At 41.4% G+C, this 288358-nt stretch overlaps 6 protein-coding genes and 4 non-coding genes across 19 annotated transcripts; 7 read left to right on the top strand and 3 right to left on the bottom strand.

The window, feature by feature from the left end:
• The first annotated feature begins 51866 nt into the window (after positions 1–51866).
• On the top strand, positions 51867–97353 carry si:ch211-274f20.2 (calnexin). 7 transcript variants are annotated; one of them, XM_052021162.1, is made up of 16 exons: positions 62395–62441; positions 64256–64339; positions 70784–70914; positions 71860–71933; positions 74379–74431; positions 75454–75595; positions 79398–79479; positions 80377–80482; positions 81071–81260; positions 84696–84809; positions 85384–85537; positions 87552–87767; positions 91891–92010; positions 92266–92365; positions 94240–94343; positions 96992–97353. In XM_052021162.1, exons 2-16 carry the CDS (start codon positions 64324–64326, stop codon positions 97070–97072), a joined length of 1683 nt encoding a protein of 560 aa, XP_051877122.1. In that variant the 5' UTR covers positions 62395–62441; positions 64256–64323; the 3' UTR covers positions 97073–97353. The 7 variants fall into 7 exon arrangements, 6 of the variants coding, with proteins under 6 accessions (XP_051877120.1, XP_051877121.1, XP_051877118.1 ...); XM_052021157.1 differs by having other exon boundaries at positions 80377–80569; XM_052021160.1 differs by lacking the exons at positions 62395–62441; positions 64256–64339 and adding an exon at positions 51867–51888 and having other exon boundaries at positions 70788–70914; positions 80377–80569.
• A 5965-nt stretch (positions 97354–103318) lies between these two features.
• Positions 103319–118555, bottom strand: LOC127573514 (short coiled-coil protein B). Its single transcript, XM_052021800.1, has 5 exons — positions 118438–118555; positions 117782–117868; positions 106211–106294; positions 105045–105230; positions 103319–103509 (listed from the first exon to the last, which is right to left on the bottom strand). The coding sequence occupies exons 2-4, from the start codon at positions 117828–117830 to the stop codon at positions 105088–105090; spliced, it is 276 nt and encodes a 91-aa protein (XP_051877760.1). The 5' UTR covers positions 117831–117868; positions 118438–118555; the 3' UTR covers positions 103319–103509; positions 105045–105087.
• Positions 118556–130929: 12374 nt separating this feature from the next.
• Positions 130930–153618, bottom strand: rraga (Ras-related GTP binding A). 3 transcript variants are annotated; one of them, XM_052022184.1, is made up of 10 exons: positions 153461–153593; positions 143686–145102; positions 143060–143159; positions 142655–142721; positions 138789–139011; positions 136470–136565; positions 135290–135412; positions 133986–134077; positions 133389–133504; positions 130930–131916 (listed from the first exon to the last, which is right to left on the bottom strand). In XM_052022184.1, the coding sequence occupies exons 3-10, from the start codon at positions 143148–143150 to the stop codon at positions 131819–131821; spliced, it is 906 nt and encodes a 301-aa protein (XP_051878144.1). In that variant the 5' UTR covers positions 143151–143159; positions 143686–145102; positions 153461–153593; the 3' UTR covers positions 130930–131818. The 3 variants fall into 3 exon arrangements, with proteins under 3 accessions (XP_051878144.1, XP_051878145.1, XP_051878143.1); XM_052022185.1 differs by lacking the exon at positions 143686–145102 and adding an exon at positions 151061–151159 and having other exon boundaries at positions 153461–153537; XM_052022183.1 differs by lacking the exon at positions 143686–145102 and having other exon boundaries at positions 153461–153618.
• Positions 153619–160811: 7193 nt separating this feature from the next.
• tmlhe (trimethyllysine hydroxylase, epsilon) lies at positions 160812–179463 on the top strand. Its single transcript, XM_052021546.1, has 8 exons — positions 160812–160993; positions 166648–166834; positions 168448–168624; positions 168807–169083; positions 174509–174628; positions 175488–175724; positions 176863–177001; positions 178127–179463. Exons 2-8 carry the CDS (start codon positions 166651–166653, stop codon positions 178256–178258), a joined length of 1266 nt encoding a protein of 421 aa, XP_051877506.1. The 5' UTR covers positions 160812–160993; positions 166648–166650; the 3' UTR covers positions 178259–179463.
• Positions 179464–184691: 5228 nt separating this feature from the next.
• On the top strand, positions 184692–200358 carry dkc1 (dyskeratosis congenita 1, dyskerin). Its single transcript, XM_052021545.1, has 16 exons — positions 184692–184794; positions 187633–187685; positions 188402–188488; positions 188974–189065; positions 189828–190012; positions 190372–190436; positions 191173–191299; positions 192757–192887; positions 193194–193337; positions 194150–194270; positions 194521–194639; positions 195556–195659; positions 196210–196258; positions 197250–197393; positions 198458–198574; positions 199352–200358. The coding sequence occupies exons 1-16, from the start codon at positions 184779–184781 to the stop codon at positions 199415–199417; spliced, it is 1620 nt and encodes a 539-aa protein (XP_051877505.1). The 5' UTR covers positions 184692–184778; the 3' UTR covers positions 199418–200358.
• On the top strand, positions 190713–190948 carry LOC127573967 (small nucleolar RNA SNORD17). Its single transcript, XR_007956853.1, has one exon. It is a non-coding gene; the product is annotated as a small nucleolar RNA SNORD17 (small nucleolar RNA).
• LOC127573960 (small nucleolar RNA SNORD83) lies at positions 191870–191945 on the top strand. Its single transcript, XR_007956846.1, has one exon. It is a non-coding gene; the product is annotated as a small nucleolar RNA SNORD83 (small nucleolar RNA).
• On the top strand, positions 193001–193135 carry LOC127573965 (small nucleolar RNA SNORA36 family). The gene has a single exon (XR_007956851.1). It is a non-coding gene; the product is annotated as a small nucleolar RNA SNORA36 family (small nucleolar RNA).
• LOC127573961 (small nucleolar RNA SNORD83) lies at positions 194685–194760 on the top strand. The gene has a single exon (XR_007956847.1). It is a non-coding gene; the product is annotated as a small nucleolar RNA SNORD83 (small nucleolar RNA).
• A 1518-nt stretch (positions 200359–201876) lies between the features above and the next one.
• Positions 201877–242792, bottom strand: mpp1 (MAGUK p55 scaffold protein 1). Of its 2 annotated transcripts, XM_052021124.1 has the most exons (13): positions 242381–242792; positions 223105–223179; positions 219568–219726; positions 216876–216954; positions 215183–215268; positions 214172–214240; positions 211492–211685; positions 208373–208482; positions 207222–207302; positions 206823–206903; positions 205451–205656; positions 204412–204495; positions 201877–202834 (listed from the first exon to the last, which is right to left on the bottom strand). In XM_052021124.1, exons 1-13 carry the CDS (start codon positions 242507–242509, stop codon positions 202658–202660), a joined length of 1530 nt encoding a protein of 509 aa, XP_051877084.1. In that variant the 5' UTR covers positions 242510–242792; the 3' UTR covers positions 201877–202657. The 2 variants fall into 2 exon arrangements, with proteins under 2 accessions (XP_051877084.1, XP_051877085.1); XM_052021125.1 differs by lacking the exon at positions 223105–223179.
• Positions 242793–288358: the final 45566 nt, after the last annotated feature.

Here is a 288358-nt window from a genome sequence, read left to right as displayed (position 1 = left end):
CTGGTCCAGATGTCATACCCATAACTCACAGCTTCCACACACAGCCAGCAATTTAGTCTTGACTCACGCATTCTGCAACAGGAAACACAGTCCCTCTTTCACAGAACAAGGTGATGTCCAATTAGAGGAAGCAGCAACAAACTTACTGCATTGCCTTAAGGTGAGAGAATTGGAGTGGTCATGGCAGCAGTTTCCATCGCAGCTCTGACCACAGAAGATGACAAATCTAATCCTCCATTTTATATACCTTTATCTGCCATCCCACAAGCTCTTCTGCTTTATTAGCTGAAAACTGTGTGAATGTGCACCCCTCATATTACTCAATTTCTTCTTCACAACTTTAGCTTGAGCTATTATTCTTTCAGTGAAAGGATATACTTGCTAGATAAAGCGCATAATGAGACTGGTTCCTGGGATGGTCAGAAGGCGAGATTAAGTCGACTGTAATTTATTCACTGGAGTCTCGAAGAAAGAGAGGGGATCCAAAAGGAACGTTTCTCCTGGATGGGCTGTCCAGAAGAAGGGATCAGAGTCTCAAGTTACAGAACAAGAGATTTAGGACTGAGATGGGAAATTTCTTCACTAGAGGCAAGTCAGTGAATATTTTTAAGAAGGAGATAGCTTTTGAGGATTGCTGAGGCATTAGCTCAGGGGACTGACTGTGGCTCAGTCTAGCACAGATCTGCACTGCTGCCTGTTTGACAGCATTCATAATTTCATCGTTATCACTCCACTAGTGCCTGATGACCAGTCGCCCCAAACTGCTACTTCTCATCGCATGAAGGTGTGGTCTGAAGTTGGGTCAAGCCCAGAGGTGTCATGGTCATCCTCCAAGGGCCTCTGCAGCCTTTTCCATTGAAAGCCTGCTGCCTCCTCCCAGCCTATGCCCACTGCAGAGCAGCACTGGGACAGGCAAAGACAACGGAGAGCAGACACAAAAGCGATTAGTTGACATTCGTATGGCATTTAACAAGATTTGATGTGTAAATTTGGTCTGATTTATTTTGTCAGTATCATTAACTGGTAAGGATCAGCAACAAGGTCAGAACTGTCGAGGAATGGAAAATTCAGATTGTGTTTATTAACAATGCAGTCTGCTGAGTTGCTCTTTAACTTCCTGGCCAGAAAGGACCTCTCTTTCTTTCCTTGTTTCCTCCTCTTTCTCCTCCTATTCTTGGTCACAGCTGATGGCAAATTCTGAGTCTGCTGATGATTACCAAAGCAGAACTGTCTCTTGTTGGTGCCAATGGGCTGCTCATTCAAGTTGCAGGAAGCAGCTTGGCTCTTGTTACGTGCATGTTGCCCCAGGGTTAAGAGATTGTGCACATAACAGCCGTGTGGTAAACTGATTGACCCTTTCACCCTGTCGCCACTCTTTGGATTGACACAGTGGCCCAAAAATGAATGTCATAACACCCTGCTACACAATGAATGTATCATGCCTGCTTCCTTGTTCCCGGACAGTGTCCATCATAATGTGCTGTCTGCCAAACACCGGCTGTCCATTCAGGGAATAGAATTCCTTCTGCTTGTGATACACCTTAAACTTCACATGAGTACAGTCATTGGCACCATGGGGTTGAGAAGCCCACTGTCTTGAGAATCTAGACCAAGAAGGCATAGTCATAGGATAAGGGACCAGCCATTTAGGATCAAAGTGAGAAGAAATGTCTTCATTCAGCGGTTGTAAATCTTTGGAGTTCTCAGCACTAGGGACATACAGATTATCAGTTGTTGAGCACATTCTAGGCTAAGATCGATAGATCTTTGGATGTGAAGGGAATCAAGTGACATGTGGATCGGGCGTGAGGATGCACTTGAGATCCAGGTCTGATCTCACTGAATGGCAGAGGAAGCTCGAAGAGCTTGAGGGGCCAGCTTCTCATTCTTTTGGTCCACCATGTTCTCCTTAATTCATCAGATAGATAAGACAAGATAAGAAGATAAGATAAGATCCTTATTAGTTACCTGTACATCGAAACACAGTGAAATGCATCTTTTGCGCAAAATGTTCTGGGGGCAGCCCACAAGTGTCGCCACACTTCCTGCACCAACATAGCATGCCCACAGCTTCCTAACCCGTACGTCTTTGGAATGTGGGAGGAAACCAGAGCACCCGGAGGAAACCCACGCAGTCATGGGGAGAATGTACAAACTCCTTACAGACAGCAGCCGGAACTGAAACCTGGTCGCTGGCACTGTAATAGCGTTATGCTAACCGCTACACTACTGTGCCTGCAAACTGGGGAAATTTACAAATGTCTTCTGCTACAACCTGGAAAGAAAATGTAAAGGTTGATAACTCAACCATTTGCATATTTCAGGGAGGACCTCCATACAGAATGAGAGTTGTCCCATACATTACTGTTCACTGGGTGAAAAATTGGAGGATATCTCCCAGTACACACCTGGTAAATAGCTCTTACGCTTCTCCTCCTCGTCCCTCTTTTAGCTGGTTACTCTGCCTGCAAACCTTCCGCACCTCCTCCCTGTCATGCTGCATCCATAGAGAAATGGCTACCTCCAGATAGGAGAACCAGAAGATTTGCTGAAGATTTGAAATAAGGGAAATTCTGGTTTCTAACTTTCTGACACCTTTAGACTTCAAAACTTATTATCAAATTGGGAAATGACCAGCTTATCCAACAACTTCATACGGTAGCGCATTGGCACAGCTAGTAGAGTTGCCGCCTCAGAGTTCCAATGACCTGGGTTCATTCCTGAGCTCTGATGCTGTCTCTGTGGAGTTTGCACGTTCTCCCTGAGACCATGTAGGCTTCCTCCAGGTGCTCCGGTTTCCTCCTACATGCTGGTTCATAGGTTAGTTGGCCACTGTGATTTATCCCTGGTGTAGGTGGGTAGTGGAATTGATGGGAATGTGGGGAAAATGGATTATGGAGAAAATCAGTGGGGGAATGGGATTGCTCTGTGAGCTGGCATAGACTCAGTGGGCAGAATGGCCTTCTTCAATGTTATAAGGAAATATGAAAATATAGATCAATTATCAACTAACAGCAGATAAGTGATGGCCTTTTCAAAAGGTAGGGAATTCACCCTGCTGGTAAATGCTTAATCCTCTACACATGGCATAAGCTAAGTCATTCAGACATCTAGTTTGTCAGTACTGGCTTCATACCATTGTTGGACACTGACTGAAGTCATGATCTGCCTATCCTTCTCCCCCTTCTGGCACCTAGGTGTGTCAGGCATGCCCACATCCTTCCCAAAATGACTGACAGCACAACTCCTACTGCGAATGTCTGCACTTCTATTGCATGTCAAATTGGAACCAATTGGTCCCTATCATGTAGAATTTTGTTGCAGGATTTGCAAAAGAGACTTATAACCAATTCTATTTTATCTTTTGCCCTGAAGATGTTGACCTATGAATTTTTAGGTGTCTGGAAATGCGTGTTAAATTGTTGGTTGTTAATGTGTAAATTTCTTCTCTCAGGGCCCACTCCTGTGAAATTCTGGTGCACAAGACCCAAGGTATTAAGTACTTCTGGTTGGAATCTTACATGATTAATGCAATGAAAGGCATTTCCTTTGTGCAGAGCAGAGTGAGGTAAACAGGTAGGTTATGGGTTAGGTCTTTTCTGGGCAGAGGGAGGGGAGATAAGAGATAACAGGGAGGTTGGACAGCCAGAGAGAGAGAGATCCATTGCAAGGATAAGTGCATAGCTTTAAAAAGACCTACCTGAAGTGGATTCCCAGCACTGGACTCCATGGCCTGGGTCTCCCGTAACTCATAATGAAGCAGGCCCCACTTGTTTGGTAAATGCTTGCCCCTGAATGAGGGGCCTGTAGCATCCTCAAGCCATCCAAGGGTTCCATGATATTGGATGCTGCTGTGCATTTCTGGGCACCTCCTTGCACTAATGCATCAGATGTACAGAGATCAAGAAGGAAAACTGTAGACTTTATAGAGCACATGGTGAGTCCTCATTTTTCGTTTTCAAACATATTTTCACAGATATATACAGTAAATGCTATATATCAATCTGTATGTAAATGCTATACTACATGTTAGAATTTCTAAGCACTTGAATCATTTCCTAATATATCCCCGCATTGTTAATGCCTTTTATATCCCCCTCTACAGAAGGAAAATCGACAACATTGGAGAGAACTTTCAGCTTTGGCTGCCATGTGATTTGGTAGCAGTATGTTGGACATTCTTTATATCCTGATCTGATTTGTCCCCATTGTAATAAAGAAAATAAAACACAGTGGGGTTATAGCTGATGGTAGATCCACCTCCACCCTTTATATGGCACTTCCAAAGTTGTAAATTGCACTCATTACATAAAATTAAGCTGCACACACAAGTCCGAGAATCATCCCTTTGTCTGACATTAAAAGCTGACACTGAGACACCAATACACAGTCAGGAGGCATAAATCATCATTGATAACATTCAAGAATGACATTGAGTAGTACAATTCTGTACAATATAGTAATCACCTTTGACCTTCTGTATATAAATGCAGCACACTTCCTGTCAGACCACCTTCCCTGCAATGAAATTTTATTTCCACTTATTGAGAACAGACGTCTGTTATTCTTCTCTACTGAAAGCTGTGGTTTATTAAAAAAAAATCCATTCAGATTCTTTGCAAATGCAGCTGCCTCAAAAGCCAACATAGGTTCTCTGGAATGCAGATTTGCTGTGTCCTGGTTCATCCTCATCTGTCTTTCCCACATCCTGCTCAGCTTCCCAAGTACTCAGATGTAATTCAGCATTTCCAGGCCACTGAATAAAGGCAACCCAATCTGCTGGAAAGCACTCAGCCCCAGCTGGCTTTTATTCTACAAGGGTGTGGGTTACACAACCAAGGGAAGCTTTATTTAAACCTCAGGAAGCAACTTAACAAACAAGAGAACCAAAATAAACTTTTCTTTGTCTTCAATGCTGCTCCAGGGTTTTAAAAGAGCAGGGTGGCTGTATATAGCTTCCCAGTGAATTAGATGTTGACTGTTATAATGCACAAAGTGTCTGCCAACCTTTACACACTGAACTATTTTACCAGCAAAGCCAAACAACTATTGCCTAGGAAGTGGTTTTATGTTTTTTTGGGGGTCCTGTGCCTCACAGTAATGCCCAATGGGTTCTGTCACAAACAGCATGAAATAGAAACAGTGCCATACACTCATGCACTAAATTAGGACCTGTGCAATTCCTCATGGGATCTCACCCAAAATTGCACATGTCCTGAAACATTGCTCTCCAGACAAAAGTGTTGGTCCTTGAAGGCACCATCAGCCAAACACCAGCAACACACATACTGACAGCATGAAGGCTTCAGAGGCTGCAAGGTATGGGACAAGGGCCTCTAGATTTAGTGAAAGAGATCTAGATATTCTCATCGATGAGATAAATGCCAGGAAGAATATCCGATGTGCCAAGGATGGAGGGGGTGGGTGGTGGGGGAAAGGGGTGGGAGAGGCAACCTGCTAGGGACACCATGGTGGAAAATGGCTCCAGTGGTCTCTTTACTCCATTCAGCTCTTCACTGGGGTTAAATTATATGAACTCACCACTGCAAGTAAATTGTGCCTGAGTATTTCTCTGATTCAGCAGGCAGTAGCAAATTTAGCAACTTGACTATGATGTGCTGTGACTGCTTGGAATGGTTGAATGGTCAGGAAATTGAGTTAAAGTGATTTTGGTCTCATTGGAGAGAGGAGACTAGGTATGAGAGTGCTGCTTAAAGGCCTCTCGCAGAATGTCACTCATCTCAGTGACGACAACCTTGAAAAACCTGAGGTTACATTGTTTATTCGGGAGGTCCAGGTAGAATCTGTGAGAGTGACGTCTTTACAGATGGAAATGGCTTTCCCTACCCTGAGGTCCCCGGCTCACTCAATGTGGCCAGTCAATACCGAGTGGATGCCTCCAGTAATGGAGTGTTACCAACAGTGTCATCACTGATGCACCCATTCGGGAGTATCTCACCAGTTAAATGCTAAAGGCAACACTCAGAGTTAGTTTAATCATACTCTGTGAAGATGTCTGAGCAAACTGCGGTTTGTTCTGAGGCTGCCCAATCAGGTCTTTTAACCCTTTAAATAGACAAAAATGTAACAAAACCTCCACTTACACCACCGAAAGAGGAAATGTGGTTTCCATAACTAGTGACATCATTAGGTGTGTGTCTGATGTCAGGAAAGGTCAGATATGCCAACGTGAATTGAACTCAAATGTGCCCGGGCCAATTTCACGATGAGCATGATTTCATCCGAAGGTGATCTCTAGCACTATCTACCATGCTTAACTTGCTTTTATGCGTGATCTGTATCTATAAATAACTGGTTAATGAATCCATAATCTAAGACTGTGTGTTATGTTTTTAGGGAATTCAGGGCAGTTAAGTGAAATCAGAGCCTTGGCCAAATCTGAATAGTTACTGCTTTTTTAATGCAACAATTAAATGATTCTGTTCATGTAAAATTTGGATTAAGCCACTTAGAATTCAAGAGCCCTTTGAAAGACCAATAACAGTTGAAATCCCTACTGAACTGGGATGGATCACTGGAATTGTGAATGTGCATTAAGCTGCAATATTCTGTAAACAACAATTGCAAACTTTTACAATAACAATGAGTGTAGAAGGAACTGTGTCATTGATTGTGCACTGGAACTACATCATAAATGGAACAACACATTGGGACCGTAACAGCATCTGCAACCACCATTGCCTCAAAACTGCAACTGTACAGTGAGGTAGTAACAGTGACTGCATTCTGGAACCAGCAGCACTGTAACTAAAACTATTCCAGAAGTGCAACTACTATAATTACAGATGTACGTTGAATCCCTGAATGTTGGCAGTATTCACACATGGGAGTAACCTGCCACCTGTAAACTTTTGTCAGTTTCTTTCACTATTGGTCTTGAAGTAGCAAACAGTTATATATTTAAAACATGTTCTGATCAAATAATATTATTAATGGAAAAATAAATATTATTTTATATTTCTGGAAATGAATTATGCCTGATTTTCCATTACCTTATTACAAAACCTGCAACCAAGAGGGCAGGTCCATGCAGTTTTCTAGCTACTGATAATGCCCCCAATAATATGCACCAGAGACTTCAAAAGTACACCACTTGTGGACTTCCCACCCCCTATGTAGGAGACACAACGACATTCACTGAATAATTCAGTACCTAGTTTATTTAAATGGCGAATTCTGCAGAGCAGGAGTTAAACCTGAACCAATGGTAAGGAACTTTCTACTCTGATTTAGATTGAATAATCTCCCGACAACACCGACTAAGTAGTTCAATGTCCATCCTCTAGTATAACTGCTACACTAATCACTACACCTTGAATGTATATTTCATCTCAAAGAGATTGATAGTGCCATCTGGTGTTGAATAGGATTATGATATTGTGACATGGTTTAGCTTTGGGTAAACAAATACCTTATGTGAAATTATTCTTAGTAAAGCCTGACAATCTTCAGTTCCTCTCTGTACTCCATGTAAACCCACAGACATCTGTCAAACAGAGAATCCTAAATGTAAACCACAGCCCAATTTTAACTGGAGTGGGAATTGGGTGGGCAGCTTAAATCCAATTTGCAGTATTAAGCTTCCTGTAATTTACCACTAAATTGACAATTTCTCTCAAAGGCCATAAATATCTGGGTAGGGAAACAGAGATTTATGTTTATGTCTTAAATGATAGTCCTTTTGTTAGATACAATGCACATTTGGGTAAGTGTAGCATATTTATACATTTTTACTTGTACTGCATCTTAAGCTGTGCAGGATGAACATTTTTCTACATTTAACCAGCTGTACATTTGACCTTCAAAATAATGAATGGTCAAAAAAAATCAAATATAAGAGTTTATGAAAAGTAAAACATTCAAAGGGTAAATTCTATCTATTTTTCTGATATTATTTTCAAATATCTGGCCATATACTGTAGATGTTTGCAAACACTGAGAGTAAATACTATTGTTCAATATGGTTGTATTAATGCTTGTAGGTGAACTGGTGTATATCTAATGGTTCACAAATGGTTCCCCAATATTAATTCCATTTAAAACTCCATATTCCTCCAACAACACATCCTTTTCACATCCCCCATTGCATTGACTTCTTTTCAATATAGTGACAGAACTCTAACATCTAGGTCTACTTAATACACGAGGCACCAATATGAAAAAACACTTACTATTTGGGCACTACACTCCGGTGAGGTACTCTACTGATCACACTTCCAACAATCAGTCAGAATCTAGTGGGAAGTAATGTTTCACTAGTTTCATTTTATCGAATAAATCATGAAATTAAATGTTGCAGTGTTCAAATATTTTGTCTATTCTCCGTACCCACTTTAAAATTGCTGAGGTCACAATTTTTAGTTTAACCATCTTAACAGACAGAGATTGAAAACTTTCATGTCATGTTCTTCCATCCACTAATTTAATGTGAGTTTTAATCCATTTATTTTACTAGTGTAACACTAACAGCCCTTGGAAATTAATTCATTTGATGAATAGCACTTTGGATAGGATAGGACACCATGTAAATGTATGTTCCTTCTTTTTTAAAGCATCTACTGACATAATGGAGAGAAAGCTTTCGTGTGAACCCATTGAGCATTCCATCACTAATATTCTTAAGATTTTAAAATTCAAGTGAATAAAACATAGCTCCTTTTCATTTTTTCTTGGTAAATGCTGAAACTTTAGCTTGAATTTACAAAACACCACGAAAATCGTTCATAAGAAATGTTAGTCAATAAAGGTGACTCCTGGTCATGCTGATCAACGTTACAGTTGTATGATATCGCAGCGGATTCTGACAAACTGTAAGCAATATAATGTGTTTTCTGTGTTAGACGTAGTCATACAGTCATAATTATACAGCAGGGAATCAGGCCCTTCTGCCCACTGAGCCTGTGCCAACCATCAAGGATCCATTTACACCGATCCCATTATTTTATTCTTGCTCCCGGATTCTACCATGACTGACACACTAGGGCAAATTTACAGAGACTAATTAACCTAGCAACCTGGACATTTTTGGTATGTAGGAGGAAACAGGAACTCTGAGGGGAAACCCATGTGGTTGCAGGGAGAAAGTGCAAGTGTGCAAACATCACACAGATGACACCAGAGGTCAGGACTGAACCTAGATAGCTGGAGCTGTGAGGCAGCAGTTTTACTAGCTGTGACACTGTGTCACCCAAAATGTTGTGTCTAAAGTATAGTGTATAAGGTAATTTTGACCTAGATGCCCATGAATCTGTGGAAGAGCCCAGCTATCACAGGATCCCACTTGTTTGCCCTGCAATTTTTAATTCTGAATAAAATTTTCACCAACCTTCTTCACTTCTGCACTATTCTTGCTGCTAAAAATCACACTATTCATTCAGCTGAAAGTCCTCACTGGAACTCATCTCATCTGAGAACTAATCATTTGCCTGTGCAGAAGTTAGAGTTGCCTGAGTAGGTGATAAAGACATAAGTAAATGCTATTCCCTGAATTGTTATGTCTGGGAATACATGAGTGGCCTCCGAGTCAGAAGATGGTGACTCATTCCAGAGAGTTGAGCACATCATCACCAGATTGCTGTATAAACTTATCCAGTTCACTAAGGACCTTCAAGGAAGGAAATCAACCATTCTTACCCAGTCTATCCTAGATATGACCAATGCCTTTAACTTTTTCTTCTTCATAGGCAGTCCCATAGCATTGAGAATGATTTGCTTCCACTCATCTTCCATTGGTTCTGATGCCAATGTATAACCCGCAAGCTCTGACATAACAGAACAAGTGGATGGGTAGCTTGCAAGGTGGTGACCTTGTACCTTCTGTTAATTATACTGGACTTCCATGTCCTCCAGACCAATGGAATCAAGGTCTTCCACACTTTTTCAAATGTTCCTCTATTTGAATAGCCATGGACCAGGATTCCCATGATTCAGTGAGGATGTTATACCTTATCAAGAAGGCTTTGAGAACATCTGGTAATCTCTTGCAGGGAAAAGTCTTAGAATAGTGTGTCTGGTTTGAGAATCTGGTGTTAGGTATGCAAACAACATGGCCTGCCCGTCAGAGATCACTGAGTGCAATTATAGCCTCAATGCCACCACATTGGGCTGAGAGATAATGCTGATGTCGTTTTGTTTATCCTGCTGATGCTTTTGGAGAATTTTGCAGAGACAGCATTTGTGGTATATCCAGTATTTTGAAAAAAATCCTCTCAGTGGTCCATGTCTAAAAAGATCAGTGATCACTGCTGCCTGGTAGAGCAAGAGCTTTCTGCCATGTTTGAGGTTTCCATCTTCAAACATTCTTTTCTTCAAATGGCCAAAAGCTGTGCTAACATACTGAAGTCAATAGTGCATTTTATCATCAATGTCAGCTTTCATTGTGAGGTGGTTCCTGACATATAGGAAGAGGTCCATGTTTTCCAGGATCTCACCACGGACCTATATTTCCAGAGGTCAGCAATGTAAATTGAGTCTGCTGTGGACCATGGGTTAAGATCATGGCTTTCAAGCCATCATGAAGAAGGCACAATGTGGAAAACAAATTTTGGTAGGCAAATTTGAAAAGGCAACTCCACACAATCTCTCAGTTGACAAAGTCAAAGTCTATTGTGAGGTCAAAAGAGGCATGCAGTGATTGATGCTGCTTTCTGCATTTCTGTACTTGTCACATGGTTTGATGAGAATGATCAACAGATCCAGGGACTAATTAACAATTGAATTGGAAGTTCCACCATGTCTCAAGGTCAGAAAAACCCATGACCTAAAGCAAAGATGTTATGGCAAGAGTGCGTGAGACCCAGCAACTTGTTAACAGCCATGACATGTCCAGATTCTTCACTGTTATTCAGACTATGTATGAATCAAATATGCAAGGGCCCATACCATTGAGAGCCAAGAACAGAGGTGAACTTATCAATCACAGAGAAGAAGTCAGTGCCTGTCAGCAGGAACACTCTTCAACCATGACTCTTTCCTTGACATGAGCACCCTTGACTTTTCACTGCAAACTATCCAGTCTGGCCTCACAACTATCCCCTTATCAACAACGATTCAGGAAAGCAATGTACCAACTAAAAACAACAAGGCCTCAGAACCAGATGCATCCTGCTGAAGTTCTAAAACTTGTTGGTGAGGAAATTCAGTCACAAATTCACAACCTCATCTTCCACATCTGGGAAGAGGAAAACTGACCAGGGAACCTCAGAGATACTGAGATCATGACCATCTGAAGAATGGAGACAAATCTGATAGTAGTAGCTACCCAGGGTCTCCTGCAGTCTGCCCCAGGGAAAGTCAATGCCAGGGCCGTTCTCAAGCACTTCCTTCAAGTAGCAGAAGAGCTACTCCCAGAATCACAATGTTGATTCCTTCTATTTGGAAGCACAGTAGACATAATTTTCACCACCAATGTAGTTGAATCATAACTACCTCCTTAATTCAGGGAGCAAATATGTTGCCTATAAATATCAACCATGCCACAATGCTGACATCTCCTAAACAAATAAAACAAAATGCGTCAGTATAACATAATGGGGACACTGCACCATTAAACGTGCTTTTTCTTGTATTGGCATGAATCTGAGGTGATAGCTGGCCTGTTAGGTGGATGTAAAAATTCCCATGACACTAACTGAGAACATTTATCTTGTTTTATCACAACCTTGATATGTGGAACGTTCCTAACATGGTAATAATGGCAGCACTTCAAAAATACATGAATGGCTGTGAGCTATTCTGAGACATCCTGAAGTTGTGAAAAATGGTTTATAAATTCAAATCTTTTCTTTGATGTTTATTCTTCCTCATAAAAGGCATGGCATCAACATTAATGTTTCAGACCAACATTCTCAGGGAGATTGCAGGCAAAGTTCATTTATCTTCTTGAGACAGAAATGGAAGCCTCAATCTTTGGGCACAGAAGTACCTTGCACAGAGCATTCAAAGTTCAGCACACATGGTGTATTGCCATCAAAAACATCATGCCAATAATTTGTAAGTCTTGATGGAGCAAAAGTATCATGTTTGGTTATCTCATGTTATCTGTATCATTTTCCCAAAAATATTGTTACTCCAGGTTAAAATGCAATACCCGCAGGAAGTGTTCATGTTCTGATGAAGGGTTATTGACCTGAAATGTTAACAGTGTTTCTCTCTCCACAGGTGCTGCTTTACTTATAGAACATAGAACACTACAGCACAGTACAGGCCCCTTGGCCCACAATGTTGTGCCAACATTTTATCCTGCTCTAAGGTCTATCTAACCCTTCCCTCCCACATTGCCCCCTATTTTTCTATCATTCATGTGTCTATCTAAGAGTCTCTTAAATGTCCCTAATGTATCTGCACCCACAACCTTCTGCAGGCAGTGCGTTCCAATGCACCCACCGCTCTCTGTGTAATAAACTTACCCCTGACATCCCCCTTATACCTTCCTCCAATCACCTTAAAATTACATCCCCTCGTGTTAGCCATTGTTGCACTGGGAAAAAGTCTCTGACTGTCCACTCGATCTATGCCTCTTATCATCTTGTACACCTCTATCAAGTCACCTCTCATTCTCCTTCTCTCCAAAGAGAAAAGCCCTAGCTCACTCAAACTATCCTCATAAGACGTGCTCTCCAATCCAAGCATCATCCTGGTAAGTCTCCTCTGCATCCTCTCTAAAGCTTCCACATCTCTCCTATAATGAGGTGACCAGAACAGAACACAATTTTATTTCAGAATTCCAGCATCTGCATTTTGATTTTCAAGTCCCTGTCATGTGTTTAGTATTGGCTGTTAAAGCATGACTGTGGCTTTAAAGGATGGCACAGTTGCACAGCTAATAGAGCTGCTGCCTCACAGCACCAGAGGCCCATATTGAATCCTAACCTTGGGCATCACCTGCGTGGAGTTTACACGTTCTTCCCATGACCATGTTTGTTTCCCCCAGATGCTCCGGCTTCCTCCCACGCTTCAAAGACCTGCAGGTTAGTAAGTTAATTAGCCACTTTAAATTACCCCCAGTGCATAGGCGAGCAGTAGAATGTGGAGAGAATAAAAAATGGGATTAATATAGGATTAGTATAAAATGGGTGTTTGATGTCAGCGTGGATTCAATGGGTGGATAGGTCTGTTTCTGTGCCGTATCTCCATGACTCCATGACTAACATCTCATTAAGTACAGTGTCATGTGATCATCTGCACTCCGGACTGCAGCATTCGTTTGTTGAGCTTTGCTAAAACAACCTGGAGTGGCTCTAGGAATAAATGGCAATGCTGCTCTTGGAGCTCCTGAGATCATCCAGCTCCTCGCTACAATGTTGCATGAAGAACCCAGACAGTGCATTCTCTGTCTCTTGTCCTGCAGGTGTTCTTTTGTTATTTTAGAACATTTTACTGCATTGAAATCCTACAATAATACCTGCTGGTACCAATGTACCGTGCAAAATTGGGATCAGTAGTGTCTATTCTCTAAGTGTATCAACAACTCTTCAATGTCCAAGGCCTCCACAGCAAGCAGGTAAACTTGAGGTACGTGCTGTTACACACTCTATACTGGGTAGAGTGTTAGTGCATTTGAATTAAGTTCCCTGTTATTGCATTTGTATTACAAATCATCTGTTGATTTGACACACCAGCTAATGTTTGTCCTTTCAGTGCTTGGTGTCCATTGACATGGCTAATGATGTGTTAGGCAGCAGGAAGAACATTCCACAAAATCACTTAAAGAGGTCATCAAATACTTACTGATTATTTGATGGCTGATTTTTTTTCTGGCTATTGTTGCAATTCTACAAGTGTTTGTCTTGTTTTATTTAAAGAATTCAGGAATTGCTGACAAGGTATTTATTATCCATGCCTGAGTTATTTACTGGATAGTTATTGTTTTGGGCCTGGGGGGGGTCACATAAAAGCCAGACAAAATAAGTACTGCAGGTTCCCTTCCCTGAAGAATATTAGCAAATCAGGTAATCATTTACAACAATCCATCAGTTCCATGATAGACATCATTGATACTACATTCTTTTCTTCCCAGATTTGCTTCATTACTTGAATTTAAATTCCCCACACTTGTGGTGGGATTTGAATTTATGCCTGTGGATTAATAGTCAAGGGTCTCAATGTGAGTCCAATGCAGGTCTACAGCAATTGGATGATGTGCATTAAGAACGTCTGAAAAAATTAGTTGCTTCCAGATATGGATGCATTAGTATACATTCCACTTGTAATGTAGCATAATTGAAAGAACAAGCAGAGACTGATCAGAGCTGGAAAACTGCTGGCAGAGAGAGAAGGAAGAGAACGAGGAGACACACAGGAGAGTATATCAACCTAGGGTGTTCATGGTGTTAACCTCATACCTGAACCTTCACAACAAACTATAAGACACCTGCATTTCCCCAAGGACCTCCTCATTGAAACCTGCCATCCTCCGCAGTCATAGTACACTTCCCAATTAAGAGTCCCAGATAGCTTTCAGCAATATGGAGAAGGTTTAACCCCATTTACCCCCTCATGACATTGGCCATCTGCTGAAGCATCTAGCCAAGGAGCATCATGGTTAGTGTTCACTGGATGATACAAGTATAAGTAAAAGCAGGCAACACAAAGTTGAATGTTCATTGCTTTATACTGAACAGCAAGGGGTTAAACACACTTTAGAGTCCCCACATCTGGTTTCAGGGGCTATTGAATTTAACCTCCAGGCAAATATAGCGATGAGTGTAAACAGTTTTATTTTTGGTGGTGTTCGTAGAAGAAGCAGTCTTGTTGGTCAAGGCACCAGCAGAAGTACGTAGACTCTTTAGATCTCATTCAAAGGATGAATCCCAGTATGCTGCTTTGGAATGTCAACCCAGATTATGTATCTTGAATTAAAATTTGAATCTAAAATCTTCTACCTGAAGCCAGAGTGCCCCCAGTCAATCTTAAAACTTTAATCAAGCAAAATATTGAAAGGTGCTTCACATGAGCATCTTTGGATCAGGTTACACTGTTATATGCTAGTTATTAAGAAGGGAATACAGTAGTGCAGTTTGTGCTGGTTGTTAAGAATGACATATGGATGCTGTGAAATAGATGCTCAATGTTCATTGCATATAGTTTCAGTATGATGATCCTATTTTTGAGTACTTTACCCCATTCCTGTATACTGTAACCTACATAGTAACCAGGGTATGTTTCATTCTCATCTCTGAACCACATTTGCTATATATTAGGAGTAACATGTCAAAATTCCTTAATCCAATCCACTGTTGATTTTGTCATGTATGTTTTGGGATTAAAAATCTTCTTAATCAGTTCTGGTTGCCTCATTATAGAAAGGATGTGGAAGCTTTAGAGAGGGTGCAGAGGAGATTTACCAGGATGTTGCCTGGATTGGAGAGCATGTCTTATGAGGATAGGTTGAGTGAGCTAGGGCTTTTCTCTTTGGAGAGAAGGAGCATGAGAGGTGACTTGATAGAGGTGTACAAGATGATAAGAGGCATAGATCGAGTGGACAGTCAGAATCTTTTTCCCAGGGTGACAATGGCTAACACGAGGGGACATAATTTTAAGGTGATTGGAGGAAGGTATAAGGGGGATGTCAGGAATAAGTTTTTTACACAGAGAGCGGTGGGTGCGTGGAACACACTGCCGGCAGAGGTTGTGGTTGCAGATATATTAGGGACATTTAAAAGACTCTGAGATAGACATGTGAATGATAGAAAAATAGGGGGCTATGTGGGAGGGAAGGAATAGATAGACCTTAGAGCAGGATAAAATGTCGGCACAACATTGTGGACCGAAGGGCCTGTACTGTGCTGTAGTGTTCTATGTTCTATGTTCTAGTCAGTCGCTTGGATTTGGTGTGACTCTTCCACAGACTGAAGATGCCAATGTGTTACACACCAGCTACCACATGGTCTTGCCTCAAAGGCAAGGAGGTCCAGGACAATTTGAGACCAGTCATTGCTGCATAGGTTGAATAAATATGGACACAGACACACATCTGACTGTTCATTGCCCACACATTTGTCCACTTCCTCATTCCTCACCTCCCCAAACATCCTGCCTCAGTTCTCCACCCAACACATTCATGTTCCTTCCATTTCTCCATCACTCTCTCTCCCTCCACTCTCCCCTTCCTTTCCTTCTTCCTATCACCCTTCCTCTCTCCATCTCCCCAATACCCTCCCTCGCTCTGTCCCTTCACTTCCCCATACCTTCCTTCTTCCCTCCATAGTTCGTTCCTAACACTCTCCCTCCTCCATATCCCTTCCCCCACTTCCCCCGTCCATCTTCTTCACCTCTATCCTCTCTCAGTCTTCCTCTCCCCGCCACAATCCTTCCATTACCACCACATCTTTCCCAACCTCCTCTATCCTTCAGTGCCCTCCCCAATCCCACCCTTTCAGACCTTCCCCACCCCTCATTCCCCCTCCCTTTCCTTCACTCACTCCCCCCTCTCAGTTCTACCATCCTCACTCCCACCCCCCCCCTCACCCCCTCTCCTCTAAGTCCTCCCTACCTCACTCACTCCCCATTCTCCCTACCTCAGTCTGGACCTCCCTCAGCTCCATACTCTTGCACAATCTCTTCCCCGCACTCCTTTTTCCTCCCTCCCTTTCAGAGATGAAGACAAGGAAACACTTGTTCACACAAGGTGCAGAGGAGGTCTGGACTACTGCCGCAGCTGGAAACTTTGGGAGTGTGATGGGTGGATTGCCGCCAGGGAAAGGATTAAATACCATGGCACTGAGGCAGCAGACGGCATTGTGATGCACACCAGCCATAATCTGACTGCATGGCAGAATAGGTTAGGCCTTCTCCTGTTACTGGTTTACCCTAATTATCCACAACCAAAACTGTGGCAGTATTTTCTGCCTCCAAGTTCTGAGCACCTCAGTAATTGTAACAGGCACCAAAGTCAAAATGATATTGGACACACCACCACCTCTTGGTGATAGTAACTGAAATATCTGATTTCAATATTAGCACAGTGAGCTATCCCCCTGTGGATTTAGATAATTTAAAGGGTACAAGCTGTAATTACTGGTTGTTAATGAATTAATCTCCTTAATCACAGTTTGTTCTATTTTAAACAACCAGGAAAGAATAGTTTAAGTGAGCTCTTGGTTAGAAAACTACCTTTAAAAACACATAATGCAGTGGTGAAGTTGAATCCCTGTACAGAATTTTAGAATATACTACTTCCCATCATTTCAGGATGAGCCAATTCATTTGAATAATGGGTGCAAGCTTGGTCTATAAGAGGTGAGGAAATATGAATGGAGGAATTAGTTGTGGGCTCCAGATGGTTGAGAGGGGATCTGCACTCCAGCATCTACCCAGGATATGGTGAGTTTCATCCCCCATCTCCTGAGTTAGCTGAAATTAGCCAAGCAGTGGCTGAGGGCTGTAATTTGCCAGAGTTGCAGAGGAGTTAACAGGTGGGGTTCATACTCCTGTACCCCATCCAGTGACCCATGCTTCAGAATACAATGCTGTTAGTAATTGTTGAGGATGCAGTTAGCTGGGATATACTTGCTGCCATATGTTGGGTTTAAGTTCCATTTTGATACCTGCTGTGGAAATCAGTTTGTCTGAATTTCTGCAGGTTTAGGGTTCCACTGTGTTTCCCAGACTCGGTAGGGTGGTCACATGAAACTCCTGATAGAAACAAAGGGCAGTTTCATCATAACTTCATCAAAGATGCTGCAGCATGTTCCGGGCTCGCTAATTATGCTACAAGGTTCTTTACAATTATATCAATGACAGATTGTCATATGTTAGCTCTGTTTCAAAGTGTTCATCTTTTCCTTTAAATCCCTTCATGATGTCCCCCCTCCTAATCTCTATAATCCCAGCCCTATAACTTTCCAATTTTGGCCATTTCATCTTCTCAAAATGCAATCCCTTGCCTTTAGCTGCCAAGATCCCATTCTCTGGAATTCCCTCTCTAAACTTCTCCCTGAAAATCATTTTACTCCTTTAAGAAACCCCTTAAAGCTTTTTGACCAATCTTTTGGTCATCTGCCTTTATGCCTCAATGTCAAAGTCTGTTTCATACACACCTGCAAAGTGCTCTGGGATATGTAAGAGATGTTATATAAATAAAGTTGTTGTTTATCAGCAAATAGCAAATAATGGCTAAGGCCATATATGTTTCTGTAACATGTAACATCTTGACAGGCCAGTCCTGAACACAATTCTGATGACTTTTCATGCTGTTCTCTTTTGGACTAGTCGGAACCATACAATAAAGTCGCTGCTATAGTAATGCCATATTAAATGAAAATGTTTGTGTGTCATCCCCAACATTTTTATTTATAAAATCATAGACTTTGACATCAGTTTCGAGGTGTTTTGGTGGCTGAGGAGAAGTAAAGGTGATGGTGTGGTTCAATATGACCTAAACTGGAAATAAGTTCAATGCCTCTCCCTGATAGACACCATTGCCTATGCTCTGCCTCTATCAGTTGAACAAATAAGTTTTTCCCTCAATGCTGAGGAGAGGACAGAACATGATGGAAAAGAAGAGAACTAGTCATGGGCCTTCACATAATGTAATCAGCTACCAGACAAGCTTTTTATTTTCAGTGTTGCAACCCAATGCACACCAACGAGTCATAGCAACAATTGAATGAAAGATTGTCATCTTCAATATTATAACCTGCTACATACTCTTAGTGAGCCAGTCCTAATCCATCCTCCATATGCGATAATGCCTTATGAATGCAGCAGAAGTCAGCGAAGGTCACAGGTAATAAGTCCTCAAAGGAGCTGAATACTTCTGGGGAAGTTTAGATACTCACACTTAAATAGAAACAGTAGGGGAGGAGCTGGGCTTCACCTGGTGACTCACACTTTATGAGCAAAAAGATGGTGGTGGCAAGGATAATGTGGATCATCTGTGTTGGAGGGTTCAACCCTCGCCAAGCTCTTCTCAGCTGGATACAGGTCCTGTATCCTCAGGGCCAGTGATGAAAAGGAGAATTATTGATTGGTAGTAGACAGTATACATTCTACAGATAGGCCGACCAAAAACAATGACTGGAGTTCTTAAGAGAATTCAGTAGATTGAATCAATTATGAATGTGTTTGGATGTCACAGGGAATTGCAATGACATGTTCTTCATTTATACATTGGCCAGCTCCCTGGAACATCAAACGCTGAAATCAAATGAGGTCATGAACATGGAGATTCTAGATGGCAACAGGTACGCCACCCTAAATAGAATAACAATACCTTAGGTCTGTTCTTACAGTGCCATACTATTCTGTATCAAAATGTGCTCCAACAGACTAATTGTGGCTAAATGCACCTAGCCCACAAGATAGATGATGGCAAAGAGTGCCAGAAGTTGCGATTCCTATCAAACCCCTTCCACACTTCACCCTTTGCCCACTCCCTCATGTATGCCAGCCACCGCACCTCTGAAAATACCCAACCTGCTACCTCATCTCCCTCAGGCTGAGTTAAACTCGTTAGTTCACAAGTTGTCACATGGCTTTCTTTGTACCACTATTGGCCACCAAATGTCAGAATTCGATGGCAATATCAATCAAGTTTGAAATGAGTATCCTGAGACAGCAGGAAGCTTGGATTGTCTCATGACAGAGACATGACGGCAACTTGCCAGTAACATTGTACAAATTGTATTAATATATTTTGTTGTGGCTGCACCCCAGCTGCACATTCATGGACTGTGCAGCGGACAATTTCTCCTGGTTGAGTAGGGGTCCCTAGATCGCCATGTACATGAAACCGAGGATGCACTGCACAAGTCACCCCAAGTATCCGTTATTCTGATGGCAATTATCACTGGAAAAGTTCACATAATTACTGGAAAGAGCCCTGGAAGGATCCAGAGACTGAAATGGTGATGAATTTTACAAGCACTGGAAAGACATACAGCAGGCCTTTGCCTCAGTGCCCATAGATGTCTGTCACCATCTGACTTGACAAGTAGCCTCCTGATACCTCACTGTTTGGACATGACAGAGAAAGACTCTGCCTGCACATCCTGCACCATGCGTGGTGTCTCCTACAAGATGCACCTCTCCACTCCTGCCGCCTTTTTTGCTCTCTTCTCGTCTCGCAAGAACAAGCTGCTGCCACTGCTGGTGCTGATGTCTGTGCTGGCTGCATTTGTCCTCACCTGAGGTCCTATCAAAGGTAGCTATAGCTCTATCCAATCCTGTTCGAATCCAGAAAACTCCACAATATATAAAATAACTTCGACCAAACTTGTCCCAGCTGTACTTAAGATAGTAACTATGAATCCTGATTAATCTTGTAATGTTTCCATGACTTGGATTTAGCCCTCTCAACTGCCATTGTGGTTTGCTTTCATTGGAAAGTTATGGAAAGCCTGAGAAACCCGTGGGTTCACCATTAATTTAGAAAGTGTGTTGAAATATCACTGTGATTTTCCTTCCACCTCAAAGGCCAGCCTAACTTGTTCCCTTGGGATGTGGGACATGGAGGAGCAGACCCTGTTCCCTGGTCGTTGGTGGTTTTACTGACTTTAACCAACCACCAGTCTTCCCTTCTCACAACTCACATTCAGACTTGGCCTCTCCTCCAGGTTAAAGTTTCTCTCACAGATTCAGGAAGCACTAGAAGAAGGCCTTTCAGCCCATCTTGACCCTGACAGCTCTGTAGGAAAACTATTCAATTAGTCTCGTTTCCTTGCTCATTCCCTACAGTCCTTAAATATTTGTCTTTTCAGGATGAAAGCCGAACACTTTTGAAAGTTATTATTAAATCTGTTTCATATGTTCTTTTTTCAGTTATCCTAATTTTCTTGTTGATTGATGAATGGTGAAGGAATAACACCCTGGCCCCAACATGAAGTGCCAATAAAAGTATCAGTTTTCCACCACACCGGTCAGTTGACAGGGAATAAGCCGCCTTGCGTTTGCTAGGTGCACAATAGACTTCTAATTTTTCATGACATTGGAAAGGATTGGAATCATGGTCACGTTAAGATAATTACTGCAGACTGATGCAGGCACACAGAACGAAGACCTTTCCCAGGCTCCGCTCTGCTCTGCCTCAGCACATTCTGCTAGTTTATCAGCTGTCAGGCTCAGCCTTTGGAACAGTTGCCAGCATTTGTAAACATCCGGCCCCTTCTGCTGCAAGAGCAGTCCAAATAATAGCAACTGCTTCTTTCTTTACTGGAAGTTTTCAGAACACAAAAGCATTCTCCACATGCAAGACGAGTCTCCTTGCTAATACTTGGCTATAAGTGGATCTAGTTAGACTTCACTTGACCTATTTCTTTTCCTCTCTCTCTCTCTCTCTCTCGCTCTCGCTTTCACTCTCTCTCTCTCTCTCTCTCTATCTATCTCTTTTCTCTCTAAGATCTCCCTGTAGGTTTCCTGAGCTCAATGGGATAAATGCTTCAGCCAGATCCTGAAGTTTTTGCAGCTTTTGGCTTTAAGCCTGAGGCCCTTGTTGATAAGCCATTGAACAGGATGTTCTTGCATAAAAAAAGCTGAAGGACTTCCTCCCCAAGGGAGCAGTTCACATGCTGGCTTGAAGTATGGAGGAAACACACAGGCAGGGGCCCAGCTTTCTCTACAATGGGTCTGCCAGATGGGACAGGCTGCATGTGGAGGGCCCCAAGCTGCTTTTAACCCTCTGAACTACAAACACAGCCTAATACAATTACCAATTACAGATGTTATCTACTCTGCTGCATATGCTATCACCAGTTTGAATTCCAAACTGTACTGGCAGCATAAATTATGATCTCCGGCTCGTTTGGAAGAGCTTTTTTTAAACTGCATTTTGTTGCTCGTTCTGGTTTCCATTAGGTTTTAAATTCAGGATGCCCTTGTTTTATAAAGCAGGTAATATGTTGTCAGCCCTCTGAAGTAGGGCTGCTCATGCCTGACAATCTTACGTTCTCTTACTTGCGAAGCATTCAGCCTTTTCCTAAAATGGTGCATTGGGATCTCAGTCCCACATCTGGAAAGAATGAGACCTAGTCTATATCCTTTCTCTCAAATTGCTGAGCTGATAAGAGCTTGACATCAAAAAAAGATTAAGCACACTGTGCCCATCAGTCTCAGTGACTTGGTTAAGGAGACAGAGTGAAAGGATTTTCTTCCGTGTTTAAACAATAAGAATATTAATGCCAATTTAATAAATCTCAAATTTCATAGTTAATTCACCATTGTTTCCTCAATAATTGGGGCCACTGGTCTAGTGATTAACTAAATCAAACCATGTCTTTTTCCAGGGGATAGGCATTCCTTTGCAATATTTTTATTGTGATTACAGCAACCCAGTGAGTGCATTGTTCAATCATTAGTTGTATAAATTGCAGATAAAATTAATTATTTGAATAAATCATAAACTCAGCTAATCTCTTAAATCTCCATCCGAAATTGATGTTGTTCTAAGAATCATCAAGGCTACTGAGATGGCATTTTCTCTGTAATTATTCCATTACTCAGTCAAATGTATTTTTGTGGGATTGGAAGAATAACTATGTCAACTGCATTGACAACTATTATCTAAGTATGAAGCAATTATGCTCTCTTCATCATAGTTAATGTACAGAAAAGTACTTAGAGGGATTTTTTTTGATCTTCCCTTGTGCCTGAAGTGTGGAATATTCAGCTAGCAAGATTCACGCCCAAGTTTGTTGGACACCTAAGTCAAGAGAGATTCCGCCAATCAGGATGATTCAGGTACAGCAGGAAGCAGACATTTATCACTTTTCCAGGGTTCACATCTCATTTATTTTGAATCCATTTGAGTTTTTCAGGGCCTTTAAACAAGATGGAAGACCGAATAAGTAGCTCCACAGGGTTTGAAATGTGGCTGTTGACACCTTAGCAACATTTCAGACTCCAGATGAACATGGGAACAATGAGGTGCACCAGACCAGCATGGAACACAATCAAATAAGTGTCCAGTATCTTTACCATCATGTCCCTGGTCCTAAAAATATCTGAAGAATGCTTACTTTGTATCCTCCTCAGCCTGGGTATCCTGAAGGCAACCATTTGTAATTGTCAAAGGAAGGGAAGTGGATGCTGCTAATGAACTGCTGCAAGCTCCTTTTACTTTCTTTCTGGCAATCCAGGTTGATGTTGGTGTGGAGGGATGCGTGATTGTTGTTCCTGATTGCTGGGAGTGAGGTTGCTGAAACAGACTGATGGGAAAACTAGTGCCAAATTCATTCAGGACCAATCCAATTGAAAAACACACTTACATGTGACCAACTCCAACTCAGAATTACCTTCCAAACTTTTGCACTGGAAGCACTTTGCCTTGTATGTGATGTTAAACTAATTGAGAACACCCTGCAATAATAGTGGTGATGGGAACTACAGAACTGAAAGCAGTCCATTTCCTTGTAGCACCTTAAAATATCTCATTCAATATTTGACCTAATGTATTTGTCTGTGCATAAAATAAATTAAAATTTTAATTAATCTAAAAAGGAATTGTGGTCCTTAATTGGGGTTGCTGCTTTGGCCTTGATCTTTGCTGATAGAGAAAACCACACATAACAATACTGCCAAGTTGGCAATATTCTTCTCTACAGAACTGTACCTGTTGCAGTTACACTAACTTAGACAGCAAACTAGCATGAGGTGTGTGATTTGTTCAGCCCTGATCAACAGCATGGAATGCACTATGTTGTTATTCCTTACATGTATTTTTCCTTGTAGGTAAAGTAAAATATCAAATGAGTTTCCTGTCAAGTAGAAACAGTTTGGAGGATCAGTGACATCAAGTAATAATTATGCGTTAATATTTCGAAGATCGAATACTTAAGTCTTGTCATATTGAAGAAATATAATATCAAGCAGGATGTAATATCTAATGGAGGATTATAGGTATGGGTATCAGATGAAATTTTTACTAAAACTGAATATCACAGACTGGAGAACGTTCACCAATTAAAAGAATGGTTGTGATCTGAAACTGTCAAATTCATTTAGAATGTGCATTCCCATTTTTCCCAAGAGGAAAATATGCTTATTTTAGCAAGATTCTGTTCAATTCAATATTACTTTCCCATCCTGTTGGAAATATTAAACTCATCTGTACTCCACCCTTCCAGTCACTGGAGACAATGGAAGTAACAGGCAGACAAAATAATCTGGCATGTCTTGAAAGAGATTTGCCTTGAAAGGAAAGGTTTGACTAAATGCACTAATCCTATTTATAACTAAGTATTATCAGTGCAGGAAAGAGCACATCTTTCAGTTTATTGTACTCCCTGAACAAGGCTAAACAAGCAAAATAAACAGAACTGTGCAGGCGATGTATTAACCTCAGACCTTTAACTATCACTTCCACTATGCTCTAAATGGTATAGATTAAAAGAAGAGGTTTACAATGTTGCCCGTAAAGCATAGTAAATCTTTAGATTAATTCTTTAATTAAGATTAGGAGGGTTTTAAAAATCAAGAAAGGATTACCAAATAATTGATAGGCGTGGAACAAAGAATGAGGTTCTTTTGAAAGAGTTTGAGGAGTGAGGGTCAAAATTAATTCACCAAATCTTGAAGGATTAATTTCTAAATTACTGTAAACTAGCACAAAAGCAAACTGATCAGAGTTGAATATGTGACTCAGAGAGTGACCGTAACAGGAGGCAGGAGTTTCAATTCAGAGGATTGTATATTAGACTTTAAAGCAAAAACGTGAGATAAGGATTTGGGTAAGGAAAAAGTTATAAATCTGAAGCTAAAAATCAAGACTGTTGGGCAGTGTAGTGATTCAGGAAATGAAGGCAGAGTTTGACGAGAAGGGACAGAACTATTCACATTAGTAGTTACTCACTGAATAAGAACAAAGGGAAAATAGAAAAATGTTAAATTTAAAGAATAAAAACCAATTCATCTGATTGCACAACTGTCAGAACAAGATAATAATGATGGGAGAAATGAAAGCAAATGGGTTTGATCGAATAACCTTTGCAGAGATGTGGTTCCAGTGTGATCAAGGCTGAGAACTAAATATTCCAGGTTACCTGATTTTGTGAAATAACAGATAAAATGTTAGAAGAGTAATCCAATCTGAAAAAAATACAGCAATGGTCGTGGGAAGGTCCTTGGCTCGGAAAATCAGGAAATAGAATAATATTAAAATAAGAGATAAAGAGACAGAAAGCACTGATAGTAGTAGTTTATAATCTCCAAAACAGGAGGAGCTAATTACAAAGGGAATGAGACAATTGTGGGAGAATGTAATATTCAAATAGACATGACAAGTCCAACTTGCAGCAAGTAATTTAGAGAATGACCTCAGTGAATGCATTCGGCACACTTTTCTACAGTGTCACGTCATGTAATGCAGCAGCACAACTCAACCAGAATGTCACTGGGATTCTAAGTGTTAAATCGCAAAGGAAATTACAGAATCCAGGATTACATTCCAGGAAATTTGGAAGATAATGTGATTGAAGGCAAAGTAAAAAGGCAGTCAGAGAAAAAAATATTTGCACTAATTGTGGAATAGCATAATCCAAAAATTAGTGTTGCCCGTAGACCTTTTGGTATTGGTATTGGTTTATTATTGTCCGAGATACAGTGAAAAACTTGTCTTGCATACCAATCATACAGGTCAATTCATTACACAGTGCAGTTACACTGAGTTAGTACAGAGTGCATTGATGCAGTACAGGTAAAAACAATAACAGTACAGAGTAAAGTGTCACAGCTACAGAGAAAGTGCAGTGCAATAAGGTGCAAGGTCACAACAAGGTAGATCGTGAGGTCAGAGTCCATCTCATTGTATAAGGGAACCGTTCAATAGTCTTATCACAGTGGAGTAGAAGCTGTCCTTAAGCTTGGTGGTACGTGTCCTTGGGCTCCTGTATCTTCTACCTGATGGGAGAGGAGAGAAGAGAGAATGACCCATGTGGGTGGGGTCTTTTGATTATGCTGGCTGCTTCACCAAGGCAGCGAGAGGTAAAGACAGAGTCCAAAGAGGGGAGGCTGGTTTCCATGATGTGCTGGGCTGTGTACATAACTCTGCAGTTTCTTGTGGTCCTGGGCAGAGCAGTTGCCATACCAAGCCGTGATACATCCAGATAGGATGCTTTCTATGGTGCATCGATGAAAGTTGGTGAGTGTCAAAGGGGACATACTGAATTTCTTCAGCCTCCTGAGGAAGTAGAGGCGCTGGTGAGCTTTCTTGGCCATGGCATCTACATGATTTGACCAGGACAGGCTATTGGTGATGTTCACTTCCAGGAACTTGAAGCTCTTAACCCTTTCGACCTCAGCACCATTGATTTAGACAGGTGCATGTACACTGCCCCCTTTCCTGAAGTCAATGACCAGCTCTTTTGTTTTGTTGACGTTGAGGGAAAGGTTTTTGTCATGACACCATTCCACTAAGCTCTCTATCTCCTTCCTGTACTCCGACTCATTGCTGTTTGAGATACGGCCTACAATGGTGGCATCACCTGCAAACTTGTAGATGGAGGTGGAGCAGAATCTGGTCACACAGTCATGAGTGCATAGGGAGTAGAGTGGAGGGCTGAGGAGGCAGCCTTGTGGGGCACCAGTGTTGAGAATAATCGTGCCAGAGGTATTGCTGCCTATCCTCACTGATTGTGGTCTGTTGGTTACAATATATTGCAGCATGCACCTCAAAACTCATCATTGTTGTGTCCTCCCTAACCTGATGATAATCCAGGTTTCCAACAGATGATGGAGAGGGGAGGAAGAGGAGGAAAAGGGAAGGATTAAGAGAATGAAAAGACAGAACAACACATGGAGAAGAAGAGGACAAGGCAATGTCAGGAGCCACCTTCCAGCTAGCTAGTCATGGGCCAACACACCACAGTGGGATTTCACCAGGCAGAATCCTTATTCCACTACAGTTCTCACCGTACCTTCTCCTTTGTTGCCAATCATGTCAGCATCCAGTTAACCTTATTACACATATTAGATCACGCAAGGTTACCATTCCAACAATAATCATGAGAAAAAAAACATACAGAGATCAAGTAAACCCCCTGGAGGATTCTTGGTGCCCCTCTTCAGTGTCCTGTTCGGATAAAGTGATCCCCCAGGAGCTACAACATAGCTCATGCAAGGCTGCCCATTTACAGTGGAATAGTCTGCAGAAAGGCTTTGAGGACAACCCTGAGCAGCTCTGGGTTTAAAGGCCCACTCTGTGCCTCACCCTCTCAGCAAACTGGACTGGCTGCCTGACTGGGGACAACAAGGATGCTGGTAGAGTATTATGAGAACTGTCAACCAGAGGGGCACATTCATGGTCCACAGCCACTCCTCTGGGGCAGGGTCCCAGCTATCCCAGTGATCTATTATCCGACAAATTACTGGACCAGTGTGAGCACCTCGTTGTCCCAGAGAGCACTGGCACCCAGTGCTACAATGACCACAACCTGAGCTTCCACTGCATCACGTAAAGGCTGGATGGCTTCTGCCTGTGCCTCAGGACGTGGAGATATTCACCAGCATACTCAGCATTATGCTTGGGCTTCACATGTTCTAGGAGCTGCCCACCATCCCCTTGCTGGAAATTAAAGGCTCCAGTTTCTGATCAAAGCACAAAGAAGGAGCGAGGGTCCCCGTGCTCCTTGACGCTTCATACCTACTTTCAGGAAAGGCTAATGATGCACCAAACATTTCATTATGAATGGTCAGCAGCCTTCACCGGTAAGCTGCTCCATCCAAGTTCTCATCCCTCCTCTGCAGAAGAACCTGTGGGTCTTCCGAGCCCAGCCCTTCTCCTTCCCCTGGCTGCAAGACGGCTCTTTCCAGTGAAACATCATTTGTTGATCCCATCGTTCAACTACCTTCTGCAGTACGTGAAGTGGCAGCACCGGAACTCAGGCTGGTGGCTCAGTGTCAGATTGGGTGCTTTCATCGTCCCTCTTTGCTGCTCCGTTGTTGGCTGCAGGTCAGGTGGGAGTTCTTGTCTGCCCAAAAAGAGAAAAACATAAGAGCAGAGACATGGTGAGGAGAGGGGCATGTAATAGGGACACATTGATGCCATTTGTAGATCAAACAGTCTGTGGGATGAGAGGAAAATGGGACACAAGGATCAAGTGTAAGCCCACCACCTTCTTCAGTGGTCTCTGCATCACCTTGGCCACGGATTCCGTGACGACTCCTCCAGGATTGGTCAGCCCCGTGATCTGGGTGGCCAGTTGGAGCAGCATTCCCTGTCACGGCCACCTCTCCTCACCCTCACTACCAGTGCCACCCATTCGCTGCTGCTGGGTAGAGTATGTGGGGACCTTAGGAGACAGAGATTCATCATCTATTTGGCATCTGGCTGAAGATGGACAAACGCTTGTCTGTTGCACTTGTAGGGCTCCAGCACCAATGACAGTGATTAGGTTACTGGAGACTCCTCCCACAGTTAGATTAATTATCCACCACCATTCACAAATGGCGCAACGGTAATCGGCTGCAGGATGAAGCCGGGAGAGCGGTGTGATTGGAGAAACAAAGGACTGCAGATGCTGGAATCTAGATGAAAATAACTATGACGATGGAGGGTCTCAGCAGGCCAGGCAGCATCCGTGGAGAAAAGCAGGCGGTCAACGTTTCGGGTCAGGACCCTTCTTCAGGACTGAAGATAGGAAAAGGGGGAAGCCCAATATACGGGGAGGGGAGGGAAGGAAGCAGAGCAGTGATAGGTGGACAAAAGAGGGGAGGCGGGGTGGGCACAAGGTGGTGATGGGTAGGTGCAGGTAAGAGATAGTGATAGGCAGGTGTGGGGGAGGAGGGGAGAGCAGATCCACCAGGGGATGGGTCAAAGGTAAGGGGAGAAAAAAAGGGGATAGAAAAGAGATAGGCTAGGAAAGGGAAAAGAACCGTGGTGCAGAGGGGGGTGTGGGGGGAGAGGGGATTACTTAAAGTGGGAGAAAGGTGTGGTTGGAAGTGCATGGGCACTGTGAGGAGGCGTAGGGCGACGATCCAGCACTCCAAGTGGAGAGAAGCATGAACAGGCTGAGAAGGCAGAGCTACAAGGGCGCAGAGGTAGCTGGTGGCAGGGAGAAGCGCAGGGCAACGGGATGATCCGGGGTGGATCTGGCAAGCTGGATGCGGACCCAGTAGGGTGGGGGCTCAAGCGGACCTGAAAGGAACATGGCGGGGTGGATGCGGACCTAAAAGGGTGGTGGCGTAGCGGACCGTGCAGGGTGAACCAGGAGTAGGGATGGACAGAGCGAAGGGGCAACTAAACTGCAACAGTGATGAGCGGCAGGGTGAAGCAGGGAGGGCGGGGAGATTGGAAGTGACTCGGGCAATGCGAAGAGGCCCAGGGCGACGAGCCAGCACAGCAGGTGGAGTGAAGCACGAACAGGCTGAGCGGGCAGCGCGAAGCGGGGGTGAACCACGTGGGGCGCAGAGGCAGCGGGCGGCAGGGAGAAGCGCGGAGACGACAGGATGGTCCGGAGCTGATCTGCCAGAATGACTGCGGACCCGGCAGGGTGGGGCTCATGTGGACCTGGAGAGACGTCAGGATGGAACTTCAGCGGACCTGAAAGGAACACGGCAGGGTGGATGCGGACCTGAAAGGGTGATGGCTTATCGGACCGTGTAGGGTGAACCAGGAGGAAGGATGGACAGAGCGAAGGGGCAACTTAAACTGCAACAGTGATGAGCGGCAGGGTGAAGCAGGGAGAGCGGGGAGACTGGAAGTGGATGGGGCAATGCAAGGAGGCGCAAAGCGACGAGCCAGCGCAGCAGGTGAAGCACGAACAGGCTGAGCGGGCAGCGCGAAGCGGGTGTGAACCAGGTGGGGCGCAGAGGCAGCGGGCGGCAGGGAGAAACGCGGAGACGACAGGATGGTCCGGAGCGGATCTGCCAGACTGGCTGCGGACCCGGCAGGATGGGGCTCAAGCGGACCTGGAAGGAAGACGTCAGGGTGGATGCGGACCTGAAAGGGTGATGGCCTAGCGGACCGTGTAGGGTGAACCAGGCGCAGGGATGGACAGAGCGAAGGGACAAAGTAACCATGAGATGTGCAACAGTGATCGGCCGCTGGTTGAAGCGGGGAGGGCAGTGTGATTGCAAGTGGATCCAGCAATGTGAAGAGGGTGTGGACACAGCGGGGTGAAGCAGAAAACGATGCGGCTAAACGGAATTAGTGTAGAGGGTATAAGGGCGGCATAGACATGGTCGGCCGAAAGGCCTCGTTCTGTGCTGTACGACACTTTGACGATGATAAATTGATATGACACAACTGCAGAAATTTGATCTGGCCCCCTGGTTGCAACATCATTTCGTGCTGTTGATAGCAAGTTGCTTCCATTGTTTGGCATGCAAGTAATGCCGCTGGTATCTGACTTTTAGACACACCTAATGCTGCTGCTTATTGTACAAGGGTCATCACTTGCTAAGTGATTTATCATAGAATGCAGGACATGCTAGATCATCAGGTTACAACTTGTGGTAACGTACAGTTCTACTGCTGCTGAAGGCTCACTGTGTATTGTGGATGCCAGGTCTTGAGTTGTTAGATCTGTACTCAATTCATCCCATTGAGTGGAATGGTCGCGCCACACTACTCTCAGTTTTTCTTCCAAGTAGTCTTCACTTGGCTGAGGAAGGGCAGACAGACATATTTTGCCTGCCCAGGTTTGACCTGATGCCATGAGATTTCATGGCGCTGGAGTCAATGTTGTGGACTCTCAGAGCCCTGATGTCACAACCGCGTACCACTGTTCTACTGGCTAAAGATACTGGAACTAGAGGGCATAATCTCAGAAAATGGTGCTGACTATTTAGGACCAATGGAAGCAGAAATTTCTTCACCTGGAGGTTCTAAACCTTTGCAAATTTTCTACTCTAGTAGCTTGAAGATTTCAGTTGTTAAAATTTCTTGAGAAAGTTAACATAAAGCTGGAGGGTCAACCATGATCATGCTGAGTGGTGGAGCTATCTGGTTGGCTGGGTTTTCCAAACCTGGAGAAATCCAGCATCCAGAGGGTGGAAAGAACTGTTGGATCCAAATAGTGTCTCCCTTTCCAATCCCCTAAGCTTAGCTGCAACCTTCTGTCTTGATCAACAACTAACCACATCTCCCTTCAACAATTATGATCTCTTGAGCCACTATGTCCTCCGAGCCAGTCTCTATTCCCATTCCACTCTCCTAGTCATTCTGGTCCCTCTGCATTCTTCTACACTTCCTGGCTCTGATCTCTGATCTCCGCTTGACTCCCACCATGGGCCTTTCCAATTCACCCCTCCCCATTCTATTGGTTCCTCCCCCCCCCCCCCCACCCCACATTTCACTAACCCTTCCCTGTCATTCTCAATGCTCCTTGGGCTTTCTAATCTCCCACATTTGCAGCCCATGATATCTGCCTCACCTTTCCAATCTCTCCAGATATTTGCCCTTTCCAATCCCCTGCTGGCCTTCCGATCATCCCTCTGTCTTCTCAATGTTCCCCTGGTCTTTTTGATCTCTCTAGCCGCCAAATTTGATCTCACCCTGCCCTCTCAGCCTTTAATATCAGCCCTTTCACTAAATTAACCAGGTCCTGAGAGAATCCCACTCTTTCAGGTTACTCCAAACACAAAACATCAACCCCAACCCCCACTCAATCCCCTTCTTCCGCAAACATCAGGGTCAATGCGTCAAACTTTTGCTTAACAACATAATCTATTTGCATTGTAACAGTACAGTAACCATGGTAACCATGAGAAATAAACAGGAAAAGTAAAATGTGAACATCCTTCCAGATGCAGTGAGTGTTCCAGCTAGACATAAAGAGATATCATCACAACCGGATGCAAGGTCACTGTGCACAAATGGATCAATGTAAAAGGCAGTGGTGGTGTAAGGGGAATATCTTGTTCTTTCAGCAAAAGACCTGCACCATGAAAAAGCTGTGAGGAAAAGTAATTTAAGGCTATTTTTAATTTATTTAGTGTGTCTGTGAGGGTAAGTGACACTGTTCTTTTTAAAATGAGATATGGTGATGGTCATGACTCACTTTTTTGCTACAAGTGCGGTGTCGAACATTTAATTATGACATGGGTTAGAGACAAAGCAAAGTTCCCTTCGCAATGTCCCTGCAAACCCTTTCTGTCACATGCAGTGTGAGGAAGGGATTACGTTCAGATTAAAGCTGCTTCCCCTTTGCCCTCTACAGCACCAGTGTGGCACTTCGAGTTCTCCAGTCAGCCATACTTGTGCATTTCGAAAAGGAGGTAAAGAATTTAAACTTAATTTTGTGCCCTTGTTTGTTCAGTGGTTCTCAATAGATCCAGGGTTAAGAATGACACACCGCCATTTCATGATGTACTATGAAGCAAAAAAATACACAAGACTTATCCACAAATCCCACAGAGAAACAACAGTGCTAACCCCTGTCACACCCTTCACGTTTAGCATTTTCAGATATGTAGAACATTTTGTAAAATAATTGTTGTGGCTATCCTTTATTATCAAGAGGCACATATTTATTTATTATTACTAGGATACCTTGAGTGCAAGAGAGTGTAGGTGCGAATGTGTAGCATGGAGTCAGTGTTGAGAAAGGGATTCATACACCTATGAGTAAAGGCATTGATAATATTGCCATAAATGCAATTGACCTCTGCTCCAGGAAAATTCCCGTTTTGTGCCAATTTTGTTAATTTCATTCAGGATCTAAATAACGAAGATTATGGTTATCCACAGACAACAAAAAGGGAAGGCAATTAGGATTTTATTCCTGAGGATCATCTCTCTGCTGCTGGAGAATGTAATTTTGAGCAAGGCTATAATGAGTGTAACGGCGAGGACCTCACGTGAACATGGACTGCTGACACTCACTTTCAGGATTGACAGACAAAGAATGAGGATAAATGCCAATCCCACAGGTGACAAGGAGTAAATTTGAAAGCTGCTCGTCTCTCATCCTGCATTTGGTAAATGAAACATACCACCAGTTAAACACTGGGGGAAGACTGAAGCTGATGGCTTTGGCCTGGTTATGAATCCGGTTCCCTAGTCACTGATTCCATGCCTATTCCTTGGTGATGTCTGAGGCTGAACCAAGTTGTTTGTAACCCTGGTGGTTCTTGAATTGAGCCTCTAACCCTGTATCCTGTCAGCAAAACCACCTCTATAATACATGCTCTGCCTGTACTTCAAACCTTTTGCTGCTGAATACTTCGGCAGTGATTTGTGACCTCCTCATTTGATTATTCCAAAGCTTTTCTGATCAGATTCCTGTCTTCCACTAAGTAAAGTTGGGCTCTTAACCCTAGATCTATTGAGAACCACTGAAAAAACAAGGGCACAAAATTAAGTTTAAATTCTTTACCTCCTTTTCGAAATGCACAAGTATGGCTGACTGGAGAACTCGAAGTGCCACACTGCTGCCATAGCCCAACTCTTACAAAGTCCTGCTAACAAGTGGCTCCTGTGTCCATCGATTCATATTGGTTCCTAATGTACCATCGACTTAATTTTAAAATTCCCATCTGTCCTTCCCGGGCCTTGCCCAGGACTAATGTCCACCTTACTTCAAACCTACAACCTTCCAAGAATTTTGCGTTCTTCCAAGCCCGCTCCCTTATATGTTCCAATTTTCTTAGACCTGGTTTACTGACTGTGCCTTAGTTTGCCTAGGCCCTAAGCTCCTGAAATCCCTCCCGAAAATTTTCCATCCCACTACATCTCTCTTCTGCCATGTAAAACCAATCTCTTGGCTTGGTGTCAATTTTTTTCTCTGATAAAAGTCCTGTGAAGTGCCTTGGCATATTTTACTACCTTAAATGGCGCTATATAAATGCAAGTTGTTATAAATCAGAGAGGAAAGTAAAAGCTATCCATGAATCCCCATTGTGAGGGCTAAATCAAGGTTTTCTTCTCAACATCCCATGATGTTCAACCACCAGAGCATCAAACCAGTAATATTTTGGAGCAGCATAGAAAACACAACAGGATCTTGAAGTTACTAACATCTGCTCTGCTCAAAATAAATGTCTGGAGGCCCTTCATTGAAATGCCCCAGAGGAACCCAAGCAAAGTTCATAATGACCAAAAGAATGTTCCTTTGAGGCTACATATGGAAAATAATGAAGAAGAAAGAATCATTTGCTTATGTACAATGGTCATTTAATATACCAAAGAAAATATGTAAAAATATTGGTGCCTCACTCTGGTTCCGTTGAGATTCTTGGGGAACATTACTTAGCAGCCAGGCTGGGAGTTGATCCGGTGTTGCGGAAAGCCTGCTGTTGTTGGATACACCGTATCATCAGCCAGTGGCTAACTGAGATGGGAAAGCTTCAATTCCCTACAGTGTTTTCCGCCTCCAGGAAACAAAGCACATTGGATCTTGGCTTTCTTCCAAGTTACTCTGCTGGCAAAGGTTAGCTTACGTATGTCCCACACAACTCCATTGATTTTAGTGCAAGCTGGTTTGTCAGTTCCTACATACATGGTACTTAGTGGATTTGTTCTTAATCCCAATAGGTATAAAGGCCAGGATTTTCCTTCATAATCCTTCCCAAAGTGGATCGTGCGGAACACTATTGCTTGTCCCAGTCTTTGCGTCCTGCCCTTGTCTCAACTGGATTGGAGACCCAAGAGGCTGCTAAAAATTAAGAACGTATGTGACAAGCTCTTTCCGGTGCCTTTAGGCTCTGGAACAAGGGGATATAGCATTATTTCATGCACACAGAATGCTGGAGGAAGTCAGCAGGTCAGGCAGCATCTGAGTTCCTCCAGCATTTTGCGTGCATTGCTCCAGACTTCGGTAGCGTAGCAGTTAGCGCGACGCTATTACAGCGCCAGCGACCTGGGTTCAATTCCCATCACTGTCTGTAAGGAGTTTGTATGTTCTCCCCACGTCTGCGTGGGTTTCCTCCGGGTGCTCCGGTTTCCTCCCACATTCCAAAGACGTACGGGTTAGAAAGTTGTGGGCATGCTATATTAGCGCCAGAAGCGTGGCGACATTTGCGGACTGCCCCCAGGACACTCTATGCAAAAAGATACATTTCACTGTGTGTTTCGATGTACATGTGACTAATAAAGATATCATCTTATCTCTCTTGTGTCTCCAATATAGCATTATTTAAACCCATATTTCCTTACAGCGTAGAAAGAGGCTGTTTTGGCCTACAGGACAATCCCATTGCCCCACTAATTTTCCCTGTAAATTATTCCTCCACATTCCCATCAACTCTCCCCAGATTCTACCATTCACCTAAAGACTAGGGGCAATTTATAGTGGCTAATTAACACACAAGTTTTCCAAGTGTGGGAGGAAACCAGAGTGGCTGCTGGAAACCCACGCTGTCACAGGGAGAATGTGCAAACTCCCCAGAGACAGGATCACACGCCAGGAATGAACACAGGTCACTGGAGGTGTGAGGTAGCAGCTCTGCAACTATGCCACCCACAATGCCAGGAAACTAGTCATGCTTCAACCACTCTTTGAAAATTATTTCTCCTGAAATCTTTATTTTAGATTTCTTGCATTCACTTCAAAGAGCCTTACAGCTCCCGTGACCCAGCTTCAATCATGACCTCTGGAGCTGTCTGTGTGGTGTTTGTATGTTCTCCCTGTGCCCATATGGGTATCCTCTGAGGGATCCAGTTTCCTGCCTCCTCCCAAAGACATAATAGTAAGTAGGTTAATTTGCTACTGTAAATTGCTCCAATATGGAGCAGAGTGGTCGAATCTGGGGGGGGGGGGGGGGGGGGGGAGTCGATGGGAGTGAGAGGAGAATAAAATGGGATTAGAGTGGGATTTGTGTAAAATGGGTGCTTGATGGTTGGCACTGACTCAGTGGACCACAGAGACTGTTTTGATGCTCTATGACTGTGTTAGCAACTGAAGCAGAGATGAGAATAGGTGAGGACTAAGATTTAAGAACAGATCAAAGAGGTGGCTAAAAGAAAGGAAGATAAAGGCAAATGCAATCCAGAGTGCATTAGGACAGGCCAGGAGTAGCAGCTGACTTATGTAAAACTGTCAACCTAATGAAGGTGCACAACAGGACCACACCTGTGCTACCCAGCACAGACAGCTATAGACAGAGCTAATTGAGCGATCCAGTACCAGAAGGCATGCATGTAAAGTGGGGGGAGGGGGTAGGTTCAGAAGAGACGAGGGGTAAGTTTTTCAGCTGGACGCCTGGAATGTGTTGCCTCATAGGGTGGTGGAGGTAAATTCATTGGGGGCTTTTAAGTCGGGCTTGGATGGGCACATGAATGAAAGGAAAATGGAGGGATATGGGCACTCTGTAGGTAGGAGGGATTAGCTATGTCTGCACAACATTGTGGGCCAAAGGGCCTGTTCTGTGCTGTAATGTTCTATGTTCTAACTTATCTCACATCCAAGGCTCAGATCAAAGCTCATTCCTGCCTCATCTAGTCATGGATGTTGGTGGACAATTAAACAGTTAAAAGGAGGAGGCTCCAAGAACATCCCCACAGTGAGGTCCAACTACTGTTCACTCTGAAATGCTGAGTGGATGATCCATCTTGACTCTCTCTTGAGATCCTGGCCATTCCAGAAATTGGTCAATTCAATTCACTCCACCCTTTATCAAGGAGTGGCTGAGAGCTCTGGATATATCAAAGCCATGGGACCAGATTACAGAAGACCTGTGCTCCAGAACAAGCCATACTTCTAGTTAACCTGGTCAAGTATAGTTACAACACGACAATGATGAAAATTGTCCAGGTTTTTCCTTCCTATTCACAAATCGCAAAGCAAGTCCAATCCAGCTAATTACTGCCCAATCAGTCTATTCTCAAATGCCAAATCAATCAAGTGCAGTCATCATGATTGCAGTTGGGAGTGGTAGAGTGAAGGCAGAGGTGCTTCTCCAGTCACCTGTGGAAGGATATAGTACAGTTTTGTACTGTCCTTCACATATTGACAAATATCACGTATAACTTTGTGAACTGTGTTAATTTGTCCTTTCTGTGGTAAATTGGTTTATTATTGTCACATGTACTGAATTTCTTTCTTTTTCCTTTCTTTATCAGCACAATACAGGCCCTTCGGCCTACCAAGTTGTGCCGACATTCTAACCACTCCTAAGACTATCTAACCCCTTTCTCCCACATATCCCTCTATCTTAAATTCCTCCATATGCTTATCTAACAATCTCTTGAACTTGCCCAACGTATCAGCCTCCACCACCACCCCTGGCAGCACATTCCATGCACCAACCGCTCTCTGGGTGAAAAACCTCCCTCTGACGTCTCCTTTGAACTTCCCACCCATTACCCTAAATCCATGCCCTCTTGTATTGAGCATTGGTGCCCTGGGAAAGAGGCGCTGGCTGTCCACTTTATCTATTCCTCTTAATATTTTTTATACCTCTATCGTGTCTCCCCTCATCCTCCTTCTCTCCAATGAGAACAGCCCTAGCTCCTTTAGTCTCTCCTCGTAGTCCATACTCTCTAATCCAGGCAGCATCCTGGTAAATCTCCTCTGCACCCTTTCCAATGCCTCCACATCCTTCCTATAACGAGGCGACCAGAACTGGACACAGTACTCTAAGTGTGGTCTAACCAGAGTTTTGTAAAACTGCATCATTACTTCGCGGCTCTTAAGCTCGATCCCACGATGTATGAAAGATAACGTCCCATAAGATTTCTTAACTACCCTATCCACCTGTGAGGCAACTTTCAGGGATCTGTGGATATGAACCCCCAGATCCCTCTGCTCCTCCATGCTACCCAGAATCCTGCCATTTACCTTGTATTCCGCCTTGGAGTTTGTCCTTCCAAAGTGTACCACCTCACACTTCTCTGGATTGAACTCCATCTGCCAATTGTCAGCCCAGCTCTGCATCCTATCAATATTCCTCTGTAAACTTCGACAGCCCTTCACACTATCCACAACACCACCTATCTTTGTGTCAACTGCAAACTTGCTAACCCAGCCTTCCACCCCTTCATCTAAGTCATTAATAAATATCACAAAAAATAGAAGCCCCAGAACCGATCCCTGTGGGACACCACGAGTCACAGCCCTTCAATCCGAATGCACTCCCTCCACCACAACCCTCTGCTTTCTACAGGCAAGCCAATTCTGAATCCACACAGCCAAGCCTCCCTGGATCCCTTGGCCTCTGACCTTCTGAAGAAGCCTACCATGTGGAACCTTGTCAAACCTACTAAAATCCATGTAGACCACATCTACTACACTACCCTCATCAATCTTCCTGGTCACCTCCTCAAAGAACCCTATCAGGCTAGTGAGGCAAGATCTTCCCTTCATAAATCCATGCTGGCTGCCCCTAATCAGTCCATGATTCTCTAAATGCTCCTAGATCCTATCTCTAAGAATCCTTTCCAACAGCTTGCCCATCACAGATGTAAGGCTCACTGGTCTGTAATTCCCTGGACTATCCCTACTACCTTTTTTGAACAAGGGGACAACATTCGCCACCCTCCAATCCTCCGGTACCATCCCCATGGACAACGAGGACTCAAAGATCCTAGCCAATGGTTCAGCAATCTCCTCCTTTGCCTCACGAAGCAGCCTGGGGAATATTTTATCAGGACCCGGGGACTTATCTGTCCTAATATTTTCTAACGGCTCCAACACATCCTCTCTCTTGATATCTACATACTCTAGAACATTAACCTTACCAACACTGTCCTCAGCGTCATCAAGACCCCTCCTCTTGGTGAATACTGAAGAGAAGTATTCATTGAGAACCTCACCCACTTCCACAGCTTCCAGGCACATCTTCCCACCTTTTTCTTTAATCGGACCTACTTTTACTCTAGCCATCCTTCTGCCCTTCACGTACGAGTAAAAAGCCTTGGGATTCTCCTTAACCCTACTCACCAAAGCCTTTTCATGTCCCCTTCTCGGTCTCTTCAGCCCCTTCTTAAGTTCCCTCCTATATTCCTCATGAGCCCTGTCTGACCCTTGTTGCTTACACCTTACGTATGCTGCCTTCTTCTTCCTAACTAGTTGTTCCACCTCCCTTGTCACCCATGGTTCCTTCACCCTGCCATTCCTTCTCTGCCTCACCGGGACAAATTTATCCCTAACATCCTGCAAAAGATCCCTGAACATCGACCACATCTCTATAGTACATTTCCCCTCAAAAAATATCACCCCAATATACACTCTCAAGTTCTCGCCTTATAGCCCCATAATTCACCTTTCCCCAATTAAATATCTTCCCGTCCTCTTTGCTCCTATCCCTGTCCATGATGTTCTAAAGGTTATAGAGCAGTGGCCGCTGTCCCCCAAATGCTCACCCACCGATAGATCTGTCACCTGACCCGGTTCATTACCTAAAACTAGATCTAATATGGCATTCCCTCTAGTCGGCCTGTCAACATACTGTGAGAGGAATCCGTCCTGTACACACTTAACAAACTCTGCCCTGTCTAAACCTTTGGCACTAAGCAGGTGCCAATCAATATTTGGGAAATTGAAGTCTCCCACTATAATAACTCTGTTATTTTCGCATCTTTCCAAAATCTGCCTCCCAATCTGCTCCTCAGTATCCCTACTGCTACCAGGGGGCCTATAGAATACTCCCAGTAGAGTAACTGCTCCTTTCTTGTTCCTAACTTCCACCCATACTGACTCTAGAGAGGATCCTTCTACATTATCCACCCTTTCTGCCACTGTAATAGTGTCCCTGACCATTATCGCCACCCCTCCTCCTCTTCTCCCCCCCCCCATCCCTTTTAAAACACTGAAAACCAGGAATATTCAATATCCATTCCTGCCCTGTTGTCAGCCATGTCTCTGTGATAGCCACAATATCGTAGTCCCATGTACTTATCCAAGCTCTCAGTTCATCTCCCTTATTCCTGATGCTTCTTGCATTTAAGTAAATACACTTTAGCCCATCCACCTTACTACTTTTATCGCCTGTACTCTGCTTCTCCTTGCTCAAAGCCTCTCTACCTGATAGATCTGACTTTTCCACATCCTCTTCTTCCTCTGACCTACTCCTCTGGTTCCCATCCGTCTCGCAAACTAGTATAAGTCCTCCCGAACCACCCTAGCAAACCTGGCTGCAAGGATATTGGCTCCGCTCAGGTTCGGGTGTAACCCGTCCTCTCTGTACAAGTCCCACCTTCCCCTGAAGAGATCCCAATGATCCAAAGATCTAAAACCCTCCCCCCTGCACCAACTTCTTAGCCACGCATTTATTTGCCACCTCCTCCTATTCCTACCTTCACTATCACGTGGCACTGGCAGCAATCCCAAGATTGCTACCCTTGAGGTCTTGTTCTTCAGCCTTCTGCCTAGCTCCCTAAACTCACTTTTCAGGACCTCATCCCCCTCCCTACCTATGTCGTTGGTACCAACATGAACCACAACTTCTGACTGTTCTCCCTCCCACTCAAGAATCCTGTGGACCCGATCAGAGACATCCCGGACCCTGGCACCTGGGAGGCAACATACCATCCAGGATTCATGCTCACTGCCACAGAACCTCCTATCTGTTTCCCTGACTATCGAGTCCCCTACCACTACTGCCTTCCTCTTTTCCTCCCTTCCCTTCTGAGCAGCAGGACTGGTCCCAGTGCCAGAGACCTGGCCACTGCAGTTATGCCCCTGCAGGTCATCCCCCCCCCCCCACAGCTTCCAAAGCGGAAGACCTGTTATTGAGGGGTACAGCCCCTGGGGTCCTCTCCACTATCTCCCTGTTTGTTTTCTCTTTCCTTTTCCCTCCCCTGACAGTCACCCTACTATCTACTTCCTGGACTCCAGAAGTACCTGCTCTAAGGGGGGTGACTGTCTCCTGATGTACAGTATCTACGTAACTCTCTCCCTCCCTGATGCTCTGCAATGTTTGAAGCTGCAGCTCCAGCAAATCAATTTTGAGCCAGTTCCTTCAGCCTCAAGCACTTAGTGCAGTAAAAAAACTTTATTTTGCATGCCATCCATAGAGATCACTTCATCATATCAGTGTATTGAGGTAGTACAAGGGAAAACTATAACAGAATGTAGAATAAAGTGTTACAGTCACAGAGAAAGTGCAGTGCAGTGCAGGCAGACAATAAAGGTGTTAAAATCATTAGCACCTCTAACAAAACATACTGCAAACTGCTCAGTTGAGGTGCATGTTGGAACATTTCAATTGTTTTCCAGTTATCCTGGTTAAATCATTGCTGGTAATAATGTGGACAACCTAGGATGGTCTTCAAGGCCTTGAATAAGATGCAGAGGAGATTTACTAGAATCAGATTGCCAAAGAGGGACAAAAGAAACTGTAATTGTCCCATTAGGAAAGGAAGGTTAAAGGAAGATTTATATGAAACTTTCCACCAGGAGAAAGGTCAGTAACTGGAGGTCACAAATTTAAGGCACGGTCAGAGGTGAGATGAGGAGAAACCTTTCTAGGGATCAGGTCATAATGATTCAAAGTGCACTACCTGAAAGAAGAATGGAAGTAACTTTCAAAAAGGAACTGAGTTTCAGAGCTATGAGGAAAGAACAGGAGAGGGAATTAATTGAACAGATCTTTCAAAGAATCAGCATGGATGCAAAGGGCTGAATGGTCTCTTCCATGTTATAAAAAATATAAAAATAGAGATATTATGATTTTACAGTGCTATAATACAAAATTTACCATGTTCTTCCTCAAGAGATAAAGATAATGTGACTCTCTAAAGTGCCTTTACACTTGAAAGTTGGAATGTTATTTCCCTTTGTTAATAGAGTCTGAAAACACCTGGTTGTTTATCATTGCCGTTTGACATATAAGTACAAGAATGCCAAGTCCATCATTTCTGGGAAGATGAGGAAGTCGGTGTCTGTCAGAAGCCAGGAAACCTGGAAATACAGGAAAAGCAGAGGTCTTGCTGAATTTAACAGTGGGACATCAGTGGAATGTTTTTCCTTCATTTCCCACCTGGCAGCTGACCACATTGGGAGGCTGGCTATTTGCCAGATAAGAAGGGCGGCTCAACGAGTCCACAGCTGGGAACCAGAGAGGAGGAGGGGAGAGGTTGTTAGCAGTGGGGAGGGATACAGAGAGGCAGAGACAGAGAGGGGGAGGAGAGAGAGGCAGGTGTCACTGGGAGGATGGTGACAGAAGAGCAGGAGGAGAGATTGAGGTTGGGGGGGGTTCACAGGCATGGAATTTGCCAGAGATGATCTTGGAGAAGAGATCAACCAAAGAGAGACCATGTGAAGAGAGATCACAGGGAAGAAAAATTGTTGGGGGGAGGGAGAATACGAGGGGGAGATAGCGGCAGGGAGCTCAGAATAAGGAAAGGTCAGCCAGTTGCAGAGGGTGTAAAACCATGAAAGCTGAAAATACCGAGCACATCAGAAAGAATCAGTAGTGGAAAAACAATGCAGAGGAGTTTGTGAAAGAAGGGCAGTGTCAGAGGATCGTGGCAGGTTTACTTGGTAATAGGAGGGGAAAGGTAGAGGATAAGGATGAATCAGAATCAGGTTTATTATCACTGACTTATTTGACGTGAAATTTGCTGTTTTGCGGCAGTAGTGCAGTGCAAAGACATAAAAATTACTATAAATCACAATATAAAGAAACAGTGCAAACAAAAGAATAAGGAGGTAGTGTTCATGGCACACCAAGGTTAAGTCAGAAGCAAGAGCATTTGCAACAGGTTTTTGGTTATGAGTTTAGTTCATGTCTATCATGTAAATATAGCTTTTACATGCTATTTAAAACATTTCATTCATGAGGCACACTTCAAGATACCATTTTTTATAAAGCTAACAGCAGAACAGTAGAACCGGGGCAGTACCATGAGCTTAACAGTGCATCTAACTCAAGCCTGAAATTACTTAGTACTTGCACATAAATAACAGTGAGCATCATTAACCATAATTTTACTTTAACAAGAAAATTTGGGCCAACATCTCTTGTTGTATACCTTCTTCACAGAGCAAAGAAGCACAAAGATCAGCAGTAGCAATGGCACTAGACCTAACTACACTAATCCATTTATTAAAGTGACATAGACAACTATTTCTTTATCAAGATTATTTAAACTTGGTTTGTAAAATCAGATCATTAGTAATTTAATCCCTGTGACACTTCTGTTTTCTTAAAAAGTACAACTCCTGCCAAGAAACACAATGTGGCAATCAGTTGGCATCAAGTATCTGTGGCTTGTCAATGCATATTAATGGGTGTGATCAGTTTCTGCTGAATCAGCTTCAGAACTTATTTCACAAATTCCTAATCCCAATGGCTGTTCAAATAGCATGAACCCACAGGTAATTGGTCAAAGTAACAAGTGCGTTAGGACTCAGTGTGGGCGTGGATGTGGCTAAGGAAAGGCCTTAGACACAATGACAAAAACAAGGTAATAATTTCAGCAATACTGTAATATTTCCATTGGCTCTTTTTACAGTCTGTTCACTTATAGCAAAGCACAAACTTTAACCAGATGATTATATAGAACAAGAGGGGTTAATAGACCACTTTCAAATTCATTTTGACAGAACAAAGTATTGATGTTGCTGCCAATGAGGTTTCCTATGCTCTGTCACTCTGGAAGACTCGATTATCCCTTGAGAGTTTTATTCCATGTATTGCAACTAGGAATACCCTAAGTGCATTCAGAGGTCTCTCATCCTTGGAAACCAGCAGACAGATTTAGTCCCTGGAGACTGAACAGAAGCATGCACAGGAAAATAGACAGGGGAAGGCAGGATAGAATCCTGCTTATTCAGGAAAGACAAGCTAGGTCATATGGGATACATCCCCTCTCAAACAAACTGGAAGGCTGAGATTCCAGACTTTCTCATAGATTCTTACATTCTTCTCCCATTATGTCACATATGTTTATATATTATATGGTTGTTTAACAAATCAGACTTCACAGAACAGAAAGTTAATTAACTGTTCAAGTAACTTTGTTACATAAGGTCATCAAATATGGAAGAAAAGTCAGACCCTACAGATTGAGGTTAGGAAATAAATCCAGACTTTGTGAGTGTTCTTATTAGATTTCCTTGTTACAATGTGAATGTAAAGTTTGTTCCGACTACAGTCCCGGTTTCGTTTCTCCCAGTTTTTTATGCCTTGCTTAACACAGCAGAATCATACTTAGGGTCCGTTCCCATGGACATTTCTCAGCCCCCTGAGTTATCATACTTTATTTGTGCAATTTAGATGTAATTATCACCAGACTATTCACTCATAGGAGGCTTCAAGACTGAGACTAATCTCCTTAAACCTGGTATTTGCATGCATAGAGTTACCAGCAGAGTCATGTCTTAATTATCAGGGATGGTAAGGATGACAGCTTTTTTTCCCAAGCTAGAGAATTAAAATTGGGACGTACCCAGGGATTGTGATGGAGGAGTGTGGGACTTGGGTTGTATGAGCTTGATTAGTCTGTGGGACAGTTCTCCCAATATGGACACCTGTCTCCAGATGTTTGTCAGAAGCATCTAGTCATATCCAGTGTTGTGGAAAATGCCAAGTGGTCCATACATTTTACTCATGGAATTTTAACAGAGCAATGTTAATCAATTCTTTGGCTTGCTAGGCCATTTTGGAGGGCAATTAAGTGTTGCTATGGCTCTACAGCTACTTATAGGCCAGACCAAGTAAGCATGACAGATTCCCTTCTTTGAAGTACAGAGCCAGACTGGTTTTTACAAGAATCTGGTAGTTTCATGATCACCATTATTGAAACCATCTTTTCTTCAAAAAAAAAATTAGATTATTTCACAAATGAATTTAACTTCCCAGCTGCCATGGTAGGATTAAGTCTCATGTTTTCATACTTCATTACAGCATAGAAGGAGAACTTTCAGCCCTTTGAGTCAATACTTGCTCTCAGAGCAATCCCATCAATCCCAATCCCCCACCTATTTTCCTGTTGTCTCTCACGTGCCCATTAATTCCCTCCTGATTCTCCTACCATCCACCTACACTCAGGGTAATTTAGAGCAGACAATTAACTTACCAACCAACATGTCTTTAGGATGTGAGGGAAGCACCAGGAGAAACCCATCTTGTCCAGGGAGCACCTGCCAACTCCACACAGAAAGCACTGGAGATCAGGGTCAGACCTGGGTTGTTGGAGCATTGAGAATGCAGCACTACTGCTGTGTCACCGTGCCACACTCATCTCTCTGGATTATTAGTTCAGGCCTTTGGGTTACGAGTCAAGTACTTTAACTATTACACTGTCCTCTTGATAAGATAGGTCCTGGTGTACAATGGAGAATGGGTTTGTGTTCATTGATAACACAGTTTAATCAGTTGTCTTCTGACTATCTAAGCAGAAATGGGGCTATTTACACGGTTGCCTCCCTTTCTCTTTCTCCTTCTCTGGAGCAACTGTCTCGCACTGTGCCCACCTGATTGCCAGGTTACATAGCCCAAGGCAAACAACAACATATCTGGTGACCTACTTTATCATATACTGTAAAACTTCTCCGAGAGGCCCAGACTGTGAAAGAGTTGATTGGAGATTCCATTGGTTTTCTGTATGAAATTGCAGGAAGCAGTATCGCTTTCAGTAATGCTCACAGTGCCCTTCTGTGTGGGTTTTACATTGGTTTCAAGAGCCAGATAGCCAGAATGTAGCTGGGCTCTCCCAATGGCCACCCATTGATTTGTCATGGTAGCTCAGAGATGGGGGTGGGGGGAGGTGGTGGTGTGGTGAATTGGTTGCACAGCAGCCTGATGCAAAATAGAAGTATTCTTATTGTTATCTTGATACAGGGCAAGGACCACAATGAAATTAAGGGCATGGTCTCGCTGTTGCAATACATCTCTGCATTCAAATGTAATTCTCTCAACATGGACTGTGTCCTCTATTGAAATTTTTTCCTATAGAAACTGTAAAGTGCAATACATGTAAAGTATCCTGTTGAAAGTATCCTGACTGGTTGCATCATGGTCTGGAATGGCAATTTGAATGTGCAGAAATGTAAGAAGCTACAGGGAGTTGTGGACTCAGCCCAATACATCACGGACACATCCCTCCCCACCGTCAGTAGTATCTACATGAGGCGCTGCCTCAAGAAGGCAATATCTATCATCAAAGGTCCCCAGCATCAGGGCCATGCCATCTTCTCACAGCTACCATTGGGCAGGAGGTCCAGATACCTGAAGTCCCACACCACCAGGTTCAAGAACAGCTGCTTCCCTTCAAACATTCAGTTCTTGAACCAAGCTGCACAGCCCTAGTCACTACCTCAGTATAGCAACACTTTTCACTACAATGGACTTTTTTTTGTTCTAATTGTGTTCTTTATTGTAAAAATTGTGTTTAATTTATGTTTTTCTTGTGAACGTTGTGTTTCTGATGCAATGTGCCTGTGATGCTGCTGCAAGTAAGTTTTTCATTGCACCTGGGCATAGATGTACTTGTGCATATGACAATAAACTTGACTTTGACGTAGCAAGGAAAAGGGTGCCATAGGTACTCTGTCGATGTTGACATAAATAGGGGTAATGTTGAAATAGTTACACATGTTAGTGTGCAGGATCAATCACCATGAAATAAATATTATCAAAGTAAACAGTGTGCCGAAGCAATCATGCTTACACTGCTCAGTGCTCACACCTTGAAGACTATGTCCAGTTCCAGTTGCTACGTCTCAAAGGTTTGGGAGAGCAAGAAGCACAAAAGTGAAGACTGGAGTTATCAGGAGAAACTGAGGAACTTGGGTTTTCAATCTTGAAAGATAACAACTAGAAGATGACTTTATAGCAGTGCAAGTATAGAAGAGATAAATCTACAGTGTTTTAAGTTAACTTAGGACAATAAAGCAAGGGAATACAAGTTCAAATGAGTGAAACAAATTTGGTACTGGAAATAAATTTTCACAGAACAAATAGATAGCTAATTAATATAACAAAGGCAAAACCTGGCGTCACTTAAGAAAGCGCTAGATGCTGTGATAGGGAGATTGTCTGTCTTTATGACATTGGAATAGCCTTCTTTCATCTGCTAATCTTATTAATTCTACAGGAAGACAGAACCATTTTCTTGAGTTTGGAGAAGGATCTCTGAACGATGAGTGAGAGTTCATTATCCCGTTCTTGAATGTAAAGCAGACAGCTTTGAATGAGGTTCCTCAGGAGAAATTAATGCTAAAGTGAAAGCCCAGGGGATCAAAGAGGAAGTTGTCAACTGGACAATGAATTGGCTGAATGATAGGAAACAGAGAATAGTTAACACTGTTAAAAAAGTTCTAATTGAGCAGCTGTAACCAGAGCAATTCCCTGAGGATCAGTTCTTAGACCCTACTGCTCATAATATTTATTAATAATGTTGACGGGAGTTATTGCAAGTAGAAAATCTGAGTCTGTGAATGTCATGTATTGTAGTAAAGCATAATGTTCTAAAAAGAGGCTTATTTTTCATGGAGATCGACAGATACTGGGCAGATGGGACTTAAAAGGTACCATGAGTCAATGAGTAACATGAATGGGAAATATTTAAAGAGTGGCGGTCTGTTTTGAAATAGGACATGTTTGCTGAAATGATTGAAGTCTGCATTCTCTATTCATGTTTTCCTTCTCAAAAAGAACCACAAGACAAGAGCTGTAACAACAAGGGCATTTCTGTACTCCATACATTTTGTTTTTCTTTAGTAAAAGTAAATTCAATTCAAAAATTGGATTCAGTCATGTCAAAAGAGACTGTTGTTTCTATCGGCAAGAACACTGCAGTCAGTTTGTCTGGCTCAAAGCTTCTGAACTCAAGCTAAATCGTATTATTGCCTCATTGAAGGATACTGTGTATTTTATGTTAACTTCAGCTAATGCCAATCAGATGAACAATTGTCATTTCAATTGCTATGAGGTTTCAAAGGCACAAAACTATTAACCACCAGACTGTGGTTCAGATCTTACAGTTTATTTCTCTGCTCTGCCCATCCTCTTCATTCAATCAGGTGCGGCTGATGTGCATTGCTCTTGCATTAAGCCACGATTTCTGGCCCAGATCATGTATATAAATGCCTCTAGTGCAGGTCTTGAACTGACAATTAAGCTTAAGTAGTAGTAAAGAACTCAAACCAGAAGTAGCCAACAAAGTCTTGGCATGGGCTTTTAACGGTTCAAAAAAAGAATGCAAATATAAGAAAACAGAATTTTTTGTGTATTAAGTGTGTAGATTTACTGCAGCTTGAAATCCTGTACAAAAGTAATTCCTTGGATTTATACCAATGTGGGTGCATCTCCGTAACAAGTAAGATCTCTTAGATCACCCACACTCATGCCTTTTGGTTTGGTGCCAATCTTTGCCCAATTGTCCTCTGTTAAAGGTGCAATATAATTGCACATGTTTGTTGCAATACACACAAAATTCTGGAGGAGCTCAGCAGGTCAGGCAGCATCTATGGAGGGAAATAAACAGTCGACTTTTCAGGTCGAGACCCTCGTCGGGACTGGAAAGGAAGAGGGCAGAAGCCAGAATAAGAAGGTTGGGGGAGGTGGAGGGGGAGGAGCACAAGCACAGGCTGGCAGGTGATAGGTGAGTCCAGTTGAGAGGAGGAAGGTAGGTTGGTGGGTGGGGGAGGGGGGATGAAAGGGAGTGATGCAAGAAACTGATAGAAGAGGCAAAGGGCTGAAGGGAATTTGGTAGGAGAGGGCAGTATACCATGGAAAAAAGGGAAGGAGGCAGGGAATAGATGGGCAGGTCATGAGGGTGGGGGAGAGGAAAGAAGGGGTGAGGGGGCCACGGGAATGAGGGATGACAAAGCGGGGGGATAAAGGGGGGGAAAGACGGGAGGGGTTACTGGAAGTTAGAGAAATCAATGTTGAGGCCATCAGGTTGGAGAAACATTTTGGTTACTGTTTTTAACTAACTAGCGTAGCAGTTAGCGCGACACTATTACAGCGCCAGCGATCAGGGTTCAATTCCCGTCGCTGTCTGTAAGGAGTTTATACATTCTCCCGTGTCTGCGTGGGTTTCCTCCGGGTGCTCTGGTTTCCTCCCACATTCCAAAGACGTACGGGTAGGTTAATTTGGGTTTAAAAAATGGGCGGCGTGGACTCGTTGGGCCAGAAGGGCCTGTTACCATGCTGTAAGTAAAATTTAATTAAATTTAATGTAGATGGAAGAAATGAGAACACAGAGGAGACAATGTCGCTCCTTGATCAATTGCTTAAAGTATCCAGTAGCCTGAGCAGCCACATATCATCATCAGAGCCACCCCAAAAAACGGTCTTCTGAACACTCTTACATTGCATTATTATCAGCCTAGAGCTTTTAAAGCAGCAGAAGGGAAACCTACTCAAAATTAGTACTGACAAACTTCTTAAGAGAATTATTCACAACTTGATTGTAAGTTTAATCACACTGTGGAACAATTATAGAATTCCAATATTATTGAAATGGCCCAAAGCAAATTGCTTTGACCTAGGAATGGTGCAGTTGAAAAGTGGCTCAACACAGACAAAGCAATTTAGTCATATTTATGGGTGCCTTTGCACCTAGTTGTGAGTTCCAATGCCTCAGATTTTACCAGCATATAACTCCCCTAAGTAATGTCAACAATAGCACACCTAAAATTAATTTCCAGTGTGATTTTTAACCCTTGGTCCAAAAATGTTTACTCTTAGAAGAACCAGCTTTAACTAACCCTGTTTTCCCTTCAATTTTCCTATTTTAAGGGGGATCACTTAAATTCCGAACTTTGCCCTCACTGAGATCTCTGACCACCTGTGAAACTCAGGTACACCCTCCCGTGTATCCTTGGATTGCTTTGCCTGTGAAGATCAAGGTCACAGTCACACTCAGCTTTCCTAGCCTGAGAATTCCAGGCTGCTGGTACCAATCTCTGCTGCATGTTACAGTTTGCTGCTCACTGCTGCATCAGGAAAATCAGCTAAATTCCATACTCAAGGAGAGGAAACTTCATCTACATTCACTTCAGACCACAAGAGGAAGCAAAGTGGGCACAGGGATTTGCCTGACTTGCTACCTTCCCTGTAGTGCTATTATAGATTGTACTTGTGGAGCCTAAGTGCCAGAGCCAACCCTGAAGGACCTGACCATGTGTGCTGGGGTCAGCTCAGGTGTACAGTCTAATAAAAGATTGTACACCTGACCCAACCTTCAGGTTTGGGATGGGTTGGGCAATGCATGCTGGTTCAGTACTTTATCCAGGTCAGAATGATTTGATTATTAAAGTATCTTCCATAAGTTCAGAGCTTTAGGTGTTTTTGTGTGGTGTTTCATTCTCAGAGACAGAGAGACTTAAGGCTCCAGGTGCATGGTTCCCTAAAAGTGGCAACTCAGGTCGATAGGATGGTGAAGAAGGCATATGGCATGCTTGCCTTCATTGGTCAGAGCATAGAGTATAAATTGAGACATTAACACTTGGAGTATTGTGTTGAGCTCTGGTTGCCACACTATAGGAAGGATGTTGTTGCGCTGGAGAGAGTGCAGTGGAGATTCACTGAGATGTTGCCTGGATTGGAGGATTTTAGGTATTAGGACAGATTGGATAGGCTGGGCTTGTTTAACCTGGAGCGAAGGAAGCTGAGAGGTGACCTGTTAGAAGTATATAAGATCATGAGCGGCAGAGATAGGGTAGATAGTCAAATTCTTTTTCCCAGAGTAGGGGTATCAAAAACAAGAGTTTTATGGTGAGAGCAAGGAGACTTAAAGGGGATCTGAGGGGAAATTTTTTTCACAGAGAGTGGTTGACATCTGGAAAGTGCTGCCAGAGGAGGTGGTGCAATCAGATACAATTACTATGTTTAAGAGGTTTTTAGACAGATGCTTAAATAGACAAGACATAGAAATGATACAGTCCTCATGCAGGCAAATGAGATTAGTGTCATTGGGCAAAAAGGTTGGCATGGACCTGATGAGCTGAAGAACCGTTTCTGTGCCATACAACTCTAGGACTTTACTTCATCAATGGTATGTTTGAGATTTTTATATTTATAGAGATGGTTGGGTTGTGTCAGGTCGATTATGGTAATTGTTATATGTAATCAGGTTTGGGTTAGCCATAGTCACCTCAGGTTTGGATCAGGTTTTAACTTTATACTCCAGCAGATCTCTACCCTGATGGAGTATTACAGAGACCTCCCTGGAAATCTCCTGCCAGGATAACATGGCTGCAGTCCTGGAGGAACCCTATTGCCCCCTTGAACAGAGAACATGCCTCCTGCTGGTACTGTTCTTTACCAGCCAGTCCAGGTCCCTCTAAGCCCCTGGGAACACTCCCTCAGCCACTTTCCATCAATGCTGTAGCACTCCCCAGTAGCCGGAAGGGTGCTGTTCCTATTGTGACATGTCCCTTTAAAAGCTGGCTGCCGTGGTTGCAGCTGCTGGGCTAATTGCCAGCTACTGAGGTTTCATCCAAACCTATTGACTGTGTGGCTGAGAACGCTACATGTAATTCATGCTTTGTATTTATGGCCAGTGCTCCACATACCTAACCTCTGTGTGGCTCACACCCTAGAAGCTTGATCTTCCTGGCCTCAGGTCTAGGTGCACCTGCTGGAAGGAGCTGTTGCATTTGATGGATAATCTGTTTCACATGTCCATCCATCATCATTCCACTGCCAGGCACAATGGTACTGATTCACTCAGTGAATGGCAATAGTAGGTTTGCCAGTCAGAAAGTCAGTGGATAATTTGATTCCATAAAATCAGAGTGCCATGAAACATTACAGCACTGTCGTAGCACTGTAGGTTCTGATGCAAGATTTTGGGAAATTACATAGAATGATACAGAAGGTACAGCACAGAAAGAGGCCATTCAGCCCAGCTGGCCTGTGATGGTGCTTATGCTTCACGTTGGTTTTCTCCCCACTCTGCTTCATCCAGACCCATCATCATTTCCTTCTATTCCTTTTCCTGACATATGTTTCTTTAACTTCTCTTTAAGTGCACTTAACTATACTCCAGATTTATTCCTTGTTATTGCAGGTTTCACATGTTTCCCACTCCTTGGGTAGTGAAAAAGTGGGCAATTTGCTTTGAAAGTTTTGAGCTGCCCCTTAAAGAAACCTTTTCACGTGAGTATTTATAGGAAGCTCATTGTAACTGCTGGGAGGATACCCGTACAGAGTACAGTTCCAGGCGCTGATACTGACCCTGCTTCAGATGTGCTGAGTGGAGACAGTGGCTGGATGTGAGGGGGCGAGGCTGCACTAAAGAATGGGAGAACTGGCTCAGCAACACCCAGCCAGGCAGCTGGGTCAATATGCTAGGGCTTCTTAAAAGAGAAATACTTACAGTTTTGTGGAGAGTTAATCTGAGAGTCTGACAGGATCTGAGGCCACAGACCAAACCTCCAGTGCCTGAGTGCCAGTGAAACTAGCCACACATTCAATGGAAGGTTTCAGTGACCGAAGGTGACCTTGTTGGTATCATTCAATTAGCAATGTATAGTTACAACCACCAGGGCAAATGACTGCTCCATTTCTCTGATAGATGCCAGAGGTTGCAAGCACTTTGGTTTTTATTTCCACCTTGATGGGTTGTTCAGAATACAGAATATAATTAGCAGCAGCAGCTCAACTCTGCTGCCTCCAATAGACAGAAAGTCCCTTTCATGAACCACAGGGAAGATCACCAGCTTTAGAAAAATCATGCAGGTAAATGCCAGATTCCTTGGTTATTTTCACCATGTGTTTGTCCTTCACTGTTTGAGGAAGCCCGCTGGGCGTGTTGGCTACCTGCTACATAACTGTGGCTTACAACTCCACTGTGTTCCCCAGTTACTTCAGCAGACACAAGGTATGATGTTGACTGTGCTTCCTTCAGGACTGTCAAGGAGAATCCAGTAGGATCAGTGAGAAGGAAGTTCAAAAAGAGGATTCCTGCTTCTCTAAAGCACAGAGGACTCCCTGATTGTCATAGGCTGCTGTGCCCTTTACCAAATGCAAAAATTACAAAGGTCGTTGACCTGAAATGTTAACGCTGCTTCTCTCTCCACATATCTGCTGAGTATTCACAACATTTTCTGTTTTTATTTCTGATTTCTGGCATCCGCAGTGTTTTGCTTTCTGATATTTAGTGTCTGTGGTTGAAGTCCCAGACCAGAGACCAGAACACAGAAGTCTGGGCTAACTGTCTGCTGCTGTACAGCAGCTGAGATATTAAATCAAGATCCCATCTGCTTTCTCAAGTAGACATTGAAGATCTCAAGACATCTTTTAGAACAAATAGAACATAGAACATTACAGCACAGTACAGGCCCTTCGGCCCATAATATTGTGCCAACATTTTATCCTGCTCTAAGATCTATCTAACCCTTCCCTCCCACATAGCCCCCCCATTTCTCTATCATTCATGTGGCTATCTAGGAGTCTCTTACATGTCCCTAATGTATCTGCCCACACAACCTCTGCCGGCAGTGCATTCCACACACCCACCACTCTCCGTGTAAAAAACTTACCCCTGACATCCCCCTTATATCTTCCTCCAGTCACCTTAAAATTATGTCCCTTCGTTTTAGCCTTTGTCGCCCTGGGAAAAAGTCTCTGACTGTCGACTCGATCTATGCCTCTTATCACCTTGTACACCTCTATCAAGTCACCTCTCATCCTCCTTCTTTCGAAGAGCCGGTATGCCAATGTTGTGACCAACATTTATCCCCCCACTTAGGATAACAAAAACAGAATATCTGCTCATTATTGCTTACTGCACGCAAACTGGTTGCAATATTTCCTACGTTACAATTGTGATTATTTTCCAAAAGTTTTCATTCACCATGGAGCGCTTTGGGGCCTCTGAGGTTAATGGTGCTATAAAAATGCACATCTAAATTAGAGGAGACTGGAGCATTTGGAAGAAGCTTTTGGTTTTAGTGGTTCTAATGTGACGGAATGGATCTCAGCAGCTGTAAGCCACGCTATGTCAGTCGATGTAGCAGATGCCCCCAGAGTTGCCATTCACTCCTTTCATTATTGTGCATCAGTGCCTCCCACATGCAGGATGTGGACTCCTGTAGGCATGTTGTCATTGTGCAGATGCTGCTAAGCACATGACTCAACTGCAGCAACAATCTAATGTTCCCTGAAAGCGTTCTCTTCTTGAAGGCTAAACCACAGAGGTCTGGAACGCTGGTGCAGCTGCTGGAAAATTCTCTTATCTGGCAACAACAGGCCACTCCTTCCTTCTGCAGCTCTTCCTGTCTCTGCCGTCTGGCACTCAGTGGTTCCATCTCACTGAGATCCACTCCTCATACCCTCTGTAACTCCCACCACTCCTCCCAGGCTCCAGGTTTCAGAACAAATGTTCCTTTGAAAGCAAAGTGAGGAAACAAATTAATAGATAGATATGCAAGGGCTTTGCCTTTACTCTTGTCCATATGGTAATGTCCTGAAGGTTTCAATTGGTTGCTGCATTGACCAGAATTCAGAAGATAGAAAAAGGAGCATTGAACCTTCTACAGACTTTAGATCTCATCTCACTACTTTCTGCCACCTCTCTGAAGCTGCATTAACCTTTTATCCTTCCTTCAAATGACTGGGGCTTCTCACAGTGCTAAGTTCCCTTCCGGCAGTTGTATCTGCCTTCTGCTACCTTCTCTTGTTGAGCCAGGTTTGACACCGGCGAGATGCAATACAGGAAATCCCACGACAATTAGCAGGGCCATTTCCCTTTACATTCAAAGGTGGTGGCAGTTTCAATGAAGGTGGTGCTGATCTTTCAGGCATTCATCCCTTGCAAAAGTACCTATGGCTTGGAACAATCAAGCTAATCCTTATTGCACAGTAGATAACATGCTTGCTGCATAATATCATCATTACAGGCTAATAACACTGAGTGTGAGGGACACTTAGCAGATCCCAGATGGCTGGCAAACATTTTAATCATTATAACAATTCGCACATTGTTTCCCTCCTAGAGAATCACTCAACTTCTTTCAGTCTCACACCCATGTCCTCGGCAGAATGCTGTTGCTGTGATAGTCTCAGCTACCTTTTGCAATGGTCAGCTTTACCTTACGTCCATGGGACGGATACCTCTTGCTGCCTTGGTGAAGCAGCCAGCATAATCAAAGACCCCACCACCCGGGTCATTCTCTCTTCTCTCCTCTCCTATACAGGAGCCTGAGGGCACATACCACCAGGCTCAAGGACAGTTTCTATCCCACTGTGATAAGACTATTGAACGGTTCCCTTATATGATGAGATGGACTCTTGACCTCACAATCTACCTTGTTATGACCTTGCACCTTATTGTCTACCTGCAATGCACTTCCCTGTAGCTGTGACACTTTACTCTGTATTCTGTTATTGTTTTTATCCTGTACTACCTCAATGCATTGTGTAATGAATTGACCTGTACGATTGGTACGCAAAACAAGTTTTTCACTGTACCTCGGTACAAGTGACAATAATAAACCAATACCAATACAAATACAAAGCAACTTCTTGCTATCAACCCCATTTACAGACATGTTGATGGATTGTCTGTTTTTGTTGCTCTGTGCTGTCACTTTAAAAATTACTTTCCGTCAGGGAGAGACGTTGGAAATTACTTCTCAGAAACATTCCTGGGTATTTGTATGCAAGGTTTAGGCTTTGACATGTTCAGTCACATTCAATTCACTCCATAAGCTATCTCAGGGCCCCAAGGTGCCCAAATTCTATGTTACAATACCTCCACAATGGGGCAGAACAGTGGTGCAGCTGAGAGAGTTGTATCACAGCTCCAGCAACCCAGGCTCAATCCTGATCTCTGGTGCTGTATGTATGGAGCTTGCACGTTCTCCCTGTGACCGTGTAGATTTCATCCAGTCACTCTGATTTCCTCCCCTATCCCAGAGACATGTTGCTAGGTTAATTTACCACTATAAATTGCCCCTAGTGTAGAGGTGAATGATGGGGGAAGTTCGTGGGAATGTGACAAAAATTTTAAAATGTGGTATTAGTGTAAATGGAGGCTTGATAGTTGGCATAGACTCGGTGAACCAAATGGCCTGGTTCCTTGCTGTATAACTCTATGAGTCGAAGGCTCAGCACCGGCCATGTTATCTGAAAGGCATGCAGCCTCCCCATATGATACAGAGCAATGATACCAATTGTACCACCTATCAATCTGCCTTCATGTGATCACTTCTGTGCACCCTTACTAAATCAGATCCAATGACCTACATGTGACTCAAGATCCCAAATGGCGACCTCCAGAATTGCAAAGTGTTGCAATGTTGTTCCATGACTGTCTCTCAGCATCTCACTCCAAGTCTAAAATATAAAATCTTAAAGTAGTGGCATCTCCCAAAACGTACAAAACCTCACTGGACAAAATTTAGCAAAATGACCCAGTGGCCACAATTAACCTGGAAATTGCGGTGACTCTCTCAGCAGCTGTGTGGCAGACATGGGTACTTTAATAGGATTTGAACACCCAGAAGGTAATTGCCATTTATAGGTTGATTATTCAAAATGCTGTAAAACCAGAGAAGGAAAACAAGAAAAACTTCTGAAAGTCACCAATACAAGACCTACTGTGAAACAATTAAAGGGGGCTGCTTGACAATATTTTCTTCCTGAAATGTTTGCCAGTTCACAGTATTTATAATGAAGGCAAATCATGGCACAAAGCGCCATATCTTCATGATGAACTTTTCCCAGAGGCAATGGCCCTTTAAACTGAGGAGGAGAATCGGATGTGGGACAATTCCCTTATGGCATTGTTGTGTGTTCTGTGGTTCTCTGATAAGCCTAGCTACAAAACTTCCAGCTGTGTGAGCCAGGCTGCTCTAATCTACCCCTATCAGTCTGGCACGGAAACTTCAGTATGGACAGTGGCTGCTAGATATCAAACAGTGGCTTTGGATCCCAGACCTGAACTCACAACACAGAGGGAAACTTTGTAGGAGACAAACAGCACCCTCCTGTGGCCATTCTGGACAATCACACAAAGCATGATAGGGTTTGAAATGTGCCCCAATCTCAGACCAGGTTGCCTTGGGGTGGGGGTTGAGGGAGCGAGCAGCAAAATTAAAAGGGGGGAGGGTGCCATAATAAAATCAAACTGTGTTTTCATCCAATTGTTAAAACCAGAGTGGAGAATGGAGGGAGGGTAAGAGTGAAAAAACAAATCTGAGCAACATATGTTTGGGAGGCTCTGATCCAAATAAGATACAATAAAACCTGGTTTCTCTGCCGATTAAAACCAGAGCTTAAACTAATCATGGCATTCATCTCGTAGTTATTAAAAATTAATATGCCACATATCTCAGGATGTTAGCTTGCTAACCCTTGACCTCTGGAACATGGTTGGTGTAGTGAATTTCTTTTTCTTAATTTGGCACAAATTTATCCTTTTGCTGAATGAACTAGCTGCAGGGAAGGGATGCTAGTTATAAGGATAACGTAACAGAAAACAAAATCCAACAGTAAGTGGTTATCCAAAGTGAAGGAGAAATATCAGGCTGAAGCATTTGCAAACCTCATCATTCATCTTGGCTTCCTCCTGTGACCCACATCATTGAAAGTGCCTGTCTTACTCTATTCAATTCATGATTTCAAGAAATGGCTGGATACTGTAAAGGTTAAAGGACCTGATAATGTTCCAGGCACATTGCTGAAGACTTGTGCTCCAGAACAAATTGCACCTCTAGCCAATCTATTCTAGTACAATCATCTCACCACCTTCTGCATGGCAATGTGGGAAACTGTTCAGGTTTGTCCTATCCTGAAGGCTGAAGTCCAACAAAAGTCTTGTGACCCAAAGTACTAACTGAGCAACTACCTGATGATCACAATTTGCTTGGAATCTTCAGTGCTGTAAGCAATGCATTAAGTGATATTAACCAACAATGAATTTCCATGTAAGATTCCATTTCCTAAGTAAATTGATTTTGTTTGTGGCATAATAGGTTGATTCTTGGGAATTGTAAACTTAGTCCCCTCCTCTAACACATAGGCTGGTGCATTATTGTCAATATATGATTTTGCAGTAACTCCTCCTCATTAAGTTCAGTTTTACAATGATTTATTGGTTGCCACAATTCATGTTTTGGACAATCTCTTACTCCTGATCTCTGAAGTTCCATATTTATACCAAAGTTGTAATGAGATCTAGTGCAGTGTAGCCTGATATAACCCAAACTGAACATTGGTGACCAGGTACTGATGAGTAAATGCAACTTAATAGCACTGTCTAAAACTTCTTCCCTCACAGTAATGATGATTGAGAGTAAGCTGATGGGGTAGAAGTCAACTGAATGATACTTTGTGATGTGTTTTGGGGGTTAGAACATACTGTACAATTTATCATATTATCAGATAGATATTCTTGTAACTGTGCAAGAACAGCTTGACCAGAGAAAGAAAAACTGGCTATGGAATAGAAATCAGATAGTGGTGGTGAATAGATGAATGTTTGAATGTAGTATTGGTATTGGTTTGGTATTGGTTTATTATTGTCACTTATACTGAGGTACAGTGAAAAACTTGTCCTGCATACAGATTGTACAGGTCAATTCATTACACAGTGCGGTTACATTGAGTTAGTACAAAGTGATGATCCCCAGAGTTCAGTATTGGACCCACTACTCCCTTTGATATATGTTTATAACTTTGTCTTGAGTATATAGACCACAATGTCAGAAAAGATTTAACTTAGAAAAGTGTGAAGAACAAATAGAAAGACAAAATGAATTAAATGGTACAATTTTAACAGTGTGCAGAAACAAAAAGATTTATGGGATCTTTGAAGGTGGCAAGACAAATGGTGCAGGTAGTTAGAAAGACATTTGGGGTATTTGCCTTTATTACAGAGGCATAAAGCATGTAAGGAAGTTGTGCTAAATCTCTGCACCACAATGGTTGAATTCCATCTGGACTGCCATGGGTGATTCCAGGCACTTCACTTTGGGAATATTGTCAAAGCCTTAACGTCTACTAGAATGATACTAAGGCTTCAGTTATGCAAAGAGACAAGAAAACTCGTGTTGTTTTCCTTAGAGGATGAAGATTAAGGGAATTTTGATAGTCATGCTCAAAATCTTGAAGGATTGTGAAATCTTCAAGATAATTAAGAAGAAACTGTTTCCAATGGGAGAAGGACTGACAATCAGAAGGCACAGATTTAAGGTGATTAACAAAAGAGTCCGCATTAACATGTGATAGCACCTTAGGTGTGCTATTAAGCTACAGGAATCCATACTACATTGTTTACTTTCTATTTTATCTGCCTGAACCAACTCATTTCAGCCATGTTCTATCTCTTGTAAATTGTTTTCAAATTTTCTTAAATGCTCATGTCTCATGCTATTAGGATAAATGCAGTCATCAGTGCTTTACCAGTCTCTGTTGCCTGCTTTTCACCATTTTTGATGTGAATTGCTGTCAGACACCAAATCTAGGGGTCTAACCCCTTCAGCAACAGTGATGTTTCAAGCAGGATGAGCAAGCATTTCAGATAGACCGAGCAAGGAAGCAAAAACATTGCAATCACTAACCAATTGGTTAAATATTTTACAGAGCTTAAGTAAGGTTTAGAATATGCATGTGAGGTAAAGTTTGAAACTAAAATATCATGAAAAATAAAGGAATAAAATTAATTATTCTTATTTTAAGTGGATATGATTTTTTGAATATTTATTGAAGAGAATGTCAATCCACATATTTATAAGCCTTTTAGGATCAGAGAGTTTGTTAAGCAGCAGTTATGGCTTATTCCTCCAATAAAGTCCGTCTGAACATCTCAGGCAATGTAGCACAACATTTTCAGTGTTTTTTTTACTGTGGTAATAATGCAAAAATGCCTTTCATTCTAGTCTGTTTACTAATCTTTAAAGATTATCCCACTGAAGATAGTGTATCCTGTGGTGAAGGGAACAAGTTCAGCCAGCAATTTATAGATGACCATATTTAATTGCACATGCCTATACTCCAGGTATTGTACTCAAGAAGTTTCCCATTATAACAGTGAGCACCAATAGCCTCACCATTATTCTACTTGCAGATTCCTGGCCTCCATTTTGGAAGTTATCTGTGAGTAACTTGTTGGAAATAGTAATCATCATTTGAACATAGCTAAACAGTGGATTCCTGTAAATCAAAGTGTTGTATATTTACCTCCCACATGAGGGCAACAGCCTTCCGTGTCACAGAAACCAGCCTCCTCACCATGGACTCTGTCTATACCTCTCACTGCCTTGGTGAAGCAGCCAGCATAATCAAAGACCCTACCCACCTGGGTCATTCTCTCTTCTCTCCTCTCCCATCAGGCAGAAGATACAGGAGCCTGAGGGCACATACCACTAGGCTCAAGGACAGCTTCTATCCCACTGTGATAAGACTATTGAACAGTTCCCTTATATGTTGAGATGGACTCTTGACCTCACAATCTACCTTGTTGTGACCTTGCACCTTATTGTCTACCAGCAATGCACTTCCCTGTAGCTGTGACACTTTACTCTGTACTCTGTTATTTTTTTACCTGTACTACCTCAATGCACTCTGTACTAACTCAATGTTTCTGCACTGTGTAATGAATTGATCTGTATGAACAGTATGCAAAACAAGTTTTTCACTGTACCTTGGTACAAGTGACAATAATAAACCAATACCAATACAGTGAACATTGAACATTGTAATGACTTCCAGCATCTTGCAATGATGGTTGTGCAGATACTGAAGGTACTATCAGGACACTGTGGAGGGGGAAGGGGTTGGGTTTGGACATTGGAAAGCCAGGTCTGGGCCCAATCTGGCCAGGGATTAATACCTTGTGAAGGAGGGCGTGAAGATGAAGGGGGAGTGGCCAGTGGGGGAGTTTAGGATGTTGGGGATCTAGGAGTTTGGGAGCGGAGTGGCAATCAAGTTGAATGGTCAAGGGCTGGTGACTGGGGTCTGAGCCAGGAACAAAGTTGGGGTTAGGGCTTGGACCGATCAGGGGTGATGTGGGGGTATGAAGGAGAATTGGTGCGAGTGTGGGTGGGCTCAAGGGACAAAAGAAAGTGATGGGAGTTACCTCAATTGGATCCCAGCCCAGAGCATTGATAATAAAACCTGGTTAACCCAGGAGTGACCAACATCAACAAAAGGGTCCACTTTCAGCACAATGTTCCAAACGGAGCATTGCACAGGAAATGCAACCGTTTGACAAATAAAAAAAACTCCACATGAATCAACATTATCAGAGCCTTTACCAACTTTAGTGAATCTTCAATTGACATGAATGTCAACTATGGCTTAATGATAAGGCTCTTGGCTCAAATCCCACTCCGCGCCATTGAGCCCAAAGATCCAGACCATCACTCTGGTGCAGTGACCAGTGATCAAGGTTTAATCATTTAGATTAGAAGTTAAAGTGAGAGACAACTGGAGGAACAAGTTGATCACACATAAAGCGATGTATCCAAGAGGTGTCCCCAGAGTTCCGCAGTGGCAGTACAATGTATTGCTCATTGATTCAAGGCAGGGAGTGTTTTCCAAGTCAGGACAGGAGTACAGTTGCAGGTTTACATACATCTTGCTGCTGTCATCAGCCCTTGAACTCACTCCAATACACCTCACCTCTTACTCATTTAACCTTGTAATGCACTGCATTCTTCTCTTTCTGTGCATGTCTTCAAATCTCTATCCGTCCATCCACCACTGCTAGTCACCCTCACCTAATGCACTCCCTCCATTGGATGAGCACGTGTTATGATACACACGTTGATCTGTTTTTTATCCAATTAAGCGGAAGCACAGATTAGCAGAGAGAGGAGGTCTCTCCACAGATATCCCGCTTCTCAATTACAGACAGAAGGCACTGGAGCTCCTGAGGATAGAGCTAAGGTAGCCAAAAGCTCTATCACCACGCATGAATCAAAGCGAGCCAGATGAATAAAAGGCAGAATCTGGAGACTCAGGGGTGTACCAAGAAATGGATGTCTGGAGGAGATAAGAGCAATTGAAAGAGACAAGACCATGGGAAAACTTGAAACAAGGACAATATTTTAAATTTAGCAGGTTGTGGAAAGTCAAGACCCAGCCTGAGAAAAGCAAATTAATACTTGCAAGTGAGTCAGTGTTTTTATACCAGACAGGAGCATGGTAGTCATATGACTCTGATGTTGTAATATAAAAACATTCTGAATGAAGGTCGGCTCCTACATGATTTCTCCAGTACAAGAAAAACCAGTAACCAGTTTCACCAGATATGTGTGGAGGATTCAGTCTGTCAAGGTGATGAGTGAAATTTATATGGTTTAAAAAAAGGAGTGATATGGAAGGCAATCACATTAAATTAATGGAGCTGAATTAGTATCTCAGTAAGATACTGTACTTGAAAATAAGTAACATTTTTTAAAGTGAGTGAGCCTCACTGCAAATGAACGAGGAGAACAAGCTTGCTGCACATTCCATTCTTGCCTGGTTGCCATGACTCCACCTGGTGAAAGTTCCCTCTGGTTGCCAGGGGCAAAGGTTGAGAAGTTAGAAGTAGCTCCGGCCTGTTCTGTGCAGCAGTGTCTGTGAGGGGTGTCGCAGGATTACATAGGGGAGCTGGCAACAGCCAGGGCCCAGGGCACATTTTGTCAAGAAGTAACACTAAATGTAGGCGTAGATTATTGTTCCTTTCCCTTACTAAGTTCTTTATTTTGAAACAGTGGGTGAGTAATGTTCCTGTTATGTGTAATATAATAGTTGTATTGATGTGCAATCACTCCTCGTTATTACAAGACGTTCGCAGCAGAAGGAGAAGGGAGGCCTCTCTCACCAGGGGAGACATGCGTCCCTTGTGGACTGGAATAGGAGTTCTGCAGTAGTGTGTTCCATTGTCTCAGCAACCCCTTAATGTACATTTTTTAAAGATTTTGGTGTCTTTGCTAAAATAACCAAACATGATACACTTTTTTTAAGAGGGCCTCCAAATAATAAAAAAAATTACTATCTAAAATGAAGTAAACATAAATAACAGTATTGTTGCCAGTATATACTACACAGACCAGTTACTCTGGTGCCCTCCAGTCATGGTAGGTCTGAAGCATACTGGCAGACAATGTGTGCTCCTTCTCCAGAGCCACCCAAGGTTGTGAGCGAAGGACAGGCAGTGACCTCTGCCAAAGGCTGCATCCACCTTTCATGTATTCAGGTGAATTTAATCAGGGAATATTATTTATTAGGAAGATGAGAAAAAGCACCAAGGCCATGAAGACATTGGGAGAAAAGTTAATTCTGCATGGTAACAAGCCATAACTAAAGCAAAGTCTTAATGGACGTAATCTAATAATGTCCTGGAATCTGAACATGACGTTAAACACAGATAAACAGAAGTTGTTGACTGGGTTGTACATTCCCTTTGCCTTTAGCCTTGCCACTCATTGTCTGGCCCACCACTGAAATGAATTGAACTGTGTGAATTTAAGTGTACTTATACTATAGACATGAAATGAACTCCCCAAAGAAAGTCACCCTTTTTTTAACAATGATATGGGTTAATTTCTGCCTATCAGCTCCCTTGCACTGAAATTTAGCAATTCCAGTTGTGAAGTCCCATTCCAATGCTGTTAATTAAGGCTGATTTTAAAGATGTCCGCCTGATGGTAATTTTACTCAATGCATTTTCACCTAATTGCCACTGGGAGTTTCTGCTTAATCTGTGGGTCTTTGAGAAGGCACCGAAGGTCTTTTGGGTACAAGTACATTAATAAATATATTTTGAAATAAATCAGCAAATTATGGACAGAAAATGCCAAAAATACTCAGGAGATCAGACGGCATGCATGGAAAGAGAAATGGAGTTAATGTTTCAGGTTGAAGACCCTTCATTGTTCCGGAAATACTCAGCAAGTCAGGTAACATCTGAGTTCTCATGAAATATCATCTACCTGAAGTTTTATTGTTTGTCTCTCCACAGATGTTGCCTCACTTGTAAAATATTTTGAGCATTTTCCATTTTGTTTTCAGATTTCTGGTATCTGTAGCATTTTATAATTGTACATTTTGAAGGTGAAATATTTATTTTTAAGCTATAAGGAATCCATTGGTGTACCACAGTCTAACTTTTTTTTTATATATTGTAAATGTCATGTTAGTGACTTAAATGAAATTCAGTAGTTTTGATGAGAGATTATCTACCTCAGGGTGGCACAGTAGTGTAGCGGTTAGCATAATGCTATTACAGTGCCAGCGACCTGGGTTCAATTCTGCCATTGTCTGTAAGGAGTTTGTACGTTTTCCCCGTGTCCACGTGGCTCTCCTCCGGGTGCTCCAGTTTCCTCCCACATTCCAAAGACGTACAGATTAGGAGCTGTGGGCATGCTTTGTTGGTGCCAGAAGAGTGGCGACATTTGGGATGCCCCCAGCACATTCTCAGTAATGCAAAAAGATGCATTTCACTGTGTGCTTTAATGTACTTGTGACTGATAAATAAATAGCTTGTATTACCTTACCTGAAACATTAACAGTCTTTCTTTCTCTTCAGATAATATATGATCTGCTGAATATTTCCATCCGCTTCTTTTGTCCTTTGTGGATTAACACTGATTTAAAATGCTTACTTTTTCTGGTGAATCTATTTTCATATACAACAAGGAATATGTTTTAAAGCATTTTCTAATATAACGAAGCTTAAATTCAGCCTGATTGTACCTGGTTCATATCAGATCTAAATTCAGTGAATGAGCTTGAATGGAAACTTGAAGAAAATACTCTTTACAGATATACGTACAAGAGCAATTTTGGATTAAATTTAGCTCTTTTAATTTTAATCTCTTTTTTTATATGTATGAAATAACACTGAATTTACCGCTCTAATTTACACTTGCTTCCCAAGCCTTGTGTTAATTTATCAATCCTTCATTCATGATTGGTTAAGGATATATGCGGTTGTTTTTCTTGTTTACTCAGGTCCCTCATATTAACATTACCAGCTTTCACTTTCAGCAATTTGTCATGGGGTATATTTAAAGCGGAGGTTGATAGGTTCTTGATTAGTAAGGGTGTCAAAGGTTATGGGGAGAAGGCAAGAGTATGGGATTGAGAGGGAAAAATAAATCAGACATGATCAAATGGCGGAGCAGACTCGATGGGCTGAATGGCCTAATTCAGCTCCTATGTCTTATGGTCTTATAATCTGAGCAAATTTAAGCAAAAGACTAGTGTTTGAAGCTGTTAGGTGCCTTACAGTAGCAAATCATGAACTATTCTGCAGATGGATTTGAAAAGTCACTCTGTGATTTCACTTTACCTCTTTTGTATCTGAAAGATTGTTATTGATTCTTAATGAATCATATATCTGGGTTACAGAATCATGTAATCATCTGGGTGACTAGCAGTGTAGTCTTTGAGCAAAATTACAGTGAGAAGGAAAGCCCTGAACCTTGCTCGAATTGAACTCTGTGGTACACTATAAAGCATGTGTTCTTAGGGAGCTTATGATCTCCGTTGAAGTCCATTGCTGAATGTATAGGCTTATAAACCTGGGAAACAGAGATCTCAAAGTTTATGTCATTTATTCAATATCTCTTCCCCTAGACAGCAGTCACGTGACGTAATCCTTAAAGTGCTGACAGCCTGAAAGTAACAATTATTGTCCCAAGCCAATATTCTATATACTGCCCTGCTTCCAATTTGTGAAAAATAAATTGATTTAACATTTCTACAAATTTAACCAAACAATCGGTTTTCACATGGAACATAGAACAGTACAGCGCAGGAACAGGCCTTTCGGCCCACCATGTTTGCGCTGACCATAATGCCAAGCTAACTAATCCTGTCTGCCAGCATGTGGTCTATATCCCTCTATGCTTTGCCTGTCCACATGTATGTCTAATTACCTCTTAAACGTCGTTATTGTATCTGCATCTGCCACCTCGCCTAGCACTGCGTTCCAGGCACCTACCACTCTCTGCTTTATTAAAAAGAAATTTGCCTTGCAAATCTCCTTTAAACTTCCCCATTCACCTTAAACCTATGCCCTCTTGTATTCCACCCTGGAAAAAAGGCACTCTGTGATCTTCACAATGATATTGTATTACCTTTGTTGAACTCTAGATTCACCGGATGTTGTTGGAGTATCATCCATCTCTAGACGCAGTGATGTTGTGTTATCTTTACTCTCATCAGAAACAAACAAGCTTTTCTTGACCAATGGAGGGATTCATCTTCATTCTCACAGGCCTCTTCCCAATCCTCCTGGGCATTGTGCACTCGGAACTAGAAGACTACATGGACTGTTCTGAATTTTTAACAATCTGCACAAGATATTCTTAGAACTGTGTCCCTCCACAATTTCCTGATCTCCCAACTTCTCTCTTCGGACTTTGAGAGGTCTCGATACATAGTCTATCATCTAGACATCCCCTTGAGGCTAGTGGCATAATGCCCACTCTGTTTAAACCACCTTTCTTCAATGTTTCACTCCAAATTGGGCTGAATGAGATTTAACCATGTCCTGAGACACAAGAGACTACAGATCTGAAATCTGGAGCAAAAAACAAAATGTACCTTGTTTTTTAACCATGTCCTGAGTCCCCTGTGTATTAATATTTCCACAAGACAGTATCCTGTTGTGGAGTCTAACATTTTTTCTGTAGCATTCAGGAAATGTTGCAAGTTAATGTTTCATCATGATGTTTCATAAAACTTCCACAACTTGTTTTTCTTCAATGCATTGTGTATCGTGGGAATTGATCTTTCAACTTTCCCACGTGAAGCCAGATTGTAAGGAAAAGTAAGATAGTGCTTTATTCCATTTCTCTTTTATAAATTGATCAAATTAAAACAATCTATGAAGAGGACTATTTTCTGATATGTCTCCTTTGGCAAAGGTAGATCTTAGAATCAGAATCAGGTTTATTATCACTGACATATGTCATGAAATTTGTTGTTTTGTGGCCGCAGTACAGTGCAAGACATAAAGATATAAAAAATCACTATGTTACAAAAATAAATAAAAAATGCGAAAGACGAATAACAAGGTAGTGTTCATGGGCTCATGGACCGTTCAGAAATCTGATGGTGGAGGGAAAGAAGCTGTTCCTGAAACATTGAGTGTGGGTCTTCAGGCTCCTGTACCTCCTCCCTGATGGTAGTAACATGAAGAGGGCATGTCCCGGGCGGTTAGATCTTAGATCTTCTATCTGGTGTTATGTGATGGTACATAACCCCACATACTTCACTTACAGCCAATTCATATGGAGTAGACTTGAGAACCAGCTCTACAACTAGAGTCGTACTTTAGAAAGTTGTGTTCTGACATGTTGCACATCCACTGGCCAGGTCTTCTACACCTTTGTCTATGCCAGGCCAATAGACAAATCCTCTTGCCACTAAGTTCATATCCACTCTCCCTAAGTGTTTTGCGTGGACATTCTTCTATAATCTTGCTATGTACTTCCTTTGGTATCATTATACTGCATTTGCATTTTATACAGTCTTGGTTGGTAGAGAAATCACAGTGTCTGAGATGAAATGGCTTTATACCTTCATCTGAATAGATCAATTACCTAATGTTTGTCACAAATCAGGTAAAGATCCTGTGTGGCTCTATTTCTACTTCGATAAGGCATTCACTGCAGAGGTTTGTTCAGATGCTTATACTCAATGAGATAGTCATACTGAGACAATAAGATGGCCCACCTCTGCATCCTAGATACCATCCGTATGGCCACCAAAGGCTTATGGTCAGAAACTAGAGTTAATGGTCTTCCCAACAAGAATTGGTGAAATCTGTAACTTTACTTATAAATACCAAAGACTTCTTTCTGACGGTATCTTTCCACTTTTGATCAGTGTGAATGACACAATAGCAATATGTTTCTTATGGCCACTGTTCATGATTTGTTAAATCACTGCCTCAACCCTGTTGTTAGAAGGACCATAAGCATGTTTTAGTGTTGGTTGGTATCATAATGCACCTAAAAGCTCTACTTTTGATGCTTTCCTTACACAGATCATACATCTTTTGCTGCTTTGTCCCTCACCACTATGGTTCATCTTTCCTCAATAGTTGAAGCAGAGATTACTTGTGGCAAGGTCAGGTAGAAATCTGGCATAGTACTGATTATTCCTGGAATTGACTGGAGCTCAGTAATACAGTATCTTTGGGTTTTCTGGCTCTGATGATGACCTCAACGTTTTCTTCAACTGACTGCAGCCTATTTTCATTAATTTGCAGGCCTATATAAATTGCTTCTTTCTGCATGATAGTGATCTTTTCAAGCTTGACATTTTGTTGATGATGTTGCCTGAACATCTCCCAGGTATCCAAAGGTTTACCTTCCCTGTTGAAGTCACAATTAGGATGTCACCTGGATTACACAAGCAATGTTAGACCCTCTGCAGTATTGGTAAATGAATACAACCTCTTGTGGGTGCTATTTGTCAAGTAGTATTGGCTTCTCTGGTTTACCTTAAGTTGGGCAAGGGCATAAAACAGGTCTAATAAAGAATTTCCCCTTCCAGTTTGAGATATGGGGGCAGAAGGCATTGTTTGTCGTCCACCATCATGTTAAAGATCAGTTTAGAACCTCTGCTGGTCAGTTTTATTAGATACCACCATAATAGGTGTTCACTAGTCGGTTCTTCACCAATGACCTGTACCATTTAAGTTTGTTTAGCTCTTCGTATATCCTAGACTTTTAGCACTAAAAGTACAGGTCTATGTTTACAATACATTAGTTTAGCATTTGCTTGATATGTGTATGAACTTGTTGCCCTTTAATGCCTGTGTATGAATCCATAAACGTATCTTCATACAGATCTAGGAGTTCCTTTAGACATGCTCATGATGTTTCATGCTAAGTACGTTTTTATGATCCATCTTTCAGCATCTCCCCAACAGAGTTGGTTTGTTCACATGATCTGCCACTTTCCTCAGCAGGCTTGCCTTTGTCCCATTGTGGAGGAACACACATTAAATTTGTTCAAATATCATCAGGATCTTGCCAGAATATGCCCTCAACTTAAATGTACTTCTTGCTAATGGCACCTTCTTCAACATCTGGCCAAACATATCCCTTCCCATGATGGACCAAATATTCATATCAATGTCCTGATTATACTGTTTATTTTATTGCCACTAATGGTTATTTATGTCATCGCTTCTGCCATGGGTACCTGCATTTACACCAATGTTCTCTTCCAGCCAAAATTCCTTTGCAGTTTTAGAGGCTATTTTTGTGGATGTTCATGTTTGTTTGAACATTTAGTCTATGAATTTAGTAACTTGGACTGGATGCCTTCATTAGCTAATCCGCACACAAACATCTCGCAGTGTTCGATCCAAGAACACTTTGAAGTTGCAATGCCAAAACAGATCCTTAGAATGAGAACATAATCACTAATTGTCTTGCCTGAATTAGGGGTTCCAGACTTACAGTTCTCCATATTAATGGCTTCTTTCCATACATGTCAGCTATCACCTTCTATTTTGACAGAGCTTTCACCCTAAAGTCATTTCCATGTATTGCATAGAAGAATGAAATAGTTCCCACACTTTGTCATGAAGTGAGATTTCCAGTGTAACTGGACTGGTACTGGCTGTCATTTTGCACCATCTTAAACAGTTACTGGGCTTGCATGTGTATTCAGAACAAATTTTGCAGGTGCTTTTTTTTACCCCTGTACCAATGTCTGCACTTCAGACTTGCCACAGTTAATTGTGAGCCTCTCAGACTCACCCTATCAGCACAATCACACATTCATTGGACATCCTCCCTGACTTTTTCTTTTTAATGGCAGTGATTCCTTGCTCGTCACCCGTGTAAATTGTGTGTGTGCTTGGTGGAAACTTAATGACCAATACTGCAAATGTACAGACTTATACTTGTGGAACTCAAAACAACTGTAGTTTATTCAGAATCAGAATCAGGTTTATTATCACTGACATATGTCATGAAATTTGTTGTTTTGTGACAGTAGTACAGTACATGACATAAAAATTACTATAAGTTACCAACAAACAAACAAATAAATAAATAGTGCCAAAGAGGAATAATATGGTAGTGTTCATTGGCTCATGGACCGTTCAGAATCTAATGGTGGAGTGGAAGAAGCTGTTCCTAAAATGTTGAGTGTGGGTCTTCAGGCTTCTGTACCTCCTCCCCGATGGCAGTAATGAGAAGAGGGCATGTCCTGGACGGGGATGGTCCTTAATGATGGATGCCGCCTTCTTGAGGCACCGCCTCTTGAAGAGGTCCTTGACGGTGAGGAGGGTCATGCCCATGATGGAGCTGTCTGAGTTTTCGCAGACTGCCCTCTGGAAATTTCTATATACATTTTTACAGTCATTGAATAGGTGGCACAACCCTTAAAGGAATGATCACCTTAAAGTTGAAATTTCTGTTCATAGCCAATATCATATACTCTCATACATAAAGAAGATAAAGAGAAAACGCATGTGAAGGAGTGCTCATATTCAGTGGAAATCTTATGCATTAATCATGATCTCCACTCTTTCAGCCTCAAGTCTCAGTGTCTTTTGGATTCCCTTGTTCTTCAGCAACAGGAAACAAAAATATTACTTCAGAGATAGAGTTATCCCAATAACCAAAGGACAAACAAAGCTCCTCTACTAATTAACAGCTTAAAGGGGTATAATTTCAGAGATTCAGGGTAATTTTTAACTAAACTGCATGGTAATCTGGCAGGGAATATGGCCAGCTATCGGAGAACACATTTGATTTTCATCCCCTTGAAATGACCCCCCTCCACCCACACTGCCAAAGGCTTACTTTCCAAATAATCAGTCTCAGAAGACATCAAGCTCCCAGTTTTCTGACAGCATCTAACAAATGGTATATATCTCCCAAAATGTATTCAATAGGTCTAATAGAGGTTTTTTTCATCTCCTGCATCAGATTTTGAGGGGTTATGGAGGAAAGGAGATGTTTGTGCACAGTGATGTGGAGGTAATTTGTCTGGGAGCAGTTATGTTGAAGACTGACAGGAGATTTCTGTGAGGCTGCATTACCATCTACTAATGAATTGATTGCTTCACTTCCACAAGATAGCATGTGGCTACAGTTCGTCACATGCCTCGGGATCTCTGGATTGGCTCTGGTCTTTGCACAAGCAGTTGATGATTCCAAGGAAGATAAGGAGTTTCGAGAAAATGCTGACTCCATTCAACCACACAGGGTGAGAGCTTATTTGGAATAATTAAACATATGAGCAATTTAAGTTGTCCAATATTCCATGTGTAACCACCGTTGAATTTCCTGCAAATATTTGAATCCTGACACCACAGTAGCTGGCAGTGAAACCATGTCAGTTGAAAAGGAGATTACTATCAATCATTAGTATTCACTATCAGGAGCATGAATTCTGTCTGATTTTTGTCTCAGTTGTAAAATTCCATCAGCCAACTTACCATATATTGGTATTGGCTTTGGTTTATTATTGTCACTTGTACCAAGGTACAGTGAAAAACTTATCTTGCATACTGTTCGTACAGGTCAATTAATTACACAGTGCAGATACATTAAGTTAGTACAGAGTACATTGAGGTAGTACAGGTAAAAACAATAACAGTACAGAGTAAAGTGTCACAGCTACAGAGGAGGTGCAGTGTGGGTAGACAGTAAGGTGCAAGGTCACAACAAGGTAGAATGTGAGGTCAAGAGTCCATCTCATTGTATATTCAGTAGTCTTGTCATAGTGGGATAGAAGCTGTCCTTGAGCCTGGTGGTATGTGATGGTGCTGACGTACATCACCCTGTTGCAAATCAGGAGGTGGATCTTGCATTGAGACATTTGATTACCATTCAATAATGTACTGATATGGTATCTATTATCTTGCATTTGATTTTTCACTATTAGCTATCAAGAGTTATACTAGATCCATACAAAAGCTTGTACCTTTGTTTTTTTTTCTCCTGGGGTGAAATTCCCAGACAGAGACTGTATCTGAGTTCACAAAGAGATAATGCCAAATGACAGCTCTGAAAAAATAATACAACAATCTTAGCTCAGGCCATTGAATCACCCAAAGATAAGCAGTTTCCTAAAGCACAGATCTTCCATGCCATAACCCATCACTTCTTCAACAGATGCGCTCCATTTTCATTATACTTTTTTTTCCAGATTGTTTATAATTCACCAAAGCCTGCTGGTGATGTCTATTTTGTGGCCTCCTTTGACACAGAAGGTCTTGAAGGGTAAGCTTACCTCTGTCTGATCTCACTGCAAGTGTGTAAGCAGTCTATAGGGATGTCCGTGACTCTGCGTAAAATATCTCTCTTGACTGATGGTGTAATGAATTCAATTGATAGTAGTTTAACAACACTATTTTCTGTAACTATTAACAGTAGCAAGAATCTGATCACTCAGATGAATGGGTTAGGTGCAGTTAATTGCTGCTCGGTCTATGCTGAGCAAGCTTCAGTGTAAAAGGCCAGCTGATAAATTGATTTTCCAACACTCAGTACCGGTGGCAGGATAGACCTGACCCTAGCCCACCCCAGCAAAAGTGTTACACAGTGGTGTATACTGATTTGAAAAACCCTCTTTCGAACCTCCACTTCCTTTATCCAGTCTCGTTCAGATATAAGAAAACTTCATCTCTTTTGTTTACTCTGAATTCAGACTCAGATTCCAGAAATAGAAGCTCTACGTTGAACACACTAAAATGCCTCAAGGCAATATTTTTCTTACCACTCTAGAGTGTAAAAGATCAACTGTGAGGAGCAGATGGACAAATATTGGTTAGAGAGCATTTTACACCTAGAACAGTCTTCAGCAGTTCCTGCCTCCTACCTTAAATTGACTGTATATTGTACAGAATCAATTACAGCAAATTCCCACATGCGCTCCATCTCGGCAATTAACTAAAGGGAAAAATGTATCCCTAAGCTTACTAGTAATTCATAACATTACAAATAAAAATTCACAAGCCAATGGAATGGAGCCATATGGTCATGTGGTGACACAAACACGTGACAAGTAGAAACTACCAAATGGGGACAAATTTCTAGGCACAGTTATTTCTTTGGATTTGCAATGTAATTCTCCATCATTAGGATAACTTTTCTATTCATCTAAATTATTATAATCAGATATTGTCCAATGATACCAGCTTGCAGAATGTGACGTGTTACTGGGTCACACAGACCAGAAAGTGTGAAGTTCAATTCCCAGCCCTCACTGAGTTAGCAGATCACACCTGAGAATAGGAGGTGAATGGTATATATATTCTTATGGTCTCTGAATTTATAACCCAACCCCAATGATTATCATGTATGGGTATCAGGTGAGGAATAGCATTCGCCATTGTGACTTTTACTGCGATTCCATACCAGGAAATTTGAAAGAAAAAAAAACATTGTTAATGAAAATCTGTTTATGAAAAATGTGTCAATGAAAAATTGTACCGCAAAATGGTCCCCAGTTTGCCTACTTACTGCCAGATTTGGTGATTCATAAATAAGTTTGAACAGAAATGTGAAAATAAAAATACTTCTGAAAACTAGTCCAACTTTTGGGTGGAATTTGCACCTGGATCATTGAAAATTGTAGCCAAGGGAGAAACTCCTGACCAACATGTCATTGATAGAAACAATGATGTTAACTAATTTTCTTTAATGATTAACCACCATAACCATGCTTCGCTAAGCCAAACGATGGAACAAATTATAGATTCCTTAAAGTCTGAATGTACACAATCTTTGCTTATCAGTTTTTTGTGTTCATTACATCAAATTTTAACTTTATTTCTCCTTCCGTCTCTTGAAGGCTCTGCCTCTTGATTAGGTAAGTTCCCCAGCTCTGTGTGCCTTCATCACCTCACTGATCAGTCATCCTCCATGTGTGAGTGTAGACAATGGTTTCAGCCTGGGATTCAATCATGGAAAAAATCTCAGTTAGAGCCAATCATAGTCTCACATAATGTGGACACTACAGCTGGTGAAAAACTGGATAGTGTTCAAGAGCATGACCTCTGGGTGATTTTCCTCTCCCTAGTGTAAGGATATGCAGTACTCCTGCTGATTGATCTGAAATCACTTCATTCAGTGACTTTCTGGTCTGTATGGCTGAGTTATATAAGTTGCAATGAGATAATCAAGGAAAACATTTACTAGACATTTTAACATTCAGGGAGCATTTCCTACCCAGTTCTGGAGAAATACCTATTTACCTGCAATACCCTTTGAAAGTGATTTACTTTCTCAATTTCACTCTCAATCAAACCAGTCTGAGCATTGTTAGCCCTTTATGAAGGGACTTTGGGTTGTTAGACCTCATCAGCAGATAAATATTGGGAAACTCAGGTGCACCTGAGAATAATGCATTGAAGTGACATGTCAAAATGGTTTATATGTACAGTCCATAGAATTGGAAGGGTTGGGTAGGGATCAGAGTTTTATATAATACAGTTATCCAAATGCCACATTTGCAAAATCTACCTGGGAGTGGAGAGTAGGCTCTGAGTTGAGGCTACGTCTGATAAGGAGAAGCGGATATTGGTAAGTAAACCAACCATAAACTAGTGCTATACATTTGGTTGAAGAGCGACACTGGCAGAGGTAGTGGAGATCTCAGTATTCAGTAGGACATATACTGCGTTTGCAACATAAGAACTGAAAGATTTCACATTCCCTTCCCAGATGGGTAACATCTGATGCAACAAAGGATGACAATGATGACACCAGATATGAAGGTAAGTCGTTTCTGTGAAATGTAGTGATTACTGATATTTAATTTACTTCAAGTTTTACCTCTTGTTCACTTGGAAGCCAGACTACATTTTAAACATGAATGCCCAGAAACTGGATTTCACCTTTTTAAGGTGAGGAGCAAGAGGGTTAGAGGGGATCAGAGGAAGTATTTTTTTCACCCAGAGGGTGGTTGAATTCTGGAATGCGCTGCTGGAGAAGGGGATGGAGGCAGGTACTCTCATTTCTGGACAAGCTCTTGAGTCATCAAGGCATAGAAAGCTATAACAAAATGCTAGAAAATAAGATTAATTAGTATAGATAGGTACTTGATGGTTGGCATAGGCATGGTGGGCCAAAGGGCCTATTTCTACACTCTATGACTATAACTCTATGAATCTCAGAAATGGAGTGCAACACAAAGCATATTTTTGACTGAGGATGAGCTTCTACCCCACAGTTATCCACTTGTTGCTGTTTTCATACACGTAGCAAACAAATGAGAACAACCTGAAACCTGAGTTTTGCCCCTTCTGGAAGTTTGACCTAAACTGAGATGCAATTCCAGAGGTACAACTGCAGCAGCAACCTCACATTACTTCACAAAGTAGCTAACTTCCATGCATTGCCAGTGATTATAGGTGAGCAATTTAACCACGGGTTCCACTACAAATGATTCATAACCTAGCTTTGCTCAGTAATCTTCAATATTGAGTCATGGAGTACTGACCCAGAAAAGTTACCAACCCAGTTCTCACACTCAGAACAGCAGTAAACTGCACCAGCTCCCTGAAAAAGACCGACACTTTGAGCATTTATCAGTAGGCCCCTAATCAAAGTGGTGCCTGGAACCGAAGTTGTTCCTGTTTCCTTAACACCAGAATTGTTGGCTTTGGAGTTCCAGGACTTAAATTTGCTTTGTTTGGTGTTGTGTTCTAATATATGAAGGTGCCTTATACCATATCAGATGGTTTGTTTCATAACATTGAGTTCTGCAGGTCATGGCTGATCAGTTACTGAATTGCAGGAATATGGGCTGTAGAAGAATCTTATGATCAGAAAATTCCAGGAAACAAAGGACTGGTGCTGAAATCCCATGCCAAACATCATGCTATTGCTGCCTACTTGCAAAAACCCTTTCCTTTCAAAGACAAGCCTCTCATTGTGCAGTGAGTATTGTGTTCTCATTTCAAAGTCTCACATCATGACTTAAGGTAAACAAAGCAACCAATTTACATTTTCAACTGAACCACTACTCCAGGTTACTGTGAATTAATTGTGTACAACTGCATAGACATCAGATGCTTTCCACTCCCTCATGTACGTGCCCATGTTTAAGATGCACAGTAAGACCAAGCACCTCTGATGTCTTCAAGGTTCCATTTTTTTTTCTCTCCTAGAGCTTGGTTTGAAAAGATTGCCTCAGCATAGCAATCCACAAAAGTTAGAACAAGAAAGCTACCAGGGTAAAACTAATTAAGTGTTTGTCTTGCTCTTCCTGGAAGCACATATTGCCATGGGGAAACTGAATAGACGAAGTGCTGTGATGGTGCATTCACTGCACCATTGCATAATTTAATTGGTCTTGCATCCAGTCATCACACCAGTTTCAAGGATGCTCATTGCATCAGATTCAGACCAGGTCACAGATTGATCATGTTTACGCCTGATCCTCAAACCTGAAGCAATCTACAGACTGCATTATCTACCCTGTTCAGCTCATTGCAATGGCAATCAGAACCTTGATTAGCACCAATTTTAGCAAATATCTTTAGACTCTAGAGTAATACACAAAGGCACTGGAGGAACTCAGCAGATCAGGCAGTATCTATGGAGGGAAATGAACAGTCGACATTTCGAGCCAAGACCCTTCAGGACTGGAAAGAAATGGGGTAGAAGCCATTCTTTCCAGTCCTGATGAAGGGTCTCGATCTGAAACATTGACTGTTCATTTCCCTCCAATAGATGCTGCCTGACCTGCTGAGTTCCTCCAGCATCTTGTGTGCTGCTCTGGATTTCCTGCACCTGCAGTCTTTCTTGTGTCTCTACTTTCTTTCTTAGACTCTACATGTGGTTTTAGAATTTATTCATAAGATGTGTGCATCTACCTACAAAGCATTCACTTTTTGTAAGCCAAAACAATGGGCATTAGTAGACTGTTCTACAGCAAGTGGAGACCTGACATTGACCACAATCATGTCCTTGTCAAATGTCCATACACAATCTCTTCCTTGCAGTAATCACTGGGAAGTTAAGGACAGGAGCTATGCCTCACATCCACTCCCTAGTCTACAAACACCGCAGCAAAATGATGTGCTAAGATCAAAGAACTTACACACTGCTTAAAATGCTGCCTATCTTAACTGAATGCACCAAATGGTTGTGCCCCCTGTGGATATCCTCATGGGATGTCAAATTGACACATCCTTCCAATAAAAATACCAACATGGTCTCCGTCTCCTCCTCTTTCAATTTCTTAACTAGATTTATAATTTCATTCCATTCTTTCAACTTAAGCTTCCAATCTCTTTTTGAGGGTCTTTTATCTAATAGTTTCTAAAAGTCCTCATAAGTAACATCAATGGACATTCCATCATCTAACATTCAGTAGCCTTTTCAAAAAAAAATCAATCACATTCATCAAGCATAGCCTGCCCTTTATAAATCACTGCTGGCTCTCACTGATCAGCTAAAAATCAAGGTGATCAATTACCTCTTAATATCTTTCCCAACCGCTATTTAAGATACTGGAAGATAACTGGTTAATTAAACTAATAAAGCACTTCATTGATAAGATAACTTAAAGAGACCTGGGATAGCATTTTGATGATGTGCTTACTCCACAGATCACCTTTTTTAAAATAACAGAGTGACGTGTGACATTTTCCAGGATTGAGAAAACTTTAGAAGATCACAAATGTTTTCATCCACTTCCTCTAAAACTAGGCTGAAAACCATCTGGTTCTAGGGATTTGTCTTTGTTTATTGCCATTGTTTTTTCACATCTCTTTACCACTGCTAATTTGTGCACATTGCTTCTGCGGTCCCCGATTCAATATTTGTTTCCTTCGGATGAGGTATGCAGTTCACTCCAACACAGTAACTACTGTTTTAATGTAATTTTTAAACTGTCCATATTTCCTTAATATCATTTCTATCACTATTATCAACTTCACTCTTATTCATCCTCCTTTTTCTGAAATACCCATAAAAGTTTTGTGCTGGCTTTGATACTCTTTAGGAGTTTCTTTTCATGCACCCTTTTCATATTTCTTAATACTTGTTTTGTCACCGTCCTGTTTTTCTTTCACCAGGATCTGTATTTTTGCACTCTTGTATACTCTTTTAGTTATATGTTATCCCCTCCCTCATTGGTTGTCTTCAGCTGTTTTATTGGCAGGAAGAGCTGTTGCCCCTTGGGTGTATAAACCGGTTCTGTTTCACATTCATTTTTTTTAACATTTCTCAACTGATCTTCTGTCGTTAACAAATTTCCCCAGGCTACCATGGATGGACTTTCTTGTTCTACTGAAATTGATCTGATCATACTCAACAATCTGAGTAGCTGATTCACATTTCTCCCTTTCAATATAAGACAAAAAAAATAGGAGAAGGAGGAGGAGGAAGCCATCCAGCCCTTCAAGCCTACTCTGTCATTCCTTAAGATCATGGCTGATCTTCAACGTCAGTCCCATTTTTGTGCACTTTCCCTAATATCTGGAAATCTATGGATGAATGTATGACTGAGCCTTCACTGCCCTGCACTTCAGTGCCTATCTGAGTGAAGAGCTTTCTCCTCATCTCAATCCTGGATAGCCTTCCCCATATTCTGAAATTGTGCACTCTGGTTCTAGATTCCCCAGCCCCAAAAAAATGTTGTATGTTTCAATGACATCTCCTCTCATTCTTCTAACCTCTGAAGAATACAGTCTCAGTTTACTCAATATCTTCTCATTCAGTAATCCCACAATATTTTGAACCAGTTTAGTGCAGCCTTGCTGCATTCCCTGTTTGGAAAGGAAGTACATTCTTTCTTAAGTAACAAGACCATAAATTTACACAATATTCCAGGTGTGATATAATTGCATTAAGGCTTCCCTACCCTGCATTCAAATCCTGTCATTATATCCTGTCATACCGTTTGCTCTATTAATTGTTACCTGCACCAGCATGTTGGCCTTCAGCACCTCATGTACAAGCACATATTTCAGCATTGACCTCAGTTGTATAATGGTTGCTATTAGATAAATGTTCATCATTATTAGGTTGCTAAATAAAACTGACTCGTAACTAATTTTGAAATCTAACAACACCTGCCCCTTGCTGGCTGTAAGACTAATTGTTGCAAAATGTTAATCTGAGCACCTTCAAAAAAAATTCACTGACTTTCTGACATGCCTTCTAATGTTTGACTACAAGGAACATAAATCCTCTTCTAAACTATTCTTCCTTTCCTACGTGCTTGTCTAATGTCACGCTTTTAGCCATGTGTTTCCCCCTCCCCTCCATCAACCCATGTTTATCTCTGTGCCAATTAGCTCTGGTGATAATCCAGAGATTATATTCCTTTAAATTCTGTTAATAAGGTGAAACTGTTTCCACAGGCACATGTTTATGTTGTATCATTTGTTGATTCCGTTCTACTATATTTGCTGTTTCTCTTCAGTGAGTTTCCAGTGTTAGTTGTCATGACAGGGGACTGGAGGACAGATATTTCACAACAGGAGCCAAAGAAAACAAGAGAGTGTTTTATTTTTGACTCCTTCCTTGTAGCTCCTAACAGGGTAAACAGAGATGCATTGGAAGAATCCTCAGAGCAAACACCCTCCCTATCGTGCTGACCCAGTGAAGTGTTAAATGAGTGGAGGTCAGAAAATGGGAAATAGGAAAAAGAACATTGAATAACAAAGGACAAATAGAGGTAGCACTGGAATTAAATGGTCTGTGGTATCCTCCCTCACTCTCCTGTAGGTATGAAGTATATTTCCAGAATGGAACTCAGTGCGGGGGTGCATATCTGAAGTTGCTTTCTGAAGATGATCAACTTGATCTGGTAAGTCATCCTTTTGATAAAAGTCAGGTTCCTTTTGTTTGTGCTTAAATGTAAAATGCTTCACTATTGAAGGCAGTTAGCTTAAGAAAGAACAGAAGTGTTCTGGGCAGTAAGTTTCTTATCAATGTTTCTCTAACACTAATGTTTGTATGAAATGTTCTCCTACATAACTACTGTATCAACAACAGTTTTTTCTCACAGTAGAAATATCAGTGCAATTACAAGTAGCTATTCTTCCCAGAGGTGAAAACTACTGTGAAGCTATTATTACCAATGTCTTATGACTACTTCAGTTCAGTGACTGTCCTATTGTAAAGTCAAAGGTGGTCACCAAATTCAGAAATTGTTACATTTTACAAACCAGCAGTCTGTAATTCCTCTCTGTCTTAAATTGCATCAATACAAATTCAATAAAAAGTATCTTGTTGATACCCTTGATTCCAGATTGTATTGGTTAGTGGTTACCGTCAAATCCCAGAGTATGTCAATTCATCATTTACAGACCAAATCAATGATTAATGTCAATCTCTGATTACACCAATGGATAATCACTGATGATTCCAGACTGTTAGTCAATGGATATTCACCATAGACTATGACAGTCATTGCTTACCATTGATCCAATACTTTGTCAATCAATGGTTATTATTAAAGTCCAACTCATTTGTTCAATGCTTATATTTGATATTCATCTGTGTGATCATTGATTACCATTGATTTCCCTCTGTCTCTGTTTTTAAGAACTGGATGAGTACCAATTTGACATTAGGAACACATTTGAACATAGTTTAAGTGGGTTCAGCTGGCAGATCCAACACAACCTCAATCTTTCTGTAAGTCCCTTTTTGATGACAGCATTCTCGTGCTCATTACAAACTCTAGCATTATTTTCCACAGAGGAAGTTCGATGATAAAACCCCTTACACCATCATGTTTGGACCAGACAAGTGTGGCCAGGAGTATAAATTGCACTTCATCTTCAGACATAAGGATCCAGTAACAGGTGCATATGAGGAAAAGCATGCCAGGAAACCAGACGTGGACCTCCAGAGTTACTTCCATGATAAAAGACCTCACCTGTACACACTGAGTAATGTGATCTTCTTAATCATTCTAACAGAAACTGAAACAGCTGCAAGAGAGGGAAGGCAGTTATTAAGAAAGGACTCTTAATGTATTTTGATTAAAGTGGAACTTACAAGCTAAATTACTTTTTAAAACAAACAGCACAAAACAGGCAACTCATCTGATTCAAACACATTTGTATATAACTAAACAATCTGTCAACCTTCTTTAAGTAACTATTGGTGAAAGTAATAATTAAAGTGAAGAACAAGGTCTCTTATGTTCAAGACAATCTGTGGGCCTAAACTTCCTGCAGCAAATACAGATGCCAAAATCCAGCTCTTGATTTCTGGAGCAGGTTTATTATTATATATCAGCACCATTAGTATATTGTAACATATTGATATATCACACCAATATTAGCATATTATAATATAATTGTTGCACTTAAAATTACTTATCACTTGACATTTTCTTTTATCTCTCTTTCTATTTTCAATAACAATTCAAATAATTACTGATTTAGTTGTGAGACCAGACAGCAGCTTTGAGATGCTGATAGATGAAATATCTGTGAGTAAAGGAAGCCTACTTCAGGACATGACTCCCTCTGTCAACCCTCCCAAAGAGATTGAAGATCCCAACCATCAAAAACCTGAAGATTGGGATGACAGGCTTCAAATTCCTGACCCAGAGTCAGTGAAACCCAATGACTGGTAAGAATTAAACTAATACAGGTGAAGCAAAAATGCCTGTGCATATATACAGTTGTCTGGGTGTATGGCCCTTTCTTCCTTCAACATAGAAATGCCCAAAATTCAGAGAGTATTTATCACCTCCAATACTATGGATCATAATTTGGATATGTATCGCTTCCAACTATAGAGAATAGAAGCCAGAAGGAAATTCAGCAGCTTTCCTCCATTAACACTAGAGACCAGCCCTCTCGCTAACACCAATCAGCTGAAAACAGAGAAAATTCCTCCAAGCAGCAGACTACTAGCGAGTACAGGAAGATTCTTTCCACCAACACTAGATTACAATTGAATCCAGAAGCATCCCTCCACTAACACAAGAAACAAATCGCAAAATGGTTCAGGCCTAGAGGGAGGCCATTCAGCCCATCAAATCTGTATGGGCCATATGAAAGGGCAATCCAATTAGTCCACTCCCCACCCTCTGACATCGATGATGGGTAAATTGCTGAAGGGGATTTTGAGGGACAAGATCTACCAACATTTGGAGAGACAGGGTCTGATTCGGAACAGTCAGCACGGATTTGTACGTGGGAAGTCATGTCTGACAAATCTCTTGGAGTTCTTCAAGAAGGTAGCCAAGAGGGTAGATAAGAGTAGGGCAGTAGATGTGGACTTTAGCAAGGCCTTTGACAAGATTCCCTCATGTCAGGCTAGTCTGGAAGGTTAGATCTCATGGGATCCAGGGGGAGATAGTGGATTGGATTCATATTGGCTCAGTGGTAGGAAACAGAGGGTGATGTTCAAGGGTTGTTTCTCAGATTGGAGGCCTGTGTCTAGTGGTGTGCCACAGTGGTTGGTGCTGGGATCTTTATTGTTTGTAATTTATATAAACAATTTGGATGTGAATGTACAAGGCATGGTTAGTAAGTTTATGGATGAGACTAAACTAGGTGGTGTTGTAGATAGTGTAGAAGGTTATGAACAATTACAGGGAAATCTTGATCAGCTAGGTATGTGGGCTGAGGACTAGCAAATGGCTTTCAATCCAGATAAATGTGAGGTTTTGCATTTTGGGAGATCAAACCAGGGTAGGACTTACACAGTGAATGGTAGAGCCCTGGGGAGTGTTATGGAACAGAGGGACCTAGGAATGCAAGTGCATAGTTCACTAAAAGCGGCGTCACAGGTAGATGGGTTGGTGAAGAAGGCATTTGGCACGCTGGCCTTCATCAGTCAGGGCATTGACTATAGGAGTTGGGAAGTTACGTTGCAGTTGTACAAGACGCTGGTGAGGCCGCACTTGGAGTATTGTTACAGTTTTGGTCACCTTATTATAGGAAAGGTGTTATTAAACTAGAAAGAGTGGAGAAAAGATTTACCAGGATGTTGCCTGGACTTGAGGGCCTCAGTTGCAAGGAGAGGCTGCGTAGACTAGGACTTCATTCCCTGGAACGTAGGAGATTGAGGGGTGACCTGATAGAGGTATATAAGATCCTGAGGGGCATAGACAGGATGAAAGTACATATTCTTTTTCCCAGAGAAAGGGTGCTAGAAACAGAGGGCATAGATTTAAGATCAGAGGCAAGAGATTTAGGGGCATCAGGGGCAGCTTCTTCATGCAAATGGTGGTTCGTATTTGGAATGAGCTGCCAGAAATAGTGGTTGAGGCAGGCACATTAGCAACATTTAAAACCCATCTCGGTAAGTACATGGATAGGAGGGGTTTAGAGGGCTATGGGCCAAACGCAAGCAGATGGGACTAGCTCATTGAGCAACAGTCTGCATGGATGAGTTGGGCCAAAGAGACTGCTTCCATGCTGTGTGACTCTATGACTCTCCCCATAGCCTTGCACATTCCTTCTTCTAAGGTACTTATCTACTTCCATTCTGAACACTCCAATTAAATCTGCCTCCACTACTACCCCTGGTACTGCATTCCAGACGTTAACATCCACTCCATAAAAGAAAGGGATTCTCATGTTATTTTTGATTCTGTGCAAGTCACCTCCGTTCAATGTCCCCGAATTCTTAATCCCTTCCCTCCATCTGCTCTGTCTATACCCTTCTTGATTTTAAATACTTCTATCAGATCCTCTTACAACTTCCTCTTTTCCAAGGAGAACAACCCCAGCTTCTCTGGTCTATCCATATAGCTAATGTCACTCATCCTGGCAATCATCTTAGTAAATCTCATCTGCAGCCTTTCCAAAGCACATCACACAAAACCAGACACAATACACCAGTTATGGCAAGCCAATATTTCAACATGACTTCCTTGCTCTTGTAATCTGTACCTCTCTTGAAAAAGCTCAGGATCCCATGTGCATTTTTTTAACCATTTGTATAACCTGTCCTGCCACTTCTAACAAAGGATGACCATACAACCCAAGATCTCTCATTTCTTGTATTCTTTTTAGCCCTCTGCTTATATTGTATCTTCTCATTATCCCTGCCAATGTGTATTACTTTGTGCCCCTCAACATCAAATTTCATCTACCACCTATCTTCCCATTCCATAGCCAATCTATATTTCCTCGGTCTATCACTATCCTCCTAATACTTCGCCATGCCTCCAAGTTTTATGTCATCTGAAAATTTGGAAATTGTGCCCAACCCCAAAGCAATAATATGCTTTGTGAAAAGCAGCAATTCTTATAGTGATCTCTGAGAAACTCCACAATACACTTCTCTAATGTACTTGACAAGCAACTTTCACTACCATTCTGTTTCCTGTTACATGGCCAATTTCCCACACTGATGTAGCCCCTTTTATTTCGATGACCTTCTGTCTTGATGACAAACCCATTATATGGCACCTATCAAATCCCATTTTGAAGTCTAAATATACCACATCAACCACATTTCCATTATAAATCCTCATCAATTTCATCAAAAAAACTCTATCACGTTAATTAGACAAAACTTGTCTTTAACAAATTCTAGTTGACTTTCTCTAATCAATTGAGACCAGTCCAAATTCAGATAAATTCCAGAATAAGTCCAGATAAGTTCTCCCACCAACAATAAAGTGAGTAAAAGACATCTCTCAATTGATACAAATATAAACTAACAGTAGTAGGTTGATCTTTCTGGAAAAATTACAATCTCACAGTCACAGAGCCTTTAATCTCAGCTAGAGATTATTATGTGAATAAACATATTTCATACTCTGCTGACATCAGTACTGAAAGTTGATGTTAATGGAGGGAAGAAAGCTGGGAGGTAAGGAATAAAATGCATAGCTGGCCATTGTTTTATAGACACTGTTTCAGAACTGGCCTCTTCAACTAATTTCAAATCATTCCCTTATTTCGGGTATGTGTTATATCTGGAGTGGTTCCTTCCTACTGTTGTATTTTACTTGTAAACCTAAATGCTGTCTGAATAATTTACAATGTGAAAAAATGTCAGATATTCACATGGGCAACTGCTGTGGGATGTTCTGTACTACAGGGATGAGGACGCGCCCCTCAATATTCCAGATCCCACTGCTAAGAAGCCTGATAACTGGCTGGATGAGGAACCAGAATACATTCCAGATCCTGAATCTAAAAAACCTTCAGATTGGTGAGTTGAGCACAGGCTGATTACAGATATGAGGCATCCTCTCAGACTGCTGCTTTATGAGTATTAACTCATCCAGACACCTTTCGTCCCTTCACCAAACCCTTGATTTATACACAATTTCACTGGTGTATTCATTCATACACCCAACCTTCACTTTCATATTCTTTAAAATACCCACAGCTCTTTGAAAAATCATTACCTGCATGCCACACTCCTCAATGTAACATTTTTCCAAACACCTAACTAAACACATCATAATCTGATTAAATATTCATTCCTCATCAATAACTTCACCAAGGTATTCTAGGCCTATAAATGCCTCACATAATAACATGAGAAATCTTTATTCAACATCCAACCATTTTTGCTCCATCTAGGAACCGTTGCTGATAAAATAACCCAAACAAAGGTTTTCCCCACTGTGATGAACAAAAGTAACTTTCCAAAGTTGAAAGTTAGATTTAATTAAGCAAATGTGATGTCTCCTAAGTTCATAAATAAACTATTTCCTTATTTTTCTTTTAGATCATTTTGAAATTATTTTTCTATCAGAATCACTTAATATTTTTTACAGGGACATAGAAATGGATGGTGAATGGGAAGAACCAAAGATCCCAAATCCTCTGTGTAAGACTGTGGGCTGTGGAACCTGGAAACCCCCCATGATCCCAAACCCTGCCTACAAAGGCAAATGGAAAGCACCGATGATTGCCAATCCCAAATATAAGGTAAATTCAATGATGCTATATTGAAGGTCTTTGTGTGAAACAGGTTTAACAAATGTTGCAGTCTTCCTTGTATTAGCTGGAAGTTTTGAACACTCTGTAGCATTCCTGTTATGGATCATTAATAAATACAGAAGTCTGCACAGACCAGAAAGTATGAAACAAAAAACAAAATCCTGGAGGAACTCAGTGGGTCAGGCGGCATCTGTGCAGGGAAAGTAATTGTCGATGTTTTGGGTTGAGACCCTACATCAGTCCTGCATTTCGTAGCTTTTAACATCTTTTTTTTTCCTCTTACTGCTCTCATTAGTCTATGGACCAGATGCAGGGTCTCGACCCATAACGTTAACCATTCCTTTCCCTCCACAGATGCTGCCTGCCTTGCTGAGTTCCTCCAGCAGTTTGGTTTTTTTTTGCTCAAGATTCCAGCATCTGCTGTCTTTTGTGTCTCCTAGAAGGTGTGAAGTTTGATTCCCAGCCCCTGATGAGTTGGTTGATCACACTTGAGGACAGGAGTTGGAGGCTATATTTATTCTTGGTGCCGCTGAGGCAAGGAATTTAGAACCCAACCCAATGGTTATCATATGTAAGCTTCAGGTGAGGAATAACTTTGGCTGTGGTGACTTCCACTGGGAATCCACACATGAAATGGTCTTTTGGACAATGAGGCCCAAAGCACCATGCTGTAGGATCTGCCAGGCACATAAAAGTTGCATGGAACAACTTTTGTTCATAGGCAAATTTTGTTGTCATGAAGCATGCAATAGCATCTGCCATAAGGTAGAACTATTCATACATCTTTCAGCTGAAATCACTTTTTTTCCAGAAAGCAGGTGTAAGTACAGGCTGGTAATGTTACAGTAGGGAAACAGTTCCTGGCTCCTGAATCAGCAAAGCCACCAACAAGATATCGCTTCAGCAAATGAGATTAAAGGATATGGAAACAATAGACAGACAGAGGAGGAAGAAGAATTAAAGCAGGTGACCTGCATTTCACAGCTTTTAACCTCTGTGTTTTTCCCTCATTAATCTATGAACCAGAAGGCTTCAACAACAGCTTATCACTCTGGTAATTGTGAATATCAGAAATATTCCCTTTGTCCTCTCCGTCCCCACCTTCTCTGCAACTTAAAACTAACTAGTATTCTCTCTTTCTCAGTTCTGATGAAGGCTCTAGGACCTGAAATATTAACTGTTCTTCTTCCCACAGACGCTGCCTGACCTGCTGAGTGTTTCCAGCATTTTCTATTTTTATTTCAGGAAATCACACTACAGCCTAGAAATTGGATAAGACAAAATCTATTTATGTCTTTGCTTATACATTGGTCATGCATTTAAAAAAAAGGATCTTAAGCAGACTTTGATGTGTTTGTACCTTTTTCCTGTTGAAATTTCACCCAAAGGATATTGAGCCAGACAATTCCAGTCATGCTTCACCCTAATGCCATTGTCAATTTTGTGTCATATTTCGCCGCACAAAATATCATCATCAATATGTGTGGCACCCATTACTTAATAACCAAAACTGAAAAAAAGGGTCACAATTTATCATCTTTGATATTAACTTGCAGTTCAAAAAGCACATTATGCTGGAAGCAGTGAAATCTGTGTGATTTAAAGTGTCCCACTAATATATCGTTATATGTGGTATATCAATCACCATGAGTCCAATGTTGGAACTGATCAGTAAAAGGGGAGAGATCTTCCCAGGAGATCCATGCACTGTTATCTCCTCCCATCACTTTTTTTTTAGTTTATACCCCAACATGTCCCCCTCCTCCCAAAAGGCTCTGCCTGCCATGGAGAGATCACTTCAACAGTGCTGACCCATCTCCTGTAGCTGAGCCCACGAATGCCATTGTTGCTGTCTGCCTGAAAGGAAGCAACTGTAATAACAGAATCTTAAAACAAGGATGACCTAATCACACTTCTTCACTCTAGTAAATCATTCTCTCCGTATAACATAATCAAAAAATCTAAGTTAAGATTTCTAATTTTTCCAACTTTGTTCCATTAGGGAGTATGGACACCTCGAAAGATACCTAACCCAAACTATTTTGAGGATACAAACCCATTCCAAATGACTTCAATTAGTGCAATTGGACTGGAACTCTGGTCACTCACTGCCAACATTATGTTTGACAATTTTATTATTTCATCTGATGAGGAGGTTGTCAAGCAATGGGTGAAAGACACGTGGACACAAACAAAGGCAGTTTACGATGCAGATGGAGTAAGTAAACGTAGTCTTTGTGCAGATGGATCGCTTTTCATTGTGTTACAGCATGGGGTGAATTTCAATGTGCAGAACTACATAGGTTTGGCGCAGCAGGTGTAGGGTGGAAAAGGGCTACAGCCAGATCGTGGGGTTAAAACCAGGAAAATTGGCAGACCAGTAAGGCAGCTCCACACCATCAGCTTCCACCTTTAACTGCAGTTAAGCTGCGATGGAAAAAAAACCCATGGAAGAGGCAGCCTGTCAGTTTTAAAATGTCAGTCACTCCGTTATGGCAATAGTAATATACCTGTGCAATTTAACTGTGGTCTGTGGGCTTCTAAGGCTTCCTGCAATTTAGCAGTGAAAATAAAGTGGGAACACACCAGCAATTGAGGGGCTGAAGAAATAACAGGGAACTATGCCAGTAAGTAGCAAAAGCACACTGCTACTTTCCTACCTGCTGTGTGAAGGGTTTTGTTCACAGTACTTGTGTTGGGAGGTTATTTTGGCAACTTCGGAGCGTTGTATATTTGCTTTGCACTTTGGAGCTCTGATCCATCAGATTAGTTTGGGTGTTGCTAATGCTGCTGTACTTTTGGTCTCAGAGGCAGACACAGCAACAATGCCAGTAGAACAAGGAGAACTTACAGCACAGGCAGGAGATGCAGCAGCAGTACCCTGACCAGCAGGGGTTGCACCAGCAGACCCAGCAGCAGAAGCTGGGTCATCACCAGCAGAAGCTGCCCCAGCAAGGGCAGAAACTTGAGAACAGGCTGCTTTCTACAAGCTTGCAGCCCCACAGGAAATAAGCAGTGAGGCACAGCCTGCAGGGAGGCTGTGCTTGGCACACACATACTACAGGCTGAGGATGAGCTTGCTCAGCTCCTCAGAGTTCCAGTGGTTTTACTAACATGACAGGTGGCAGCAGACATTTGAAGCCTGCTGGAGCAAAACCTGTGGCCAAGTGGGCCGAATGGGAATGGCTGCTGGTGGCTGTCAATGTCACCACATCCTTGGTTTCATTCCAGGTTCTGCCAGATACATTTACAGGATTTTACTGTCAGTGACCTACAAGTGCATAAGACTGATAACTTAAGGGTTTACTTCTTTGGGTGGGCAACCATTTAATTCTTCCAGCAATGGCACCAGTCAGTACTTATGGATGCACCTGTACCAGCTTCCCATGGTTGCAGGGTGCTTCTGATTTCAAGCACAAGGCAGTTAAGGCCCTCTGGAATATTCATCAACAGCAAGGACTACCATTCTCTTAATGGTGCACAAATGTAACAATATATATTTGCAGGCTTGCATAAATTCTCAGACACCTGCAGTAGTTGCTGTAATGCAGTAAATCTGCATTAATCCACAATCTGATTGTTCAGAAATCCCAATGCTTCAGCATCTGGCTCACTGGGACTGTTTTCCGATTTTCCATTGGACTCACTGGGGACCATCTCCCATTCTCCCATTGAACTCATTGGGTCTCTTTTCCCGCACTCCCTTTAAACTCATCAGGCCCCATTTCCTGAGCTCCCTTTAAACACATGAGGCTCCCTTTATTATCCGCACTCTCATTAAACTCACTGGGACCCCATTTCTGTATGGATTGGTGTGATACATCAGGTTGAATCATCGTAATTAAATCTCCTGCTCTGTACAGATCCTGAAGAATATTGAATCCATGAATGTGCTACTATATTCCTGCAGCTGACCTCAGGATAACCTCCAGCTACTGGAAATAGAAGCAAGAGTCAACCATACAGCCCCTCATTTTTGCTCCACGTTCCATGATTTTTTGTTAACCTCAGCATTTCTTTCCTGTAGAAAGCTTGATTTTCTTAATGTCTAAAATCAATCTATCTTGAATATATTCAGTGACTGACCCTCCATTCCATCATAGGTAGAGAACGCCAAAGAATTGTTACCTCTTGGCAAAGAAGTATCTTGTCATTTCGATCCTGAATGACCAACCCCTTATTTTATGACCATGACCTCTGGTTCTAGATACCCCAGCAAAGGGGGGAACATTATACCTGCATTTTTACCCAGTGAAGCCCCATAAGATTTTTGTGTGCTTCAATGTGATCACTCTCATTATTCTAAACTCCAGAGAGTATGGGCCCAGTCTGCCTAAATTCTTCTCATACATCAACTACCCCTCCTCCCAGGTATCAATCTGGTGAACCTTTGTTGCATTTCCTCTCTCATGGGTATATCCTTCCATGGGGAGGAAGAAACCTGTACACAATATTCCAGCTACATTCTCACCAGATCCCTACATAATTGTGATGTCCTCTTGCAATAAAGGTCAACATATCATTTGCCTTCTTAATTACTCGCTACACCTGTAAATGCACCCAGATCTCTTTGAACATCAACACTTTTCAGTCTCTGACCACTTAGAAGTTGCTTCTCTATTCTATTTTTCTCCCAAATTGGATGATTTCACCTGTTTCCACTTTATATTCCATGTTCCATACCCATACCCTCAGCCTATCTGTGCCCCTTGAAGTTTATCTGCTTCCTCCTCACAAGTCACTCTACCGCCCAGCTTTGTATCATCAGCAAATTTGAATATATTACACTTGGTTCTCTCATTCAAATTGTTGACATAAATTATAAACTGCTGGGGTTCCAGCACAATTCTTGCAGCACCCTACCAATTACAACATACCAACCTGGAAATGACTCATTAATTCCTGCTATCTATTTTCTGTCCATTAACCAATCCTCAATCCAACACCTGTGTATATTACCCCAAATCCTACATGGCTAATTTTGTTTAATAATACCTTGTCTGGCACTTTATACAAAGGCCCTGTGAAAGTCTACATGCACCACATTCACCAGTTTGCCTTTATCTATTGAGCTAGTTACAACTTAAAAAAACACTAACAGATTTGACAAACATAATTTTCCTTTCAAAAGTCCGTGTTGACTCTGCCCAATCCCAGTATTCTCTTTGAACTGCCCTGTTAGTATTCCCTTTGTTATAAAACTCTATCACTTTCCTTACAACTAATATCAAGCTAACAACCAGTCCTTCATGATTCCTCAGCAATCTTCTTCCTCCTGTCAGTGCAGAACAGAATTTCCAACAGACCTTGAATCTTCCAGCCTCAAATCCAGGAGATGTCACTAAAATGAAGTGCAACCTTTGAATGTCTGGACTCCATTCTTTCAAGTCTTTCTGTTCTGCTGTCAAAATCAATATCCTTCAAGTTACCTATTTGTAGTGTCCCTTTAAATACTGGAGTGGAAATCAACTCATATGGGTCATTACCACACCCATTCAGACTTAATAATGGGAAATCCCAAAATAATATTGTGCAATGGCTGAGGTTAAAAAAACAGACAGCACATAGGGAAATTAAAATCCAACTCTCTGTGTCTACTAATACCTCTTGCAGTGTATTATCATGTACCAAAGTGGGAAGAATATTCCTCCGTGCTCTTACCTTAAATGAGATGGTATCACAGTGGAGAACAAGAAGAAATTCTAGCAACATTAACTGCCCCAACCAAAGGCCTACATGGGCTCCTAATTCCACATACCACGTGCAAATAATCACAGAGGGGATGTCCTGTGTCCATGATGAAGCTCTCTCCCTCATCATTGCTTCCCGGACTCCATTTGGAATAAGTCCCAGGGAGCAGTAAAGGTCCTAAATTCTTCAAATAAAATGGGACTTCTGTGGACTACTGCCACCCACTTCTTCCACTCCTCAAGACAGATGAGACTCTACCAGCTGGAGGGTCCCTTGGTAAGAGCTGTAGTTTTGACATCCAGAACACTTCTGACTCTTTGCTGTCCTCTGCCATCTCTTCTGATGTTGGCTTGTTTACTAAAATGTATTGGTGCGAATCTCACTGGAAGGCCACTCTCCGTATTGGATGAACCCCAATCCTAGGAAATTTGTTTGGAGCATATTTGGAAGCTCTGCTCCCCCAAAGAGGAGAATTTCCCTTGTCATTTGTCCAATGGTGCCATCATGTGGCAGAATGTCTGAGTATGCCTCATTGTGTTTTTATGTGTCAGACTGTGCCTGCTGTGGCTTTATTTAGTTGTTTTTGAGCATGAATGGGTATGCTTTTTTATCAGTGACTGATAACTTCTGTTGTTTATCATTGTCCACAGCCTGGTTTGATCATGCAGCTCATTTTGGCAGCAGACAAGCACCAGTGGCTCTGGGGAGTCTATGTATTCACAGTTGCCCTACCAGTTATTTTATTCATTAGCTTCTTTTGGCCAAATGTGGTAAGTTTGTTCAATAATTTTGTTTCATAATAGAGTAACAATGAAGTAAGAATAAAATACTTAAGACTTAAAGTAATCCCACAGAATTAGGTTCCTGTTCTTTATTGTTTGTTCTCTTATAACTACTACACACTTTTGCTTTGTGTTGTGTTGTGTCTCCTGCCTGTACAATAAGGTTGTGTGCTATACTGTAATCTTCTCCACTGCATTTTATCGACATGTTGTATTCTCCTGTGGCATGGATTGTTTTCACAGCGGTTTGGGCCCCCTGATGATTATTACTACAAGAAGACAGATGATGTGCAGATCAACGATGAAGAAACACTGATTTCAGAGGAACAGTCTCAGCAGTCGGGTAACCTCAACAACATTAACAGTAAAAGTGATGTATTGTTCAGCTTGCCTGAGTCAAGGGTTGATTTTGATAACCTTTGTTTGATATTAAGAGCCTCGAAACAGGTTTAGTAAACCTACCACCACATTAAAATTAGCAATGCTGTACTTCCAATTTGAAAGGAACAACACTGTCAAATGGGGAGTATCCACCTAATTCAATTGATCCCTTTAGTATAGAAAATGGGAGTCTAAGTAGGATTCTAATTGCCATTTAGGATGGGAACCAGTTAGAGTCTGCTGGAATGTTTCTCTAGAAGGGAAAAATCAGTCAAGTAAAAAAAGTCTGCATAAATATAGTGCTTTTCACAATCTCACAATGTCCCAAAGCACTTTACGGCCAATGAATACTTCTGAAGTTCAATCACTATTGTAAATGCCCTGATCTTCCAATGATCAACAATGCCCAACATTCTTCCAGTGTGCTCCGAGGTACAATCTCCAACAGGTGATGGGCCTCCAACTGATCAGTAAGCATAACTTCTGATGAATGGTCCCGGGACTGAACCATTAACTGTTCTTGCAGAGAGTGGTGAATCTTTGGAATTCTTTGCCCCAGAGAGTTGTGGAGGCTAGCTCATTAGATGTACTTAAAGTGGAGGTATATAAATAGGAACAGACTGGAGATGAAGAGTTGGCAGAGGCTGGGGAAAGGGTGAATGTCAGAAAGTCTGTGAATGGTTTGAGGGTTGGAGAAGCAGCAGATCAGAAGGGCTGAAGAAATGGGATATCAAAATACATGTAGACAATTAGAACACATGGGCCCATCTTATATCAATTATTTGCCACAAGGGCTGAAGAAATGGGATATCAAAATACATGTAGACAATTAGAACACATGGGCCCATCTTATATCAATTATTTGCCACATTCACAAACAGCTTGGCTGTCTATTACACTGGTAATCACTTATTAGAATGCTGCATCATTTTTACATTAAGAAAGGTCAGCCACTCACTTTCAGAGATGGCTGTGGTCCAAGTGTAACAACCTGTGTCAGCGCTACAGAGATCAGCAGGACAATGAACTTTACCGGCCCAGAAGATAATGCTGGCCTGCTGGGCTTTATTTGGAACTCAGCAGCATAGTTGGAACTTCAGGTGACTGGCAGGGGCCAGTCAGGAGATCAGCAGAGGGCCGCAGAAGGTGCCTGTGTCCATAACTTAAGGTCATAACTAACAGTGGGCTTCAGAAGAACCAGCCATTTAGATACAGTAAGATTCCATTTATCAATGCAAAAAGGACCAGTTAATATGTTTCATTAGCAATGTTAATGTGGACACAGTTGATTAGTTTTCTTCAAAAGAGTCTGATAACATCCTGAAAGAAACAGGACTTCGGGTCCTCATCTTAAGGCTGCACCTTCAACACTACAGCTTAGATTTCCTATTTAAGTCTCTGGAATGAAACTTGAGCCCACAAGCTTCTGACAGAGGTTAGATTGCCGCCAACCAAGTTCCTTATTAATATTTAGACTCTAGACCTCCAACTTTTTACACAGTGGCTACTTAGCCAAGTTACTGCAATTCTCTCAGGAACCTTGGAACTAAAGGCTTTGGAAGTCTTATGTGTAATGCAGAGGAGACATTTAAGCAGAGAAAGTATAATGCATTGGAAAAGCTAAAAATATTATTGCAGTTTCCACCAAAACATTCCAGCCACTGAGGGATGTCCAACCATTCTTCAAGCTGTTAGCTTCAATTTTTTTTTAAAAGTTATTACAAATAATCTGCTTCAAGAATCAAGTTGCTCTACACCCCAATGTTGAGATGCTGAAGAGGAGAATACTGCTATAGTTCTTTGTTAATGATTATTAATTATGATCTGCATGCTCAGGTAATCCTTCCCATGATCAACAAGATAATGGAGAAAGAAGTAATAGGATGAAGAAAGAAAGTGCCCTGAGAAAAATGAAAGCAAAGTTGGAAATATCTGCACAGGTTGGAATTTCAAAACATTTCTTTAATATTTAAATATTTTTACTTTGACCTAACTTTTCGAATTGAAATATTCTGTTTTACCTAAAACATTTACCTATAATGTTTTACCTATAACTTTCACTATAACTTCTACCTTTAACATTTTTCAGATTCATTATTTTTGGGCCAATTTTCTAAATCACAAGGCAAAGCAATACAGCCAACAGTGCAAATTAAGAACCATTGTCTGAAAATTGGATCAGGTAGCATCAGGTTTTGTGCACTGCATGATCCGGGATTTTTTAAAGAAATGAAATACTCTTAGATCTCAGTGTACTTGGTTTTGAGTCCTTCATGAGAAACTTGGACATTGCTTTCCAGTGATAATGCAACACTCCCTTTGATGCTATTTCTTGGATTTTCCAAAGGTACCTGCACAGGCTATTCTATTCAAGAGTCATTCTTGTAGGCACAGATTCACAGTGCCTGGAGCCTGCTTCTATATGACTAGAGAGGTCAATGCTGGGAACATGACTCAGCCTGGTTTCCTTGGCTTTTTCATGGAGTTTCCCTTCCTCCTCCCACCCACCCCTGCACACACACATTTTCGAGATAGCATAACACCAATGATCCCAGCCTGACATCTTCCCCCTCATCCATCAATTTATCATGCAGCTTGATTCAACACCCCGACTCAAATGCTTGCACTCCTCAATGGCTGAGAGCACCTCATCAATATCAAGTCAGCAGTGAGTGCTGATCAGACTCAGCTACTGATTCCCCATGACCTTCCCATTCCTGGGCAAACAAAACTTCAGCCCCATCCTCCAACCAATCAATGACCCGACCCCTCTCCCAGGCTTTCAGCACCAACTTAATCCAGTCTCTCCCTTTTGTTCCTCACCTCCTTGACCTACCCAAACTTGTCTGAATTTCCAACATGTTAAGACCAGGAACAAAACGGTCAAAGGTCCTCCACAGCAACTGTTTAATGTGCGTTTGCAGGCACTGACCAGTATACGGGCCTGAAACTCTTTTTTAACATATGTAAGCACTTTTTCCTTCAGGAAATGTAGTGTTAACCTCCTTTCTCCATAAACCACAGCAACAATGCTACATTGGAAGCAGAGACACAAGAAATTCTGCAGATACTGGATGTATCTGGAGCAATACACAGAATGTGCTGGGGGCTCTTCCACCTAACACCTCTCAGCTTACTACATCTTCTCCTCCTCCCCCACCCACCTACCTTCCTCCTCTGACCTGGACTCGCCTATCACCTGATCTCACCTATCCCCTGCCTGCGTGTGCTCCTCCCCCTCCCCCCACCTTCTTATTCTGGCTTCTGCCCTCTTCCTTTCCAGTCCTGATGAAGGGCCTCGGCCCGAAACCTCAACTATTTATTTCCCTCCATGGATGCTGCCCGACCTGCTGAGTTCCTCCAGCACTTTTTGTGTATTACATTGGAAGCAGACAGTTTTTCCAGCATCAATGTTCCAGCAGCACAGGTGGTGGGAATTTTTACTATATCACCATTTCCATCATTTGCACATCATTATAATTTGCTCACCCATATCTGAGCACGGCAATTGAAGCCTCAACTATAGTTAGGCATCACCCAGGCCAATTTGCTGCCTTTGTCTTAATGGTAATGTCAGAGATCCAGCCTTCTAGGGTTCTGCTCTACTTTGATCTAGATTCTAGCAATTGAAAGAAAGAAGTTTCATATACCCATCACCCTTAACAATACACCAAGGCACTTTAAAAAGTCTATTAAATGCTTCTGGAAAAGCAGGTATATTTTGAATTTTGGAAATGTGGCAGCTTATTTGTGTACAGAAAGATCTCACAAATAGACACATGATAATCACTGATTAATCTGTTTAAATGACATAGTCATAGGGCCACATAGAGATGCAGTACAGAAACAGGCCCTTCAGCGCACCAAGTCTGGGCCAACCATCAATCACCCATTTACACTAATCCTATATTAATCCCATTCTTTTTCAGTAGAGGAATAATTATCGACACGGACAATCTCCTGCTCCTCCTTGAACAGTGCAGTGAAAAGTCTTCCTTTCATCTGAAAAGGCCAGTGAGTCTTAGTTCAACAAGCTGTGAAAAACACAACCCTTCCAATAGTGGAGCACTACCTCAATACTGCACTGAAATGTCGTCCAAGATTTTGTGCTTCAGTCCCAGGGGTTGAGTTGGAAACCATAAACTTCTGACCATGAGGTTAGGAACCAGCAATCTAAATGCCATTTTTTTTTTTGAAGAAAAATATTAGACACAGGAGTCATGATACTTTTCCCTAATTAGTACACAAAGTCATAAGCAAGAAGCAATTTTAATTGTCCCTTATCCCAAAACATCATACTGTGGGTACAGAGCTGAATTGTAGAAACTAACTTTTTAACAAAAACTGCAAGCAAAGACAGTAACCTCCAATCAAATCACTGAAAATCAACCACATAGTTTATGATTTCGAACACAGTTTATACTCTTGAAGTGTACAGACACTTCATGAGCTCAGAGAGTTGTCTGCACTGAGTCATTCTTCTACCTGGAGGAAGCTCCCCATCAGTCACTCAGATGGAAGAGTTTCATGCAATGATAGGCATGTAGGAAATGAAGTAATATGTTTATGGAATTAATTCTGTTTGCAGGCACAAGGGGGCGGTGAGCCAGATCTAGGGCAGATTCCAGTCGAGGAGGCCCTGCGACACCGCAAGACCAGGCCAGAGTAACGCGCAGAGGATTCATCACATCTAAAAGATGGACTTTTACACACAATTTTCAATTGTCAGCCTGACCAGAGCTTGACAGAAAAAATTTGGATGTTTCTAAAGATCCTGATTTTTATTAGTACAGGCTGTACTACAGATATTAGGAAGATGCTTTTTTTTTATTTGTAAAGATATGTTAAAGGTATTCTTTATATTTGAGTTTATGATTTTCCTAGACAGAGTAAAACCTACCACATTATTTCAAGTTGTGATAAAATTAAACATGGTTCTCTTCACTGAAATGAGAGAGAATGTATTTTTCAATGTTGATAGAACACAAATCACTTACAGCAATTCTCGGGTCCCGATTATGGCATGGGTAACATACTGTTCACTCAAGGTGGGATTCCAAACTTCTCTCAGTTCTTGCTGCTAGCTTCTTGTACTCTACCTCAGACTGCATCTGCCAATACATCCTCTTGAATGCATGATAAAGCTCCTTTCAGCAACATCTCCTTGGTGTTTCAACAGTTTTTTTTTCTCACCCTTAACTTTTATTATTTGTTATCAAAATGTGGACCTGTATCATTTTATTGGTCATTCCTAGCTGCCCTGAGGCCATTAACCGTTAAATATGAAGTGTGACATTGGAGTCAAATATGGCCCAGAGCAGACATCCTTTTCCAAAGAAGATTGCTTAATCATTTGAGTTTCTAGTTTTCAAGCTCACCTTTTCTGGTACAAGCCTTCATAAAGCTGAATTTATGGAGTTTACTGGTGAGATTCTGAACACTTATTTCCCGTTCACTAGCCTTCCATATCCTACTCAAATTGTTCCTCTAAGTATTCAGTCCCTGAGACAACTGCATATTTTATCAAATCTTTAAGCAAAAGTCAAATTGTTAAAAGTGCTTTAACACAGTATAAAGACAATTTCCAATAATGTGGACTGAAGCATTGGATAGCAAGATTGCAACAGGTCATAATCCCTACTTTATGAAATGCAGAAGGGGATGTCAGAATGACAGAGGCCATTGCTTGCTTGGATATTCAAGTTACTCCCATGATATATATACAGCTCAATTAACATTTACTAATGCAGGTCCTTATCACAATTATGCTTGAAAAGAAGGAAAGGAAAACTTAGAAGGAAAACTCTTGACCTGCATCTGACATATTGCTCAGCACTTTGAAGAAGGAAACATCTTCACAGGGGATAGATTTCTCTGCCAAACCCCTTCACAAGAACACAAATAACTAAATAGCAATGACTACTCCTGATATGCAGCATTGCAGTTGGAAGGCTGAAACATTAAGCCACTGGCAGAAGCAGACCTAGGCAGACTCTTTCATCCCAGTGAAAGGTCACAAGGAACTATAGAAGTTTAGAGTGCAGATTATTATCTCAATGAAACATGCAAAATTCTTACAGGGCAAAGTGGATGCAGGGATGATGTTTCCTCTGTTTGGGATGTCCAGAACCAGAAGTCACAAAATCACAGTAAGGGGTTGTCCATTCAGAACTGAGATGAGACAATATTTCTTCATCCTGTAGGTGGTGAATCTTTGGAATTCTCCACACAGGAGGGCTGTAGAAACTCAATCATTGATATTAAGACTGCAACAGATCATAATCTCTGTCATGGAATATAGAAAGGGACATTGTAATTTCAGAGGCCCCCGGTCACTTTGATATTTAAGTTACTATCACGCTCCAAATACATGTGCAGCTCAATTAACCAGCTGCTAATGTAGCTCATTATCACAATTACTGCAGAAAAACTCTTGGCCACATTGCTCAGCACTTTGACAAGTGAGACAAGATAGAAATTGATACATTTTTAATATTAAGGGAATCAAACGATATGGGGTTAGCACAGGAAGATGGTGCTGGCATAAAAAAATCAATGATCTTATTGAATGCTAGAGTAAACAAGGCTAAATGGCCTTCTCCCGCTTATGTTCTTCTGTTATCTGGAGGTCAGATATAAGAAATACTAATTTTCTAGCTTTTGTACCAGTATTTTATTTAGTATTAAAGATAAATAACTGTTGAAGACATACCAACTGCCTACTAATAAAACTAGTACAGTGGGGTACAGTGTGTCTGTAATGGTTATCTCAGTGGGGCACTCTATTCATAAACTTTACATTGAGCCATAGTACTCAGGATGTGGAGCTGTTAGCACCTCCAATCTACTTCATGGCAGTACAGACCTGCATTTGTCTTCAGAGTGGGAGAAATAAGAAAATAGCTTTAAGTTGACACTTCTGGTGATGATAGCTTAGAAATGAGTCAGCCAACTGTGAGAAATATCTCAGCCAGAGCCTGGCAATGTTCCAGGCTCTGTTAATGACTGACCATTAATCTTAATTTATTAACATGGCCCAGATTAATAGAATGATGACCAAAAGGTGGCATTCTTCCAACTCAGCTGTGGGAAAGTAATTGTTTGGATGCATTTTAATTCCTGTGAAGTATGCATCCTTTCATATTTTGCAAGTGCAAGCAAAGATGTTTTTAAAATAATTCGTCTCCTTTGTAATGTCAGGCAGAGGAATGTTTTACAAATTAACTGCTTGTTCACCAATACTGATGACAGTAATTTCTAGGCCAGAATATGCAAATTCTTGGCTTCAATTAAAAGGGGCCAATTAAAATGCAACATGAAATATGCACAAGAAGCAAATTCAGGCAATTATTCTGATTGGGTAAAAGTTTTTAGCATAATAAACATATTGTAGGTGGTCAGTGCCATTAGCAAAAACTTTTAAACAGATCTGGAAAAGGATCTATTTTGAAGGTATTTTTAAACCTTTGTTTTCAAAAATGTACATATTCATAAAGACATAAGAAAAGGTGGACCATATGGCCTCTGGATCTTGCTCTGCTATTCAATAAGAACATGGCTGATCTCACTTTGGCCTCAACTCCACTTTCCTCCTTGTTCTTAATAGTCTTTTTATTCCTCTGTGAACCAGAAATCTTCCTACCTGGTTTGGAATGTATTCAATAATTCAGCCTCCACAGCGGGAGGAAAGGCTCAGATAGTGTGAGGGTGGTTTGATGGACGGCACAACATGGTGGGCCGAAGGGCCTGTTTTGTGCTGTATGATTCTATGGTTCTATGGTTCTCTATAAGGTAGAGCATTCCAAAACTTCCCACCCTCTGAGAGAGGAAATTCTTCCTTATCTCCATCTTAAATGGGTGACTCCTTATTCTGAAGTTTTGCCTCTTAGTTGATTTCCCCATGTTCTTTATGAGGAGAACATGCTCTGGATCAAACATGTACCAAAGAGCTGAATTCTAGAACTGAGCTGAGAGTAACTACCCTTGACAACAAGGCAGCATTTGACTAGGTGTGGCATCACAGAGCTGCAGTGATAATTAAGTCAATGGGCATCAAAGGGAAAACACTCATCATACCTTGGAGAAAGGAAAATTGCCTGTGGTGTTTGGAGGCCCAGAACATCACTGCAGGAGTTCCTCAGAGCAGTGAGCCAGGCCCAGTCATCTTCAACTGTTTCATGACTTTCCTTCTACCCTAAAGATCAGAAATGGATACGTTTGTTGATCATAAAGAATTATACAGCATGGAAACAGGCCCTTCGGCCCAACTTGGCCATGCTGACCAAGATGCCTAACTAAGCTTGTCCCATATTCCCATATGGCCCATATTCCTCTAAACCTTTCTATCCACATACCTGTCCAAAAATCTTTTAAATGTTTTCATTGTACCTGCCTTTACCATTTCCTCTCGCAGCTCATTCCATATACCCGCCACCCTATGTGTGGAAAACTTGCCCCTCAGATCCCCATTAATTCTTTCCCCTCTCACCTTAAACTGCCTTGTAGTTTTAGACTCCCCTAACATGGGAAAAGGACGATTACATAATTTTCAATTCTATTAACAACTCCTCATCAAATGAAGCAGCCTATGCCTGCATACAGCATGACTGAGATGACAATCAGGTATGAGCTGATAAGTGAAATAAGATCGACCACAAGGTGCTGGGCAATGACCATCTCCAACAAGAGAAGGTTTAACCACCTACCACTGATATTCAATGACCACCGCTGAGTCCCCCACCATCAATATTCTGAGGATTACTATGGATGGAAAATTCAATTGGATCAACCACATAAATACTGTTGCTGCAAGAGCAAGTTAGAGGCTAAATGTCCTCGAGTGAGTGATTCATCTCCTGACAACCCAAGGCCTCTCCATCATCTCTGCGACACAAGTCTGGAGTATGATGGAATACTCTCCACTTGACTGGCTGAGTGCAGCTCTCAAGAAGTCAACACCAGGACAAAGAAGAACATTTGTTGGCACCCCATCAGCCTCCCTAACCATTCATACCTCCACCATTGGTGCACAGTGACTGCAGTGTCAACTGTTTACAAACTGCACCACAGTTAACCATGCAGGTTTTTCTAACAGCACCTCCCAAACCTGCAACCACTGCTACCAAGGACGGGGACACCAGCTGCATGACCACCTACATGCTCCCCAAGTCACACAAAATCCAGACTTGAAAACATATCGCCACTCTTTCATTGTCACTGGGTCTAAATCCTGGCCCTTCCTGTAGGGCCTCCACCATTGGCAGTACCTTCACCCAAAAAGGACTGTGGTGATTCAAGCAGGTAGCACTCTACCACCTTCTCAACAGCAATTAGGGATGAGCAATAAATGCTGCCCCTACTTTGTTGAGCCCAATCAGTGTCAACTGTTTACAAACTGCACCACAGTTAACCATGCAGGTTTTTCTAACAGCACCTCCCAAACCTGCAACCACTGCTACCAAGGACGGGGACACCAGCTGCATGACCACCTACATGCTCCCCAAGTCACACAAAATCCAGACTTGAAAACATATCGCCACTCTTTCATTGTCACTGGGTCTAAATCCTGGCCCTTCCTGTAGGGCCTCCACCATTGGCAGTACCTTCACCCAAAAAGGACTGTGGTGATTCAAGCAGGTAGCACTCTACCACCTTCTCAACAGCAATTAGGGATGAGCAATAAATGCTGCCCCTACTTTGTTGAGCCCAATCAGTTCAACAACATGATCTTTCATTCCTCTAAATTGTTAAAAATATTGGTCCAAGCTACTTAAACTTTCCTCATAAATCAGCTCCATCATCCCAGCAATTAACCTAGTGAACCCCAATGCAAGTATATCCCTCCTAAACGAAAAAGTCCCCTTAAACCCGTATACTTTTGTCCTACTGCATTGGTTTGGTTTTAAATAGCGTCCTTTTAAACAACAATCATTTAACAAACCTGTAGTACTATTTGTCAAACAACCTGTCTTTTCTCCTGTAAAGTTTCATTAATTTCCAATTCATCTATCTATCTATAATTTTCTTGAATGGTTGATAATGTTGGTGAGATTGTGTTAATTTTGTCTACAATTTCTAAATGCAAATATGCCAGTGCCATGGCTTGTTCTAAAATCATGGTGACTATCATATGTGGAGATGTTCAGAGATCTTAAGGTTTTAGTAGATTATCACAGCAAAGCAACTCTTGATAAAAGAACATATAGAACACAGAGAAACAAAGTTAATAAAATTTTGCAGAATGCCACACTAATGTAGTACAGTGGTCCAATCAGATTACACACCTTGATTGTTCCGATCAGTAGTGGTCACAGAGACAAGTGAAATGCTGTAGAGAAGTGCAACGAGTCATAATCCTTAAAGGACTGAGTTACAAGGAAAGACTGCACAAAACCTTGGCTTTTCAGACTTGAAAGGAGGTAACTATAAGGCCATCTCAGAGAAGCAATAAATATACCAAAGAACTTGAAAAGATAAAACTGGAAAACCAACACATAGCAGCAGGATTGGAATTCGCAGAATGTTATTCTTTGAGTAGGGAATTGTCAACAAGTGGAAAGAATTTTTGGAGGGAAATCAAAGCAAATAACCAGGAATCAATCAAGAAAGAGTGGATGGGAGAAAGAGTTATTGATTCGTTCTATATGAGTGCATTTAGATAGGCCTAAGATCTTTATCATTCATTTCTGTTAATATTCTGGTAATCCTGAGATTAAATAAACAAAGTAAATCTATGGTAATTAAAGGTTTAGAAACAGAACGCTCAGTGTCTGTGGTTTTTCTCCATCCTTCTCAATCAATATAGCCTATAGCTTGGCTATAAAGTACTGACTGTATGTTGAATGAATTCAGAGCAACTCACAAAATAATCGTGCAAACAGAATCCTGTGTGCAAAAGGAGAGAAACACATAGTAATATGAGCATTAGGGTTTATTATTCCATAATTAAATAGACTAAATACAAAAAGTATCCAAGCTGACTCAAGACAATAAGCTACTGGTTCTAACAGGGTTACAGTCTAACACTGGACAGTCTCAACTCTCAATCCCCTTTACCATAATTAATGTTACTATTATTTGTCTGTCTTCTTGGAGCTTTTGGTTGGTCTGGAAAATAAAAAAGGACATTTTTTATTGAAATTAATTTGTTACTTGTGGCAAATTAACTGAATTATTTAAATAATCTGGCTATTTAACCCTTTCACCTTTTTGGATGCAGAAACAATAGCTGACTCAGCTAATAGAAGTGAGACTGCACTGAGTGGCATGTACTGCTGGGCATGGGGAATAGAAAAGTTGGTCACCCGGGAAGTGGTGCTTAGAGCAGTGTCTGTTGTCTACCGGCTCCATCACCTAGAGATGCAGCTGGAAATCACCTGCTTGCCCTCTCATTTAGGGAATTGGCTGTGCTGAGGGGTTCAAGAAACAGATGCTGCTTATCATTGTTTCTTTCTCACTGAGGAAATGGATCATGTTCTGACATGTGAGGCACCTACGTCCTCCATCAACCAGGAAATAGGGCATGTTGAGAAACGTCACCAGCCTGAAGAATAGTGCTTGTTGCAGAAAGCAAGTTGCTTGAGACGTTGATGGTCCTGATCCTCTAATCATTTGACTCCAGCATTATAAAGCCCCATCATCTGATCCTCCAATGACCTGATGACCCTGACCCTCTGATCTCCTGACTCTGCAATGACCCAAATTCCTAATCATCTGACCCTCACATACACTTGTTTGAAGCCACGATATCAACAAACCCCCACCCCCAATCTGCCTCTGATCCCTTAATAGCCAAATACCCACCTCTCCCAAGGAAGATGAGGCCTCTACCTTTGGTCGTGACCTCCTTGGTGCTGGTTTCTGAGTCGGATAGAGCCTTTTTGATAAAAGCCAAACTGCAATGGTCACTGGCATATCACACGTTAATCAGATAGCATGTCTATAATGGTGCATTACATTTTCTGAGTACCTGTTCTTTCTAAATTAATAACTCATATCTTATACAGTTCACAGTTCTTCTCATGCTCTACTCGTAGACTTTCCTCCGTGATCTACACTTGTCAATCTTGCCTCTAACTTTGGTTCCTGAACAATTTTTTAAAATACTCAAACACTGAACAGAATATGGACGAGGGAACACCTGCCCTAGTAGGTCAAGAGCAGGTAGTTTGCTCACTTCAGACTGTGAAAAGGTGGCCTGCTCACCTTTATGGCTCCTGATTTCCCTTGAGTAAGTTCCTATCCTCCTTTTGTTCCCAGAACTGGTTATATACTGGGCCATAAAATATACCATTCTGTAACATTATCATGCAGTGCAGTCTCTACTGATGTTCCTTTGTTGACTGTAATATTTCTTTTGCTTTCATTTGCTACCTTAAAGAAAGAATGTTCAACATGGAATATGTTAGAGAAGTTGTGTATTTTTAGAGATCTACAAATTTGACTCCTGTTTGCTGACTTTTGAAATGATTTGTAGATCACTGCATGAATTAGCAGTTACTAAATCATAGCCCATCAATCAAATCTCAATATGCAAACAGGATCAGGGACATGAGAATATTTCATCACCTAGATCTTAAGGTGAAAAGGTCAAACTAAGATTTCACACAGATGGACACAACATGCAGATTAGCCCACTACACCTGTCGAGATATAAAGCTGACGGGTATCAGTGGAATGAGCTCCTTACTTTCTCTTGTTCTTCGACTCTGTGGTTTGAAAGACACTGGAGGCTGACATGAGGTTTTCAATGTACTGACCAAGCACCTGGTTCTCAGATTTGAGCTTCAGGTTCTCTTCTTTAACAGCATCAACTCTGGCTGACAGATCTGTAAACCACATGTAATGGTCAGGATAGATCCGGGAAACAATCCAGCATGAAGCTCAAGTTACAATAAAGAGAGAGAAAATACTTCTTCGAAATAAGGGAGGGAAAGAAAAGCAAATGGAGTAGTAAATGAAAATCAAAACAAACTGCAGATACTGGAAATCTTAAATAAAACAGAAAATGATGTAAACACTCAGCAGGCCAGAAAGCATCTGTGGAAAGAGAAACAATTAAGATTTCAAGTCTGGGACCCTTCACCAGAACAGAACTTCTGACAAAGGGTCTTGGACGTGAAATGTTAACTGTTGCTCTTTCCATAGATGCTGCCTGACCTGCTGAGCATTTCCAGCGCTTTTTTTTTATATTTGAGAGTTAGAGCAGGATAAATGTGGGTGTGATGTTGGAGGCCTTGGAAGGGATTGGGAAATAATACAGACATACAGTGAGATGAGCCTAATAAGGGAACTGAAAAAGTGAGAGAGAAAGGCAGTGCAGAGAGAGAGAGAGAGAGTGCGGAGATGAGAATGAAATGGAGCAATGAAAAGAGAAGCAGAAAAAGCAAGAGGAACCTTCAAAGAGAGGGGGAGGAAGCAATATAAAGACAGGGAAAGGGAAAACACGAAACTGCCAAGAGGGATCAGCACAGAAAGGTCTGTGAAAGAGGGGGAGAGTAGAAGTACCATGGTAGCATAGAAAGGCAGAGATAGAGAAAACTGCAAAGATTTATAAATCAGTTAAGAAATAAAAATGAAACCAAAAATAAAAGAAAAAGAGGAAAATAATCAAATGCAGAAGGAAAGATGAGTTTGTTAGCAGAAAAAAAAACGCCAGCAAGCAGAGAGGGAAATACCACGAGAAAGAAGATAACTTTCTCCAACACAAAGCCATCTTAGAGAAAGAGTGAAAGAACGAGAGGGCAGCACAGCAGAAGAGAAAAACATCCTGATTTGTGTTTAAACTGAGGCATCAACAAGTCATCACCTTCGAGTGTGTGCTGCAGTTCCAAAACCTGATTTATTAGCCTTGTCTTCTCCTCCAGCTCCTCTTGATTTTCAAAATCTGTTCCTATCATGATAGAGAAATAACAAATCAGACAACAGTTTGGAACAGATGGCTTGAAACAGTTCAAGTGGCAAGTCTCAATGCAGGGAAACCTCTCTCTCCAATGCTGTCACTACTTTGTGAATTAAAACCACATGAATCTGCATTTATGCTATTGGAGCTGAAACCCTGGACTTTCTGCTCTGCCACATGATGCCCAATAGTAAAACCTGCTGCTCTTTTGGTGGAAGACTATAGAGTTCCAGGGCATGCTTTAATTTTTCAGCCAAAAATGCCAACAGAATCTGTCTTCTAAAGATAATGTCCTAACAATTTGATTGTGTAATGCTTTGGGTGGAGTGAAACATGTTAACGAACATTTTCAGGTCATTTTGCATCTCTAAGGAAATTCGACTGGACATTTAGGACTCCCCAGATTCTTCATTCCCCGAGGCCAGACTCCAATCACCCTGAACACCCAACCCTTTAACACTCTGAAGATTCCAATGGCCCAATGCACTGACAAACCATTGCCCCCAAGGGAGGCCCCCACACCCTAGCCCTAATCCATTCTTGGGGACTCCCTCATACAGTCCGCTTGTCCCTCCCTACCCACCCCTCCCCGTCCCCTGGTACTTTCCTCTGTAACTGAAGGCGATATAACACCCATCCCTTCACTTCCAGGTGCAGTGGACATTCACCTGCACCTTTTCTGACCTGGTCCACTGCATTCAATGTTCACAATATGGCTTCCTCTACATCAGTGAAACGAAGCGTATACCAGGTAACCTTCTCGTGGGGCACCTGTGATCTGTCCGCAACAGTCATCTTTAGCTTCCATTTGCAGTTCAACTCTCCTTTCCACTCTGATATGTCTGTCCTCAACCTTCTCAATTGCTACAGAGAGACCAAGTACAAACTGAAAGAACAATACCTCATACGTTGAGTAGCATACAGTCCAATGGTATGGACACTGAATTTTCCAACTTAAGGTAACTTACAGCCCTGGTGCTCTCCTCCCACACACTCACTGATCCATCCCGTTTTCTTCTCCCTTTGTTCATCTCTCCCATCCACTCCCTCCATCTGGTTCCATCAGCCCATCATCCCCCACCCCATCTGGTTCCACCTATCACCTACTAGCCTCTGTACCACTCCCCTGCCCCACATGGTTCCATCTATCCATCATCCCCTCCCTATTGGATTCCACCTACCATCTACAAGCCTCTGTCCCACCCCCTCCCCCCACCTGATTGCAGCATCCCTCCCTATCTGGTTCTATCTATCACCTACCAACCTCTATCCTTCTCCTTTTGTACTGCTATATGCTGGCAATCTTTCCTCTTCCCTCTCAGTCCTTATGCAGGACTCAACCCAAAATGTTGACTTACACCTTTCGCCTCCACAGATGCTGCTTGACCTGCTGAGTTCTTCCACTGTTCTGTTGTTCCGATCCACTAATCCCCACTGTCCCTCTGGTCCCTGAAATGGCCTCCAGCTACCAGCCCCCATCATCACCATCCCCATTCATCCACCAACCCCTCAGACTCTTCTGCTTCAGACCCCAGTAGCTCATTTTATTTTTCACACTATCATGTACTCTAAAACTGATCCATCAGAGTCCAAGGCCAACAGCATAAAGTTGCAGCAGTAGGTCTATAATTGAATCACACCTGCAACAAGGCACAATCATCTTCAACCCAAAGTTCCTACTTAGATTGTCTACTCTCACTATGAAGCAAGCACGTTGAGGTCTTTACTGTATCCACAACTTGTTTTATCTCTTTCCCAGTTCTCTTAAAGGGCTTGAAACATTAGCTCTGCTTTGTTTTCCGCAGATGCTGCCTGCCAGACCTGCTGAGTTTTTCCAGCATTTTCTGCATTTATCCCACTTAGACCTGCTGGGCCTAAGGGGAACATCGTGGAAGGAATTCCCAGGGTTTTCCGGTAATTCTTACTTATTGTAGCCAAGTAGGAGACCATTCGGCTCACCAAGTCCATGCTGGCTCCCAGCAGATAAATCCCATCCAGCCTTTCCCTATTTCCCTGAGGACTTAGGCTGGGAAACTCATTCCAGGCTTGTGCTAGTCCAGTGGCCTCATTAATTTGAACGGGAAGGGACACTAATTGGGAGAAGCAACAGTACAAGATAATTTCCTATTTTCTTAATTGCATTGATTTAAATGTTTTGATTGTTTTATTATATTTTGAGTATCCTGTTTATTTTATTTCTAAATATATTTTCAAGAACCCTCATGCAAAGCACAGTGGTACAGCTGCCTCACAGCTCCAATTACCAGGGACCTCCTATGCTGTCTGTGTGGAGGTTGCACATTCTCTGTCTGATCTTGTGTATTTCCCCAGAGTGCTCCAGTTTCCTCCTACATCCCAAAGGCTTGCTGCGAGGTAGGTTACTTAACTACTGTAAATTACCCTTAGTGTGTTGGGTAGTTGGGAGTGTGCGGGAAGGACTGGTGGGAGAGTCAGGATGGTGTTGATGGACATGTGTGAGAGAATAGGTTACAGAGAAATAAATGGCGAAATGGAATTGTTCTGAGAGCATGGAGTCAATGGACAAAGGCTTCTTTCCATTCATGAGAAAACATGAACGGTGTCCAAAGACTGTTTAAAAATTAAGGCCCAATCCATCTAGAGTCAACGTGAGAAAACTTCAAAGACACTAATCCAGAACAAAATTAATTTGGGAAAGTAGGGATAATAGAGGAAACAAATACTGTTTTGTGAAAGACAAATTGCCTTTGATTAACTTGATTGAGTTCTTTGTTGAAATACGAGTGGATGGGGTTTATATTGTGAATATGAACCTTCAAAAGGTGTTTAGCAAATGACTGCATGAGTCTTGCTAGCAAAGCAAACTTGTGGTATTTGGAGGAACTGGCTACATAAATACTAAAATAACTACACTAACATCCTCATGATGAATAAGGGCAATGTTCCTGAATGTTCCCAGCATAGGACTTATACTATGAATGGTAGGGCACTATGGAGTGTAATAGAACAGAAGGACTTAGGAGTACAAGTACATAGTTCATTGAAAGTGGCGTCACAGGTAGACAAGATGGTGAAAAGGTGTTTAGCATGCTGGCCTTCATCAGTTAGACCACTGAGTACAGGAGTTGGGACACTTTATGGCAGTTGTATTAAGTCGTTGGTGAGGCTGCACTTGGAGTACTGTGTACAGTTTTGGTCATCCTGTTAGAGGAAAGACATGACTAAACTGGAAAAGTGCAGAAGAGATTTATGAGGATGTTGCCAGAACTAGAGGGAGAGGTTGGATGGCTAGGTCTTTATTCCTTGGAACATAGGAGAATGAGGGGTGACCTTATAGAAACGTTTAAAATTATCAGAGGCACAGATAAGGTGGATGATAATGGTCTTTTCCTCAGGGTAGGGGAGTCCAAAACTAGAGGGCATAGATTTAAGGTGAGAGGGGAAAGATTTAAAAGAGCCCTGAGGGGCACCTTTTTCAAGCAGAGGGTAGTGAGTATATGGAACATGCTGCCAGAGGAAGTGGTTGAAGCAAGTACAATAGTATCACTTAAGAAGCACTTGGACAGGAACATGCAGGGGCGGGGCTTAGAGGGATATGGGCCAAACGCAGGAAATTGGGATGAGAGGGTTGGGCATCATGGTCGGCATGGACCCGTTGGGCCAAAGGGCCTGTATCCATGCTGTATTGCTCTATGACTCTACAAATGTTCTTTAACTAGCTTTCTCAATATATCTGCCACCTTTAAAAATGTGTATAGATAGAAAAGAGAGGTTAGTGAACAATTTTTTTAGACTGGAAGGAAATCTACAGGAATGTTCCCCAGGAGCTGCAGTTAGACTTCTTTTATTATATGGTACAAGTGTATGGCTTGAACTTAAGTATATAAGGCAGATAATTTCAAAGTTATTGATGGTACACAATTTGGAAATGTAGCAAACCTTCAGCAATCTTGTAGTAAACCTTGTAGCAATCTTCAGCAGGATATAAAAACAGTAAAACCCCAAAACATTCAGCAGGTCAGGATTCATGTGATGGGGCAAGGCATAGTTAACTCTTCAGTTTCCTCAGAAGTGGCATCAGTTCAAAATGTGACATGTCTTAGATAAGTACAGAGGCAGGGAAATTGGGGGTGGTGGGGTGGGAGCAGGTGGAGAGAAAAGAACAAAGAAAGGAAATCCATAATAGGGTGGAAAGCAAGAACTGCTAAGTGACAAAAGTAATGAGATGCAAGATAAGATGGGATGATCGTTGGACAAGAATCACAAGATGAAAAGATAAAAATCAGAAAAAATGCTAACAGCTGCTGTCTGGACAAATGAGAGTGATGAATATGATCTGAAACAGTTGAACTTGAGACACAGTGCAGAATGTTGTTAAATGTCTAATCAAAACATGATACAGTATTCCACAAGTTTCCATTGAATCTTCATTAAAAAAAACATGTAAGAAACCAAGGACAGAAGATGGAAGTGGGCTGGAGAATAAAAATAGGAAGTGACCAAAAGCTCTAGGTCATACTTGTAAGCTGCATGGACATCTAAAGCAAGCTATCACCTCATCTCCATTTGATCTCCCTCGTGCAGATGAGGCCACATCAAGAGCAGCTAATATAATATGCTAAGTAGGGAGTAATTACAAAGGTGTATTTGGGACCTTGCCACAGTAAGGGAGAAGGTATGTGTGAGAAGTTGCAGTGGGATGAAATTAAAGAGTGGATTTAAAACATTGGTGCTGCTTAATCCAATTTTCAGACTGATATATTGATTTGAGATTAATCTTCTAATCTTCTAATCCATGGGATTCTTATCATTTACTGAACACTAGAATTTCCTACTTTGTTATTAGTTTATGAGTCCTGAAGCAGATGAATGGCATTCATTTGTCCACTGTTCAAAAAATTCCAACAGATATGTCATCAAATGAACCATGCACTTTTTTGTTAATATCAGCAGCAACATTTCTTCCTCTCTTGAGACAGACATGTGAAGGTTGAAGGATTGGAGATTGCAAGTTTATTTGCATGTGACAGCACTTTACAAAGATCTCCATAATAAATCTTTAATTTCATCTCAACAGCAGTTTCCCTTCCCATAGCACCTTCCCATACATACTTTGTCCTTTACCATGGCAAAATGTCAGGCTATAACCACAGAAATCACATCCTATAGTTTGTATCAGCATTCACTCAACCAAAGAGGTCAAGTCCTATAGTCAAATCTATTTTTTTAATTAGAAGTGCATTTCAGAATAAGGGGGTTGTTACCTATTTCAGCAACTCTGAAACAACTATCAGCCAATCAATCAAGGTAATGAATCCATTCCTTTGTGCTCTGTTAGCTTTTCCTATCTTAAGTCCCCATGTTGACATCAATAAAGCCTAAATAAACCTGTCACACAATAATTACACCCTCCAGTAATAATGTCTCAGTCTTGCATTCCCCATCTCCTCAGTCTGCACTTCTATGATCCAATCAACTCTAACTTTATACTTCTCAACATTATGATTTGCTAATTTAATTCAAGTAATTATGCAAAATCATAATATTACATGAAAGTAAGAATAAAATGCAAAGCATTGAAATGAAGACTAAATTATATCTGCATCACCAGTACTCTATAATACTCCATGCAGACAAGGAGATGGATTAGCTTTTAGAATAACATAGCAACAAATTAGAATAAAACTGGAATTCTGTGCTCATTTCTGTGCAGGAACATGTCAAGGCCTTGGAATTGATGCAGAAGAGATTTACCAGAATGATATCGGGAATTAAGTAGTTCAGTTATTTGGGAGACTAAAGAAGCTGGTTTTGTTCTAATTGGAGTAGAGAAAAGAGAGGTCATTAAGGTGTCCAAAATCATGAGTAGTTTCAATGGAGCAAATAGGTAGAAACAGAACTTACTCTGGAGAAAAAGAGGAGGATAAATGATAACTACAGTCCAATACATCTAATATCAGTGCTGGGAAAACTATTGCAGACCAGTGTCAAAATTAGTTCTCACTTGCAGAATAATACTAGCCAACCAATGCGGCCTTGTTAAAGGCAAATCATGCATGACTGATCTCATATGGTAAAAACTAAAGTTATAATGGCCATGCAATAGATGGAGTTTTAAAAGTCATTTGATAAAGTAGCACAACAGTCATTCATAAAGTAGGAAATATATTAAAGAGACTTGGATACATAGCTGGTTGAGAAGTAGAAGACAAAATATTATAAACTAATTTTTTTTTTGATTGGAGGGAAATATGGAGTGCCCTGGAGCCAATATTGGAAATATTCTTTTTCCTGTTATGTATAAATGACCTGGACTAGGATTCAAGAGGTGCAGTTTTGAAGCAAGATACTGAACTCAACAGCATTGCAAATAATGAGCAAGATAGAACCTGACTTCTGGCAGACATACACATACTGGATGTACAATCCTTCTATATCTCCATCTACATCGGGAGGGTCTGAAGGTTCCACACCTCCCCCCCCCCCCACACCTTCTATGAATAGAGGCCCAACCAGTTTTCCTCCACCAACATACTTATTCACCTGGATGAATTCATCCTCACATTCATCAACTTCTCATTCAACTCTACTCAATTTATGGAACAGCTATGGAACTTGCATGAGCGCTTTTGGTGGGATACTTGGAACAGTCTTTGTCTCAGTCCAACTTGGGCCCACTCCCTCAACTATTTTTCTAGTACACCAGCAATTGTACTAGTGCCTCCTCCTGGAGTCACACAGAACTCAAACTTGTAATTACTTTTGCTGCCAATTTCTACCCTGAATCTTACCTTCATAAGGTCAATCTCTGGCTTATCTTTTCTCTTTCTGGATCTCTCTGTCTCAATTCTCAGGGATAGGCAAACCACAAACATTGTTTACAAATCTATCTTGATTACTTTTCCTCTAACCTTGTCTCCTGCAAGGAATCCAATCCATTATTCAAGTTCTTCTGTCTCCACCATATTTGCTCTGATGATGAAACTTGCCACATTGGTGTCTCTGAAATGTCTTCCTTCTTCCTACGCTGAGGCTTGCCCCACCATAGTGAATAGAGCCCTTGACTGCATCTCATCCATTTCCTGCACCTCTACTCTCACTGGACAGAGCGAGGAAAGAGTTCCAATGGTCCTTGCTTTCCACCCCACCAGCCTCTGCATTCAACAGATCATCCTTCACAATTTCTTCCAGCTCCAACACAATCCTACCACCAGACACATCTTCCTCTCCCCCTTCAGAATTTCTACAGGACCATTCCCTTCATGATTCCTTGGCCTACTCTTTCCCACCCACCACTCCTCATCCGATAGCACTTTTACATGCAATCACAGGAGGTGCATCACCTGCCCTTTTACCTCCTCCGTCCTCACCATCCAGGAACCTTAACGGTCTTTCCAAGTGAAGCAGCAATTCACTTGCACATCTCAAAATCTAGTACAGTGCATTCAGTGTTCACACTGTGGTCTCCTCTACATTGTAGAAATCAAACACAGAATATTCCCCCTTTCTATTTTTATACCATTGTGGATGGCATTATGTTTTCCCCATTTACCATGTCCTTGTTCATTTACTTGAACTGCCTGTATCCCCCTGAAGTCTCCCTGCAATTTCCTCACAGCTCCACTGGCTCCCGGCTTTGAATCACCAGCAAACTTGGATCAATTGCACTTGATCTCCTCATCCAACTCATTGATATAGATTGGTGAACAAGTGGAACCCCAATACTGATCCCTGTGGCACCCCACTGGTCACAACCTCCCTACTCAGAAATGATCCTTGCATTCCTTCTTTCTGTTTTCTGTCCCTTAACCAATCCTCAATACCATGTACTCTAATTTTAATTAATAATCTTACTGAAGGCCTTCTGAAAGTCCAAATAAGTCTTACTTATTCTACTTGTTGAAACCTCAAAAACTTCCAACAAATTTGTCAACCATGATTTCCCAGTTCCAGATTTAATCTGCCCAAACCTCTTATGATTTTCCAAGTGTCCTGTTACCACTTCCTTAATAACAAATTCCAGCAATGTCCCACTAGTGATGTCAGGCCAACTGGTCTCTAGTTCCCTGTTTTTTTCTGCTTATCTTCCTCAAAATAGTGGGCTTACTTTTGCTGCCTTCCAATCTATGGGGTTTTGGAAGATGACACTATCTGCTATCTCCAAGGTAACTTCATTCAAAAGGCTAGGATGCAGGTCATCAGGTTCTGCGATCTATTAGCTTTCAGTCCTGATAGTTCTTGCATTCCAGAAATTCTTGAAGAGGATTTTGTAAGGTCATCTTGGGTTTTCCGTTTGCCTTGTCCAAATCTGGTGCCTAGTTAGGTTGATGACTGGTGATCCATCTGCTTCTAGCTTTCTTGTGTTTTGATGATGAGGCTTGAGACAAATGAGTCAAACACCTTGTGGCTGGTCTGGAGTTAAACATAGTCAAGACCAAGTAAGGACAGTAGACTTCCATTCCTAAAGAAGACACTGGTGAATCATCTGGGCCTTTGTGATAATCCGGTATATAATATCATGGTTAGGGTTTCTGATACTACCCATGGATACAAGTCGATGATGTTGTCCACTGATTACATCCACTTTTGTTCCAATTAATGTGCAGTATAAAACTCACCTCATATTATTACCCCTTTATCCATTTTGTGTTCTCTTCAGTACTTCAGTTTGATTTATAAAGCAATGCATAATTTATTCCTATCTTTAATGACTGCTCATGAGTTGACATTTATTTGAAAGTTCTGTCAGCTGTGAGTTGTAAGTAACCAATAATCATACAAGTCATTTGTCCAAATTGTCCTTGACAAGCTCCTTGTACCTCTACCACCTCTCACTGTTGCAACACTATGAGATATTCCAAAGCCAATCATTGTCTCAGTGCCATGCAATGATGTTTTCTAACATTCCATCTTTATAGTTTATTCCTTTGCATGAGATCTCCAACATCACGGGAGCCAATTTGATTCATTCCATGTGATATCAAGAAAGAGCTGAGAGCACTGGGTACAGCAATGATTATGGGACCAGACAACATCCCAGTTGTAATATTTAAGATCTGTACTCCAGGTCTAGCCACATTTAAAACTAAGCTGTTCCAGTACAGTTAGAAACTTGGTATCTACCTAACAATGTGGAAAATTGTCCTAGCATGTCCTGTTAACAAAAGGAAGGACAAATCCAATTCAGTAATTACTCTCCACTCAGTCTACTCTCCATCGTCAGCAACGTATTTGAAAAAGTCATCCACAGTCCTATCAATTGACACTTACCAATAACCTGCTCACTAATCCCTAATTAGGTTTCTTCAGGTCCACATGACTCCAGATCTCATCACAGCCTTGGACCAAAGAGCCGAATTTCAAAGGTGAGTATAGATTGACTGTACTCAACATTCTGGCACAATTTAATGGTGTGGCATCACAGAGCCCTGGCAAAACTGATGACAATAGGCACTAAAGTGGTGACACTCCAAATATTGAAATCTATCCCACACAAATGAAGATGGTTATGATAGTTCAAGGTCAATCATCCCAGCCCTGGGACATCACTGCACAGTTCCTAGGCACAGCCATCTTAAGCTGCTTCATTAGTGATCTTCCTTTCATCATCATGTCAGTAGTGAGGGTGTTTGTTGATGATTGCACAGTATTCAATTCCATTTTCACCTCCTTAGTAAAAGAACAAGCCCATGCCTGCATGCAGCAAGACATGGTCAACAATCAGACATGGGATGATAAGCAGCAGGTAATTTTTGGACCACAAAATCCATTCCAAAATCCCTCATCATCAACATCCTGGCAGTCGACATGAACAAGAAGCTCAAATGGACCAGTCATATAAATACCATGGCTACAAGAGCAAGTCAAAGGCTAAATATCCTGCGGTAATTGACTCATTTCCTGACAACTTAAAGCCTTTCCACCATTTACTAAGCACAAGTCAGGAATGTGATGGAACATTCTCCACCTGCCTGGATGTCAACAGTACCAACAATTCTCAAAAATCTCCAGCAGTGTCCAGGACAATACAATCCACTTGATTGACATCCTATTTAGCACCCTAAACATTCACCCCCTCTGCCAGAACCACACTGTGGTCACATTGTGTGCCATCGACAAAATGCACTGCATTCACTCACCTAGACTACACCAGCAACACCTCCCACACCCGTGACCTCTACCACCAGGCATAGCAGGCACATGGGAACCCCAGCTCCTGCAAATCCCACATCCCCAACCCAAATCACACACCCTCCTAACTTTGAAATATATTGCCATTCCTTCATTATCACTGACTCCAAATTCTGGAACACCTGCAGCAACGGCAATGTGTGAGTACTTTCAGCTGAGGGACCACAGTGGTTCTAGAAGGTGGCTCACCACCACTTTCTCAAGGGCAATCAGGGATTGGCAATATATGTTGGCCTTGCCTGTGACATGCACATCCTGAAAACTGAACAAATAAAATCAATATTGTGCAACTAACCCTCTTATGTCCCTATCAGTATTCTTAAGTGATTGATGTTATAGTTACACACTTAGAATGATGTATCTGCCAATTTTTTGCCCACCACCACAAATAGACTGTCCTTTTGTAGGCCATCCCGTCTTTGGCAGCATTGACCAGTTCTAATTTTGGTTTGATCAGTGAACCTTTTATGAAGCCACATACAGTGCCACATTCCAGTTCATTTATGGGACCCTGTTCATCACACTCCTCCTGCCAGTATGTTTGCCATTTCGATGCATTTTCCCATTTCATGTCATCCAAGCTAGCTCAACAACCTGCCACATATACCATACACACTGATATTTTCAGTTGGTTCCAGTCAGTTCCTTGATAAATATGTTACTGAAATTCAAATTAAGCAATCTTTCATTGTCACTCAGAAGAATGTAGGGGCAGGAGTTGCACTTTCAACCCCTTGAGCCAGTTCTGCCATTCAATTAGATCGTTGCTGCCACCTACCCAACCTCCATTTGCCCACCATGTTTCTGTAAAGTTAATTCCCTTGTCTGATAAAAAAAATACCTCAGCCCTGAAATGTCCAATCGGCCCAGAGTATGGTAATAGGAACATTTAGATTATGCGGAAGCTTTTTGTTGGTCAAGGCAAATTGGTGTTATGGGATGCAAGTGGACAATTAACAAACCTTCCATCTGCTACCTGCTGCACAACACCCCTGAGGGTGCCCCAAGCCAACAACTTTCATCACACCACCAACAAGACCAACCCCTCTCCCAACGCCGCATCACCACAGGTGCTTGAGACACCGCTGAAAAAAATTGCATTTTATTTTCCCATCACTGATTACGACGAGGCTGTTGGATAGATGGAAGAATCCACTTCCACACAGGGTTTGCATTTTACTGGCATCTCGCCCTGCATTTACCGCAGAGGTAACGACAGTCCCCTATTCCCCTCACAGACAAACCGGGGAGATGTGGGCGTAATGCCGTAAGGAACCACAGTAGCCAGAGGCTCGCGTTGTCAGCTACCTTCTGCATCTGCATTCATTTTGTCATCAGCCTCCTGTGGAATTTTCATTCGATGGCGTCGCCTAGGAACTCCTTGGAACCGACAATCTGAAATAAATGAGATAATAAAACAGAGGGATTGATGTACAGGGACCAGGTCACGGACAAAGCCGCCTTTTGTGTTGGCCATTATCTCGCCCCGCACGGCACGGAGACTAGTGGTTCTGCACATCCGAAGCCGGGGCTCACTGCAGCTGGCTGCCCATTCCAGCCCGAGCCACAGATGATCAAATATCGATTCGATATGTGCAGAGATTGATGCCGATTGAGCGAGGTAGCTGCTGGGTTCCACAGTTAACGGCAAATTGGGGGAGATGATGGTCTAAATTAACACACCATCCTCAACCTCCATCCAGCACGCCCAATCGTGGCAATTTGCTATCAGTCTAAGAGTAGGCATCCGGCGAGACCTCCATACAAGCCGCTCCACGTTAGTCCACCTTCCCCGGGTTAATGCCCGTACACCGGTCTGTCTCCAACACGGTTGAGTGATGCTCGATTACAACGGGACATTTCGTCCCGTTTACACGGGTTTGCTTTTTGTTTTGCCCGGCCGGCTAATGGGGGAGTCGGTTGGTGCCCGCCCCGAGGAAGTCAGAGCCGAGGAGCTCGCTTACCTTCGCTGCTACCAGCTCCTGCCTGCTGTCTGCTGTGGCGAGCGCTCGGGAGATGCGTCAGCCCGCAGTGCGCAGAGGCGGTACAGGGGCAGAGCTGCCCTGTCGTCTTCTCGCACACCACTGCCTCCTTCCACGGCTGTCACAGCCCTCATCGTCGTCACTGTCCCCTTACATCACTGCTACACTCCCTATAGCCATCGTTGCAACCGTGCATCGCCCTTGCACCTTTAAAACCTCCGTATTCCATTGGCCCATCCTCTATCAGCATCACTCTCTCTCTTCACCACTGCCACCACAATTGCTGTTCTCTCACACCGCTGTTGCATCCCGGATCACCATCACCACCTCCTTCCACCACTATCACTGCCTGTTGGTAGTGCTCACACAACCACCATTGCCTGCTTCCAGCCCTAGTGCACCGCCTATAACCACAGCCTTTGTCACACTAACCTATTCCCGTCATTGACCCCTTGTATAATCCACACTGCCGCCTTCCAAAACTGCTGTACCCCGTGTCACAATCAGTGACTCCCTGCATCGCTGTCGTTATCACTGCCTCCTTACACCACTGTTGCACGCTGCATCATCATCGTCCTTAACACTGTTGGTGCGTTTCACCAATGTTTCGTTATACCGCTATCTCACCCCTCATCACCATCAGTGTCACTTTACACCACTGTGAACTTTATCACCACCTTCCATTACTGGTGCCTCAGTTATCAGCTTTGTCACCTGTACTATTGCTGCACCACTAATCAACATTATTACCTCATTACATTTCTATCACTAACACTGCCTCCATTCACTACTGTTACATCCACTATCACTGTTTCATTTCACTACACACCCCTTATCAATATTAGTGCCTCCTTTCACTACTGATGCACCCACTGTCATTATTATAGCATCCTTACTGCATCGCTGCATCCTTTATCACTATCATTGCACTGTTACACCATTGCTGCCCTCTATATCACCATTGCTATTTCACACTCCTCCTGCACTCTAAATCGCGGCTGTAAGAATTAGATGCAGGAGCAGACCGATTGTCCCATCATGCCATGCAACGAGATCGTGGTTGACCTTTAATCTCAGCTCCACTTGACTGCACTAACCCCATATGCCTTGATTATAAGATTTAAAAATCTATCAGTCTCTGCCTTGAATGCGTTCAGAGGCTAAGCCTCCACAACCATTATGTGTAGAGAATTCTGATGAGTCACTGGTATCCTGAATGGCCAACACTTATTTTGAAAAAATAACCCTTGTTTCGGGACCCCAGTGGAAATGTCATCTCTGCATTAACCATGTCAAGAATGTTATATTTTTCAATGATATCACTTCTCCTTCTAAATTCTAAAGCATACAGGCCAAACCTGCTTAACCTCCTTCTGTTCAAGAAAATAACAACCCCAGAAATCAATCTGGCGAACCTTGGCATCACTGCCTCTATTGCAAGTATATCTTTCCTTCGGGTGAAGAGACCAGTCCTGTACACAATAGGCAGTCTCACCTGAGCTCTGTATTATTGGAGCAAGATGTCTCTATTCTTGTGATCAAATCTTCCTTAAAGACCAATGCACAGTTTTCCTTCCTAATTGCTTGATATCCCTGCACGTTAATTTTCAGTGATTCGTCTCAAGGAGGCCCAGGGTCCCTCCTAACATTATTCAACTTCTCACATTAAAGAAATACCTTGCCTTTCTACTTTTTCTACCAAAATGAATGACATCACATTTTCCACATTATATTCCATCTGCCATGTGGTTTTCCAGACATTTAGCCCATCAGTATGCTCCTGAAACTTCTGTCTATCCTTCTCCTCACAGCCTATACTGCCACTTAGCTTAGCAACTTACACTGTTGCTGCCTCCTTTATCACCATCATTGCCTCATTATACCATGACTGCAACCTTTATCATCACTGCTTTCTTGCATTGCTTCTGCAACCCTTGTCACCATCATTGCCTTCTTGTACTTGTTCTGCACTCCCTGTCATCTTCAATGGATCCTTACTCTACTTCCACACTCTTCAGCAACATTACTGCCTCTTTACCCGATAAAGTTGCACCTCAAATTTCCACCACTGCCTCCTTACACTCTAAGAAACTTCTACAGATGTACTGTTGAAAGTATCATGACTGGTTGCATCATGGTCTGGTTTGGCGATTCAAATGCACAGGAATGCATGAAGCTGCAGAGAGTAGTGGACTCAGCCCAATATATCATGGGCACATCCCTCCCCACCATTGGTAGTATCTGCAGGAGGAACTGCCTCAAGAAGGCAACATCCATCATCAAAGACCCCCACCATCTGAGCCATGCCATCTTCTTCAGCTACTATCAGGCAGGAGGTACAGGAGCCTGAAGTCCCACACCACCAGGTTCAAGAAACAATTATTTCCCTTCAACCACTCAGTTCTTGAACCAACCTGCACAACCCTAGTCACTACCTTAATATAGCAACACTATGGCCACTTTGCATTAAAATTGACTTTTTTTGGTCTAATTGTGTTCTTTCTTGTATAATTTTGTATAATTTATGTTTTTCTTGTGGACATGTTGTTTCTCCAATGCTATGTGTCTGTGATGCTGCTACAAGTAAGTTTTTCATTGCACCTGTGCATACATGTACTTGTGCACAGGACAATAGACTCGACTTTGGCCTTACACCACTACTGTACCCACTGTCATCATTACAACTGCTGCATACACCACTGCTGCAGACTTTATCACTGCCATTGCCTTCTTACGCCACTATTGCACTCTGTTTCTACTATAATCCTTTTAGCCATCAGTGCATCCTTACACTTCCTCTGCCACCCTTTATCACCATCACTGCCCTGTTCTGCTTTGGACCAACGGAACCTGCAGAGAGTGGTAAACACTGACCAGTCTATCACAGGCTTGTCACTTTCTTCCATCCAGTCCGTCTTCACTGTGCGTCACTTCAGAAAGGCTAATAGTATCGTCAAGGATGCCTGCCACCCTGGCTATTCTTTTTTCTCTCTTCTAACTTCTGACAGAAGATACAGGAGCTTGAAAGCCCAGACAACCAGACTCAAGAAAAGCTTCTTCCCCACTGCTATCAGACTTCTGAACCAATCACCTTTTTCACAACCCCTTCCTGGTGATGCTGTCATGTTCTCAATCTCTTAATTCTACCTCTCTTTGTTAGTCCAGTGTAGTCCATCAGACTGCACTACTATTTTTGCACTATTCTATTGTACTTTGCACCATTCTTTTGTTTTACACTTGTTGCTGTATTTATTGTTGTATTATTACCAGGCACAGTAGTACGGCAGTTAGCATAATGCTATTACAGCGCCAGTGACCTGGTCTCACTTCCTGCCACTGTCTGTAAGGAGTTTGTGCATTTTCCCTGTGACTGCATGGGTCTCCTCCAGGTGCTCTGGTTTCCTCCCACATTCCAAAGATGTACGGGTTAGGAAGTTGTGGGCATGCTATGTTGGCGCTAGAAGCGTGGCGACACTTGTGGGCTGCCCCCAGAACATTCTACACAAAGATGCATTTCACTGTGTGTTTTGATGTACATGTGACTAATAAAGAAATCTTATCTTATCTTATACTGTTTACTTTGTGAGCTTCACACAAGTAAGGGATTTCATTGCACCCTGGTGTATATGACAATAAACTAATCTGCATCTAAATCTGAATCTTATACCATTGTTTCATCCAGTATCACCATCACTTTCCTTATACATATAATTACTGATTTCTTTATTATCATCTCTGCCTCCTTACACCAGTACTGCATCCCTCTTCACTATCACTGATTCTTTACACTACTGCTGCATTCTTTATCACCATAACTACTACACTACAGCCTAACACTAAATGTTTTAGTGCATTTGTGGTATTTGAATTGAAAGCTTACTGCAACGATTGTTTGTTTCTCTGACTGTCCAAGTTCTGTAATTATTCCTATACTATTGCATTTTGACTGGAAGTTAAGATAGTTTTTGTGGAAAGATTAATATATAGAGTTATACGCACATCTCCTGCAGTTACCTATAGCAACAATGACTCTCCATACCAGTGCCTACTTGACTCTAGCTGAATCTCTCCAAACCTCTCCTTTCCCATTCATCCCAATTACTTGGGAAGGAACAGGTTGAATTTGAAATCAGACTGTAACAAGAGAAATAATTTTAATTCAGTAAACAAGTCTGTTTGGCAATGAATAAATGAATAAAAATCAGACTCTCATCTTATCAGGAAAAGTTGGGAGAAACTAGATAAAATGATGTATAACTTAACTTTTTCACTTTCATTAAAACAAATGCTTCTTAATCATATAGCTTTTGTTGCCATTTAATATATGAAAAGTCATCGACTTGACATGTTAACACTGTTTCTGTCTTCACGGATACTGCCTAATCTGCTGAGTATTTCCAGCATTTTGTGTCCTTATTTCAGATTTCTGGCATTTGCAGATTTTTGCTTTTCATTTATTAAGTCTTTATTTTTATATATTTTCAGAAGGAGAAAAGGGAGAAACTTTGTTAATTATGAACCCCTTACAATCACATACTGACACAAAAGATAGGTTCATTTATCTGGCAGTAATTGAAGGTTTATTTAATCACTCTTCAATGGATAAATCCAATTAGAATGCTATTTTGAGAAAACTCATTTCCACTTAATCTAATCCAGTCAGTAACCATGACAACTAGCTGAGGTTCTGAAAGCAAGCTTAGTTGGTAACTACAATAGATTTATTTGTGATTTCTTTTGAACCCCTGTTTACTTATTTTTTATTCATTTGAGGGGAGTAAATGCCAGCTTTTATTATCAATGTCGAATTGCCCTGTGAACTGAGTGTCTTGCTAGACCATTTCAGAGGCAGTAAAGAGTCAACCACATTGATAAATCCAGAGACAAAGTAAATATAAATTTAAGGAGATTTGTGTTTTTATTTAGCATATAGATTGGATCAAGATATTCCTGATTAAGCAGTTCCGGTTTCAAGAGGCTGAACATCTTACTATTGTGCCTATGTAGAATTGTTGCAGCAATCCCATCTAGTAAAATGCAAGGAGAGTTGTCCAAAGAGTTTCAACTCCTTAAAGCCCTGAATCTGTCTTGAAAATGATGTAACCTACTTTCACTAATGTGGCGACCCTGAAGGCTGGAGTTTAACACAGATTTACTGCACTTTACCTTAGATTGGAACTTATGGAATTTGCCACTTTGAGCTTTGTAACTCAGAACCTAACCTCCAAAATTAAAAATAGTCAGCATGCCTCCAAAAATAAGTAACATATATACTTGGTATTCCCTACACTGTTTTGCTGGATTTGTGATGTGTTTAAACCTGCAATGGAATATGATTTTATTAGCACCTTTTGAATTTCCTGGAAGCTATCAGTTTTCTGTTATTTGGGATTTCTGATAAAACACACCTTTGATTCTGCATTAAGTAGGTACATTTTGTTAACCTTTGGGCATAAAACGAAATAATTGGTTATTTCTAAGTTGCAATTTATTGCAATTTATTACTAAATCACAAAATAACAGCCAAAGAGCATTTGTCAGCAAGATACAGGAAGATGTCTTAATCTATAGCAATTATAGCAAATTAACCAATCCAGGATCTTGATGTAGTGTTTATTCAAATTACTGACCATTCAATGGGTATTCAAGGGGAAAATAAATTGTACAGACATTGGTCTGATTTCACTTTATTGCCACAATCATAGAATGCAGTCAAAGACAAATTCATTATCTCAAAAGCTTGATCTATCCAGCATTATTTTTGACATGGTCCATTTTTCAATATTAATAGCATGATAGGAGTTGGGTTAATATAGGATACAGTCATTTCTCCTTTCATTATAATACATGCTTGAGGATTAGGAAACACTATACCATTTTCATTAAAACCAATTAGTGATACACACACTTTATATACAATGAAATATAACAAATCATACACAATGCATTGGTAGTCCATTCTTTTACAACAATCAAAAGCCTTACCTTCACCAGTCCAGAGACATTATTAGACCATTAGCAAGACTCAACAAATCTGTTCTAATGAAAGAAAGTGATTATATACTTCTGTTTGGAAGGAGTATCTGGGTTAAGATGCTATAAAGTATGTATGTTAAACAGGTTCTTAACCTCTAATAAAGTTCAATGTAGAGTTTACAAACTTAAAAACATGATATACAAAAAGCTTAAATAAAGTATATATAGCTTATTAAAGGGTTTTTGTGCAGACTGCTTCTATAAGCATTGCTCTGCCGAGAGTGGTTAGTCACATGTTACAATCCTTATAGGGGCAACAACCATAAAGTAATAATTATTGTTTAAAGCCATTATTACATTTGCTACACAACCTCCTCTTTCAAACAAAACTACAAATATAACTGAGTAACAGGTTTTCACACAGTCTATGATCTTCACAGCGGTGCTTGTTGGTATTATGCCTGTTATTCTCAGGTGTACCAGATGTTGTTGGAATATCATCCAACATTACTGCCTCATTTTGACTCTCCTCAGGACAATGGGATTCCTTGATCTTGCAGTCATCTTCAGTATTCTCCCTGATATTGTGTGGGAGAAGCACATGGTCTTCATAAATTTATCAGAATTTCTCACCAATCTTCACAAGATAAAACTTAGAATTGTACACCTTTATTATTTCCTTGAAATCTCGCCTTCTCATCTGCAAACTCCCTAGAAGTCATTGTGTACAAACTCTATACAAAAACATCAATCTTGATGTTTTTCTCCCTTTGGTTTTGAATGTTTAGTCTGATTGAATCTTTCCTCCAGTTTTTGTCTCAAATTAGTCTGAATGAGACTGCACAGTGCTGTGTGCATTATCACTTCTGCAGGAATGTATCCAGTTGGGGAGAATGTCTTTTTTCCTGGCTTAGAAGAAAAGTCACATGTCAACGTTTTATGGTCTCTTCAATGTTTCCTTTACTGTACAAACCCTTCCCTGTTCCAAATTTGAAGCTGAGAAGTGTTTTTCAGAAATTGCCCAAACTGAAACAATCTAAACTACAAATATTACCTGATATGACTTCTTCCAGAAGGCAGTGTATGGCAAGGATAGAACTTAATTGCTCCAATTTGCATTCGACAGTGGTGTGTGAACCCCACTTTATTTCTAATCACTTTGAATGACTGAAATAAAAACAGAAAATGCTGGAAACACTCAGCAGGTCAGGCAACATCTGTGGAAACAGAGAGAGAGTTAACATTTCACAAATAAATCCTGAAATCATACAAATTTTTAACAATTTTCTGTTTTGTTTTCATATTTGCAGAATCTGCAGTTTTTTTTTGATTTTCAGACACTCTGAATTGCTGTTGATTAATAACAAAAAGTTTTCCATGCATTTATCGTACATCTGGTACATCTACAAATAATTGCTGTTGATTTCAACGTAACTCATCTGGGACACAACTGCTATTTTACACAATCTTTTAATTAGATAGTTGATAAGCTTTTTTCATTTATAACAAACTTCCCAGGCACCACCTTTTATTCCCCTGTGCTCAAGTCTGCCTGTCAGACCTGTTGAAATTAGCTGTGGGCTTCTCAAATTTACCTATCAATCCAGTCACACTCTCACTCATGTCCTCAATAACTTGTCATTTTATTTGGGTGTGATTCATTGCCATCCCATCCTCATCGCTAGTGTAATCTGAGTTTACTCAATGGGTTTGTAATCTGTAATATAGAGTTTGGCACAATTTACAGAATTTATAGGTGAGACATGAAGAGTTCAAACAGACTCAAACTCCTGTAGTTTATTCAAGGATACTTTGTAGATTGCTTCTGAAACTTCCTATAAACATTTTTGCAGCCTAGAGAGCAGGTTGTCATGTGACACATGCCTTAAAGAAGTGACTGTCTTTAAGTAACTGTTATTGTTCACAATCAGTATCACATACATTGCAAGTGCTCTCTTTTCTGTGCTCCCAAGTGACAAATAGCATGAGATTTGCCTGCCTTTCTAAAGTAATTTAATTGTTTTCATTGTTTTTTTTGACAGTTAATTAGTATGTGACTTCGGGATGTTGAACTTGACTTTGTGTTGTCAGATTGCTTAACATATAGAGAAGCATATAGGTCTTATCAATATCTTATCCCATTGTCTCAAGTTATTATTTCCTAGCAATGTTATCTCTGCAACATTTGCTTCTGTTGCTCAATTTTGCTGAACTGTGATGTTATTTAAGAGAATCAATGTAACCAAGGGATTGGAAAGCACACCTTAGCTCAGTATCAATGAGCGAATTGGAGACTTTTCAACACAGGGCAGGGAGATTTTTACAGCTGATTCCAAACCTTGATCACACCTTGTGGAGAGGTGTAGCTTCAGAATACAATAGTGTAGCCAAGAGAGTGTAATGTAATGGGAACTCAAGTTAGACAGAAAATGAGGAGATATAGAAATTGCCCCTAACAGGTAAAACAAGTATAAGGAGAGGATAAGAAGAGACTGCCAGAAGGTCAGTTAGAATGCTGACCATGACACCTTTGAACAGATTGATCAGAACTTAAGTCAGAAGACAGTGTATAGCAAGGATAGAACTTAATTGATCAGAGTTCACCAATACTGACAAACTGGAAAAACTGGTTATCTGAAATTGGACAATTCTGTGTTAAATTTTGGGGGCTGAAAGGGGCCCAGATGCTATTCCTTGAGACTATGTTGGCTGCTTTGGAGCAGTATTAGAGACCATCGCTTATGCGAGTTCCCACTACTATGTCATAGACACAAGCTGCACTTTTCACCTTGTGGGATGCACAGAACAATCCTTGCTTCAGTCCAATGCGAGCTCCTGCCTCAGCTCTTTATCTGTTCGTCGATGACTGCATTGGTGCCGCTTCCTACTCTTGGACCTGTTTTGTGTCCCACAGTTCCAGCATTGTTTTTAAACGTTTGCCTTCATTCACCTCCCCCTATATACACATCCTCCACAGATCAGTTGTGATTGACAACCTTCACCCAACAACCACCATCACCTCTTGTGTCATTCAACCTTTCTTGATTCTCACCCTATCAGACTCCTTTGTTCTCACAATCTCTTACCTTGCAAATTCCCTTGCATCCCATTTCTAACTTTTTTAGTTCTGATGAAAGGACAATGACCTGAAATTTTAACTCTGTTTCATTCTCCATAGAGGCTGCCTGACCTGCTGAATTTTTCCAACTGTGTCCTGTTTTTATTACTGTATGCAGTTCTGGATATTGTACCTTGGGAAATACATTGGCAATATGGCATAGAGGGGGTAAAAGTTTTAAAAGAAATGAATGCTAGATCAGTTGTCAATTGCAGATCAGGCACCAAGGACCTAGGGGCAGAAAAAGGCAGGTGGAATAGGCTATAGATCATTTGTGATCTTATTGAATGCCAACACAGGCTCAAGAAATGAAGTGACCCTTTAATATTTCCCATTTTGTTATGAAAACTTTTGTCTTTTAATTCAGTTTTCAGCTGTTAATGGCATGGAAATCTAGACAAGTTATCATAAGCAGGAATAGCTCTGTATGCATATACAAACAAAACAGAAAATATATGAATGATTATTTTCCCTACTAGTTTAGCAGATTATTAGATCATCAAAATAATACATTCTAAAGAATAACTGCTCTTGGATTCATTGCTTACTTTCAGCAGTATTTTGCTTTTACTTCTGTCACCAAGTAATTATCTTGCTTGCTCATCTCATTAATTCTTCCCAGAACAGGCTAATGTACTATATTTTTCTTCCTTTGGGGAATATATTTTACATTTATATGTTGCATCAGAAACTAAATACAACTTTCACATAAACATCCAGGTCCATGGGGTCTGTGGTTATTATGTGAATACAAGTTTTTAAAAAAATGAGAAGGAAGCTGCACCTCAACAGGATTGACTGGTTTGAAACCATTTTGGATTAAGGGATGAAAATGTCTCCTTCCCTCCCCCATTTCACTTGCATCATCAGCAGCCTTCCAAGAAAAACAAAATGGTAGCTTTGCCACAGTATGTTGGGGAAAAAAAAGTATGGGCTATGCTGAAAAGGATGAACAATCCAGAATTGCTTGCGTAGTTGTTTTCATCTGATCAAAAATCATGAATTTAAGCTCCCACTACAAGATGTATAAATGAAGATAAAGGACGTAAGCACGCCCCACACACACATACACACACACTCTCTATCTTAAAGGGACTTTCACTGAGTCCGTAACACCTTGTTTCATATTCTTCTGTTCCCTTCCATCCCCTCAGCGTCAAAGACCCATAGAATGTAATAAATTAAGATATACCCTGTAAAATGGAAGCTTTGCTCTTATATTGAATTCTACTGAGCTTTGGAATGATAAACCTACCTCCACTTTAAAAAAACACAATAGAAACTAATAAAATATTTCATATTTAAAACTGACTTGAAAAAAAATCCCACGAGATCATAGTCAGAGTTTAAGTACTTTGCATAAGCAAAGCCTTAAGAATAAAATGATGGAACATACAAGGCTAACCACTGCATATTCTGCTGAATGTCATGCCCTGACACAAGATTTATGGTCAAATTCCTACAGCAACTCCACTTTCCCAAATGATTCCCATGCTCTTTGATTCCCTTCAGGACAAAAATCATTCAATTGTACTCTCTCTCTGTAACCATAACCAGAGTTGAGAATTCTAAACATGCACATTCCATTTAAATGAAAAATATCTTTGTTCATGATGTAAATGGCTACCTCATTATCCTCACATTAACAGGCCATTACCAGAAGATACAGAGCATTGACCTTATCAAACTTTCCGAATTTTACAATTCCAGTGAGATCAATGTTCTAAACTCCTAAAGAGGCCCAGTCCTCTCAATATTTTACCCCAGAAATCAAACTTCATTGTAGTCCTCAAAGACAGTTGAAAACCAAACCTGCACCCAGTACCCCAGGTGTGATTTTGTTTAAATTCAGCAGGATCCCCTTCTAATACTCTAAAGTCCCTTAAAGATTAATGCATCATTTGCCTTCCTCATACCAGGCTATGAGAGGGATTTTTTGTACTATTAATTTCTCCAATCATTTTTTTTTAAATATTGCTTTTAAGTTTCCCACTTTTATTGTACCCTTGGGGTTTCCCCATTCTCAGCAAATCCTTTGCATTTTCAGTGAAGTCACATAATTAACCATCTGTCATTTCCTTCCTGCCTATTTTAATTTTTTCCCCATCTTTGCTTCAAAAGAAACCAGTCTTTGCCCTTGGTCACCCCTTCCCTTGTGCTTTAATGGTTAACTTTCTGATTTACTTGAGGGAAGGCCCTTTCATTCCAACAGTGAAGTCAAGCCCAGGTATTTGCACACTTCGCCATTTCAAGAATGGAAAGGGAGCTAGAATGGTTCAGGCTGGTCCCAATTAGGGGAATTGGGGGGAAAAAAATTCTCAATAAAACAATGCCACCACCAAAAATGAAGAATAGAGTGACTCCAATAATGTAGCAATTAGTTTTGGCAGCAGAACAACTAAACCTTGGGAACTTGGATGACATGTTGGTCAAAATAACACTTGAAGGAGGTTCTGCAGATTTTTTTTTATTTACTTTATTGGTATACAAAGAATGCAGGCATCTTTTCAAAATATAACAAATTTATCACCATGCTTTAAACAATAGTTCACAAAGAAATTAACTACTAGTCTATAGCAGAGAATGGAAACAGTCTTCCCCACTGACCCATGCAAAATAAATCAATTGTTGACAGGAAATGGCAGGACTAAACTAGCAAATTAGGTTATGTGCATTTCTGTCAGTGGGTTTTGTTAACAAATAGATTACCTCTAAACATACTTTGAATGTCCCCAAATGTTACTCAGTTCAAAGTCTCTTGCAACTTTTAAAAAGTGACACCACAGAAACAAGCAAAATTAATGCCATACAGAATATACTCAGTGCTTAGAATATTAACAGAATTCTTAAATAGTCTTTTTTGATGGTGGGAAATGTATTTTGAGAAGTTTGAAAATCTCATTTTAAAACTCTGCCTCCTCATCATTTTCAGTAGAAAGAAATTTAAAGGTTGCCTGCAAAACAGCATTCTCACCAATCCAGATTTATTATTTCAAATAACATTGATTAACAAGTATTAACTAAAATTCAAATATCTGTGCAAGAAGTTCACATATTCACTCTTACTAATGAAATTGTTTTATTTAGATGTTTTTCTTTTTAAGCTGGAGTGGATGAAAAAGAATGCAATAGACTCCACCAGACACTAGAGATACCTGCAAATGGAAGGATGAGGAAAAACATTCCGAACACTTGCAAGCAAACTATGAATTCACAGGTCAAATAATCTGTTCATCCTTTAGGTTTAAAACAATCAGCAGCAAAACACACCTAAATTGTTTATGGAAAAATGCATGACATCAGTCAGTTAAAAGCTTTGAGAAGAGCAACTAACAAAATGAATAATGCAGAGTAATTCTAATATAGTTCACACACCACAATTTGAGTTTGAAATAGACTTTATTAAATACCTATTTAAAAAAAATACAGGAAAGGGCAGGGAATTGATGCTATTACATCAAGTACTCGGGTCTGTGCAAGAGTAACCCAGTTAGATTTGCAATATCTTCTTTTATCTCTGCCCCTGTAGGAGTATGAAGAGGAGGAAGAGGGAAAGTCTCATCAGCTCATCCCAAACCAACATAAAATAACTGTGGGAATACAGAGAATGCAATGATGCAACAAACAGACCACCCATAATTCAGCTTTTACAAAAAAAACTAAATATTAAAAATCAAAGCACATTAAGTGACATTTTACAAAAACACATTTAATTTTTTGGGTGTTGTAAATGGAAGAAAGTAACTGTCATTTGTTTCAGCACGCACACTCTATGAATGTTACAGAACTGATTATCTTTGTATCTAATAGTGATATCACTTCCTCTAATATGGGAGTATAATTATATAGAATATAATGTGCTTAACTTCCTTCTGGAGGGGTAAAGAAAACAGCATTGGTTAGATTGTCAGGTCAGAAAGAAAAAGACAAGGCATATTTTGCATGCAGAATTTAAAGACAAATATCTTGAAATTATATAAACCCCAGAGCACTTTTCAAAAGGTTGCTGACTTTGCATGAAGTGTCGTCAAGATGGGACCAGGTAAACTTGTATCATAGTGAGAGCATTGGAGCACTGTCTGGAATGAACAGGGCCCGTTGCATTTAGGAAACAACACGAATTATGTGGCAAGATTTTTGTTTAAGGTCACAAAAAATGTGACAACTGCAGCAAATTACTCAAAAACAGACACGATATAAAGAATTATATCAGGAAATATCAAGTTGTTGTACACCCATTTGATATCTAGTCCATAATAAAGCTGCCCTTCAGCGAACCAAAAGGCTGTGTTTAGGACCATCCACTCTCTCCAACTTTTCAAAGTGTTTCCGGGCATTACGAATATTGATAAGTGTAGCTGCTGAAGCTGGAAAAAAGATTAATTCAAAATGAGAAAACAGTGCATGTTAAATTGCACAAAACAAACAAACATGCAATAGTTGAAATCATAAGTAGAAGTGACAACAGGAAGAGGCCATGTCCACTGATGGTCCAAAAACAACAAACTTCTAATCTCAGTATTGCTGAGGTAGATTGCCAATGGAAGCAGGGAGGGTACATTACACAATACCACTTTTACCTACTATCATTTCCAGACTAGCACTTGTAAAATGACTGAAAGGAAAGAACAGGCAGATAACTCAGTGAAACTACATATAGGATATACAAATAAGAAAGGAGAGATATAGAGAGGCAAAAACAGTTAGAGGGACATAACCTGCCCAAAAAATGCAGATTTCATGAGCTGGAATTGATTCAATAGGACTGTTACAAATGAAGTAGGTTCATGAAAGATACATTCAAAAGGTTTATTATCCTATTAGTAATCCTTGTCCCACAAATAATTTATGGATAATTCCAGCAATGATTTAACTTTTAGTCCATTCTCATGCGCAGAATTTCCCATTTTCTAAAGGAAACAATACACAACGTATAGTATTTTCTTGGATTGTTAGCCAAAACACTAAATTTCTTGTTGCACTATCATTTTTAATTTTGATGAGTTAGGTTAATGAAAAGGGCAGGATAATAATGGAGACACAAGAGACTACAGATACTGGAACCTGGAGCAAACAGCAAACTCCTAGAAGAACCTCAGTGGGTCAGACAGGTCCCTCCGTAGATGCTGCCTGACCTGCTGAGTTCCTCCAGCAGTTTGTTTTTTGGCAGGATAATAGTGGTGGAATGAAGAATAAAGGGAAATAGCAATAGTTCTAATATTAAAAAGCATGAGGGAATCAAATTAAACAACTTACCGTTTGAAAAATTAGTGGATTAAGTTGTCCAAATGTTAATAATTTTTAAATGAGTTATCACAATGAAAAAAGAAAATATACATCAAAACAAAAATGTATTTTCTACCTGTTAGGTGGCATTATTACACCTTCAGATCTGTTCTCTTGATAACCAAAACACATCCATCCATAGAATCTCAGGACAATAAATTCTCCTTTCCTAGTTGCCATCTAGTCAAATCTCCCTATTTGGTAGTTATCTTATTTCAGCTCAACCTTCTGACACCATCAATAAAATCCCCCATCTGCCTCATAAATATGCATTTTGGACAAAAACTTGCTTCCATTATCTCAGTAGTCAATGAAAATACTAGTGTAGGCAAATAAGTGTCAAGCAAACAGTTTATATCTGTAAAAAATATATATATATATCCATTAAGCTTTCTCTTCTGATAGTGGCACCTCATTTAGTTAGTATGCAGTAATCTGTCAAACTGTTTACAAAAAATCCTGTACTGTGTAATTTAAATAAGGAATATCATGAATGACAATTTCCAGCATTAAGTAATAAATTGGGAAAACAGAAGGAGTTCTGGTTACTTACGTATAGATGGATCTGACATGATTACCATCACATAAGTGTTGGATGTAAACACATCAATGAATGCTGCAAAATTGGAGTTCCTAACTTCCATACTTTGGAAGGATGCTGCCAGTTTACTATGGAGAGAGCAGTATGAAAAACATTAAGTGTTGCAAAACCAAGAACAAGGAATGCCTTAATCACTACAAAGTCTACCACGTTTTTATGGTTAGAGAATCCTGAACAAAGTCCAAGTGAAACAATGGCTCTGGACAGTCAGTCCCAAACACAATCTGGACCAGGTTTTTGGTATCAGTGTGCATTTTTGTTAAATCAGAACACAGATTACAAACATTCTGGGTTTCAACAGTCCTTACAGCAATAAGTAGGGTTGGGGAACCCCAGTTCACTCTTAATTTGCTGGAGGCATATACAAAGAAAATAATGACTAATGAAGCTAGAAATGCTACTGGGATATGGCAGAGCCAGTTTCTGAGTAAGCCTTCTTCAGCACCTAATCCACACCACATTGAAGAATGCTCTAGACTGAAGCAAACTGTACTTGCTTGCTCTCATTTTGATAAGCACAAATAAAAATCTTGTTCTTCAGAAGTTTACCTGCAGCTTAGCTTAAATTGTTTAATAATGTTGCTGATTTTTTCAAATCTGTGTGCATCCCTCTGTTCTTTACATTGATAGTGGGAGATCACCTGAAAAATAGGGGAAAAGTTAATGCAAGTGTTGTCAAATGACAAAAGATAGAGATTAAAATGTTCTTTTGAAAGAACACTGTACTAGATGTACCAATAGTACATTGATTGCAATAATAGAGAAAAGTATAAACAATGCAATAGTAGAACTCAGAAAGGAGTGCCATCAGAGATTGCATTTATATATTTCGTGTATAGAAACAATTATTTCATGTTTCCCCACTCTTTTGCCATATAGTAATACCCAAATATAGTACATGGGGAACAAAAAGAGAAGGATTTTCTAGATAAGCAAAAAAGGATTTTTATCTAGATAGGACTAAGGAAGACAAGATCCACTCTCAGAAAGTGTAGAGATAGCTTCACCCAATTTAGATTCTTGCAACAGACCTCAGAGGTTGTACACTTTAAATGCAGCTTTGTCAGAAGCAACAAAAATTAGGCAGATTCCTTCCCAAAATAATGAAAACTTGTATAGTTAAATCATCTTAACTCTCAAAATTTAAGTGCAATCATTACATTTATGTAGTTGAAACTAAACACACAAACTTCTAGACCCAAATAAAGAGCAGTTGCAGACTCAATATTCATTCAAGACACAGAAAGCCCTTACTAAAATTCTATTTTAAGATTGCACTAATCGCCACGCCCCTCTTACAACAATGGCGTGCATTCTCCAGAAATGCTAATCCTAATGAATACCAGGACATGGTAGGAATAATTTAACAGCAATACACCACACAGTGATGGATCTTCTTTATAAACAGATCCCTTGAAAATATTTTAAGTGATCAGGATTAAATCAGACCCTCTTTGTATGGATAGGGCAGCTAGTCATAGAAAAAATATTGCATTGGCTTAAACCCTAACCTTTAAGGAATTTCTATTGAATCATCAGTATAAAATGTAACCCAAGAGAAAACTCAATTTTACAGCGATGCACCTCTCATTAAAAAAAAGAGAATTTACTAAAATGAACACGAAAGTGAACAGTTGTATTACTGGGCCAAATATCCAAAGGCCTGGACTAAAGCAGAGATGAAGAGTTTAAATCCAACTCCAACTACTTTTCTTCAGTCAAATGGTCCACAGATACTCCTCCTTTAGGCAGATACATTAAGAATAATCACCTAGGCAGGACGTCTGGAAGCAACCATCTCGTGAGGATCTACACAAATCAACACAGCACGGAGACAAGGAGAGAGCACTTACTAGGAACGTAGCCCTTTCAAACAGTAGCACCTCATCAGCTTCAATAATCTGAGCAAAGTTCCTCAGGTTGGTTTCCAGTTGTTGTACATTAGGGATCAGCTGGTATACAATGCTTGACCATGCCTAAGAGAAGCAAACCTTAAAAGTATTAGAAAATATCAAAAATGGCTTTAAGAACATCTAAAAAGCAAGTGTAAAAGACATTCACCAATAGAAAAAATTTTTGGCATGCAATTAAAAAATCAACTACCTTCCTGGAAAATATTAAACTTTAAACATGATTTTCATGATGCTGTGCAGTTATGACAGGATAACACCATGAAAATCGGCCTAACTGCTGGTTGTTCCAGAAGATGGCAAAATTGGCAGAGCATCTGCCAGATGCATACGTCAAACCAAATCCCAACAAGACATCCACACAGGTGCATTTTCACAGGGCAGCAATCAGGCCAAATGTGGCACCATTACCAGCACTCTGACTAACTTCAGAATTTTTCCAATAAAAAAAGGTATTGTCAAGCAATCAAAATGTTCCTTTCCCCTTCAATGCAACAGTATTTCCATTTCTTCTCAGTTTATCTCAGGATTTCAGTTACACAAATAACCAATTTTCATAACATTATTGTCTAAACATATGGGGTTCCATCTAATATATTTCACAGGAGTTCAGCTACACAATGTTTCACAGTATCGGAGGGTGAACTATACTGTGCTCAATATCAGTATAATTGAATTGTTTCAATTAGGTCATACTTCCAATCTTTTTCCAAAGGAGCAACTGGCAAATGTTATGCACTACACTGTCTTCACACAAAAGAAAGGCTCAATTGGTCTGTGCTAGTATTTATACACCATTATTCTTTTCCATATCATCGATTACTCAGCTTCTTTTTCAATGCATCTATCCTACCCATCTCTACATACAAGATGAAAAGGAAGCTAAATAAGCAAAAAAAAAACACAATTCAATTAAATTCCATCAGGTCACCTCTTTTGCTTTTGAAATCTCTTATTACATAAAAAATTGATTTGACTTTGTCCAACTTAAAGAAATTCACTGGGGGTAATGCAATAAAACATCACACAAATGAAATTTGAGATTCGTTAAAAGATCACACACACAAAGCTTTCTTATAACCTGTGACCTCAGGGCAGCTATCATCACTTCAAACAATCTTACTTTGTACAAGGTCTCATCCCAGATGGAGGTCCGAAAGCAGGTGCACTCTAGAGGACGGGACAAGCGCCTCAGGTCATCTTCACGCTCCTTAAAAATCTACAATATATTCAAAAAAAAATTAAAAGAAATTCAGCCTTTATACACAAGTCAACTATTATTCCTATTACATCTGCATTGGACTGTAAACTGAAGTGCTCTATTCCAAATCTCAGTTCTGTATCAAAAGCGGAATTAATGTAAACTTTGTACTCATCTAGAAACTGGTATGAAAAAATACCACAGGTCGGTGTTTAAATAAGTTTACCAATTATAAATAAAAATTCAAGACTGAATGAGTGGTATGGAGTCATTTCATTAGAAATTTATTCCTACAAGCTGTTGTTTTTGTTCAAGAAGCAGAGGATGCCGTTGAAAGATTTCAGAAACCAACATTCATTTCATCGTACTCCTGAGTATAGCATAGTACATATTCAGATTTTTTCAGTTTTCTAACAGTTAAACTTGAAACATAACTGCAGATGAGCAACAATATGACATCTTGATAACATTTAAGACAGACCAGAACTTAAATCCTATTTGAGTTACTGAACATTGTGCTATGAGACCACACCCACTAAAATACTGTGCACATAGCCATAAGAAAATTAAAACCCAAGAACCAAAGATGCTAATTTTTGGGCTACCGTGTTGCAATTATTCCATTTCTAAAACAATTGATCAACTTTAGCAAAATGTTCTTTCTTTTTCAATCTTTTTATTAGTTTTCAAATTAATAGATTAATATATCAATGTTTATACATGTAATACAAAGAGATCAGGAGAACAATCATGACATGGATAATCATAAAGAACAATAGAGTATAAAAAAATCTATAGATCCAATGATATTAGTGAATTAATATAAAAGAAAAAGATAAAATATAAAGAAAGAAAAAAAAACCCAAAACAATAAGAAAAATTATAAACAATATATCAAACCAAACTAAGCTAAAGAAAAAAATTCAAAAAAACAGAACAAAAAAAACTGGACTAAAGTTTCTCAACAGAAACAGAGCAATATTATGTCATCAACTCAGTTCCTCTAAATCGAAAGGTTATTATAAGGGGATCTATATCATGTGAAAATATTGAATAAATGGACTCCAAACTTCCTCAAATTTAAGTAAAGGATCAACAGTACCACTCCTAATTTTTTCCAAGTTTAAACATGATATAGTTTGAGAGAACCATTGAAAAGTAGTAGGGGGTATTGGATCTTTCCATTTAAGCAAAATGGATCGTTTGGCCATTAATGTAACAAAGACAATCATACGGTTAGTGGAGGCAGATAAATGGCCAGATTCTATCCTTGGTAAACCGAAAATTGTAGTGATAGGATGAGGTTGTAAATCAATCTTCAATACATTTGAAATAATGTTAAAAATATCTTTCCAATATTTTTCCAAAAGAGGACAGGACCAAAACGTGTGTCAAAGAAGCCACATTCGATTTACATCTGTCACACATAGGACTTATATGTTGATAAAAACGAGCTAGCTTATCTTTTGACAAATGGGTCCTGTGAACTACCTTAAACTGTATCAAAGAATGTCTGGCACACATTGAAGATGTATTAACTAAATGAAGAATTTTCTTCCAAGTCTCTGTAGGTATAGGTGTCTGGAGTTCACTTTCCCATTCAGTCTTAATTTTGTCCAGTGGTTCTGAATGAATTTTCATAATTAAATCATAAATTATCGCTATCAAGCCCTTCTGACAAGGATTAAAACCAAAAATTTTTTCTGTAATTTCAGTTTTGTAAGTGTGGGAAAAGAGGGTATAGTAGCTTTTAAAAAATTTCTAATTTGCAAATATCAAAAAAAGTGTGATCTAGGCAAATTGTATTTGTTAATTGTTCAAAAGATGAAAAACATTTATTAATGAATAAATCACGAAAACATACTATTTCCCTTCCTTTTCCATATGAAAAAAGCTGAGTCAACTCTGGATGGATGAAAGAAAAAATTAGATTGAATGGGACTTGATAGATTAAATTTATTCAATCCAAAAAATTTACGAAATTGAAACCATATTCGTATTATATGTTTAACAATTGGGTTAATCTTATGTTTACTTAATTTGGTAAGTGCAAAAGGGAGTGGAGCTCATAAAATAGAAACTAATGAAAATTCAAGTACTGATTGGGACTCAAGGTGTACCCATTTGGGGCATTGAATTACATCTGAATCTTGTATCCAAAAAATTAAATATCTAATATTGATTGCCCAATAATATAATCTAAAACTAGGCAAGCAAAATGTTGTTAGCCAGCTAGCTTACCAAGTCACGCTGATCCTCCTGCACAAGATCCATCTTGTGGACAAGACAAAAGATTTTGGCATCAGGAGAATTTTGAAGAATTGCTTCCAGGCACGACTGGTAGTAGTGCATATCTTTCTCCAATTCACGACTCTCCACATCAAAGACATAAATGAGAACTTCCACATTGCGGAATATGTTGTCCCGCTGACTTGTAAAGTAGTTTTCCATGAAAGTATCTTGGCTGGGATTTAAACATGATGATTAGTCAAAAGAAAGGAAACCATAATAGTCCAAGAATAAAATCATTCCCAAATCCACCCTTCCCACAGTTATTCTGGAATCCTAGTTGAAGGGTTCTCTAAATATCTAGACAGATTACAAGAACTTGTATAATTATATGCACCTTCCACCTCCAAATAACTTTGCTATCACTTTTATACAAATTTTTATTATGATTCTGTAGTAGTTGAATGGTACAAGGGAGAAAGACCATACTTCAGAAAAGACTGGTAAAAGAAGCAAATATACAGGGGCTCCCCAGGTTACAAATGACTTATAGAAATCAGACTTTACACAAATTCACCCACACATTTTTAAAATGTATTTTTCAAAATAGTAATATTAATGTTTTGTGGTACTCATTAATGACTGGATACAGTACATATCCCACAAGTTTAGTTAGGGGTATGTTAGGGTAAACATTTAATGAAATGAAATTATAGGAAATGTAAAGTTATGCAATATGGGTGACAATAGAAAATGGATGTTGCTGACTTGTGCAAAAGTTGGCTTACGAACAGTCTTCAGGAATGGAACCCTGATGTAACCCAGGGACTGCCTGCACGTTGGCCAGGATGCAGTATTTCAATATTGTTATATGATTCCATTATAAATATAATGGGAGAGATCAAATTGTCTGTATTTACTGAGAAGGTCACACAAGTCAAGGAATTAATGGATATGGATAGTGATGCCTTAGAACATACATCACAAGAGAGTCTTAAAGCTTGTCAAGCTGGACAAGTCCCGAGGGCCTGACAAAGGCTTGTGGGAAGCTAGGGAAGAAATTGCAGGGACCCTGGCAGAGATATTTGTATCTTGCTTAGCTACAGGTGAGATACCAGAAGTCTGGAGGGTGGCTAATGTTGTGCTTTTATTTAAGAAGGGCTGAAAGGACAAGCCAGTGACCAGAAGTGTTCCACAGGGATCAATGCTGGGTCCACTATCATTTGGCATCTGTACTAATGATTTGGATGACAATGTTGTTAACATGGTTAGTAAGTTTGCAGATGACACCAACTTTGGTGGTGTAGTGGACAATGAAGAGGGTTATCTAAGTTTACAAGGGGACCTGGACCAACTAGGGAAGTGGGCCAGAGAATGGCAAATGGAATTTTAACTCGGACACGTGTGAGATATTGCACTTTGGCAAATTAAACCAGGGTAGGATTTACACAGTAAATGGTAGGTCTCTAGAAACTGTTGTAGAAGAGAGACCTAGGGGTACAAGTTCATAGTTTCCTGAAAGTGGAGACACAGGTAGACAAGGTGGTGATGAAGACATTTGGCACACTTGCAGGGCACTGATTACAGGAGTTGGGACATGTTACAACTGTACAAGATGTTGGTGAGACCACACTTGGAATGCTGTGTGCAATTCTGTTTGCCTGGGCATAGGAAGGATGTTATTAAGCTAAAAAGGGCACAGAAGAGATTCATGAGGATGTTACTGGGACTGGAGGGCTCGAGTTATGAAGAGAGGCTGGGTAGGCTGGGACTTTATTCCCAGGAGCAAAGGAGGCTGAGGTGTGACCTTAGAGGTCTACAAAATCATGAGGGGCATAGATAAGGTGAATGGTTACAGTGCCCCCCCCAGGGTATGGGAATCAAAAACTAGGGGGCATAGGTTTATGAGTGGAGAAAGATCTAAAACATATCTGAAGGTAAACTTTTTCCACTCAGGAGGGTGGTGGGTATATGGAAATAAACTGCCTGAGGAAGTAGTAAAGGCGGCTACAGTTACAATGTTTAAAAGACATTTAGTCAGATACATGGATAGGAGAAGTTTAGGGGGATATGGGCAAATTTGACTTGAAGTAGACAACTTCATCGGTATGGATGAGTTGGACCGAAGGGCCTGTTTCTGTGCTGTATGTAACGTATTGTAACTATGACAATAATTACAGATTCATAACATTAGGATCACAGATTAGAGTTAAAAATCAATCCCAAATGAAATGTTAATTGAGCACTGAACAAAAATATTTTTGTACTGTTAGAATGAGGATAAATTAACACACTAAAAAAGATAAATCAGATTCCACATTCCATGGATTGCCACAACAGAAAGAGGACGTGAAGAATTTCTTCAGGAAAGCTAGAACTCAGACATCTTAATTCCCTAGAATAAATGAGATTAGGCAAATGGCATTCTACCAAGAGGTATCCACTACATTCATACCACATTGCTGTAAAAATTGTACTTTTTTTTTTGCCTAGTGTGCCTATTTGCAGGAAGAAACCCATTTTGCCTACAGGGCAGGCTTTGCCAAATGAGTCGTGCAACAGATTAATATTCAAGAGTGGAGGAACTAGACGACAGCAAAGCATACATCAGGCTGCAGTTTATCGATTACAGCTCAGTGTTCAACACCATCATCCCCTCTGTACTAATCAACAAGCTTCAAAGCCTGGGCCTCTGTACCCCCTCTGCAACTGGATCCTCGACTTCCTTATTGGGAGACCACAGTCAGTGCAGACCAGTAGTGACATCTCCTCCTCACTGACAATCAACACAGGTGCACCTCAAAGATGCCTGCTTAGCCCACTGCTCTACTCTCTCTACACTCACGACCGTGTGGCTAGGCATAGCTCAAACACCATATATAAATTTGCCGATGACACCACTGTTGTTGGCAGAATCTCAGATGGCGATGAAGAGGCATACAGGAGTGAGATGATCAGCTGGTTGAATGGTGTCATAACAACCTTGCACTCAATGTCAGCAAGACCAAGGAATTGATTGTGGACTTCAGGAAGGGGAAGTCAGGAGAACCCACACCAGTCTTCATTGAGAGGTCAGCGGTGGAAAAGGTGAGCAGCTTCAAGTTCCTGGGTGTCAGCATCACAGAGGATCTATTCTGGGCCCAACACATTGATGCGATCACAAAGGCAGCACGTAGCTGCTCTACTTTGTTAGGAGTTTGAGAAGATTTGGTATGTCAATGACTCTTGCAAATTTCTACAGATGTACAGTGGAGAGCATTCTTACTGGTTGCATCACCACCTGGTATGGAGGCTCCAATGCACAGGATTGAAAGAGGCTTCAGAGGGTCATAGACTCAGCCAGCTCCATCATAAGCACAACCCTTCCCAAGGTGGCAGAGCCTCAAGGTGATGGCATCCATCATTAAGGATCCTCACCACCCAGGACACACCCTCTTCATGTTACTACCATCAGGGGAGGTGGTACAGGAGCCTGAAGACCCACACTCAGGAACAGCTTCTTCCCCTCTGCCATCAGATTTATGAACGGTGCATGAACCCATGAACACTACCTCATTGTTCCTCTTTTGCACTATTTGTGTTTGTAACTTATAGTAATTTTTATGTCTTGCACTGTGCTACTGCCACAGAACAACAAATTTCACGACATATGTCAGTGATAATAAACCTGATTCGGACTAGGTACTGAATTTTATTCCAAAGTACTCCCCTATTTTTTTTTTAATATATATTTTAATCTGAAGTGTCCAAAGAAATTCTGCATCTTTTCTATTACAATTGCAGAAAAATGCAGTTGTTCTGGAAGAGGATAGTGGTGGTGGAAGAATAATGGAGGTCAATTAATTTTTTAATCACCAATTGCATAATAAAGCACCTACCCACCACAGTCCCATAGATTCAGGACCAGGTTTCCCAGGAAACGGACATGCGAATGCTCCACATCAACTGTGGAGAGAATAAAAATGTATTTTAGATTCTACAACAAGATACCAATGATACATTACCCAAGAAACTCTTAATATGTAGTGCTTTATGGCTTAACATTGTACTGGAAAAAGACATTCTGTATTTCCAAGTTCTCAATGACATTTGTGCCATGTTTTCACTTTAGTGTTGCAACAGATGCAGAACACAGATTAGGGCAAAAACCAAACAGTAATCCAAGTTTTATGGGGTATTAATTTTATTTCCTCTAACAACTATTTTTACATCTACTGCATATTGAAATACATTACAATGGCATTTGATCATGAAGACTGACCGTGATGACGTATAGTACTTACTTGTAGCTGCAAGGCGTCTTGTATCCCTGGCTATGTAGTTGGCAAAAATAATGGATCTCATGCTGGTCTTACCAGACCCACTTTTTCCCATCAATAGCACCTAGTGAAAGAACAGCAATTTTATGGTAGAATCAATGAGCATGCAACATAATACTTGACAGCAGAGCATCCGAGTCCAATTTGTTTTCAGGTTCATGTAACATTGAACAATACTGGGAAGAAACACAAGGTCAGCAGGAGCACAGAATGTGACCTTGGTGTGAGACTTCAATGAGAATCACTAAGATTGAGTCAGTTGCACTACCACTGAACAAGTTTGCCAAGTCCAGGATGCAGCTGTTTGACTGGACTGGCACTGGTTATAACAGCACCAATTGAAAGGTAAAATCTATTCTACCCTATCCTTACCAATCTACATGTTCCAAATAGCCTGTGAACAACAGTGTAAGTAGGCCTCATTAATGCATTCCCCTTTAAGTTGACATTATTCTGTTATCACATTTAAGACAATCTTCCTTGGGTTGGGATATCCAATCCATCAATGGTGACCAACATTGTTTTAGGTCAGAAAAGGGCACCAGACTGGCAGAGCTGCTTGCCCATCAACCTTCCAAATGCCTACTCACCAACCCCTTGTCTCACCGCTGGGACTGAGGAATCTCATCAGTCTTCTGGTCTTCTGCACGCAGATGACTTCTGCTGCCACAATTCCAGCTCCGCCAGGATTTATCAGCAATTTTCAGTCGGGAGCTTGTTTTTCTCCAGTTGCAGCAGCCGGAGCAGCAGAGGAGAGGAGCTAACAGTTTTTGTTTTAAAAAGTTGTGTGATTGGCTAAGTGTGTGGCAACTCAGCCAACAAAAGGAAGGTAGGGTAAAGCAGAGTGGCCATTGTGAGAGTGGGCCACTGTAGGAGTGGGAATCTAAGGCTTTAGCAAGGAGGCACAGGTCTGTAGCAGGCAAGGAGAGGTAAGTTTTTTTTTGTAGTTAAATAAAAATACATCAGATTATAACTAATTAAATAAAGTAGGGATGCAGGATCAGGTAATGTGTTGTAGTTGCATCATGCGAGAGCTGGTGAACCCTATTGTGGTTCCTGGTGACCACATCTGTAGCAAGTGTTCGTTGCTCGAGGAACTCAGGCTCAAAGTTCATGACCTGGAATCTGAGTTTCAAACACTGCGATGCATCAGGGAGGGGGACAGATTCCTGGATGCTGTGTTTTAGGAGGCAGTCACACCCATTAGATTAACTACTTCAAATCTGGCCTGTGGTCAGGGACAAAAGGGTGTGACTGCGAGTGAGGCAGATAGGGGGAGCCTAATGCTGGAGAAGCCTCAGCCCTTGAGCTCATCGAACAGGTCTGAGATTCTTGCTCCCTGTGCGGATGAGAGTGGAGGCTATAGGAAGGATAAGCAACCGAACCGTGGCACCAAGGGGGCAGAGAAGAGAAACATAGTTGTGATTGGGGATAGTATAATCTGGGGAATAGACACAATTCTCTGTCATAAGGATCGAGAGACCTGAAGGCTATGTTGCCTGCCTGATGTCTGGGTTTGGGACATCTCATCTGACCTGCAGAGGAATTTGGAATGGGATGGGAAAGATCCAGTTGTCGTGGCCCATGTGGGTACCAATGACACAGGCAGAACAAGGAAAGAGGTTCTGTTGAGGGAATTTGAGCAGCTAGGGACTAAATTAAAAAGCAGAATCAAAAAAGGTAATAATCTCTGGGTAGCTATCTGAGCCATGTGCAAATTGGTACAGGGTCAATAAGATCAGAGAGTTAAGTGTGTGGCTCAAAGATTGGTGTGGGAGAAGTGAGCTTGCATGTATGGGACACTAGCACCAGTATTGGGGAAGGAGGGAGCTGTCCTGATGGGATGGGCTTCACCTGAACCACACTGGGACCAGGGTCCTGGTGAATCACATAACTAGGGCTGTAAATAGGGATTTAAACGAAATAGTAGGGGAGTGGGTTCAACAGATTGGAAAAGTATGGATAAAGTAAAAGGGAAGGAGAGTGCAAGAGAGGTTACTGAAGTCTCTAGAATGAAGAATAAGAGAAAGTTTAGGAAGGGATAAGAATTAAACTTCAGGCAACATGGAGACAAATTTGAGAAGGGTGGTGAATACAGGACTGAAGGTATTAAATTTGAATGCATGCAGTATACAAAATAAGGTAGATAAGCTCATAGCACAGTTAGAAATCGGTAGATATGACATTGTGGGCATCACAGAACCGTGGTTGAAAGAAGATCACAGCTGGGACCTAAACATCCAAGGATGCACATCCTATTGAAAAGATAGGCAGGTGGGCTGAGGGCGTGGGGTGGCTCTGTTGGTAAAACATGAAATCAAATCCTTAGCAAGAAGTGACATGGGATCAGAAGATATAGAATCCTTGTGGGTAGAGTTAAGAAACTGCAAGGGTAAAAAGACACTGATGGGAATTATATACAGGCCTCCGAATAGTAGCCAGGATGTGAGGTACAAATTACAACAGGAGATAGAAAATGTATGCAAAAAGGGCAATGTTATGGTGGTCATGGGAATTTCAATATGCAGATAGATAGGGAAAATCAGGTTGGTACTGGATTCCAAGAGAAGAAATTTGTAGAATGCCTACAAGTTAGGTCTTTAGAGCAGCTTGTGGTTGAGCCCACTAGGGAAAAGGCAATTCTGGATTTGGTGCTGTGCAATGAACCAGATTTGATTAGGGAGTTTAAGGTAAAGGAACCTTTAGGAGGCAGTGATTAATATGATAGAATTCACCCTGCAGTTTGAGAGGGAGAAGCTAAAATCAGATGTATCAGTATTACAGTTGAGTAAGGGCAAGTACAAAGGCATGAGAGGAGCTGGCCAAAGCTGCTTTGAAGGGGAACCTAGCAGGGATGACGGTAGAGCAGCAATGGCAGGAATTTCTGGGAGTCATTCGGATGACACAGGATAAGTTCATCCCAAAGAAGCAGCAGCATTCTAATGGGAGGAAGAGGCAACCAAGGCTGACAAAGGAAGTCAAAAACAGCATAAAAGCTAAAGAGAGGGCATACAATATTGCAAAAATTAGTGGGAAGCTAGAGGATTGGGAAGTTTTTAAAAACCAACAGAAGGCAATTAAAAAAGCAATAAGGGGAGAAAAGATGAGAAGATGAAATAGCCAATAATAGAAAAGAAGATACCAAAAGTTTTTTCAGATATATAGAGTGAAAGAGACACACGAGTGGACATCAGACCTCTGGAAAAATAGTAATGGGGAACAAAGAAATGGCAGATGAACCAAATAAGTATTTTGCGTCAGTCTTCACTGTGGAAGACAGCAGCAACATGCCAGAAATTTGAGAGAGTCAGGGGGCAGAAGTGAGTGTAGTTGCTATTACCAAGGAGAAAGTGCTTGGGAAACTGAAAGGTCTGAAGGTAGATGTCACCTGGACCTGATGGACTACATTCCAAGGTTCTGAAAGAGGTAGCTGAAGAGATTGCGGAGGCATTAGTAGTGATCTTTCAAGAATCACTGGAGCTAGTAATGGTTCCTGAGGACTAGAAAATCACAAATGCCACTTCAATCTAAGGGAGGGAGACAAAAGACAGGAAATTATAGGCCAGTTAACCTGACTTCAGTGGTTGGTAAGCTGTTAAGAGTCCATTATTAAGGATGAGGTTTCGGAGTACTTGGAAGCTCATGATAAAATAGGCCGAAGTCAGCATGGTTTCCTTACGGGGAGATCTTGCCTGAGAAATCTGTTGGAATTCTTTGAGGAAGTAACAGGCAGGAAAAAGAGAACCAGCAGATGTTGTTTACTTGGATTTTCAGACAGCCTTTGACAAGGTGCTGCACATGAAGCTGTTAAACAAGATAGGTACCCATGGTATTACAGGAAAGGTACTGGCATGGATAGATTGGCTGACTGGCAGAAAGCAAACAGTGGGAATAAAGGGGCCTTTTCTGGTTGGCTGCCAGTGATTAGTGGTGTTCCACAGGGGTTGGTGTTGGGTCCACTACTTTTCATGTCATGTTAATGATCTGGATGACAGAATTGAGGGCTTTGTGGCCAAGTATGTGGATGATCCAAAGATAGGTGGAGGGGCAAGTAGTGTTGAGGAAACAGGGAGTCTGCAGAAGGACTTGGACAGGTTGGAGAATGGACAAAGAAATGGCAGATGGAACACAGCGTAGGGAAGTGCTTGGTCATGCACTTCGGTCAAAGGAATAAAGACATAGACTATTTTAAGTGGGGAGCGAATTCAGAAATTAGAGGTGCAAAGGGACTTGGGAGTCCTAGTGCAGGATTCCCTAAAGGTTAATTTGCATGTTGAGACAGTAATAAGGAAGGCAAATGCAATGTTATCATTCATTTTGAGAGGACTAGAATATAAAAGCAAGGATGTAATGCTGAGACCACATTTGGAGTATTGTAAGCAGTTTTGGTCCCTATATCTAAGGATGGATGTGCTGGTATTGGAGAGGGTCCAGACGAGGTTTATAAGAATGACCCTGGGAATGAAAGGGTTAACAGATGAGGAGCATTTGATGGCTATGGGCCTGTAATCACTGGAGTTTAGAAGGATGAGGGGAGATCACATTGAAACCTACCGAATATTAAGGCCTGGATAGAGTGGATGTGGAGAGCATGTTTCCAGTAGTGGGAGAGTCTAGGACCAGAATAAAAAGCTGTCCTTTTAGAACAGAGATGAGGAGCAAGTTCTTTAGCTAGAGGGTGACGAATCTGTGGAATTCATTGCCACAGACGGCTGTGGAGGACAGTCATTGGGTATATTTAAAGTGGAAGTCGAGAGGTTCTTGATTAAAAAGGGCATCAAAGGTTACGGGAAAAACACAGGAGAATGGGGTTGAGAGAGAAAAATAAATCAGCCGTGATCGAATGGTGGAGCAGACTCAAAGGGCTAAATGGCCTAATTCTTCTCCCGTTTTATGGCCTAAAAATAATTGAAAAGTGTAACCTGCTGCTTTCCTCTGACTGAAATCCCAATAACTTCCCAAAGCAAAGAGGATTATTTTTATGCTGGTCTAAACTGCAGATTAAATTCCCTGAGACAAAAGCAATTAGCCTCCAAAGATCCTCCATTATGTATCTAATTATCGTGCCTCTCTCTCTCTCTCAAAAGGAAGGTCAGCAAGCAGAAAATTGGATCCTGACTCTGGTCCACTTAATGGACTGGCAACTTCAAAATCAGCTTCATTTTGGTAATCATCTATTGTTTCACCAGATGCAGCAAATAGAGAAAAATCAGGTAGGGAGGATCCTAAACCATTAAGGTAATTTACCAGAAATACAAGAGACCGCAGATGCTGGAACCCGGAGCAAAAATAAACACTGCTGGAGGAACTCAGTGGGTTCAGCAGCATCCGTGGAGGCAAAGGGATCCTTTTTTGCCTCCAAAGATGCTGCTTGACCCACTGAGCTCCTGCAGCAGTGTTATTTTTTTGACAGAAATACGCTGCTTAAGTGGAAATCAAATTTGGGTCAATTAAGCTTGTACACTCAGGAGATGCAATATAAAAAACGAATAATGAAATGTCTTTAATCATCTCCATATAACAAGGAGCATTACCACAGTGGCTGCATATCTGCAACAGGAGAAAAGACTTATTTACTCAAGACAGGAAGAGAATTATACAGAGGACTGTGGAGATGCTGGTGGTGTAGAGAGACAGGATCAGCAGAGCTAGCTGGGCAGATGATCAGGAAGTAGTTTAGGGATTAACCAGATGAGTCAGAAGGCCTCGGGCTGAGTGAAAACTGCAGGATCTCTGCGGAAGGGCAAAATAATTATGGATGTGAAAGCCTTTAAGCCTGCAAAGTTGACTTGGTGATTCAACCAAGAAGGGCGCAATAGACTTATTTTCCGTCTGTACTGATCCCAGATCTACACAGTTGACAAGCCTGTGACTGAATGAGGTAATAAGAGTACATATGAATCTTTGGCTCAGGCCCCTCCAACCCACTGCCAATACATCCCTCTCACATAATGTAGAGAGGGATAATGCAAAGTCCACCTCACCACTGAAAAATATTAAATGGGCTTTTACTAGCCAAAGGAACATGTTTGCTCTTTGCCTAGTGTTGTCACTGGGGTCGTCTTATTTGTAGGAATGATTGTGCAGAAATGCCCTGTAAGGATCTAGTAATGGCACACATATGCATTTGACATCCTCTGTGATCCAAAGCAGCAGTATATTCCAGCACTTTCAATACAAACCAACATTCACATTCCTGAATTCATTGTGCAGTACAAGTTACATAAAATAAATTCTTCTTTCTTAATCCAGGCATATTTTTACTCCTACATTCCCTAATACAGCAATTCCTCAATTTACGAAAGATGCATTCGTGAGAAACATTTGTTATGCAGAATTTCATATTGTAAAGGCTGCCCAAAATGCATTTCAGTACAGTGCATTCCTGTGCAGAGAGTGACATGTTTTTCTTTACAGTAAAAAGATTCATACATCAATGATGATTCATTGGAAATTTGTGAATCAAATTATGGTAAATCGGGGCAAACAGTTAGAGGGCATTGCCAGTGAGGTTAAGCAAACTAGTTTTAAGGAGTATGCCTTTAATGCTATCAAAGTGTGTAATGGCCAATTGTGACTTTTCACATGGTCCAATGAGTGTGGCCTGCAATTTCCCAAGAGAGATAAGACCATAGGACATTGGAGCAGAATTAGGCCATTCATCCCATCGAATCTGCTCTGCCATTCAATCACAGCTGATTTATTTTTCCCTCTCAACTCCATTCTCCTGCCTTCTTCCCTTAGCCTTTGACACCCTTACTAATCAAGAACCTATCAACCTCCGCTTTAAATATACTCAATGACTTGGCCTCCACAGCCATCTCTAGCAATGAATTCCACAGATTCACCACCCTCTGGCTAAAGAAATTCCTCCTCACCTCTGTTCTAAAGGGACGTCCTTTTATTCTGAGGCTGTGCCCTCTGATCCTAGACTCTCCCACTGCTGGAAACATCCTCTCCACGTCCACTCTATCTTGGCCTATCAATATTAGGTAGGTTTTGATGATATCCCCCTTCATCTTTCTGAACTCCAGCGAGTACAGGTCCAGAGCCATCAAATGCTCCTTATACGTTAACCCTTTAATTTCCAGGATCATTCTCATAAACCTCCTCTGGACCCTCTCCAATGCCAGCACATCCTTCCTTAGATATGGGGCCCAAAACTGCTCACAATACTCCAAATGTGGTCTGACCAACACCTTATAAAACCTCAGCATTGCATCCTTGCTTCTATATTCTATTCCTCAAAATGAATACTAACATTGCATTTGCTTTCCTTACTATTGACTTAATCTGCAAGTTAACCAGGGAATCCTGCACTAGGACTCCCAAGTCCCTTTGCACCTCCAATTTCTGAATTCTCTCCCCACTTAGAAAATAGTCTACACCTTTATTTCTTCTACCAAAATGCAGGACCATACACTTCCCTACGCTGTATTCCATCTGCCACTTCTTTGCCCATTCTCTCAACCTGTCCACGTCTTTCTGCAGACTCCCTGCATCCTCAACGCTACCTGCCCCTCCATCTATCTTTGTATCATCCGCAAACTTGGCCACAAAGCCATCAATTCCATCATCCAGGTCATTTACATATAATGTGAAAAGTAGCAGTCCAACACTGACCCGTGCAGAACACCACTACTCACCAGCAGTCAACCAGAAAAGACCCCCTTTATTCCCGCTCTTTGCCTTCTGCCAGTCAGTCGATCTTCTATCCATGTTAGTATCTTTCCTGTAATACCATGGGCTCCTATCATGTTTAGCAGCTGTGCAGGCCAAGTCATTGGGTATACTTAAAGTGGAGGTTGATAGGTTCTTGTCAAAGGCCTTCTGAAAATCCAAGTAAACAACATCCACTGACTCTCCTTTGTCTATCCTGCCTGTTACTTCCTCAAAGAATTCCAACAGATTTGTCAGGCAAGATCTCCCCTTAAGGAAGCCATGCTGAATTCACAAAATACTTACTCAGTTCATCTGCCATTTCTTTGTTCCCCATTAATACTTCTAGTGTCATTTTCCAGTGGTCCAATATCCAGTCTTCCCTTTCTTTTACTCTTTATATATCTGAAAAAAACTTCTGGTATCCTTTATTATTTGCTAGCTTATTTCACCTTTTCTCCCCTTATTACTTTTTAGTTGTCTTCTGTTGGTTTTTTTTTAAAAAGCTTCCCAATCCTCTGGCTTCCCACTAATTTTTGCAATATTGTATGCCCTCTCTTTCATGTTGTCCTTGACTTCCCTTGTCAGCCATGGTTGCCTCATCCTCCCGTTAGAATGCTACTTCTTCTTTGGGATGAAATGATCCTGCAGCTTCTGAAATACTCCCAGAAACTCCTGCCATTGCTGCTCTACCGTCATCCCTGCTAGGGTTCCCTTCCAATCAACTTTGGCCAGCTCTCATGCCTCTGTATTTACCCTTACTCAACTGTAATACCAATATATCTGATTTTAGCTTCTCCCTCTCAAACTGCAGCGTGAATTCTATCATATTATGATCACTGCCTCCTAAAGGTTATTTTACCTTAAGCTCCCTTATCAAATCTGGTTCATTGTACAATAGCAAATCCAGAAATGCCTTTTTCCTAGTGGGCTCAACCACAAGCTGCTCTAAAAAGCCATCTTGTAGGCATTCTACAAATTCCTTCTCTTGGGTTCAAGAACCAACCTGATTTTCCCTATCTACCTGCATATTTAAGTCCACCATGAACACCGTAACACTGCCTTTCTTACATGCCTAGTCTATCTCCTGTTGTAATTTGTACCTCACATCCTGGCTACTACTCAGAGGCCTGTATACAACTCCCATCAGGGTCTTTTACCCTTGCAGTTTCTTAACTCTACTCACAAGGATTCTACATCATTTGATCCTATGTCACTTCTTGTTAAGGATTTGATTTCATGTTTTACCAACAGAGCCACCCCACCCCCTCTGCCCACCTGCCTTTTTTTTTCGATAGGATGTGCATCCTTGGATGTTTAGGTCCCAGCTGTGACCTTCTTTCAGCCACAACTGTGACACCCACAACGTTGTACCTGCCAATTTCTAACTGCGCTATAAGCTCATCTACCTTGTTTTGTATACTGCATGCAGATCATTGAATGCCATTGGAGGTTCGGCAGGATCAATGAGTCTTTGCTGAACAATAGATTTTCTGGCCATTACTCTTAGGTAGTAAGCAAGCAAATGGTGAGTTGGCCATTCCAGCTCATTATGTTGTGTGGTACAACCATTGTGTCGAACCCAACTATGCAAGGATAATTTATCGTCTTAATACTGGGCACATATGAGACATTGTGGGTCAGCAGCAGTAAAAGAATTCTATAGGACACAATCTGCAACATTATTACCTGTCATGTCACTCATTCTACCATTACTATCAAGTCATAGATAAAACTCAGTTCAAGGAACATGTAGATGAGTGTAGCAGATACAATACTAGGCAAATGTAAAAATGATGCAGAAATGTAATAAAGTTATAATATTAAACACCAGAATGGCATGGACGAAGCTAAATGGTCCCACAATGAATTGGATAGATTCAAGCTCCATAATTCTGTCACATTCAAGCACAAATTGGGGCAGACAATTAACTGAAAGCAGCATATGCATAATGGCAGAGCCCAGTACTTTAGTCCAGAAGAGAAATCTGAAGTAGAGGCAGACGAGTGCCAAGTCAATGATCCATCTGCACCTCCTCCCAAAATCCTCAGCTACACAAAAAAAAACAATGTGCAGACAATTTAATTCATTGTGTTATCAAAAAGTGCTGATTGAAACAGCTATCATTGATAAAGACCGAGATCTTTCATCATTGGAAGACAGTTGCAGTGCCATGCCACTCTGAGAACATTAAAAGGAGGGATAGCTACAAGGCTGCAGAGTAATTTTAAGTTGATTAAAGGCCTTAACAGCCCACCCTCTGAAACTCACAAAACTTAACAAGGTTAATGCAAACCTTAACATGATTGCAATCATGAACTAAAACAGTCTGGGTGCTTTGTAGCTGCTGGGTGGTAACAGGAAAGAAGATGCAAGGAGGGTGTTGAAGAAGTGCATTCATAACGTGGCAAAAACATGGTTTTGGGGGGGGGGGAGGGTGGTAGCCAAAACAAGTGGCCTTGATGGCAAATCAGACAGGAGAGGAGGTTACTGGAATTGGAATAGCCCTGCAGAGTGCATGTTGACCCAGACAGCTACCACAAGGGGAGGTCTTCAACCCACCGTTACCCCTATAGGACGTGGGGGGGGGGGGGGGAAGAAGATGCTGCAAGAGGGGGCTAGTTACCCATTACCTTCATTCTGTTGTCCTAGTAACCCCACTTTAACCTCCCTCCCCCCTCTAAATTCCACGCAGCTGCTTTTACCTTCTTCTTCATGGCTGTACTCGGCATCCCCCGCCCGCTGGAGTTGCTGATGTATCCCGACCTTTACCCGGACCGCGTCCACCTCCCAGTCGCAGCCGCCGGGCTCCTGAAACACAACGGGCCACAGTCACGCGCCTCGCCTGCGTCATTGACATGGCAACCGCTTTACGGCACCGCTTCTCCCCTTTGGCTGGGGGGAGCTACTTGCGACGCTGTCGCAAAACATTTTACGGCAGGGCGTCGCGAGTCACCGCCCTGGACCTGGAGACGCTGGCGGAGCTTCTGATGTGCAGGGGAGCCGCTTTAACCGGTCAATGTTCCCAAGCAGAGGGCAACAACAAGGAGTTAATCAATGCAATGATGGTTCGAAGAATGTGTTCATTTCAAAATAAAGAAAAAAGACTAACGCGCACTTGAATTTAGACATTGCTGGTTCAGATTGTGGTGAGTTATCAGGACTCTTGGTTCCTCGAATTTATCCTGGGGTAAGAGTGGAACTGATCCTTTACAGTTACTCTAATCCTCGGTCTGTCCAATCCCAGTGAGACTTAAACTCGAACATCCTTTGGCAGATCCTTCAGTCATGTTGCTGGATACTTTGTAAACGTTTTTCCTTGTTACATCAACCTCTCAGCCCCTTTGAAAAGACGCCTTTGTACAAATTTGCTGGTATCTTTGGTCAAATTTCCCAAGTATTTTACTTATAATAAAATGCCTTGGGCGTTTCATTACCATCAAGCTTGTATTTAAAGACAGCTGATGCCGAAATACTCAACGCATAATCATAGAAGTTTATGACACAGAAGAGGCCATTGGGCCTATTTTCAAATCAAGTCAGGTTTATTGTTATATGCACAAGTATGGTGAGGTATGGGTACAATGAAAAACTTGCAGCAGCATCATAGGCACGTAGATACTGACAACAACACACAGAACACGTTATAAATAAATCATACAAGACAGTGAAGAAAAACTGGCCAAAAACACCTTCCCAGCCTGGTCCTACGTCCCAGTTCTTGATCTGTAGCTTTGCAGATTATAGTACATTAAGTATAATGATGATTTCTGCCCCCACCACCCTTTGGCCAATGTTCCAGACATAATTTATATATTAACTATAAACTTATTAATCACAACTCAAGTCTAAATCATTGATCTAAAGAATTCAAACTGAGCACTACAGAGCCCCACTGCAAACAGCCTTCAAGTCACTAAATCACACATCAACCATCACTTTCTGTCCTGCCTCTCCTGCAATACAGATACAATTAGTAACATATGCACATCATTCATCTCCGCACATGGGTATCGTTTTTGGTCTCTAAGAGATCCTAAGTTCTTAGTTACCATCATGTTCTTTTTGTTTTTGTGAACATCTTTGGGTTCCTTTGATTTTATTTGCCAGTATTTTTTCACGCCCTCTTTGCCTTCCTATTTCCCTTTATATTTTTATCCATTAATTTTCTAGTGTCCTTTAGATCACCTGCAGTACTGAGCTTTCAGTTTCTGAATATGTTTCCTTTTTTGTCTTATCCTAAACTGCCTACTATTGACTTCCTGACCTGTATAGATTTGGGAACACTACCCTTTTTGTTCTGTGAGAACATGAGCTGCAAGAGCAGCAGTAGGTCTGTTAGCCACTCAACCCTGCTCTGCCATTCCAAAGCTCTTGACTGATTTCTTCCATGTCCTTTGACTTGCTTGTACTACAGCTAGATATGACATTGGTGAGACTGTGCCTGGAATTATGTGCAGTTCTGGTCACTGTACTATAGAAAGGATGTGATTAAGCAGGAGAGGGTGCAGAAAAGATTCACAAGGGATGTTGCTGGAACTGGCTTGAGTTATGAGAAGAGACTGGATAGGCTGAGACTGTTTTCTCCAGGGCGAAGGAAGCTGAAGAATGATTTTATAAAGGTTTATAAAACCATGAGAGCCATAGATAAGGTGGAAGGTCACAGTCTTTTTCTCAGGGTAGGGAAATCTAAAACTAAAAGGCACAGGTTTAAGGTGAGGGGAAAAAATTAAAGGCGACCTGACAGGTAAGTTTTTCACACAGAAAGTGGTGGGTATATGGAACAAGCTGCCAGAAGAAGTGATAGAGGCAGGTACAATTACAATGATTAAAAGACATTAGGATAGGTTCACAGATAGGAAAAGTTTAGAGGGAAATGGGTCAAATGCAGGCAAATTGGAGTAGGTCATGGAAGCACCTTGGTTAGCAGGGATGAGTTGGGCTGAAGTGCATGTTTCCGTACTGTATAACTATTGACTCTAAATGCCTGTCAACCATTATCTGTCTTGAATTTAAATATATCCTGTTAAGTGTTGCCAAGTTTCTTTGTTTCCTGCAAACATCTGTTATTAATCCCCTTTTGCTACCAACTTCGCCTCTACTTCCTGTCTTTTCACTCAGTTTTTCATCTCCCTACCATGCCTGTTTAAACCTTGCACAAAAGCATTAGGAAATCTTTATCTTGTAGCGACTCACCGTCCGGTCAGGCAAACCGGCTCGGCAGTCGGGTCGCGCGGTGTCGGAGCGACGAGGCCCAAGATGGCGGCGGGCCTTGTCTTTCCCGAGTGACGGGGAGAACCCGCGCATGGGAAAGACTTGATGACGTAGTACTTACGTCATTGCCGATTGCATTGGGCGGGAACAGTCTCCCTTAAAAGGCCCGCGCAAGGCGGGAAAATAAACCAGTTCTTGTTTGACAATCCTTCAACTAGCATCTTGTTTTATTTCGAGGTAGCAACTGCTACATTGGTGACCCTGACGGTCCAAACGGATTTTGGACCCGCGCAATGGACGACAACACAGCAGTCAACGCAGTGGCCCTCAAGCTGCCCGCCTTTTGGACACTTCGGCCCAGCGTCTGGTTTGACCAGGCCGAAGCACAATTCCACCTTCGGCACATCACCTCCGACTCCACGAAGTACTACCATGTGGTTAGCTCTCTGGACCAAGAGACAGCGGCCCAGGTCAGAGACTTCATCCAGTCGCCTCCGGAGGAAGATAAGTACCCAACTTTCAAAGACCTTTTGATTTGGACCTTCGGCCTCTCCCGTCATGAGCGCGCCGCCTGCCTGCTTCATCTGGATGGCCTGGGGGACAGATCCCCATCCGCCCTAATGAATGAGATGCTGGCATTGGCCGAGGGACACAAGCCATGCCTGAAGTTCGAACAGGCCTTCCTCGAACAGCTCCCCGATGACATCCACCTGTTGTTAGCTGACGCCGACTTCAGCAACCCCCGTGAGGTAGCCGCCCGGGCAGATGTCCTGTGGAAGGCCAAACGCGAGAGCGGTTCGTCTGTCGGCCAAATCACCAGGCCACGAGCCCAACGCCCGCCTCGCCCAGTCCCAGCTGTGTTTCTACCATCAGGTGAGGTGCGGAGGCCCGTCGATGCCGCCCACCCTGCAAGTTTCAGGGAAACGCCAGGGCCAGCCGCCGCTGATGGCTACGGCGGCTGGCCGCCGACAGAGCCTCCTATTCGTTCAGGACAAGAAATCAGGATGGCGTTTCCTCGTTGATACTGGAGCGGAGGTCAGTATTTTGCCCCCGACCGACCGCGTCACTTGTAACAGACCACCAGGTCCTGTACTCAATGCTGCCAACGGTACAACGATACGGTCTTTCAGCACCCGTACACTTCAATTGCAATTCGGCGGCAGCCGTTTTACCTAGACCTTTACCCTTGCCACCGTCGCCCGACCACTCCTAGGAGCCGATTTCCTTCGGGCCCACAACCTGTTAGTCGACCTGCGAGGGAAGCGGTTAGTCCACTTTAGCACTTTCCAGACCTATCCCCTGGGAGAAATCAACCTATCAGCCCCGCACCTGGACTCCATTTCCCTTTCTGGTGACGATTTCACCAAGCTCCTAGCCGAATTCCCATCAATTTTGGCACCTTCGTTTACAAATTTTAGGCCCAAACACGGGGTATGACACCACATCATTACTACAGGGCCACCCCTTCATGCCCGAGCACGACGATTACCTCCAGACAAGCTCCGCCTGGCAAAGGAAGAGTTCCGTCACATGGAGGAGCTGGGGATTGTTCGCAGGTCAGACAGCCCCTGGGCCTCCCCGCTGCACATGGTCCCCAAAGCCACCGGAGGGTGGAGGCCCTGCAGCGACTACCGCAGGCTGAATGACGCCACCACCCCGGACCGCTATCCCATCCCTCACATCCAGGACTTCGCAGCGAACTTACACAGGGCCCGCATCTTTTCCAAAGTGGACCTCGTTCGGGGATACCACCAAATCCCGGTCCATCCGGATGACGTCCCCAAAACTGCGATTATCTCCCCATTCGGCCTGTTCGAATTCCTTCGAATGCCGTTCGGCCTTAAGAGCGCCGCGCAGACCTTCCAGCGGCTGATGGACGCGGTAGGCCGAGGCCTGGACTTCGTGTTCATTTACTTAGATGACATACTGATCGCCAGCCGTAACCGCCAAGAACACCTTTCCCACCTCTGCCAGCTGTATTCCCATCTCCGCGATTTTGGCCTCACAATCAACCCATCCAAGTGCCAATTCGGACTTGACTCTATCGATTTCCTCGGCCACAAAATCACCAGCGACGGGGCAACACCCCTACCCGCCAAGGTAGACGCTATCCGCCATTTTGCCCGCCCCGACATGGTCAAAGGCCTACAGGAATTCCTTGGGATGGTGAACTTTTACCATCGGTTCATCCCTGCAGCAGCCCGTATCATGCGCCCTCTGTTCTTGCTGATGGCTGGTAAGGGCAAGGACATCACCTGGACTGACGAGGCTGCGGCTGCCTTTGTTAAGGCCAAAGACGCCCTGACGGACACCACGATGCTTGTACGCCCTAGGACAGACGTCCCAACCGCCCTCACGGTGGACGCGTCCAACACCGCAGTGGGTGGGGTACTGGAACAGCTAATCGAAGGCCGCTGGCAACCCTTGGCATTTTTCAGCAAGCACCTTAGACCACCCAAACTGAAATACAGCGCTTTTGATCGGGAACTTCTAGCACTGTATCTGGCGGTCCGGCATTTCCGATACTTTCTAGAAGGCAGGCCTTTCACCGCTTTCACCGGTCATAAGCCTTTGTGCTTTGCCTTCTCTAAAGTCTCTGACCCCTGGTCAGCTTGTCAGCAGAGACATTTATCCTACATTTCCGAATTCACAACGGATATCCAACATGTCTCCAGAAAGGATAATGTCGTTGCTGATGCACTTTCCAGACCGACCATCCACAACCTGTCCTTGGGTGTCGACTACATGGCCCTAGCTGACGCACGGCAAGCCGACGACGAGCTGCCCAACTACAGAACCGCAATCTCGGGCCTGCAGCTCCGAGATTTCTTGGTTGGTCCAGGTCAGCAGACCCTACTTTGCGACATCGCGACAGGTCAGCCCCGCCCTATAGTCCCTGCAGCCTGGCGGAGACGCGTTTTCGACTCGGTACATGGGTTGGCGCACCCGTCCATCAGATCAACAGTCCGACTGGTCGCCAGCAAGTTTGTCTGGCATGGCCTGCGCAAACAGGTCAGTTAGTGGGCCAGGACCTGTCCGCACTGCCAGACGTCGAAAATCCAACGACACGCCAAAGTCCCGCCACAGCAGTTCGAGCCTACCCATAGGAGGTTTGACCACATACACGTCGACCTCTTGGGCCCTCTGCCAGTTTCAAGAGGAGCCCGGTACCTCCTTACCATTGTGGACCGGTTCACGAGGTGGCCAGAGGCAACCCCCCTGACTGACATCACGACTGATTCCTGCGCCCGGGCGCTGCTTACAACTTGGGTCTCGCGTTTTGGTGTTCCGGCCCACATCACTTCGGACAGAGGCACCCAATTCACTACCAGTCTCTGGGCTGCATTAGCAAACCTGCTAGGGACGCAGCTGCACACCACCACGGCCTACCATCCTCAATCAAACGGGTTGGTGGAACGTTTTCACCGCCATCTGAAATCAGCCTTGATGGCCCGCCTGAAGGGTCCTAACTGGGTTGACGAGCTGCCTTGGGTCCTGCTCGGCATACGCAATGCCCCCAAAGAAGACCTCCGCGCTTCGTCAGCTGAGCTTGTGTACAGGGCGCCCCTAGTTGTCCCAGGGGATTTCATACCTGCCCTTCGAGACCAAGGGGAACAACCCCCAGCGGTCCTACAAAGACTACGCGAGAAGCTTGGCAACTTGGCCCCGATTCCCACCTCGCGGCACGGTCAAGCCCCATCCTGCCTGCCCAAAGAACTACGAGACTATAAGTTTGTTTTCGTTCGCAGAGGCACACCTCGGGCGCCGTTGCAACGACCATATGAGGGACTGTTCCGAGTCATACGGAATAATGGATCCACCTTTATTTTGGACGTTGGGGGCAGGGAACAGGTTTTCACGATGGACCGCCTCAAACCAGCCCATTTAGATCTGCAACAACCGGTTGAGGCTTCAACGCCGCGACGCAGAGGCCGACCCCCGAAGCGGCGGCTGGCACAGCCCGCGGACCTTGGGGACTGTATCGCCGGTTCTGGGGGGGGTTGTGTAGTGACTCACCGTCCGGTCAGGCGAACCGGCTCGGCAGTCGGGTCGCGCGGCGTCGGAGCGATGAGGCCCAAGATGGCGGCGGGCCTCGTCTTTCCCAAGCGACGGGGAGAACCCGCGCGTGGGGAAGACTTGATGACGTGGTACTTATGTCATTGCCGGTTGCATTGGGCCGGAACAGTCTCCCTTAAAAGGCCCGCGCAAGGCGGGAAAATAAACCAGTTCTTGTTTGACAATCCTTCGACTAGCGTCTTGTTTTATTTCGCGGTAGCAACCGCTACAATCTGATAATATTGCTTCCAATCATATTGTGGTGTAACCCCTCCATACAGGTCCCAGCTCTTTCCAGAACCGACTCCCATGCCCTAGGAATTTTAAAACTCCCCCTCCTGTACCATCCCTTCAGCACCCAATCTGTTTGGTCTCCTGAATGTAGAGACCACATCAGTAGCTGCAAATACAACACCCTAAGAAGTGAAAATAAATTGCTGCTTTGCGGGAATAGACTGTATGGGACTTGACAGAGGGATTTAAATTTTTTAAAAAAACAGAAAATGCTGGAAACATCCAGTAGGTCAGGCAGCATCTGTTGAAAGAGGTTTAAGTTAATGTTTCAGGTAAAGGACTATTGGAAAGATTTCACCTGATTTCTAGAATCTTCAGTTTTTGATTTTCATTTATAGTGGGATTATTTTATTTGGTTCATGAATTAAAGTCTATACATTTTCAAATGCGCGGAATGAGAGAATGTGTATTTTAATTCAGGTGATTAGATGGTGGCATACTGGAATATGCACTCCGCTCCAAAAAAAAACATGCTGGGAGGAAATCTTTCCTGCCACATGTTCAGGCTGAGGAGAGGTCGTTATTGATTGACAGCTCTTGTGACGAGGAGGGCGGGGCAAAGCATGTTCACTGACGGCGGCGATGGCAGTATATAATGGTGGGGGAAGGTTGTTCTTTGCCTTGTTTGTGTCAGTTGTTGCAGATAGTTTGGTGCTGGGGGCAAGTTGCTAACGGTAAGGGTGTGCAATGGATATGAATGTTTTAAAATTGTTTAAATTTTTACTTAATGTAAAATGTCGGGCAGCCTGGTGGGTAGGGTCGTGAGCTGAGCTGAAGTGGGGCCTGGCTTGCAGACCACCGACTTCGTCCCCGCCGCCTTGCAGTTGTGTATCTCTCCATTGGGAGAGCAATCTTCGTTTTCGGGGAAGACACATGTGAGCGGGCTTAAGGAGTGGGGTTTATATTTTTCTGCAAGAAGTGTTGAGTGTAGCTCCGCTTCAAAGGTGCTGTTTGAGAAGGCAGCAAATATCACCACGTCGGGATAAAATTTGGCTCGTGGGAAAATTGATTTCCGAATAGACTTTTGCAGCTGTCTTCGTATTGAAGGCCGACATCAAAACATAATTTTACTCGTGTTGTCCCGGCTCCTTTTTGTGGACATCTTGATATACCGAACAGAGACTCGTTTTTTTAAAAATATTTCAAAAATGCAATGCACTTTAAACGCCAGAAATAAACTGCTTGTTGCCGTGCTTAAATTTGTTTTAAACTCTTGCAAGTGCAAGAAATCTGATATTTGCTCTTCCGCATGGAGAAACCTCCAATGAAATTTATCATCCAAAACAAAATCAGATCGTGTTAATGCGTTGAAATGGAGCTTCAGTAAACACTAGGTGGCTCATGGCTCGTACGTAGAAATAGTTCGTTTTTGTTTAGTTGATTTTTATTAGTTGACCAAGTAACCAATTGTTTAGCAGCAAGTAACTCATTATATCAGCACTTGTTTACTATTTGTACTTTTAATGGCCAGCTTTTTACTGAATATGTTGGTGAGTTGAACAACCCTTTGAAGAGTGGCTTTCTTTGCATAAATGGCTTGACCAGATAGACTTGCTGTTCTTACCTGGTTCTGTGTTGAATCTCATTACATCTATTTTGTATTTTTCTTGTGGTGGAAGGGACAAATTGACTGCAAGGTCAGCCTGGTTATTATTAAAGTAACTTGCTAACATCATTTTGAACAAGACAGATTTATTATCACAATTGAGGGTCTTTTTGTGGGTGAGGATTTTGCAGTACAGTGCAATGGTGCCTAGGAATTCTGAAGTTTTCTGCTTTTTAATCATTATCCTCCACGTTTGTTATTTCATTCTGGCTGGATTTAAAGTTCCCAGTTATTCATTTGCTTCTAGTACAAGCTCAATGGGAAATTAGGCTTGCATTTGTTTTACCCCATGTGCAATACATTATAATCAACAGGTTTAACAGGCAAATTTGTGTTTCATGTTTAAAGATCTGCCTGGATGGTTCTCCTAATGTTAGATTTTGGCAGCAATTAGTCACCACGATGGTTATGCCATAAAGAGCTCCATTTTACTTGATTGTAAGCAGATAAAATATTGTTTTATCTAATTCTCATCCTCCTAAAGCAAGTGCTGAGACCCATCAAATGAAATCTTATAAATGCTACCAGAAGTAATAGCTGCTTGGCAACTGATGTGTGCAAAGGATTTATTTTTGCCCTAAAATAGGATTTATCATGGCCTATGCTATTGTTGACAAGCTTAATGCTTTTTGTCCATCCATAAGTGTTCTGAGCTGATGATGGGCTTGTATTAAACAGCTGCAGTCTGCATAATGAACTTACTTGCAACATCCATAATCTTTTTTATGGTTTCATTATAATAGAATGTTTGGGCACTTCAGCGGGTTGCTAAAAGCCAGTTGTTGTGGCATGAAATAGCAGTTTGCAAAAAAGACAAGTTTTATTCTCAGCATTCTGGTTGAGATCTTGTGAAAACCCTAACGTTTTTGATTGATAGAAAAGTACAGCACTGGAACAGGCTCTTCTGCCCATCGTGTCTCCATGACCATGGTGGAAAATTAAACTAATCCCATTGGCCTGCATGTGATCAGTATCCCTCTATTCCCTGCCTGTTTCATGTGTTTTAAATGCTACTGTCTTATCTGCTTCTACCATTTCCCCTGGTGGCGTGTTCCAGGCACCTACCACTGTGTGCACCTACCACTTTTGCTTTTACCAACATCAACTTTGTATTTCTAGTTTAAATAACATTTGGATTGCTAATCTCATACAGCCACTCTGGGACTTGACCGTGTATCTTCTGGGTTATTAGTCTGCAGTTCCATATAATTATGTGTATCAGTTATTAGAACATCTATTAAATACTGTCATGAATTGCAACTTGTCATCCATTGTTTGTTGCTCCACACTGGTGTTATGGAATGTAAATAAAAGATGATACTGCACAGGACGTCACCATTCCTGGGTAGTCAGATTTCATTGAGTGCTTAGCATTGCAGCTCAGTTAGATTGAACAAGGCTGTAGCTGAACCTTTGAAATCAGCACCTGTAATAGTCCTCTCGTAATGTCACTAATTGCATTGTGATCACTTGGAGCAATACTTAAATGCATCCTTGACATAACAAAGCATCACAAAATACTTTACAATAAAGATAGCCCGTTTTTTATCACAGTATAAATCCTATATGTTACAGATGTAATTTGGAGGTGGCTTCCCTGACCCATATGTTTTGGTCCTGCCCTCTTTTGGAAAAATATTGGAAATACATTTTTAATATTAGTTCAACTGTATTGAATATTGACTTACAACCTCATCCTATTACTGCAATTTTTGGGTTACCAATGATGGATTCTGGCCACTTATCTGCTGCTGCTTGTCATATGATTGCTTTTGTTACATTAATGGCCAAGAGATCCATTTTATTTAAACGGAAGGATCCTATACCTCCTACCACATTTCAATGGTTTTCTCAAACTATAACATGTTTAAACTTAGAAGAAATTAGGAGTGGTACTGTTGATCCTTCGCTTAAATTTGAGGAAGCCTGGAGTCCCTTTATTCAGTATTTCCATATGATATAACAAGACCTTTTTTGAATCCCTTTCAATAACCTTTGAATATAGAGGAGTTTTGCTAACGACATAATGTTTTTTTTAAACTGAAGAAATATCAGTCCAGTTTTTTAAGTTTTTGGTTTACTTTTGCTTATTATTATTTTTTTCTAATTTGGGGGTTCTCTTTTCATATAATTAAATTTCTTTTCAAATTCTTTCTTATGTTCACATAGTAAGAGATTGGGAGGTTCAGATTATATATTTTACTTCTTGTGAGTGTATATATTAACTTATTATTGTTATCCCGATCTCTTCGTACCATGTGTATAATCACTAATGTTATGTATATTAATTTGAAACTTAATAAAGATGGGGGGTGGGGGGGGCAAATGGACCTGAAGAGTGACTGAAAGCATAATGGAACTGTGTGTCGGGACTTCCGAAGGTAATAAATAGAGCAAGGCAAAGATTTTTGGAATGGATCCCTGTGGTGAGTAACCTTAGCTGAAGATTCTGCTGCCAATGTGGAGCAAGGGAAAGGGAGAGTACAAATAGGCCAGAGGTGGAAAAAGTGGAGGATTCAGCTCTTGTAATCTGGGGGGGGGGGGGGGCAAATGATCTGAGTTAATTTTTTTTTGTGGCATTTCATGTGGACTCTTGTAATAGGTTTGAACATTTATTAGTGATGAATTCATTTGCATTACAGCTTGTAAAGCATAATGATTAGTAGTCTTCTGAACCAGGCATAAGAAAGGAAATGTGTGTTCATGCATAATGGGAGCAAAGGCATTAGCTTACTGAACTTAAGATACCTTTTTACATTAAACAATTTTGTTCTCAGTTTATACAGTACGGTTGCTGTCATTTGGTGGCTTAAAACATTTTCATGGTTGCTTTGCCTATGTGACTGGCAGGCACAGTTCATAAATGTCCTCTAAAAGTAAATAAGTTATTGGCTAATTTTCAAGTTATTTTTGGGAAGTCATCTTGACATGTAGGAATTGTTGGGCTGCCTTGTATCAAAATGTGCTACCCATTCCGGATATTTAAGCGTAATCTTAATGCAAAGAAGTTGGCTTCCTTCGAGCGCAGAGTTAACTATTGTCTCGAACTGATAACTGGGCACCTGCAGGTCTTTGCAAAACGCTAGTTATCCTGAATGTAGGATGAGAAATCAATTCCACTTTTTAAATGTTCTTCCAGCAGCTTTGTTTTGTGTGTATAGCTAACATACTTGTGCTTAATAGTTTAGCTCATTTCTCAGTAAAAGGTGAATGCAGCTTGCTCTCTGGCTCTTGTCTATCAAAGCTGGTTCATTTTCAAAGAAAAGTGTTTTATTTCTTATCTAAGTATTGTTCCACAATCAAGATTTGTGTAGACCACAGAGCAAGAGGGGAATTGGGAATGCTCCTGGATTTATCTTCCTTATTGAGGTATGCTTGAATGCTGGTTGAAACCTAGTACTGAGAGATGAGCACAAAGATATGTCAGTTCAGCGATTTATATAGTCACAAACTTTTTTTTGCAATCTAAATTTCTAAAAAAAAGCAGGTTTGCATTAATGGTCCCAGCAACCATTTAGCAAAGAGCATCAGTTTATGCACAGCAACATCCACAAACAGATTCGTTGATCAGGTCATATTTCATAATATTATAAATCTAAGGGTAAATCTTGGCCAGGACATGGAGGATAACTTTGCTGTTTCAAAATTAGTGCATGAAACCTTTACCTCCTTTTAACTTCCTGTACCACCAGCACCATTTTAGAAAACAGTAAATAAAGTTTAATGCCTCCTATGTCAGACTATATAATTTGACAATGGAGCACCTCCTTGCTGTTGCATTGAATGTCGACCTAAACTGTTGAGTCTCCAGAGGCAACAGTTGCACTTTTAACTGTAAGCCGATGCTACTAACTTGAGTCACTGCTCACATTTGTAACAATAAGAGGTTCCCTATCTGCCATGTGATAAGCTGCATACTTCAAGCATTTAAAGCAAATCTTGCATCAACTCAGCAAGATTGTTTAAAACAAGGCAAGTCCGATCTCAAACTTTTTTTCACTCTCTCCTCCATTCTCTTGAGTGGGGGGAAAATAGTTTATTTTGTATTTGGAAAATAAGTGACTGACAGTGTTGATCATGGCACATTGATGGATTTCAGGTACAAACAAGTGTATTTCAGTATTCTTTTTCATTTGACCATTATTTAAATGTGTAAATGTTACGTGATTTTTTTTAGCTTCTGAATATTTGCGGTTATTGCTGTCCAACAATATTACTTCAATAAAACCAGCCCAAAATTAATAGAAATGTCCTTCAGATATTTTCTTTTGACTTAATTGTTACAGTATTGAACAGAACTTGATCTAGAGTAGGCCATTTATTTCCAATATTCTGTAATTTAATAAGATTGGGGATATTCTGTGGTATGATTTCATTTTTTTTTCTTTTGTATCCATCTTGACTTAAAAATTACCAGATGATCCAACACCAATAGCAGCTGTGAAGGAGTTCCAAATTCTTTGTAGAAACTTCCAAACATCATCATCCCTTAAAGGCCTGGCATGAATTTTGGTCTGTCACCTAATCCTAAACTTGTAAACCAATGGAAATAATTTACCAATATTCCCTTTTAACGTGTGAACAAATCATCCCTTAGACACTTGCATTTCATGGCCCAATTTCTGAACATGTTTCATGCCAACACTGTGTAATTTTTAAGCAGAAAATTCAGATTCTAATGCAAAATGTTTTTTTCCTGCTTCAACTCCATGCCCACCTCAGAAAATGTCTTTGAACCGCTTATTGCGTCTGGGTGTCAGTGTACAGCATCTGAAGACTGATGTTCAAGGACTGAGAACATGGCAATGTCGCATAAAGCAGAGTTTACCTGCAGTAACTGTACGATGGTGTCAACATGGTGTTCAAGACTCAATGAACTGTTCATGGTTGATGCATGACAAACACTTGGGTAAGGTGCCAAAAGACTTTTCGGGTTGGATAAAAGAATTTATACAGATTGTTCTTAATCCTGTTTTTCTAAAATGCCTTTTTTTTGGATCAGTCCTTGAAATTGTAGTTCCCCCTGAGCTGAAACAATTCCATTTCATTTGTTCTGTTTCTTTCGTTCTTTTTAAAAGCCCTGATTTAATTCTGCTTCTACTAACCTTCCAGGCAGTGAGTTCTGGATCTGCATGTTCATTTTCTTTGAGGAGGGGAAATGATTCCTTGTCTCTCTCGCGCTCTCTCGCTCTCATGTTTTCATTCTCTTTACCTATTTTTTACCTTTTTTTTCCCTTTTCACCTCCCCCTTCAGCTTGCTATATTCAACTGCTTCTCTGCATTATTCACCTGACATGTGCCCTATATTATTTGTTTCATTAATTCTCCAAGTTCCTTTTTTTTCTTAAAATGTCACCTATTGTTCCAAGTAGCTCCTCTGACATTTGGCCCAGCTCATTCTCCAGAACCAGATCTTGCAATGTTTCCCTTATCTTTATGCCAAAAATGTACAAATTATTTGGGGAAAATAAATGGTTAGGATAGGATGACTATAACTTTAGATGCTACCTGACCTGTTTTTTTTTCCAGCATTTTCTTTTTTCCCCTATTTTATTGCTCTTCCACTGCCATATACAGGTATCCATCCCTCCAGCAATTTAGTTTAAATGGTCTCCAACCAGGTACCCCCTCGGCCTCCTTCACTTGAAGGAAAACAAACACAGCCTATCCAATCTCTGCTAATTCTGGGAACATACTGGTGAATCTTCTGTGTATCCTGTCCAGTGCAATCATGTCAAGTGTTCCATGAATGTGGATGTGCTGAAGGTGGCATCGTTATATTGCCATTTCAGTTAGTTACTTGTACACCAGTTCATAACTGGCTCCAAAGGATTTGAACTACAGAACTGGTTAGTCATTACCAGTTTAGTGACCTATTGGATTTAAAGTCTGCATGCTAAAGGTATGGGAATCGCTTGGCAGGAATTCGGTGGTGATGGTTCTAAATTCCTTGCCTGTGTTCTAGCATCAACTAAAAACTTTACAACATTCCTTTTTTTACCAGTCTGAAGCAGCTGTCTTATTTATTATGAAATTACATGCATATTTTGTTAAATCTGACTCTATTGTAAGTTTTGAAAGCAACCAAGTAATCTTTTCTGAATCAGATTTTTATTATATAATATTCCATGTTCCTAAACATATTTTCTGAAAAAACAAGGAGAATGACTATTTCATCATGGGTCCAGGCTCAATACACTAACTCCAAAAATGAATGGAAACCATATAATATCATTAAAGTCTTGCTGTGATTAAAACTTTAATTATGAAGTGAGATGAATTTGCACAACTACTATTTAATCATGCAAGTTATTTCCTGATGCACTTGTGTGTGTATAGGTAGTTCCAAATCTTCACTTTTTTAAAATAAGTAGTCTCTAACAAATGTTTGCATGTACTTCTGTTCAGTTCTATTTCCCCCCTCTGTCTACCTCTACTTATTTAACTGATATCTGAATGAATCTACCTAAGTTTGTGGTGGAGAAGGATAATTGGAGTTAAATCCTATCATTACTCTTACAGAACTGAAGTATTCTGATTTGGTGATGCGTTTTGATTATATTTGGCTACGGGATCATTGCCGCTCTGCATCCTGTTTCAACCCAAAAACTAATCAACGGAGCTTAGATACAGCCCAAGTGGATTTGGCCATCAAGCCAATAAACATACGTTCAGATAATGATACAATCTACATAACATGTGAGTTGCTCTTTCAGTGCATGTTATTCCTTTTCAGTTATACTTTTCCATTACTGGAAAAGCTTCATCCTCTCTCTGAAGTAAAATTAATTTGAAAGTTTCTCTCCTAATTAGTACTTTATGTAATACAAGCTCTTCATGCATTTAACTAATTTGATATATCTTTCCTTTTTCACTTGTAGGGCCAGATAATCATATGACCAAATATGGATTGTCATGGTTGGTGAAACATTCTTTTGAAGGACAGAAGCAGACTGTTCAAAAGCGCATCCTTTGGAATGCTGCTGTTTATAAAGAAGCGCAAATGCCTTATGTTACTTATAATGCTGTAATGGAATCTGATGAGGAACTAAAAAAATTCTTGGAGACCTTCCTGCTTTATGGAGTCTCTTTTATTGAAGAAGTTCCTGTGAGTGTTGAGGCAACAGAAGCTGTAGCTTTGCGTGTTGGCTTGATCAGGTGAATTTTTTTGTATGAAAGTTTTTGATTCTTTTTGGCAGATATTTTTGAAGCTTGGCAAGTCCCAGGATGGTCACAATACAAACAATAGCCAGTTATAACATTGAGGGTATATAGGGTTTCTATAGTATTAATCTGTTTGACAATTGTCATCTATTTAGATATTGTATCCTATTTGCTAATGTATTAAGATACGATTTGCTACCCACCAACTATTTTGGGAGAGACTAAAATACATAGCCAATAAATCACTATTTGTAGAAATTGGAAATTATCCCTTGGAATCATAAATCCCCTCTGCTGCATCATTTGTTTTTGATCCACTGTGTTCTTGCCAGTTCTCAGTGAAACTATCCAAACAAACCCACCCCTCTGCTGTTTAACCATGATCCTATTAATTAAAAAGAATTTTATCCAAGTTTTTTTGGAGTATTACTATTGAATCAACCTCAAATCTTATATCCACATGTTATTTTTAAAAAAATCCTTTTGAGTTGCCTGTTCCTTTTGCCATTTTGTCTTCTATATCTGTGCTCATTACTGACCCTCTGCCACTAGAAATGTTTTCTCCCATTTTTAAATAGTCTTTTCAGGATTTTGTACATCTCTTCCTTTTTTCTTGTGTCGGTGAAGCAATTTCTTTTTCATATAGAAAATGCCAGAAACACAAGGTCAGGCAATATCTGGAAAGAGATGGTTAATGTTTCAAGTCAAAGGCCCTTTGTTGGAAATGGGCACGGGGGTGGGGGGGTTGTAGGAAAACAAGTTGGTTTTAATTTGTAGAGAGAAATGGGTTGGCCTAGAGGCCAGGATTATCATAGTGGTAAACTAATGATCAAGTCATCTGGTTGGTGGTTTACGGAGAGAATTTAGAAGGGGGAAAACAAATGTGTAAAAGCTGTGAAATGCAGGTCAGAACTGCTGTTTATTTCCTATAGTTTCAGGCAGTGACTGTGGAGAGAAGAATTTTTTTTAAAAACTAGGCCATATTGTAGTTGATTATCTAAAGCAGAGCTTGCCAATTTTAGACCATAAGATATATAGGAGCAGAATTGGGTTATTCAGTCCATCAAGAATGCTCTGCCATTTAATTATAGGTGATTTTTTTTTCTCTCTCAACCCCATTCTCGTGCCTTCTCCCTGTATCCTTTAACCCTCTTTCCAATCAATAACCTATCAATCTTTGCCTTGAATACACCCAATGATTTGGCTTCCACAGTCCTCTGTGGCAACTAATTCCACAGATTCACTACCCTCAGGCTGAAGAAATTCCTCATCTCATTTCTAAAGGGTCATCCCTTTATTCTGAGGTTGTGCACTCAGATCCTAGACTCCTACTAAAGGAAACATCCTCTCCATGTCCACTCTATCCAGGCCTTTTAATATTCGGTAGGTTTCAATGAGATTCCCCTCGTCCTTCTGAACTCCAAGTACGGGCCCAGAGACATCAAAATCTCCTTGTACATTAACCCTTTAATTCCTGGGATCATTCTTGTGAACCTCCTGGACCCTCTCCAAGGCATCTTTCCTTCGATACAGGGCCCAAAATTGCTCACAATATTCCAAATATGATCTTTCAGCTTTACCAGCACCTTCTCCTTGGTAATGACCACTACACTCACCTCTGCCTCCTGTAGATATTGCACCAATTCCCTTTCTTGGGGTCTACTTATTTTGTACCCGATTAAGCCTGACTGCTACTCAGAGGCCTGTACATAACCCCCATCAGGGTCTTTTTACCTTTGCAGTTCCTTAACTCTACCTGCAAGAATTCTACATCTTTCAATCCAATATCGCTATTCATTTAATTTCATATTTTACCAATGGGGCTGCCACCCCTCCCTCTCTGCCCACCTGCCTGTCTTTTTGATAAGATGTGTATCCTTGGATGTCTAACTCCCAGCTCTGATCCTTTTTCTGCCATGTCTCTGTCCACAACATCACACCCACCAATTTTGAACTGAGCTATAAACTCACTTGCCTTGTTTCATATACTATGCACATTCAAATACTACACCCTCAGACCTGTATTCACCATCATCCCCACCCCACCCCGGCCCAGTCATTGCCATGTTGCCTGGTTAGATTCCTAACATTTCTAAACTCCCTGTCGTTCTTTTTATTCTGGCGACTTTAACCATTCCTGTGCTCTCCTTCCCTTTTAACTTTTTCTACAATTTTCCCACAACTTTGATACAAACAGCAAGAAATTGTTCCCTCCCATCAAAAACTCATCATTCACCTGACCTAACTTGTTCTTATGTTGAACAATTTCTCTTCTACTCTAATCCTTCTCTAGATCAGAGGTGTAGCTATGGTAACTGGACTGGACCCAAACTTCCCTTTTTGTGTGTGGGATACTTAGAACAGTCCTATTCAGGCCTTCTCCCTCACTTTTTTTTCCATTACAATGACTGTATTGATGCTGCTTTCTGCACTCAGAACTAATTTCATTACTCTTGCTGCCACTTTCCATCCTGTTTTCACCTTCATGTGGTCTATTTCAACTTTTCCCATCCCTTCTGGATCTCTCTCTCTCTCTCTCTCTCTCTCTCTCTCTCTCTCTCTCTCTCTCTCTCCCCTCCCCCCCCCCCCCCCATCTTGGGGATAGGTTAGCCACAAACATCCATTACATGCCCAGAATCCTACAACTATCCTAGTGATACTTCCTCCCACCCTACTTCCTGTAAGGATTCCATTCTATTCTCCCAATTCCTGTCTGTCTCATGAGCTCTAATGACAGGACTTCGTGCAGGCATGTCTCTGAGAGTCTTCCTTAACTCTGGCTTCCCTTCCACCATAGTTCACAGCCATTGACCACATCTCATCTATTTCCCATGTCACCATTCACACCCCTTCTAATCCTGGATAGAGTAAGTACAGGTTCCTCTGGTCCTTGCTATCTACCATCATCCCCACCAACCTATGCATTGAATTCACTTAAAGTTGCTGCTCCTCTAATTAAATACTTCTGTTCTTTGTAATGTAAGGACCTTTTTACCACAACTATTCCAAACCAAAAGAATATAAACTGCTTGCCCAACTGTTCCCCAGCAATGTGTTCGAACATAAAACCATAGAACAATACAGCACAATACAGGCCCTTCAGCCCACCATGTTGTGCTGATCTTCAAACCACACCTAAGACTATCTAACCCCTTCCTCCCACATATCCCTCTATATCTTAAATTCCTCCACATTCAGGCACACTCGTGTGTATGTATTTTTGGAGATGAGTGAACACTGTACCTCTTTGCCTTGTTTATTATGTTGTTTTCCAGTTTGCATAGGGGTAATTTGAAGATCCCCAGTATCAGTGCTCTTGATTCTGTAATTTCCACATGATTTTACTTTTACAACAACAGTATTGGCTACTTTTAACACTTCTTTGAATAGCTCATTTTGTTTATTCTAATCAAATACTGTATTTGTCCTTAAATTACTACATTCCTTGCCAGTGCAAGTATATCTTGTAATCAACATTACCACCACTGCTGGTTTTTCTTGTCATGGGCATAGTATCATAGTTCACCCTGGTGTTTTGTGCTTGCATCTCCTAGCCTTTACTCTGTTCTATGCATTTCAAACCTTCCTGTGTGACTTTACATTTGTGTCTCCAATCATCCTATTTCTAAAATTGTTTCTTTTTTTAAAAACAGATTTGTCTTCTATCGGTTACAACCACCAGCACTCCCCTGTGCACCTTCTCTAATACCTGATCCTGGTACTCTCCTCTGCCAAATATTTTTAACTCTCCCATGAGAATTGAGGTGCAGCCTATCCAATCCTAACAAATCCCTCCCATTTCCAAAACCTGGTTCTACTGCTCCAGGAATTGAAAGTTCTCCTGCATTTAATCCAGCTGCACATTGACATATTTTACCTTTACTTTTATTTTATTCCTCTGCTCCAGTGCTATGGCTTTGGGAATTCTTGTGATCCTGCAAGATCAAGGATGACTTATACACTGGTTTTGATTGGTTCTGAGAGCACTAAGAGGCCAATTTTGGAACTGCTGACTCTTCCAAAGATGCAGCAGGTGGTGGTGGCTGGATGGATGGATAGCTTGTGAGGGGAGGGAGGGTGGAGGTGCCTGCTCCTTTGGACAATGTCCCAAATGCATAGCTTCTAGGTTCTTGATTTCATCCTGAATCTACTCTGAGCCATTGTGAGCCAGGGATTGCCAGGTGTCAGTAGGAATGTTGAATTTCTGTAAGGAGACCTTGAAGCACATCCTTGAATCTTTCCCCTATCTGCCTGGTAATCTCTTCCCATGGCAACTAGGAATAGTCTATCTGCTTTGGCATCAGGCACAGGGAATAATCCAAAGATTAATCTCTTTTTCAGTGAATTGCTTTTTAACATCTAACTCCTGAAATTAATTGCCAACCTCCCAATTTTCTTTGACATTCCCATAGAGACCACACTTTGTTGCTGTTTTTAAATGCCACCACTTAATATTGTTTTATGCATACTTGGCACTGGGAAAGCAACACAGTTGCAGAAACCTGTTTATCTTTCTGACTTGGAGCCCCAAGGACACATTGAAGTTCTACACTTCATAATTCAGCCATTTGGCCTGCTGTGCTATATGTTTTCTCAATTACTTGTGTTGCAAGGATCAATTGCCCTTGAATGAATCTGTGTTAAGATTGTTTGTGTATCATCACGTTGAAGGGTTCCTACACTCTCTGCTTGCTAATCTCTCCATCAGTATGGACATGGTGGGCTGAAGGGTCTTTTTGTGCTATATGACTGACTCTGACCATCCAATATATTAAAGTTACTAACCTCCTCTGCTCTTCGTATATCAAGCACTATCTGGAACGAGAAATTCTCATACTTCCCAGATGCCCTGCAATGACTTCAGCTGCTTCTCACCCCAAAGCTTGAATTTGAGCAATTGGAAGCACTTCCTGTAAACGTGGTTAGCTAGGAAACTTTGAAGCATCATAGTATTCTCACACAGCTTGAATTTCAAACAAGTCTTGGCTGTCCAATTAATTTTTGAAACCCATTTGCTTTAATCAATTACTTATGTGGTGTTAATACTCATAGCTATGCAATTAAGACATAGTTTGTTTTCTCTACAACCTCATTATGCTGTTAGACCATCTCTTGTTTCTTTTCTCCTAATTTGCTCTCTGGTCTATGGACTGAACCAAACTGCCATTCTGGAGGTGGGGAGGAGGCGCATGTGTAGGGGGAAGTCTTGAGGCAGGTAGTATAACCATTGCTTTCTGTGATCTGGTAGGTCATTGGTCTGAAACTTGCCTTGTGAGTACTTCCAGCATTTCTGCTCTTTAGTGCAAATGCTGGAAAATTGAAATATTTTGATTTTTATAACTTTTGTGATGAGAACTGAACATTCGCCTTCCTTCAGGTATGTCGAGCATGGCTGTAACATTTAACTTTGTCGTTTTAGGGAGTCCATTTATGGCCGAATGTGGGATTTTACTTCTGACTTCTCACGTGGTGACACTGCTTACACAAAAGTGGCACTTGATCGGCATATAGACACAACTTATTTTCAGGAACCTTGTGGGTATGTGCATTATTTGATAGGTTGTAAAATTTATAAATGCTTTCCTTTCCTCACCCACTTCTGCTAAGATTTGACAAGTAATCTGTTGGGTTTTTCAGTTATTAATCCAACCATTAAGGTTTAAAGGAAGTGATTACCAAGATGTTTACCTAATTGCACCTCAAACATTTTTGACTTTGTGTAAGCAGTGAAATTTGTTTCTTGATTCCACATTAAATTCCAACAGATCCTCACAGTATGTTTCTTCTCTCAAGACACATTGGTCATGTTTCAGATACGCCTCTCCTGTTGTTTTACTGATCTTGAATGACCTGAGGGTAGAAAAGGAGGAATAATGTTACCAGAATTTGCTATCCTGATCATTACCTATTGAATCTGCTAAAAATTAGATGCTTCATTGTTGAATAACCATTTAAGACTTCTTATCAGGGCATGCAGTTTGAACAAAGAATTGGAGAACTGTATACGGTAGGGAGGTGTGCATCCTCTAAGGAGTAATAAGGATGTGAATGAAGTTGGGTTAGGATGGCCCAAAAGTTTCTGATTATCCCCCAGTGTTTAGCTTTATCTCAATGTACCTTCATTTAAAATATACTACCATATTTATTGAATGATATGTTTCAATAGGACTCTGCAAAATTAAATGCATAATAAATGCATAATGTAAAATTCAGACTGCAATGCATGGGATACTGAATTAAGGACTTTTCTTTTACTTAATACATGCTATTTTCCCATTTGGGTCTAAGTTTTAATTTGCACTCTTCTGGAAGCTTCTGCCAGTGAACACAAGTGAATGTGCTTTAACTAATGTCATCTATCCTGTTAACTTTTTCTTTTTCTTTTTTTTTAATACAAGAGTTCAGTTGTTTCATTGTCTGAGGCATGATGGAACTGGTGGAAGAACTCTGTTGGAAGATGGGTTTAATGCTGCAGAAAATGTATGGAAACAAAATCCTGATAACTTTGACTTGCTCACTAAAGTGCCAATCAAGCATGAATACATAGAGAATGTAGGGGAATGTCACAATCACATGATTGGAATTGGACCAATTCTGAATGTTTATCCATGGAATAATGAATTATATTTGATAAGGTGAGAGTAAGCAACAAATGTCTCAATTTTTTTGTCATATCTCTGGAGGAATAAACAGACTGCCCAAAGATATTCTGTAAGGCATCAATATTGTCTATCTGATTAAGAAACTGAGTTAGCTGCTCAAGGGTTTTTAGACTGGTAAATCTAGCATCATATAACTACATTAACTTTGTTGTGACTGCTGAAGATTGAGCTGAAAACTGCTTTAGATCCAAACTAACTTACATCAAAACAAGGTTTTTATTCTCCAAATGAATTTCTGTTTTTCCAGCTGCAATAGACTTGTGTAATGTTAATTTTTAAAAATCATATAAATAATGAATTACAGCCACATATTTGGCTATAGGTTATACCATTTTAATTAAATTTGACCTATTTATTTTCAAATCTGGATCGTCAAGAGCAGCTTTGAGTTCCCATTTTCCCCTACTTCCTCCACCCACCACCACATCCAGCCCCAACATGGAGCCCATCTTTTTTTTTGCAATCACAGGAGTCTAGACTAGTTGCGACTGGAGTTTGCACCATTTGGTGAACATACTGTAGCTTCTCATGACTTCTTAATTGCATCCAAATCTTCCCCAAACCCATGACCTTGTATGGAAGGAAAAAGTGAGTGGATGGGAATGTCACACCATCCTTGGCATCAGTCAGATTCCTTCCTGGTTACTGGATTAAAAACCTGAATGGATCCCAACTTAATGGCACTGAGTACCTTCAAACAAACTGCAGCAGTTTACAAAGGTAGCTCATAACTATCTTCAGTGATAATTGCATGCTAGCTTTGCAATTCATGCTTGTATCCTGTTTAAATAGTTTAAAATACCCCAGTAAAACAGCATATTAATGGAACATGCAATATCTTTGATTGAGCTAATCTTGCTGCTTATCCTTGAGCAGTAACCCCAATTGCATGAACCTCCTAGATTCTGTCATTTCACTCAGAGGTGTAATACCCCTTAAATGCTTTGTTTTGCTCAATTGATAATCCTTGTAAAGTGACTTCACATAGTTTTCCCTGCAGTTTCAAATCTCTTGCATTTAATGTTCTCAAATTTGCACCAGAGAAAACTTTGTAATCTACTGTAATTCATCCCCCTAATAATGGAAGTATTATTAACTACTTTTTCCACAGATATAACAATTATGATAGAGCTGTTATTAGCACAGTGCCTCATGATGTAGTCCACCAATGGTACATTGCACACAGAGCCCTTACAACAGAACTCAGGAAGCCAGAGAATGAAATATGGGTGAAACTAAAACCTGGAAAGGTAAGAAAACAAAGTTAATCTCTCCCAAATTTAAAAACATTGCAATAAATTGCTGCCATTCTGGTCTTGTGTGAGCTGCAGTTTTGTTATTGAGGTTGTGGAAGCAGTATGTACATTCATGTGATCAAATTAAGCATTGTCACAAAGCATTAATTTGTAATAACCCTACTTGGTAGTTTCCAAGAAGACTGAGCGAGTTAAAATAAGCTTAAATGATTTGCTATGTTAGAGATTTCAGGTCTGGGTTGTATGCAGTTGACGTAATAATTGCAATAAGTATGCAGTTCTTGTGTTTCCCAAAGATGAGATCTCTGGGGTAGGCCTAATCCACAACACCCATTTTGTTTTTAACTTTAGTAAAAGGGATGATATTCTGCTGACACTGGATAAGGCCTATCTGAGTTTTCTTTCATGCCTGCAGTTAATATTGTGGAATGCCATCCACAATGTTTTAGTTGGAAATTAATTTTTAAGTATCACTTTCTATAAACTATTCAACTTTGCTGCATTGTAGAGCAATCAATGGAATACTTTGTGGCAAACAACTATTCATGCTTTGTCCTGCCTTTTTTTAGTTTCATTATCTCTTGCCGACATCCCTTTACAACATTATCAAGCTACAATAGCTCTTAAATAAGCTTTATCATGGAGCCAACTCCATCTGCTATGTTATAGAGGTTCATTATTCATCTAATGACTGACTTTTCAAACTCCTTGTTGTAGTAATTGTTTTAAAGATAAACAGAATCTGCTTTAAGGTGCTAGTCTGTTTCTCATTAAATAACCATTTTATTTCTCTTTAGCCACTCAACCTGCTATAGATGCTTTAGTTTTCCTACATGGTAGATGAGTTTCATTGGTTCTTTTTCCCTGCAGTTTGCATTATTTTGGGAGTTGTGGGAGGACTGGAGAGGGAAAAAGGAACAAAAAAAAATACACTCTGAACTTGTGCAGTTGATTAATTAAAGAATGTGTAAGTGATCTGTACACAGAGGGTACTTTTGGGATTTGGAATTTTTTTTGGAATGGGGGTGGAGAGCAACACTAAGCAATAGATGTTCTTTACTAGAAAGTCAAAACTCTCACATGGGCTGTAATAGTAATGACTACTCATATCAATTACAGGTTCTATTTGTGGATAACTGGAGAGTCTTGCATGGCCGTGATGCATTCACTGGCTACCGACGGCTATGTGGATGTTATCTGATGAGAGATGATGTGCTGAATACTGCAAGATTTCTTGGCATCGAGATTTAAAAATGCTGCTGAACTTGAAGACAAATTATGTGGCAAGAATTCTGGCTCCTTGATGAATTCTAGATATAATTAATGGAGCATGTACTCTTACAAAGTTCATGAAAGACCATGCATTGATTGAACTATTTTTTGAATAAATGTATATTTTTGCCCTCATTGCTCAATTAATATCATTGCATTTGTGAGTTTTAATGCTTGCTGTTTGTCACCTTTCAACCATAGTTACTTTGTCTAAATTTAACCCAGCCTCATAAAAACCATGCCTTCAAAATAGGCTGATGTTTGAAGTAGAACACAACTGCAGAGAACTAATTATTTAAGAGACTTTTGGGGTTAGGGAGAAAGGGAAAGGTCTGTGCCTTGCACAGGTTGGTTTGCACATAAGGAAAGGATTTATAAACTAAATTTGTGAATTAGTGATACCACTCTTGCCTCACTCCAGCAACTTGCAAAAAAAAATCTCTAGGCAAATCATCACAGTCAGCACTAAGTAGCATTTGTAGTCAAGCATCTTGTCTTTCAAACAGAGGCCCGATCTGCATGTGGACTGGAAGGATAGGAGTGTTGTTCTGTCCAATATTTTTCCCTAAATCAGCATCACCCAAAACAATAGCTAGCCATTAACATTGCTGCTTATGGGAGCTTGCTGTGCAGTTTGGCTGCCACGTTTCTCCCACATTACAAGTGACTGCAGGTCAGAAATATTGACAGGAGCTTTAGATGTCTTGAAGAGATGAATTTATTATGTTAATACAAGTTTTCATACTTGCAATACTGTGTAACCCAAATTGTCTAGATTTTTCTGGAATTAGAGCACAGGAAATTGAGTCTTAATGACTATCCTATGTATCCATTAATTGCATTTGCCACTTTGATTTTGCTTTTTCAGAGGCAATGTTTGCACCTTCAATGTATTTTTTAAGCAAAGCTGATTGACTGTTATAAGGTGATTTATGAATGCTCTGTTTTCAGATATTCAAGATGACCTTTCAGCCATTTATAAACATGAAATCAGGAAATATCCAGTTGGAGGTCTGCCCTGGTACAAAGCTAAACCAAAAGGATTATTTGTATTTGTGGTTCTCAACAAAGTTTTTTTTAAATGCTCAGCAGTGCATCAGTGGGGACTGATGTGATTAAAAGATCAGGAAGAAATGGTCTCAGCTAAATTGCTTAAAATAATAATTGCTAGTTCCTCTCCACAATTAACATCAGAAAAAGTAGACTAGCTCCTTCAGTCATGCCTACTAACTGGCACCTTGAGTTCCCTTTCCAGTGTAGATTTTCATGTGCCTTTTTAATTCAAAGGATTTTGGGTTTCATCAGAAACATTTTTAATCCATTTTGTTTTGCCCTTTTATCTCCCCATTGGGGGGGGGGGGGGGGGGGTGGAGAACTTATCAGTTAGTCATCATCTTCTTTAGACAGAAGTTGTGTTTAACTATAGTTAAACACAACATACATACACACACATATTGTGGCCTGATAACTGGTTACTCCATTTTCTTCTCACCTTGACCTTTCTGCTACCTTTCAATCCAAAGGCAGAGTTTTGAAATCGAGGGAATTCTGGACAACAAACCATTTTAAATCCACTAGCTCAATCCTTAAAATCCATGCCTGCTGGTCATTTGGGTCACTGTGATGTAACCTTTTGTGCCATAAATTCCTCCAGTGCTTACAACCCTTTAGTTTGGATCTCCTTATTTTCAGTATGTCACTCTTCTGTGAAATGGCTTTCTGTCATTTAATTATTCCCCAACAGGATTTCGCTCTCGCTCCAAGTTTACTCTTTGCATGCTTCAGCTCTTAAACTCTAGCATTTTATTTTGTTAATTTTTCCTTTTTGAAGGGAAATGTACCATGGAGATGTGGTCGATATTCAGGGATCTTGTGCAGGATGTTAGGGATAAATATGTCCCGGTGAGGCAGAGAAGGAATGGCAGGGTGAAGGAACCGTGGGTGACGAAAGAGGTGGAACAACTAGTTAGGGAGAAGAAGGTAGCATACCTAAGGTATAAGCAGCAAGGTTCAGACAGGGCCCGTGAGGAATAAGAGTAGCGAGAAAGGAACTTAAGAAAGGGCTGAGGAGAGCTAGAAGGGGACATGAAAAGGCATTGGCTAGTAGGGTTAAGGGAAATCCCAAGGCCTTTTTCATGTATGTGAAGGATAGGAGGATGGCTAGGGTAAAGTAGGTCCGATTAAAGACAAAGGTGAAAGAATGTGCCTGGAGGTGGCGGAAGTGGGAGAAGTTCTCAATAAATACTTTGGTATTCACCAAGGAGAGGGGAGAGGGGTCTTGATGACGTGGAAGGGAGTGCTGGTAAGGGTAATGTTTTCGAGGTTGTAGATATCAAGAGAGAGGATGTGTTGAAGTTGTTAAATAATATCAAGACAGATAAATATCCGGGGCCTGACAGGATATTCCCCCGGCTGCTTCGAGAGGTGAGGGAGGAGATTGTTGAACCGCTGGTAAGGATCTTTGAGTCCTCGTTGTCCACGGGGATGGTGCCGGAGGATTAGAGGGTGGCGAATGTTGTCCCCTTGTTCAAAAAAGGTAGTAGGGATAGTCCAGGGAATTACAGACCAGTGAGTCTCACATCTGTGGTGGGTAAGCTGTTAGAAAGGATTCTAAGGGATAGGATCTATGAACACCTAGAGAATCATGGACTGATTAGGGACAGCCAGCATAGCTTTGTGAAGGGAAGATCTTGCCTCAAGCCTGAGTTCTTTGAGGAGGTGACGAGGAAGATTGATGAGGGTAGTGTGGTGGATGTGGTCTATATGAATTTTAGTAAAGCGTTTGATAAGGTTCCTCATGGTAGGCTTCTTCAGAAGGTCAGAGGCCAAGGGATCCAGGGAAGCTTGGCTGTGTGGATTAGGAATTGGCTTGCCTGTGGAAAGCAGAGGGTTGTGGAGGGAGTGCCCTCGGATTGGAGGGCAGCGACTAGTGGTGTCCTGCAGGGTTCTGGGACCTCTACTTTTTGTGATATTTATAGATGACTTAGATGAGGGGGTGGAAGGCTGGGTTAGTAAGTTTGTGGACAATACTAAGATCGGCGGTGTTGTGGATAGTGTGGAGGGCTGTCAGAGCTTACAGAGGGATATTGATAGGATGCAGAGCTGGGCTGACAAGTGGCAGATGGAGTTCAATCCAGAGAAGTGTGAGGTGGTACACTTTGGAAGGACAAACTCCAGGGCAGAGTACAAGGTAAATGGCAAGGTACTTGGCAGTGTAGAGGAGCAGAGGGATCTGGGGGTTCATATTCACAGTTCACTGAAAGTTGCCTCACAGGTGGATAGAGCAGTTAAGAAGGCCTATGGGATGTTAGCTTTCATAAATCGTGGGATTGAGTTTAAGAGCCGCGAAATGATGATGCAGCTTTACAAAACTCTGGTTAGGCCATACTTAGAGTACTGTGTTCCGTTCTGGTCACTGCATTATAGGAAGGATGTGGAGGTGTTGGAGAGAGTGCAGAGGAGATTTACCAGGATGCTGCCTGGATTAGAGCATATGGAATATGAGGAGAGGCTTAAGGTGCTAGGTCTTTATTCACTGGAAAGGAGGAGGATGAGAGGAGACATGATAAAAGTATATAAAATATTAAGAGGAATAGATAGAGTAGACAGTCAGCGCCTCCTTCCCAGGGCACCAATGCTCAAGACGAGAGGGCATGGCTTTAAGTTTACAGGTGGGAGGTTCAGGGGAAATGTCGGGGAGGTTTTTTCACCCAGAGAGTGATTGTTGCATGAAATGCACTGCCTGGGGTGGTGGTGGAGGCAGATACATTGGACAGGTTCAAGAGTTTGTTGGATAGGCATATGGAGGAATGTGAGATAGAGGGATATGCGGGAGGAAAGGGTTAGATAGTGTGAGGGTGGTTTGATGGACGGCACAACATGGTGAGCCGAAGGGCCTGTTTTGTGCTGTATGGTTCTATGGTTAATATCATATTTTCTCCCTCTTCTGCCACTGGAACATCACCTGTAAGGGGTGGTGTGTAGAAAGGATTGGTGTGCTATGGTCATTAGCAGAATTGATAGAGAAAGTGAGGTTTCATGGGTACAGACATTATTGCAGGATAATACTACCTCTCTGATGTCTTGGTCAAGTATGCTATTTATTTGGTACAGGAAATTTGAGGAGTATGTTGCTGAAGAGTCATGGATTATGATCCATATTAGTTCCAATGTAGGCAGATTATGGGAAGTTGGATGACTCCTTCTGAAAGGTGAAAGGAATCTCCCAAAGGGTGGTAGGTAATCTCTGGATTCCTACTAGTACCATGTGGCACTGATTACAGAAATAAAAGAACAGCACAAGTGAATGTTACTAAATAAATGGTGCAGAATGAATGGCTTTTGATTTCTGGGACTCTAAGTCTAGTTCTGAGGCAAATGGGACTTGTCTAAGCCAGACTGGTTGAATTTCAACAGGGCCAAGACTTGTATCCTTGGGAGAATTTCTGTTGTCATTGAGGAGGGTTGACTTTAGCATGGCAGGAAGATGGTAGTCTCAGAAAATAGGCAATATTGGATGTGGAAACTGAAGGTTTAGTAAACAAGTGTGGAAAGCAGAAATGAGTTTAGAAGGCAGAGGAAATGGGGTGGGGGGGTGGGAGGGAGGGAGGGAGGGAGGGAGGGAGGGAGGAAAACAAAGCTGGCCTCAAACTAGTACCTCAATGTACACTGCTTGATCAAATGTGGTGCTATTCCATGACTACTGATATTGATTTTCAAGTCTCAAGCTTTCTATGAACTTGTGAGAATTTAGTTTACCTAGTCTATTTGAAGACTTAAACTCCCTATGACTATTGCATTAATCTTGTCGCATGCCCTACTTTGATTTTCATACTCTGTCCAATGCTATAGTTACTGTTCAGGGATAATAAACTACTCCTGCTAGTGCCATGATATTTCTTGTCTTCAACCCTCTACCCTAAGGAAGGAAGTATAGAACAGGAGAAGGACATTTAACATATCATTCTATGTGATCAAAGCTGAGCTGTTTCTAACCCTACTTTTTTCCCCCATTTCCCTTAAAGCTATTCAGTTGTTAAAATGTTAACAAGCGATCTAACATAAATTGTGATTTGCATAAGTGTTTCAGTTTGAAACCACTCATTGTATGCTGTTTCCTGACCTCACTCCTGATAGATCTTGCTCTGATATTTGGATTGTGCTCCCTGGTACTGGCATAAATAATTTATTTACCTACCTTCTCCATATTTACAATAACAGAATACCTAGAAAAAAGATTGATATATGAAGGGTGTGACTTGCAGAAAAGATTAGGGGGAATGGGCAAAAATGGTATATTAAGATTTTCATTAAAGTTTTACACAGGTTAGTCAACAAAGTTTAGAGCACATTAAATTCTGGGTTCCTGGTTCAATTGCTCCCTTTCCATTCACTAGAAGATGAGGTCCCTTGCTCCCACTTCACCCCCAAATTATATTTGCACTCACTAGGGTCCTTTTCTGCTTACCTGGATCATTGGTAAATTTATTAACATACTGTGTAACTATTTTTAAAAAGTCAATTAAAAGTGTAACAAAAACACTTAAAGCCAGGGAAAAAGAACTCAAAGAACCAGGCAGCATCTGTGGAAAGAGAAGCATTCAACGTTTTGGGTCTGGAATTCTTCGCTGGAACTGGCAAAGAGAGATACAATAAACACAGAAAATGAAAAATTGAACTGAGGGTCTTTAACCTGAAACGTTAGCTGTTTCTCATTCCACAGATGCTACCTAACTTGCTGAGGTTTTCCAGCATTTTCTGGTTTTATTTTAGATTTCCAGCATCTGCAGTTTTATTTTCGAGAGATACAGGTTAGCTTTTGATGGGAGAGGTGAGCGAGCTATGTGAAGACCAAAGGGAGTGTCTGATAGGATAAATCGAAATGGGACATTTAATGAGGACATTCATCGACACATTAAGCTTCTAAGTCTGTGTAATAAATTAGGAGAGGTAAGGTGGTGGGATATGTATATTTCAACTTGTCAAAAGCAGCAATAGTTTGCTTTTTATTTTCTGCATCCTTACTGGGAATAGATGACGAATTTCTTAGATCTTTTCTTACCACTTACAGCAACCGATACCCCCGCCCCCCGTTTATTGGATCTCCGCTCTCCGAATTTTCGCAAAGATTTGCTGGGTGAGACTCGGCTCTCTGTAGATTGGCTGAAACACAATGAGCATGGGCACAGCAGGGCTCCGGGTTCACCCCTACTGACATGCACATGCATCGTGAGATACGCCATTGACACAAGAGACTGAGCAAGCTGGAATCTGGAGCTTAAAAATAAACCACTGAAGGAACTCACCGCGGGGAGCAGCATCCCTAGACGCCAAGGGGGTCGAGACGCTGCTTCGGGATTGATTGACAGGCCCCGGGAATGTGCCCGCCTCGGCTTGGAGTGATTGGCAGGCATGTGCCGGAGCATTGTGGGGCCGGGCGCTGGAAGGGACATGCGCAGATCGGGCCGCTCCTCGTTCATTTGCCGAGAGGAGCGGGAAGATGGCGGATGGAGATGGTGAGTGCTCCCGGGAGCCGAGACAGCAGCAACCCGTGCAGTCAACAGTGGCAGCACAGCGAGGATGGTGCGCGTAGGGCATGTGCAGCCGCTGTGGCTGCGTGGACGGCTGCAGCCTGGAAATCTCGGGGAAGGACGTGCGGGCACGGGCCGGCGGCTGCAGACCGCCGTCCTGGGGCTCACCCGGGGTTTGGCAGCGTCTCTGCAACCCCCCCCCCCCCCCCGTAGCACGCAGGGTCTTGGCGGGCTCCTGTTGTTGGAAGGAGTTTGGGCGCGTCCTTCGGCTCCCTGTGACCCAGGAGCCAGGCGGAGGTGTCGAGCACGTGGCCGGCACCTCGTGGCCGCGGCCTGGATCACCAGGCCTGACTTCTTCCCTGCTTCTCCGCCCCCTTTCCCACACATTTGTAGTTTGAAATTTGCCGCTCAGACAGCTTATTCTCGCATTCACGTTTTCCCGATTGCATGGAGTACTCTTTGTTAATGGGTGACGTTGGGGTGGCATGGTGGCGCAGCTAGTAGGGCAAACTGAGATCTACCTTGATCCCCTGCTGCTTGTGTAGAGTTTGCACTTTCTGATTAAGTCTTACCTCATATCCCAAAGTTGGTAGGTTATCGTGGTAGTTTGTATTATAATGTAAAGATTGAAAAGCAAAATAAAAAATGCTGCAATTAGATGCAGGAAATGGTGGAAATATCAGGCTAGCTATCATTTGTGGAGAGAGAAACAATTCACTCTGTTAATCTCTCAAGTGATGCCCCTGACCTGAGTATATCTGGCATTTTTGGCTTTTAATTCACATGTTTCAACTGCTGCAGTGAACTTGGGTTTGAATTAGAGCTTGATATTAGCCGTGGCTTCATCCCCATGTGATATGCTGAAGTCTTACTCCTCTGTCTTTACGTACACTTCCTTGGCCAGGAATCTTCACCCCAGAAAATGTACTCTTCCTGTCCCCCAAAATTCCCAAAGCATGCACTTGTTAGATCTAATTATTGCAAGCAGATCGTGGGATGGTGACCATTTTAGTTTTTTCCACTTGTTCTTGCTGCTTATGCCTCCATAACCACAGAATATGCAGTGCTCTGCTCATTCAGGATTAACCCCAAAGATGTCATAAAATATGCTGACCTGATGGTAGACCAACTTCCTACTCTGCAGAGGCTGAATACCAGCTCCTTCGTCCCTCTCTCCAGAATAGGACCTCACCATAGAACAGTGGGCTATTGTTTCTCATGCGGTCACTGACTTCACTACTTCTGGAAAGCTCCACTATACAGCTACCAACCTGGTAATCCCACATCTTGTACTCCATTGCTAAATATCAATGGATGACTGCTCTGCTGGTCGCATTACAGTCAAGTTTTGTCCCACATAACTTGTTTTGTTTAACCTTATTTCAGTCCTGCTCGGGTACTCTCGCTTCAGGTCTTTTGCTGGTACATTGATCGTTACCTGTTTTGCCTACGATCGTACAAAATTTTTAAAAAAATTAATCTACTTTGTTGCTAAGTTCTACCTTGCTCTCACTTTTGGCTTGTCCACCCCTGACTCTTCCCTTTCTTGACTTGCTTATCTCCAATTCAGGGGAATATTAATGGTTATAATTTACAACACCAATGGATGCCTCAGCTTCTGCTCCTACCTTGTTTCCTGTTATGGCTCTTTTTTTTCTGTCATTGCTGTTCCGGTATTGTTGCATCGAATATTGCTACTGCTGTTGTGCTTTTCTCCTTAATTGTAGTTTTCCCCATACAGTGTAATTCACAAGGCTGTCAATCTTTTGTTCCCTTCCCTGCACTTCTGCTCTCACAAACGTGGATAGGATTCTCCTTGTCCTCACTTTCCACGCCAATGGTCTCCAGACTCAGTCCATTCCGGCACTTCTGTAGTGCCACCATCAGGCATAGTTTCCCAAGGGGTTGTTTCCTCTAGGATACCGCGATTCACCTTTGTGGCTCCACCACCAGTTGCATTTTCGTATCGCCTTCCCTGTAGGGCCACTGAGATTGAAGTAAGTTTGCTACTGTACTGTCCTTTGCCTCAAACATTTACCAAGTGAAGTAATGATTTACTTGTGCTACTTCTAGTTTAATATTCTCCATTCGGTACTAGCAATGTGGTCCTTCTATGTTGGATAAAGCAAGCACTGATTAGGTGACTGCTATTTCAAATTGTGTCAGTTCATTCTGCAAGGGTGGCTCTGAGTCTTTGTCTGTATTGTTAATTCTCCAGCCTGCTCCATGTCTGACCTCTGTCTATGAACTCCTGCACTGTTACAACAAAGTTCAGAGTATGGCCCAGAGACAGCACTTTCTTACTCAACACATTACAGGCTTCTGGGCTCAATACTGAAATCGAATGTTTCATGTAATCAGTCATTCTGGCCTTGTTTAGGACATTTCTGACATTTTTTGCCACTGTTGTAAATTCAGGTTTCATTCATCTCTAATTTGCATCTCCCTTGGATATGCCTTTTATTATTGCAACTGTGTTTCGATGGGATCATCGCCAATTGTGTCAATCTCTTGTGTTCTTCCCCCCCCCCCCACCAACCCCCAACACAGACCTTCTACCCCAACCCCTCACTTTTCCCTGCATTTTAAAACTTTCTTCACTTTTTTCCAGTTAAGATGAAAGTTTATTGGCTTGTAAGTGACTTCTTTTGTTTCTACAGGTGGATCTGATCTGTTGTTTATTTGCAGCATTGTGATTTCATTTCAATAACATTGCCCTTAGTTGGCATGCAGCTTTACTAGATAGTACTGAAATACTCTAAAGTAGACGTGCATCAGGTAAAGAACGTATGTTTCCTAAACAATTTTATCTTCCTCTTGCAGCATCTACTAAGAAACAGAAGAAGCATAGAAAGAAACCTGAGGAAAGTATTGGGGTATGTATTCAACCGTGGCCTTTTCTGGTCTAGCCACATAAGTGCTACAGATGAAGGCTAGTACTTCACTGTAATTTTATTTAGAAAGCTGCAGTATATAACAAAAATACTGAAAATTTGGTTTTCTGCATAATTTTGTTTTTGCACTATATTTGAGCTCAGCCTCCAAACGTATGCTTCGAGTGCCATTGCATATTCCACTTACCTGTCTGAAGTTGCAGTATCCTTGGAGTGGAGGGGATGTAGCTTGATTAGGTTCTAGTTGGACGTGAGGTACAGCATTGAAGAGAAAAGTGTTGGGGTGATGATGCAGCCATACTCGACACCAGCCTGCACTGAGATTGTTGTGGAATTGTTGATTAAGTTCACAATTTACTTGCCATTGTGAAGCATTTTTAAAATGGAGACAAATTTCTGAGGGCAGTCAAATATGAGAAGAATGTACCACAGTTTCTCTTAGTTGACTAAGTGTAAGGTTTTTGTAAGTTCAAAGTCTATGACAGTGGTTCCTGCTGTTTCCTGCATTCTCCTTAGTTGTCCTGTGGTGAAAAACTCTTGCTGGATGGAATCCACACTGCAATTTGGAGAGGAGCTGCCACTAAGTGGGGGGCTGCTGTAGTTTTGGATGTATTCTTTGTACTGTCCCAATATATTGTATGACAGTGTGTTTATGTGGCTTGGTGCAAAATTAATTCAGTTCTTTCTCTTATTTCCAGGACATCCAGCAGGTGACTGACTTTCTAATCGCACCAGAGTCAAAGACAGTAAAGTTAGACACATCTCATTGGCCTTTATTGCTGAAGGTAAACTCACCTACATGTGTGGCTGTTACGTAAAAGTCAGATTATTTATTTAATATTTTTAAAAATTAGCTTGTTTAATGTTAATTCAAAATAAAGTTATTATCTGGTCTTGAGCAAATGGAGATCTTGGCTCCACTTAGAGACAGGTCATAGGATATGGGCTAATTTCAGTATTGAGCAGTCTACCTTGCATTTGAGTGAAATAATGAAGCAGATCAGCATGTGGGAGATCAGACAAACCACACATTCCATGTCCCATGACACTGAATGAAATGGTTTTGATATCCTGGTTAATTAGTTCTCGAGGTACATCAATGGAGCATTACCTAGTGAAATACCAAACTCCAGTTTGTGGGCCTGTGTGTAAATTGGCTGCACTGTTCACCTGCAACTATTAATTGTGTTTATTGCTTGTGAAGGGACTTGGGATCTCCTGAGGGCATGACTGGATACAAGTTCTCTTCAATATACTCATTGTTTTGCAGAATTTTGACAAGCTTAATGTACGGACGGCACATTACACACCCATTCCAAGTGGCTGCTCGCCTCTCAAGAGGGAAATTGCTGACTACGTAAGGTAAGTTTTTACATCCAAGCCAGCCTTCCAATATGTGAGGTCCTTGATGTTAGTGGGTGAGGGCTAGGAAGCTTTTTTGTCCCCCAGGATTGTTGTGTCTTCCTTTCCTCCTTGCACCTCCCACCCCCAAGACCTCAAACGTATTTCAGTCTCATACTCCATCTTCAGAGCTGCATTTTATCCCTTTAATAAAGTTTCTGCTGTTGTACTTCAGTTTTGATCAGAATAACTAATCTCTTGCATTTTTTTTTTGCAGCAGCAGTAATTTCTCATTCCTTTGACATGTCTGCAGATTTTGAAAACATTCAATCCACCATTTTATAGTGCCTCTCCACCTTTATCCATGTGGGTGACACTGCAGTTGTTTGGTTCTGATCGAGCAAGTCATCGTCATGCAACTGCTGTCTTCCTGTGACTGCACCCTTTACCTCCAACCCCTCACTAGGATCTGTTGGCCCACTGCGCTCATCCACAACATTGTTTCAATGTCCCACATTTCTTGACCTCTCCATTCTCATTTTCTTAAGCTGTTATCATAGATAGCTTGAAGTTTTCTAATCCTAAATATTGGGGGGGGGGGGGGTGGAATTCTTTCTCTAAAACAAACTGTTTCTTAAAACTGAGCCATGTTATTTTTAACTAGGGCATCATATTTAGCCTTCCTGACTTTCAGACCATATTCTTTTTGGTACATTGAAGGCACTGTATAAATGGGAATTGTCATTAATTGAAAACAAATAGATATCAGAGATGTCTTTGCAGGTCTGGATTCATTAACCTCGATAAGCCAGCAAACCCATCCTCACATGAAGTGGTAGCATGGATACGCAGGATTCTACGGGTGGAAAAGACCGGTCACAGTGGAACACTGGATCCTAAAGTTACAGGCTGTCTAATTGTGTGCATAGAACGAGCAACTCGACTAGTTAAATCCCAACAGAGCGCTGGTGAGTGGATTTCTTTGCTGGTGTGCTGCATGATGTTGCATTGACATTTGAGATGTTGTGCATTAACAATTTCTTTCACTTACTTCTATAATGTGAAAACCTAAGACTAATAAACTGAAGTTTCATCCTTTTGGTAAAGGTTTAGAATTCTGTTTCAATAGGTTTTATTTAGTGCCTCTGTGCTTTTCTGGGTTCTTTTTGTCTTCAGTCATCCCACGCTCTCTAAGTGGGTTTGGGGTGTGCAAGGGTGCTTAAAGAGAAAGGATCTTTATAAGTGATCTTGAGTTTCTCAAACTCTTAATATGAGATACAATAACAGACGTGGCCTCTCCTGACAACTCTTTTGCTGTCAATTATAGGCAAAGAGTATGTGGGAATTGTTCGGCTGCACAATGCTATTGAAAGTGAACTTCAGCTTAGCCGGGTGAGTAAGCCTATATTGTTGTTGTTTTAAAAAATTTCGATCAGAAATATGAAGATGGTTTGTATGAGGTACTGCAAGTCTCCAGGTACATAATGATGTATGGGATACAACTGAGCTAATGTTGGGGTGTAAGAAGTGTAAAGTACTCCGCAATTTCAAGATAAAAATCTGCAAAATTAATTTTTGCCTCAATACTCGAGTTGTAGATTGTCCCCCATATCTTGTATATAATCCTAATACTGTATAATAATTGTTTGGTGTCTTGATACTGCGTACGTGAAATGATGAATAAGTTTATCCATTCTCTGAGAATTGCAAGCCACTTGCTTCATTACATGCTGAATCCTGTTCTAGGTTCAGTGTGAATTTCATCTATCTTGTGCCATATCTTCTTAGTGTCCTACTGAGAAGTTTTTGGTGCCTGTTTAGGTGTATGTGAATGTGAGATGGTTTGTTAGGGTTGGGGCCATTTTGTGCTCCCACCCATAAAGATGAGTGATGCATCTGATCGCGTACATGAATAATTCTAATTGGGTTTAATTGAATGAAGTTTCTGATTGAAATTGATGATTCCAAGTCTAACTGTACTGTGATATTTGGGGGATGTTTTATAAGTCTACATGGAAATTTCAAAAGTTTCCATTTTAGTAGTAGTTCACAAAGTGAATGTTTTAACCAAGTATAGTTACTAATGTTCATTCTGCTGAATACTGAATGAGTTTTATTCTGCACTAAGGGCTTGGAGATGCTGACAGGAGCCTTATTCCAACGGCCTCCCTTGATTGCTGCTGTTAAAAGGCAGTTAAGAGTCCGGACCATCTATGACAGTAAACTAATTGAATATGATCCAGAGAGGCGGTTGGGTGAGTGTTAACTGTTGCTCTAATACCAATTTTCAGTTGAGTAATCTTTAGAACATTTCTATGCACTTCCAACAAGCACTATAAAATTTTAATACTGATATTCAGGAATTATGAGAATAACTGTGAGGCAGCAATTCTAGCTGCACCACTGTGGCACTTTGAGAAGAGATGAGGGCATGGTAGTTTAAAAATAAATTTAAACTATGAAGCCACGACTTGGGTGATGGGTGTTTTTGTATCCATCCACCAAAGGTGTGTATCCTTCCATTAGGCAAAATAGCACTGGTTTCCTAGGTGAGAAATTGAAACTACTGTTGAATAGGGTGGTAAGAGTTTAAAAATACAAGCAGTGGAGTCTAGGATGAGTTGAAATTTATGTGCAGCAAGTGGTGGACTGGCAAAGAATAGGTACGGTTGTGTCTAGAGGTAACAGATGAATGCATGTATCTGGTGAAATGGGTGATGGTACAGAGGGTTCAGCAACTGAAAAGTCTTAAATGGGACCAGTGGAATTATGTCACAAAGGTGAGTTGTTAAAACTGACTTGTAAAAACTCTGAGCTGCTTTCTGGCCACATGATGTTAAATGGATGAATTGAGCACACTGTGCCAAGATGACTCATATCTATCACCCTTGACTGATGGCTAATTCACCTTGTTTACTTCATTGTGAATGTTTAAACATGGAGATTTTAAGCAGCTGGTTTGGATTGCAAGCACCTCCATCTCTTGAAGATGCTGGTAGAGCAAATGTAACACTATTGTATTGAGTACTGTACAGTGAAATTTTGATCCACGGATCACTTCACATTCTATGAAGTGCCAGTTAGTTTACAGTTAGCCTTCACAGTACTCTCATGCCAAGAGCTATGTCAACGTTGTACTGCTTCTAGGGCAAGTATATCCATCCCTGGTACAGGGACTTAAAATTACATTCAATACTCCAGGTATCATCTGGTCAAAATCTTGTGCTGTTGCAACAAAGCTTATTTACTGTTTATCCACTTTACAAAAAAGGTCATGTGCCTTTCTTGCTACACCGTATTTGTTTCATATACAAATACTCCAATATTCCAGTATACAAACATTCCACAGTTTCAATGCATTTAAAAATCTTGTTTTAATGATTGGAAAAGTCTGATTAACTTTTTATTATACTTTGCCCAATGTAATTCTTTCCATTTCTCCTCACTGCTTATTTTCTCAGTGAACTTGGATGCAATACATTCAAATGAAATGACCGGGTCAAATATAAATCAAAAGCAGCTGATCCTCTAGTTTAAAAATTTGCCAGCCTGAAAATGAGAGTTCCTTCCTCTCTTTTCTGCCCTTTGACTAATCCTTTTCAAGATAACCCACAGCCTTTTGCGTGGCACCTAACTAGATCCTTTTAATTTTCATGATGCATTTGAGAAAATGTTTTCTGCAATGTCTAACCAGTAATGTTTCTGCATTTAGGAGTCTTCTGGGTGAGCTGTGAGGCAGGAACATATATCCGAACACTATGTGTGCATATTGGCCTGTTGCTTGGAGTTGGTGGTCAGATGCAGGAGCTGAGAAGGGTACGGTCAGGAGTGAATGGAGAGAAGGTAGGAATAACTTTTAAATATTCATTTAGGATGTAAAGGTAGAAGAGTTATGAAAGCCAAATGATACCCAAATGAGCCAATGTTTCTAATGTCTACTTTTATATTGCGGTTTGTCCCAAAGTGTTGAGTTCAGTGCAGGTTGCTTTCTCCTGTTCTGGTAATTAAACTTTGGGAAAGTGAAAGGCAAGGGGTCTTTATATGGTGGCCATGTTTGTGTGCGTCCGCCAGGAGACTCCAGGCTGACAGTCGTATTAGGGAAATTAATTTTTGTGTTGGTAATCTTAAACTCTTGCTTTCTAACTTCAGGATAACATGGTAACAATGCACGATGTGTTGGATGCCCAGTGGCAATATGACCACAACAAGGATGAGACCTATCTACGTCGTGTCATCTTGCCCCTTGAAAAGTTGATGGTGACCCACAAACGGATTGTTATGAAGGATAGTGCAGTAAGTAGTTGGGGGTGGGGGGGGGGGGTGCGGGGCAGGATAAAGCAGTATTAATTCAAGACAAAATGCAAGTTAGAGATGCATATTGGGCACATTGGTAAAGATCAAACTCTAATAATTTGAACTTGTGCCGTTTAAAATGTTGATTACTAAGGCGGTTTCTTTCCTCCATAAAACTGCCTGATGCTGCCCTGCTTAAGCTTGCCTACTGTTAAATGCAGCTATCTTGCCTCTGAACAATTTGTGCATTCCTGACCTATTGCCCATGTTTTGCTGAATGTAAACTTATGATTCAAAACTTTGGTGCTCTGTTAACCCATCACACCTGTTCTTGCAACTACGTTGGCTCTTTTAAGTAACAACTTTGTTCTGCTGGCAACCATACATCCAGCTGTCAAGGCCTTTAGTTTTGGAATTTCCTTCCTCTACTTCCCTGCATCTTGTGGCACCTTGCAACTTGAAAGCACTACATTCAAGTTGTGAAGATATTGCATCCAAAATATTGCAGTCCTTTTTCAGTGGTTCCTATTTTTGAGCTGGTGCTGATTATTGTTTGAGAATGACATTGGCACAATGGAACATTTTTTTTGGCTTGTGGAGTTGAAGGTAGTTACTGACGTTGAAATATTTTTACTTGGTGTGAAGTATTATAAATTTGAAGATGTTTATTTTTAACATTTTTTGCGCATATCATTTAAGGTCAAAGAAATGAATTTGCCATTGAGGTTTTGAGGATGTCCTGGAGTCTGAATCTTGCTGAATACCTTGTTTCTAGTCTTGGGTGGTCTTATGTTATATTTTTCCCCTCTCAGGTAAATGCTATCTGTTATGGTGCTAAAATCATGCTCCCCGGTCTGCTCCGTTACGAAGATGGGATTGAGGTGAACCAGGAAATTGTGGTCATTACAACAAAGGGAGAAGCAATTTGCATCGGTAATGGAACTTGGAATTGACTGTGATTTGTAGGGATTATGTAGATGTTATTAAATATTGTACAGTCTAGTTAATGTATTTAGGAAATCACTTTATTGTTGTTTTGGACTTCTACTTTACTGTTACTCATAGTTTTGAGCATGTGTGCACGTGTGGCTATGAGCAGAAAAACAATATTGCATTCTTAGTTAAAGAAAATATGCTTAAACCTCTGTTGCATCTTGATATTTTGGTTGTGTCCTGGTGGCAGGTATTGCATTAATGACAACAGCAGTGATTTCGACATGTGACCATGGCGTGGTGGCAAAGATTAAGCGTGTCATCATGGAGCGGGACACATACCCTCGTAAGTGGGGCCTGGGGCCAAAGGTAAGCCAAGTTTGTTTGGACAGTGGATGGGAACCAGTTGGTCTAGCCACATGATGATCTGCAGTGAACATTAGCACATTGTGCAAAGATGACTTTTATCTATCACCCCTGACTGATGGCTAGTACTTGGATAATACATCTTATGTCAGACTTTTTTTAATGTAAATTATTGGTGTAACTGGCTACTGTCTATCCTTAAATGCCCATCAAAGGTGGTGAGAGCTATTCTCTCCACAGTTGTAGGCCAAGCTGTCTAACTGATTATTCACTGTAAAAACCTGAAAGATGGCAGAAAAGAGAAGCTTACCAATTTTAGAAATTGACTGTTTAAATTCACTAAGCTCGCTTCGTAGCTGAATAGCTGGAACTGCAGGACTGGTTTGCTGAATTACATACAATGGAAGAAGTGCAAATTCCCTTGGCAGTGGAAACCCTCAGTGCAGATTTTCCAAACTGTTGGATGTTGTTACCTATTAGTTATGGACATGTTTTTTTTAATATCCCAGTGAATCTGTTAAAAGGAGTATCGGAACAGGGGCCTCTGTCAGTTTAAAGGGAGCATAGGAAATGGAGCCACGAGAAGTGGGAACTGGTGCTGTAGTGAGTAGAATAGAGAGAAGGAATGGTGGTGGGTGTTCCTTGATGAGTAAAAGGAAACATGGGATCCATGGTCCTGGTAATTAGAGGGGAGTATGGCAAACATAGTGAGCCATATGCTGAACTCTTGGGATTTCCAAGTGATCAAATGGCAGATTATTGGAGTTTTGCTTTATGTCAATTTACTTGGGTATTTTAGAAGGTGAGAAGATTGTGTTCTCAGTGGAGGTTTTGGTGATTCAGATCAGTAAGCAATGACTTGTATCTAAAAATTAGTAGAATGCACATCCTTGATTTTGATTTTTACTTTACTTTAAAGGCAAGTGAAAAGAAAATGATGATCAAAAAGGGTTTGCTAGATAAACACGGCAAGCCAAATGGAAGTACTCCTGAGTCGTGGAAGAAGGACTATGTAGACTACACGTAAGAATTTCACCTCGCACTTGTATAGTTGATGTGATTTGTGCCACTTGGTGGTGCACTTGTATCACTGCTGCATAATGAACAATATTAACAATATTGCAGTTGAGCCACTGTGTGGTGCACTTCAGTCACACGCTGTAATGTATTTTTGTGTACTTGATTCTGTTTAATGACACTGAGTTGTTTGGTGCACAGCGTTTATATTGAGGTCTCCTAATGTTGAACTTTTTCTAGCGTTAAGTAAATTGATGATCCACTTCAATTTATCTCTTCAAGCTAAGAGCTAGCAGGCTGTTATCCCTTTCCAGTCTGGTGTGGCTTCAGAGGGAGTTAGTCTGCAAGAGGAATTGGAATTGTGAGATTGCTGCAGTTCTTAGTGGGACTGTTGCGTTCCGCATTTCCTAACATGTTAAGACTACTGATGGTAATACTATATCTCCCTTTTACTGGCTGCCTTCAGGTGTCCAAAAGCAGTCCATTTGGTATCTATTTAATGAAGATAACTATTTTCTTTCAAACACCTCTTTTTATCAATTTGTTTTCTTTCTAGTCCTGGTAATGAAGCACCTAGTGATGTAGCACAAGTCCAGGCAGTGAAGGTAAGTAATATTTGTGGTTGGGGTTAAGTTTAGCAAATTGGAATATTTTGATCACGGAAGCTAACTTAGTTCAGTTCACCTTTGCTCTACAGAAGATATTTTCTTTGTGTGACCTTGAATTTGCTCATTCAACAACCTGGGCAGGAGACATGCAAAGTAAATCTAGAAAGACATTGACTATATAATTGTATATTGGCGGTGAGAGGAGGTGGTGAGAAAAGACCAATAGGCAATGCATGAAATTTATTAGTCTGTAGCCATGAGCCTTGTAGTTTACATAGATCTATTAGAATAGAAAGTGACCTTGTCTAATTTGATCAGTTCCTGCCTCACCACTGTCTGGCTACTTCTGCAATCTATCACCAGTGCTGGGTGTTTTGTAGAAACAAGTACCTGAACATTCAAATTGGGTGATTCATTTAAGGTTGGGGAAGGACTCTTGGGTGCTTCCTGATGATACGGCATTTGTTGTAAACTCATTGGGGTAGATCAGTATCTTTTGAAGGCATTGCTCATTTTCACATGCGTTTGAGTTCACTGGTTACTCATAGTCACGCAGTGTGGAAGCAGGGCCTTCGGCCTGCTTAGTCCTTGCTGACCATCAAGCACTGATTTACATTACCCCATTTTACTCCCTCCACATTCCCATCAATTCTGCCCAGATTCCATTATCCACCTACAAACTACAGACAGTTTTAGTGGCCAGTCCACATCTTTGGGATGTGGGAGGAAATTAAAGCATCCGGGGGGAAACCTACACATTCACAGAGGAAACGTACAAATTCCACACATGGCACCAGAGGTCGGGATTGAAACTGGCATGCTAGAACAGAGGCAGCAGATCTTGCTGTGCCACTGTGTTGCCCAGTTGGGGATGAGTGTGTAAGGCATTTCTACCCAGGTTCTGAAATTAAGTTGGGTATTTGCTGTGAGGAACTTTGGAGCTTTAATGTTGATTCTTCATTGTTATTACTTTGCATGTATTCTGCAGAGAAAGAGAGAAAGTGAAAGCGAGAGTGATGAGTCAGTAGTGCCATCCACTCCTGCGATCATAAAATCCCAACCAGAGCAAATTAAGAAAGAGAAAAAGAAAAAGAAGAAAGAGAAGAAGCAAAAGTTATTGGAGGAAACGCCGGTGAGTGTGCCTAGTATGTTGCAAAATGGAAATGTTCCAATTAAAGGCTTAGTGTGATTGCTGTTTGTGGAACAAGGAAGAAAGCTGAGGAATATTTAGAGGTCTCTAAATAGAAACCTTAGTTGAGTTATAGCTCACGACTTGTGCACCCAGTTGTCTCTGCTTGACAAACGTACAAATTTAGGGTTTAAGCCACACCTATGCGGAGAGGTGGATGTTGAAAGGGAATCGGAGAATTAAACATTTGTGGTCGAGTTGGAGTGATAAGCATGGAGTCTTAAGGCTGTGTGGCGAGCAAGGTGCAGTTCGAACTATATTTTTGAAAACTACTTGGTGTTTTTTTCACCCTCCTCACCCAACACACACAAGTATCTCTACCTTTTCTATGAAGAGCTTAGATGACAATGTATCTACGTTGATACAAAGTTGGGGGGAAGCGAGTGGTGAGGTGAATACAAAGTATGTGGACGAATATGGTCAGTGAATGAGCAAGAAGCTGACAGATATAATATGGGAGAAATGTGAGGTTATGCACACAAATGGTGATGTGCAGACAGGTCTGCTCTGTGTATTCCTGATGGGAAAAGTAAACAAGTTGTAGCATGAAATTCAGAAAGGGGGTGTGTATCAAAACAAGGTAGTGTGGCTGAAACTGTGTTGGCCTTCAATGAGATCACATCAAGCACTGTAGACAGTTTTACTTTTCATGGGTCCTTCACTGGAATGATGTCTTCTGTTAAATTGCAAGATGTGATGGCAAACTTGTACTTTCTGGATTGTGGGTGGTTTGACGTTTAAGACAAAGATGAAGCAATTTAATTAAGAACTCTTGTAAATCAGTTGTTTTTGAGATCATAAGGTTTTAACCACTCATGGGGGGGAGGGGCAGGGGGTGGTGGTGTGTAAGGGAGACGGAGGCAGGTAAATAGAGGTAGATTAGAGAATAGCCCTGATATCGAATAATGAGGATGGGCTCTGAAGTGGCCCCTTTCAATAAGAATGTTGCTGAGATGAAGCCACTTTGTATTCTTCAATATTATCAGTGTATCTTTCCTTTTGTATAGGCGAAAACTGAAAGTAGTGATCCAGTATCTACATCAGAGGCACACAAGTCCAATCCAGAAGTCAGCAAGAAAGAAAAGAAAAAGAAAAAAGAGATGGAAGTAGAGTCTGGGACTGGAGTAAGTGTCATTAATAACTGGTGCAGAATAACAATAGCCTCTTGCTGTCTGGTAGCAAGATGCACGATCATTCCTTTATAAAGAACCAGCTGCAGTAGTTAAAATGCTAAGCTGTGATAGTTTGTATTACAAATGGGGTTACTTTCTGAGACAATTACAGGGGTGGAATATTATGTACTTTACAGGACCTACCCTTGACTGCTAGTGATGAAGATAGACAAGAAGCTGGGTGATTATTTTTGGAAGAGAGTTTGAGATTTTGATATCCAAAATAGTGACTAGTTTAGATGATCAAATAGAAACACCCCCTGTTAAGGGTTCAAGTACCAGAGGGGAGACACCTAGGATGTTTGACAGGAGGGAAAGTTTTTAAGCAGTGGGTAGCAGTCACTTTGATTTGAAAGGGAAAATAGATACAGTAAATGTTTTTTTCAATTGCCAGGGTTCTATGGGAGTATGTGGGGGAAATGGAACTTGATTGGTCATGTGGCTGTCTTCTGTGCAGTAATAATTCTGTGGTGCTATAAGTGGCTTATTTGCTCCTTTCATGGAACTGTCAGCTGATATGGTTCTGTTACTGAACAGAATAAATATAAAGATATCATTGTCTTTAAATGGTAGCTGTTACAGAAGACATTTCTGTAATCGGCTGCAAGAATTTTACTGCTGACTTCTTGTAATTAATTTAGGATAGGAGGTCAAATGACCATTTGCCCTGTAGCAGTTACTTTGAATAGTGCAATCATTTTGTTTATTTGCCTACTTAATTGTCCACAGGAGACTGAAAGCGCCAAAAAGAAGAAGAAGAAGAAGGAAAAGGAAAAAGCTGCATCATGCGAGTAATGAGGTGACTTGCATCTGGACTTCTCAGTCAGCAGGGAGGAGGTGGCTTTTGCAGGGCCAAATCTGACGAGTACTGCGCTAATTTCCATCCCAACAATTAGAGGTGTTAAAGTTGTACTGTTTGAATGGACTTCATCTTTCAACTTTGCAATTTTGTATCTAGGATTTGTTCAGTTCACTATCCTGTTTTAAGGATAATAGTCGAAGATTCATTGATGCACTTTTGTGCATTATGTACATGTACATGCTGTAAGAATGGCGCAATACTTTGTGGAAAGAATATCTGGGGGCAATCATTTTCTGTGACACTGAGCAGTAGTTAACATTCCCTCTTAGTTGGGAGTATTTTGTATGTACCATTCCCTTTGCAAAAAGGGAACATTTTCTTTAATGTCCAAAGCAGCAGTGGGCACAGCATGGAACCTGACAACTGCAGAAGGCTCCAATGAATCAGCTTAAGTTTTTGGTGAACAGTTTGGGAAATTGGCTATTTGAGGGAAAAAAAATCCCTACTGTTTGGGTTTATTTGTTTTGATGATGCCTGGCAATGCTTTCCTATTTATGTTCATTTGATTTATGTGAGGTCAAACTCCTTTAGAGAATGTAATGGACTGCTACCTCCTGCATATGCTCACAGGCATGGTTCACCAAATAACAGAAAATGCACCGTGAAGACTTCAAGTTTGAGTTGCCTAGAGTGGGATGAATTTGCAAAGTACTACCAATGTGAATATTTTAATTATTTTTATATTGGGAATCTAGGTCCCTCTATTATGTACATTGTAATAAAACTAAATGCGGCTTCTGTGGTGGGGGAATCCAGTAAACTTTCAAGATGTGCTGTGTTGAGTTGTACCCCATTGTACATTTAACTGTACAGACTTGTCTGATTATTGAAACAAGCCTGGTCATTTTTAAATAAATGGCTTCTTTCTACTTGCTGAGCTTGTTCGTGTATGATGTTTGCCGAGATTGTAACAGAATGGATAATAACTTGTCCATGATAGCACCATATAATAATTTGCATGCATGTTTTAAATCAGTTTTTTTTTAAGGTGTCTGTTTTTTTCCTATGTAAGTACCAGTGAATGAGCATGTAGGTGGCTAGAATGGTAACAGAACAAATTTGGAAATACACGAAGGTGGCAGCGCCGGTAGATAATGTCAAGCAGGCGTATTGGGATACTGGCCTTCAATAGTCAGGGCATTGAATACAAGAGTGGGGGCATTATGCTCGAACTTTATAAAATGTTGCCCAGACTTCAGCTGGAGTGTTCAGTTCTGGTCATCACACTATAGGTAAAATGTGATGGTGCTAAAGAGGAGATTCACCAGGGTATTGTGAGGGTTGATTAGGGATAATCAGCATAGCTTTTGTGTGTGGGAGATCATATCTCATGAGTTTTTGAAGAAGTAACCAGAGGTTAATAAGGTAGGTGTTTTTATGGACCACTAAGGCCTCTGATAAGGTTCCACTTGATAGACTGCTAAGGAAAGTTGGATTGCAGGGGGATCCAGGAAAAGCTAGCTAATTAGATACACACTTGCCTTGATAGGAAGCAGAGAGGGTAATAGTGGAAGGTTTTTTTGGACTGGAGGCCCATGACTAGTGGTGTGCCTCAGCAGTCAGTGCAAGGTCCAATGCTATTTGTCACCTATATTAATGATTTGGATGAGAATGTACAAGGCTTGGTTAGTAAGTTTGCAGATGTTGCCAGGACTTGAGGGACTGAGTTATGGAGAGGGGCTGAACAGGCTGGAACTTAATTTATTGGAGAGTAAGAATGAGGGGTGATCTTCGAGGTGTATAAAATCATGAGGGGCATCGATGGGATGAATGCGGGTTTTTTTTTCCCCTGGGTTCAGGAATCAAGAGATTTAATAGGGAAGATGAGGGGCAACTTTTTCACCCATAGTGGTCTGTATATGGAATGATCTGCTGGAGGAAGTGGTTGAGGCAAGTACATCAACATTTAAAAGACATTTGGACAGGTATATGGATAGGAGGAATATGGGCCAAATGTGGTCTAATGGGACTAGTTTGTATTGGTGTCTTGGTCGGCTGAAGGGCCTGCTTTCATGCTCTGACTCCAGAGGATATGGATCTAGGGTAAGAAGGGATTTGAAGACATTTTTCACCCAGAGAGTGGAGTGTATCTGGAATACACTGCTTGAGAGAACGGTGGAAACAGTCTCTTACAGCATTCACGTGTTTAAAAAGCACTTGAATCGCCCAGACAAAGGCTTTGGACCAATTGCTGCAAGGTCAGATTAATCGGGATGGTTGCTTACACTGATCAACTTGGACATGAATAGCCTGTTTTCTTGCTGTATGAGTGAACTTGCAGTCAAAGCTGGTTTATTCAATCAAAACTCTGTGATCCTTAAGTGTTTAAATATGGCAGTGGTATGAACTGCTGTCTCCATTTGTCAGTCAAAAAACCTAATTATTCCAGCAATTCACTGAGGTAAATGCATTTATTCAATAAGCATTTCCATTTGGATGAGAAAATTACATAGCATTATATGGTGTAATCTTGCAGTTATGTTTAGCACCTAATATCTTGCATAATTTCAAGTTGACTTAGAGGATTTGGAACACTTAATACTTATCTTTATAGATACTTATAGATGTGAATCTTGGTTGTACTATGGTGAAAAGGTAGACGTGACGTGCCTGAATATATCTTGCACCATTCCCCGTTGCAGTTCACGTGTGGACTGATAACATATTCTGAATTTTCTTGACAATATTCATCAGCCTAATCACCTGCATGTCCCATTCTTGAATACCTGCTGGTGGAATAGTGATGCTTTATTGTTCTCTATCTTGTGCAAATGCTGCAATATTAAATACAGAATGAACACAGAATAACATAGTCATTCAGTACAGTGGTGTTGTGGAGGAGTTTAAATGCTGGGCCAGGTACATTAAAGGGTTACATACAAGAGGTTGTAGGAAAGTTATTTAAAGCAAATGTAAGCTTTGTAGTAGGCAAGTCAGCCAACATCGTGAGTAATACGATTGCAAATCTCCCATTACTTAACAGTCACTTCTTTTAAAGTATATAAAATTTGATGACTGGAGAAAGATGTATCAATTGAATGAAGTCTTCTAAAAAGCTAATGGAGGTGGTTTTAGTTATAAATGACAAGGCTCCAAACTACATTCTGATTTTGGGTTAAATGAATTCTTTAAAAAGTACATTTTATTTGCTGCACCCATTCTGCAACAGTCCACTAATAGACCCATGAAACGGGTACCCATTGTGCTGTAGTGCATGCACTTTCAATCGCCTCCACCAGATTTTGCACTGTGTCTTCCAGTTCATTGTTAACCAGTGTCAGGTCAAACCAATGACCATATGTTTGCTGTAGGATTTCCGACTCCTTTTGGATCTTCTTGAGAGATTCAGCCTAGGGGGAAAAACACATTGATTTGCCTTGAAGTATGATCATTCACTTGACCAGAGAGATTCCATATCTGTTATCTAATTGGATGTTGTAGTAGTTATCAGTTTTCTCCTAACCTTTGAGAGATCTTTTATTGTCAATGCTGCCCTTGCTTGTAAAAGCCATATCCTGTGATTGTGAGGACAATCAACTTTCATATTAAATATTAAGTGTTATGGCCTCTCTGGGGGCTTTGTAATATATATTGGGATTTTTCTTTCCATTTTAATTCTACCTATAACTGATGTTGTTTGCATAGTGTTTGAGAGCAAGTTTTTCACCTTTTAGCTTGGGATCCATTCCTTGTCTCTGCTTAATTATTGGCTGATCTTGTGTATTCCTTCTTTCCCCACACCCCACCCTACCCCCACCCCCCCCAAATTCACTGTAATGACTTCCCTGTCCATATCCCCTTTCTTACCCTTGTACTTATTGACATATCATTTAAATTGAGGTGTTTTAGATTTAAATGAAAACAATACAAGTTAATTGCCTGATCTTGAATCTGCTTTTGCCCTTTGCTTTCTGGGCTTGATTATGCCTCTCTGCTCACACTGCTCAATCAAACTGGCTCCCTGCCATTGACAACAGCCATTATTACTTGCAGTGGCTGTTATATTTTGCCATCTATTAGTGGTGGTAAATCTGTCATGGGTTTCATTTACTCAATATTGTCCTCAAAAAGGATGAAAAAGAATGAAAGCTTTGGCAAGGTGTGGGATCCCAGAAGCTAGCTAGGAACAATAATAAAATTGTAGTAGAAGGGTCTTGGGGAAGACATTACCAAACTGTCCATCTCTTGAATATTACTATCAAATGAAGATTTATATGGATACAAATCCACTTCTGAAAATGTCAAAAATAAATCTTAGAAGAATGAAGCGTGTGGGTTATACCCTAACTTACCCCATTTATTTCACTATAATACTGTTATAAGATATAATTAGACAAGTCATAACAGATCTGGAGAGAAAGAGGACATTCCTACAGCACCACTATTGAAATCCTTTTTTAGTTTGTGTTTTAATGACTGCTATATTTAATGACTGCTATATTTTTATGTTCAGAATGTATGACTTTAAAACAGTCTTCATAGCCAAAGTTAAGTCAGTGTTTCATCTCCTAGCCCTGTTTCAGCTGAGAGCTGCACATACAATGGTAGGGAGAAGAAAGCATTTTAAAATATTTTATACTGCTGCTCTTCCACAGGTTCTCATGGGAGATTTGATACTATTGTAGTTCACAAGCTAGATGCATTTCCTCCATTTTCTCGGATGAGGGTTTCTGTGCCAATATTGTCACTGAGCAGCGTGCCAGTGAATTGACTGCAAAATATTTCTGATGTGGGATTATAACACTTGTATTTTCATTTTTGGAAAAAATGTCTCAGGATGCAATGACCATTATGTTTTTTCCCCTCACTTAGGTCTTGTAAATCCCAATTATTTTTCTACTACATTCCGCTATGTTACTCATCTTTGCTAAACTGTAACAGTCTGATTCTGAATTACCTTAGTTTAGTAAAAAAAAAATCTCTATACCTGAGTGCCTGGCTGAGTAGCAGAGGGAGCAGCAATGAAAACCACCAGTGGTGCGAACTCTGCCGTTCTGAGAACCTTCAGGGCCTGGTAATAGAGGAAATACATGAAGGGTTAGGATAGTACATTGCTGTATGGGAGAATATGCTTGATTTTAAAAGAGGTGGTAACGTTCTCTTCAGTTTCATGTACAGTGATTTTTGTCCTAGAATAACAAAGCTTAGTTAGAGAGCATTTGGCTTATTGCATTACGACCACCATTTTATAGGAAGACCCAAGGCATAGAAGTTCATTCTTGATTCCTTATGCTAAATGCATTAGGTTGCTGTGTGGTGTATTTGGCATCCAAAATTCAGCTCTGTTAAGTTGTGGGCAGCTTCTGCTATAACGTATATTTACGTCAAGAACAAATTTCTGCTTTGAAGAATCAGGTTTTGAACCTGCCTCAGAATCAGAAGATTATGGGTTCAACCCCCAATCCAAAGATTTGAGAATCAAATCTAGGCTGGTGCTTCAGTGCAATATTATGAGAGTGTTGAGGTCTTGTCTTTCAGAAGAGGTATTGAACCGAAGCTTTGATTGGTGACTTCGATAGATGTGTAATATCCAGGATGATCATTCATCAAATACATAAGTTCTCTGCCCTAATTTATCCTTCAAGGCCATTATAAAAAAACTAATGGCATATTTTAAGGTAGTAGTCTATTTTATGTCGAATGGCAAGTACGTAGTGGGACAGGGGATTAAGAGAGCATTGAAGGGAGATTCAAGTACCCTGCTCTTTTGATTCTAAGCACAAGATCAACATGCGAAGTGCCTTGCACCATGCAACCAATTGTCCTTAACTCCCATAGTAATTTATTATGCACAGAATTATTAAAATGAATTGACCCCATTGCACTCTAATATTTTCCAATGTACTGAGAGTGTGTTATTACTTCCATGGTGTCCAAACAATCCATGTCCACCACTGTATTCAACAAGATGGTTGGTGTAAGTGAATATGTTAGTTCTGGAATGACTGTCAGTTATTGGGGCATACCTGGGGCTCAATATCCACCACTGCAATTTTGCCCTGTCCTTCGTTGATCTTACGGATTGTCTCCAGCTTTGTTCCAAACATGGCCCCTTGGAAGCTTCCATATTCCAGGAATTCATTAGAGGTAATGTTCTTCACCATGTCCTCATTGGAAATAAAGTAGTAGTTCTTTCCATCTTCTTCATCTTTCTTTGGTGACCTTGAGGTGTCTAGTAAAGGAAAACGTGATAGGTTCATATTTTGGAGGGGAGATGGGTGCAGATGGAGAAGTGGCAAAGCAAGGTTTTCTGTTGCTTCTGGTAATCAGAATGTAATTTTATCAATTAACTCAAAGCAAAATAGTAGCCAACAATCCTGCATTTTACATCAGCATAAATGCTCTGGGCTCATTACATTGTGTTCCTGTTGCTGGTTCCAATGGGGTTGTTTGTGCAAACATAGGAGAAAAACCCTTCCTACCACGATGAAACCTCAGGTCACAAAGTGTGAATAAAAGAGGTTATTCTGCTCAGCTAATGGATTTGTAGTTACCTGGGATTATGTCAACTTTCTTGAAAACAGGTACCACACTGGCTTGTTTCCAATTCAGCGGGAGTTCTCCTGTATAAATTGACTCCCTCACAGACTTTGTAGGTTTCATGGCTAGTCTTGCTTATCCCTCTTTGGAAGTTGCATCTGTCCCTAGGAATTTATTGCCCTTTAAGCCTGCAAAGGAATTTGAATTGAAATTTCCACAAATTGAATACAGATTGATTTCTCAGTCAAAGTATTCATGCAGATGGACATTGAGAAGTTTCACAATAAAGGAATAAAACACAATGCCCCTCAAAAGCAAGTTTTTCAACTCTTGAGGCAAAAGATGTTTAAGCTGTGGTTAATTTTCCACAAGCTGTCCTTGGTGAAGTAGATTTAACAACAACTATCACAATCTTCTGGTGGGGCACCCTACAGATCCTGCAGTTGCTTTGGTGGTGCACTATTGATGTTCTCAGAGCAGAATGTGGTTGATTTCTAATTGTGAGGAGCCTGAGAACAAGAAAAAGAATTTTTGGGGACCAAGACAAGGCATCACCTCTCAGCAGACATCTCAAAAAAATCCCTAAAAAGAGTACACTGGATTGAAGGACTTTCAAGTGCAAACATTTATGGGTCAGGTAACTGTCAATTACAATAGAGCCTCTGAATCTCCCTCCAAAAAGACATCAAAGAAATCAGCATGACATGATAAAATATATTTGAATGGAACTGATCATTTCAGAAGAGAAACTTTGTCAAAAGTAGTACTCTATCGATAAATAATAGAAGTAAGCTTTATTCACTCCAACAGCAATGATACTATGATTGTCTCTCCTGCAGTCTCCTGCACGGCACTTACGTGGAATTGGGTATGCAAACTTGTCTGAGTGTTTGGTAATCAGAACATTTTTGATGTGACTTCTCCCAACTCCATTGGCTCCTGTGAATAAAAAGCAATGCATTTTGGTACATTTGTGAGCATCAGGAAATGTATACTCAACAGCAAGGCATTCTGTTTGTGTTGAGATTGAGATTCTGCTTCCTTGCACCTACTCTAAGAATAGAATATGTGATGGATGAGCTGCACATATTTCAAGGATTGCGCTGAATGTGGGGATTCTGGTATGCTGGTTGAGATCTCTTGATGAAGTGCTCCAATCCAATAAAGCTATATTTAATATTTGAAAGCAGTTTGGTAATCAGGAAATAATAAGAGATAGTATTAAGAAGTCAGTTATTATTAATCAGCAAAGCTCACCAAGAAGCACCAGGGTCTTTCTGTTGAATGCAGGGAGCTGTACGACTTCTTCATATGAGACTAGATCCAGGCGATCAAAGACTGGAAAAACAACAGCCATTAGCTGTAAGTTTGAACTAAATAAATGACTGCTGCCATTCTGATGTATGCAGTAACAACAGCTAAAGTACTGGACTGCTATGGCAGGAGCTCAGAGTACACAATAGCACAACCTTTGTGTACACAGCAGGACCATTTTTCAGTTAATACATCAATAACATATCTCAGAACACGCAGCCTTTTTTAACAACTTAACAACAGTATTGTGCCTTTGATTTACCAAGATATAACATTTCATGTGACAAAATATGATATCAAGTCACCAAGAGAAAGGGCAAGTAACCAAAATCTTGGTCCAGAAAATAAACATTCAACTGAAGAGCGAGGAGGAAAGATGAAGATGTGTAGGGAAATAAAATTCCTAGTTTGGGCAGCTGAAGGTTCAATTGGTAATGATGGAGTAAAGAAAATCAGGGATGCAAAAGAGTCCAGGATCAGAAGGGCGCAGATATCTTGGAGGTTTCTAGGGCCAGGGAAGTTACAAAGGTAGGTGAATGCATGAAGGGATTTGAAAACAATTTTAAAATTGAGAAACTGCAGAACTGGAAGTCTTGAAGGAGCGTGTTTATGGAAAAGGGAAGGCCATCCAATGGAGCATTAGAATAATTGCTTAGAAATTACAAAGTTGTGAATGAGGATTTTACCAGCGGATAAAATGAGCCAGGGGTGGAAATGTGCATTCTTCCAGAGGTTATAGCAAGCAGTCTCTGCGATGGGGACTATTTGGAAAAGCTGAATTCAGAGTGAAATAGAGCATCACAATTGCAACGATCTGGTTCAGCAGACAATGGCCTGGTTTTGGCAATAATACTAAATGAGTAGAAATTAATCTCTTTTGTTCAGTATTCAATGCCTTTAGAATATGGAGCTGACCATGTGATTCCAGACATCATAGTAACGTGAGACTGTCTGGATAAGTTTACATTTTTTGCAATCATTAGATTCCACATGCCCATCCCTTGACCAAAGGGTAAGCAAGCAGGCAGCTAGTGTTCCCCATGTACCCCAAACATAAATGAGTATTGCTTCATAAAGAGTGACAGAGATCATACTTGCACTATGCTTGGCCAGGTACTTGTCTTTACACTGCTTTTTCTTCTTCCCAAATACGCCACATCCTGATGTCACATCCTGATTAGCAGTATTCCTATTGGCCACACGCCTGTAACAATACAGATTAGCAAAGAACACATCAAAAATATGTGCTTAAATATGGAGACACTGTAACTGCTGGAATCTGGAGCAAAAAATGAGCTGCTGGAGGAACTTAGCGAGTCAAGCAGCATCAGTAGAGGGAGGTGGACAGCTGATGTTTTGGATTAAGACCCTTCATCTGGATTTGTGCTTGAATATGTTATTTTGGAATCTGTTGTGGTATAAATGCATGTCTGCGAGATTGCCCTGTGACCTTCTGCTATGACGATTTTAATGTATTATGTTGGTATCACTTAGTTTATTTCCACGAGTGATATCAAGCTTCAAGAGTTGCATTTAAACCATAATTGAGCCAATAATGTGTTCTTACAAATACACCACCAATTAATTTTAATGAACAGATAATTATGGGCTATTTGTTATTAATTTCCCACATTATAAGCCGGAAGGATAGGAGCATGGAATTGGCTTTCACATTTGTATCATTGTGGGCAAATATTCCTCCAGTTGTTGCGTTTTTAGGATGGCTAGTCGAAAGGAATGTTCATGAATGCACTTACAATATCACATCACATTGAGGAGTTCTTATTCCCTTGATATCTTTGTTGTAAATTAATAGAGTGCTTTCACTTCCTCGATGATCTGTACTTCAGCTCCATTTATTTGTCATTAATCCATATTATGAGATCATTGCTTAATAATTTTACAAACGTTAACATCAGTCTGGAAAATGTTAATTGATTCTGCATCTACAGTTTTCTTGGGAATAAATTTTGGATCTTCGCTGTTTCTCTGAGTTAATTGTTTTCTTTCACTCCTGACAACCCTGACTCTATAATTTTTAGATTGTGTGGCTAGTTTGGGATGACCACACCAGGAAAAGCATCTCTGCATTGACACATTTGAATTCTGCTGATTTATTTTAAGTCCATTTCTCAGGATCTGGATGTCACTGGCAAGGCCAGCATTTATTGCTCACCCTTATTGCTTTTGAGAAGGAGGTGGTATCACCTTCTTGAATCACTGTCATCCTTTTAGTGAAGGATTTCAACCCTTCAACAATGAAGGACTGATAATATATTTCCACATCAGGGTTGGGTACAACTTGGAAGGGATCCTGAAGGTGGTGGTGTTTTCGTATGCCTGCTGCTCTTGTTCTCCTTGGTTGTATCAGTGTAGCCTAGGTGAGTAACTGCAGGACATTTTGTTGATGATACTCACCACAATCACTGGATGGAATGAATATTTAGGATGGCTTATGAAGTGCCAATAAATTAGATTGTTTTGTCCTGGATAGTGCTGAGCTCCTTGAGAGTTTAAGGTGCGAGGTCCAGGCAAGCAGAGAATACTATAACACATTTCTGTCTTGTAGGTGGTTGTATTGTGGAGAGCCGAGGCTGTCACATGACAGCATGGCCCGGCACTTGGTCGAAAGCCACACCACTGTCAATCAAGGCCTGACTCCACCCCCACCCATTAGGGTGCACCTGATAATTGGCTTCGGTAAACACCTTGGTACCCGGGCCCAGGTCATTGGCCTGTTCGAACTAACTGGGCTGGGCCGCCCCCAGCCCTCCAGCACTATAAAGAGTGCTCCATGTGTTGGTTCTGTCTCTTTGTTGCCCCGGAGGAATCGTGAAACAATGCTGAAGAGACCATTGGTAAGAGTGTGCATTTCCACAGGTTTAAAGCATCTTAAGTTAAGATTCCCTGGGCATGGAGCCATGCCTGCACTGAGTCAAGGGGTGGCAGGTAGCGTAGTGCTTTTTCCTTGATTGTTTGTACCCAGTTTGTTGTGTGTGTGTGTGTGTGTGTGTGTGTGTGTGTGCGCGCGCGCGCGCATGTATTTTACCCCTGTTGCGATTTCCCCACGTGTGCTGTCACCGATGCGTATGTATGTGTGTTGTCCTCATCACCTTTTCCCGCATTTGCGTTTGTAAATAAAATCCTTCCTCGCCAGACTGTGTTTAGAGTCCATTACTTTCGAGACCTCGAACTTGTCTCATAACAATGGTGGAAAAGTTTTGGGGTGTCAGGTGAGTCAATTACCGTAAGATAATATCTCTGTGGTGCTCTTGTAGCCATGATAGTGGCATTGCATGCCAAGGTTTGGAGGTTAGACTCTGCATTGTCAGAGGAAGTCAATGCCTGGCATTTTTGTGGCTTGAATATATAAAAGCAGCCGGTCAGTGTTTCAGGTCCTGAAAAAGGGTGCTGACCCGAAACATTGACCGCCTACTTTTCTCCATGAATGCTGCCTGGCCTGCTGAGTTCCTCCAGCATCATAGTGTTTTTCACTTGAATATTATGCCTGATTCTGGCAATCACACTCTAGGAAGGATATGGAGGTTATAGGGAGGATGAGGAAAAGACCTAGGATGATTCTGGGGTAATGGATTTCAGCCATAATAGAGTGGAGAAGCGTGCTTAGTCAGAGCAGAGAAGGTTGAGAGGAATGATGAGGGAGGTGTACAAGCTCAGGATGGCTTTAGATATGGTAAGCAGAGGAAAGTGTTCCAGTTAATATGGACTACAAGGCACAGATCAAAAGTGAAGAGCAAAACACAGAGAAGGAGATCGGAGATTTTTTTATGCAGAGTGGTGGTGACTTGGACCTATGCCTCTAAGGATGGTGGAAGCAGATTCAGTAAGGGCTTTCAAAAAGGCGATGGATGGGCCTGGGGGCAAATAATTTACAGGGACATTAAGGAAGAGTGGAGAAAGTAGAATAGATTGCTCGACAGTGAACTGGCATAGACTCAGTGGGCTTCTGCGCTGTAGAGATTTCAATGATGATACAGGAAAAGAATGTGTGAGATAAATGCAAGGGGTGAAAAAGCACAGGCAGATATGGAAGTTCAGAAAGTGACAAGGAAGAGAAAAAGAGAATTAAAGATGAGAGAAAAATAAATTACGAGGAGATACCTGCCTCTTTAAAGATGCTTTTTCCATTTCTATCACTATCCTCCCACCTACTTGTTATTTTCGTTTATAGCTTAGTAGGAACAAAGCGTACCATTCCTGCAGTTCAGGTGAGGGAATTAGTCCAGTTGTTTTGCCTGTATTTTCCAGAGTGCCTTGCCACCAGTTAGGATCATCCTTACTGATGATCTTGATGATGTCACCAGTCTCAAATCTTAATCCAGCTTCCTTGCAGGGGATCAGATCATCCTTCTTTGGATCATAATCAAACTGAGCTCTCATGTACATCTGAAAAGAAAAGATAAAATTATTAATTAGCCTCTATCCTCAGTGAAGATCCCATGTACATCAAACCAGTGCTGATCCTGGAAATACTCTTTATTTTTAGAAGACTGTAAATAAAAGTCCTTAGTATTATTCCAAATAGCTCCATGATTTGAAGTACCCTCTGTGGACCTGAGCCCCACAGATCAGTAAAGAGTGGGTTCGGTCCTCAGTTTGTGTTTATTTAGTTGATCCCAAGAGGAGAGCACATGCAAATAAGTTCAACATTCCTTGGGTAACAGACTGGTGGTGATTTCTATTAGAAGGTACATCATGTTAAATGAGGATAATATAGAGCTCTGCCATAATAATCCGATTGGTTAAATTATGAGTCTTGGTGAACACATCAGGAAAAGTCACTGGGGTTATGTGGCAGTGTCTAACAAATATTCAAGGAATGTACTTTATCACAAAGGTCTTAAGGTGCTAAGAAAATTGGAGGGATAAAATCATCATAATATTAATTGTATTATTATTTATTATTAGATTTTTACACTTCCAAATTAAGCAACAGTATTGAATTGATTTACTCTCTGACCCATATGTGGAGACCAAGGTAGGCAAAAATCTCCTCAGCTATAATAACTTACTGCTGATTGTCATTCACTTGAGCCCAAATTTTACTGTTAATGGTGAAGAACCAATTTCTATTGTTCACCTCACATACAGTTGCAAATAGAGTTTTACAAGCTTATTTACAGAGATTTCAGCCATATTGAAGATTGCTAGTGTCAGTGAATAGTCACAACAGTAGCCTGGCTTGTTGACCAATCAGATGAAAGAAATCGCAAACTATAAATGAGGAGGTGAAAAACAGGAAACATAATTCACACTTAAATCACGTGCAAGAAATTAAATAAAGATTAGGAAAAGCAGCTGGTTTACGAGAGAGATATAAAAGGATGGAAAACTATATTTTCAACATTAACTTTCTTCTGAGGAAACATATTTAGTAGTTAATTTTTCAAAACCAGAAGTTCTTCCCTTGCAATTATTGCCAATTAGATCACTAAAATCTCCCTTATTATCCATTTTTTAAAATGTGGAATTAATGGGTAATTACTCCACATTCATACAATCGCTGTGATTTACAGGTTGAGTCTATGGGAATATCTCCAGCAGCCCACCATATAAAGGAGGAGGTTATCTCTGCTGACGGCATTCTCTAGATTTCTGCTTTTGACTGTGCATGCACAGACATTGACTGTTCATTTATCCTGATACCTGCAATTATGGCAGCAAAATCTGAGCCGTTATTCACAAAATGGTCCACACATAACTGTAAGCTGGTAAAAGGGTTATTCTAAACATTGAAAATGAACATTTAACAGGGATCTGTGAAGGCTTAAATCTACTTTAATAGAACCCAGAGCAATCGTAAAAGCAGTATGTGATATATGGCATTGTCAATGTGGTTTAGAGACCAACAAGTGAAATGGAGAGAAAGGGAGAAAAGGATTTGAGACAATATTCACCTTTCTTAGTGGTGGCTGATTAAAACAAATGACTTGTGAAGCAAAAACCAGTGAGGAACACTCAGTCAGCAACAAATTCATGTTACCGTATATTGCCATTTCTCAGAGAGTTAAGTGGATTGGATGATAATCCTGTTACACGATGTTGTAGTGAAACTTTATAGATCAGGAAGATGTCAGTCTTTTTCCTGGTTTGTACAGTTTTGTGTCGCTCTAGCCCAAGAAGAGAGAGTGATACAGTGTACTTAGCTTACAGGAAATAAATGAGCAAGCATGGTTGTTTTTGAATCATTTATCTGATGACATAGCTTAGATGTATCTTAGATGTATGTATGAGCACACAATATTAGGCTCAATTAGGATGCCCTGCATTTGCAAACCATTCGCTGGCAAACACTATCTAGTTTACATGTAGAGAGTAACCTCCTGGATGACATATTAAAGGGAGCACTGCACCATTAGAATTTTATCCCTGCTTCCAATAAGCTGGAGGAATGATACAGACTGACAGAAGGTAACTATCTACTTTGTTGTGCATACAGTAATAAATGGATAAGCAAGGATACCAGTTTCTTTCATAAGTATGTCCTTATGGCTGGGCAAAGAAGCAGTGGCCTAATTCTTTTTGAGAAAGATCTGGAGTTCGATATTCTTGAAAGCACTGATTTACTGGGACGGGTCATTCTAGTGCCTATTATTCATGTCATCATTGACAGCTAGAGTGACTAACAATGCACTGATACTGTCAGCAGAAGATAGTGACACAAAACCAGATCCTATAGCTCCTTTTCCATTCGTTTGAGACCACCTAGCTCAACAAAAGGGAGTAATCAAACTTGAAACCTTCCTGGTCTTCATCAATGGGACATATACAGTTTCTTACTAATAATAAAATACAGATAGATCACTTTTGGTAGGGTTAAGTCAGGAATTTTAGGTTAGGTTTTAAGGTCTGCATGTGATGAACTCACTCACCTCGAAGGACAGAGAGTTGCTATGATAGCTGGACTGAACCTGTAAGGTGACAGTTCCCATCATTTCCTTCTGTAATTTAAACAGGAAGAAATTTAACCAAATGATTGCTCCTCTTAAACTGAGTAAAGAAAGCTACTTTAGAAATCAGATACATCATGATTGCACGGTGTGTCAACAATGTATTACCAAGTTTTCCACACATCCAAGCCTAGAAGTTGGAACCATTTGCAAATCCCATGTTGTGATACAGGCCTTTTTACCTAGGTAGATGTACTAATCAGGGCTATATACACTTGCATTGTCACTAACAGGATGAATTCTGATGAAAACTGCTAAATTAGTGTTAATTTATTTTTATTCTTTCTTGGGGATCTTGGCTTCACTGTCAAGACCAGCATTTATTACCCATCCTTAATTACCCTTGAGTGGGAAGCCACCTTTTTCAGCGGTTGCAGTCCTTCTGGTGAAGTTATTCCTCAAGTTCTATTGAGTCAGGAGTTCCAAGATTTAGACCCAGCGATGAAAAGGGCAGTGATATCAGTGCAAGCTAGTATAGAGTATGACTTGGAGGGGAACCTGAAGGCAGTGGTGTTCCCATGCACCTACTGTCCTTGTCCATCTTGTGGTAGATTAACAGCAGTGCATTTTGTTAACAGCACACACTACAGTCGCTGTATGCCAGTGGTGGAGGAAATGAATGCTTGGGGTAATTGATGAGGTTCCATTTGAATGGGTTGCGTTGTCCTAGATGATGTCATTTAGGGTCAGGGAGAAGAAAAGTTGAGCTACTGTTCGCCATGTTGTGATATCTGCTAGGGAAATACATACGAATGAATGCTATGTTTGTCCAGGCTCTCCAGAATCTTGGTTGTGTTTGCCCAAATTCAATTCACCTATAACTATTAGGCTAAAAAGATAAAAGAGACTTTCACTCATCAGTCTGTAATGTAAGAAGTAATGTTTAAGGGCTTCTTATGAACGGGACTGGACTCCGTAGAGCTCCGTACTTACCAGCAGCAACTGCAGTTGTTCCACTGTTTGATTTGCAGCACTTTTACCATTTATTTCTAGAATTTCATCACCAACATGGAGTGTGCCTGTAAATCAAGAAAAGAAACACAATTTGAACTTCACTGGGCCATGGGAACATACTTGAGAACTGAGAAAGCCAGTGATGCCTGGATTCTCCTGTCACTGTAGGAGCAAAGGCAGATTCCAATTTTCACTGAGGTGCGAAGAGGGCACCACCTGTCACTTCAAAAGATGCAGAGTTGAACGCAGCCTTTAATAAGACCAGCTATGCATCTTTCTGCTACTGGGAGAGCATCAGTGCTGAAACCAAACTTCAGTAAGACAGGTTGTCTTAGGATTCCTATCGCTTTAAGAAGTGCTAGGCTACATTCAGCAGCATGCACAGGGCTAGTCCATCTGTTGGTGAACACTCTCTCTCACCACAGTGGATGAGGATTGAATCCAGTTTTGAGCGAGCCAGATGAGCTGAAACTAAAACTGGTATCAAGGATGTTAAAGAGGCTACTTGCCACTGACATCCCTATTGCAGCATTTAATTATTTATCCAATATATCAAAACTTTGGAAAATGCATATATTCATTAAAGAAAACTGCTGTAATCTGGAATTTCCAATCTGCATCTTTGTAACGTCCACTTTCCCCCCATCACAACATTGCAATAATCACAGTTCTGCATAATCCTAATCAGCAACAAAAAGGCCATACAGATCATTGTCCCTGATAGAACAATTTAATTAATCAAAATTCCCTGCTCTCTCCTTATAACCTTGCATATTTCTCCTGTTCAAGTATTTGTCCAATCCGCTAATGAAAGTTAACATTGAGTTTATTGGCATAAACCAAGCAGACATTGGAGTCTTGATGTAGTTTTACTGGTGGAGTCAATCTTTTAGCAAGTGTATTCAATCAGCAAGTGAACTGTAAAGATCCCGAAGACCTTAAATTCAATACCAAATAATACTGCATAAAAGCCTAATTTCAGTGGTCTTTACCTGTAGGATGTAACATTTAGTCTTTTGCTTTCCCTGGATTAAGGAAAAATGTAACCAGGGCTTTAACTTCTCACTTGCAGGTGAATATCAGATATCACCAGTGTCATGATCCACCATGAAGATAGAACACCCAGAAAAGTAGACCCTGGTTTGGATCTGCTGAAGTTTAGAAGAGTGAGAGGTGAATAGATTAAAACATATAAGGCCCACAGGCGTCTTGATGGGCTGAATGTTGAGAGGATGTTTTCTGTTGTGGGACAACCTGTTGTGGGTCACTACAACAATAAGGATCACCCATTTAAGACAAAAATAAGGTGAAACTTATAGCTCTCAGAGAGTTATGAGTCTTTGGAACTCTCTTCCTCAAAGGGCAGTGGAAATAGAGTGGAAGCAGAAGTAGTTCGCTATTTGATAAGCAAAGAGGATGAAAGGTTGCTGTTGGTGGACTGAAATGTGGAGTTAATGTTATAATCAAAACAGTCATCATCTTATTAAATGGCCTACTTCTGCTCCTAGTTCATATGCTCATATGCTGCGTGCACATGGAATTAACACAGCAAGTGGAAAAAAGGAGGGAAAGGAATGAATTTTGAAAGACTTTAGTTTCAATCAAATGTCTCATGATGCGGTGAGAATATAACCAGGATGACAGAATGGCAGAGACTTTGAGGATTTCACACCTTGTCTATGGATCATCCCTCCATGTAGAATCCTTCCAATGACACAGCGCCCCTTGTCATTCAGTTTCAGAGTAATTCCCTGTAGATACAAAAAGTGAAATTAACTATCTCTCCAAATGACACATTCATGAATCTACAAACTCTCATCAAAATGTAGATTAGCGATAATAATTTGGACCAAATTAAAGACTGTTTTTGCATGACGTGTGTGTGTGTGTGTGTGTGTGTGTATGCACATGTCTATGTGTCTGCACATACACATATATATGTGTACATCTGTGTGTGCATGTGTTCGTGAGTACCTGTGCTTCTACCTGTGTGTGAGCATCTGTGCATCCGTACATCACGCTCCATACCATGTTGCAGGAAGGGTTATAATGGATATAGAGGTAATGTGGCAATATCTGGGCTGGACCACAATGTGGAGCATAAGTGGAGACAGCAGGAATCTAACTGGAGGGGATGAGAAGTGGCTTCTTGCTTGAAGCCACTGGGAGGAGACAGTGCTGCTGTTATTAGGATGGCCTATGGTACAGCTGTAGCCAACAGCAGGGCTGAAACTCTTCTACCAGCTAAACTGCAGCCAGGCAGCAGCACTGCACAAGAGGAATGAACCAGGTAAAAGTATGTTGTGGACAGGAACTAAGGAAGTTCCTTAGTAGCTGATATTTTTAGCCAATTTGAAAAGTTTTTATTTTTTTTTGGAAAAATAGATGATTGTATGCTCATACCCAATCTTCCTCCTGGCTCTCACCTCCCTTTCAATCCACACGTTCTTCTGATTTACAAGCCGCAAATGGCATAGGTCCATGCTGTATACTTCCCTATTCTCTGCATCTCAACTTATCCTTTTTGAGATCAGATGCCAAGGGTTGTAGACTGGCTGGGATTAAGATAGTGATGGGGAAGGTATACTGTCACTTGATTCCACCCTCACAGCCTTCAACTAGAATAACAACAAAGCTTTGCCGAATACAAATGCTAGGCCTCCTTCAGCAAGATGGAGTTCAAATTCTCACACCTGCCACTCCGACAGTGTCCTTGCTATTGCCCAACACCAGCCAGCCTGAACCGCCACTGTCCATGAGAAGGTAGTAGGATCTGCAGTCAAGCCTTCTGAACTTAGAGTTGTCAAGGCCCAGTCTCTAAGGTGATCAGCACTCCTGTGCACTAAAAGGCAACTCTCTTCCACCAGCCATGTTACAAGCCATGGGGTGGAACTGGACAAGAATATTGAGAGAGACAAAGGGATACGGAAGTGGGACCTAAGAAAATGTACAAGGCTGATTTGCTGATGTTTTTCAGCTTTTTGACATGTGTTCATTTATAAATTTGTTCTGGAATTTGTGATGGCTTCTCCTTATGCTTAGGAGCCAAGCAAATGATGGTTAGTGAAGAAGGAAACGGGGCTTGTGACTGTGATGAATTAGGGTTGTGTTACTGTTATTGCACTCTAGTGAGTTCTTTAGTGACATCTGGGAAAGTGTCTAAGTTGCCCCCTCCCTTCCTCTTCCGCTATTACTCCTCTGGGGGAGTTCCTTTCTGATGAACTTTCAGCTGTGCAGAATTGAGGGAGGCACTGAGTGAAGAGCTGAGCTCCTAGTTAGCAGTGCTGATGTCCAATCATTGTTATGTACTGACTGATGTGATGATCTGCCCAATCTTCATACTTTTGATGTATGTTCACTGTGTACCCACTAATGCCCTCACCAACACAGGGCAACGGCTACCTCAATCTTTTGTTGAACATCTTAACAGCAACAATTCCATTTACATCAAACCTTTATCATAGCACAATTGAGTGTCTTAAGTTGAACCATAGTCGGAATGAGTAGGGAAGGGGTTGAAAGCACTGATGGAGAAATACATTTTAGGAACATCTTGAAATTGTAGTAAAATGAAGGAATTTAAGGAGGAAATTCCAAAATATCTGTGCAGGATTGTGAAAATTTTGCCGCTAACACCAGAGCTAAGAGAGGAGAGAATTGAACCAGAGTTGGAAGAGCAAATCATGAGGTTAAACTTCAGGTCTAGAGGATTGAAAGGATTGAAGAGAAGAGCTAGGATTTTAAATTGATGAGCTGGGTAGCAATAATCCATTGGAAGCTTCCAAAAAGAGGGATAGCGGAATAGCACATGGGTGTCTTGTTCTGAATGAGTCAGAGTTAATAGAGGGGAAGAATTCACTAACATAAAATACCTTTCACAATCCCAGGATTGTGATTTGCAGGAAGTAAATATTTTGGGTGGAGGGTAGAAGTTCAGCCAGAAAAGCAGCAGGAATTTGGAGGTGATTAAAGAGTGGAGGTTATTTGTAGCAGCTGTGGAGATGAGGTAAAATTTGTAGATAATGACACTTTAGTACTGGAGATAATAATCATAGTAACAGATGGGATGTGAATTGGGAAGCTCAGCTCTTAGTCAACCAGGTTATTATGCATTCCAAGGTGAACAGAAAGGACTTGGGATTGGCTGCTAAGGCAGGAATAGTTGTGGGGGCTGAACATATTGTCTCTGGAGTACACTGCAAGCAGTTTGGAGCATCCACAATAACTTTGTACAAAATCTGAAAGCATAGTGACAATTGAAGGGAACGTCTTATTTCCCTTCTGTATAAAAGTGTGGGTAAGATTTTGAAGCATTTTATGCGAGAGCAGTATAAATTGTTTTTCTTCCCAGAAAGTTGACATACCATGGGTTCATTTGTACTTTTCTGGAAGGTGATCATTTGGATTTTCTTCATGTTCTGTGTCTCGTGTTCTTTACTGTTACCATTCATGTAAGGGGAAGAGTTGGTACTGCCATTGCTGTAGACTTCCTGGGCAGCACCAGGGCTGGTTAACATGTATCCCTAAGAACAAGACATAAATAAGTTAGACAAATTAACAACGGAACTGGGCTCTCACATGGAAAAGGTGCCTTGTTTTCTCCCAGAGAGGAAAGTAATGAAGTCAAACAGCCTAAAATAGGTAGCCCATTTTTCCTGGATAAATTCAATTGAAACACGACAAGGTATTTCTTTCTCATGCGTACATTTCCTCTCTCTGAATGTTATATTTTTTGGCTCAAGTTGTTACCTGAATGCATCAGTTCTATTTACTTATATATAAATTTGAATGTGTAATAGGACGATAAGTTTATTAACAGATTTTTCTTACCAAATTGTATAGGTTCAAGGCTTCATTCTGACCAAGCAACAACACTAAAAATTATATTGCTTAGCATTTTTATTCAGTGGGTCTGTTCCCAAGAAGTATGTTCATTAGTGGAAACCTATTCCTTCATAATTGCTATTACTAATCTTCAAAGTAATAGAAAAAAAGTGCCTGTGGAATTTGAATGAGTTACAAACAAGTTTCCAGCTTCAAACTTTGATTTATCCTGTTTTCAACTTACTTGCCCTTTAGTACATACACCAATAGGAGGCCCTGCTCAAATGAGGATGGTTTATTAATTGGCTGTAACCCTGAGAAAATTTTCCAGGCATTATTGATAAAAAAAGGTTCAACCTGATTTGATTTTATAGATGGGCTGAGGTCAATCCACACTGGACAGGTGCAGTGATTCAGGGGAATCACTCCTAGTTCTGGAAATTACTCTGGAAAAGCAGGCAAGTAGAGTTGAAGGTTCTCTTCCCCCTTTCCTGTAGATCTTCCCTGTGAGGTAACCTGAATCTCAAAGAACACCAATCATAGCCCAATACAATTTTGAAGCCACTGTTTCCAAACAAAGATTACAAAAAGGGAACAATTCAAGACACATCAAACTTCAGAAATAAATGTTGAGGATAGTAGTGGAGAAACTGTGCGTATTCAAGTGACACTCATTCGTCTTCTGCATTACAGCAGTGTTAACACATTTATTTTACATAGTAAAGTGCTTCCACTGATATAAAAGACAACTGAATATCAACAATGTGAAGCTTTTGCTTCTAGTATCAGGTTCATATGGAAACATTCTAATTTTGTATTTAGTATGTTGTATAAAATACTGCAAATAGCATGTAATAATGCAGCAGTGCTGCGCATTAGAGCCAAACATTCACTTGTAGCTTCAGATTGCTGTATCTTCAGGAAGTAATCGCCCCTGCTTACACTTTAGACTAGTGCAATGTGGATTTTTATAAACTAGGAGTAAATTCAGTTGTTTTCTGTTGGATTTTTTAGATGTCACATAATGAAAATTCAGCAAATGTCCTGTTAAGGCAATCCAAAGGGTCAAGGTCACTGTTACAACCCCCTATGCTTCCCAGACCATAAGTCCATCATCTAGTGCAGCCGTCAAAATCAGAGCTTCATGCAGATTATCATTTACATGTTAACTACAGGGTGGCTTGTTACTCTGACCATCTCTGAATGAAGCCCCAGTACTGAAGTCTGACATTCATTAAACAACCACAATGAGTTTTCAGGTTTAAACTGAATATTCTGATGAAGAAATTTTAGCTTCTTTCCACAAATATCAGATGACTGATTTTACAAAATCCTATTTTTCTTTCTTCTTTTCATTTTCTTGATACGTGCTGGGATTATTATGTGGATATTAATGTAGCTATGTTTCATACGTTGTCAATGGGTTACTACACCTGGGAAGAGTTGAAAGGGTTGGAAGTAATTCCAAACTCCATTAGTGTACATAAAAATGTGTAGTAGGGTTCAATCAATGGCTGATTCTACACTCCTTTCTACCTCCCACAATCCCCTCCCCACCCCTCTGACCCCAAACCATCCAATTACTTCCAATACCACCCAAGAGGCTCTGAGGCCAATTGGAGAACTCTAGTGGCTTCTACAGCTGGGATGAACCAGTTTTGTTTGAACTGGGACCTGTCCAGTATTAGAGATAAGTTACTTACTTGGCTGTGCATTTACCCAATAAACCAATGGGTATTTAAGAACAGTTGTGAAAGATTCCTCTTTTACTTGCTAGTGGAAATAATTAGTTAAGCTATTTAATCAAAATCTTGTATCTTTCAGAGTTTTGTGTTTGTCAGAGGGAAGAGCTTGCTTTTCATGGGCATCATGAGCAGCCATCCTCAAATAAGGTCTGATTATCAAGCCACCACTGTAAAGTTTGATTCAAATTTCTTCTCTGAATTTGTGTCCCAGTAACAGTAACATTGCAAGCTAATCACAATCAAATTCCATTAGAGTGTAAGAATATTTTTGATTTGGATTTGGTTTGTTGCCTGTGGTTTACATGACAGTCTGATAGCCTGCATCAAGAGGTCAGTAAAGGGCACCTTTGCACCATCCAGACTCTGGGTTTGAAACAGCTACTGCATCAACTCTCTTTAGCAAGTAAGTCTCTCCAGGCTCCTGAGAAGAGACACAAAGTGGTTCCAGCAGCTAATGAGCCATCTATTGCACTACCAGTAAGGTCAGCATAAATCCCTCCCACATAAACCCATCATAGGTGATGATCAGCAATTCACCACCATAAGTGGTGCAGATAATTTTTTTCTTCTCCTTTTCCTGAAAGCACAGACTCACCTTTGGATGTTATATAGGCTCAGATTGCCCTCCAATTTCATGCCTGGTCCCCTTGTGTAAGCCTGGACAGAATGTGCCAGCAGGCATTTTTTCTTCCATGGGTGTCTTCAGCATAGTCTATCCTCAGCCTCACTTAGCATGAACTTTTTGTTCCGGTTTTCAGCAACGGTCACTAAACGGAGACTGGAGCAGAATCCACGGCAGTAATCTTGACCTAACCTGCATCATTGGAAGTTTTGGGAATTGGATCGGTCACCCATTTTACATGCTAATTGATTTTGCATTCCATCGAAATAAATGGGACAAGGGGTAAAATGCGTACGGGTTAGGAAGTTGTGGGTATGCTGTGTTGGTGCTGGAAGTGTGGCGACACTTGAGGGCTGGCCCCAGAACATTCTACGCAAAGATGCATTTCACTGTGTGCTTCGATGTACATGTGACTAATAAAGAAATCTTATTTTATCTTATCTTACCTGTTGTGATCTCATCAGTCTTCCTATTGGTGGGGTTGGATTAAAATTAGCCCCTCCCCTTGGATAAATTCCCCCTCATTAAACTAAGGGTGCCAAACTCAATTTTCATGCCCTACCTGCTGCCTTTCTGGGATCAACTAATTCTGAGGAGTTTGTGAAACCACAGACTAATCGAGCTGTGCAGACTGAACAATCCAAAATACCAGGTACTGTCAGGTAAACCACTCATGATTTGTGATAAAGTCTTCAGTGAAATGTAAAAACCTCTTTATTGTGTACTCCATTACTCAGAATGTAGCTGATGTTTGAGGCCATTGTAATGTCGATCTTCTCAAAGAACTGAAAAGAACCAAAAAGATGTCATTTGTTAAAAAAACATCACTTTGCTGCATTATCACACGTGTGCCAAGCTGCTCACACTGACAGTTCAACAGCTGCTCCTCTTCTTACTCTGATATATGCTGGAAAAAGGCTTTGGTAGCCAAACAACAGCCCATTGACCAATGCAGCACCTACAGTGGGGTACCATGCAGCAATGAATTCCGAGGAACCTTGCATACAACTTAGCCTGACCTCACTGCTACAGTCTAGTGGATAACAGCACAAGAGATGAGACCTATAAGATACTGATGTACTTACACAGAAAACAGTATTCTTTAAAATGAGATGGTTAAAGTTTTCCCACTTTGTGAATAAAGCTCAATGTGGGTCCAGTGCATTGTTATTTTGATTCACAGTTACAAAGGTGACAACTTTCATTCTATGGTTTTAAAGCAGTCCCTTGTGCAGTAGTTTGCTGCATGTGCTAGTCTGTAGTTTCTTCACAGCTGCGACTGTCAATGCCAAGCTATGGCTTAATGCCAAAGTTGTATTTTATACAACTACAAAATATAACGCCGTAGATGTATTTTACTTTTGCTTTGAATGCCATTTGCTTTGTCCAGTGACTTGTGAGGGAAAGTGGATCCAAGATGGTGTGACCAAATTAATTGCAGGTTTTGGATATTAATTCCTCTGGTGGGGGAGTTTGAAACAAGGGACTGCAATCTTAGAACATGTAGCTCAGAGATTTAGGCATACACGCACACTCATTGGGGGTATTGGGAATCTGGAACCATCTCTGTCAAAGATCAATGAAATTTTCAAGATTCAGCTCAATGGATTTGTATCAGGTAGAGCATCAAGGGACACATATTAAAGGCAGATAAATGGGGCTGAGGTACAGAATGACAGAATATTCAGTTGGGAGGGTTGCATATTCCTGCATTTTAATGAATCAATGCCCTTAAGAAAGAGGGAAACATCTTGGTGGGACAGAGCTAGAAAATCAATTGCAATAGTCATTGATTTTCTATTTGTTCCTACAAAATAAATAACTCAGCAATTGGAAAACAACCTTTAATTATTATACCTTGTGGGAAAGGTGTTTGTTCCTTGATATGGGTGGTGCTATATGTGATAATGATTGAAAGAAAAGCTGACTAAGATGATGCTGGTGTAATAGTACAGTTAGAAAGAAAAATCCTATCATACCAATGGTTTCAATTATCAAAATCATTATCAACATTCCAATTTTGTAATTTCAGCTAAAGAACTTAAGCTAGAGGCTAGTTTACTCTCTAACATTGCTGACTGCAACTTTGTAGCCATTATCCTACATGGAGTTGACTGCATTGCAAACTAGGATACGCTGAAACTCTCAGTTAAAACATGGTTTAAAGGTTTACTGCAGTATTAAATAGCAATCTAACATGACAGCACTCTGCCAGCATGGAGGAAGAAAAACTCCGCTTCAACATGCAGAATCCACAGGGCGCTTAATTGATATTAATGGCAACACACAGTCTATTTACCTGAAATAATTAATAGTGTAAAGCCCTGGTACATGATTTCAAATAATCCTCATTTACTCCTGATCGTCATACTCCTTGAACAGCTAGACGGATAAAAATGCTCAGTATTATCAATGGTCACCTTAACCTGAGTAAATAGTCAACCCAGCTTCCCTCTCCCTATGAATGTGCATGTTTGGACATTGAATGAAGCAAAGTTGGTTCTTGTCCTGGATATTCTGATTATTCTCACTGTGGTCATTAGAATGAGAAATGAGAGGACTATCAGTGACCATAAGGAGACTAAGAATAGACAAGGAGAGGCAAGAAGTGGAAAAAGGTAAAGATAGCTCCAGAATTCAGTGAATGTTCTCTTATATTCTTGATTGCTAACGTATGTTATGGAGCCCTGTTGTTCGAATGGGGTAAACAATATAATTTTCTTTGGTTATTATGGCAATTACTGGCATGTGTTCATTATTCAGTCAAATGACATCAGGAATGATAAAGAGAACCTTTACATCCCACGATGACTGGAACTAACTACTTGCTTTCTGAAACCTACATCTGATGTTTCCTCTCAAAATGGTGCATCTACCTAGACTGTGCTTTTTCTTTACTAAAGCCCCAGTATCATTCTCACAGCTTTCTACCCTGTATGCACCATCCTCTGCGCAAGCAGTGCATCTCATACTGCAGTAGTGCAATTTTGTTTTTGTCTTCTGCCTTTGTGAAATTGCCAGGTTAGTGCCAAGATGCAGTAATTATGAACATTTTGGCAATTTAAGGCTTACTCAACAATAGCCATCTGAGAGGACAGATCTTTTCAGTTTGTGCTAGCACTGAATCCGGACATCACGAGTGAATGACAACTGTTCTAGTTATTCATTCTCCTGTAAAAGTACATACCTAACCTTCTCACTTATATCATCAGTAGAAACTGATCATTCTTCAGGATTGTATTTCCTGTGGTAAGGCACAAAACTGTACAACCTTTGTTAGTGAGGATGACAAATTTTATAATCATCTCCTAACTTCAACAGTATTTAACACAGTTACTAATTCTCCATGTGTTGTTGTATTTGAAGGGTTTATGTGATCTGGACTAGATTGGACATACTTCAGAGCTATTGATACAAATTCTGTTTAGACCATTATGTTCTCAGCACTTTCTCCTTTATATATCTGTTTCACTAACCAGACAGCCATGTTCAATGGGAGAGTATTGTCCATAATACCCACGCAGTGAAAGACCTTTCAGCTTTCCAGCAACCACAAACAGAGACTTCAGTACGCATTTCATAATTATACTGGGTTAGATAAAGTATTTTTCCAATCAATTTTAGTATGTATTAAAATATACTGGAAGAATAGGCTGCATTTTCCTTACATTGTAGATAATATTAACGTTACTTCATTTTTCCGGCTTTAGAAATATTATAGATTTTTTCTTCCTTTATTTAATAGTTGGTGTTCCAGTTCCAGCTTTGGCATTCATTTACAAAAGGTCTTCTACATGGAGGTTCAAATCCCAAAACCCCCAGCGTGAAATTATCTTTGACATTAATAACATCATTGATAACCTTATACTACCAGAAAAGCAATGTCAGAAAGGTACATTGAACTTCAGAATAACATGATGCAAAATTACCAATTTACTGTTAGCCACTGTTCAAAATGTGGGGTGAGTGAATCTGGTAGGTCAGACATGTTACAGCCAGAGCGAAGTTGATGGGAAAGGTGATGGAAGCGGAGACCTTTTGCAGTAGCATCAAGTAAGGTCAACCCTCATTGGTGATGATCTGTCACTACAGCTGCACCTCTCCAGAGAACTGCTGAATGTTTCATACACATTTGTGACTTTTAAATTGAGAAAAGAGTTTGAGAACTGATTGTTGTAGTGCATCCTGCACATCTGATCATGATGTTGCTGTGACTAGTCTAGTTATGCTTCTGGTTACTGGATTATCACAGGACATCAGTAAGGGGAAACTCAACCTACAGTGCCTCTATTTAGAAAGCCCAGCATCACATATGATTTATTAAATACTTGGATACTGCCCTGAGAAGCTCCTTTAGTCTGTGCTGGTGCTGCAACCATTACTGTGAAATTCCAGTAAAATTCAGGTAAAATTCAAATTTTTTGTCTCCTATGAACCTTAATTTTACAGTGGGTCCTTGGTTCTACACAAGGTTGAATCCTGAAGGCAGTTATTTTTCTTTCCTGTCGGCAATTCAACTTTCTGATATTAACTATCTAAATTCCATGAACAACTTAGCTGGTGCTGAATTATAGTGAGCAGATGATCTGGGGTGAAAGTGAATATATCATAAGTGAAAGCAATATATAATAGGGAAAGAAATTAAACTGAGGAATGTGATCCTGAAATACTCAGAAGGAATTTTTTAATAAAAAGGAATTTAATGCAAAAACATTAGCCCATTTGTAATTATATCATTTTTTTACGTTGTAAAATATTCCAAGGTACTTCACAAGACTGTTACTACGCTTAATTTGAAACCACATCACAAAAGAAGACATTCAGAAAAATGGTTAAATGCTTGCTCAAAGAAGTAAGATTTGAGTACCATTTGGAAGGAGAATGAGAGGTAGAGAGGGTAAGGATTGGAATTCTCATGCTGGGGATTTTGGTATCTCAATAATGACAGAATTAAACTTGGGAAAGATCAGGAGGCCAGAACTGGGGGAACACAGATATCTTGGAGAGTTTTGGCTGGGGCAAATTGCAGAGATATGGAGACGCAAGTTCGTGGAAGATGTTAAAACAAGAACGAGAATTTTGAATTTGAGATGTTGCTTAACTGAGAGCGAGTGCAGGTAGTAAGTACAAGGATGATGGATGAATGGGGCCTGTTCTGAGTTACATTGTGGGCAGTTGGGTTTTGAAAGTTTATGGAAGGAAGGACAAGTGGCCATAGGTACATTGAAATACTCACAACAAAAGCATGGATGAGGATGTCAGCAGAAGCTGCAGGAGTAGAGTTGAGTGCTGTTATAGATTTGGAAACACGAGATCTTGATAAAGTTGTGGATCTGCATTACGATGCTCATTTTTAGTATCAAGCACAACAACAAGATTTGTAACCTCTGTTCAGTTTCAGTCAGTCCCTGGGACACAGATGGAGGTTGATGACTAGGGAACATAGATCCTAATATTTTAATTTCTGTTCAGCCAGCGAGGCATGTTGGACAAACAGATTGACAATTTAGAGACAATGGACGGGGCCCAGGGATGTTACCTTGAAGCAGCGGCCTTGACCACAGCCATTTAGTTATGTTTTTATTTTAATTAGTTGTTGTACATTAAGACAGAGCAATGGAAAGGAACCCTACAATAATGAAAATCAAGGGGACGCAGGCAACACAATACAACATAATGAAACTGAACAAAATCTATCCCCTCCCTAAATGTGAAACAGATATTCTGCAGTGCTTTTTCTATTGCACAATATTGATTGTTATGCTTAAACATGCAATGGGAGCTGCTAGGAACTGCAAAAGTCCCCTGCCTTGAGTGTTATTGAGCTGAAACAATGTTAAGTACACATCCAGTTGCTGACTCCACATCATGGCCCTTATCTCACTGTTGTAAATACCTTAGTAGCTGCTGACTACAAAATTACTTCTGAGAAACTAACCAATGGTTAAGAAGGTGCATTAGCAGTACAAAGTTCATAGCACCTAGCCTAGCTAAATTATTGTAAGAATTCATGGGTCAGCGCATTTTAACTCTAAGTAGCAAAGTTCACATTAAACTTGATTACGTTGCCTGATAAAAATGAATAAACATTTTAATTAGGCTTACAAAAAGGCAAGATGCAATCACAGCACAAAGAGACCTATGATATCTGAACTATGCACTAAATGAACTGCAACTCAGCATTTTTCGGGCAGGGACTGAGATAAAGGAAGGAATTTACAGTAAATCTGAAGATCCTGTACACCCCAAATAAAACATCATATATTTTCATCATAATAAAATCTATGACCTTTGTTTTAAGTCTTTTCACAAATATGCACCTCCCCAGTTGTCCTTGCTGAGGAATCCAATTGATACTGGTCCACAGGCCTGGGCAATTCTCCAATGCTTTGAACAAGTCCCCTTCTTCAAGTGTGCTTCTAGAGGACAAATATTGATGTGGTATCAAATACAGGCATTGAGGACTGTGGTCGGGTATTACCATTGAGCTCAGTTGCATCGTCACACTTTGTCCACACGTATGCCGTTTTCAGAGTTGTCAACTAGTAACAATGAACAGAAGGAATCCTAACAGAGGGCTCCTTAAGCACAGGAGCACTGAGGATAGCTGTTTTCCTCTTCACAAAAAAGTTCATCAGGAAACAAACCAGTGCCTTCACTAATCAGTACATTATGTTGCCCAATAGCAAAGTTCATCTCTGAGTTAATCTTCTTGCTTGAGATAAATGAATAAGCACTTAAATTAGTTATATTAAACACAAAGGCATACCACAACACAAACAAAAACCTGTAATGCCTGAGCAAACATTAAATGAACTGTATATATACGTTGTGGTCTCACCATTTGTACTTCTGAATACTAAATCATGCCATGTATTTCTCTATTGGGGCTATTTGGCTTACATTTTCAATGATTGTGATAAAGGCACTGTAGGATTATTGAGCTTGATATTGTAAGAAATGTCCGCCTTGGGCAGATTGGTGCTCATGTTTTCAAGCTCTAATGTGTCCATTCTATCTCCAATGTTTTCTCCCCTTCCCCTTGCCCCCACTCCACACTCCAACTTACCCCTCTATCAAGTTTTCCATCTTGCCTATACTGTTGTGAATCCTTTCTCACTGCCACATCTACACTGCATTAGGGATCACAGCTGAAGTTGTGCAACTAATATGTAGTTTAACCATTTCAGTGTGATCAGCCAGGTTGTCATCAATGAAACATAGTCATTAGAAAAAAAACACTAGTTCCCAGTGACTTTTTGGTATTGGTATTGGTTCTTAAAAACTATGTCAGAACATTAAAGCACACATAGCAAGTTTGAAATAACTTGTTCTATTATTTCTACCCTGTGATTAATGAAATAAAAACATCTTCCCTGATAAGCAATATAACAACCAGAAAGCCAAATATACTGTAAGTACTGAAATCTGCACTTACTCGGAAGGGTAGCACACAGAATAATAATCAGAACATAAACTGAATACACAATGGTTGATTGCAATTCTGATTTCTGACTCACTAATGAAGAAGCACATTAAGGAAAAGTGAATGTATTAATTAGTTGAAGCTTGAGGAGCTTTAAGAGCTTGCATTTTATAGGAAAGAATGAGGAAGTTGAGGAGTTCAACATTATTGAAGTACTGGGGAAGAATAAATTAGAGAGTGAAAATGTAAAGAGACTTCAGGTGGGATGCAGAGTGGAAGAAGATAGTGCGGTAGTCCAGTAGTTTGTGGTCCCACAGAGCTAAAAAATGAAGCTCAATTCAAGTCTCTAAGAATTCTAGAGCAGCCATTTCACTCCTGCAGCCATCACGGAAAACTTCATATCACCAGAGGCCAAAAGGCATTGCATATTCTCATGTGCTATCTAGGAGCTAGGCCAGGAGGTTGGTGGGGAGAGAAATCTTAGGCCTAGCTTTGACCATGCAAGATAAAAAGGCCTACTGGGTGGTCTACAACCAAGATTGGGCCTAAGTTGGTGAGGATGGGTGGTGGTGGCATTCTCCCTCATGGGTCTCAGCCAATCAGGGTGTGGTCTTGAATCTCAGCTGATTTTAGGGGGATGGGGCAGAAGTGGTGCCTGGAATGAGATCAGGTTGTTGGTGGGGGTTTGTGGCTAATGGATCAAAGGCAAGTGGAGTCCCAGTCCCAGCCTACCCTATGAAGAGTTTTTTGACGCAGGAGTGCTCAATGATGGCCATTCCTGGGAGAAGAATGCTCAAAAAAAAATAGAAACCTTCCCAAGCTTGGTTAACAATGGTTTAAATTGAATTCTTAATGGGTTCAGAGTTGCTGAATTGCTTGGCAGGGAGAAGAAAACTGAGACTCCCTAAGGCAGAACTTTAACAATGGAAGAGAAATAAAAAGCACTTTTAGGAAGTTGGATAGGTTACCATACATTCCTGTATCCCCTATTGACCAGTCAAAGCCTGGTTCATTTACATGTTGTCAAACAGAGCCTTATTGACCAAAGGCCCCACTGATTAATATACACTATTAATGAAAATAAAGAACAATTGAGTACTTTGTAACTAAATGAATATGGAACAAAACAGGATTCCTTGCTTCAATCTTACTTCAACCAACAAATGATATATAATTTGCTGTTTCACAGCCTGTCTCCAATTTATTTAATACAACAGCATGTCTATATATGACGCCACTAATGTAGTTAAACATCCCATGACATTTCACTCAAGTGCAATTGGATAAAAAGTTGACTCTGAGCCAAATAAGGAATTATAGGAGTAATAGTAAAAGCAGTAAGTGTAAAGAAGAGAGGTGGAAAGGCAGAGAGGTTTTGAGAATGGGCTGGATCGTCCAATTGGATGTCTGCCAATGGGTCCCCCGAGAGTTTGTAGCCACACAAAAAAATGGAAAAATATTAAAAAATGGGTCTTTTATTGTTTGGCTAAAATACTGCTTTGTGGGCTGGTATTTTAAACAAATAATTATATTTAGATTTCCTTGCAACAAAGGAAACTATTTTGGCCCATTGAGTTCAGGCCAGCCCACAAAGCCATCCCATTTCACCAGTAATTTTCCCTGTTTAACCTATTCTTCCCACATTCTCATCAACTCCCCCCAGATTCTACTCACCTACACAGTAGGAGCAATTTTTAGTGCTCACCTATCCTATTCACTGGCAACTTTAGGATGTGGGAGGAATTTGGAGCACCTGGAGGAGATCCACAAGGTCACAGAAAGAATGTACAAACTCCACACAGGCAGTGCATAGTTGTTAATCAAAGTCACTCCTCCACTACCCCAGGAATCCTGATCTGTGCCAGAGGCCTTGGGAAAGGCTGGGACATCACTCAGTCACAGGCATCTCACCATTCAGTCATCTGGTTGCACCAAAACATCTTGGTGGAGCTATAATCAATGAATGGCCCAGGCTGCCTGCTGACACAGTAAGTGGGAGATTCCACCTCCCCTTGCTCACCTACAGCATGGTGCGATGAGGGGCTGGTTTCACCAGCCAGCCAGAGATTGGAAGGAGACCAGTTCAGTGATCTGCAAGTCACTCTACCGATTGGAGCGCTCCAGAAAGGCTGAAGGTTTCCTTGAGGGTCTGTGTGAAGTCAACTGTTCCTCTTGGGAACCAGAAGCCTTTGGAAAGGCTGGGACATCACTCAGTCACAGGCATCTCACCATTCAGTGATAGAGGGTGGTAGAGGAGTGCATGGTTTCCTGAAAGCTGAGATACCACAAGCAGCAGTTAAACTGTTCCCGGTTCCACTCTATGAGCCAAAGTTAAATGAGTGTCCCATTTCTTGAAGGCAGAACTCTCACATGAAATCCTATCCTAGAAATAGCAACAAGAAGTATATGCAGAGTTAAGACTCTCCCTTTTTTTAGGTTTTAATCCCAAACCACCTCTCCTGACCTCCTCCCACCTGTTATGGCATACTTACATGGAGGAAAATCATTTGCATTCAACTATTATTCCAGTGTTTTCTTTCCTAATGTTGTTGATTTATTACAAGTAATTGTGAATTAGGTGTGAACATTCCTCCCAAGGGTCATGTTCAGAGTGCTTTTTCTGAAGGTGACATCAAAGATAAAGTGGGATTATCGATAGAAGATGCTAGGGATAAAAAAGTACAAAGTAGGAGTAAAAAGATTTTCCTGGGATTGTCAGGATGTAGATCACGATATTTCAGGGACTTTAGGTGCATGCAATTACTAATTATCCTTCATTCACTGTACAGCACTCAAAGGGAAGTAAGAGGTTTAGAACAGAGGCCAAGTCTGGGTAGTTGAGGAAGAGAGCGGGCTGATGCTCACATGCTCATTTGGGACCTGGAGGAGAGTTTTGACTATTGGAACTTCAGGGGTTGGAGGATGGAGCAAATGGTTTTGGCCAGGGGAACTCTGATATAGACCTGTTGAGGAAAGTTGGTGGCAGCCAACCAAGAATCAGCAAACAACGTGCTGGAGGAACTCAGCGGATCATGCAGCATCTGTGGGAGGAAAGATTCTGCATGCCCTGCTGAGTTCCTCCAGCACATTGTTTGTTGCTTCAGATTCCATCATCTGCAGTCTCTTGTGTCTACAAGAATCAGCAAATTTTGGGGAGAACGTGTTGAGTTCAGGGCCTCAGTCAGTAAACTCAGGAGGTCAGAAATTGGGGTACTGCCCGAATTAGAAAAGGGTCTACAGGGACTTCGGTCAATCAGTGGCAGGGAGATGAAGGGAGGGTGGTTGGGGGCTCTGTGGGCTGAAGTGGGTAGTGCCAAAAGTTAGTGGGATCCCAGTCCAGGGCAGCCCTATTCATTGACCTGAAAGTGACTGTCAGTAGTCAGTCCTTGGAACAATGTAATCTTATTTTCCCAATAATGTTCACATTTTGTCCAGGATTGATGGGGAATGCCATAACATGATACACATCTTAGGCAGAAATCACATCAGATACGCAAGTGTGAATTGTGCTGGAAAATGTCTGGTCTGTTTCCAAGGTGACACGGAATAACCCAGATATTGTCATCATTGCATTTCACTCCAGGAAATATTTTCTTTCAGCTGCTTGGTGCTACTGTGAGCAGCACTACAAATCTCATCGAGTCATGGAGAGAAACAGCATGGATAAAGCCCGTCAGCCCACCGAGCTCGTGCTGACCATCAACCACCCATGTTTTTTAATCCCGCCACATCTCATCAACTTGCCCCAGGTTCTACCACAGACCTACACATTAGGGGCAATTTGCAGTGGTCAATTAACCTAACAATCAGCACACCTCTGGGACATGTGAGAAAACTGGAGCATCCGGAGAAAACACATGTGGTCACAGGGAGAATGAACAAACTCCACGCGGAGAGCAGCGGAAGTTAGGAATGGACCCAGGTCTCTGGTGCTGTGACATAGCAGCTGTATTAGCAGTACTATTGTGCCATCACTATTTTGAGGTATCTGTTCTTTGCTCCTTCTTCACAGCGAGTTCCATTTCAGCAAGATGTCCTGACAACTGAGATCTATACAGACCTCCATCTCTACTTGATTTATCTCTGCAATGATAGCTCTGTGACAAAAAATAAATACTTGTGTTTAGTTTTGACTCAACAGCTATTTGTATAAATTCATTCAAAATACACAAGGAGCTGAAAAGCCAGTTGTGTATCTCTCAGCCCAGATCAATACAGTTTTTGCAAAAATGGTGTGAAATGACCTTTGGGATCCACAAAGAGAAGTAAAGTCACATTCAACAGACACATTGTGTGAGCTGTATGGTTATATAATTAACATGCTGTTGTTACTGAATCCAACTGTGAGTTATTCAGATCCACTCTTTTTGGCAGAATATATGAGAATCAGAGTTCAACTGAATCAACTTGAAATTTGAGCATTTGAAATTACAAGAATTAAATCTAGATGGGAAAAAGCTGTAGATAAATATTAATTCAAAAGATTAGTAATGTTGCTTTGGGCTTATGAGTTCATAAATGGGGTAGTGTAGTGCTGTTTTAAACACCACATGATCCAGAATTAACTTTATCCAGAGTAGATCATGTTAGGTAACATTTCCAGGTGACATTGCACCAATCACAAAATTGGACCATGCACTTATGTTTGTGATCTGTGTTCATGCACTTGACATCAGGTATCTGCCTAATGCTGTTATTTATCCACAAAGTACAATTTTGCCTGTGTTGGAACTTCTAGAAAATGATGTTATTGAACGGCCACAAAAGTCAAGGGGCACAATGTGCAGCATTCTTCATTGAAGTCCCATTTAAAAGGACATTCTGCTGCCAGGATACTTAAAAACCCAATTGGAGGTTGTCATGTCCTTCCACAGTCTGTGCCCAAACTAACACTGAGTGCCTTTTGGAGAATGTGAAAATAATGTCATATTTGTAATGTCCATAAGAAAATAATGTCATATTTGTGGGACCTAGCATTTAAAAAAAGCAGGACAAATCCAATCTGGTCCAATCAGCCTGCTCTCAATTATTAGCAAAGTAATAACGACACCGACACTGCTATTGAGCGGCACTTACTCACCAATAACCTGCTTACTGCCACCCAGTTTGCCAGGGCTACTGTGCTCCAGCCTTGGTCAAATCATGGACCTAAGAGCTGAATTCCAGCGGTGAGGTGAGAGTAATGTTCCTTGACGTCAGGGCAGCATCTACCAGATGCAGCATCAGGGAGCTATGATAAAGCGCAAGTCAGTGGAAATCAAGTGGAAAATATTCCAATGGTTGGAGTCATAGCTTGCAAAAAGGTAGATGGTTCTGGTTGTTAGAAATCAATGAAACCAACCCAACAAATTCACTGTAGTGGTACCTCAGGGCGGTGACCTGGGCCCAACTATCTTCAGCTGATTCATCAATGATTTTCCTTCCATTCTTAGTTCAGAAGAGGGGAAGTTCATTGAGGTTTGCACAATTTTTAAACCCATTCAAACATAAACTCAGCTGGACCAGCCACATAAACACCATGGTGACAAGTGCAGGTCAGGGGGTGATTTACCTCTTGATTCCCCAAAGTCTTTCCCACCATCCGCATGGGTGAATACTCTCCACCTGCCTGGATAATGGGTCTACAAAAAGAACAACACCAACCAGGCCAAAGCAGTTGACTTCATGGGCACCCCAACCACCACCCTAAACCTTCATTCCCCCCCCCACCACCAGCACACAGTAGCTGCAGTGTGTACTATCTTCAAAATGTACTGCGGTCACCCATCACAGCTACTTCTGTCAAACAGATGACCTCTGTCACCAAAGAGGACAAGGGCAGCAGATGTATGAATATGCCACCACCTGCGGGTTCCCCTCCAAGTTGTCCCTCTGATTGGAAATATATCGCAGGTCATTTACATATCCTGGGCCTAAATCTTGTAACACCCTACCCAACAGTACTGTGGGAGTACCTTCACCACAAGAACTGAAGCAGTTCAAGGAGGATACTCACCACCCTGCACTCATGGACAACTGCAGGTGTTCAATAATTGTCGGCCTTGTCAGCAGGGCCCAGATCCTGAAGAATGAATAAACTAATAAAAGTTCAGTAATCAAGATGGGTTGGTTGTGGTAGGTGAATCCGGGAACCCTGGTGAGGGAGGCACAGAAATGCACAAGAGTGAAGACCCTCTCCTCCATGACAACCTGTGTGTTTCTGGTATCCGGCAGTCATGGGGGTTGTACCTTTAAAGGCGGAAAATCTTTTCCAAGTGCTGCACAACCTGGTGGTGGAAGGCTTATTACAGCTCCCTTCAGGACTGCTCGTCTCACAATTCAACACGTATTTTGAGGTAGATACCACACTAAGGCTGTTGCACCCTGGTTTTTAACCAGTTTCACAACATTGCAGGTACTGAGCCTCACAGTGTTCTTCTTGAATGTCTTGGGCTATCAATTGTGCCTTTTAACAAATTGTGGGTTACTCCTGCACTACATATCTTCACAGCTGATATGTGAACTCATTGCAGCCTGGGCAGTCATTACAGCAAATTAAATGGCAATAGAGTTTTGCCAGGTCATTGTCAGGGTTGAGAATATCCAGTTATGATAAGGGAAACAATGAGCCAAATGGCCTGCTTTTCTGTTGAAATTTCTCCAGTCCTGTGTGTGAGCTGTGACGTAAACTTCAGACTGCAAAGAAATCACCATCTGCTACAGACATGCATTCTATTAGGTGTCAGTAAATGGTGAACAGGAACCAATTTCTTCTCACTAGAAAGATGGACACTGAGTTTATTTGCAGTACCTACAGCGTTGATAAGCTAAATCTGAACTTGAGCCCTTTGAAGTCTATGTGATTCAGCTTCTCACTGGATGAGTTCATTGAACCATTGGGCAAGTGAGGGCTACAGTTCTTGCAGTTATTTGAGAAGGAGTATTTGGGATGGCACTGAGAACCTTGAACAAATGTTAGAAGCACAGAGTAACTCAGCATAAATAACTGGAGAGGTGCATCACCTCAGAAACTACCTGCCCGCTGTCCTATCTATGGAAGTATCTGTGACTCCCACAGTGGGCTCATCAGCTACTTCAGAACCCATAAAATCAGAGTGTAAGCCTCAATCCAAAGGGAAACATTAAGAAGAAGAAAATAAAGTGAACTGCCATTCCCTTTGCTTGCCTGTTACTTGGGGACCTTCTGTGTGTAGTGGTTAATTAAATCCATAATTAAGTCAACTGCCTATATTACAGACTGCCTGTGCAGAGATGGCAGGCTACTGCATTCCACCTGCCTCCAGCACATGAGCGAAAAGATGTTTTGAGAAGGATCTGCCCTTCTGGATTGTGGTGAATTTGGGCTTTTCCAACAATTGTAAGTTTATACATTGGGATTGACTACCATTCTCATCTTTGTCTGTTGCCATCTAAGAATAGCGGAAATCAGTCAGTTCATTGACAAAACTGCACATAAACTGAAAGTTAGACTGGCATTGTTCAATCTATTCATTTTGAACTGATATGAAAGCTGTAGAGGATTGAAAACCAAGATGAGATTTGATAGAGGTATTTAAAATCACTTATAATCCAGATAGATGAATAAAGAGAAACTATTTTGTGTGGCTGAAGGGTCGATAACTAGAGAGCACAGATTTATGATGATTGTCAAAGGAAACAGATGCAACATAAAAAATACCTTTTCTATGCCTTGAATGGTTGGATTCTGAATGTACCTGACAGGGTTATGGATCAAGGTACAATATTAGGTTTCAAATACATGGAGGAAGAAGATTTGTAGGAATATGGGGAAGGAATTGGAGAGTGAAACTAGCTGGGTTGAACTTCAAAAGAGCAACATTCTTAATGGGCTAAATTCTGTGCTGTGTTATTCTATGATTTTATGACTCCACAGAAGTAAATTAATTATGTGCTTCCAGGCCTTTCATGACATGATTTTTAAAAAATTCATTAAAATCTCAAAGCAAAGCACAAGGTGTGAACTGTGTACCATGGTTTAGAGTTTTAGTTCAAGATTTCATCAGAACCAATTTCAACTCATTGACCTCTGAGCTAAGTCCAGACAACTGGAAACACAATCTGCAGCAAACATGAACACACCACAATCTAAGGGCATTTAATGGTCCCCATCATCAAACCATCTCCACTTCTTTCTGATCCAGCTCATGCTGACATCAGCACTGAAATAGAATCTAATTCAAAGAAGCTGGGATACCAGATAGATATTGGCAATCCACAACATGTGAACCACATAATGGGATCTATTCTGAACTTAACCTCATTGTAATCCCTAATGTGTTTTAATTTGGATAAACAAGCGAAGGGTTTGATACGGATAAGCACAGGATAAATCAGCTACCGGGATTTGAAATGTTTTTACGTTTGGTGTTTCTCTGGGTTCTGTGTGGAGAAGACTGATATTCATAAGTTGGCTGCCTACAAACTTACCTCCCTTATCCTGCCAGCAGAATGTTCAGGGTAAGAAAGCTAGTTTTAGCAACACATCTCATGGAGTTAGCTCAAACCCCAAACCAGGGAATGGTCAAGATTGACAGTGATCTATAGCTTGCTGTTGGAGAGAGTGGAGGAAGGGATGATTGCAGACTGATTTCTGCATCAAATCCACATACATCAACATTTGCAACTGCAGTAACTTCTCCAGAGACAGTGGAGATCCAGCATTTCACTACCAATCACCGCACATGCCTGGAACTCAGGCTTCTGGCACTCAGAACCCAAAGACTGACACACTTGGCAGGGCTACATTAGATTGATCTGTGTCTCCAGAAAAACACTGACCCAATGCAATGAAAACATTAAATCATTTTGGGCACTACCAAGCTGACAAGGATCTTAGGATGGATTTCCCATCATTAACACCTGTCAATAAACATTGCATGTTAGTGAGGAAATCTTATGGAAGGAGTACATCCCAGTAGCAGAACTTGACTGGTTTCCTTTTCGTTCAAATCAGTTGGGGGAAATACACTACTGGATGGGTACACATCCTCAGCCAGGGGAGGTAGCTGATAAAAAAAGAGACAACAATAAAGAATTGAACAAAAGCTGTCATGAAATATGAGGAAAATAGCAGAAAATACTGCTACTTACTGTTCAGTGCAGTTGTACTGGCACTACATTGATCTGTAGCAGTCTATTGTAGTACATGGTGGAGATCCTGCATTAATCTGGTCAGCAACACAAATTGGGAAGAACAATCCAAAATTTGGTTTAATAACGTGATCTATATTGACGTCTTTCCCAATCATGACTTTGCTTTACTCTGACAATTTTAAATGCAGCAAAAGATACCTCAAGACTTTTCATAGGACGTTATCAAACAAAAAAAATAATGCTAAGCTATGGGGTGAAATAGGACGGGTGACCAAAGACATAGGGTTTGACGGGCACAGTAAGAGGGGAGAGGCAGAAAAGTGGAGAGGTTTTGGGAGGGAATTCCTTCAGAGCTCTGGCAGCTGAAGGCAGAGTTGCCAATGACGGGGAGTTAAATCAGGGACGTGCCAATGTTCAGGTTTGGAAGAGTCCAAGTGAGCAGCTAATCCACACTGTGAAGTACAGCTGACAGTGTAAAAGCAGTGAAGTAGCAAGAGTGATATGTGTGATTTCCATGAGCATCAAAGACCACAAAGTGTGAGGTCCTGTAGCCAGTGTTCTGTTTGATGTAGTCCTGGACATACAGACAGGGAAGGGCACATATGTGATGCAGGTCAGGGATCATTAAATTATCATGGCTGCAAATGGCTTTTCTGTCCCTGAGTTATGTTTGGGCAGAAATCAGGAAGAATCCTTGATTCAGATTTCTATTGAGAGACTTGTGCTGAAAAATGTACCTGTGTGGATGTCAGGTGAGGAAAGGTCACTAAAATATAATGATTCCAGGGAAGGAAGTCCATTGGAACTTCCTAGCTTCAATATATTAGCAGAGAAAATTAGGATAAACTGAGGGAGATCCATACAGGCTCCTGGTTAAACAGTATTGGTTTAGAATTCTCCTGGAATTCTAATTCCTCAAGATAATGCAAGGAATTAAAGGGCTGAAGGAGATTACAGAGTCAAGGCAGGGATAGACCATGGATATATACTGATTCGATTGGCTAGCTGCTTATTCTGTACTTTTTAAAGTTTAAGCATTTCCAAACATAAATTTTTGCAGAATAATATTTTCCAGGGATGAACAGATGTTATCTAAGTCCTGGGATGGACCAAGGCTAAAGGATATGCATCCAATGCACGTTTACTGCATGTGCCTCAGTGAAGGTGACTCCATTTATGTTCATCTCTATCAGTCATTCCTCACTTTTTTTTACTGTCTAATCACTCTGTTGATTTGGATCTCTGTTAAATTTCCCTGCCTTATCAGTGATAATTCCGCAGGCTCAAATATTGTGAATGGAACCCACAGAATTGTGCTATGCAGTTCCTATCACCACAATCAGGTCTACCCTAGAGGTGAAACCATTAGAGAAAACTTGCACATCAGAACATCATAAAGACCTTCACTACAACAGTAACTGCACTTTCAAGATGAAGTACCTTGGAAGTGCAGTTACTGTTGTGATATTGAGAAACACAGCAGCTGATCTGTACACAGTAGGATCCCACAAACAGCAAAAGGATAAATGTCCATTTAATTTTGTTTTTCACATTGATGTTGGTTGATATATGACTGGTAACCAGGAGAATTCACATTTTGTTTGAATAATGTCATTGGATCTTCTATGATCACTTAAGGTGATTAGCTTAATGACCCATCCAAAAGATAACTTTCAGTCATACATTGAAGTTTCAAGCATACATTTGTGTTGTTCGCTGGAGTGGAGCTCAAATCCACAACCTCCTCTCATAAAGGTGAGTGTCCTATTAATGAGTGTGGGCTAATACCATTCCTTTATTTCAATGCAGGGTTTCAAGACATCTTTCAGCATTGAATTCTTCCTGATGTCACACAGAGTTAAAGAAATAGGCCTAGAAATTCTACGTTGCATAGAATTTAAATGTGTTCTAAAATGGTGCTGTGCAGGCAGTCAACACTGATACCTTGCAGGGGTGCAGGGAAAGGATTTCCTTAAGTACACAACCTGCAAGAAGTTGTGGTGGTAAGCAATGCAAATCCTGATGCTTGGACATGGTTAAGTACAAGAAGATTACATACTTAAAAAGATCGGATGAGAAGCTTAAAGTTACAAGAGGGATCTCTTGCAATGGTGGGAGCTCCTACTGCAGCAGTTCTCAATGTTCCCGTACAGTCGTAGAGAGGTATGGCATGGAAACAGGCTCTTCAGCCAACTGAGCCCACACTGACCATCAAGCACCCATATTTACACTGATCCAACCCTAACATTTTATTTTGCCCCCATTCCCATCAACAGCCCCCGATATTCTACCACTCACCTACAGCAATTTATAGTAGCTAATTAACCAACGAACTCGCATGTTGGGAAACCAAAGCACCTGAAGGAAACCCAGCCAGTCACTGGGAGAACTCCAAAGTTTGTATGTTCTCTAAGAGCTAGTGCTGGACTCCCCAGCAGTGGCTCAGGTAACCACTCTTTAACCTGCCCTTTAACTTACAATCGAGCCAACTTACTTACTTCTGGTTACAGTTGCTTTTCCATTCAAGGTCCGTGTATTTACTTCAATATCTTTGTACACTTCAACCTCACAATAGCAACATATTGTACCTTGCACACTGTACACCCAGTGGCTTCTGGCATCGGCACCTCAGATGCAATGGTGTTCCACTTTATAACTTCACAATGTGTGCTTGCATAAAGTATTGTAGTCCCTCATGTTTCACAATTAATTCTCAGCTTCAAAATTTTCACCTTCAGCATATAAACCATGCATTACAGTAGAATTTCCAGCCCATATGTTGTTCTACCAGGGCTGGAATGAGGAGGTGGTTGGGTAGGGGGCAGTACATGTAAATCAATTCTGCCCTCACACATACACCCTATGATTTTAAGTACAAATACTGACTACCCTTTGGGAAGGGAGACCATTCTTGAAAGATTCCTTTGAAATGAATAAACACCATTCTCGAAACAGAAACAAACAGCAATAATCACCATATTTGAGTGTGCTTGTTCCTGCTGGTAGTGATTGCCTCTCAACCATATCAGTACAAGCAGGATTTACTGTTGTTAGTCCAGATTACAGGAGGAATTGATTGATATTTCCTGCAGGACTCTTTCAGAATACAAACAGCTTTCTATTGAGCAGCTCACAGGCTCCAATAGTACGGGCGACACTTCCACAATATTTTGATGATGTAGTCTATTATTAGGCACGAGGAGTTGAACAGCTGAGCAGAGAACCAGCCAGCCATTGGGAATGATAAGCACAGTGCAGCAGCTGTGGTCAGCTGAAAACAGGAGTTCTGTACACATCATCTCTAACACAGCAGCAGGGAGGGAAATGGGCAGGAAGCAGGCTCTCTCGATTCACCATGGGGAACAATAGGAACTAACACAGCAATAGGACTGGGAGCTGCTGGAGAGAGGGATGAATACAGGGGCTGCGAGACTGATTACACTTACCTCAGGCTTGCCTTTGCTCTGCAGTAGCTGCTCCAGATACAGATCAGACAGTGGGGTCCGGCAACTATTGATACTCTCGAAGGCAGCAAAGGGTCCAAGGGGCTCACTCTTGTTGGACTTCAGAGTCATGGTGATTAAGCTGTCAGTCCTCGTTGTTCTTTCAAAGGAATCCCCTGTTAAGGCTGGAGCAGCAGTGGACCCTGTTGCTGTGTCAGGCTGGAAGGAGGAAAGAGAACCGGGCGTGTGGAGCTGGGAGATAAATCCCTTCCTGAAAACACAGGAGTCTAAAGTGCAGCTCAGATGACAGGCTGGAAAGAATGTGATAGGCACAATAAATCCTCAGTCACGCCTGATCCAGTCATGAGCATCTGTGAGTGATTATTGCTGTTTCCTCTTGATCAGTGCGGTGTGACTGTGTGTGTGTGTGAGCGTGTGTGTGTGTGTGTTGTGTGCACGCATGCTGATAGTATACTCTGGATTGCACCAACCTCCTGAATAGGGAACGCTTTGTCAAAACAAGAGCAGATTAAGGATTTATTTGAACAGAATAGTGATAAAGCACTAGGAGGTCTCTGTCAGCATCATAACATGAGAAAAGCAAAGCAACTGACATCTTTGAGGTATTCCTGCCTTTATAAATCAACAGACCACCTGAAACAAATTAAATTACTGCTATAAAAGACTCTTGCAAGCAATCCAAGTACTGGCATAAGTGTCTTACTAGGTCTGCAATAATAAGGTTATCAAATGGATTGAGTTAGCACCAAATAAGGAGAGTGAAAATGCTAAAATGGATTTATCACAAATGAGGAACTGTGGTTGTTTTTACAAAACCAAGCAGTTCATGCCGCTAACAGAAAAGTCTCACTGCAGCACAAGGGCACTGACTTGTGAGAGGATGGCGATGGTGCTTCAAATCAAACAACATTGATGTTCTGAGCAGGAACCCAGAGAGAGCAGCAGTCGTTTCCCAACTCAGGACAGTGAAGTAAATGGCACGGACATTCCAACAGGATGTATGATGGATGGATAATCTACCACCACTCACCTTGCCCCACAATGGACATTGAATTTCAAAGAATGATGTTATTAGAGGGAGCAGAGTTGATATTCTGAGATGTAGATGGCAGGGGTATTTTATCTCTGCAAACAGCAGCAAAAAAAGACAGAACAGCATGAAGAGGAAGTGTGCACAATGCTTGATTCCTACGTTGGCCCATTTAAAACAATAATTTATTTTTGGGCTGTTGACAGGCTAGCTGAATTCAAGAGGGAGCCTGGTGACGTTGTACAAATCGCTGACATAACCTAGATGCTACCCAACCTACACTGACATTTTGGGAAATTGCATGTTCTGATGTATTAGGCCACAACCTCAATGCTTTCTCCTGGGTCTCTGCTGCCCTGCTCACTGTCTCACACACAAACCCCTCAGTTCTGGACACCTGGTCCAGAAAGCAGAGAGCTATGGCATCGAGATGGCAGTGATGGTGGAAGCGGACAGCAGGAAGAAGGATTAGCAAGTGTGTGCTCAGGTCAGAGGTCAGCGATGGGACAATCGGTGCATGTGCTGGGCCACCAGTGGAGGTATCAGGGTGTCTGCCCACCCCGCCCCATCCTACAAGCATGCTGGTGAAACATCTGCCCCCAGAAATGGATCAGGGCAGGTGTGAGGACTGTTCCTTCCCTAGCCTAGGTGTGAGAAGGAGTGAAACAGCACCTTCCCCATTTTAAAATATATTTAATAAATATTTTAAAAAGTGTTTATCTACTTTAATGAATATGCCCTCTGACCTTTGTGAAGTTTTGCTATTAATAAAAATTAACTATTATGCAATTTTGTCAGTCTTGTCCACAACTCAGTTATTTGAAGTTCACCTTGCAATTTAGATAAGGCCTTAACCCTGAGGAGATATATTCCCACGCTAGATCCCGAGCACTAAAGCATGCCACCCGTGCACCCCATGGGGTCTCCTGTCTGGGAATTGTAATCCCCACCCCTCCAGAACTTGGAGAAGGCAATGGCAGTGGGGAGGACAGTGGGCTGTGTTTCTCTTGAGGAGGAAGTGGGAAAGTCAAAAAGCTGCGGATGCTGGAAATCTGACAGAAAAATAGAAAATGCCGGAGACACTCAGCAGGTCAGGCAGCATCTGTGGAACAAGAAATAGAGATAATATTTCAGGTTAAAGACCTTTCTGACGACCTGAAGTATTAACCCTGTTTCTCTTTCCACAGGTGCTGCTTGACCTACTGTGTGTTTTTGGCATTTTCTGTTTTAGTTAACGGCCCGGCTCCCTAGCAGGAAGCTGTCCATTGGTACAAGATAAATCACAGGGCTGGGAGTGGCAGGGAGTTAGTGTGATGTTGGAGGGGAGCTTCAAGTCATCCGTCATTTGTTTTTGGAAAAGTCCTGCTTCCCTTGGTCCCTGTAAGTATGATTTGATGACTTTGGGAAAATCCTTTCCCTGCTTAGTTTTACTGAATGAGGCTCCATCATGGGGGACATGTTCAGTAGATCATTACAATGCAGTCAGGGCTCCTATTGATATCATAAGATGCAAATCTGCATCTACCAATGAGGACCCTGTCTGAGTCAGACAGACATCTCAAACATCTAAAGCAAAGACTTAATTAAGAGGGCAGTCAATGGAAATTAAGTGGAAATGAGATGTTGGGTCTCAGTATGGCTATTTCAATATTTTAGCGGGCAGATAGTGAACATTTCCCGTAATTTGCTAAGAGCAGACAATGACAGTGTCACAAAAGACAGCAGCGACTGTTCCTTTAGTAAGGCCAATGAGGTCAGCAACTGGCTATGCAGAAATGAAACTTTGCAGACTGTTAACCCAAACCAGATGAGTCAGAGAAATATTTGTTGTCACAAGAACACCCGCAGCAGAGTTCTTATATTGACTTCCACAAACTCATTGCAACATTATTTGAAAACTCCAGTGATAGCAGAATGTTAGCAGCTTAAAGTGAAAACAAGTTGCCTAATTTTTTTACAAAATTGCTTGGAATCTCACCTTATCTTTATGGGAAAGGTTATTTACTTGAGGCAAAATCACAGGATGGGGTGTGTAGATTTACTGGTGACTGAGTGGCTAGGGTTGGCATCACTGAGTGAACAGGAGAATGTCAGTAAACACTGCTTCTTTATGCACTTTGAAAACACCTCCCAACCAGTTGGTTTCCGGGATCCAAGATCTAGCACAGTTTTGCAAAACAGAAATGGCCGCTCCAGTGAAAGAGAAAAAATAGAAAAACATGTTTTTTTTAATATACTTTACATATCCTAATTAAGTTCCAATCTACGTTACTTCAGGAAGCAGGGTGGAGCACATGCCCAATTTGCATCAATGGTGTTGAGGTGGAGATGGTTGAGAGCCTTAAGTTCCTAGATGTAAACATCACCAATAGATTATCCTGGTCCAACCACGTAGATGCATGGTCAAGAAAGAACACCAGTGCCTCTACTTCAGAATCAGAATCAGGTTTATTATCACTGACATACGTCGTGAAATTTGTTGTTTTGTGGCAGCAGTACAGTACAAGATATAAAGACATAAAAATTACTATAAGTTACAAAAATAAATAAATAGTGCAAAAGAGGAATAACGAGGTATTGTTCATGGGTTCATGAGTCCTCAGAAGGTTAAGGAAATTCAGCATGTACCCTTTGACCTTCACCAATTTTTATCTATGCACCATATAAAACATCTTATCCAGATGCATCATGGCTTGATATGGCAACCGAGACCGCTAGAAATTGCAGAAAGTTGTGGATACAGCTCAACACATCATGAAAACCACTTCTTGCTGCCTTGGAAAAGCAGCTAACATAGTCAAAGACCCCTGCCACCCCAGACATTCTATCTTCTCCCCGCTTCTGTCGGGCAGAAGATACAAAAGCCTGAAAGCACGTATGACTAGGCTCAAGGACAACCTCTATTCCACCGTTATAAGACTATTGAATGGACCTCTTGTACGATAAGATGGACTCTTGACCTCACAATCTACCTTGTCATAGCCTTGCACCTTATTGTCTACCTGCACTGCACTTTCTATGTAACCGTAACATTATATTATGGAGTTTATTATTGCTTTTCGCTTGTACTACCTCGATGGACTAATGTTGTGAAATGAACTGTATGGATGGCATGCTAAACAAAGTTTTTCACTCGGTACGTGTAACAATAATAAACTAATTACCATTAAAGTCATTTTTGTAAAATATGGTTAATCGTGTCAGGTAATATTGACTCAGGAGGGCGTTGTGCTGCTTTTCTACAGTAGGAATGGGGTGGGATGAGGGAATGTGACACACGGCTCTCTCACTTTACATGTAGAAGTCTGGCTGCACTCAAGTCATACTGTAGACTGGCAGATCTTGAGGTGGATGTGACTTTTGGCATAATACTGCAGCAGTAGAATACTGTTGTATTGTGTAACTTTACTGTTTTCAAGTAAGTCACCAGGCACTTATTAAGAAAAATTAGGAAGAACATTAGTATCAGTTAAACCAGGTTCACAAGATCTGCCTATAACAACAGAGAGAAAATGTGTGCACATGTCTATTTTTATTACATTAAAAAAAAAGGGCCAGAGGGAATTGGATATTTGTTTGAAAACACAGTATTAAGTGTTAAGAGAGCATGGAAGTGTGGAATTATAAGAGGTAGCTGGTGTGCAGGAAATCACTGTGTCAAATTTGAAATTATGACTGATCTCATTCCAGCTCGGTCCCAATGAAACCCACTTACTTCTTGAAGGAGGGCAGTCATTAATTGGTTCTAATAAGTATGGGCTTAATGTTTGCAAGACAGATACCAGGTATGAAGGACCCCTGAGCAGCAAAGTAGAGTAGATCACATGTTGTCACCATCCAGATAAGCACCCAATGGATGCACACCCCAACCCACTGAAGCATCTTAATCATAGCCCTACCATTTGTTCAAAAGGTTATTTCAATGCTGAGTTAGTCATTTTCCTATTGTGAAGGAAGACGCAGGTAATCAAAGATCAGTTTAATCTACTCCCCAATGCTTTTTAGCTTCCATGTGATGTGAATATAAATGGTGCTTGAGCACCATCTCTGACTGATCATCGTTGGTTTTATGATTATATATTTCCTGTTCTAGCACTCTAAACCTGTGGACCTGGTTCTAAGTACTCACACATATTTATGTGGTTCTTGAAAATACAGAGCAATGGTACAATTACATGCAGCTTTGTATTCGTGCTGGACCAATTGACCTTTAAACATTGTGCATTATGGAACTAGGCCTCCAATCTGCAATTTAGCTCTCATTGAATGAAATACCACAGGAAGAAAGACCATAATCTAAGTCCCAGAGACCCAGTGCAATAGATAAAAGGATCTTCAGTGATGATGAGGTCCAGAGAAAATGGATGAAAATGAAAGACAGGGAACAGGAAGGAGCACACATTGGCAAAGGCAGAATATGTAACCATTATCAAAGCACTACAGTGGCACAGTTAATGCTACTGCCTCACAGTTACAGACACCTGGTTCTGATTCTGATCCTGAGTGCTGTCTGTGTGGAGTTTGCGTGTTCCTCCTGTGACAACGTGGATTTCCTCCCACGTGCCAAAGATGTGCTGGATGGTAGGTTAAATGTCTACTGTAAAGTGCCCCAGTGGCGGTGGGAGGCAGAAAAATATAGGAATGGGAGTTGACGGGAATGTGAGGGGAAAGATGAGATTAATGTAGATGTGTGTTTGATGATAAACACCCATTGAATATGCTATATGACTCTCTGACTCTATCATTTAGTTGTGGCTACATATGGTCAGTCATCTGCCAAACACCCAAATAATTACATTATTTATTCAATGGAAATGTTACGCATCTTTGCAAACCCCTGACCACATGAGATGGGCGATTTAGCTCCAAGGATGAGGCATTAACCCTCCTGTGCACCAGGAGGCAGTGTGTAGTACATAATGGACAGGCAAGATTGCAAAACTGTCAAACACTGCACAGGGTCCAGGGGAGCCTTTTCTCGCAGTTGTCATTTTGGAAAATTACAGGAAATATACAGCTCTCACTGTTGAAGCAAAGTAGAGGTCAGCACTTTTGCCATGTTTGTTCAGTCTCCAATCATTCTGCAGTGTAGCACACCCATTTGGTTAATGATTACTTTAATTTAATTAATCAAATGGCCACATCACACAGTAGAGTGATCTGAGAAGCAACAAACATACAGTAAAAGTGCTGATGCCCACATTACCACAACCACAAGCTCAGAACACAGGAAGGACAACAACCCGTTATGAGTCCCGCCTGTCCTCCAAAGCAAAACGGAATCACTTTGTTCACAATACTTGCAGTTATCTTCCACTCTTGAAGTAAAGGACCTAATTCCATGAATAGCTGTGATATATCAGAGAGCTAAGTAACAAGCATTTTCATCACAATTCATTCTCATAACTGAATTAATAGCCAGGTTTGGTCACACTAAAATTATTGCAAGTTTGGCATTTATCCAAGTGGGTGGGGAGTGGTAACATGACATCAGAATGGTGCTGTGGTAAGCTATTTCATACCGGATCATACAAGGAAGAGTGTGACCTTTGTTCACCCGCAAGGATTTTCCTAGACTCTGTGGCAATTAAAGATTCACCTGCTCGATCCTGCAGGGGGCAAACTAGCAGAATAGTTTCGTGGCATCGAGAAAAGGTGTTTCTTTTTCTTTGAACACTTCCAGTAACTGGGGCTAGAAGATAGGACTGTTTAACCTGGGCAGTAGGAGTTGAAATCTCCTTAGACAAATTCATTGAGTGTTGGCATCCACAGACAGGGGTTGAAACTTGTTCTTAGAAGTTCATCCCTGGTCAGTAGTCAATTGACCCAAATGCTGGAAGCAGAGTAGATTTCGTTTCTGCTACTATGTGCTGTGTGTTTAGTGCTACCACCTGGAATTGAATTTCTAGGCAACCTTCTTTAACCATAGTTTTCAAAATAAAAATCAGTCCTGTGCTTCTTCCCAGCCTTGAAACAGTTGTACTTAAGTGCTCAACATGAGGTATTTTAAAGAGAGATATCCTAGAGATGTCCTGAAGTGGTGTTTCAGGCTGAAGTGTCATGTAATCTCCCATATTGCCATAATCCCATATCTCCCATCTTTGACAATAGTGCATCCCTTCCCGATGAGCTTAACTCATTCTCTGCATGTTTTGAACAGAAGGGGATTGGAATGTCACCGCCCTTCCCGACAGCCTCCAATGCACCTGAACCCACAGTCACCGCTGCGGACATAAGATCAGTCTTCCAGAGAGTGAACCCGCTGAAAGCAACTGACCCGGATGGTGTCCCTGGCCGTGTCCTCAGATCCTGTGCAGATCAGCTGGTGGGGGTATTTGTAAACATATTTAACCTCTCTCTGCTTCAGTCTGAGGTTCCCACCTGCTTTAAGAAGACCACTATCATCCCTGTACCTAAAAAAAACAAGGCAATGTGCCTTAATGACTACTGCCCAGTGGCTCTGACATCCACCATCACAAAATGCTTCGAGAGGCTGGTCATGGCAAGCATTAACTCCAACCTCCCAGACAACCTCGACCAATTGCAATTCACCTTCTGCTGAAATAGGTTTTCAGCTGATGCCATCTCCCTGACTCTATACTCATCTCTGGAGCATCTGGACAGTGAAGACACCTATGTTAGACTATTGTTTATTTACTACAGCTCCACCTTCAATCCTGTAATTCCAAGCAAACTCATCTCTAAACACCTAAACCTGGGACTCAACACCTCCCTCTGCAACTGGATCCTTGACTTCCTGACCAACAGACTGCAATCAGTGAGGATAGGCATCAACACCTCCAGCATGATTATTCTCAACACTGGCGCCCCACAAGGCTGCGTCCTCAGCCCTCTACTCTACTCCCTATACATTCATGACTGTGTGGCCAGATTCTGCTCTAACTCCATCTACAAGTTTGCAGATGATACCACTGTAGTGGGCCATATCTCAAATAATGCTGAGTCGGAGTACAGGAAGGAGACAGAGAGCTTAGTGACATGGTGTCATGACGCAACCTTTCCCTCAATGTCAGCAAAACAAAAGAGCTGGTCATTTTGACTTCAGGAAGGGGGGCGGTGCACATGTTCCTGTCTACATCAACGGTGCTGAGGTCAAGAGGGTTGAGAACTTCCAGTTCCTAGGAGTGAATATCACCAATAGCCTGTCTTGGTCTAACCATGTTGGTGCCCGAACTCGACCAATTGCAATTCACCGGTGGACCCAAAGAGAGAAACTGGAAGAGCACTAAGAAAGAAGGTTATAGAGGTGGAGATAAGACTGGAGGGGAAATTGCTATTTTGATCAGGGAGAACATCATAGCAGCACTTAGTGAGGATATTCCGGGGGGAATGTCAGCGCGACTATATGGATAGAACTTAGAAGTAAGAAGCGGGTGATAAATTTAATGGGATTATGTTGTGTGCCCCCTAATAGTCAGCAGGAATTAAAGAGGTAAATATGTAGGGAAATTCCAGATAGATGTAGGAAGTTTGTAAAAGTAGGTGACTTTAACATGCCTAATATTGACTTGGACTACCATCGTGCTAAGGGATTAGATGGGGTAGTTGGAGTGAAAGGCAAGGCTGGCAGGATTAGGGAACTGTGGTTGATGAAGAATACTGAGGTTCTGTTCAGGAAAATGAAGGAGGCATATGTCAGGTATAGGCAGCTGTCCGTTGAGAAGTGTAAGGGATGTAGGAGTACTATTAAGAAGGGAATTAGGAGGGCAAAAAAGGAGACATGAGATATCCCTGGCAGCTAAGGGAAATCTTTGGTCATCAAGGTGTGGAGCCCCAGGAGAGGGCTTCAATGAATACTTCTCATCTGTATTTACTGTGGAGAAGGACATGGAAGCTAATGCGTTCAGGGAAGAGAACAGTGTCATCCTGAAACATGTCGACATTATTAAAAAAGAGGCATTGGTGTTCTTGAAATGCATAAAGGTGGATAAGTCCCCAGGGCCTGACCAGGCGTGTCCTTGCAAGGAAAGAAATTGTTGGAGCCCTGACAGAGTAGCGACAGGTGTGGTACCAGAAGACTGGAGGCTGGTTAATGTTGTGCCTTATTTAAGAGGGCTGCAAGGACAAGACAGGGAACTACAGGCTGGTGAGCCTGATATCAGTGGTGGGAAAATCACTGGAGAGGATTCTGAGAGACAGGATTTATTTGCATTTGGTAAAACAAGGACTGACTGGCGATATTCAGCATGAGTTTGTGTGTGGGAAATCATACCTCATGATTCTGAGGTTTTTGACGAGGTGACCAAGAGGATTAACAAGGGCAGGGCGGTAGATGCTGTCTACATGGAGTTTAGCAAAGCCTTTGACAAGGTCCTGCATGGTAGTCTGGTCTGGAAGTTTAGAACACATAAGAACCAAGGTGAGCTAGCCAAACTGGGTACAACATTGGGTTGGTGGGAGCAGATAGAGGGTGCAAGGTTGCTTTTCACATTGGAGTGCCGCAGGGATTGGTGCTCTGTGCCCTGTTGTTTGTCATATATATTAAAGATTTGGACAAAACTGTAGGTAACGTGATTAGTAAGTTTGCAGATTATTCTAAAATTAGTGGTACGGTGGTATCGTGGGCTGTGAAGAAGGTTGTTTAAGGTTACAACAGGATCATTGATCAACTGGGAAGGTGGGCAAAGGGAATGACAGATGGAATTTAACTCCGACAAGTGTGAAGTGATGTTGTTTTGGGAAGTTAAACCAGGGCAGGACATGCACAGTGAATGGCAGGGCCTATGGGAGTGTTTTTGAAAAGAGAGACTTAGGGGTACATGTCTATAGTTCCCTGAAAGTGGTGACGTAGGTAGACAGGGTGGTGAGAAAGGCATATGGCACGCTTTCCTTCATCAACCTTGGCACTGAGAACAAAAGTTGGGACATCATGTTACGGTTGTACAAAATGTTGGGTTGACAACTCTTGGAGAATTGAGTGCAGTTCTGGTCGCCGCACTACAGGAGGAATTAAACGAGCGAGCATGCAGAAAAGATTCACAAGGATGTTGTCTGGATTAGAGGGCTAGAGTTATAAGGAAAATTGGATAGTCTGGGACTGCTTTCCCTGGAGTGAAGGAAGCTGAGGGGTGGGTGACCTTTCAGAAGTGTATAAGTTCATGAGGGGCACAGATAAGATAGATAATCGTGGCCTTTTTCCCAGGGCAGCAGAGTCTAAAATTAGAGGACGTTGCTTTAAAGTGAGAGGGGAAAGGTTTAAAAGGGATCTGATGGGCAGGTTTTTCACACAGAAGGTGGTGGGTATAGTTGCCAGAGGAAGCGGTAGAGGCGGGTACAATTACAACGTTTAAGAGACATGTGGATAGATAAATGGATAGGAAACGTTTAGAAGGATTTAGGCCAAACGCAGGCAAATAGGAATAGGTTAAATAGGCACCTTGGTCGGCATGAACTAGTTGGGCCGAAGAGCCTGTTTCAGTGCTGTATAATTGCTATGATTCCATTAAGTCTTCTCTTGGCTTCCTTTCCTGCCAAATATGGACCTTTATGCTGCATTTAGCTTATAGCACAGCAACTGAGCACACGCCCCAGCTTCATGCAGTTAGATGAAAGTGGCAATGCTGCGGCTTCTTTTGGGATAAGCATAAAGACATCTGTTTTTTATCAATATCTTTGGAATCACTGGCTGCTAATTCTTGAGCATTCAGCTTACCCCTGGGCTGGCAATGAAGTCTACATTGGCTCATTTCTGGCTCCTTTTCACCACCTTACTAGTCTGAATCGTCTGAATCCCGAAACCCACTGCTCTGTTCCCCAGCCTCATTGGACTGCATTCCAGCACCAGCAAATGCCCGACCAGCAGAAAACAAACCCGTGAATCACCCATTTCCATCCACCTATGTCGTGTCATTTCTCACTTGTTCCTTCAGGACAGTGAAATCTGCTGTGCTACGTAAAGCACGGAATCTGAAGCAACACAGCACTCCTGGACAAGAGTTAGGGAACAATTTTCTCTGTAATGTAACAGAAGCAATAGCATAAAATTAGTGGATTAACTTGTGAATGAGGAGAACACCTTCATAATGCCTTCACAATCAACAAAACAACGTCTTGCATTTATGGTGTGTTTTTAACAGAGAAAATTAAATTTAGCATTAAACCAAATTTTAAGATTGGTGACCAAAAATGCTCAATAGGATTTATAAGGAACAACTAAACGGACAGAGAGTGGCAGAGGGTCTAGGGAGGGAATTTCAGAGCATAGGGCCTTGATAGCTGAAGGCACAGCTGCCCGTGCTGGAATGATTAAAACTGGGGATGCAATACAGGCCAGGATTGGAGGAAGATAAGTAACTCCGAGGGGTTGTAGGGCTGGGGGAAGTTGCCAAGCTAGGGAGAGGTGAGGCCACAGAAGGCAAGGATTTTAGAATTAATACATTGTCGGATTGAGAGGTAGGTCAGCAAACTCAGGTGAATACATATAGGGGAGAAAATCTACAAACAAGGAAAGCAGCATTACTGACAGAGTAAAAAATAGTTACTTACATGAAACATATTAATTTGGATAATTATGAACAAAGTGTAGCCCACAGCCGCTCTGTAAACTGCAGCTTAGAAACTATACAGCATCTCCTTTAACAAGGCTAATTATTCAGTATCCAAATGACCTCTCCGTCCCCCTCCCCAGAGTGCTTAGAATGCGCCATCTCATTCTTACTGAACACTCTGCAAGGGGAACGGGACGGGACAGGGGTGGGGGGGGGGGGGTGGGATTCAGATAAATTATTCACACTATCAAAAATTACTGAAAATTGAGACACAGCAAGCAAGCAGCTAGCTGCTCCCTGTGATCGTAAACAAATTCCCTCCCTGAGAGCAGCTGAGTCAGCGCCACACATGATCAGGCAGCACAGCATTGCACCAAGGCTGAGCTACTGTCATTATAGCTGTTCTGAAGTGTAGACTGCTACCAGGTATAAACCGATGACCAACAGATTAACGAACCATAAAGCAGATTTAACCCTTTTATTGAGAGTGAGTGCAAGGTATAGACTCATGTAGTCAATATTTTAACGTAAATTTAATTATAATTCATTATAATCATGCTAATTATGTTAGCAGCAATTTGGCACAGTCAGTGGCACTGAGCCAACCACTAAGGACCAGCCCAGCACTTGAGCGCAGAGCACTCTGTTCGGGGGCAATTAGGGACAGACAATCAACGCCAGCTTTGCCAGTGCCATACATGTCATTATGGTCCTACTTAATACTACATTTCCTGTTTCCCTTCAAGTACTAATAGGCCTAACAATTAATAGGTACTTAATTTTAAAAGTAAAATAACAAAGAGACAGTTGAATTTTCAACAGACTCACTCACACATAAGTAACCTTGGCTAGCATTCTCCCAACTCCAAACCTTCATACCCCAGTTTACAAAGGCATGTTGAACTCCTTCGGACCTAGTACAGACAGAAGTCACCCCTCACCTTTCACAACTGCACGCTCTTCACCTCCACCACTACATGCTGGCATACCTTCCTTCTTCTCGAGCCAATTCAATTTGACACTCTGTTCCCCTCCAATCCAGTAAAGCCAGGACTTCCTCCAATTCTGAATTCTTGCTGGCAATCTTTACCTGCCCAGCTGCCCACAGTATCCCACCTTCACCTTTCCAACAGCGTATTGTAACCGCCTCCCTCAATTTCTGTCAGTTAATTTAGGTAATTTCTTTCTCTCCTTGACTTCTCTCCCCAACCTCTATTCATTAACATTAATTTACCACTTTGTGCTATTGCGCCCTATTTTTCTTCTTTCCTTCAATCTATTTTAACTCCCTTTCTTCCTGCTCTTTCCCTTTTCTCCCCTCACATCTCCTTTCACCTCGCCTTTGTTATGCATACACTCTGTTCATTTCCCATGCAGTCTCCCACTCTCTTTCTATATATAGATACACCATCGTGCATTTAATCCATTCCCCTAATATGCATTCTTCTGCTTACTTCAGTCTTCTGTATCCTGCTCCCCCTCCCCCTCCCCCACACCCAATGATCCTGCCCTCTTGTCACTTTCTGTAGGTACAACAGTTAAGTGATGAAAGTAGTTAATCAACAACCCAATCAGTTTGAGTGCAAAGTCCACCATGACATTTTGCCAATTGAATCAAAAATATTCCATGGAAGTAGCAACAGGAAAAGGTGATCTTAATCTAGGAATACATGTTGGCTTCCCTAACAGATCTGCGTGTGATCTGGCTTGCATTCAACGTCTGCCTCACAAAGTGACTCATCACTGGAATTTGCAGAAAATATAGACTCTCTTCTAGAAACAATAAAATTTGAGAGATATTTGGACTACATGTCCAAAATTTCTAGACGATACGTACAAATATTTAACTGTCTATTCAAAATCAGTTGGCTATTGTTATATGACTGCACTGCCCTGTTTACTGCTATCACAACTGACAAAACCAGATAGTATTTCTATTGGGTACCATGCCTTTTCACTTTTAATGCAAAAGAGACTCCGTCTCGGCATTCAGCGATGGTTAATATGCTACTGTTCACAGATGGTAAATTCTGCACCATGAGTAATGATAGATTTGAATAACTCCCCGTCACAAAGTAACTCTATCCCTCATCCTTGTGTGAAGGTCCACTACTGTCTAACTGACAAGTGACCTGAATGAATGAAGCAGGCTCAGCTATGAATTTCATTTTCTAATTAACTGACAATAATTGGGCTGATTGGATGGTTTATTCCAATAACCTCAACATTAAGAGGAGGAAGGGCTAAAAAATAAATGAAATATCAATTTTATAGCCCTTTGCTCCTGATCAGTGCCCATTGGTCTGTGCTTAAGGGACAGCACAGTGGCACAGTTAGTGGAGCTTGTGCCTCATAGCTCTGGTGACCCAGGTTCGATCCTGACCTCTGGCGATCCAGGTTCGATCCTGCCCTGCAGTGTTGCCTGCATGGAATTTGCACGTGCTCCCTGTGATCGTATGGGTTTCCACCCGGTGCTCAGGTTTCCTCCCACATCCCAAAAATGTGCGGGGTGGCTGCTGTAGATTGCCCTTAGTATGTAGATAAGAGGTAAAATGCAGGAAGGAATTGATGGGAATATAGGGAGGATAAAATGGGTTAGCATAAGATTAGTGTAAAAATAGGTGGTTAACGGTCAGCACAGACTCAGAGAGCCAAAGGGATTGTCTCTGTGCTTAATCTCAATGGCTCTTACGAAATTTGAGTTTTTATGGATGACAGGGGAGGTTACCCATCACATTCAGTCGTCATTCCTGCTCCTGTTTGATAATCTTCTGGCATTGTTTGGAGTCACGTGCATTCCAGATTCTAGCCCCTGACGAGTTGCAATGCAAGATGGGTCAGAATCTTCACAAGAGAAAAGAAAGTCGTAATAGTTTGCAGAATGTGGCAGAACCTCAAAGGAAACGGACTCTTGATGGGATCCACCCTCAAAGCAGATGGAGGGAAGATAGGCCTAACGTTAGAGCAGGCCACAAAAGCAAAGTGATGGATAATTCTGTTCAGCCTCAGCTGTAGTTTGGTTACCTGTCCCATTAATTCATATTAAGCCATGAAGTGGAAGTAGTAATTTCCTGCTGGACTTATATCTGAATTTATATCATTTTTTTGCAAAGCTAATGAAAAAGCTAGCACTGCCTGGGTTAGATAGGATGGATCAATGTGCATTTTGGGATGTTTTTACTTAAATGCAAATTGCGAATATTCTACTGTTCATTCTAGGGTTTCCCTACAATATAAAGTGTGCAATTTAATTTAGCAAGGAATCATACCCTATTACATTGATAGCCCAACCTAACCTATTGTTATTTTGTGTCAAATCATTTTTCAGGCCTGCAGAGATGCTGCCATCCTCAGTTCATGAGACATTTACACTTGGACTAGTTCCAATCTGCACTCAGTTGAAAATTTATTCTGTTGTGGGATGTGGGTGTCACTGACTAGACCTGTGTTATTGCCCATCACTAATTGCTATCTCAGAGCAAGTTAAGCTGCAAACATGCCAAACTAGGTCATACTGGTGTTCATGAAGTCAGGCAGCACAGAAACAGGCCCTTAGGCCCACTGTATCCATGCAGACCATCAAGTACCTGTCTATACTCATCCCATTTACTAGCAATTGGTCCATAGCCTACAATGCCTTGGCAATTCAAGTGCTCATCCAGATACTCTTTAAATGTTGTGAGTCTATCTGCCTCCACCATCTTCTCAGGCAGTGCGTTCCAGATTGCAACCACCCTCTGGGTGAAATAATCTTTCCTCAGTTCCCCTTTAACCCTCTTACTTGTCACCTTAAACCTATACTCTCTGGTTTTAGAGATCTCCATTATGGGGAAAAGTTCCTCACTATTCACCCTACCTCATCATTTTATGTACCTCTGTTAGGTCTGCCCTCAGCATCCTCTGCTCCAAGGAAAACAAACCCAGCCTATTCAGTCTCTCTTCATAACTGAAATGTCCCATCCCAGGCAACATTCTGCTAAATCTCCTCTGCACCCTTTCTAGTGCATTCACACCCTCTTTATAATGACCAGAACTGCACACAACATTCCAGCTGTGGCCTAGCCAAAGTTTTGTAAAGTTGCACCATGACCTCCATGTTCTTATACTCTGCTGAAAGTGTATTTGCTGCTTTTGTCAGAGAATAAACAGCTTCAAGAGAGGAACTGAAAGGGAAGGAGCATGCTCCTTCTTCACAGAAAACATCGTGGTACAGGAAGTAGAGCATAGGGGTCATATCCTCTGTGCAGAGGGGCCAAGAGGTCACTAAGAGCGGGTATAAAAAAGAGGTGGCATGAGATGGCAGTGGAGCTAGCTACATGAGTGCATCAGATCACAGCTGACCTGATCAAAAATATCAAGATGAGTGTTCTAACAGTTACAACTGTATCACTCATACTCATGAGATCTGCACTCAAACTCGCTGAGACTTCCCAAAAATGGAACAATGCAATTTTGCAATGGTTTTGCCTCTGTAACCCCCCTGCTTCTATACATCCCTTAATTTGTAAGTATGCTTGAAAACAGACAGGTACAACTGCTTCTAAGAATGATAATTCTTAAGACATCCTGGCACTCTGGTTAACTGAGGACATGGAATTATGGAAAGACATCTTATCTATATGTGACAAAAATCAATGTGAGGGAGCCTTAGCATTGCCATGTAACCAAATCCTCTGTGTGAGTGGCTCTTTAAATCATGCAGTTACAGTGATTGAAGCTCTGCGGAAACATACTTCCTGTGAGTGGCCAATGGTTTAACTGAAGGGGAACAAAAAATCATTTGGTTTCACCTGACAATACTCCAGGCAAGTAATGCATGACGAATAGCGTCATTCGTTGTGATTTCCACGCGTCAAATGTTGATGTGTTCATTATGTATCCTGACAGGATATCCTAGAACCAACTCTGTGAATTATTTCTCTCACAAAATGGTCAGCATTCAAGACTTTAACAGAGAAGCATCAATCCATTTCCGAGGCAAATATTTTGGTGATCTTGATTGAGGGATAAGTGTTGGCCAGACACCAGCGATAACTCCCCGCTCCTCTTTGAACCAGAATGGGATCTTTTCCATCTGCCTGTTAGAGTTGATGAAACTTTTTAATAGAGCCTCTTTCTCTCAACATTGCACTGGAAGAGCAGCCTAGACTTTTGAGCTTGTCTCCTGTCTGGGAGTTGAAATCACGAGAGTACTTCCAACTGGGTCTCCAAGTAAAATAAGGCAGCCGTCATTCTTGTTCTTGACTGCTATTCCACAAAACTTCTCGAGTTGTTTATCAAAAATATTAAGTGAGATTGAGATTGGACTATCTGTGTTCAGAGGGGTTTGTGTAAAAACTCCTCAAATCATTTTGGATACTGTGAAGATTGGGGAATGTGCAAGTGAACTAAGACGTGTTCATTGCTCTTCTTCATTCAGATGATGCCAAATTTGGAGATCTGGTAAACAACAGACTGTGGAAAGATATGGGTAGGCTCTTGACATGGGTAGACTATGACTGATTAAATTTAATACAGAGAAGCATGAAGTCTTACATTTTGGCCAAAAAAATGAGGTGAGACAATGGCATAGTTCTGAGGTGTGCCAAGATAGAGAGACCTGGGTATATCTGCCCATAAATCCTTGAAAGTCACAGAGTGCTGAGTGGTTAATTAAACATATGAGATCCCATAAGTAGAGGCATTGAGTACAAAAGCAAGGAGATTATGCATTTTTGGTCATCAAACTATAGAAAGGATGGGAATCTCCTGGATAGGGCACAGGCAAGATTAACCAGGAAGTTTCCTGGGATGAGGGATTTCAGCCATAAAGTTAGACTGGAGAAGCTATGGTTGCTCTCCTTCAAGAAAAGAACATTGAGAGGAGACTTGATGCCGCTGTAAAGATCAGGATAGGTTTAAATAAGGAAAATAGAGGGAAACTGTTCCCATTTAGCAGATGTTCTAATGACCAGAGGGCATAGATTTAACATTTTGAGCAAAATAAGTAGGGAGGTAGGCATGAGAATAAGCTTTTTACTCAGAAGTCATAGAGTCATAGAGAGATACAACATGGAAATGGGGCTTTGCAGCTTACAGCAGCCAATTAACCTAAACCTGCACACCTTTGGAATGTGGGAGGAAATTGGAGCACCCAGAGGAAACCAATGTGGTCACAGGGAGAATGTAAAAACTCCATACTGATAGCACCAAGGTCAGGAATGAACCTCGGTCTCTAGTGCTGTGAGGCAGCAGTTCTGCTTCCTGTGCCACTGTAAGTTGATTGCCTGCAGGGAAGGTGGAAGCAGAGTGAACTGAGACTTCAAGAGGAAATTGGACAGGAGACTTGCAGGGTTAAGGGAAAAGAATGGGAATTTAACCGACCAATTTATTCTGTGGAGAGCCAGCATGAACTAACTGTGCCAAATGTCTTCATTCTGTGCTGTAATGATTTTATGATTTATTTGTGTGTATGTAATGATTGTAAGCCTGTTGGATAATTTCTATGTTTAGACATGATCTGTATTAAATGTCCACAATGTGAAATGAGAAGTGTGAAAGTTCCACATTTTAAATTGCAAAGGATGGGGATTCTGCAGAAGGTATGTGAGAAACCAGGACTCCAAAGTACCACTGCATTACATTCTTGGCAGCGATCCAGCTCTTGCCTCACTGATTTCTGATTTCAAGCCTTGTCCATTTACTGTTAGACCTTGTTGCTGTTAGTGACATTGTGCTATTTCTAGAGTATTGGTAAAGAGCAAAAAACTGCAGAATAAAACACGTATGAATATCTTTGAAGCAGGCAGCCATTTAAAAGGTTGCAGTTTTTAATTGTCATCATTGTTGCAAAACAAAATCCCTAAAATTACACCAGGCACATAACAACATTGAAACAAGTTGTGTAAAACCAACTAATTGAATTCCAGCATAATATTGCTTCCAAGTAAAGATCATTTAAATTTAAAAAATGAGAAGCAACACAGGTTCTGTATATAGTTTTCCACAATTCTGTACCTATTATGAATCTTACTATAACAGTCTGACAACGACACCCGCACATGGAAAATTGCTGAGAAAAATGCTTTGAGATTATTCGGTGCAATGATGCATGGATGATATAAAAAAAAGAGGAGCAGCACTGCAAAAAGATATTTGAATCCTATTAATTCATCTCCCAATAGCTACGGTACTAAATGTCTGCATTGCAGTGAAAACTGAGAAATACAGCAGTAATGTACGATTCCTTTTAAACAGCATACTTACTAACAGAATATAATAGTAATGGAAAAAAATACACTAATCAGTCATAAAACAAGTAGGATTATTCCTGTGGAATTTTGTGTCCCTCATTTTGCAGTTCTGTGTGTCAAATTATCAAGATCCATACCTTGTAGTATAGAGGAAGGAATTGGAAAGGTATGGAGGAGTGGGACTAAAGCTATTGATTCCTTGCATGTAGCCTTTGGTCAGTGTTAGTACATTGAGGAATTGGGCTCAAATTCCCATTCCATTTACCTGAATTTCATTCCAAACCCCCTCATAATTCAGCTCATTTCAAATCCTCCATAAACTCTGTTCATCCTGCAGTCTCTTAGCCAAACGTTGCTTCTGGAAAATTGCTACCATAAACTGCAAATCTGAACCAGAAGAGAAAAAACCTGCAGATGTTGGAAATCTGAAACAAAGTCTAAGAATGATGGAAGTTGATCAAATTGTCAAACAGAAGGATAAAAATAACAACTGGAGACCATCCAACATTCAAAATAACAAAATACATGACTACATTCCTACAAAATCTATACTTTCCTCTTCAATATAAGAAACGTAGAAACTTACGCATCATAATAAGTGTGGACAGTGTTGACCCACCATGTCCACAATGATTATGATGCCATCCTAACTAATCCCATCTGCCTACACATGTTCAATATCCCTCTATTCCCAGCCTGTTCACGTGTCTGTCTCTTAAATGTTGCTATTCTATCTGCTTTTACCAACCCCTCTGGGAGTGCGTTCCAGACACCCACCACTCTCTGTGTAAAAATTTCACCTCACACATCTCCGTTGAACTATCCCCCACTCACATTAAACCTATGCCCTCTAGTGTTTGACATTTCTACCCTGGGAAAAAGACTCTGACTATCTACCCTATCAATGCCTCTCATAATTTTATGTACGTCTATCAGGTATAAGAATGAGTCAAAGTTGAGTTTATTGTCATATGCACAAGTAGCTGTAGGCATAGGTGCAATGAAAAACTTACTTGCATCACAGGCACATAGCGTCATATAAGCAGCATTCACAAGAAAAACATTAAGTAAACATAACTTACACAAAATTTTTGGAAGAAAGAACATAACTAGAACAAAATAACAAAGTCTATTTTAGTGCAAAGTGATCAAAGTGGTCATAGTGTTCCTAAACTGTAGTAGTTAGGGTTTTGCCAGTTGGTTCAAGAACTGAATGGTTGAAGGACAATAGTTGTTCTTGAACCTGGTGGTGTGGGACTTCAGCCTTCTGTACCTCCTGCCCGATGGTAGCTGTGAGAAGATGGCATGGACTGGATGGTGGGGAATCTCTGATGATAGCTGTTGTCTTCTTGAGGTAGTGCCTCCTGTAGATGCTACTGATGGTGGAGAGAGATGTGCCTGTGATGTATTGGCCAGAGTCCACTGCTCTCTGCAGCTTCTTACATTCCTGTGCATTTGAATTGCTGTACCTGACCATGATGCAACCAGTCAGAATACTTTCAACAGTACCTCTATCGAAGTTTGTTAGAGTGTTCGGTGACAAGCCGAGCCTCTTTAAGCTCGTGAGAAAGTAATGAATGAGCAATAAATGCTGGCGTTGCCAGTGATGCCCATGTTGAAAAAGGTTCAATTCCAATGGAATATTTCCTTAAAATCTGAATCCAAGGTAATTTTCTTCCAAATCCCCAAATTAGTCAAGACAGGCTTTTAAAATGAAATTCAGTTTATCTCACAATTAATGCAAGAGGCCTCCTTGATTTACGCTTTGAAGTGCGCACTAGGACTGGCTACCCAAAGGATTGGTATTGGAGGAAGTTGCCATTTAAATTGCTGATTAGCATTGATTAAGGAGGTGCCACTGCAATTTGATATTAGTCCTCGACCATGGCTTTTGGAGTGAACAAATAGTTGTTGAGGATTCTGACCACTACTTTGAACATAGATCAAGATTTCTTGTTCATTTGTTGGAGGCTTCAAGAATACTTTTTAAATGCTCCAAAAGACTTTGAGGCATTTTGTCTGTCCATGCTTATTCCAGAAATTTTCTGAGGAAGTCCTTGAAGGAGAGTGACTGTTTTGCTATTATATCTTACCGGATCACAAAAACAAAGCGTGTTTTTGGTCCTGGTCACCTTGCTTGGAGTTTACCTTGTTCTGCTGGTGTAAAGGCAGGAAGATGCAAGGGCAATATGCTGCAGGGGAGGGAGGGAGGGAGGGAGGGAGAGAGAGCGAGAGAGAGAGAGGGAGAGAGAGAGGAGAGAGAGAGAAAGAGAGAGAGCGAGAGGTGGGGAAAGGGAGAAGAGTGAGAAGAGGGAGAAAAGGGAGGGCGAGGGGGAGGGGGGAGCGAGGGGGAAGAGAGGGGGAGAGAGAGAGAGAAAGGGGAGGGAAGGAGAGAAAGAGAGAAAGAGAGAGAGAAGAGGGAGACAGGGAGAGGAGGAGAGTAGGAGGACGGAGAGAGGGAGAGAGAGGGAGAGAAGAGGGGGAGAGGGAGAAGAGTGGGAGAGAGAGAGAAAGAGAGAGAGAGGGAACCCAAGTGTCAAGTTCATTCATCGTTCACCAGGATTTCCTCTGTTGCATCCTCTCAAGTTCTCTATGCCATTGTGAAACGCAGCGCCAAATCTCAACCATCCCACTCCACACATTCACCAGATATAGTCTTAACAAAAATTGCTCATGATCATTGCTTAATACTAAACATGTAGGTATCAATTTAAATCATCTAATGATGGGGTCTGATTTCAATTTAAAAACAGAAAATGCTGGAAATACTCAGAGTTCTGATAAAAGGTCATCAAGCTGAAACATGAAGCTTGTTTACCCCTCTACAGATGATATCTGACCTGCAGAGTATTTCTAGTATTTTGCTTTTATTTCAGATTTCCAGCAACTGCAATTTTCATTCAAATTGCATTCAGTTCATCTGGAGTTCAGTGAAGTTCTTACATTAGAGTGCATATGCAAAAGGACAGTGCAGTTTATGGCAAGGCACTTGTTATGTGTGCAGCCCAGATTATGAGGTAGTTCAACAAAACTAAATTACAGTTAGGAATGCACAACAGCAGTTTCAACTCTATAATACAAGTTATTCTTGTTTTAATTAAGGCTTGGAGGCACTTGAACTTCCATCAATGCTTGTTTGCCAATCTGAAATTGTTGTTGACATTGATAACAAATTCTATTAACTCCACTGACTAGGCAGGCCAAAGCACTCAGTATAAAACAAAATCATTATGACAGAAGCTTCAAATTTGCATCCTCCTTTTTTTGTGTCGGGGATGTGGAGAAGGGTAAAAGATTTATACTGCAACATAGATCCCAGGATCAAGTACTCGGTGTATGATGTCCAGCAAGGGATTGTCAGTTCATTATAATGTCCATTTGAAGAGGGGTCTATTTCCTGGTGTTAAGCTTATTTCGCTTATTTGTGAAAAACTGTAGCTAAATAATGGACCTTTATTGTGTAGAAACTATTCACTGGTTCAGGATCCATGATTCTGTGCATAATGGAAGGGCCCCTCAACTATTGTCTCTCAGATAGACACTTGCTGCTGATGGGATGGATTACCAACCATGTAGCTCTGTGTATCTGCCCACCTCTAGAGTAAGATTGCCCAATGCAATCGAAATGTGTCACGAGGGGCAACTTTTTCATCCAGAGGGTGGTCCGTATATGGAATGAGCTGCCAGAGGAAGTGGTTGAGGTAGGTACATTAACAACATTTAAAAGATGTTTGGGCAGGTATGTGGATAGGAAAGGTTTAGAGGGATATGGGCCAAATGCAGGCAAATGGGACTAGTTTAGATGGGTGTCTTGGTTGGCATGGACCAGTTGGGCCAAAGGGCCTGTTTCTATGCTGTATGACTCTATGATTCTATGATGAGGCTGTCAGCCATGATTCTCCCATTGAATTACTGATCTAAAGTCCTGTTGTTGGATACAGCTTATCAAATACATTTTTGCTAACTTTACGCCATGAGCGATCTTAGACCCAATAAGGATCTTCTACCCCCTCCCTCCCCCCACAAGCCCCTCTAGCTTCACCCCCTCCACCCCTGGCCCAGGTGAATCGTGGATCCTGAACCAAAGAACAGTTACTACACAATGAATCCCCATTGTTTAACTCAAATTTTCACAAATAAACCTTATAAACTTAACCTCCAGTAAATAGATTCCTCTTTAGGTGGATACTATATTGATCCAGCAATCTCTTGCTAGACACCATGCACAGGCAATGCTCACATTATGGAAGGAGACAAGTGGAGTCACCAAGTCAGGAGCCACAACCTGGATTGATTTTCGGGGATGATGCCAACTTCAGCTGCTTTGCCATCCTGTTCACCGAGAAACCGTTAGTGAAATCACTACAAAAAGGTCATATGTTAAACAATCACTGCTGGCATCATAGCATGATTATTGAGAGTCCCTTAGTTATGCCACAGCTGGATAGGTTGTGGCAGTTTATATTTTTGTATATAATGGGAGGACCATTTCTAGCCCCTTTGCAAAGGCAAATGACAGAATAACCAGGAATACTAAAGAGGTCATCAAATCATTACTACCTGTCAGCAGCCTGTATCCAAAAATGGGTTTGTACCAGATGATAAAAATGGTGGAGGAAAAAAGGTGCAGAAATCTGGCATTAACAAGCTCATCGTTTCCCATCACAATCCATTTCATTCACGCCAGAAATGGTTACCAGCCAATTAAAAATCCTATTACCCCTCTCCAGAATCAGTGACACTGCATAACATAAACTGGTGCTGATAAGCAAAATAGCTTGAGACAGTTCATTCTATGTTATCAAATTCAGCCTTGCCTTCCAATAAAATTGCTCATGCAGCAAATTACCTTGGCTAATTTCCAGTAGGGCCACATAGTTCTAACTAGTCCTTCCCACTTCAGTCTGGTCATCCATACATTCCATCCACAACAGCACCCATCCATAAATTCAGAGGAACTGTCACCTGCCTCTCTCTGTATGTGAGGCTTTGTTGAGGATCCATCGTGCAGATAAGAATTGTCCCTAACCAATTAAAAGCACACAGTTTTCAATTGAGCTGTTTCCACATTGAGTATTTGAAATATTTTTAATGTATTCACTTAAGGAATCTGGTCTTTGCAGGCTAAACCAGCATTTAACTGCCCACTCCCTAGTTGCCCTTGAGAAGGTGGTGGTGAGCTGCCTTCTTGAACTGCTGCAGTACTTGAGGTGTGGGTATACCCACAACGCTGTTAGGGAGCGAGTTCCAGGATTTAGACCCAGCAACGGTGAAGGAAAATACACCAGCCAATCAAAATGCACAATCCCATATCTGGAGGAATTTCAGATAATATCTGGATTTATAATATTGCCAACAATATTGTTGATTTGTAAAGTTTAGCATAAATTGAATCCAGGAACAAAGAAACTTGGAAGTTGGATGTGATTGCTATGAATCGTATTTATTTTATATGCAGTACAGTGTAATTAACACATATTCGAAATACATGGAAAAGTGGAGGAATATTGTGAGATTAATGTTTCATCTTACCCCACATACCAAGCAGTACCTGGTTATGTCAGAAGCTCACATCCCACAAGCCCCAGACTTGCCCCAGATTTCCATCAGTAACCATCCTTTCTTCCTTGTGCACTTGTGGTGGCTCAATGACTACACTTATGAACATGGGATCAGTTTGCAAAATATGCTAAAGCTAAGCCTTTCGGGTAAATCCTTTATTCAATGGTTAACATATCCAGAGGAGTTACTGAACTAAAGTGGATTGAGATGTGATTTTCTCATGTGACACCTGAGCTGTGCAAAGAGTTTTGATACAACCTCTTGACACTAATAGTAAACGGGTCTGAGCAGCCCTGAGAAGTTCTATTTCCTTCATTATGACTGGCCTTAATTCATCCAACTAAGTATAGAATAGGAATCAAATCTGGAATATTCTCAAATGGTTGATTTGGATACTACCCAAGGGGGCTTCAAACTTTTAGCAGAAGTCTTGTTGGTACCAGCCTTGGAGGTTACGATTCCCACATTGGCCTTGATAGTAGTACATGGCAGGAGTCGTCCTTGCCTTAGCCGCTGTACACTTTGTTACCTGTAATCCAATCTTGTTTCAGATAGCACGGTGCCTTTAAATAGTTCAGATTCTTACGAGAGATGGAAAAGTAACCAAAAAAACAGCGCCTAGATTTCGATCTGAGATCTGCCCAGTCAGCAGAGATTTGGTTTGTAATAAGACAGTTAGACTAATCAAACTCTGGCTTGTACTCACAAACAGCTGCAAAGCTTTGTGAACAATCCCCGCTTTTCATTTGGTGGACATCTAAATAAAGGTAAGGGTACAAAAGACATAACATTACTTTGTCTGTTTCTGAATTTGGTTGCTTATTTAGCAGTTTATTACAACTAGACAGCCATATAAAGAAATGAGCAGGCATATTTGTGTAGGCATATATAAACAAAATAGTACAGAAACAGATACACGCACACACAATATGCACAGATGCACACATGCAAATCACATACAACCTCATTCACATGTATGCACATATTCACAGATATTGCCAGCACAAATATTATACAGTAATTGCATCCATTTATATAACTTACTTCACACAAAAATCTTAATGTACCCTTCTTCCAAAACCAGAAAATAGATTAAAATAGGTAAGGGGAAAATTTCCAGTTGACAGAAGGAGAACTCAGGAGAGCTGACTGAAAGTGTGATTGAAAAGATGGACTTTGCCAAGAATTGTGAAGGTGAAGGAGGATAAAGAAAATTAAAGCTTAAGGGACTTAGAGACAGTTGATTGGAGAGGTGAAGAAATTCAGGGATGCATGCACAGAAGGTCAGTCAGAGGGCCACAGAATACTGGAATTCTCACTGGAAGAACCAAGGAGGAATGGAGGAAGCAATTAGACCCTGAAATGCTTTGGTATGCAATATTTGAAGTAAAGGTCAAATCATTCAGAAGTAAGAATATAAAAGAAATCTGGGGCAATGATACTACAAGACAGAGAGCCAGCACAGAGATAGAGGCTAAATGGCCTCCCACTCTACTGTAATTTATATCATTCTGTGAGAATTTCCCTTTACTGAGGTTGAAACCAAGGAGTTGTTTAGAAATGTTGATGCTGAGCTGGGATTGGGACAAGGTATCTGCAACGTATGTAATATTGGCTGGTGCTGCTTTAAGAATTGTAGCTGTAGAGCTGATCTCTGCACTTAATCTGTTAGCTTGAGGGAATGGATACATCATGAGACTGTGTTAATACTAGAAACGTGTGCACAGACGCGCAAACCTGTAGAAATATCCAAACCCAAGCTAGAGATGTTGGATGGACAACAGCAAGAGATTCATGCAGGGAAGCAAGAGGCAGAACAGGGAAACAAAGGACTGCAAATGTTGGAATCTAGATGAAAAACACTAAGATGCTGGAGGAACTCAGCAGGCCAGGCAGCATCCATGGAGCAAAGCAGGTGGTCAACGTTTCGAGCCAGGACCCTTCTTCAGGACTGAAGATAGGAAAAGGGGAAGCCCAATATATAGGAGGGAAAAGCAGAGCAGTGATAGGTGGACAAAAGAGGGGAGGCGGGGTGGGCACAAGGTGGTGATGGGTAGATGCAGGTAAGTGATAGTGATAGGCAGGTGCAGGGGAGGAGGGGAGAGCAGATCCACCAGGGGATGAGTCAAAGGTAAGGAGAGAAAGGGAAAAAAAGGTAGAAAAAAAGAGGCTAGGAAATGGAAGAAGAGAGGAAGCATGGTGGGGGGGGGGGGGGGGGGAGTTGTGGGGAAGGGGAGTGGGGATTACCTAAAGTGGGAGAATTCAATGTTCATGCCATTAGGCTGCAAGGTTCCAAGATGGAAAATGAGGTGCTGTTCCTTCGGTTTGCGCTTGGAATTCTCCTGGCAGTGGAGGAGGCCGAAGACTGTCATATCTGTGATAGTGTGGGAGGGGGAGTTGAAGTGACTGGCAACGGGGAGATGCAGATCGCGGTTACGGACAGAGCGCAGGTGTTCAGTGAAATGGTCACCTAGTCTGCGTTTGGTCTCACCAATGTAGAGGAGGCCACACTTGGAGCACCGAATGCAGTAGATTATATTAAAGGAGGTGCAGGTGAATCCCTGTCTCACCTGAAAGGACTGTTTGGGTCCCTGGATAGAGGTGGTGTAGGGACAGGTGTTTCACCTATGTCGGGGGCAGTGGAAAGTTCCCAGGGTGGGATTGGGATGGGGAGGGGGAGGAGTGAACTAGGGAGTCGCGGAGAGAGTGGTCCCTGCAAAAGGCAGAAAGGGGTCAGGAGGGGAAGATATGCTTGGTGGTGGTGTCCCGTTGGAGATGGCGGAAGTGGCGGAGAATGATGTGTTGGATACATAGACTGGTGGGATGAAATGCGAGGGCAAGGGGGACCCTATCCCTGTTGGGTCTGGGAGGGGTGGGGGTGAGAGCAGAGGTGCAGGAAATGGCAGAGGTACAGGTGCGAGCTCTCTCAACCACAGTCGGGGGCAAGTCCCGGTTGCAAAAGAAGTTGGACACCTCGGATGTCCTGGAGTGGAAAGCCTCATCACGGGAGCAGATGCGGCAGAGGCGGAGAAATTGAGAAAAAAAGATAGCATCCTTGCAAGAGACAGGGTGGGAGGAGCTGTAATTGAGGTAGCTGTGGGAGTGAGTGGGTTTGTAGAAGATGTCAGTGTATAAGGAATCTCCTGAGATGGAGACGCAAAGATCAAGGAAGGAGAGAGGGGTGTCAGAGGTAGTCCAAGTGAATTGGAGAGCAGGGTGAAAATTAGTGGCGAGATTTATGAAACTGTTGAGTTCCACACGGGTACAAGAGGTGGCACCGATGCAGTCATCAATAGAGCAGACAAAGAGTTGAGGAATGGGGCCGAAGTAGGCTTGGAAAACAGGGAGGAACAGGGAATTAGCTGTTGCAATTGCTGTTGATGAAAACATGTAACATCCACCTGAATCAAGTCATCAGCCTTGAGGTGGTACATTGGAAACCAACAAGACGTGTACTGTCAAAATATAACAGGACTATGCTATGCTACAACAGGCAACACAGTGGCAGTTAGTAGGACCACCACCTCACAGCTTTGGAGACCCAGGTTCAACCCTGACCTCCAATGCTGTCTGTGTGGAGTTTGCACATTCTCCCTAACACTGCGTGGATTTCCTCCCACATCCCAAAGATGTGCAGGTTGGTAGGTTAATTGGCCACCATAAATTGCCCCTAGTGTGCAGGTGTGTTCTAGAATCTGGGGAGATTTGATGAGAATGTGGGAAGAATTTTAAAAAAGGAATTATTGTAGGATTAGTGTAAATGGGTGGTTGATAGTCAGTGAGGACTCAGTGGGCTAAAGGACATGTTTCTGTACTGTGTCTCTCTATAACTCTATGACTCTATGAATCTGTTTGCAACATGCACTTGGAAGGCAATGAACCCAAAGATTCAAAAAAATTATGCTGTGGATTTTGTATAAATAGAGCAGAAAGATATCACACCTACACTTGGAAGCAGTACAGCCCAACAGATGGGACTGGTAAGGCTACATCATGTGAGGGTTGTGAAGATTGCTTCTATTCAAGTAAGCATTTCGCTCATTCAGCTCAATTCAGGGAATCAGGGAAATTGGAAGGGCAAAAAGGTACAGTATGACAACTGGAAGTTAGGTATATTATTACAATGAAGGTGCCAAGGATGTACAACAACTTGGGTTGGAGACACAGTCAAGATGAAGCTCACATTAGACAACACCAGCCAAGGCAGAAGGCAATAGCTTCTAGTTCAGTGTCAGAGCAAGATGTGACACCAATACCACCATCACTGTATTGCAGAAATGGATGAGGGAGGGACCAGAGTAAATCAGAAATAGAGAAGGTTCCACATTTCTCACAATGGAAAAGGCACAATTTGTATTCATGTGGGTTCCCACAGCAACGTCTTTTATTTGGAGGAAATGAATGAAGTCAAAGCAGAAGTTGTTCACCTGGGTGGAGCACGGTCGTGGTGGATGGGCTACTTGGGCTTTTGATCAAGGAAGAAGCGTAGCCCTCTCAATCCAAGAGATATTGGACAGAAAATTTGTTGGATTAAAAATAAGCCCAAAGGAGTGTTGAAGAGTAGCATAGAAAGAGGTTTGTGGGTCCGTAGAGAGAGAATGTGAGGGTTTCTAGTAGCCAGGCTGATTCTGCAGTTCCATAGAGACTGAATGGTAAAGAGTGAGAGAGAAGGAAAGCTGCACAATAGAGTGAATGGGCATAATTTAACTTGAAAGGGTATCACTGATGCATTATTAATCTGTTACATGGTTTATGAATGAACACTACTTCCCATTATAGGTGGAAAATGACAACAACGCTGTAACCAGTCAGCAGACACAAATTAGCCCAAACCACAACATTCCAGTTGCCATAGTTCAAAGATGAAAATATACCTAGCCCAGAACACAGGAGTTGAACACAATAGTTGCTTATTAATCCTACAGTGGGACTGCCACTTTGCCAATTGAAATAATCCCACTGAGATCCATCTGTCCAGAAAAAGGTACCTGGCTATATTAGAATGAACATAGAAAAGAGAAAAATGTTAAATATTACACGGTGTATACAAAATAAGAAATAAACTATTGTGCTGCTTGAGCCATGTAGAAATTCAATTTACCTTGTACTCCTCAGAGGCACCAACCCAAATAAGCTGAACATTAATTGTATTCTTTGATAGATTTGCAAGAAACTCACTTGTCTCCAAACTGTGAAGTGAGGCAAGGTGGCCACCAGGTACCAGATTCTGACAATATATCTGAAAAAGGAGAGATATCAGTTTACATGTCACTGGTTCTGCCCCTCAGCAACAATTAGGGGAAATGTCAAGGGGTATCTAGGGGTATTCTTCAGCTATTCTGGGAGTTCTGTCAGGCTCATTTCTGTTGGAGCCAGCAGATCATCACATGGAATTGGTTGTAAGGCTCCTTAGAAAAATATTGACCAGCAAGTAATTGAATACCTTCTGAATGCTGAGAATGCCAAGCTGCCATAAGGAATTTCCCCTCACATAGCTAGGCAAGCACATCTGTTGTATCTTAGCAGGCATGGGATGTCTGCACAGAGCATAAAAATGACACTGTCCCCACCATCTGGAACAGGTCAAGGGAACAGGAATCAGTGAGTAAGAGTTCCACACTTCCAACCCCTTAAAAGGATTTACCAAAGGGCAATTCAAGTGTAGGGCACTTCAAGTGCACCTTATGTGGAACAGGGAAACAGCTGTAAATCATAAAATGGGAGCTCCATAATTCTCCTGCATGGTCCTTCCAGGGGAAAAGATTCCTCAGGTGTGAAGTTCCACTTCCAGCTCTTGAATGCTTTGCCCATCCTCACAGGGGCCTGAAGAAAGAAGTGGATAACGGCATGCTGCTGTTGAGGTGACTGGGGCTTGCACCAGCACTTTCAGGAAGTAATAAATAAAGACTGAGAAAAAGCTTGAGGTTGCTGCAACAAACAAGAATAATTAGAACTCACTTTAGTAAGGGCTATTAGTAAAATTACGAGTAGGTGCAAATTCAGTCACAATGATTTTGTTCTTTCTCTTGTCTAGATCTTGCTTCCATCCCATGCAACCTCCCCACTAACTTTCCTTACACAAGAGTACAGACATAATTCAGCAGCCTGCCCTACCTCAGCTTCAACCCACGTACGAAGCTTAGGTAAAACTCGGTAACAGGTGTAATTATATAGAATCCAGTTTGGAAGGCACCACACTTCACAGAACTGTTCTCGTTTTCGGCGTCTATATTCTTTCTGTCCTGTGATCAGCTCAGCCACATATACTTCAGGTTCAGTTTCATCTGCTTGTCAAATGAGAAAGAAAATGCCTTTGAAGTTTCTTGTAAATTTAACTGAGCATAGCTGAATAATTAAATGTAGAAAATTCAATTATCTTTGACCTGCTTTGATTATTTTTGTCAAGTAATGTTTAAACTATAGCACTGAGTGTCACTTCATGAGATAGTCACTTCAGTGTTTTAAGAAATGTAGTTGAATATGTGCAATATCTTGATAATTTTGAGTACGCTACTTGTAGCATATCATCATGGCCATATTTTAAAATTAATTTTAACTTAATTTTTAATTTAATTTTATTTACAGAGTGGTAACAGGCCCTTCCGGCCCAACGAGTCCACGCCACCCATTTTAAACCCAAATTAACCTACCTGTACGTCTTTGGAATGTGGGAGGAAACCGGATCACCCGGAGGAAACCCACGCAGACACGGGAGAATGTACAAACTCCTTACAGACAGCGACGGGAATCGAACCTCGATCGCTGGTGCTGTAATAGCGTTGCGTTAACCGCTACGCTACCATGCCGCAAACTCATGGAATATTTCAGGATAAAGCCAAGGCTATAATGGCTGAAATGAGCACTTCATCAAAAGAACATAAGAAACAGGAGCAGTGGTTAGCCATTTGGTCCTTTAAGCCTGCTCCTTCCTTCATCAAGGTCATGGTCATGATCTTAGCAGCACTCTCTTGCACTTGGCGCCGGAAGCGTGGCGACACTTGCAGGCTGCCCCCAGAACACTCTACACAAAAGATGCATTTCACTGTGTGTTTTGATGTACATGTGACTAATAAAGGTATCTTATCTTATCCCCTTGTCCCTTGATTCCCTTAATATCCAGAACTCAATGACTGAACCTTGACAGCCATCTAGGTAGGAGTTGCAAAGATTCACTTCCCTTTCCGTAAATAAATTTTTCCTTATCTCAGTTCGAAATGGCCCATCCCTTATCTGAGACTCTGACCTTGATTCTAGTCTTCTCCCTGCATCCATTGAGCAATATAAGAATTTTGTAAGTTTCAGTGAGATCTCCTTTCATTTTTCTAAGCTCTAGAGAATACAGGAGTCTCATCAAACATTAAAGGTGCCATCACTGGGACCAGTCTAGTGAACCTTCACTCCAGTTCCTCTATGGCAAATATATTCCTTTTTAAGTGTTTTGGTGTTTTAAGAAAAACAGTTTATTATGTGTAATAAACCCTGTGGTAGATCTTCCTGCTGTAAAACAATATAACTTACAAGGCAGTGACCACCTCCACATATGCTGAGAAATACATAAAACATTGCTCCCCTTCAATCTCTTTTTGGAGATGGAAAGAAATAAGTGAGGCAAGAAAAGAAAAAAAACAATATAAAGAAAACAATAAGAGAAGGGAGGGAGTAAAGATCAGGAGAGAACGAGAAAAAGAAGGAAATGGTGAGTGTGAAAAGGTGGTCAATTTTGAAATGCAATGATGTGCCTACTTTGTAGATCCCAGCAATGGGCTGCGGCAATAAGCAACAACAGTTTTGTTCCTGAGTCCATTGCAGAACAAATGATGCTGTCACAGGCCAGCAACTGGTTAGACTTGTGCCCTCCAGGGTGTCCTGGGCAAGTGCTTGCAACTGCATGCTGAGGGGATTTATACACAGTGGCACAGCTGACTAAACACCTCTTTCTGAGAAGTTGGACATGGGTGAATAAAACTGTTATTTACTCAAGAGATTAGAGGAGGGAAATATAAGTTGGAAGTAATAGGAGATAATGCAATTAGTGTGCAGCTGATTATTGTGTTGTCCACACACCCTGAATGGGAACAATCACAGTTCCCAGTAACTCAAATATAACACGACCTCAATGTATGTTGTATTCATCCATTTGTTTCTTCTTTATACTTCCAGTCTTGAAAGCCGTTCCATTTAATGAAAATCAAAACAGTGACCCTGCAGTCCAGCCCTCTAACTCATCATAATATGCCCTATTCACAGTTCCACCTGATGGTTTAGACTGTTGAAGTTTTTGTGCATGTTCTGCAGGGTATTAGAGGAAATGCTGATGAAAAGAAACTCCACATGAAGTAATGGAACCTTGAAGTGTCTTATTGTTAGTGGGTCCTGAGTGCTTTTTCATCACAATCCAATACTGCTAACTTTTTGTAAATGTTCCAGCTGATTCCTATTTATTGTTAACCATCTTGGAAAACCTTGGTTATATTTTTTCAGATTTCTTCATTATGACTGCTGGGATAATTGCTGGTAATGTCTGGAAGAGCCCACATGTTCACACGAATATACAGCCAATCTACGATAAACCAGCACCCTCAGACTTCGGTGGTGTCAGACTGGCAGATTTTCCAGACTATTGGTTGTTATTCTATTAATACCCCAAAACACTTTTGATTTGCTTTTGTTTTAGATGTTACACAGTATTATAACAAATTTTCCAGTGAAACCACGAAGTTCAAAGGCAGCATAAGAAAAAATGTCCTAGTCAAGTTAAAGAGAGCACCGGAATTTGGTCCCTGGTGAACTGAAAGGGACGGCAAGGAACTGGGCCCCAGTAAGTTCAAAGGGAGCATGACAAACATCACCTGGTATGACAGATGTTGAATCATCGGGATTTTGAATAGTCAATTAGCAGATTATTAGGGTTTTACTGTATCTTGCAAACTTTTACCATTAGGAACTGGAGAACCAAGCATCATTTTTTTGTTGTGGTTAAATTACAAAGGTGACAAAAAATCTTTTCAATGCAATATACTTCATTACACACCTGTGCAAGTAAAATTATGCCAAATCCTTGTTTGTTTTATACATAAGAAGACAATGCATGATTTAATTGATATCAAGCGTGAAATTGAATTTTGCTAATTCTTGTTCTTTGGATTTAATCAAAATTTTTTGGTTTCTTTCTTTGTGCAATGACATTTATTTAACCCAACCACGTAGCACAGGAAACTGTATTATCATTTGAGGAGGTACACTGCAAATGTTAACCTCATTGATAGCATTATTCAGAGAAGAAAGGATGAGGTTGATTTATTTTTGGTTTCCTTTTAAATACCAAAAACAACCAATTATTTACTGGCAGATTTGACATACCTTTTCCACCTGAAAGAGGGTTTTAGACCTGAAATGTTGACTCTGTTTCTCTTTCCACAGGTGCTACCTGACCCGCTGAGTGTTTCAGCGTGTTCTGACTTTAATCCCTCCTTCTAGTTGGCAGCCTCAGATTGAGCCCTGTGATTCATTCCCGGCTAGTTTCAATGCCTATCTATAATTTATTTTTATATTTTCTTCCTTCTAAGAAGGATGCTATTTGACCTATCAGGTTCAGTTCTGACTCTCAGGACATCCCATCAATTCCATTCCACCATTTTATCCTGTAATCTATTCTCTCTCAAATTCCCATCAACTGCACCCTGATTCTCCTATGAGCCATCTACACGTGGATTGTTGACAATAGCCAATTAACCAAGCCATCAGCATGTCTTTGGGATGTCCAAGGGAACCAGAGCACTCAGGGTAAACCTACATGGTCATAGGGAGAATGTGCAAACTCCGCACAGCACTGGAGGTCAGGATCAAACCCAGTGCACAGGAGCTATGAGGCAGCATCAATGTGTGTTTGAGAAGTGCAGCTCGCATGGGCCTGTACGCTGCAAGGCACAGGGAGAAAAAGTAAAATGTAAGTGGGAAGATGACTGATTGAATTCAAACTGTGGAGATACTAAGTAAACCTTACGAACAGAAAAGAATCTTGTTGTTGTGGGGTCTCTCAGAGCTCATTTCTGTAAGATTGGCAGCCAAGTCAGAAAGGGTGGTGTAGTCACTGTGAGTGAGCCACTATGTATCTCTAGGTAAATTCCCACATGTAGGAAGACGAAACAAATGTGTACCCATGTGAAAGGTTTGTAATGCATAAAAGTGGAAGAGTCTCAGATGTCCTTTGTAGATTTGATGCTAAATATTCACAACAAATCAACAAAGCCTTTAGGATGTTGAACTACAATGCCAAAATGGTCGTACATTGGTTAGAAGTCAGTGATGGACTTCAATCTTTCTGGCATTTACTGATCATGGAAGGCCCCAGACATCACTTGAGACTTGTTCCTGCCAATCTCCTGAAGATGTTCAAATGGACAGAAAGCTGCCACGCCCTGACGTGAACTGACTTTGACAGACTCTGATTCAGTGAGGCCAAACCGTGAACAGAATCTTGTTCTGGTTTCCAAGAAGCAAGATTAGATTGCAGAAGTGAATGCAAAGAGCCACGATGACAAGTTCAAATGACAGAAGGACAACTTTAGGACATATATAATGTAACTTTTAATTTGATTAATTCAATTAATTTACAGTAGTCTTTGAAATGCGAGTGTTGTTTAGAATTAAAAAGACACAGAGAGCTCTATGTAGGCCTATCATAGATCAGCACAGGTCATCACAGTGTGCACTCTTTGCTACAGGGCAAGTATTTGTGTTCAAACATCAGTAACAACAATTCAGCTGCTTAAACATTGATTTTGATCTGTCAAATTGCAACAGACCAGTTTCCAATAATAGCAAATAAAGTACTAATTCCAGTGTTAAATGTGAAAAATCATAATAAGTGTCCAAAAATAAGGCTTTTGTCAATTGAATCCTGGGTGACAGGTTACAGACTGAATAACCTTTAATTATATTGTATATTGAAAATGAAAGTTACTCCATTAGGATCTGATTAGCTTTGAACTAATGAAAAGTCAGTCTCACAGAGGTGATAATATTTTCCTTTTAAGCATTACGCCATGATGTTCTGCATCACTGAATAGACTTCAATTGGACCCTGAGGTCAGCTAAACACTCTGTTTAACCAGAGCAAATAAAAAGAGATTGAGTCAGACTCATCAAACCAGCCCAAACCAAACAACACACAAATATTAACAGCACTCAAACGCATCAAGTGCATTTCCTGCAGCCACCAGCAGCGTGAATGAACAAAGCATCGAGATGTGCTCTAGGCAACAGTACGATTGGAAGGGTGAAATTGGATGATTTTACAATACAAAGGGTGAGTGGCAACCAGGTAACAGCCCAACAGCACAGTGCAACAGAGAAACTAAACCCTAGGAACAACTGGAGAGGGAACATGAACTCTGGGAACAAACTGGTGAACCTGGGGATCAACCCACTAGGGAGCAGGAAGCATGGGAATATCTTGCTTGAGAGAATGAACCTTGGGGAGCAGCCAGGTAGGGAGTGTGAGCGCTGAGAACTTGCAGATAGAGAGAGTGAATGCTTGGAATACTCAGGCACAGAGAGTGGATCTTAGAGAGAGCCTGATAGAGTAAACCCTGAGAACACAGAGAGAGAGAGAGAGAGAGAGAGAGAGAGAAAGAGAAAACGTGAACCCTGGGAGCATTCTGACAGAGGGCATTAACCCTGGAAATAGTCAATAGTCTGATAGAGGGAGTGAATCTGGTTGCATACAATGGCCTTATTACTTGTAGGAAATATCCTGCACTCCAGGTATGTACCCCCTCTTAGGACTATGAACAGCAAGAGTTTGGCTGAAGTCAGATTCATGCTCCCACCAGAGGTCTCACTGAGCAGAGCATTAAATAATTAACTCCTCAAATAATGATTGAGTTTGTGACCTGCAATAACTTACCGTATTACAACCCATGTTTTCTTTACGATTATGACATGTTATGTTATATAGCAGATAATTATGCTTTATAACAAGCACAGCACTTGGTATCAATATTGGAGGAAGGCCTTCAGCATTATGAATGAGAGCACAGAAATATAATGGATAATGGTGAGTAAATTTGCATGTCCAACAGTTAGCTCTGGCCAATGCTTCTCGACAGCAACTCTTCAAAGAGAACTGAGCAATCCCAGCTCTCCCAACCATGTCCTTCTAAACCAGCCAAATAAACTGCTCAAGTCTACAAAAGACATTCATATCAAGATCATCAAGAACTACAGGGACATTTTCTGTATTGTTTCCATTGTGACATGCTGTCTTACATGGTGTTGCTACTTCGTTTTCTGAGAACTTCAACCAATACCCCTTTAAGCGTGTTTTACCCAGGTGCCTTTTCCTTTCGAGGCAAACAAAAGGATACAAGTCAGATCCCAGTGCAAACAGAGCTTTATTCACACACACACGCACGCACGCATGTACGCGCACACACACATGCGCACACTGCTCTGACTTGCTGATGGGGTTTAGTTATGCCCCTGCTGTGACCTTACAGAAACTTCTCTCAACGTGTCCAATTGGATGGTGAGGTGGAAAGGCTACTACTAGTCACATTGAAGGATAATGAGTTTGGTGGAAGCTTTGAATGTAACCACTTCCAAATGAGGTAGGAACAGGAAACCTAGGCTCCATTCAGTCTGCCTCTCTATCGTTTCTCTTTCCATGGACTGATACTGATGTTAAGTTTTCAATCACTAACTAAGGGACCTACATTGTGGTTACTAGCACCTATTCTTTCCATAGTATCACTACCACTGAGCTCAGACCAAATGTCTGGCCCAGCTAGTTTTGTGGATTTAGATTTTACACCAGTCTAAGGTCACCTAGGCTAATTTCCCATTCCCAGCTAACTGTTCTGAGAAGCAGCTTGGCCACAAAAGAAACCCACACAGCGTTTTGCCCAGGAATGCAACTTTGGTTAAATGGTAACAGTCCCACCTTTGAGACAGAAGGTGAAGGTTTTAAGCTCCATTCTGGACAACTCCATAGAGTGTCTTCCATTTGGATACTCATGACCAAGTGATTGACAGTAGTTGCTCACAACTCAGCAGTGTAATACTATTGCACTCCTCTTTTGTTTCCAGTTATGTTCAGAAAAGTTGCTAATGGCTCCTTAACTACTTTTCCCTTTTGCTGAAACTTCCTGCCTCCTGCTGTCTTCACCCACACTGTGATAAGTTGTTTCATTACAGACAAGGCTTAAAAGCCTCTATTTGGACTACAAGTCTAAACTCTTCCACTCTCCTTTCTATGGGGAGCTTGCGCCTACCAGGAGATAGTCAACAAGTTCAGAAGGAAGTGCTGGAATGGAAAGCACACAGCAATCAGCATCAGAGATGGTGAAGCCAGAGGATCCATCACAGTGGAATTGTCAATACTTTTCCTACCTCACTTTACACTTAAGGCTCAGTCTTGCGAACATTCTGAGCATAGTGGAGCAAAGGATCTGACAAGATATGCTGGGGGAAGTGCTACCATTGTGCTCGACTAGGGTTATTAGTTTCTTGGTACAAGCAGGTTCTGGTGAAGGTGTTGCTTGTTATAGGACAAGTATCTCCACTAAGTCTACTTATATTTACAGTGGGTAGGGACTGAACTTACTACCAGCTGTACAACAGACAAAAGTTTCTTATTCTGCAATGATCTACCTTTACTTGAGATGAGAGTTTAAAATAACTAATGTAATGGATGACACAACAATCTCTGGTAGTCTCTGTAATTCAGAAACTTTACTCCATGTACTAACCAATCCGCCAACAGTCCTGTGATGTATGTCTCATGTATTGAATCATCCCAGCTGCTGTGTGCTTATGGCTGAGGGGCCACACTTTTAAGGCTATGCTTCACTAGCCATTATCAGCTCTCTCCCAAGTTTCCCCTTATACTACCCCATCCCACTTCCCCCAATATCTACAGTCAGCAAATCCTTCTTGTCACATTTCCAGATCAGTTGACCCTGCCAGAATGCACAAGAATTTAGATTGAACTGTGTTACCTTATCTTGTAACACCCTCACATTTGACTTAAAATCTCATTTCAATAGATCACAGATCTAAAATTAAGTAAAATTCTTTGTGCAAAAGTACATCAGATGTCTGTTTGTCTGTCTGCATGCAACTATTTTCAGTACCCCTGACATTCCCCCCACCTCACCCCCAGCCAAGCACCATCCTTATCTTGTTTGATGAGTTCATTGTCATTGAGGAAATGTCACTAAGTTGGAAGATCCACCATTATCACACAATGGGAAAAGTTCCAGTTTATCAGCGTTTTGAAGAGCTCCTGTAACCACCTGGACATGAACATTTCTAAAGCCTTTTAGGGATGAATCCAAACTTGGTGGTGCTAAGGTCACTACTTTTCTGTGGATTTTGTAAGTCTTGTGGAAAACCAGACCATGGGGCTTCAGAAAAGAAAACAGTTCAAAAAACACATATAACCTTTGGCCCCATTTCCTTCAGCTCACACCCACTTCTTTTAAAAGTTCATTATAGAGCCCCTTGGCATGCTGGAATACTATGTATTGGTGACTTTTGTTTGTCAGCCTTAACAGTCCAGCTGTCTTGTACACTTAATGCTGCTTTGATTAAATGCATTCTTGCTGCTGATTTGGCCACTTGCGTCACTCACTTATATGGCCATTCATTATGTAAGGATTCACTCCTAAATATTCTAAACCGGCATCTCCATTTCTGTATCTGAAACCTTAGTGCTGCCCTTGCTTCCAAACATTGTTTTGCAATTCCAGAGTGTTGTTTCCTGCAGCTCTCTCTAAATTACCCTGAAAGCAATTCTCCTTTTGATAATCAGTTACCGGTGGTTCACCTATTCTGTGCAGATTAAGCATGAATCAGAGCTGTAACAGGCAGCAAGTCATCTGCAGAAAGATAATGAGTTGGAACATCCTCCCTTTGGAAAAATATACTGAAAGTTAGTTGCATGTATGGTTGTCAGTGAGAAGAGTTTATAAATAGTTAGGAGACACCTAAATGTGTTGCAAAAGTGTAAAGGGAAAAAGGAAGGTTAGGTCAACGATTTGAGATTAGAAGTGATCATTGAGAGGTTCCAAGTGCAGAACATCAGCACTGGAGTAATCACCTGCCTCATCACCAGAACTCACCAACAAGCACCAAGACCTCGCTTGGCTGGTGGGGAGAGGGGCCCTCCCAGTCAGATCCTTCCTGTATGGTCGGAACCTCACTCCCAGCGTGTGCTGCCCCCCAGGAGGACTGCACTGGGGACGAGATGGTTGCCCACCTCTTTGCGGGCTGTGGGTTTGCGAGGAGGGTGTGGTGAAAGATGCAAGGGTCCTTGTCACGGTTCATCCCCAGCAGCTACGTAACAGAGGATTCTCTGATCTACAGGCTGTTCCCAGGGACACACACAGAGACGGACATCGGCTGCTGCTGGAAAGTCATCAAATCAGTGAAAGAAGCCCTTTGGTCTGCCCGAAACTTGTTGGTCTTCCAGCACTGCAAGATGTCCGTAGGGGAATGCTGCCAAATGGCACATTGCAGGCTGCAGGAGTACATGCTGAGGGATGCACTGAAGCTGGGCACAGCCAACACAAAGTCTCGGTGGGTAAGGACTACAGTTTAGGGTTCTGCTGCCACTGGAGAGGGAGGGGCAGGGTCAGGCGAGAAAGCCCCTTAAGTATTGTAAATACGGGACTGGGTAGCCCCCAGGGAGCCACATGTGTGGCATTGATGCTGTTTTTTATATAAAAAGGTAACACTAATGAATGATCTGTACAAGAATGTAAAGGCTTGCACTGTTTTATAATTGTATATAGTTTGTCTTTTATTATGAATAAAGTTTATTTTGGAATATTTAAAAAAATCTCCTGCCAGGGGCATTACAGAACAAAGGCGGGAAACTAACAGCAGACTGAAGACAGAGGCGGTTTTAAGATGGGCAAATGGGACTAGCTTAGAAGGGCAGATTGGTCGGCATGGACGAGTTGGGCCGAAGGGCCTGTTTCCGTGCTGTATGACTTTATGACTATTGCAAGGTCGACAGCAGGAAAGGGGAAGTTGACATACTAAATAAAAGGAGCGAACAGAGACTTTGAACTATCCCAGGATGTTGTGCGTTGTGACGAGCGCAGTGCGATTGGGGTCGGAAGGTGAAGTGATGGATAGAGGTGACAGCTCTCCCTCTCTGCCCCCACCACACACCCTGAGAAGCCTCCACGGTAGCATCTATAAGGCATCAGAAACATGCTCCTGCAATGGATAGAGTTCAATGATTATCAGAGGATTTGCACTCCCATCCATTTAATGCTAATCACAGAATCCCTCCAGAGGAAACCAAGTCATGTAAAAACCACTTGTGGGTTAGAAAGGGACAGGCTAGTCTAACTCCTAGCCAAGGCGCGGCAAGAATTTAATGAAAACAGTACCTCTGATCTAGAACCGCACTCAGAATGATCTGCTATAGAGAAATGTTTTAAATGGTCCGACCTGTCTGAGTGTTTCTTTTTGCACAAGTCTCACCTCACATCAAAGCGATGCTGGGGACTTTGATCCGATCAGATAAGTACTCCGCAAAACTGTACTGCCATGGAGAAGTTTACAGGTTGACCGGGCCACATTCTTACCGAGCGCTGAAAAGCCGCCTGCCAGGTCGTGGAAGCAGCAAAGTAATGATCCCAGCCTAGATAAGACAAAGCGTGAAGATAGGCATGAAGTGGTTGAATCAGGCGGGTAGAGACATCTCCAGAAATACAGCTGGCTTCTGCATCGTGTTAGAATTGAAGGAACGGCGATAATGAAACTCCTGCTAACCTAAAGTCTTGCAAAATTTACTGAAGAGCAAAGAAACGGTGGTGACCAAGAGAGGAGATCCCAGGGTGGTCACATTTCCTTCTGGAAATGGCTCCCACCACCCCCCCCCCCCCCCCCCATCCCCGCCAGAAATCTTGCGTCCATTTAGTAATTGAGCCATCATCTGCGGGAACACGGGGCAGGAAGCCACCAGACCAAGGACTGCAAAGGGACCAAGTGGTGCAACCTGTGTTGCGGGGCAGGCCACTTCTACAGATCTTGCCCCAAACGCACCCGTACTGATGCACAGGCAATAAGAGGGGGAGCTGCTAACAACCCCCCACTCCTCCCCCCAAGGAATGCAAACGCTTCCCCTCTCCCGTTGAGACTCCCAGCAGAGAATCAAAGTCAAAGTCAAGATCAGAGTTTATTGTTGTATGCACATGTATGCACAGGTGCAATTAAAAACTCACTTGCAGCAGCATCACTGCCACAAAGCATCATATATGAATGAGCCAAAGGTGAGAAAAGCCCAAACACCTCCAGCTTCCAAAACCCAGTGGTCAACCCTCAGCTGCATCAGCTTTCTCCATGCACACTGGTTAATATGATTATGGTAAGTTAGGGAATTTCACCCTCACCTACCATTAAGCCATTGACTGATTGTCAGACGCAAGCCGACAGATAATACTCCAGGTAACCAGTGTGTACGTCTCGCCCCAGCAGAGCGAGCAGTTGGCTGTCCTCCAGCAGCTCCCACTGCTGCTGGCGACATCCGGCTGGTCCTTCTAGCTTCATCAATCCAGCAGTGCCGACAGCAGACTGGACAGTACTTCAAGACCCTTGATGGACATCTTCAGCAACTCTGCAGATGGAACATGGCAGCAATTCACCCGGTTGAGACCAGATGGTTCAGACTGGTCCCAGATAGACTACCTCTTCATGTCCAAAGCACTCGTGGTTGGATGTGCCGACCTCACACTGGTGTTCTTCTTTGACCACTAACTCCCTTGGGCTGACTTCACCTATAGGAAGACCAGAAGGCAGGCGGGGGACATGGAGGTTGAACGTAAGGCTGCTGACCCCAGAAATCATTAAGGAACTAGAGAGGGATCATACAGGTTGCTCCTCCTGAGCGGAAGTTATCCTTGATCCTGAGGTATCATCTGAGAAGACAAAGAAGGTAGCTTTTATCTTTAAGAGCCAACATTATAGGTGGATTTTCAGACACAAGGGCTTTATAATAGGCCATCAGTTTTTCGTCGGGCCATGGTCCATTAGAGTCATAGAGTCAGAGAGCTGAACAGCACGAAGCAGGCCTTTTGGCCCAACTCGTCCATGCCGACCAAGTTTCCTACCTGAGCTAGTCCTATTTGCCTGTGTTTGGCCCCTTATCCCTCTAAACCTTTCCTGTCCATGTACCTGTCTAAATGTCTTTTAAATACTGCAATTGTACCCATTTCCACCACTTCCTCTGGCAGCTCATTCCATATACCCACCACCATCTGTGTGAAAAACTTGCCCCTCAGGTCCCCTCAGGTTAAAATTGTTGGGAATAGAAAGGAAATGACACATTAGTGACAAACCTGCAATCTTCTGGAATTGTGAAAATATGAACCAAACTATTAATATGGTTAGGAGGAAATCTATAGCTGAAAATCCAGGGAGTTAGAGTGAGATATCAGCATTAATCCTGACCATCATTCAAAGAAGTGTATCATGAACCAAAGACCTATACAGTGTACTCACCTTATGATTTGATGAACAAATATTCAAATGAGAGTTCTGGTACGTCTTCTGCTTCCCATTTTAACTGAAATAGATCTGTGAAAAATTTCTTTGAACTTTAAAAGAGATTCATCAGAGTGCAGCAAGGAATTGTAGAAGGAAACAGCAGGCTAACAAAATATTACAGCAGCCAAGAGTGATGCAAGGATGGGAAATTAAGGTGTGTAATAATGCCAGATGTGGAGGTGTTTGAATCTGTCTTAGAGACCTTATCGTTTAGTGTGCAAAAGGCCAGCTGTTTGCTTGTACGTTACTGTTGCTGAGTAAGTGGTCTCATGTTAACCAGATGAAAGTGTATAAACCTGGGTGCAGCACTGATCTGAAGGGACAATGTGAGTATGGTCAGGAGGTGGATGATAGAGGAGGCATTTGGTAGCTGATAATCACCTACATTTCCCCCACCAGCTTTCCAGACACCTAGGCCCGATAAGCCAGAAGACAGGGCAATGGAATCGTCTCTATTTGCAATCACTCGTGGGTTCAACCCTTGGACCTATGCTGACCCAGGAGCTCAGCATTCTAAATTTACAGTCAGCCATCTAAATTTGCTTACACATGTTTGTGCAAGTAATGTAACCCCAAGACCTGCCGAGAATGGAAAAGTTGAGTGATAGTAGAACCACATTCTCTTATGAGTTTTGCAGATAATGTGACCATGTGATTATTTGGTAAGCTCTCATTGTGTGGTAGGCTGTGTTGCTGTGATGCATCAACAGTGTGCTATCATGCAAACAAAAACCCTACCCAATGCCACAAATCTTACAAACAAGGCACTTGACATAGAGCTAAAGGGGCCTAGGAATGGGTTGGTTCTCGCACCTGCCAACCAAATTTTATACCAAGAGGTACTTCATTAAATATTTGCAGTACTATTAACTTGTCCTGAACTGGCCTCCAACAACCACGATCCTTGGAGACAACCCCAGCTTCACCAGTCTATCCGCATAAAGTACTTCATCTCTGGAATCATTTTAATAAATATTTTACACATTCTCTGTAAAGCCTTCACGTCTTTCCCAAAGTCTGGCGCCCAGTACTGTGCACAATATTCCATTTGGGGCTGAATCATTAAGGCTCATATTACTTGATCTTGTACTCTACATTATCATTTATAAAGCTCAGGACCCCCAATATGCTCTTTCTAACCACTTCCTCATCCTGCCCTGATCCACTGTACTCGTTCCCCTTTTAGAATTGTGCTCTCTACTTTATAGTGTATCTTCCTAATCTTCCTACCAAACTGTAACACCTCACATTTCTCAGCTTTAAATTTCAACTGCTGCATATCTGCCCATTCTGCCTGCCATGCCATATCTCCTTGAAGTAATTATGTAAATGGGTGAGGAGATGAAGAGACAGGGATCAGCTTTATGGGTATTTGGTTTACTTCTTTAGGAAGCAGGGTTGCAAATTGCAAGGGAACTGTGGATAGATCTGATGACTTGTATACATGGAAGCTGAGTTCACATGGCTGATCAATAGGGTGTGTAGATCTTAAATTTAGATAGCAAAGTATTATAATCTTTACTATTTGTCATTTATTATTATTAAGCATAATTCAAAGAGTTAAATTCAACTGTTATTGTGTTATTGTCTAATGATTTTGTTTTGACTCAACCATGAGATAATAGAGTTAGTATATTGTTAGGCTAAGGAAGGAACTGACAGAAATTCCCTACAATGACCTCAGAGATTCATCATTTACCTCAGGTTATGCAAGCTGTGCTAAGTCCACCATAGAACTAATCCCAGTACTGATTGAGGTCAAGCAAGGCTGTGTCATGGGTGTCAACCCGAAATGCTGACAATCGCTTTCGCTCCACAGATGCTGCTTGACCCATGAGTTCCTCCAGCAGTTTGTTTTTTTGCTCCAGATTACAGCATCTGCAGTCTCTTGTGTCATCCATCATGCTCACTTGTCAGTCTACTTCACTGCAATTTCGACCTCATTTCCAACAAGCTTCCAGCCTGTAGTGAAGTTAGTGTACAAGATGAGCCTGAGTTTTGTTATCCCCACTGTAGACCTAAGAAAGTCCAATCTCAGACATCCAGTTGTAGAGTGCAGATTGTACTTACAGTTGTGCACATTGGAGGCAAGTTCCAAGTCATTGTTAATTCTTTCTCTGAATTTTACAGAAGAATGGCCCTTGCTAAACATCCAGAAGATAAAAGTTTTCCACCAACCTGCTCCCACTGCACAAGACTTCCTCTCTGATGATTAAGATCCACAGCAAAACACTGGAAAATGGGAGCCAACTCTCAATGTGGGCATCAAAGTTGAATTTCCTGTAATCCAGGTCAGCATTCAGCCAACTGATGAGACAGGTATTTGAAGACCAAGACCTCATATCCAGCACCAAGTTCATGGTGTACTGAGGAGCTGTGATCCCTACCCTCCTGGGTGCTTTAGGGTCATGGATAAACTACAATAGACAATGCAAAGAACTAGAGAGATACCTCTGCAACATCCTACAAACTGGCAGCATAGGTGACTCATGTCAGTACCCTTGCTCAGGCCTATACCTCCAGAATGGAAGCTCTGATTATGCTCAGCTACTTTGAGTGGGTGGGCCACATTGATCACATGCCAATACCAGCCTCCTAAAGAAAACACTCCACTCTAAGCTTCATCACTGCAAGGATTTCAGGGAGACAAAGAAAACATTTTAAGAAGATAAATATTCTTGAAAAAAACGTAACATTCTCACCAATGCAAGGGAATCCCTGATCCATGGCCTCTCAAAATGAGAAGGAGCTTTTGGGAAACAATTGATCTCCTCAGGTATCTTTGACAGGTGTGTACAGAGACTATATACAAAGAGCAGAAGGAACATACAATATACAAACCACCCACCCACCCAGTCACTCAATCATCACCTGCCCCACCTGAGGAGGTCCCACATTGACCACAGAATGTACAGCACTGGAGTGGAAACTAGCCATCCTTGACCCCAAGGGACTACCTGAGAAGTAGGAGGAAGCCTGAACCTTTTTCACACATTGGGTTCTGTTGCTCTGAGCTGGCGAAAACTTGCTGCAAGTTTTGAGGAGCAGTTTGTTGAGTCAAGGG

The sequence above is a fragment of the Pristis pectinata genome, chromosome 8 (genome assembly GCF_009764475.1).
Source record: "Pristis pectinata isolate sPriPec2 chromosome 8, sPriPec2.1.pri, whole genome shotgun sequence".
Lineage (NCBI taxonomy): Eukaryota > Metazoa > Chordata > Chondrichthyes > Rhinopristiformes > Pristidae > Pristis > Pristis pectinata.
The sequence above is the reverse complement of the archived record's forward strand: the minus strand, read 5'-3'. Positions and strand labels throughout refer to the sequence as shown.

Excerpts from the sequence above, each read along its gene's own strand:
- dkc1 (XM_052021545.1), top strand. Across the intron at positions 190,437-191,172 it reads GTGAACTTCAGCTTAGCCGG|GGCTTGGAGATGCTGACAGG; the intron begins GTGAGTAAGCCT and ends TTCTGCACTAAG. Across the intron at positions 195,660-196,209 it reads AAGGACTATGTAGACTACAC|TCCTGGTAATGAAGCACCTA; the intron begins GTAAGAATTTCA and ends TTTTCTTTCTAG.
- tmlhe (XM_052021546.1), top strand. The coding sequence starts at position 166,651 with ATGTCTTTGAACCGCTTATTGCGTCTGGGTGTCAGTGTACAGCATCTG. Across the intron at positions 166,835-168,447 it reads GATGCATGACAAACACTTGG|AACTGAAGTATTCTGATTTG; the intron begins GTAAGGTGCCAA and ends TTACTCTTACAG. Across the intron at positions 174,629-175,487 it reads TATTTTCAGGAACCTTGTGG|AGTTCAGTTGTTTCATTGTC; the intron begins GTATGTGCATTA and ends TTTTAATACAAG.
- LOC127573514 (XM_052021800.1), bottom strand. The coding sequence starts at position 117,830 with ATGAAAATTCCACAGGAGGCTGATGACAAAATGAATGCAGATGCAGAA. Across the intron at positions 106,295-117,781 it reads AATGAATGCAGATGCAGAAG|GAACAGATTTTGAAAATCAA; the intron begins GTAGCTGACAAC and ends CTATCATGATAG. Across the intron at positions 105,231-106,210 it reads ACTGCAGCACACACTCGAAG|ATCTGTCAGCCAGAGTTGAT; the intron begins GTGATGACTTGT and ends TGTGGTTTACAG.
- rraga (XM_052022183.1), bottom strand. The coding sequence starts at position 153,487 with ATGCCGAGTACAGCCATGAAGAAGAAG. Across the intron at positions 139,012-142,654 it reads AATCTATGGGACTGTGGTGG|CCAAGATACTTTCATGGAAA; the intron begins GTAGGTGCTTTA and ends TTTAAATCCCAG. Across the intron at positions 136,566-138,788 it reads AGGAGGATCAGCGTGACTTG|ATTTTTAAGGAGCGTGAAGA; the intron begins GTAAGCTAGCTG and ends AATATATTGTAG.
- mpp1 (XM_052021124.1), bottom strand. The coding sequence starts at position 242,509 with ATGACTCTGAAGTCCAACAAGAGTGAGCCCCTTGGACCCTTTGCTGCC. Across the intron at positions 219,727-223,104 it reads ATGGAGTACACAATAAAGAG|GGATACATGTTAACCAGCCC; the intron begins GTTTTTACATTT and ends TCTTGTTCTTAG. Across the intron at positions 208,483-211,491 it reads TCACCTGAACTGCAGGAATG|GCGTGTGGCCAATAGGAATA; the intron begins GTACGCTTTGTT and ends GTATTGTTACAG.
- si:ch211-274f20.2 (XM_052021157.1), top strand. Across the intron at positions 70,915-71,859 it reads ACTCCATTCAACCACACAGG|ATTGTTTATAATTCACCAAA; the intron begins GTGAGAGCTTAT and ends TTTTTTTTCCAG. Across the intron at positions 81,261-84,695 it reads TCAGTGAAACCCAATGACTG|GGATGAGGACGCGCCCCTCA; the intron begins GTAAGAATTAAA and ends TCTGTACTACAG.